The 255,919-nt window shown below is 43.9% G+C and overlaps 10 protein-coding genes, 2 non-coding genes and 1 pseudogene across 20 annotated transcripts in view; 6 read left to right on the top strand and 7 right to left on the bottom strand.

Moving 5' to 3' along the window:
* Positions 1-5,261: 5,261 nt before the first annotated feature.
* Positions 5,262-11,525, top strand: LOC120029600 (metalloproteinase inhibitor 2-like). Its single transcript, XM_038974886.1, has 5 exons — positions 5,262-5,773; positions 7,758-7,858; positions 7,968-8,076; positions 8,660-8,784; positions 8,884-11,525. The coding sequence occupies exons 1-5, from the start codon at positions 5,644-5,646 to the stop codon at positions 9,079-9,081; spliced, it is 663 nt and encodes a 220-aa protein (XP_038830814.1). The 5' UTR covers positions 5,262-5,643; the 3' UTR covers positions 9,082-11,525.
* Positions 11,526-13,114: 1,589 nt separating this feature from the next.
* On the bottom strand, positions 13,115-23,039 carry LOC120030035 (annotated as a pseudogene).
* A 130-nt stretch (positions 23,040-23,169) lies between these two features.
* Positions 23,170-29,481, top strand: LOC120029629 (ADP-ribosylation factor-like protein 3). The gene is made up of 6 exons (XM_038974919.1): positions 23,170-23,220; positions 23,746-23,889; positions 23,988-24,104; positions 28,580-28,630; positions 28,731-28,916; positions 29,000-29,481. Exons 1-6 carry the CDS (start codon positions 23,218-23,220, stop codon positions 29,045-29,047), a joined length of 549 nt encoding a protein of 182 aa, XP_038830847.1. The 5' UTR covers positions 23,170-23,217; the 3' UTR covers positions 29,048-29,481.
* Positions 29,482-33,975: 4,494 nt separating this feature from the next.
* On the bottom strand, positions 33,976-54,451 carry LOC120030024 (probable E3 ubiquitin-protein ligase TRIM8). Its single transcript, XM_038975342.1, has 5 exons — positions 51,665-54,451; positions 39,901-39,996; positions 36,757-37,022; positions 36,269-36,384; positions 33,976-36,147 (listed from the first exon to the last, which is right to left on the bottom strand). Exons 1-5 carry the CDS (start codon positions 52,283-52,285, stop codon positions 35,474-35,476), a joined length of 1,773 nt encoding a protein of 590 aa, XP_038831270.1. The 5' UTR covers positions 52,286-54,451; the 3' UTR covers positions 33,976-35,473.
* A 10,804-nt stretch (positions 54,452-65,255) lies between these two features.
* On the bottom strand, positions 65,256-65,371 carry LOC120030116. Its single transcript, XR_005473625.1, has one exon. It is a non-coding gene; the product is annotated as a U5 spliceosomal RNA (small nuclear RNA).
* Positions 65,372-73,550: 8,179 nt separating this feature from the next.
* LOC120029378 (alpha-N-acetylgalactosaminide alpha-2,6-sialyltransferase 1-like) lies at positions 73,551-94,884 on the bottom strand. The gene is made up of 9 exons (XM_038974604.1): positions 94,784-94,884; positions 93,282-93,393; positions 92,950-93,115; positions 83,907-84,066; positions 77,117-77,255; positions 74,921-75,024; positions 74,716-74,799; positions 74,096-74,195; positions 73,551-73,763 (listed from the first exon to the last, which is right to left on the bottom strand). The coding sequence occupies exons 1-9, from the start codon at positions 94,882-94,884 to the stop codon at positions 73,551-73,553; spliced, it is 1,179 nt and encodes a 392-aa protein (XP_038830532.1).
* On the bottom strand, positions 74,515-74,643 carry LOC120030113. Its single transcript, XR_005473622.1, has one exon. It is a non-coding gene; the product is annotated as a U6atac minor spliceosomal RNA (small nuclear RNA).
* A 9,833-nt stretch (positions 94,885-104,717) lies between the features above and the next one.
* LOC120029497 (serine/arginine-rich splicing factor 2-like) lies at positions 104,718-109,280 on the bottom strand. 7 transcript variants are annotated; one of them, XR_005473589.1, is made up of 5 exons: positions 108,728-109,280; positions 107,170-107,476; positions 106,309-106,600; positions 105,884-105,980; positions 104,718-105,306 (listed from the first exon to the last, which is right to left on the bottom strand). XR_005473589.1 is itself a non-coding variant. In XM_038974744.1 (4 exons), the coding sequence occupies exons 2-3, from the start codon at positions 109,087-109,089 to the stop codon at positions 107,203-107,205; spliced, it is 636 nt and encodes a 211-aa protein (XP_038830672.1). In that variant the 5' UTR covers positions 109,090-109,098; positions 109,218-109,272; the 3' UTR covers positions 104,719-105,980; positions 107,170-107,202. The 7 variants fall into 7 exon arrangements, 3 of the variants coding, with proteins under 3 accessions (XP_038830672.1, XP_038830671.1, XP_038830670.1); XR_005473588.1 differs by having other exon boundaries at positions 105,884-106,600; XR_005473587.1 differs by lacking the exon at positions 106,309-106,600 and having other exon boundaries at positions 108,728-109,279.
* Positions 109,281-109,759: 479 nt separating this feature from the next.
* LOC120029983 (E3 ubiquitin ligase RNF157-like) lies at positions 109,760-141,166 on the top strand. Its single transcript, XM_038975297.1, has 18 exons — positions 109,760-110,427; positions 112,969-113,087; positions 123,548-123,636; positions 124,150-124,299; positions 124,396-124,513; positions 125,084-125,194; positions 125,642-125,689; positions 125,919-125,990; positions 126,357-126,516; positions 129,407-129,519; positions 129,605-129,837; positions 130,144-130,246; positions 130,340-130,448; positions 130,575-130,786; positions 130,916-130,981; positions 132,360-132,408; positions 134,628-134,741; positions 139,072-141,166. Exons 1-18 carry the CDS (start codon positions 110,340-110,342, stop codon positions 139,230-139,232), a joined length of 2,115 nt encoding a protein of 704 aa, XP_038831225.1. The 5' UTR covers positions 109,760-110,339; the 3' UTR covers positions 139,233-141,166.
* A 4,629-nt stretch (positions 141,167-145,795) lies between these two features.
* On the top strand, positions 145,796-157,513 carry LOC120029496 (leucine-rich repeat-containing protein 59-like). The gene is made up of 8 exons (XM_038974741.1): positions 145,796-145,997; positions 146,323-146,441; positions 146,541-146,600; positions 147,025-147,183; positions 148,480-148,584; positions 149,261-149,333; positions 156,041-156,235; positions 156,329-157,513. Exons 2-8 carry the CDS (start codon positions 146,343-146,345, stop codon positions 156,679-156,681), a joined length of 1,044 nt encoding a protein of 347 aa, XP_038830669.1. The 5' UTR covers positions 145,796-145,997; positions 146,323-146,342; the 3' UTR covers positions 156,682-157,513.
* An 8,121-nt stretch (positions 157,514-165,634) lies between these two features.
* LOC120029964 (39S ribosomal protein L27, mitochondrial-like) lies at positions 165,635-171,099 on the top strand. Its single transcript, XM_038975273.1, has 4 exons — positions 165,635-166,229; positions 168,499-168,627; positions 170,210-170,277; positions 170,557-171,099. Exons 1-4 carry the CDS (start codon positions 166,190-166,192, stop codon positions 170,761-170,763), a joined length of 444 nt encoding a protein of 147 aa, XP_038831201.1. The 5' UTR covers positions 165,635-166,189; the 3' UTR covers positions 170,764-171,099.
* A 24,438-nt stretch (positions 171,100-195,537) lies between these two features.
* LOC120029486 (Na(+)/H(+) exchange regulatory cofactor NHE-RF1-like) lies at positions 195,538-226,672 on the top strand. Its single transcript, XM_038974726.1, has 6 exons — positions 195,538-196,243; positions 217,355-217,525; positions 218,495-218,648; positions 222,978-223,027; positions 224,743-224,853; positions 225,239-226,672. Exons 1-6 carry the CDS (start codon positions 195,806-195,808, stop codon positions 225,389-225,391), a joined length of 1,077 nt encoding a protein of 358 aa, XP_038830654.1. The 5' UTR covers positions 195,538-195,805; the 3' UTR covers positions 225,392-226,672.
* Positions 226,673-230,904: 4,232 nt separating this feature from the next.
* The window catches only part of LOC120029334 (caskin-2-like), a 94,320-nt gene continuing 69,305 nt past the window's right edge, over positions 230,905-255,919 (bottom strand). Inside the window, exons 12-21 of one of the 3 annotated variants that reach the window (XM_038974566.1) lie at positions 248,946-249,077; positions 248,005-248,598; positions 246,942-247,060; positions 246,694-246,778; positions 238,393-238,478; positions 238,062-238,172; positions 236,551-236,652; positions 234,705-234,843; positions 232,188-234,468; positions 230,905-232,108 (exon numbers count right to left, since the gene is read on the bottom strand). In XM_038974566.1, the coding sequence (XP_038830494.1) occupies positions 232,012-232,108; positions 232,188-234,468; positions 234,705-234,843; positions 236,551-236,652; positions 238,062-238,172; positions 238,393-238,478; positions 246,694-246,778; positions 246,942-247,060; positions 248,005-248,598; positions 248,946-249,077 (3,746 nt within the window). In that variant the 3' untranslated portion in view covers positions 230,905-232,011. The remainder of the gene's footprint in view (positions 232,109-232,187; positions 234,469-234,704; positions 234,844-236,550; positions 236,653-238,061; positions 238,173-238,392; positions 238,479-246,693; positions 246,779-246,941; positions 247,061-248,004; positions 248,599-248,945; positions 249,078-255,919) is intronic. The other 2 variants (XM_038974567.1, XM_038974568.1) reach the window with 2 other exon arrangements.

The following is a 255,919-nucleotide window of genomic DNA, read 5'->3' as shown; positions in this document are numbered from 1 at the left end:
TTGGTCAGTCACATGAATGAAACAAAATGGTAATGATTAATTCATTATGCTAAATCATGCAAATATAACTTGTCTGTGTATAGCCGTATATAAGACAACTGCTGGGACTACCCAGGCAGAGCTCCTGATTGACATGTGTACTATGGTGCATTGAGTTGGTTGGAACCCCGCGCTGACAAATAAAGGATGATTCATTTAAGATTGACTTTGAGTGTCCCTGTGTAAGAATTTCCACGACACCTGTTTAAAGGTCTTATCCACATCGGCTATGGAGAGCGTGTCATCCGGAACAGATGGTGCTCTCATGCATGGTTCAGTGTTGCTTAGAACGCATTGAACTCGTCTGGTATGCTCGCTTCACTGGACAGCTCGCGGCTGGGTTTCCCTTTGTAATGAGTGATAGTTTGCAAGCCCTGCCACATCCAACGAACGTCAGAGCCGGTGTAGTCGGATTCAATCTTAATCCTGTACTGACACTTTGCCTGTTTGATGGCTTTTAGAGTATGACAGGGTTGAGTTTTTTGGCTCAAAATGACCATTGCTCCTCATATGTTGAAGAACAGGAGACCACATGTCAGGTATTGAATTAATAAACTGCATATATTTATTCTATAAATAATATTTTTATTTCATGTAACAGAGCTCGACGGCCCCAATCTAACAATAAAAATTAACTAAATATAGATGTAAAAGAATGTGATAACTTTCCTGTCTTTGCACCATGTTATTCATATCAGGACTCAGGATAAAACCCAGATGCAGACAGTTCGAATCACAGATGTTTATTGACAAAACAAGGGGGCCGGCAAACGGCAGGTCAAGGCAGGCAGAGGTCAGTAATCCAGGGCAGAGTCAGAAAGGTACAGAACGCCAGGGCAGGCAGAATGGTCAAAACCCGAAGAACTAGAGCGAATAGGAGTACAGGAAAAACCATGCTATAGGCTTGACGAGACAAGACGAACTGGTGTAACAGTATAGCTTCCGTCCCTCTCCTCGCCCCTACCTGGGCTTGAACCCAGGGACCCTCTGCACACAGACAACAGTCACCCTCGAAGCATGGTTACCCATCGCTCCACAAAAGCCGCGGCCCTTGCAGAGCAAGGGGAACAACTACTTCAAGGTCTCAGAGCGAGTGACGTCACCGATTGAAACGCTATTAGCGCGCACCACCGCTAACTAGCTAGCCATTTCACATTGGTTACACTGGCAACAGAAAAACATAAAACACAGGTATAAACGCACAGGGGATAATAGGGAAAATGTGCAACATCTGGAGGGGGGTGGAGACAAGCACAGGACAGGTGAAACAGATCAGGGTGTGACAGTTCAGAAGGCTTGTATGATGTCACTTCCAGTTGATGATTGCACATAAGGATAAGTTCAGTACTTTTATGGGGGGAGATTGGTTGGCGTAGCAGGGTTGAGGATATGCAACTAAATATTGTGATTTGAATCAATAATCATGGATTTATTTGGAAAAATACATTCTCAGCAAAAGAGCACAAATAGATGTTTACATCAATGGCAAAATGTATGGATTATTTTCACATTTTATTATATCCTAAGTACAAATTCAATGAAGGCCACGCTTGGTGTCAGTTGAAAACAAGATATTTTCTGATATTAAAGATTTTCTTAAACTTCATTACAGGAGACATTTATTTTTTAAATTCGATTTTGGTGGCCCAATATTTAAAATATAGGTCAGAGGGATTCAAATCGTACCGGTTTCATGGAATGACCATCATACAGTTTGTGTCTGTGTGTGATTACCTGTGTGTGTGTGTGAGAAGCTGTGTACGTGTGTCACACCCTGACCTTAGTTATCTATGTTTTCTGTATTATTTTGTTCAGGTCAGGGTGTGACGAGGGTGGGTATGCTTGTTTTGTCTTGTCTATGGTTTTTGTAGATCTAGGGTTTTTTGTAAGTCTATGTAATTGTAGGTCTATGGTGACCTGAATTGGTTCCCAATCAGAGGCAGCTGTTTATCGTTGTCTCTGATTGGGGATCCTATTTAGGTTGCCATTTTCCCTTTTGGTTTGGTGGGTTCTTGTCTATGTGTAGTTGCCTGTCAGCACTCACTTTATATAGTGTCACGTTTCTTTCTTCATTAAAAGAAGAATGTATGCATATCACGCTGCGCCTTGGTCTCCTCATTACAACGGACGTGACAACGTGAGCAAATGCATACATGTATGAGTGTGTACCAACTTAGCTGTCACTTTCACAATTCTCAGCCCTGGCCATTGCTACACGTTGTTCTTCTGGGAACAACTTCTGTGTAACATCCTCACCCCGTAACAACCTGCCAGAAAGCAGAAGTGACAGAGGAAGTGTGCAAAGTCACAGCCTCATACGATGATAAGCCTAGCCTGACACAATACATTACAATGTCTGCTTTTGCCTCCACACCGGTTGGTATACTTTATCACACACATCTACATTATCATCATGATGGTTAACTGCCTGTGTTGACGATGATAGTGCTGATCTTTACTGATGGACTATGATGATTGACTACAGAGCAGCCGTCTTGTTCTGGGGTCATTTCAAAGCGAGATAGAGGAGAGCACAGAGATGACTTGTTTTGGGGTAATTTCATAGCAAGATAGAGGAGAGCATAGAGATGACTAAACCACCAGATCTGGGCACACGCTGCACATTCTCTACATGGTTTCCCAGTTGTGTTGGTCACCACATCCATTAAACTACAGTTGTCCGTCCGTCCCTCTCTCTCTCTCCCTGTCTCTCCCTGTCTCTCTCTCTCACAAACACACACACCCTGCACATATTTTCAGATAGGGACAAGTACAAACACATTGAAACATTGAACAAACAATCGTCTGATGCATTGCACTATATTGTTTCTAGCTTGCGCTAATTTTCAACAACCGTCCAAATGGGCTTTTATGGAAACAAAAGTAAACAAAGAAATACATAATCAATTGAAAATCCCATATCAGTATTATATGCACAAATCCAATGTCATACATATTTACCCCTGAAATGTACAACCTCGACTGCACCAACAGAGACATTCAGTTGGTAGTGCATTGTTATAGAACACTTATAAACACAAGCACGGAAATGTTTGTGTGAGTGTTTGCAAAAGGGATGGACAAATTCTGTAAGGTTATAAGGTTATTTGTCCGGATTGGGTTGACTGACCACTTTTGGGGTTTCCATGGTGACAGTGACACACGTTTGTACTTCTGAACTATCTGTCATACTGTCTATATCTTGTGTGTCACTTTCAGAGGTTGCCCCCATACATGCAACTGTTGTCATAGATGTACTTCAACATATTTTTTAAAGGTCAACTGTCAGTCGTAAAATCCCAACTCTGGTGACCAGCAGTCACAGCATAAAAAGCCTGATATAAATCATCCTGACCTCTTGACCTCGCACAGTGGGGTCAAAACAAAACCCCTACTATTCTGACCTTTCAGAGGGCAAGGTCTCTCTCTCTCTCCCTCCTCTCTCTATCAAGTCCTCATTCTCTCGTTCTCCTTCTCTCTCTCAACATGTAAATAAGGTCAGCAGCTCTACTGGACAGAGAAGAGAATGTGATTCAAAACAGAGGAGAGGAGAAGAGAATAGTTGCCTGACGACTCAAACTGAACTATTCCGCTGCTTTATTGTTCGTTACATACTTCAGTCTGAGACTGCCATTATTGAAGGCGTTTGTGTCGAGGTCAAAATGAGGTGTGTTGTACAAAACAAAGCATTAAAAGTACAAATCTCTGAGCATCGTTGCACCATTAGCTGCAAAAACTCAACGTACCCAGTTGCGGCCCACTTTTTGGAAGCAAACCACTCGATTTCGTCCCTACGTTATATCGGCATGGAACACGTCACCCTCCCTAGGAGAGGGGGTGACCTCGACAATTTATTGTTAAAACCAGAGGCTGCCTGAATCTTTAATTTAAAGACCCTTGCTCCCATCAGTCTCAACGTAGACTTTGATCTGAAGCCATTCTTGTGATTATTGTGATTTTGCTATTCATTGTAAATGTTTGTAGGCCTATGTAGCCAAATTGTACCTATGATCGTATGCTATCTATTTATGTTTTTTATAAGTTCTATTTATATCTGTAAATAAACCAATGATATCAAGCCACACCCGGCCATAATTACAGACACCTGTGTGTGTCCTTTGACACTATATAAATAGTGACCTGCAGTGTTTGTCATTATAGTCTGATGGAGACAGCTTGTCTATTAGAACTTCGTTATTAGGTTATTAAATGATTGCATCTGAGCCCCTAGAGTGTGCGACTCTCATTTATTTTTCAAGTGTTCTACTCTGCTAGCCAGCACCTCGCCTAAACAGGTGTGCGTTTCTTTCGCCTCCAGTACAAAACAAAGTCATCAGTGATTGGATCATCTTTAACCAATCAGAGTATCAAAGCCAATGATGAATTTTCAAACACTGCTTTACCACCTGTATTCTGCCTCTGGCCTAATCCATCGGTTCCTTGGACCAATCAGACAGTCTAGAATGGATTTCCATTCTAGAACTCCTTGAGAAGGTACTCAGATTGAGAAGATATTTGCGCCATTCTGTCATTTTCTCAACAAGGCAGCATGTTGCATTGTCCAGAAACATACATCTCTTTTCCACAAATTAAATGTTTGAGTTTTCTAACTAGTTTTCATTGGGAAGGCAGATAAAGTGTTTATATATATATATATATATATATATATATATATATATATATATATATATAAACGTTTTATTGATTTTTTTAAGCACTATACAAGTAAATTTGTATTATTTATTATTATACTGTATCTGTAACCCAATTATGCCTAGTAGGTTAGGTCTACTGTCTAGCCTAGGCCTACTATGTTATGTTTGTAAAACATTTTCGTCATTTATTTAAGAGGACCACAATTACAATTTATTTTGTTTCATCCTTGATGATTTGAAATGCATTATCAGCATGTGTGATATTATTGTGTTTTAAATGATCAAATACATCTATCTATCTATCTATCTATCGAATGCAATCAACTTTCTGTCGGTGCAAAACACGCCTACCGGGCGCCCGGGCGAGATTAATCGAACCCCCTCAATGTGGAGAAAAAAACTACGTCCGTAGGCGTGGCGTGGCGTTCGGCCGGAGTAAGGAGTTTAGGCAGGCAGGCAGGCAGGCAGGCAGGCAGGCAGGCAGGCAGGCAGGCAGGCAGGCAGGCAGGCAGGCAGGCAGGCAGGCAGGCAGGCAGGCAGGCAGGCAGGCAGGCAGGCAGGCAGGCAGGCAAAGAGAATAGGAAAACGTTCATCCCAGGGCTCGAGCGCTTACCGCTGGACGAATCGTCACCGAGAGGGGAGGAGTCCATCCTGCAGCAGCCTTAAAAGCAGCCTAATCACGGAGAAATTAAAACACACCCAAAAGATAGAAACGCGCAACGACTCAAAGTGAAGGTCACACACTTGTTTTTTCCCTGCGAGGGACTACTAGGGGCTCAGGACCTGCTGTTTTCTTCTGTTATTTGGTCTTGGTTAACGGTCTTTGTAGCTGTTGACACATAGCCTACAGACACACCTACAGCCCACTCGGCGAATTTCACTCTCTATACGGGCATTTTTTCCCCCGCATTTCAAAGGACGGTAAACAACGGAGACACCGCTGGAGAAAATGCAGCTATCAATTAACGGCGTACTCTGCACTCTGACGGTGCTGCTTCTGTGGCAGGCGGAGGAGCTCGTTGAAGGGTGCAGCTGTGCCCCCGTGCACCCACAACAGGCGTTCTGCAACGCGGACGTAGGTGAGCAACGGCTACGCCCTCACGTGCACCTTGTTGTTTCTCTGCTACAGCCTCTGTCAAGAGGTCTGGTCCTTCATGGCAGGTAGTAGTGTGTTTTCCAGCTCTGTCGCTACACTGGTGGCAGCGGTGGGATAAGTTAGTTGGTCACTTATGCAGTCGCTTAGGCCTATACGTATGATGGACGTGTCAGTTTGTACGTTCACATTGTAGTTTGTTCGTTCATACTGTAATTTGTTCATGTAGGTGATATGGTGTTATTTGGGACGCAAACAGTGTTCTTTACTTATTCCGTTACACTGGCTGTTTCCTGTTGCATGATACAACAGGAAATGTGTAACTGAGGTGGTTGGCTCGCATGAGTAGTAACTTTGCCTGAGATCTGAAGGCTTGTCTCCACCTGACTGCTGCAGCCATTTACAGTAAAACAGAGGACACACACACAGTCCCCTATGAGTTTAGTGCTTTGGTATCTGCTGTGGGGCTAGGAGTGCAGTCTGGCTTGTGGACGTGGCACAGCAAATAGAAAATGAAGGCATAAAGAGGGGGAGAGAGCAGGGGAAACTAGGATGGAATAAGCAGGGTTGTATAAATTATGCTCGAATCCCTCTGAACAAGTCTGTCATACCAGTTTCCCTCTCCTCTCCTTCCTCTGAGGGGTGTAGCTGTGAGGAATGACAGAAATGTTTCTGGGGTTTTCCTGCACTGACCTAATGTAGCAGGATAGCAGCACACACATCACTTCAAAGACTCAGGTGCAACACACAAGACTGCACAGACGTACAGTACACACCACTGATGTATAGCCTTCTCTCAGTCACATACGACTGCGTCCATCTGGCAGCGTATGACATCTGGCTGTCAGTTCTGGGTACTCAAAAGGAAAAAGCTATAAAAGTTAAGGACCTCTCTCAAATATACACGGTATCCATGAGAATAGGGACACACACACACAGACTTGACTTACAGGGTGGGATCCCCTGACTTTGTCAACAGTGTTCACTCCTCAGAAGTCATCTGCTTCCTGGTCATTCTGACTAGTGAAAACATGATTCTGAAAAAGCCATTAAACAGGCAGCAGTCCCAAATCACTGTTTCCCTGAGCTGAGCGTGCTGTCTACACTGTTCTATTCCCAGAGTCCTTAGTGCTCATTAGCTTCTGGGTCTGAATGAGGTCAGGAAACAAGAGGAAAAACTCCACAGAATGCAGGAGACCGAGCCAGCCAGGTATACTGCTGGCGCTCGGTGTGTTTGCATCACCCTCAGTGAGCTCCCTCTATGAACTTGGGAAGTGGTTACATGTGCAGATAAGCATGTGACCTGGACCAGGGGAGAGATGAGGGAGTCGGATGTTTACTCTGCAGTGAACCCCTCCCATGTTTGCTTCTGTCACGCCAGAAAGGGAACCTGAGGGGACAGGGCAATGGCAGTCACCCCTGTGCAGTTTTTTTTTTTTTTTTTTTTTCTCCTGTGATTTTTACGTTCTTGCGTATTGCTCATATTTTCCATTCCCTTCCCATAGCTAAAGCATGACGTCGTTTGTGAGGCTTTTAACACACAGGAACTACAGCTTATACTTTATCATACTAGGTCTGTCCTCTATCCTTCAGTGTCACTACATTTTGTCTGTCTCTCGATAATGTGCCTAAATCACAGCCTTGTGGTCTCACTGCCTGAAACATCTCTCCCTATCCATATGTGCTAACAAATCGTGATGTGATTTGGGGCATGAACATCTGGAATGTTACTGGCAGCTTGTTCACATCCTGAAACAGTCAAAACAACAAAGGCTGTTTTGACTCCCTGTATTGTGGGTTGTTGGTTTATTACTGTGCTGTAGGAATGCCAGGCTGCAGTAAAGGCTGTTCAGGCTGCCTGGGCACCATCTGCAGGTGGTTAACCAGATGTGGTGGGAGAAGGAATTCAAACAGAAGCTTTGTTTTTGGGACTCGTGTGTGTTATGTCCTCTGATCCTGTTTCCCTGCAGTGATCCGAGCAAAGGTGGTGGGGGAGAAGGAGGTAGATGCTGGGAATGATATCTATGGTAACCCCATCACCAGGATACAGTATGATGTCAAACAGCTCAAGGTGAGACTACATCCACGACCTCTAACCCCCTCTGACTTCTAACACGTCACCTGTGGTTGTGTAAGATATGAGACCTGTGTTCATCTAACCCTGACCTGTTGAGTTGTAGATGTATAAGGGTCCTGACCAGGACATTGAGGAGATCTTCACTGCTCCGGTCTCCGCTGTGTGTGGCGTTACCTTCGATACCAGTGGCAAGAAGGAGTACCTGATCTCAGGTGAGGATAGTCTGTTGGACCTTACCACACACTGATGGCATAGTTAATCTCCCTCCGCTGTGTGCTAAAAGTAGCCTGATCCCAGAGCTGTTTGTGCTGCCTTGCCTAGTCTTACAGTTATTAGTGTTATAAGGAGTTGGCAAGACGGCACAAACAGATCTGGGATCAGGCTGTGCCAGAAGGTGCCGAGTGAGCACAACTAGAGCAGACATGGGCTAGATGTAAAGCGAGACACAGAGGGGCATTAGATCATGCGTGCTTTGGTTTCCCTACTCGTTCTCTCACACAGCCTAATTACAGGGAACACCAGGCCAGGGACTGCTGAGGCTAGTGTTTCCTCCTTTAGGATTCCCAATGGACCTCGGCATGGTGAAAACCATTTTCTGTAAGACTAGCCTTTCAATGACTCACCCCTCTCCTCATTCTACTCCTCACACCCTCTCCCTTTTTCTAACCGCTGTCTGTCCCCATCTAAGGAAGGGGGAGGAAAGAAAACCATGTCTGATTTAGTGTTTCAGAACCACATTTCTGTTGCTGTTTTTTTAAAGAGGATCTCTTCCCTGCCTTATCTTTTCTTCTGCAGGCAAGGTGGAGGCAGGTGGGAAGATGCATGTGACCCTGTGTGACTACATCACTCCCTGGGAGTCCATGAGCCCCACTCAGAAGACGAGTCTGACTCAGCGCTATCAGATGGGCTGTGACTGCAAGGTAGGGAGGTGGTGGGAGCAGGGTGGGGATTTGGAGGTAGATTGGTAGGGAAACATCTCCTGTGACTTGTCTTAACCTGGTGTGTGTCTCTCTGTGTAGATTGTGCGCTGCCCCTCCCTGCCCTGTGCCATCTCTGCTCCAGAGGAGTGTCTGTGGACAGACCTGATGATGGAGAAGCAGGTGCACGGTCGCCAAGCCAACCACTATGCCTGCGTTAAGAGGGCCGACGGCTCCTGTTCCTGGTACCGCGGTAATGCTCCGCCCAAGAAAGAGTTCATGGACATCGAGGACCCCTAGTCACTTCCTGCCACCACCCCCTTCCAGCTGCCCACTGCAAAGCCTGATTTAAGAAAAATAAATCTAAACAATTGAGTGAAATATTAGGAGAAAATAAGTTCTGTGTGAAAGGGCAAGATGAATATGATACAAATAAAATATAACGAGGCAAAGCTGATTGATTTGCGTGAAATTGTTTACTGGTTCAAAAACACCTTGCTACTTCTCCCTTCTGTCTGCAGATCTAAAGGGACCTGATGTATTCATAGTATGGTGATGGCATTCACAGGAGGTTGGTGGCACCATAATTGGGGAGGACTGGCTCGTTGTAATGGCTGGAACGGAATAAATGATACCATTTCATTGACTCCCTTCCAGACATGAGCTGTCCTCCCCTCTGCATCCTCCTGGGAAATCGATCCACATAGCTCCCTGAATGTTCATTTTGTCAAATTGCTTACACATACTTGGTTCCTTCAGGTCAACAAACAGAAGGGTTAGAGGCTAGGGGAAGGAGCTAGACTGTCTCAGGGTGTTTGTAGCGATTTAGGGTTATGAGACTGGTCGAGTGATTTTCACATCCCCCTGAGGCTGGCGTCAGGAGGACTGATTCTTTAAACTATGGGTGTCTCAAATGGCACCCTATTCCCTATAGTGCACAACTTTTTTTTTTATACCAGTGCCCAAGTAGTGCACTTTATAGGGAATAGGATGCCATTTTGGACAGAACACTTAAAGAGAAAGGTGCACTTGATTTAACTCCTTTTGTGCACCTTCTGGGCAGAGAACTCACCTTTTGACCTACTGTATGGAATGGTTGCAAAAGGGAGAACTTTGCTTAACTGTCGGGCCTGGGGGGGGATCTAAATCAAGTGCAACTCTGCCCCTGAACTCCTACCTCTCTCTAACTACCCAGGTTAGAACAACCCCATATCTATTCAATGATGGCTAGACAATGTTTCCTCATTCTGTTTGATTCAAGTCCTAATACAAGTTGCCTTTTTGTGTTTTTTCTTTAGTTAAATGCTATTTGATGTTGCTTCTCATGCCCATGTTATCACAATCAGATTGATGGTGAGGCGGGACTTCCCAGATTATTCTAATCGACATTTGGAAAGAAAGTAGTTTAGTTTTTATAAGTGTTTGTGTTCGTTTTGTCTGAACTCTAAGCATCCCAGATAGATCTGTGAATAACATTTAAAACAACCTTCTAGAATGCGTGTCTCACCAGCCCAGTTGATGGTATCACATTTTACCCCTCCCCTTCCCCACACTCCATAACCCTCACCCCTATGCCGCCCTCCCCTCGACGGTCCTTCTAGACTCAACACCCCCCTCTGTCTCCACCCACTACCCCTTCTCTCTCGATAGCTATACAGCAGTGGAGGCTGGTGGTAGACGCTATAGGCTCATTGTAATGGCTGGACTGGAATGAATGGAACTGAGTTAAATGTGGTTTCCATATGTTTGTAATGACTGGAATGGAGTCAATGAGCCTTTTCTCCTATAGCTGCTCTCACCAGCCTCCACTGCTGTATGGTACCTATGCCTCATTGGAGGCTGGTGGGAGGAGTTACGCATATACTTTTGTATTTTTATAATTATTTCTGTCAGAACTAAATTTTATACTTTTTGAAGAGGAATTCCAGTAGAGGTATAACTGATTCTCTAGTGATCTTAATATAGTACCCCAGACAGGAAGATGTGTATCACAAATGGCTCCCTATTCCATTATATAGTGCACTATATGGGCCTAGGTCAAAAGTAGCACACTACAAAGGAAATAGGGTGCCTTACGGGACACACCCGCGTTCCAGGCAGTCTTAACTGCAGTCCGGTGCGCTGTGCAAATGTTCAGATCTTACATTGCGGCAGGTAGCCTAGTGGTTAGAGCGTTGGACTAGTAACCGAAAGGTTGCAAGATCAAATCCCCAATGCCTGGAGAAGTGTGTAACTTCTCAGGAAACCACGTCAATAGGATCTAGTGTCTTAGATAGGCACATACTCCTAACATCTCAAAATAATGCTATATATTAATTTGGATTTAAAGTATCAGAAGCCTTAATTTAAGAGTGGGCTGTTTTCCATTTTGATTACATTTTACATATAGATTGTTTCTCCCTATCAAGTCTCTTAAAATATATATGATGAAGTGGTGTATGTCTTTCGCTGGGAGCACGTGAGAATCTCACTCCTAGCCACCTACTTGCAAGGAAGGCACTTGCATAGATCTAAATAAGCTTGGCTAGATATAAACATAGGCAATGCCTTGGTAATACCATATTTCTTCTACCTTATCCAATGCTTTCTGATGTACACATGGTATGGAGGGGGAGATTGAGTGAGATAAAGGGGTTGAGTTTGAATACATCCAGACTATGCATGTTTAATCCTTTGTGGACCTTCAGTTGATTGACAAAAATATACAACAGTATTATCAAATAAAACCAAACCTTTTGAAATAATAACTTTCTCTGTGTCTGTGCTGCTAGTAGTTATAATCCTTGATTAAATGAAGTGTTTCACATGTTGCACCCAGTGGAGGCTGCTGAAGGGAGGATGGCTCAATGTCTGGAAAGGAGTGAATGGCATCAAACAGTTGATGCCATTACCACGAGCCTGTCCTCCCTAATTAAGTTGCCACCAACCTCCTGTGGTTACCTGACTGAAGAGAAACAGCCCGCTTCCCATATTGCACGTACTTGAAGTACTTTGCCTGTTGAATGAACTTTCAAGTACAGGGAGTGAAATTTGGACTGGAGTATGTTTGATGTTGAGAATAAAGGATACCACATTTTAGATCTTAAAATGGTTTTGGGGCTGATTGTTGACCACTGCAGGGATAACAATGTGGCATTGTTGAAGATTACTGCTTATTGGAAATGCATCACAATGAAAATGTTAACACCGATTAAAACCTTTTAAAATAATTTTCTGCTCAGGGAATTGACATTGTGACTCAATAGCTACAGTCTGGAAATGTTGAAAGTGATCAATGTTTTATCTTCCAAAATAATATGGAAATGTTAGCCAATGAATGGAAAGGCTAGAGCTGCTCATTGGTCTCACTGGCCCAGAGGGGTATTCTACAAAGTAGGTTCAATGAGTTAGCCAGATAACTTTGTTAAAACAGGCTGAAGTAAACTTTGATTTTCTGGTTCATAAACAAAGCTAAATGTAGGTGTTCTTGGTTGAGTTAAGCTTTAAATGGGCATGGTCTGCCTTATCTTTCAAATGAACAAGTTATTTCAGCAGTGGAGGCTGCCTCATATTAACCTTTATTTAACTAGGTAAGTCAGTGAAGAAAAAATGTACAATGACAGCCTAGGAACAGTGGGTTAACGCCCTTGTTAAGAGGCAGAACAGATTTTTACCTTGTCAGCTCGGGGATTTGCTCGGGGATTTGATCTAGCAACCTGTCGGTTACTGGCCCAATGCTCTAACCTCTCTAGCCAATGCCGCCCCATAATGTCTGAAAAGGGGTAAATGGAATGGCATCAAACACATGGAAACCTTATTCCACATTACCACGAGCCCGTCCCCCCCAATTAAGGTGCCACCAACCTGTGTATTTCAGAATATATAGGCATGTTAGCAGGTTAACTATTTGAACCTTTGTAGTATACCCCTCAGGTCCTAGCCTGGTTCAAATACTACCTCAAAGATATTTTTGTTCAGAAAACTGTTTTATTACAACCGCCAAATGCATATACATCAGTTGTACAACGTGAGCGGGCTATATAGGGCTCTGGTCAATAGCAGAACACTAGAGTATTGAACTCAGCCTATGAAGTCCAGAGCCTGCTGGTTTTCTGTTCTACCTGGTAATTGCACACACCTGGTGTCCCAGGTCTAAATCAAAGCCTAATTAGTGGGAAGCAATGGGGGAAAAAAGAAGGGGCACAGGCTTCAAGGTCCAGAGTTGAGTTGGGCTCCTGAGTGGCGCAGCGGTCTAAGGCACTGCATCTCAGTGCAAGAGGCATTACTACACTCCCTGGTTTGAATCCTGGCTGTGATTGGGAGTCCCATAGGGCGGTGCACATTTGGCCCGGGGTAGGCTGACATTGTAAATAAGAATTTGATCTTAACTGACTTGCCTAGTTAAATAAATTCCTTTTTAATATAGGGAATAGGGCTGCATCTGGAAAGCGGGCGTTTCAGTTTCTCTGTCAAGAAGACATTGCCCCCTGGTGGTACGTTTGTATTACCACAACTTCTACATCAGTAAGGATGTAACCTAACAGCATGCGTAAAAGAAAAGCCTTAAAACTAGGGCTGCGTCCAAAAACACCTGGGAATTCGGACTTCTGAGCGTTCAGGACAACTGAATTATTTAGGGGAAAAAATTAGCTCCAACTGACAAAAATCATTTTTGAACTGTCATCCAACTCGGAATTCAAGATCGGAAACTCCGGCATCTTTCTACAGCTCCGACTTCCCGACCTGAAGATCACTGAAGTCATGATTTTACCTAGTTTCCCCCTCCCCCCCAGTTTCCAATTGTTTCGAACGCGCCAGTGATCCCCGATGTATGGTGCTTTAGAAACAACTGGGAACTCGGAAATAACCGTGGTCAAATCATGACGTCGGTGATCTTCAGGTCGGAGCTGTAGAAAGATGCCAGAATTTCCAACTTGAAATTCCGAGCAGGATGTCGGAGATTTACGAGTTCCCAGTTGTTTTGAACAAAAAACACGACGGGAGAGGTTCTCTTCTCCACTGCAACCAATACAGTAAATGTTAAGGAGTTAAGTGGAGTGTCGCCTTGTTAACGTCCAAAAACGGAAGTCGCGTCACAAGCTCTCTTTACATTTCCCCTGAAAACGGGAACATCCGGTTGTTGAGGACTTGGCAGAGGCTAACTCCATTAGAGAAGAATCAGTGTATAATACCAAGGTATATCCCAGTCTTTCAGTTCTTGACTGACTGTAGTACAGAGAGGGTGGAACTAGAATTCTGAAACAAAATGCACCAAGACAGTTTAGTCAATGAGAATAAATTATACTTGTCAATAGAAATCTGGTGGCATCAATGACTTCTTCACCACTCAGCCAAATGTACATTGGCTAGACTCGCTTCACTTCAGCGTATGTGAACACAAGCATTCTAGAACACTAAACTGTGGAACCATAGACTCAGAACACTGATGCATAGATCTTAGGGCAAAACCACAGAACATTCTATAGAACACCTTGCATGATGGCTTTAGTAAACGTCTATTCCTGATATGGCATCACATTGTTTGGGCAATACACTACACTTCATTTGCACCCAACACTGATATGTGTACACACAGTTGGTCATAGTTTAATCTTAGGTCAAGAGTCACTAACACAGGCTGCTTCTGAAATGGCACCCAATGGGCTCTGGTCAAAAGATGTACACTATGTAGGAAATAGAGTGCCATTTGAGACGCAAATGATATTTGGGACACACAATGTCCAAAGGGTCATTGTCCTTCCAGACAGTTTTCTAAAGAGGCTGAAATGTGTGATTGAAGATTTTCAGACAGCACAAAGTGTACATGGTTAGTAGCGTCACTTGAATCATACACTGTATGAAATTAACATTATGGACAGAAGTATAAAAAGAGAATATATATATATTTATTAATTACACACACTAACTCTTTTAATTGCAAGAAGAGACTGACCCTACCGTTACACTTGTTTAAACCGAGCTGCACTGGGGTCAGAATGCAGTCATGGCTACATTAAGACACATGGACCCGTCATGAGATATGGGTCGAAAACGCACCTCAATGCAGGGATGGGATGTGCCACTGTACTTCAAATTTGACCTTTTTCCAGTGTCTTCTGGAGAACATCTCCACTTCAGTCACAAAGATTTGTTGAAAATAAACAAAGACAAACCAGGAGAAAGCTATTTCTCCTACAAGCGTTCCTATTGGACATTGCCGAGGATGCTGATTGGCTCATTTTGTTAAAAAAAATCAGATGCTCTCCCTGTTTGGCTGATGATTAAGAAGGCAGGTGTGTGTGTGTTCAGAGGCCCTTGTTGAAGTAGACGTATTGTACACTGCCCATGGAGCTGAAAGAAAGTGAGAGGAAGACAGAGTGAGATCCAAACCAAGTCTAATATGTTACTGTAGGTGTGATCTTGAGCACTATCCTATGTGATGGAAATGTTATACTTGTGCTTTTCTAATAACTAATTTCTGTGTTCATGCAAGTGACTGACTGAACAAATCCTCACTTATCAATATCTGCAATTTAGCAGTACACCCAGACCTTGTTTTGAGAACGAAAGATATTTCAGTTTCAAGGTCTCAGCTTAGAGAGAAGAAGCCTCGTGAGGTATTGGTCAGTCACATGAATGAAGCAAACGTTAATGATTAATTAATTAAGAATAAGCTAAATCATGTAAATATGACTTGCCCTGCAGTATGTAAGAGAACTAAGGGGACTGCCCCGTTAGAGCTTCTGCCAGACGTTCATTATGGTCCATCAAGTTTGTTGGAACTCCTCCAGCGCGCTGACAATAAACAATGATTCATTTAAGATTGACTTCGAGTGTCCCTGTGTAAGAATTTCCACAACACCTACAACATGCCTTTGCTGATCGTAAAGATGAGATGCTAAAACAGCTAGTACATCATGGAGGGGCCCTACTAAACGCTACCCAGTCGACAAGCTACTTACCATTGCTGAGAGAACAGGGAGCAGGCTACCGGCACCATGAAGACCAGGCTGCAAAACAGACATGGAGGGTTAGGTGACTGTGTGCCCACTAAGACAGAGACAAGTACGTTTGCGTCCCAAATGGTAACCTATTCCCTACTACATGGTGCACTACTTTTGGCTAGGGCCCCATAGGGCTCTAGTTAAAAGTAGTGCACTATATAGGGAATAGGGTGCCATTTGGCACACCCTGAGAAATGTAGTACCAAACAACAATCTTCATGGTGAAACCTCCTAAACAGTCCTACTTACAACGCTACCACCACTATCACTTGTAAAGGTCCGTGGACGAAGGTGATCCTCTGTTAACAGAAAGACAGGGCTGGTTAGCTGGTTAGCTGGTTAGCTCACCAAACAGCACCTCAATCTGCACTCTAAGCACACTTAGTCAAGAACAACGTAACTGGATATGTAGTCAACAGAACTGTAACTCAATGTTTATTCAATAACATTGTAGCTAGTTAGCCTATGCATGTCTAGTAGCAGAATTTGGTGTTTTGATTAAAGGCCCACCTGCATAAACCTGTTATCCTCCAGTCTCTGCATGATGATGGGGAGAATGACTAGGAGAAGAGAGGGGGCACAGGAGAAGAGAAAGTAGATAAAGGAGGGCAGGTGGAAAAAGAAGGAGAGGAATGAGTCATTGTAGGGAGTAACAGGATCACGCTCCACTTTCCATTGTCTATGGAGCGAGGAATGATCTCAAATTCTACAGCCCTCCCTCTTAAACCTTTGACACGTACTCATGCCCGGTGCTGCCATGGTAACCCGGGAAATTACCACCTGGGTGATGCCCTCCACAGCTGCTTTCTGTCGAGTGTAAGAGGAAAATGTTCATTTTTCTGCTCTTGTATAACAGTCAGAAATACGATATTTAGTAGAATATTTAATTATTCAAACATTACCTTGGAATGACCCAGTTTGTTTCCATTCTCATCTGTTACAGCGATGCCATTCAGGAGCTCTCTGAGAGGAGAGAAGGAGATGGTCAACAACTCACTGTTGTGTCTTCATGGGGATGCTAATACACTAAGAGCACAGATGAACTCACTGTTGTGTCTTCATGGGGATGCTAATACACTAGGAGCACAGATGAACTCACTGTTGTGTCTTCATGGGGATGCTAATACACTAGGAGCACAGATGAACTCACTGTTGCCTCATTGGGATATTGACAGTTAGCTGACGCAAATGGAACCCAGGGCGCCACCAGGGGAGGAGCTTTCTACAGGAAGGGGCAGAGACAAGACAGGAAGGGGAAGTGGAACATGTAATCAATCAAACCAGTGTGTGTGTGTGTGTGTGTGTGTCTGTGCATCAAACTGTACCTTTGTGTAGAGGTTGAGTCCCACAGCAGTAGCTAGAGCAGTGCTAGTTGCAGTTAAATAGGCTACTCCTATCTGACTGAGGAGGGAGAGCAGAGATAGAGTGTAAGACATTTAAATAGAGCTTGATATTCTCCATGTGCATTACATTCAGCGTAGCTGTGTGTGTGTGGTCTGCATGGTCTTACTTGGAGGTGATGGGGGAAGCAGCGTTTCCGTTGGTGTAGTTGACTAGAACGTTGAACGACTTATTCACTCACTGCCAGAACACTACAGTAGGGACTGTCCGAGAGAGAGAAAGGTTTGAAATACATGACTAGAAGTCATTGCACCAAACTCACCTATCTTTGGTTCATCTATAGATCGATAATTTTGTCAGAAATATATATATATATGTGTGTGTACGTACCCGTAGAACTGTAGCATACCGCCTGTTATGGCCATCCCTCCGGGCACTTGGAAGGACATTCGACCAATCAGGTTCATGCGATCGCCGGTGTCTGGGTGAAAGGCGGAGTCATAGAGCTTCTTGGCGTAATGCAGCTGTTCCTCTGTGGTGCCAGGGGGAAGGGAAGATGCTCTAGAACAGGAGAACCACACATAAACCAGGTTCTCATCATGAGGAACAACCACTGTAGATATAACACTGCAGAGAAATTACTACTTCACAGTGGTATAATTAAGCAATAAGGTACAAGGCGGTGTGGTATACGGCCAATATACTACGGCTAAGTGCTGTTCTTAAGCACGACGCAACGCGGAGTGCCTGGATACAGCCCTTAGCCGTGTTATATGGCCATATATCTACCCAGGTTATATCTACCCAGGTTAGAGCGTTGGACTAGTAACCGGAAGGTTGCAAGATCGAATCCCCGAGCTGACAAGGCACAAAATCGGTCGTTCTGCCCCTGAACAAGGCAGTTAACCCACTGTTCCTAGGCCGTCATTGAAAATAAGAATTTGTTCTTAACTGACTTGCCTAGTTAAATAAAAATAAATAACTAGAAATAAATATACCACAAACCCCTGAGGTGCCTTATTGCTATTATAAACTGGTTACCAACGTGATTAGAGCAGTAAAAATACATGTTTTGTCATACCCGTGGTACACGGTCAGATTTTTTAGTTTATTTTATTTATCCGTTATTTTACCAGGTAAGTTGACTGAGAACACGTTCTCATTTACAGCAACGACCGGGGGAATAGTTACAGGGGAGAGGGGGATGAATGAGCCAATCGTAAACTGGGGATTATTAGGTGACCGTGATGGTTTGAGGGCCAGATTGGGAATGTAGCCAGGACACCGGGGTTAACACCCCTACTCTTACGATAAGTGCCATGGGATCTTTAATGACCTCAGAGAGTCAGGACACCCGTTTAACGTCCCATCCGAAAGACGGCACCCTACACAGGGCAATTTCCCCAATCACTGCCCTGGGGCAATGGGATATTTTTTAGACGAGATGAAAGAGTGCCTCCTACTGGCCCTCCAACACCACTTCCAGCAGTATCTGGTCTCCCATCCAGGGACTGACCAGGACCAACCCTGCTTAGTTTCAGAGGCATGCCTGAAGTGGTATGCAGGGTGGTATGCTGATATACCACAGCTGTCAGCCAAACAGCATTTAGTGTACAAGTGTGTATTTGAAATGTGTTTCTAGGATATCCCAACTCAGAGACACATGCAGAGAGCTGGGGTCAGAGCCAGGGTCCACTATTTTACCAGCGTCCCTGGAGCAAATAGGGCCTTGCTCAAGGAATTCGAACCAGCGACCTTACGGTTACTGGCCCACCGCTCTAACCTCGAGGTATCTGTGTGTGCGTGTACTTCACAGTGGTGTGTGTGTGTGCGTGTACTTCACAGTGGTGTGTGTGTGTGCGTGTACTTCACAGTGGTGTGTGTGCGTTACCTGCAGCTCTCCACCAGTGCTTTAGACTCGTCCAGTCGTGAGTCTGGCAGTAGTGCTGTCCTCCAGTCTGTGATGTTGACAAAGTGCTTCAGTCTGCCAATAAACGTGGACTGATCCCACCGCGGCACATCTATGTCAAACCTGCTCACAGCCATCGTAACCCTCCGCCTCACAACCTAGGTCTAAAGTCACAAACAAGGTCTCCAAACCACCTCGGCCATCCCAAACTGAGTTGAGTCTGCAGTCACCGTTTAGCTCCTTGGTCCTGTACCAACATCAACGTGGTCCAATCAGCCCCTCCGGCCTGCCCCTGCAAGAACAGAAAGACATGTTGATTATTTTTCCTGTTTTCAGTTGTGAGAATTGCCCACTTTAGTATAGGCCTAATAAAGCATAGGTCTAATCTTGAGACAACCTATGTTATTACAGTATCATATCATTCACATTTTCCTTTGTAAAAACAAATCTCCCCTCCCAGGGTTCAGTGGGTAACCTACTTTCTAACCAATCAAACCTGCTCTGACCAGTTAGCCATAACCTTTGAACCCAACCCTGGGGCAGACCTGGGAGGAGAGCGTGATCACGCTCTCCGTAGCCGACGTGAGTAAGACCTTTAAACAGGTCAACATACACAAGGCTGCGGGGCCAGACAGATCACCAGGACGTGTGCTCCGGCCATGTGCTGACCAACTGGCAGGTGTCTTCACTGACATTTTCAACATATCCCTGATTGAGTCTGTAATACCAACAAGCTTCAAGCAGACCACCATAGTCCCTGTGCCCAAGAACACAAAGGCAACCTGTATAAATGACTACAGACCCGTATCACTCACGTCTGTAGCCATGAAGTGCTTTGAAAGGCTGGTAATGACTCACATCAACACCATTATCCCAGAAACCCTAGACCAACTCCAATTTGCATACCGCCCAAATAGATCCACAGATGATGCAATCTCTATTGCACTCCACACTGCCCTTTCCCACCTGGACAAAAGGAACACCTATGTGAGAATGCTATTCATTGACTACAGCTCAGAGTTCAAACACCATAGTACCCTCAAAGCTCATCACTAAGCTAAGGAACCTGGGACTAAACACCTCCCTCTGCAACTGGATCCTGGACTTCCTGACGCGCCCCCCCCCCCCCAAGTGGTGAGGGTAGATAACGACACATCTGCCACACTGATCCTCAACACTGGAGCTCCCCAGGGGTGCATGCTCAGTTCCCTCCTGTACTCCCTGTTCTCCCACGACTGCATGGCCATGCACGAGTCCAACCCCATCATTAAGTTTGCAGACGACACAACAGTGGTAGGCCTGATCACCGACAACGACGAGACAGCCTATAGGGAGGAGGTCAGAGACCTGGCCGGATGGTGCCAGAATAACAACCTATCCCTCAACGTAACCAAGACTAAGGAGATGATTGTGGACTACAGGAAAAGGAGCACCGAGCACACCCCCATTCTCATCGATGGGGCTGTAGTGGAGCAGGTTGAGAGCTTCAAATTCCTTGGTGTCCACATCAACAACAAACTAGAATGGTCCAAACACCGCAAGACAGTCGTGAAGAGGGCACGACAAAGCCTTTCCCCCTCAGGAAACTAAAAAGATTTGGCATGGGTCCAGAGATCCTCAAAAGGTTCTACAGCTGCAACATCGAGAGCATCCTGACCGGTTGCATTACTGCCTGGTACGGCAATTGCTCGGGCTCCGACCGCAAGGCACTACAGAGGGTAGTGCGTACGGCCCAGTACATCACTGGGGCTAAGCTGCCTGCCATCCAGGAGCTCTACACCAGGCGGTGTCAGAGGAAGGACCTAAAAATTGTCAAAGACAGCAGCCACCCCAGTCATAGACTGTTCTCTATACTACCGCATGGCAAGCGGTACCGGAGTGCCAAGTCTAGGACAAAAAGGCTTCAATAGTTTTTACCCCCAAGCCATAAGACTTCTGAACAGGTAACCAATGGTTACCCGGACTATTTACATTGTGTGCCCCCACAACCCCTCTTTTACGCTGCTGCTACTCTCTGTTTATCTTATATGCATAGTCACTTTAACCATACATATGTGTACATACTACCTCAATTGGCCCGACCAACCAGTGCTCCCGCACATTAGCTAACTGGTCTATCTGCATTGTGTTCCACCTCCCGCCAACCCCTCCTTTTACGCTACTGCTACTCTCTGTTCATCATATATGCATAGTCACTTTAACCATATCTACATGTACATACTACCTCAATAAGCCTGACTAACCGGTGTCTGTATATAGCCTTGCTACTCTTATTTAAAAATTTATTTTTACTGTTGTTTTATTTCTTTACTTACACACACACACCTTTCTTTCTCACTATTGGTTAGAGCCTGTAAGTAAGCATTTCACTGTAAGGTCTACACCTGTTGTATTCGGCGCACGTGACAAATAAACTTTGATTTGACCTCCCTGCGGTTCCTGCAGTGTGTTTCTATCTCTCACGCAACAAAGTGAACTGACCAATGATTTCATTTATAATCAATCAATTAATCATCCACCCTTCCAAAGTTATTCAAAGGAGCATTTCCTGCCTATTTCAAACAGCCAGAGATAGGATATCAGGCGGGGGGGAGGAGGAGGAGAGGAGGCCAGTCAAGACTTTTGAGATGCACACAGGCCCTGGGAAAGCTAGAAGCAGGCTGGAACCAGAGCTGTTTGTTTGAACAGCAGGGTCATGGTGTGTACTCTCTCTGCTGCAGCTGCACACTGACTGAGCAGAATAGCATCTAGCATCTCAGTACAGCAACATATGAACAAACAAATAAATATATGAACAAATTAATTAATTAGCAAACGTTTGGTATTGGTGGTGTGAATAGAATTAGAGAGTAAGGGCAGAGGGAGAGAAAGGTGCAGGGAGGAAGATGTTAATGAATAAGAGGGGGTGAGAGAGTTGAAGAGAAGCCTTAAAGCATGTGATGTGATGAGGTTGGGACTTGTCTGAGGCAAGGCTATGATCAACCACAGGTATTCATTTTCCACAGGGCAGTCTAGTTAGACTGGATGTCAATCATCTACCTCTGCATCTCAAAAACCCCTTTCCTTCTCTCTTCCTTCATCTGCACTGATCTAAAAACACAGGGTGTGAAACCTGTTCTGCAGAACTGTAGCACATGAGGGAAAGCAGACTAGGAAATGAGGGTACTGGTTACTAATGGGTCCTAACAGTTCAACCATGAGAGATAGAGAAACTACCATAAAAAGACAATTAACTTAAACTGCAGCAGGAAACAAGTACCTAGCTAACTTACATGCGATGCAATCTTACAAGACAATCGAGAATAATTGTTGACATCGATCCTTTGCCAAGTGCATCTGTGATTTCATGTCTAGAACAGCTGCACTCACATATGAAATTGGACCATCACATATTGTGGGGACATTCTTGGAATCACCGTAAAGCTGTCATTCAACAGCCCGATACAACTTGCCTGTCAAATTAGCCGCATTTTGCAAACCATGGACAATAGCAGCTGTGTCCAACAAGCACGTCCAGAAATACGAAACGGTGCAAAACATAGAGCGAAACAATCGTACTGTAACTGTATCAATACATGCAAACAAAACAACTTAACACATACGTTACCTTTCAGAGCTGAACTGCAAAAATGTTACAACTTGCTATTGCTAATTGTTTCAACTGGGGATTGTAGTTGTTTGCGTAGTAGGGGAGGGTGCACTTGGCACTGGCACCGCCTCCTCTGCAGACCGGGGCAGCTCACTCTCTCTAGAAAAATAACTTAAGGAATACATTACTATATGAACTTTCAGTCATCTCATCCTTTAAAATATGCACGCAACAGATCTTGACTTTTCTCTTTCTAAATCAAACACAAAATACATTGCAAATAAGAACATGACAACAATGCTTGTTAGCTAGCTAACGTTACTAATTTATATCCAGCTAAAACGACACAATGATAAAGAAATAAGATAGCTTGTTGTTATTTATGCCTCCACTAGTACACAATGTATTTCAATCGTGGGACCAATTTATGTTGGGAATTGTTAGTTGACAGAGCTTTTGTTAATAGCTAAAGTAGCTAATTATAATGCTAAGTGGCGTGCCCTAGTTTACGCCCACACTTGTTGTGCTCTCGCGTGAACTTGTGTACAACGTCATCACCCCCTACTAGGGGCCCTAGTAACATCGGTAGCGTATTGGGGAGATAAAGCAACAAGATGGTGAGTTAAATTTATTGCGATAAATAGCTATTATAATGTAGATCGAATCAAATAAAGGCATAATTAACAATACGATTGTTCAAAATGTTGCCACTGTACCTTTTAAGACATTCATAAATTGGTGAAAAATGTAGATTTTTGGGGAAAAGCTGACTGCAACGGTCTTGTTGCTCTATCATGAGATTAGCAGCCTAGCATAGCTAAACCCTTTGAAACTGTTGCTAACTACATAATTAGTTAGCTAGCTCAGTCGCTTCAGAACGCTTTCCATATTTGTAACCACGGTGAATTCCTAGAGAGGGAGAGAATAATTAGTTCGAGAATCATCTTCTATTTTCTGTGTCCTCTCTGCGCATCCTTGAGGCTCGAGTCGCAGGCAATTGACCAGCCTGTTGTGGAGGGATGCGAGTAGCCAGATAGCTAGTTACTGTAGTTAGCTAATTTAGAAAGCAGCTATGCTCCTGTTGCTGCTCCATTGCTCATGTCACGAGTCGGGATAACGGATCGGGTTTTGATATGTTGCAGGGTTTGCTGTCAATCCTTCGGAAGCTAAAGAGCACACCAGATCAGGAGGTTCGGATCTTGTTGCTGGGTTTGGACAACGGGGGAAAGACCACTCTGCTGAAACAACTGGCTTCCGAGGACATCAGTCACATCACCCCCACACAGGTACAGTACTACTGGGGAACACATACGCACATCACTAGGGGTTTGGGGGGTGTTATTTGTGCTAGACTATCACTTATAAACCCTCTCTCTCTCTCCAGGGCTTCAACATAAAGAGTGTTCAGTCTCAGGGTTTTAAGTTGAATGTGTGGGACATCGGGGGACAGAGGAAGATCAGACCCTACTGGAGAAACTACTTTGAGAACACTGATGTGCTGGTGAGTGGCTTAACCATAGCTTCCTTCATGGGGGAACGACTTTATTTATTTATATATATATTTATATACACTGCTCAAAAAAATAAAGGGAACACTAAAATAACACATCCTAGATCTGAATGAATGAAATATTCTTATTAAATACTTTTTTCTTTACATAGTTGAATGTGCTGACAACAAAATCACACAAAAATTATCAATGGAAATCAAATGTATCAACCCATGGAGGTCTGGATTTGGAGTCACACTCAAAATTAAAGTGGAAAACCACACTACAGGCTGATCCAACTTTGATGTAATGCCCTTAAAACAAGTCAAAATGAGGCTCAGTAGTGTGTGTGGCCTCCACGTGCCTGTATGACCTCCCTACAACGCCTGGGCATGCTCCTGATGAGGTGGCGGATGGTCTTCTGAGGGATCTCCTCCCAGACCTGGACTAAAGCATCCGCCAACTCCTGGACAGTCTGTGGTGCAACGTGGCGTTGGTAGATGGAGCGAGACATGATGTCCCAGATGTGCTCAATTGGATTCAGGTCTGGGGAACGGGCGGGCCAGTCCATAGCATCAATGCCTTCCTCTTGCAGGGACTGCTGACACACTCCAGCCACATGAGGTCTAGCATTGTCTTGCATTAGGAGGAACCCAGGGCCAACCGCACCAGCATATGGTCTCACAAGGGGTCTGAGGATCTCATCTCGGTACCTAATGGCAGTCAGGCTACCTCTGGCGAGCACATGGAGGGCTGTGCGCCACCCCACACCATGACTGACCCACTGCCAAACCGGTCATGCTGGAGGATGTTGCAGGCAGCAGAACGTTCTCCACGGCGTCTCCAGACTCTCACGTCTGTCACATGTGCTCAGTGTGAACCTGTTTTCATCTGTGAAGAGCACAGGGCGCCAGTGGCGAATTTGCCAATCTTGGTGTTCTCTGGCAAATGCCAAACGTCCTGCACCTGTGGATGTCGGGCCCTCATACCACCCTCATGGAGTCTGTTTCTGACCGTTTAAGCAGACACATGCACATTTGTGGCCTGCTGGAGGTCATTTTGCAGGGCTCGGGCAGTGCTCCTCCTGCTCCTCCTTGCACAAAGGCGGAGGTAGCGGTCCTGCTGCTGGGTTGTTGCCCTCCTACGGCCTCCTCCACGTCTCCTGATGTACTGGCCTGTCTCCTGGTAGCACCTCCATGCTCTGGACACTACGCTGACAGACACAGCAAACCTTCTTGCCACAGCTCGCATTGATGTGCCATCCTGGATGAGCTGCACTACCTGAGCCACTTGTGTGGGTTGTAGACTCCGTCTCATGCTACCACTAGAGTGAAAGCACCGCCAGCATTCAAAAGTGACCAAAACATCAGCCAGGAAGGAACTGAGGAAGTGGTCTGTGGTCACCACCTGCAGAACCACTCCTTTATTGGGGGTGTCTTGCTAATTGCCTATAATTTCCACCTGTTGTCTATTCCATTTGCACAACAGCATGTGAAATTTATTGTCAATCAGTGTTGCTTCCTAAGTGGACAGTTTGATTTCACAGAAGTGTGATTGACTTGGAGTTACATTGTGTTGTTTAAGTGTTCCCTTTATTTTTTTGAGCAGTGTATATATATATATATATATATATATATATATATATATATATATATATATATATATATATATATATAATCAGTTGAAGTTTACATACACTTAGGTTGGAGTCATTAAAACTCGTTTTTCAACCACTCCACAAATTTCTTGTTAACAAACTATAGTTTTGGCAAGTCGGTTAGGACATCTACTTTGTGCATGACACAAGTAATTTTTCCAACAATTGTTTAGACAGATTATTTCACTTATAATTCACTGTATCACAATTCCAGTGGGTCAGAAGTTTACATACACTATGTTGACTGTGCCTTTTAAACAGCTTGGAAAATTCCAGAAAATGATGTCATGGCTTTAGAAGCTTCTGATATACTAATTGACATCATTTGAGTCAATTGGAGGTGTACCTGTGAATGTATTTCAAAGCCTACCTTCAAACTCAATGCCTTTTTGCTTGAAATCATGGGAAAATCAAAAGAAATCAGCTGAGACCTCAGAAAGTCTGGTTCATCCTTGGGAGCAATTTCCAAATGCCTGAAGGTACTACGTTCATCTGTACAAACAATAGTCCGCAAGTATAAACACCATGGGACCACGCAGCCGTCATACCGCTCAGGAAGGAGACGCGTTCTGTCTCCTAGAGATGAACGTACTTTGGTGCGAAAAGTGCAAATCAATCCCAGAACAACAGCAAAGGACCTTGTGAAGATCGTGGAGGAAACAGGGACAAAAGTATCTATATCCACAGTAAAACGAGTCCTATATCAACATAACCTGAAAGGCCGCTCGGCAAGGAAGAAGCCACTGCTCCAAAACCGCCATAAAAAAGCCAGACTACGGTTTGCAACTGCACACGGGGACAAAGATTGTACTTTTTGGAGAAATATCCTCTGGTCAAACAAAAATAGAACTGTTTGGCCATAATGCCCATCGTTATGTTTGGAGGAAAAAGGGGGAGGCTTGCAAGCCGAAGAACACCATCCCAACCGTGAAGCACGGGAGTGGCAGCATCATGTTGCGGTGGTGCTTAGCTGCAGGAGGGACTGGTGCACTTCACAAAATAGATGGCATCATGAGAAGGAAAATTATGTGGATATATTGAAGCAACATCTCAAGACATCAGTCAGGAAGTTAAAACTTGGTCACAAATGGGTCTTCAAAATGGACAATGACCCCAAGCATACTTCCAAAGTTGTGGCAAAATGGCTTAAGGACAACAAAGTCAAGGTATTGGAGTGGCCATCACAAAGCCTTGACCTCAATCCCATAGAAAATTTGTGGGCAGAACTGAAAAAGCGTGTGCGAGCAAGGAGGCCTACAAACCTGACTCAGTTACATCAGCTCTGTCAGGAGGAATGGGACAAAATTCCCCCAACTTATTGTGGGAAGCTTGTGGAAGGCTACCCGAAACGTTTGACCCAAGTTAAACAATTTAAAGGCAATGCTACCAAATACTAATTGAGTGTATGTAAACTTCTGACCCACTGGGAATGTGATGAAAGAAATAAAAGCTGAAATAAATCATTCTCTATACTATTATTCTGACATTTCACATTCTTAAAATAAAGTGGTGATCCTAACTGACCTAAGACAGGGAATTTTTACAAGGATTAAATGTCAGGAATTGTGAAAAATGTATTTGGCTAAGGTGTTTGTAAACTTCAACTGTGTGTGTGTGTATATATATATATATATATATATAAATAAATAGTACCAGTCACACCTACTCATTCAAGGGTTTTTCTTTATTTTTACTATTTTCTACATTGTAGAATAATAGTGAAGACATCAAAACTATGAAATAACACATGGCATATCACTGCAGAATGCTGTGGTAGTCATGCCGGTTAAGTCTGCCTTGAATAATAAATAGCTCACTGATAGTGTTACCAGCAAAACACCATCAAACCTCCTCCGTGCTTCACGGTGGGAACCACAAATGCAGAGATCATCCGTTCACCCACACTGCGTCTCACAAAGATAAATCTCCAATTTGGACTCATCAGACCAATGGACTTATTTCCACCCATCTAATGTCCATTGCTCGTGTTTCTTGGCCCAAGCAAGTTTCTTCTTATTGGTGTCCTTTAGTAGTGGTTTCTTTGCAGCAATTCGACCATGAAGGCCTGATTCACGCAGTCTCCTCTGAACAGTTGATGTTGAGATGTCTGTTACTTGAACTCTGTGAAGCATTTATTTGGGCTGCAATTTCTGAGGCTGGTAACTCTAATGAACGTATCCTCTGCAGCATGAGATCCAGTTTCATCATAGCGCTTGATGGTTTTTGCAACTGCACTCGAAGAAACTTTCAAAGTTCTTGCAATTTTCCGGATTGACTGACCTTTATGTCTTCAAGTAATGATGGACTGTTGTTTTCTTTGCTTATTAGACCTGTTCTTCACATAATTTGGATGTGGTCTTTTACCAAATAGAGCTATCTTCTGTATACCACCCCTACCTTGTCTCAAAACAACTGATTGGCTCGAATGCATTAAGAAGGAAAGCGATTTCTAAAAAATGAACTTTTAATAAGGCACACCTTTTATTGAAATGCATTCCAGGTGACTACCTCATGAAGCTGGTTGAGAGAATGCCAAGTGTGCAAAGCTGTCATCAAGGCAAAGGGTGGCTACTTTGAATAATCTAAAATATATTTAGATTTGTTTAACACTTTTTTTGGTTACTACATGATTCCATATGTGTTATTTCATAGTTTTGATATCTTCACTATTATTCTATATTATGGAAAATAGTACAAATAAAGAAAAAGCCTTGAATGAGTTGGTGTGTCCAAACTTTTGACTGGTACTGTATGTACACACACACACACTTACACACCACCAGAAGTGTGCTACTAATACTTTTGAATGGAAACATTACTGCGTTTCAGATTTACGTCATCGACAGTGCAGACAGAAAAAGATTTGAGGAGACGGGGCAGGTGAGTCTTGTCTCAAGTGATGTTTGTTTGCTGTATAATGTGCATATTCTACATACACACAGGTTTATATTGGGATCCCATGCTGACGTGTGTGTTCTAGGAGCTGGCTGAGCTGTTGGATGAGGAGAAGCTGAGTGGGGTTCCAGTGCTGATATTTGCCAACAAGCAGGACCTGCTGACGGCAGCCCCAGCCTCTGAGATCGCTGAGGGACTTAACCTGCACACCATCCGGGACCGCGTCTGGCAGATCCAGTCCTGCTCTGCCCTCACCGGGGAGGGGGTACAGGTGAGATGCAACAGGGTTTAGGGGCAATTTGTGTTTTCAATTCAGGAAGTTGATTATGTAATTTTCCTCCCATCTGTTTTCAGGACGGAATGAACTGGCTCTGCAAGAGTGTCAATGCTAAGAAGAAGTAGCACAGATGTCCGTTTTCACACACCCCTGAGCCTTTGGGAGGACGGGGTGTACCTGTGAATGTACACACTAAATCAACATGGACTTGAAGAGTTTTTAACCGCCTGGCTGGCCTCTACACATTGTTTACTAAACTACAACTCTCGCTAGAACTACAACTTCCATGTTGCTCTTCAAAATGGAGTGGGGGTACAAAGGGAACTCATCCCAGGAGACCAGAGACCCCCCTCCCCAGCCTAACCATCCCACCTCCAGCCCGTCCTAACCATTCCACCTCCACTCCTTCAAGACACCCCAGCCTAACCATCCCACCTCCACTCCTTCAAGACATTCCACCCCAGCCTAACCATCCCACCTCCACTCCTTCAAGACACTCCACCCCAGCCTAACCATCCCAACTCCACTCCTTCAAGACATCCCACCTCCACTCTTTCAAGACACTCCACCCCAGCCTAACCATCCCACCTCCACTCCTTCAAGACATTCCACCCCAGCCTAACCATCCCACCTCCACTCCTTCAAGACATTCCACCCCAGCCTAACCATCCCACCTCCACTCCTTCAAGACATGCCACCCCAGCCTAACCATCCCACCTCCACTCCTTCAAGACATGCCACCCCAGCCTAACCATCCCATCTCCACTCCTTCAAGACATTCCACCCCAGCCTAACCATCCCATCTCCACTCCTTCAAGACATTCCACCCCAGCCTAACCATCCCATCTCCACTCCTTCAAGACATTCCACCCCAGCCTAACCATCCCACCTCCACTCCTTCAAGACATTCCACCCCAGCCTAACCATCCCACCTCCACTCCTTCAAGACATTCCACCCCAGCCTAACCATCCCACCTCCACTCCTTCAAGACATTCCACCCCAGCCTAACCATCCCACCTCCACTCCTTCAAGACATTCCACCCCAGCCTAACCATCCCACCTCCACTCCTTCAAGACATTCCACCCCAGCCTAACCATCCCACCTCCACTCCTTCAAGACACTCCACCCCAGCCTAACCATCCCACCTCCACTCCTTCAAGACATTCCACCCCAGCCTAACCATCCCAACTCCACTCCTTCAAGACATCCCACCTCCACTCCTTCAAGACACTCCACCCCAGCCTAACCATCCCACCTCCACTCCTTCAAGACATTCCACCCCAGCCTACCCATCCCACCTCCACTCCTTCAAGACATGCCAGATCTTTATACTGTCCTTCACCACAATATCAGCCTATTCACTCACTCTTTACAGGTTGTCCTGGAAACCCAGCTCTCTCTTCTCTCTCCTAGCTTGGGTGCCAGTCTCTTTAGCTTACATTCCACTCCTTGTACTCTGTGTCATATTGCAAAGCATGCCAGGAGTGGATTGATAGCCAAAGAGACTGTTATCCAGACTCTCATTCTTTCTCTCATCACTCTCTCCCTCATATTCTCCTTCGTTCAGTTGTTTTTAATTCCATGACAAGCTTCTTTCTTGCTGCAGTTCTGTTTGAAGTGAGGTATATTTGTGTAATTCTTTATTTATGGTGAAGTAGAGGGTAATAGCGTACTGTGAGATGCTCGCAAACGACAGAAACAGTGTGTGGTTACTAGGATGACAGGGAAACATTGAATACTATGCTTTACTCCCCTGTGAAAACGGTTATGCGTGTTAATATGTAAAAATATATATATAACAAGACAAATAAATACACTTTAGGGCTAATCTGAAATGGCACCCTGGTACCTGAATAATGAACTAGTTTTGGCCGCAGCCCATTTGAGTAGAGCTCTACAAAGCGAATAGTGTGCCATTTCGGACAAAGCCTATTCAATCAAATGGGAAAAATACACATTTTTTGATGATAAATTAGGCACTAGGGCGTGTGGTATATGGACAATATAACACTGCTTAGGGCTGTTCCTCCGCACGACGCATTGCAGAGTGCCTGGACACAGCCCGTAGCCATGGTATATTGGTCATATATCACAAACCCCCCGAGGTGACTTACTGCTATTATAAACTGGTTACCAGCGTAATTAGAGCAGTAAAAATAAATGTTTTGCCATACCATATACAGTCTGATATACCATGGCTGCCAGCATTCAGGGCTCAAACCACCCAGTTTATAATTGTATATAACCCCTATTCATATGTTATGTGCATATAGTAGAGTGCGTATTAGACCTGTACTATGTAATCTAGCATATCTGCATATGTCATAGGTGTTGATTGATTTTAACAGGGTGTATGGCAATGTATTTTTCGGTGTGATGCATTGTCTTTGGTTTTAGAGGGCATTTACACAAAAGGCTTTTTCTTTTTGAATGTGATCTGCCCAAGGATTGAAGGTACGTGAATAAAATGTGAGGGGGGAAAAAAGAGAGCATTGTTTTCTGTCCTGGCTGTAGAGTGGTAGTATAAAGAGGCCCCAGCCAAAACACACAGTTGTGTGAGATGTCCTGTGGAGGACTCCACCACTTTACCCCAGACAACACCGCCACCTGCCCAGACCCATGTCATTGCCAGTCCCTGGAGACCCCACACCAGAGTCCTCTCCAAAACACTAGTGCCACACACACGGCAGGTGGGGTCAGCTGATTTTGACATTTACAGGGCCCAGCTGGTCGGGCCCCTGAATGGGCCTGCTCTCTCTGTGTGTCGTGGCTTGCAGCCTTTACAGTTAGCCTAACCACTCTACCACATTTGACTCCTACAGGCCTAAGTACTAAAGTCAGACCATAGCTGTTTTTTGGTTGGTTTAGGCCTGCTGCACATAGTTGTGGGTGTGTCACATCTGCTACAGGGGAGAGAGCACTGGCCATAAAACACTGACGTCCAGCTGTGTGTGAGCGAGAAATGCATTCTGAGGGCCTGTGGCTGTGGGACTATAAAATGTCTCTGCTCTTACAAAGACTCATTGTGAAACTCTTCTTTCTCTCGCCTCTCCTCTCGATTCCTACATGGGCCCCAGGCACTGTGTGATTACATATGCTGCTAACTATGTGACTTTCCGTCAAAGTGTCTGATAAATGAGATCTTTATTGTTTGCTTAGAGACGTTAATCAACGTGTTGTGGTCTTTAAATCTCTGGGCACAGAGAGAGGCTACGTCCTAAATGGCACCCGATGTCCAACCCTATGGGTCCTGGTCAAAAGTTGTGCACTACAAAGGGAATAGAGTGCCATTTGGGCACAGAGGCGGGGCTAAATCTCTTTAAGGCCTGTTATCTTCTTCACAAGTCTATTTGAAAGCTCTGAATGAGAGAACACAAAGTTCTGTGGTTGTTTTATCTGTGCATAGAAGTGGTGTGTGGGCGACGTGAGGAGCCAGACGGGGGAGTGTGATGCCCATCTTTGAGGCGACAGGATTGCTGCCTTTTTCTCCTTGTGAATCAGACAGCTGTTCTACAGCTGTGTGTGTTTGAGAGGCAGAGAAACCAACCAGTCAAGTCCCTAACCACCACGCTTCACACTGGCCCCTTTCTCTTCAACTCATCATGGCTGAGTTACTACGATGACAGATGAAACAGGAAACAGATTTCATATCCCACCAACAGATAGGAAAGAGGTGGGCGTTGCACAGAAGGTGAATACATAAGAATGTGCATCACTTTAAAGTGTGTTACGATAAATCAAACCATACACTCTCATTGTTTAGTGGTAATACAGTCTTGGGGGTCATGGAGTCTTGTGAGTGAAGATGTGGGAAAGGAAATGGACACCTGTCTCCTGGGCTATACCACCTCCAGGGCTTTTTGCTTCCTTTGTATTTTTGGTATGTTTTAAATTGCATGGTTGTGAATGTTACCGGGCCAGAGGCCACCCTGAAAAGGTGAACTTGTGAAACCATGCCTTAATTAAATAAATGTTTGAAAACCAGTCCTTTTGACTGCCTCTACTTCAGCACATCAGACTCATGTGATACTGCTTGTTGGCCGGGGACAGCCTGAGCTCCTCGTTGCAGATGATCTGATCTACAAATCACCTCACCATCAACTAGCTCTGGTCCTGGGCATTAAGTGGGGCTTGCTAAAACTGAGCTCAGTGTTAGCAAGCCGTAACAACACCCTGGACCAGAGCTAGGTGTCAAGGTGCTGATGGAGAGATTAGTGAACCTGCACATGGCCTAGCTAGGACTCTGGGTTTAAAGAAACGTTTAAGTCAAGCCCAACCTTGTCGACAACGAGGCGATAGTATTGTAATACTCTCTTTCACACACACAAAAACCAACAACCCCACCCCGTTAGACATTTTCCTCTCTCTGATGTGCTGCCACTACACATTAAGTTTTCACTGCAATAAAAACCTAGGGATATTACACTGCTGATGTTAGTATGTAGTTCTGTTGGTGGGAGGAGGATCTCAGTTTCTCTGACTCATTTCTCGAGTTAACAGATGACTGTGTGTGAGCTGTAGGGTTGAGGGGGCGGACAGCGAAGGTAAGACTGACCCAGATTCAGCCACCCGGCCCCCCACAGACCAACCTCGCCTCAGAGATCAGCTGATTTCTCAGATGGAGAGTTTGTTAAGTGGAGCTCAGCTCTCTCCTCAAGGTCTTACCAACATCCCCAACCCAGACTCCACAGAGACAGAGCAGAAGGACTTTCTCCAGAGTGGGAGATTGAGTGAACGAGTGGGAGGGAGGCTCCCATCCCCGACTCTTCACCAGAGAAAGAGCAGGACAACTTTGACTGTGTCTTTCTCCCACCCCTCACCACAGGATCTTACTCTGACTAACACCCAGTAAATAAGAGGCTTAGTTCGATGTTTTCCCATATGGGTGTTGGTTGTATTCTTATGGGAGTCTCCCTTCAACCCACTACATGACGACATTTAGTTCAGTTGTGTATTAGTAACTTAAAACAGTTGACAGATATGAATACAAAGGCTGAATGGGAGAGAAAAGTAAGAAGCCTCTTGGGCTATGATGACAAGAAATGGAAAACTGAATTAAATTCTTTGATTTATTTGGAACCCTCCTCCAAATGACATGTCCTTAATTTTTCATTTCACAAAATATTTACAAAAAAGATAGTTTTCCTTTTTTAAATTTTTATATTGGTCGACTGTTCTTGTAACAATGGTTCCTTTCAGGCGTTTTTGACCAATGGTTACGTCAGGCAGTCCAGTTTCTCTTTAGAAAAAGTCCATGAAAAAACCCTCAACCAGTACTTTCGCTCATCCTTTTTAAAACGGTTACCGATTATTTTCTCTTTTCTTTTTTTATATTCCAGAGTGCTTTATAAAACTCTTCCCCGCATGCTTACAGCCGCAAACTTGAAGCAGAGAGCTTGTGTGCTTGTTGAAAGGACGTGACATCACCCTGCAGGAAGTACATCATTAACGCATTGTCACAGTCACACCCCTGGATGCTTGAGCTGATTTGTTTTGTCAGTCCAGTCCAGCCCATATAGTGGCTCGGAGAGCCTCAGTCGTGTCTACCAGGCCAACTGGCTTTAAGACAAACATGAAACCTACTCATATGGGGTTATTACTCATATGTCATATGGCAATAACTCACGTGTCATGATTCGTATATTAATAACTAGAAAATAAAAGGAGTCAGTCTCTTAGTCTTTCAGACGGAAGAATTTAATCCGAGGGGAAGCCTGACAGCAGGAGGGAAGGGGTTTGGATCCACTTTCCAGTGAGATGGGCATAGAGAACAGGAACAGAGAAGATCTAAAATGGAGGAGGCTTACCCCTACATCCTGAACTAGGGTCAGTCTCTGCCATTTGACCCTATGATGTTTAAGGTTAGGATTGGGGAGGGGGGGGCGCGGATAAACTGATTGTAGACCTGTGTCTACGATCGAGGCAAATTCTACACAGAGCGAAATCCCAACACCCCCAAAGTGCATGGAGGGAGTCCCACACACACACACAGAGAAGAGAACCTGGAAGCATGAGTGTGTGTGTTCAAGCTGTACAGTACATTCCTGAACTCAGCAAGGAGAGGAGACAAAAGTGCTGCAACAAAACCAGAGCTTTAACAGTAATAAACCATCCTTCTCTTCACACATCCATCAGATACCCCATGTCCAACAGACAGAAAATAATAATTATAACAATATTATAAGGCTAATCGATCTCACTACGACAGGGAGGGAGATGTCGCTAAAACATTTTAGTTGAGCCGAACTGCTTCAGCGTCAACAGTTGCTGCACAAACACATATAATCATCATACAGTAATAACACTGTCTGTCTGACGAAGAAAACATAGAAAACTAATACACCAACCCTGCCCCCGAGTGTGGTGCGTGCGGAAATGCGTCTGAGCAGAGGATTGTCCGTATAACCTGTAGAAGTGTACTTCTGTGTGTGTAGCGGTATACATGTTCCGAATGTGTGTATGTCTGTAAGTGCATCTAATTGTGTGTGTGTGTGTTAAATAGTAGCGCAGTGCTAACCGGAGACCTATTTGCTTGTAGAAATGTGTGTGTTAACTGGTGACATAGTGCTTGGTGGAGGGCTGCCCATACAGCCCATAGAAGTCTGTGTGTCGGTGCGTCTGCTGTGCATCTATCCAGTCTCTGACAGCAAGCCCTTGCATGGCTGGAGCTCCAGAGGCTAGGCCGGGGGGGTGGGGATAGTCCTGGGCGCTTACCCAGGGAAAGGAGCCTGAACGTGGGTAGGGCGGGTGGCCGCGGTGCCCCGACACGGAGGGTACCCCGGAGCAGTAGCAGTTATCCATGGTACACACCAGGATCTTACGCCCACCATACTGGGGGAGCACAGACTGCTGGGAAGAATGGGAGGAGCTACTGCCGGCAGGGGGGAAGTGGGAGGGACCGAACACAGACCCTGAATGGTGATTGGTCAGAGAGCCGCTTCCACTTCCTGTTCCGCCACCTTCGCTCATGTGGGAGGGGCCACAGGGGCCCAGAGGCTGCTGATTCGAGGATTGGCCCTCTCCGGGGGCAGAGTTTGGGCCCTGGTAGGACTGCTTAGAGGAGGAAGATGAAGAGTCCTTGAACCCGGAAGCAGTGTTTTTCCCGGCGCTCCCGTTGCCTTCTGGGAACGCCGAGGAGTGTTTGCGTTTCTCCGCCCCCGAGCCGAGGCCGCTGGGAGACGCAGGGACGGACTGGAGGAATGAGGAGGGAGGGTTTAGGGGGGCTGGAGGGGGGTGAGAGAGGTAGAGGAGGAAAGAGAAGAGGGGATCAGAATTACCTTGATCCACTAAGACAAACCAGATAAGGCTGTGATGGTTCTGTAAAGATAACACTCTCAATCCTACCTTCCATTGTTTTCCGTAGGCTCTTCTCTCTCTTGGAGAGTTCTGACAGGAACAGCTTAGAGTTGAGACTTCCCACCTTGTAGGGAGGGAGTGCACCGCCCACGCACGCTTGAGACCTGCAACACACACAAATATGTATGTAACAAGCCTCGTATCTTAGCGCTCCATTAAAAGTATAGTTGCGGGACCGGAGTCTAGATGAGTGGTTAACACTCTTGCCTCCGGAACCATACGATTCCCCCTGGAGCGAGGATCCCAGTTCAATCCCTGAATGAGCCCTACGCATTTCTGCTGCTACGGCTCATATCCTGTAATAAAAACATACAAGGAGTCTGGAACTTCACCCGCCTCCCACAAACATACTGTACCTATAGTTGCAATGCGTGTAACAAGCATGACCATTATAACATGATTACAGTGGTAATGTTAAGCCTTGTGTAATCTTTTTGCATCTGTAATAACATGTTTGTAATGGTCCTGTCTCTCACCGCTCCATGAGGATCTTGACAGGCTTGGTGTTCTTCATGAAGCCCAGCTCCTCAGATTTGCCAAAGGCCGTGTGGACTGAGCTGAGCAGCTTCTGGGCCTCGTGTCTCTGTTCTCCCAAAGCTAGAACCTGGCCCGCGTTCTCCTGGCAGAACCTAGAACGGGCCCGCTCTAGAACCTCCAGCGTACGGGACAAGTCTTCTTCCAAGAAGTGCTGCATCCGCAGATACTGCACACGCACCTCCTCTTTCAGCTCACACACTCGGTCCTGTAGGAGTGAACACATACTGTTATACACACATCATTATCTTAGTTTAATAGGATCTCTATGGTTATATACTGAACTAAAATATAAAATGCAACATGTCAAGTGTTGGTCCCATGTTTCAAGAGCTTAAATAAAAGATCGCAGAAATTTTCCATACGCACTAAAAGCTTATTTTTCAAAAATGTGCACAAATTTGTTTACATCCCTGTTAGTGAACATTTCTCCCTTGCCAAGATACCCCACTTGCCATCCATTTGACAGGTGTGGCATACCAAGAAGCTGATTAAACGGCATGATCATTACACAAGTGCACCTTGTGCTGGGGACAATAAATGGCCACACATTTCTCAAGTTGAGGGAGTGTGCAATTGGCATGCTGACTGCAGGAATGTCCACCAGAGCTGTTGCCAGATAATTGAATGTTCATTTATCTACCATAAGCCGCCTCAATCATTTTATAGAGTTTGGCAGTACGTCCAAACGGCCTCACAACCGCAGACCACGTGAAACTACGCCAGCCCAGGACCTCCGCAGGTGAAGAAGCTGCCAGTCGAGGACTTGAGGCATCTTGTTTCTCAAACTAGACACTAAATGTACTTGTCTTCTTGCTCAGTTGTGCACCGGGGCCTCCCACTCTTTTTATACTGGATAGAGCCAGTTTGCGCTGTTTTCTGTTAAGGGAGTAGTACACAGCGTTGTACGAGATCTTCAGTTTCTTGGCAATTTCTCGCATGGAATAGCCATTATTTCTCAGAATAAGAATAGACTGACAAGTTTCAGAAGAAAGTTCTTTGATTCTAGCCATTTTGAGCCTGTAATCGATCCCTCAAATGCTGATGCTCCAGATACTCAACTAGTCTAAAGAAGGCCCGTTTTATTGCTTCTTTAAATCAGACCAACAGTTTTCAGCTGTGCTAACATAATTGCAAAAGGGTTGTCTAATTAGCCTTTTAAAATGATAAACGTGGATTAGCTAACAACGTGCCATTGGAAAACAGGAGTGATGGTTGCTGATAATGGGTCTCTGTATGCCTATGTTAATATTCCATTAAAAATCTGCAGTTTCCAGCTACAATAGTCATTTACAACATTAACAATGTCTACACTGTATTTCTGATCAATTTGATGTTATTTTAAATGGACAAAAAAATTAAATGTTATTTTCATTCAAAAACAAGGACATTTCTAAGTGACCCCAAACTTTTGAACGGTAGTGTATATACATACATACATACATACATACAGTACCAGTCAAAAGTTTTAGAACACCTACTCATTCAAGAGTTTTTATTTTTACTATTTTCTACATTGTAGAATAATAGTGAAGACATCAAAACTAGGAAATAACACATATGGAATCATGTAGTAACCAAAAAAGTGTTAAACAAATCAAAATATATTTTATATTTGAAATTCTTCAAAGTAACCACCCTTTGCCTCGATGTCAGCTTTGCACACTCCTGGCATTCTCTCAACCAGCTTCATGAGGAATGCTTTTCCAACAGTCTTCTTGAAGAGTGCTCACATATACGCTGAGCACTTGTTGGCTACTTTTTCTTCACTCTGCGGTCCAACTCATCCCAAACCATCTCAATTGGGTTGAGGTCGGGTGATTGTGGAGGCCAGGTCATCTGATGCAGCACTCCATCACTCTCCTTCTTGGTCAAATAGCCCTTACACAACCTGGAGGTGTGTTGGGTCATTGTCCTGTTGAAAAACAAATAGCCCCACTAAGCACAAACCAGATGGGATGGCGTATCGCTGCAGAATGCTGTGGTAGCCATGCTGGTTAAATGTGCCTTGAATTCTAAATAAACCACAGCGTCACCAGCAAAGCACCCCCACATCATCAAACCTCCTCCATGCTTCACGGTGGGAACCACACATGCGGAGATCATCCGTTCACCTACTCTGCGTCTCACAAAGACAGCAGTTAGAACCAAAAATCTCAAATTTGGAGTCAGACCAAAGGACAGATTTCCACCAGTCTAATGTCCATTGCTCGTGTTTCTTGGCCCAAGCATGTCTCTTCTTATTGGTGGCCGTTAATAGTGGTTTCTTTGCAGCAATTCGATCATGAAGGCCTGATACACACAGTCTCCTCTGAACAGTTGATGTTGAGATGTGTCTGTTACTTGATCTCTGTGAAACATTTATTTGGGCTGCAATTTCTGAGGCTGGTAACTCTAATGAACGTATCCTCTGCAGCAGAGGTAACTCTGGATCTTCTTTTCCTGTGGCGGTCCTCATGAGAGCCAGTTTCATCATAGAGCTTGATGGTTTTTGCGACTGCACTTGAAGAAACTTTCAAAGTTCTTGAAGTTTTCCGGATTGACTGACATTCATGTCTTAAAGTAATGATGGACTGTCGTTTCTCTTTGCTTATTTGAGCTGTTTTGCCATTATATGTCCTTGGTCTTTTACCAAATAGGGCTATCTTCTGTATACCACCCCTACCTTGTCACAACAACTGATTGGCTCAAATGCATTAAGGAAAGAAATTCCACAAATTAACTTTTAACAAAGGCACACCTGTTAATTGAAATGCATTCCAGGTGACTATCTCATGGAGCTGGTTGAGATCATGCCAAGCTGTTATCAAGGCAAAGGGTGACTACTTTAAAGAATCTCAAATGTATCTTGATTTGTTGAATACTTTTTTGGTTACTACAAGATTCCATATGTGTTATTTCATAGTTTTGATGTCTTCACTATTATTCCACAATGTAGAAAATAGGAAAAATAAAGAAAAACCCTGGCATGAGTAGGTGTGTCCAAAACTTTTGACTGGTACTCTGTGTGTATGTGTATGGATAGATGACAGATATATCATAGACATACATACACACACAGAGAGAGTTTGAGAAATCAGACGTACCTCCACCACACACTTGTCAGAGTCCAGTTTACAGAGCTGCTCATCGATGTCCTGAACTCTCTCCTCCACCCTCTCCTGCTGCCGCAATAGATTTTGCTGTGGGAAGGGGAGAAGGGGGAGAGAGAGAGCGAAAGTGGGAGAGAACGAGAAATGGTAAGTTCATAGTTTGGTTCCATAACTCTGAACAAATCAATATGATGAGTGAAGACAAACAAATCCAGCCCACTACCAAGCCTCCAGCAGGCTGAGCCAGCTAATTTAGGCTCCATCTAACAAACACGCCATCTAAGGGGAAGAAGGGAGGGGGCTGTCATGGCAACCAATAGATATTTTCTGGTTGCATGTGTGTGAGGTATGAAGGGATGAACTGGGGGGATAGCCAGATAAATTAAATTTAAAAAATAGTCAGTTAAGAACAAATTCTTATTTACAATGACAGCCTACCCCGGTCAAAACCAGATGACGCTGGGCCAATTGTGCACCGCCCTATGGGACTCCCAATCACAGCCGGATGTGATGCAGCCTGGATTTGAACCAGGTACTGCAGTGACGCCTCTTGCACTGAGATGCAGTGTCTTAGACCACTGCGCCACTCGGGAGCCCTTTGTTTAAACTTGGACACCTGTTTGCTGCGCAGCCTGCACGACTCGGGAGAGAGGGTGCGCACTGCAGCAGGGCGGGGGATGGGCAGGGGCTGGGAGTGTGTTGACATGGGAGGGAGAGAAAAAGTAGCCACTGACTCACGCTAGTTAAACAAACTTATAAATGCCATAGGTTATCTATCATCCCATTTGCCAGCAGTATACCACCCTGCATCCCACTGCTGGCTTGCCTCTGAAGATAAGTAGGGTTGGTCCCTGGATGGGAGACCAGATGCTGCTAGAAGTGGTGTTGGAGGGCAAGTAGGAGGCACATTTCTCTGGTCTAAAAAAAAAAAATCTGTCAATGCCCCCAAGGCAGTGATTGGGGACATTGCCCTGTGTAAGGTGCTGTCTTCCGGATGGAACGTTAAAATTGGTGTCCTGACTCTGTGGATCCCATGGCACTTATTGTAAGAGTAGGGGTGTTGACCCCGGTGTCCTGGTTAAATTCCAAATCTGGCCCTCATACCATCATGGCCATGTAATCATCCCCAGTTTCCAATTGTCTCATTCACCCTCCCCCCTCCGCTTCCCTGTAAGTATTCTCCAGTTTGTTGTTGTAAAAGAGAACGTGTTCAGTCAACTTACCTGGTCAAATAAGGGTTAAAAAAATATGGCAGTGGCTGTCTTTACTGTATCAAATTGATGTAAAGAAGCTAAGATTGCCAGACATTAGCTAGCTAGGCTAGTTGAGGATATTTTGCTGCGCTCCCTGTCCTTGTATACAACTCCATTCGGATTAAACGGACTACCTGTCGGTTACTCGTTGTAGCCTAATCCTCATTTAGCCAATTAAATTCTGTCATTTTAATTATATTTTGCACTGATTACGAGATCTCCCACGTCACGTTGCTCCACATGGAGCCTCCGACTGGTGCCAACAACAAGATACACGCATGAACCTATGTAGGCTACACAGTCTTTATATGGGACACACGTCAATAAATCTACGTACAAAAGTTTGTTGGTTTATTGAATTAAGAACTTCAAATGTCATGGTATATCCGTGTGTGGCAATGTCACAGATCATTTCAATTGAGACAAAGCCTTTTCATTGTTAAAATAGACCAATTATTTTAATTTTTTTGTATTCACAAGTATTCGAATATTAACGTCAGTTTGGATATTTGAATAACCGAGCACATCCCTAGGGTGGAGAGCAACTGGGGGGCAGAGAGAGATTTTCCTACTCTTCCTTTCTCCCGCTGCTCCTCACCTCTTCCTCAATACTCTTTCTGAGCCCCACAAACACACATTAGGCCCACTCATGATACCGTTGTCACAACACTGGTTATTCTGGGCTGGCATTAGCATGGCTACAACACACACGCTCAGATTGGCCAAACCAGAGTACCAGGCCAGCCGGCACAACTGACGCCAAACTAAGGCCAAAAACACAAGATAAGGAATTCCCAGACTTCCCAATCCCACATTGAGTTCTAGCCTTTACTCCCTAGGAACCTCTCTGGATCTGAAATGTATAATTTTGATTTGGGATTCAGCAGAGGAAACAAGACAGAAATTGGAACATTCCACTCCCTGGGGGAAAGGTTATAAGTAGCGCAATTCACTGCTCCTTTAGCATCTTCACACACACAGTAGAGGTCTGTGACCTGAATGCTAGGAGTTCTTCACAGGTCCAACAGACCCGAAATTCAAAAAGATCCGACCCGGGACTTGAGCAGGTCCGGGGTCCTAAATTCTGACTTGGGTCTGGTCCGATATAATTGCCATGGGTTTCTGGATACATCCTCTGTTAAGATAATGTGTGTGTGAGGTGATGAGAACTGTGCAAGCTTGTTATCTGTGTCAGTCAATTGCAACTCAAAACGTATAGTTTATGTCCAGCTGAAAGTGGTTGATTTAAATGTATGCTCACTCAGCTGAGCTTCACAAGTAATACCAAACGGATCTATTACCGGTGTGATCATATAGCCTAAAATAAAAAAAGGCCCGAACAACAATGCATTGTCAGGGCAATTCCAGCAAAGCCAATATGCAGTGATAATGTATTGGGCCTCTAACAAACCTCATTGATACAGTACTGTTTTTAATTGGTTAATGTTGTATAGACTTACGTTTAAGTCATGTTAAAAGAAAATATGAGCGGTAGATCTCAGCTTGCATTTAGACCCAAAAGGTTGGTTACCACTGTTCTAGAGTTTTCCCTGTTAACACTATCAACGTTTCCCTTTACTGTGGTAATTGTGATCGAATCAATGCAATATTAGCCACTTTCAATGCAACATACCGAAACAAACTAATCAAGAGATTTTGTTGTAGGCAGAACTAGGGTTGCACATTTTGGGGAATATTCAGGAGGTGGAAACTATCCGTGGGAATTAACGGGAATATATGCAAATTAATATTAATACCATTTAAATATGTATGTTTTTTGAATTGGATATATTTACCATATCATATGAGGACATGACAAGGTAAAAGGTTTGTTTCTAAGTAGACATTTGCAAATGATTAAATCCTTCCAAACTAAAAAAAAGATAGTTACGAATTGAACTTTAACTAAATGAGTTGACTCTTCACATGGGATGATTTCACTGAACAACAAAAGGGAATTTTGAATGATCCCAAAGATCCATCACATCTCCCAAAAACATTTTCAACAAACATCTGTAAAATGACAAAAGCTTTAGTTTCTAGACTGTCTTCCTCTCAGGCTTCCATGTCTTCTCCCTGGACCTCCTCAATGTCCACCTCTTGAACATCAGACTCTGAAGCCTCATCTTCACGGTCACTTTCCAACCTTGTTGAAGATGGCTGTTTGTCAGGCTCAAAAAGCCTCAAATTTGCCCGGATGGCCACCAATTTTTCAACCCTTGTATTGGTTAGCCTGTTGCGTGCTTTGGTGTGTGTGTTCCCAAACAAGGACCAGTTGCGCTCTGAGGCGGCCGATGTTGGTGGGATTTGGAGGATGATGGAGGCAACAGGGGAAAGAGCCTCAGATCCACAAAGTCCCTTCCACCAGGTGGCTGATGAGATATGTTGGCACGACTGCCATATTGCATCTCCATCGCAAAGCCCTTGCTTGGAAGTGTACTTCGCCAGACTGCCAAGAACCTTGCCCTCATACAGACAGGATGCTCTTGCCAGCATACTTGGGGTCCAACATGTATGCTGCGGCGTGTATGGGCTTTAGGCAGAAGTCTTCATGCTTTTTGATATATTTCAGAACTGCAGTTTCCTCTGCTTGGAGCAACAGTGAAGTGGGCAGGGCAGTACGGATTTCTTCTTTTATTTAACATCAGACAGGATGGCATTGTCTCCCTCAATCCATGCAATGACTACTGCTATAGGTTTCAGGAGTTTAAGGCTGCTTACTACTCTCTCCCAAAATACATCATCCAGGAGGATCCTCTTGATGGGTCTGTCCATATCGGCAGACTGTGATATGGCCATTTCTTGGAGACTCCTTCCCCTCCAGGAGACTGTCAAACATGATGACAACACCACCCCAACGGGTGTTGCCGGGCAGCTTCAATGTGGTGCTCTTATTCTTCTCACTTTGCTTGGTGAGGTAGATGGCTGCTATAGCTTGATGACCCTTCACATACCTAACCATTTCCTTGGCTCTCTTGTAGATCTTGTATCCATTGTTTTCAGTGCCATGATGTCCTTGAGGAGCAGATTCAATGCATGAGCAGCACAGCCAATGGGTGTGATGTGAGGGTAGGACTCCTCCACTTTCGACCAAGCAGCCATCATGTTCGCAGCATTGTCTGTCACCAGTGCAAATCTGGGCCTTATTTTTAACCAAATGTTGCAATTTGACTTGCGATTTAGAGCAAAACACTTGTGTTAACTGTTGGAATCATGGAAATAGAAAGTCTACTCTAATTATATAGTTAGAATTAGAGGTCGACCGATTATGATTTTTCAACACCGATACCGATTATTGGAGGACCAAAAAAAGCAGATACCGACTAATCGGACGATTTTTTTAATGTATTTGTAATAATGACAGTTACAACAATACTGAATGAACTCTTATTTTAACTTAATATAATACATCAATAAAATCAATTTAGCCTCAAATAAATAATGAAACATGTTCAATTTGGTTTAAATAATGCAAAAACAAAGTGTTGGAGAAGAAGGTAAAAGTGCAATATGTGCCATGTAAGAAAGCTAACGTTTAAGTTCCTTGCTCAGAACATATGAAAGCTGGTGGTTCCTTTTAACATGAGACTTCAATATTCCCAGGTAAGAAGTTTTAGGTTGTAGTTATTATTGGAATTATAGGACTATTTCTCTCTATACGATTTGTATTTCATATACCTTTGACTATTGGATGTTCTTATAGGCACTTTAGTATTGCCAGTGTAACAGTATAGCTCCCGTCCCTCTCCTCGCTCCTACCTGGGCTCGAACCAGGAACACAACGACAACAGCCACCCTCGAAGCAGCGTTACCAATGCAGAACAAGGGGAACAACTACTCCAAGTCTCAGAGCGAGTGACATTTGAAACGCTATTAGCGCACACCCCGCTAACTAGCTAGCCATTTCACATCGGTTACAACAGCCTAATCTCGGGAGTTGATAGGCTTGAAGTCAAAAACAGCTCAATGCTTGAAGCACAGCGACGAGCTGCTGGCAAAACCTGTTTGAATGAATGCTTACGAGCCTGCTGGTGCCTACCATCGCTCAGTCAGACTGCTCTATCAAATCATAGACTTAATTATAACATAATAAACACACAGAAATACGAGCCTTAGGTCATTAATATGGTCGAATCCGGAAACTATCATCTCGAAAACAAAACGTTTATTCTTTCAGTGAAATACGGAACAGTTCTGTATTTTATCTAACGGGTGGCATCCATAAGTCTAAATATTCCTGTTACATTACACAACCTTCAATGTTATGTCATAATTACATAAAATTCTGGCAAATTAGTTCGCAACGAGCCAGGCGGCCCAAACTGTTGCATATACCCTGACTCTGCGTGCAATGAACGCAAGAGAAGTGACAATTTCACCTGGTTAATATTGCCTGCTAACCTGGATTTCTTTTAGCTAAATATGCAGGTTTAAAAATATATACTTCTGTGTATTGATTTTAAGAAAGGCATTGATGTTTATGGTTAGGTACAGTCGTGCAAAGATTGTGCTTTTTTCGCAAATACGCTTTTGTTAAATCATCCCCCGTTTGGCGAGTTTGGCTGTCTTTGTTAGGAAGAAATAGTCTTCACACAGTTAGCAATGAGCTAGGCGGCCCAAACTGCTGCATATACGCTGACTCTGTTGCAAGAGAAGTGACACCATTTTTCCAAGTTAAAAGAAATTCATGTTAGCAGGCAATATTAACTAAATATGAAGGCTTAAAAATATACACTTGTGTATTTATTTTCAGAAAGGCATTGATGTTTATGGTTAGGTACACGTTGGAGCAACGACAGTCCTTTTTCGCGAATGCCACCGCATCGATTATATGCAACGCAGGACACGCTAGATAAACTAGTAATATCAACCATGTGTAGTTAACTAGTGATTATGATTGATTGATTTTTATAAGATAAGTTTAATGCTAGCTAGCAACTTACCTTGGCTTCTTACTGCATTCGCGTAACAGGCAGGCTCCTCGTGGAGTGCAATGTAAGGCAGGTGGTTAGAGCGTTGGACTAGTTAACCGTAAGGTTGCAAGATTGATACCCGAGCTGACAAGGTAAAAATCTGTCGTTCTGCCCCTGAACAAGGCAGTTAACCCACCGTTCCTAGGCCGTCATTGAAAATAAGAATGTGTTCTTAACTGACTTGCCTAGTTAAATAAAGGTGTAAAAAAAATATATATATACCGATTTCCGATTGTTATGAAAACTTGAAATCGGCCCTAATTAATCGGCCATTCCGATTAATCGGTCGACCTCTAGTTAGAATATAATAGTGGGCACTTTGAATACAGTGTTGTTTGACATGACAACGATGAAAATGCCAGCGAGGAGCTATTGTGATAGGGTAGGAACTAAAGTGTTGATAGGTGTTTCCTAGGGGACCCTATAAGCTTTGGCTACATTGTATGTTCTCTTAGCTACTTCATGTTCCTAACATTCTTACTTTGCGTTTACCTCTAATTTAGAAGATACTGTTGCGCAAACATGATGATTTAAGTCAACACCATCACTGGTATTATCAGGCTTTGTAGCTAATTACGCTTGCTCTTACTCAGTACATTTATTAGCTAGCTAGCGATTGGCGGCTAACAATCAGCAGCTAACAAGATTTAGGAACAACTTACTAAGAAAAGACAAACTAGCTGTTTGCAGATGTAAGAAACACAAGCTAATAGTGCAAATATAGAATGCTAGTAGGTTTATATTAAGAAGCAAAGTGGCAACTGCATCGTTGTCATCAACATTGTTCACCCACGACTGCATGGCCAGGCACGACTCCAACGCCATCATTAAGTTTGCAGACGACACAACAGTAGGCCTGATCACCGACAACGATGAGACAGCCTATAGGGAGGTCAGAGACCTGGCCGGGTGGTGCCAGAATAACAACCTATCCCTCAACGTAACCAAGACTAAGATGATTATGGACTACAGGAAAAGGAGCACCGAGCACGTCTCCATTCTCATCGATGGGGCTGTAGTGGAGCAGGTTGAGAGCTTCAAGTTCCTTGGTGTCCACATCAACAACAAACTATCATGGTCCAAACACATCAAGACAGTCGCAAAGAGGGTACGACAAAGCCTATTCCCCCTCAGGAAACGGAAAAGATTTGGCATGGGTCCTGAGATCCTCAAAAGGTTCTACAGCTGCAACGTCGAGAGCATCCTGACCGGTTGCATCACTGCCTGGTACGGCAATTGCTCGGCCTCCGACCGCAAGGCACTACAGAGGGTAGTGCGTACGGCCCAGTACATCACTGGGGCCAAGCTGCCTGCCATCCAAGACCTCTATACCAGGCGTTGTCAGAGGAAGGACCTAAGAATTGTCAAAGACCCCAGCCACCCCAGTCATAGACTGTTCTCTCTACTACCGCATGGCAAGTGGTACCGGAGTGCCAAGTCTAGGACAAAAAGGCTTCTCAACAGTTTTTACCCCCAAGCCATAAGACTCCTGAACAGGTAACCAAATGGTTACCCGGACTATTTGCATTAACTATTTGCAAAAACTAACTAGCAGAAATTGTTAACAAGTTAGAAATGATTTAAACACACATTGCAGTAGACTACTATTTACTTGTTAACAAAAAATCATGCATGTCATATAAAATATATTTTCCCCACCCAGTACTGTAATCAAAATTTACCAGAAAGCATGTAGTCCTTGGCTCAGACAGTGTAGTAGTGTGGGCTCAATAGCATCTCAGTGTGCAAGATGTTGAGAATCATGTACATGTGATGGAAGAGTGCACTGTGCATGCAGAGGGTTTGGGGTAGTTTAACCAAAATATGCCATAAGACCTAGAATTGCGTTGTGTATCCCACAAAAAAAGGTTCCCTGTTATAAGCCAACTTTTTTTAATGAATTTAAGCAAAATTCCCCAAATCCCCGGGCTTAACTTCCCACTGAAAATTTCCGGAAATTTACCGTTAAGTTTCAGACCCTTTGCAACCCTAGGCAGAATGCATTGGAGTAGGATTCTATTGCATTGACACGCACTACTCAGCCCGTACTCTACAAAGACTTGCGTGGCATAAACAAGCAGAGCTGCAGGAGGCCTATATGTAAATAGACCATTGTCATATATGGCTCTGTGCCATGTACTTTGAACTGGACTGTGCTTACAGCATGAGCTTGTTTTGAGATCAAAGCGAGAGCTGCATGTAGCCATGTGTCCACATTTTGTTCATATCCTTTGCTAGTTAGTGAGGTATTAGCCCAGTTATAAATAATTTGTAGTCACCAATAGGTAAAGGGAAATGGGAATACCTAGTCAGTTGTACAACTGAAAGCATAACTTAAATGTGTCTTCCGCATCTTACCCAAGGGGAGTGATTTCTTCCTACAAGAGCTTTTTGAAAAAGCGAGTCAGGTAAAGAGCTTCTTTATTTTGCCTTAAAAGGGGCAGTATCATATTTTGAGACAGGCTTGAATAAGCTAAGTAGCCAATAGACAGAGGGTAACATAATTTGTTTGATTCTCTGTAATAAATGGTACAGGAATAATAATGCATTTATTCTGAATTATTATTGCATGAAACAATTAAAGTCACCTCCTTGTCTGAAGGACAAGTGGTTAAACAGGTTAATGTAAAGCCCTGCACGTTTTTTCCAAAAGTCTCATGGAATGTAGGCCTACATTGAACACCACACATTGGCTGCTACTGTATGCTGAATGACAGAACAGCTATTTCCATGTTAAAATGTTATGGGATGTATTTTCTCCATTGTTTTTGATGGTAGGCCACTCTGGTAGACCTACATTATGATCAAATTGCCACTGTTAAAATTAACTTAGTGGGTACAGCCTCAGTGTTCACAGTAAACGCGCACTGGAAGTTGCACATCACTTTAACGTTCAAATTTGTGCTCAGCAGACCTGAAATATGCTCAGTGCTTGTGCACTGCTTATAACCAACATTGAAGGAGTGTTTGCAGAGGGGCGTGGTTTATATAGCTACTCTACTGGTGCCTAAATTAGACGGTAGGGTGTCAAATATAATAAAACGTTTACCCAATTAATCAATGGAAAGGACATACGTTTCCCCTTTCATCTGTGTCTGGTGTTAGGTAGTTACTGGCTAGCTAGGTCTTCAGCGAGCATGGAACAAAAGGATCGTTCAAAACTGACGCAGTTGTCAAGTCAAAACATCCGTCAGTGCTGCTGTGAACCGCATCACAACAGACATGACAAACGGGAGATGTATATAACAACATATAGATATAATTGATGCAATTTCAATGTTCTTTGAGTTGCTTTGTTGATCACCAAATTTGCTTGAGATGATTTGACTCCAACACCGCGTCCAAGTTGCTTGACATAAGCGTTTCAAAGAGCTGTTAGTCAAGGCTCATGGATATAAGCTCCCTGACCACAAGACTGTTTTCTCAAACTTCCTGGTAGTTAGCCATGTGAGGAAAAAGTAATTTTCAGAATGACTGTGCATAAAAATATGCAACATGTGTTTTGTTTAATTCTGTTAAGTAATTTTCTTTGACCAGATTATGTTCCAACTAATGTTGTGTTTGCCGCAATATAATAGAATTACCGGTAGCCCAATAGCTACTCGCACTCAAACCATGAAAAGGAAAAACCAACGAGGGCGAGATGCTAAACTTAATGCCACAATATAATAACCTGTTCGTACTTTCCCTATAAACAATGTCTTTTGATATTACCCTAATAAAATGTTTGGTATGGCTATTATTAGGTTTAGCTACTGCAGCTCTATAAAGGCATGAAGAATGTTTTAGGCCTAACAGAGTTACTCCTATAATCTAACAATATAATGAATTTTCTGATTGAAAATCTTTCTCTCGGTCTCTTTAGGGCTAGCCTAAGCCTCTCTTTCTTTATATAACTTAGGTAATATTAATATCATACAGTGGACACCTAAGCCTAAAGGCCGATGAAATGTCCTGATGCATTTTGTGCTCAAATCTCTGACAGCTGAACCGTAAAGGTGGACAATTATTGTTTAGGAAAGTAAAAACCAATAAAACAGGCTATAAAGTTTTGAATATGCTACAGATCTAAAAGAAATATATCTGTTATAGGCAGTTTAAGGACACTTAACTGTGGATAATTTGGCCAATAATCGCTTGTTTATTGATGGCGCTGGCAATGCCCAGTTGGTTTCCTTCGCTCGATCTTTCTACTCCCGGATCTGAACGGGCCTCTTGGTTCGGGACCAGCACGGGTCTGTTTTTCCATGGGCCTTTTTGCGGAATGGGTCTGACTATACACACGTCCAATTGGAACAGGTCTCCGTCTCATTCAACATCTTCTCCACGAGGACTCCCAGTAGGGGAGGCTGCAGGGCATCTCTACCCCCGTCACGACCACCTCCACCAGACACACTTAAGCGTCAGTGCATTAGCCCCGGGTTCCCGAAGTCACTCATCACATATGGAGATGGTAGTCACAGCAACAATCAGAGGATAGGAATTCACACTGTAGGTTGTTAACCAAAACATAAATGTCCTCCTAACCATTCCAATGTGGCTGTTCCCAAAAACACACCCATCCACCTACACACAGAGTACTAACATACTATTGAGTCAGACACCAGAAGTAGTCGCCAATATGAGTCAGGAGAAAAGCCTGTATGACTCTGACTAGCCCCTATCTGATATCCCAAATCTGGGGATAGTTTGTCGTTTTTAAACCAACCACAGCTTTCCTTACTAGAAACCAGGAAATAAAGAGATTCACAAAAAACTAAAAAGAAGCCATAAACAACCATTCGTCATCCTTTTCTACCAAAGAATGGAGTGAAGAATCTCACTTCACCACCCCCCCCCTCTCCCCATACCACCCCCTTCTCCCGGACTGCGGACCCAGGCGAGGATGCACCTGTGCTGAGGAGATAAGGCTGGCTGAAACCCCTCATTGTTCCACCCCTCCAACACATTGTTTGTCACTCTCAGCAGATGAGAGTGGGGGTTGGAATGGATCAAAATAGAAAAATGCATTCACCCAAGTATAGACTCACATCACACAAACACACCAGGTTTTCCCGTTAGCCGGTAATAGCCGGCTTTTGGCCGATTAAAAAAAAGAAAGACGATAAATTACCAGCGGCCAATTGTCCGGGACAAGAGAAAAATGCGAAATAATGCATTTTAGCCTGTTCATTGATTGAAATACCAGTCGACGCCGCTTCAACGTGTCACACAACACTTTGAAATGAGCTGCAGGGGAGTATGCATTTTGAAAACAAATATTTAAATTGTCTGAAACCTGAACATTTTACTACATATTATGAGGCATGTCTTACCTTGCTTCAAAAGTAGCCTAGCCAATGCATATGGGTCCAGTAAATTTCTTAAAATGTCCAGAAAATTGAAATGCTGCCGATCCAATGTGAGCTGCCACATTTTCCTAACGGAAGCCCTGACACACACACACACACACACAATATTTTCCCCAATTTCAGCAGCTTTGTCCTTAACTAAAAGAAAGGGTGTAAGAGACATAATAGATCTTAATCGTACCCGTATATCGTTGCGTCGTAGCTCAACGTCGGTGACCCCGTGTCCGTGACTGGGATGACATCGCGTGAAGCAGCAGTACTGACACACGGCAGTCTGTTCTGCCTCACAGTGGTAAAGTCTGTACTCGTCGTGCTGCGGACAAGTCCAGGCCTTGACCGCCTCAGCCTCCACCAGCAGGTGTCCCAGGGCGGAGCAGGGCTGCTGCAGGTGTGTCTGGACGTGGCTCTGACAACAGGGGGCGCTACATCGTAGGCACACCTTGACGGCCGGGAGCGGTGGCCCACGGCGGCACAGAATACACTGCAGCACCGGCGAGGCCGCCTTCTCTACAGACAGCGCGTTAAACTTGTCCACGATGTTGGACAGCTTGTGGTTCTTCTCCAGAGCGGGCTTCTGACTGTAGGCGTGGTTGCACTCAGGGCAGCGGACCAGTGAGGAGTCTTTAGCCCAGGCCTCTGAGATGCAGCCCCGGCAGAAGTTGTGCTTGCAGGGAAGCTGGATGGGCTCGGAGAAGACGTGCAGGCAGATGGGGCAGATCAGCTCCTCTTCGAAACAGTTCCTCCACGTCTCGGACAGGTCGGAGGTCGCCGTGTTGGAGGCCATGTTGGGAGTGGCGGACATAGACACGCGACAACGACAAGCTTCTCACATGAAAAAATAACAATCCTATGGCTCTATAGCCATATACTGAGCCCCTTGACTATAGTGCAAATGTCTTGAGGACTGTATAATGAAATGCTCTAGTCCAATATGTTAGTCCTTGAGGGATAATTGTCTATTGTGCAAGCGCCAAAAACGTAGCAATGAAAGGTTATTTTTAATCTCTAGCACCGTCAACCAGTTTAGCCCAACCGACTGATGACACTGTCAGTGAGTCTTGTGAATGTCCTCAGCTCTCTGCTATTGCTTTAAATCCTGGCAGCAGTGCACATCCTGTAGGGCAGAGCAGGTAGGCAGATTCCACAGCGACAGGCGCAGTCAGAAAAGGCCTCCGGGCAGCGATGACAACACCTCGGTGATTACAACACACAGTCCGGGCTGACGTTATGCATATTACCGTAAAGGTGTAGCAAGCCCTTCCCGTTTATCTTAAATCACACGAGTTAGGGAAGAAACGTCTGACTTTGTGCGTAATATATGCCTATTTCTGGCACCTCAATTGTTCGTATTTCCAGCTAGCTACACGTATATGCTACGGTATGATAGCAATGAAGGCACAGAGATCTACCAAGCAATACGGTTCAGACATTACACTGAATCGGTCTAAATTAGGGCCGTTTAGATGGTTACATCACCGCCAAGCTTGAATTGATTTCTATACAGCTGATGAAAGACTTCAACGCTCACCCATTACTCTCCCCTTCTGCGTAGGTCTTACTTTAGCTTGACGACTTAGCATCGACTTCCTCGTCGGTTTATGTTTGTTTGTTCCTCAATCGATTGAAGTCCAGAAATGAACATAAGGAAAATATTACGTTGCCGAATGTATTCCTATACCCACACCCTGAATAAAGCGATTTGTAAATCGATCAAGCTTGCCCAAGGTTAATAAAACGCCGATGTTCCAATAAAGAGAATATTAATTATGTTCTTTTGTCCTCCAAAAATGCACAGACTATTTTAGGTGCATTCACAATTAATATGATTATGCTCGTGACAGCCCTTTCTAAGTAGGATCTAACAAAAAAATATTATTCGGATTTGCAAATCAGATACATATGACAAGTGTCCTTCAATAAACATTGTATCACGTTGCGACGCACTTTGATCCTCACGATAGCGACAAAATAACAGCCTATTTGTTTGATGTGTAATGTCGTCAGCAATGAAGCCTCCACGGGCAACGATCGCATATCTGCACACAAGGCCTCGACGTTTCTCACCAAATACTCTTTCCTCTCGGCTATGTTGGCCTTTAAAGACTTGATCAAAAATATCATACAAATACTTCGTTAGATGGCTATGTACTGCATAGTTTATGGTTTAATAGCCGACTCCAGTTCATACGCACAAAACAAAGGGTTTTTAGAATACACTGGAATGTTGGCTGCTGTGGCGAGCATTCAGATCAGAAACACAGACTATCAAAACGTCTCCAGACCCAAAATGTCCTGGCTTCATTCCTTTGGTTTAATCAGAGACGGATCATGACTATTATCAACTCACATTTCGAAAAAAACAACAACTCTCCGCTTACTTCGTAAGCTTAATTAAATCGTTTCAATTATCTGAGACGTCACATCACTATGTTCTGCCGATGCACAACGCATAAATAAGGCTACGCAAGAATATTTACGACTACCACAGATTTAACATTTACATCCAATATTCTATCTAATGTATATAAAATATATATATATAACACCCTTCTAATCTTAACTTAAAGAGGACGTCGCTATTCTGGCCTTATTCAAATGTAGCTGTCATCAGCCATCTTGCACTCCTCATTTAAAAAAGCAAGAAAGAATCCATACAGGGCCTTGGTTATTCACAAAACTCGTTTGGTTTGCTGATCACACCGAAACAAAAAGAATCCGTCGCGTTCAAACACGCCTCGCCAGTTCTTTCAGATCCAGCGGTGTATATGTGGCCATTTTCGAGGCCTTCTGTCGCGTTGTTGTTTATAGCCGAGTCCACGGCAAATTGTCTTGATCATACAAATCCAATCTGTATCTGAATTATAATTTGTGACCCTCGTTTTTAAATCGCTCTCTCCTTCTTTCTAGGGGAGCGTCGGGGAGAAGAGGAATGCTGGCTAGCTAGACTAGTCGTTCAATCGGGCTAAACATCGGCTCCCCCTCCTTCCGGCTGGTCCCGTTCCTCCTCCACCATCACGTGACCTGTCACACAACCGATGTGTGTCACGTTAACGGAAAGAGTTGGGGAGAAGAAAAAAGGGGCGCGGGAGAGAGACTGGCTTTTAAAAGGCTGAATATTTGGTGCATTGTTCACGTCCATCAAACCAAATGCTTAACTTTACCTTGACTTGGAAAAGTTCCAGTGTTGGATAGCCATAGCAAGCATCCCTCTACTTTTTTGAGCCGGGTGTTTGAGTAGGCTAAACTAGGTACCTGTATTTGCTAGCTAAGTGAAAGAGAAAGTAAAAATATATAGCAAGCTCTCTCTCACTTGCTTCTCCTTAATTTATGAAGAAATTAAATTTGTTCAAAACTGTTCAACTATTGTATTTCTTGCTCTTTGAGTCAACTACTCACCACATTTTATGTACTGCAGTGCTAGCTGTAGCTTATGCTTTCAGTACTAGATCCATTCTCTGATCCTTTGATTGGGTGGACAACATGTCAGTTCATGCTGCAAGAGCTCTGATCGGTTGGAGAATGACCTCTGGAAGTTGTCATAATTACTGTATAAGTCTATGGAAGGGGGTGAGAACCATGAGCCTCCTAGGTTTTGTATTGAAGTCAATATACCTAGAAGAGGATAGAAGCTACCCTAGTGCTCCTGAGACTACTGTAGACCTTCATTGCAAAACAGTGTGTTTTAATCAATTATTTGGAATATACACTATATTTACAAAAGTATATGGACAACCCTTCAAATTAGTGGATTCGGCTATTTTAGCCACACCCGTTGCTGAAAGGTGTATAAAATCGAGCACACAGCCATGCAATCTTCATAGACAAACATTAGCAGTAGAGTTGCCTTACAGGCGAGATCAGTGACATTCAATGTGACACCACCGTCATAGGATGCCACCTTTCCAACAAGTCTGTTCCTCACATTTCTTCTCTGCTAGAGCTGCCCCTGTCAACTGTAAGTGCTGTTATTATGAAGTGGAAACATCTAGGAGCCACTGAGTGCTGGAGCGCGTAGCGCGTATAATCGTCTGTCCTCGGTTGCAACACTCACTTCTGCCTCTGTGAGCAACTTCAGCATAAAAACTGTTCGTCGGGAGCTTCGTGTAATGGGTTTCCATGGCCGAGCAGCCACACACAAGCCTAAGATTACCATGCGCAATGCCAAGCATCGGCTGGACTTGTGTAAACCTCGCCACCATTGGAAACGCGTTCTCTGGAGTGAAAAATCACACTTCACCATATGGAAGTCCGACGGACGAATCTGGGTTTGGCGGATGCCAAGAGAACACTACCTGCCCGAATGCATAGTGCCAACTGTAAAGTTCGGTGGAGGAGGAATAATGGTCTGGGGCTGTTTTTCATGGTTCGGGCTAGGCCCCATAGATCCAGTGAAGGGAAATCTTAACGCTACAGCATACAATGACATGTTAGACGATTTTGTTCTTCAACTTTGTGGCAACAGTTTGGGGAAGGCCCTTTCCTGTTTCAGCATGACTATGCCCCCGTGCACAAAGCAAGGTCCATACAGAAATGCTTTGTCGAAATTGGTGCGAAAGAACTTGACTGGTCTGCACAGAGCCCTGACCTCAACCCCATCGAACACCTTTGGGATGAATTGGAACACCGACTGTGAGCCAGGCCTGATTGCCCAACATAAGTGCCCAACCTCACTAATGCTCTTGTGACTGAATGGAAGCAAGTCCCTGCAGCAATGTTCCAACATCTAGTGGAAAGCCTTCCAGAAGAGTGGAGGCTGTTATAGCAGCAAAGGGGGACCAACTCCATATTAATGTCCCTGATTTTGGAATGAGAGGTTCGACGAGCAGTTGTCCACATACTTTTGGTCATGTAGTGTATTTAGTATAGTTTTATCTAAAAAGGATAACTTTTTTTTAATGTTAAAGGTTTTTTTATTTTATGAAATTCACTGAGGAGGACGGTCCTCGCCTTCCTCCTCTGAGGAGCTTCCACTGATATTGAAATAAATATTAAGAAAAAGAGGCATATAGGAAGATTTTTTTTTTGCTGATACTCATAATGTTCCTCTCAGAGGAGGCTGGTGGGATGAGCTATAGGAGGACGGGCTCATTGTAATGGCTGGAATGGAATAGGTGGAACGGGGTCAAACGTGGTTTCCATATGTTTGATCTGTTTGATACGGTTTCATGGATTCCATTCCAGCCATTACATTGAGCCCATCAATCAAATGTATTTATAAAGTCCTTTTTACAGCAGCAGATGTCACAAAGTGCTGTACAGAAAGCCAGCCTAAAACCCCAAACAGCAAGCAATGCAAATGTAGAAGCACGGTGGCTAGGAAAAACTCCCTAGAAAGGCAGGAACCTAGGAAGAAACCTAGAGAGGAACCAGGCTCTGAGGGGTGGCCAGTCTTCTGGCTGTGCCGGGTGGAGATTATAACAGAACATGGCCAAGATGTTCAAACGTTCATAGATGACCTGCAGGGTCAGATAATGATAATTACAGTGGTTGTAGCGGGTGCAAAAGGTCAGCACCTAAGGAGTAAATATCAGTTAACTTTTCATAGCTGATCATTCAGTTAGAGACAGCAGGTACGGTAGAGAGAGGGTCCAAAACAGCAGGTCTGGCACAAGGTAGCACGTCCAGTGAACAGGTCAGGGTTCCATAGCTGCAGGCAGAACAGTTGAAACTGGAGCAGCAGCATGACCAGGTGGAGTGGGGACAGCAAGGAGTCATCAGGCCAGGTAGTCCTGAGGCATGGTCCTAGGGCTCAGGTCCTCCGAAGGAAAGAGAGAGAGAAAGGGAAAGAGAGAAAGCGTGAGCGAGAGAAAGAGAAAGAGGGAAAAAGAGAATTAGAGGGAGCAATAATTAAATTCACACAGGACACCGGATGAGACATGAGAAATACTGCAGATATAACAGACTGACCCTAGCCTCCCGACACAAACTATTGCAGCATAAATACTGGAGGCTGAGACAGGAGGGGTCGGGTCACATTGTGGCCCTGTCCTACGATACCCCCGGACAGGGCCAAACAGGCAGGATATAACCCCACCCACTTTGCCAAAGCACAGCCCACAAACCACTAGAGGGATATCTTCAACCACCAACTTACTACCCTGAGACAAGGCCAAGTACAGCCCACAAAGATCTCCCCCAAGGCACGAACCCGAGGGGGGCACCAACCCAGACAGGAAGATCACGTCAGTGACTCAACCCACTCAAGTGACGCACCCCTCCTAGAGACGGCATGGAAGAGCACCAGTAAGCCAGTGACTCAGCCCCTGTAATAGGGATAGAATCCCAGTGGAGAGAGGGGAACCGGCCAGGCAGAGACAGCAATGGCGGTTCGTCGCTCCAGTGCCATTCCGTTCACCTTCACACCCCTGGGCCAGACTACACTCAATCATAGGACCTACTGAAGAGACGAGTCTTCAATAAAGACTTAAAGGTCGAGACCGACTCTGCGTCTCTCACATGGATAGGCAGACCATTCCATAAAAATGGAGCTCTATAGGAGAAAGCCCTACCTCCAGCTGTTTGCTTAGAAATTATCGGGACAGTAAGGAGGCCTGCGTCTTGTGACCGTAGCGTACGTGTAGGTAAGTACGGCAGGACCAAATCGGAAAGATAGGTAGGAGCAAGCCCATGTAATGCTTTGTAGGTTAGCAGTAAAACCTTGAAATCCCGTCCTCCTATAGCGCCTCCCACCAGCCCCCACTGGTTCCTGTTCATGGAAATCTTAAGTAAAAAGCGAAAGATTTATGCCATATGAAGAGAAACCAGATTGTTGGCACTGGCAGCACCAGGAGTTCCAGTAGAGGTTAATATGTTCTGCTGCCTAATCAGAGAAGGGCTATGGGGGTACACCTCACTACAACCACCCACCGGGCCCGGCCACAGTCCACACACTATAGCCGGTACAAGAGTCCCACAGTCTAGAAGGTTTGCATCAAAAGTTTAAATACAATTTAATATTTTGTTGTTAGCTACATTTCCAACTTTACAATGACTTTTTTATTACATCAAGATCAGTTTGCTTTGAAATTACCAATGCCTTCATGCAGCTGCTTGCCTCCAACACCAGCTACAATGTATAAATAGTGATGGGTCGTTTGCAAATGAACAGCTATTTTTGAGCGGATCTTTTATTTAACATCAGGAACCGAATCACATCGTGAGAAAGTGCCATTTATTTGGCTCCCAAATTTGCACACGGCTAACTACGGCTTTATGGGCACAAAACGTTTTTCTGCAGATAAGTTACAAAATAATTATCTGAAGAGGGTGAATCCTCACTTTAGTAACCAGTGGTGACCTGTCATTCAGGGCAGGTGGGGCTGTTTGATACAGCCTGTGATCGAACCAGGGTCTGTAGTGACACCTCCAGCGCTGAGATGCAGTGCCTTAGACCGCTGTGCCACTCAGGAGTTTGCAAACAATGTAAAAAATATACAGTTGAAGTCGGAAGTTTACATACACTTAAGTTGGAGTCATTAAAACTCATTTTTCAACCACTCCACAAATTTCTTGTGAACAAACTATAGTTTTGGCAAGTCGGTTAGGACATCTACTTTGTGCATGACACAAGTCATTTTTCCAACACTTGTTTACAGACGGATTATTTGACTTATAATTCACTGTATCACAATTCCAGTGGGTCAGAAGTTTACATACACTAAATTGACTGTGCCTTTAAACAGCTTGGAAAATTCCAGAAAATGATGTCATGGCTTTAGAAGCTTCTGATAGGCTAATTGACATCATTTAAGTCAATTGGAGGTGTACCTGTGGATGTATTTCAAGGCCTACCTTCAAACTCAGTGCCTCTTTGCTTGACATCATGGGAAAATCAAAAGAAATCAGCCAAGACCTCAGAAAAAATTTTGTAGACCTCCACAAGTCTGGTTTATCCTTGTGAGAAATTTCCAAATGCCTGAAGGTACCATGTTCATCTGTACAAACAATAGTACGCAAGTATAAACACCATGGATCCACGCAGCCATCATAATTGTTGGAAAAAAATCACCTGGCCCTGATGAACTAGACCCCTGCCTCCTACACCTAGCTGCAGACATCATTTCTCCCCCCTTAACATGTATTTTTAACCTTACGCTTGATGTTAAGGAAATCCCCAAGTTATGGAAATCTGCTTTTGTACTGCCTCTCCTGAAAGGTGGAGATCCCTCGCTATTTGACAACTAGCGACCCATATCAAAATTGTCTGTACTGTCAAAGGTACTGGAGTCCTTAGTTAGTAGGCAGCTAAAGACCTACTTCCAAGAAAACAACATCTTAAATGGAATGCAATCAGGTTTTAGGTCTGGCCACAGCACTGTTTCAGCAACATTGAAGGTTTTAAATGACATCCAGTGTGCTCTTGATAAGAAGTTACATTGTGTGTCTGTTTTTATTGATTTGTCAAAGGCTTTTGACACCGTGGACCATGCTGTGTTAGTACAAAGGTTAAAATGTTGTGGAATTACTGGTCATGCTCTATGTTGGTTTATAAATTACCTATCAAATCGTACACAATGTGTAATGGCGGATGGTTGTAAATCTGAGTCCATAGAGGTGTGCTCAGGTGTTCCGCAAGGTTCTATTTTGGGCCCACTGTTGTTCATTTTGTATATCAACAACATTGGGGATCTTATTGAAACAGCGGATGTTCATTTTTATGCAGATGATACTGTTCTTTATTCAAGTGGTGGTAGTTTATCTTTAGCTTTTGAAAATGCCCAAAGAGCATTTAACATCATACAACAGACTCTGTATGATTTAAAGCTCATTCTAAATTTGGGTAAAACAAAATGCATGGTATTTTCAAATGCCAGGCATGTTACAAATCATGTCATTGCTACATTGGCTGGACATACTATAGAGCAAGTTAAAGTGTACAAATATTTGGGTGTGTGGGTTGATGATAAGCTGAGCTTCACTGTGCATGTAGAGAACTTGATAAGGAAGCTCAAGCTGCAAATAGGATTGTATTACCGGCATAAGGCTTGTTTTTCTTTTGAGGCCAGGAAGGAGCTGGTACGATGTACATTACTGTCTGTTTTAGATATTATTGATGTTATATATATGCAGGCCTCAGCCACTACTACCCTGAGAGCACTTGATTCAGTGTATCATGCAGACCTCAGGTTCATTACAAATCAGAAACGTCTAACACATCATTGTGATCTCTACAGCGCTGTTGGCTGGTTGTCATTGACCTTGCGTAGGCTTAAACACTGGTATACACTGATTTATAAGGCCATATTGGGTAAAATTACATTTTATCTCTGTTCTTTTTTAGTCAGGTCAGTAAATAAATATCAATTACGGTCCCATTCTGATTTGCTTCTAACAGTACCAAAAATGAGAACAGGTCATGGTAGAAATAGTTTTAGTTACTTAGCACCGTGGTCCTGGAATTCTCTCCTGAACATTTTAAAATGTGAGTTTAAACACTTGATCGGTATATATATCATAGAAGAGTGTAATTGTTTTTAGTCAAGATGTTTGTGTTTTTAATGTAATATGTAATTGTTGTACTGTATGTGTGTTTATAGTTTTGTTTAATGTTGTGTTAGTGTAAGTTGTTTTGTCTGAAACGTTGTTCCCACTGCTGCTATTGAACCAGGTCTCTCTTGGAAAAGAGATATTATCTCAATGAGAAAAAACCTGTATAAATAAAGGTAAATTAAAAATGTAATAAAATACCGCTCAGGAAGGAAACGCATTCTGTCTCCTAGAGATGAACGTACTTTGATGCGAAAAGTGCAAGTCAATCCCAGAACAACAGCAAAGGACCTTGTGAAGATGCTGGAGGAAACAGGTACAAAAGTATCTATATCCACAGTAAAACGAGCCCTATATCGACATAACCTGAAAGGCCGCTCAGCAAGGAAGAAGCAACTGCTCCAAAACCACCATAAAAAAGCCAGACTACGGTTTGCAACTGCACACGGGGACAAAGATCGTACATTTTGGAGAAACGTCCACTGGTCTGATGAAACAAAAATAGAACTGTTTGGCCATAATGACCATCATTATGTTGGGAGGAAAAAGGAGGATGCTTGCAAGCTGAAGAACACCATCCCAACCATGAAGAACGGGGGTGGCAGCATCATGTTGTGGGGGTGCTTAGCTGCAGGAGGGACTGGTGCACTTCACAAAATAGATGGCATCACGAGGAAAGGAAAATTATGTGGATATATTGAAGCAACATCTCAAGACATCAGTCAGGAAGTTAAAGCTTGGTCGCAAATGGGTCTTCCAAATGGACAATGACCCCAAGCATGCTTCCAAAGTTGAGGCAAAATGGCTTAAGGACAACAAAGTCAAAGTATTGGAGTGGCCATCACAAAGCCCTGACCTCAATCCTATAGAAAATCTGTGGGCAGAACTGAAAAAGTGTGTGTGAGCAAGGAGGACTACAAACCTGACTCAGTTACACCAGCTCTGTCAGGAGGAATGGGCCAAAATTCATCCAATTTATTGTGGGAAGCTTGTGGAAGCATACCCGAAACGTTTGACCCAAGTTAAACAATTTAAAGGCAATGCTACCAAATACTAATTGAGTGTATGTAAACTTCTGACCCACTGGGAATGTGATGAAAGAAATAAAAGCTTAAATAAATCATTCTCTCTACTATTATTCTGACATTTCACATTCTTAAAATAAAATGGTGATCCTAACTGACCTAAGACAGAGAATTTTTACTAGGATTAAATCTCAGGAACTGTGAAAAACTGAGTTTAAATGTATTTGGCTAAGATGTATGTAAACTTCCAACTTCAACTGTATATATCATTGAGGTGATTAAGCTACATACTGTAACGAACATGGTCTCTTTATTGTTTTCTTGAGTAAGGCAGCTCCAAAATCCAGGCGTTTCAGCCTAGCTCAGTGCTTTCTGTGGTGGTAAGGCAAGCCAGCAGCAAATACGGAGCGTTGCGCCGTAATTGGCTCAGTGTTCTGTTACTCATGGGGACACTACGTCACCGCCAAGTCTAAGGGTAGAGCTAGAAAATTCTAGCCCCTTGGGTGCTGCCATAGAGTTATATTAGAAGTGCCCATCCAAAAATATCAGATCACGTTATATCTACAGTAGCTTTGATTGGACTGATCATGTCAACATAATACTTTCAAAATCTTAGCTAGCAGTCATCATGAATCAAGTCAACAATTTACTGGCAAATCATTTTTAATCATTGTCATATGAAGAGAAATTATAGTTAAAACGTATCGGTGCTTATCGGCCATAGGACATAAACATTACACAACAAGTTGGAAATTGCAAATTCAACAATGAGTGGCTTGGAAGGAATCAGTGACAGTGGCTAACTGCAAGCTTTGCAAAGCAATCACTAGCCTGCTATTCAGTGGAGTGGCTGTGTGGTCCCAAATCTGGGATTAAGGGTCTCTTTTCCAAGTTTAAAATGATAAACATTCAACATTGGCCATGCTGTCAATGAAGCATGATTTGTGCCGCGCTCAAAACTGTTAACTCCTAACTGCAAAAACTCAACTTCAGTTAGTTCAAGACAACTGTGAAGTCGGAAATAAATGAGCTCTGACTGGGAAAATACGTTTTGAACGGTCATCCAACTCGGAATTGTAAATCAGGCCTATTTCTAGAGCTATGACCTGAAGATCAATGACGTCATCATGATTCAACCTTGTTTTTTCAGAGTTCCCAGTTGTTTTGAAAGCACCATAAATCCAGAGAAGGCCAGACTTTGATGACAAAATTTTCCCGCGAAGGAACACCGCTCCACCTTCTTGTTGAAGTGAGCACAGCACAACAAGGTGAGTCCAAAAATGTATTGCATAAATGATGTAATATGCCAGGGAGATATGTATACTGTAGCTAAGAAAGTCCTAATAAGTGTATGTTGTGTAGTAAAATGTTAGTAGTCCATGTGCCTCACCCTAATAATTTGGTCTATTTACCCCCCCTTAATTTATCATACGGTTCTGACTTGGTGTACAGGGAGAATGGCCCATGTTCTGAATTCTGTCGCTGTACATTTCAAAAGTGCTGAACAAATAGTTATATTGACTACGTCTGTCCTAGCTCGCTCATTCATTGCTCTATAACGGTGACAGAAGGTGACCACAAACTGCCAGGGCCTACATTAAGCTGTCCCAACAGCAGAGTCCCAACAGCAGTCCAAGCACCTTACCACTGCTACACCTGGCTATCAGCGGAGCCTTGTCTGGCAGCGAAACAGTTAATTCAGCCTCATTTACTGCCTTTAAAAAAAACATAGCAGATATGGGTGAATTGCAAATGTGGTTTCTACTGACAATTGAGATGTACAAACTATGGCATAAGGGGACGACAAGCAGATGAGAGGCAATCTGTAATTTCGATTATCAGCTATGTTTTTTTTAAAGGCAGTAAATGAGGCTGAATTAACTGTTTCGCTGCCAGACAAGGCTCCGCTGATAGCCAGGTGTAGCAGTGGTAAGGTGCTTGGACTGCTGTTGGGACTCTGCTGTTGGGACAGCTTAATGTAGGCCCTGGCAGTTTGTGGTCACCTTCTGTCACCGTTATAGAGCAATGAATGTATTTTTTAGTGTTGTGTCGTGTCTTTGCTGGCATGCCTCAAACATTTTGGGGGGAATTTGACCCACCAACATTTACATGCTAAAATCGCCACTTGCTTCCCTGTAACATATTAAACATGCATAGGAAATATCTATGAGCAACAATGACAGAACGGGTCCGTGCATAAAAACAATGACAGAACGGGCCCGGCATAAAAACAATTGTTAACACTCATAATGTTCCTCTCCACGGAAATCCAAATTCATTCCAGTTTAAAACCTTCAACAAGTAAAAAATTCAATCCATTGTTAATTTAAAATTCCAAATGATAATCAAATCAAACAGTATGTAATCAACTCAAATTAGGCAAACCCAATGGTCATCCAGCCCCCCCCAAAAAGCAATCAATCGATCAAAAAATAATCAGATAAATCTGTCAGTCAACAAAATGTCTGTGACTTTGTGTTGGGGGATGGGTGGGGTCTGGACTAGTGCTGACACGAGTGCTGAAAGGAATTGGCAGTTGTGGTTGGTCTGTGCTGTATCCAGAGTAAAAAAACAAGAATTGGGAACTAGGGCTGCTGCAGGTGCTGGGTCGGGATCTGGGAGGAAGGACAACTGGAGGAGCAAGCAAACACACATGCGAGCCCTAGACCCAGAGGTCTAGCCTTAAATTAAGACCCCAAAAATAATTTTGGTTGTCATTCATGATACAGACAATTTCCCTTTGTGGCTATGGTAACTAGTAAAAAACGATATCCAGAGGACAGCAGCAAGACAGCGTTCCTCAATGCAGTGGTATTACCACAGAGTTTCTAAACCATCGTTGGTATTACTGTTACAGAACAATATACATGGTTGATATAGGCCGTCATTGTAAAATAAGAATTTGTTCGTAACTCACTTGCCTAGCGAAATAAAGATTAAATAAATAAAACAATAATAATAAAAACAAATAAAACGCTGTGCCAATCAAGACAGTGGCAGCACACAGACGCTCATAGTGGGTTTAGCAATAAATGTAGCAAGACATAACTTTCAACAACTATATGTCTCTAGCGCTCTGGCTACTTAATCAAGTGTTCCAAATCACATATTTCTTTAGGTAGATAAACTCTGAATGAAACTGCACGTTGAACACATCTCCAATACAACGTATTGCATGTAGTGTCCAAAGCCTGTAATTACAAGCATGACGGACTTCCTAAAAGGCTGGTGCACCACGACTATATTTAAACAAGTGTAGGAAGCCCAGCCGTTAAGCCAGGCATCAAAAAATTAGTTGATACTCATAATGTTCCTCTCCACGGAAATCTTTAGTAAAAGGCGAAAGATTTATGCGATCTGAAGAGAAACCAGAGTGTACTACCGATTATAAGGGGGTGAAACCATCTAGATTCGCGGCACTATCAGACCCGGTAACGGATTAATATTGTTGCGCACAACAATACCGTGTGGGTATAGACGCATAAATAAGGCGTCCCCTACCGTGTTCATGTAACTTTATACGTAAATGTTTTGGGTGGAATTACGACAAATAATCAAATACCGTTTCCATATACACAAGCGAAGGGGACTCTGGGTAATATAGCATACACTACTTCCTGATTGTTACAGCATTGACGTCTGGAATGGCGCTTTACAGTTTACAAATAAAAAAAAACCTGCTGACCGAAATGAAATGTTTATTTTTTTTTACTTTATAAGAGTAGTCTGCATTTCACAAAAACAGAGACCGATTTGGCAAATAGGCATGTGCGCAGTTTAGACCCACATACATCCACAGCTCAAAAACACTTCCCAAACTTGAAATATTACTTTTCCAAAGAGGAATGGACAACTTCAATACCGACAGGTATATCACAATCATGGCTCAAACGGTGGTGGTGTATTACTTATTACTAGGAATAGGTAGAAAGAAACATACACGGGCATGAGAACAGCAGTTTAGCCTGGTCGCTCCGAGAGACTTCTACCAAAGACAGTACAGGATGTGCTTGTACTATGATGGAAAACCTGGAATTGAAAATACACTGCTCAAAAAAATAAAGGGAACACTTAAACAACACAATGTAACTCCAAGTCAATCACACTTCTGTGAAATCAAACTGTCCACTTAGGAAGCAACACTGATTGACAATAAATTTCACATGCTGTTGTGCAAATGGAATAGACAAAAGGTGGAAATTATAGGCAATTAGCAAGACACCCCCAATAAAGGAGTGATTCTGCAGGTGGTGACCACAGACCACTTCTCAGTTCCTATGCTTCCTGGCTGATGTTTTGGTCACTTTTGAATGCTGGCGGTGCTCTCACTCTAGTGGTAGCATGAGACGGAGTCTACAACCCACACAAGTGGCTCAGGTAGTGCAGGTCATCCAGGATGGCACATCAATGCGAGCTGTGGCAAGAAGGTTTGCTGTGTCTGTCAGCGTAGTGTCCAGAGCATGGAGGCGCTACCAGGAGACAGGCCAGTACATCAAGAGACGTGGAGGAGGCCGTAGGAGGGCAACAACCCAGTAGCAGGACCGCTACCTCCGCCTTTGAGCAGGAGGAGCACTGCCAGAGCCCTGCAAAATGACCTCCAGCAGACCACAAATGTGCATGTGTCTGCTCAAACGGTCAGAAACAGACTCCATGAGGGTGGTATGAGGGCCCGACGTCCACAGGTGGGGGTTGTGCTTACAGCCCAACACCGTGCAGGACGTTTGGCATTTGCCAGAGAACACCAAGATTGGCAAATTCGCCACTGGCGCCCTGTGCTCTTCACAGATGAAAGCAGGTTCACACTGAGCACATGTGACAGACGTGACAGAGTCTGGAGATGCCGTGGAGAACGTTCTGCTGCCTGAAACATCCTCCAGCATGACCGGTTTGGCGGTGGGTCAGTCATGGTGTGGGGTGGCATTTCTTTGTGGGGCCGCACAGCCCTCCATGTGCTCGCCAGAGGTAGCCTGACTGCCATTAGGTACCGAGATGAGATCCTCAGAGCCCTTGTGAGACCATATGCTGACACATGCACATTTGTGGCCTGCTGGAGGTCATTTTGCAGGGCTCTGGCAGTGCTCCTCCTTGCACAAAGGCGGAGGTAGCGGTCCTGCTGCTGGGTTGTTGCCCTCCTACGGCCTCCTCCACGTCTCCTGATGTACTGGCCTGTCTCCTGGTAGCGCCTCCATGCTCTGGACACTACGCTGACAGACACAGCAAACCTTCTTGCCACAGCTCGCATTGATGTGCCATCCTGGATGAGCTGCACTACCTGAGCCACTTGTGTGGGTTGTAGACTCCGTCTCATGCTACCACTAGAGTGAGAGCACCGCCAGCATTCAAAAGTGACCAAAACATCAGCCAGGAAGCATAGGAACTGAGAAGTGGTCTGTGGTCACCACCTGCAGAATCACTCCTTTATTGGGGGTGTCTTGCTAATTGCCTATAATTTCCACCTTTTGTCTATTCCATTAGCACAACAGCATGTGAAATTTATTGTCAATCAGTGTTGCTTCCTAAGTGGACAGTTTGATTTCACAGAAGTGTGATTGACTTGGAGTTACATTGTGTTGTTTAAGTGTTCCCTTTATTTTTTTGAGCAGTGTATTTTGGTTCCCAGCGAAACATTTTTTAAACAAATTAGAAAGGAACTTAAAAGGAGAACCGCATAAACGAAACGTGGAAGGGGTGAACAATGGGACGTTCTTGACTTGATTCTCTAAACCACAGGTGTCAAACTCATTCCACGGGGGGCCGAGTGTCTGCGGGTTTTCGCTCCTCCCTTGTACTTGATTGATGAATTAACATCACTAATTAGTTAGGAACTCCCCACACCTGGTTGTCTAGGGCTTTATTGAAAGGAAAAACCAAAAACCTGCAGACACTAGGCCCTCCGTGGAATGAGTTTGACACCCCTGCTCTAAACAAATATTTTTTTTTGGGGGGGGGGGGGGGGGGGGGGGGGGGGGGGGGTTCAAATCCAACTTTATTTGCCACATGCGCCGAATACAACAAGTGTAGACTTTACTGTGAAATGCTTACATACAAGCGCTTAACCAACAGTGCAGTTCAATAAGAAAATATTTACCAAGTAGGCTAAAATAAAAAGTAATAATGTGATGTAATGTACAATGCATGATATTAATCCATTTTTTTCTTATCCACCCCCCAAAAAACCTGTGAAAAGAGAAATAATAATAAAGATATACTATTTTTAAAGCAAAAGCATGAAAATACCTGAAGGCGAAAACAGCGCTCATGCAGAAAAATCGACTTTCATAAACATTGCCGCACGAGGGTGATGCGCGCAAATTGGTGACAGAACAGGGGGAGTGCTTATAGAACGCCAGCATAACAAATCCTCATTTCACACTACTTTTAGAATATAATTCAATTTTAAGGCACGTATGAATGTCCTGCTTAATATAATGTTCGTATCATCATCGCAATTCAACTGTATAAAAAAGTATACTTAAACCAGTGGCTAGCATTAGCTACAGCCTATAGCAATGAGCATTAGCATTCTAGTTTACAACTGATCCATCCAAAATAGTTATTTTGCAAAGATCACAACCAAATATATTCTCAGCGACTGTAAAAGCAAGAATCAAAACATCAGTGTAAGTGTATGAGAACCCCAAAAAGTGATTTTGTTTAAGTAATTAAAAAAAAAACGTAAATCGAGGCTATGTTGAATGGGCGGTGATGGTGATGGATTTCTTACTGCCGCCAAGAGTCCGTTTTTCGTGTACTGGAAAAGTCTGTAGAAAGAAGCTTGACATTAATCCATGCCCTGTCCAAATCCTACAGTACAGTACAGCTACCAACAATAGCTCACGGAGAAAAATAACCATTGCGACACACAGTGGTAGTAGAAGCTAGCACAGCGAGGCTGTCGCAGGGCGTGTAACTGTCCACGGGCAATTACTGATGCTGTGTTCAAGACAACTGGGAACTCGGAACAAATCTCACTGGAAAATTTGTTTTGAACGGTCATCTAACTTTCGGTCCAAACGCTTAAAAGACACACCCTATGCCCTCAGCCCTCAAATTAAGTGGACACTTCTGACGACGTATCATGACGTCTGACGATTATACACTTGCAATGCAAGGGGCGAGGGAGGAAGGAATTATTTTTAAAAGGACAACCCTTGGCCGGAAATTCATCACTCATTCATCCCCGATGATTGTGTTTTCAGCCACCGGTAGCTTGTGGGTGCTTTATATGCGTTTCAGTCAATGAGTGCATGTCTACTTATATTAAATATATAATTATTAATATACGCCTACTGTATGATAGCTAGCAAATGAATTAGCTAACTAATGTTAGCCTGCCTAGCTGGAACAGTTTTATTGCTACAATTTCCAAAAGATAACCAAACAAAAACATATTTACTTTTTACAGACATGTTTGTGCCGTCATGTGCATTAGTAGCACAATTTCAAACTTATTTGCAATCGTTTTTACTTACACTTGTATGTTAACTTCTCCATTGATGTTGTTTTTAAGTTTTGGCTGACTTTTCTTAGCGGATGTACAATCGTCGTGAATTGAATTATGGGGAGTTTCAGCCCGGAGTGAACATAATTGTACACTCGCAAAGCCGACTATAAACGAGGGCTGAGGGGCTTACATTGCAAACTTCCCTTGCTTGGCTAATCATTTGGACCGCCCTCCAAGATGGTGACAGGGATCCCCCAAGGGCATAAGGAGAGGGTAAATGGACGAGGGTGTGTCTTTTAAGTGTTTGGACCGTATCCTTGGAATTTCAAGTCGGGAACTCTGGCCTCTTTCTGGAGCTCCGTCTTTCCTACCTGAAGATCACTAATGTCATGATTTGACCTCATATTTTTCAGAGGTTCCAGTTGTCTTGAAAGCATCATTACTACTGATCCCGGGCGTTGATGGCGCATAAAGAGGTCCATAAAATGTACAAGTAACCTCTGCGCTGTACATACAGTGCCTAGTTCCCCCTATCTGAGATGCCTACTGCAGCCCTCATCCTCCACATACAACATCCGTTCTGCCAGTCACATTCTTTTAAAGGTTCCCAAAGCACACACACAAAATTAGATTTGATTTTTGATTTGACCCATGGGTCTTTTCAGTTCGCTGCAGCTAGCGACTGGAACGAGCTGCAAAAAACACTCAAACTTGACAGTTTTATCTCCATCTCTTCATTCAAAGATTCAGTCATGGACACTTACTGACAGTTGTGGCTGCTTTGCTTGATGTATTGTTGTCTCTACCTTCTTGCCCTTTGTGCTGTTGTCTTTGTCCTATAATGTTTGTGCCATGTTTTGTGCAGCTACAATGTTGTTCTCCTGCCATGTTGTGTTGCTACCATGTTGTTGTATTGCTACTAAGCTGTGTTGTCATATGTTGCTGTCATGCTATGTTGTTGTCTTAGGTCTCTCTTTATGTTTTACATTTTAAGTTTTTTTTAATTTAACCTTTATTTAACTAGGCAAGTCATAATATTATTTACAATGACGGCCCTAAACCGGACAGCGCTGGGCCAATTTTGCACTGCCCTATGGTACTCCCGATCATGGCCGGTTGTGATACAGCCTGGAATCAAACCAGGATCTGTAGTGACGCCTCTAGCACTGAGATGCAGTGCCTTAGACCGCTGCGCCACTCTGGACCCCCTATGTAGTGTTGTGGTGTCTCTCTTGTCGTGATGTGTGTTTTGTCCTATATTTTTATTTTTAATCCAATCCATTTTTAATCCATCCCCGCAGAAGGCATTTAGCCTTTTGATAGGCCGTCATTGTAAATAAGAATTTGTTCTTAACTGACTTGCCTAGTTAAATAAAGGTTAAATAAATGAATTAAATAAAAATGTACTGATTGAATATGTCTTCACACCCCAGAGTTAATACTTGCTGGGAACACCTTGGCAGCCGTTTCAGCTGTGAATCATTTTGAATAACATTCTACCAATTTTTCACAACTCTTAATTAAGAAAACATACAGTATACTGTAGTCATTGTTTTTGTAAACATTTCTCAAGCTCAGTAAATTTGGTTAGGAATCATTGATGGACAGCAATATTCACACTCAACACCTCCTGGAAAGCAATTCTGGTGTGTCTTTGGCATTACAATTTGTGTAATTGTCCTGCTGAAAAATTAAACTATCCTATGGTGGGTTTTCCTCAAACTTTTTAACTGGGCTTTGCTCCTTTCATATGTATTTTGATCCTGACAAACTCCCCTGCCGATAACAAGTATACCCAGACCCGGCTCCACGAGGGGGCTTAGCCCCCTCAGTTCAAACTTGAGCCCCCTCAGTTTTTGTTTTATGTCCCTATATAAAAATAGCTGAAAGTTTACAATGAAAAGTTAAAATGATTGAGTGACAGGCTGGCACAAAAAATTCTGTATCTCCGCTGCGCTGTTTCAGCACAATGGACAGTGCGCGCTGCGGTGTTTGTAGGGGGGCTATGGAAAGCCACGGGGAGGTTAGGTATGCCCTGTTCCTTTTGGGTTTCCATAAAAAGTGGGGAAAAGCGGTTCTCATCTCTGTGGTAGGCTAAGTGAATAACGTGATACTCCTCCACTGTAATATTTGATTTTGATTTATAAGGGCGGGGTCAAGTTTACGGTTGAAGCTGCTTCACTCAACTCTGCCTCACGCTCCACCACTACCAAGTTTAGTTAGCTTCTTAGCTAGCTGTAAAAAAGCATTATTGTTATTAGCCTTAGCCTATTTAGCTAGCTCGAACCAGCTAATCTACCATGATGGATATCAGAAATTGGCTTCGCCAAAGTACCCAAACAGAGGAGAGCGATGAGCAGCAGCAGCAGCAGCAGCATCACACCACGAGGCCTCCGTCAAGCTCCAGCTAGCTCCGTATGCAGAACCTACCCACCCTTCCAAAAGCGCCGCTAGGATAATCGCTCCTCCTCCAACTTTTTCTGATGATCTTGGAACAAAGGAGCCAGCCCAGGTTAGCCTAGAATCCTACCCTAGCCGCCCACAGGTTTTTTGTCCAAAAACATACATTTAATAGGCTATGTTTAGGTTATTTGGATCCCCGGTTTTGTTCTGTTTGCATTCATTCGTTCCAATTCGCGGTTGTGTCGGTATTCTAAGCCAAACTGCAATTCGGTATTTTTGTTTACAAAAATAACTAGGCTACTACTTTCAGCGTTTTATTTGCATTATTTTGGTAAGACGGTTGTGTGTGCGACTGCATTCACATAGGGCAATTCACCTATTACAAACAGCCTATCTATCTTGTAGCCTATATTCATTACCAAAATGGCCTTGCTGTAGGGCTGTGTATATTGTGCTGATACAGCGCAGCAGAGATAGGCTACAGATTTCAAAAGCACTCAATGATCTCTGAGTCTTGGCATTTGAACTTTGTTTATTGTCCCATCGCGCTCTTGCGACTCCTTGTGGCGGGCCGGGCGCCTGCAAGCTGACTTTGGTCACCAGCTGGACGGTGTTTCCTCCGACACATTGGTGCGGCTGGCTTCCGGGTTAAGCCAGCAGTGTGTCAAGAAGCAGTGTGGCTTGGTGGGGTTGTGTTTCGGAGGACGCATGGCTCTCGACCTTCGCCTATTCCAAGTCCATAGGGAAGTGGCAACGAAGGTACAAGACTGTAACTACCAATTGGGGTAAAAAAATTATTGGTCCAGCCATGTCTCAGTCAGGCAGATGGCAAAGCATTCCCCATAATCTCTTAGTTCGGATCAAAAGCAGGAGTTCATCCATTTTGTGATCGGACGTTCGATAGTAGCAAGGCAGGCAGAGGGGGCCAGCTCTCCTTCCATGTCCGGGTGTATTCCCACCTGTAGGCAGTGACTGCCCAGGTACGTTGTTAGTCAATTCCACAGGTAAAGAACGATGTTGTGGATCAGAGACACCATACGATTTCTCCCTGATGCTTAGTAGTTCCAAACGACTGTATTTGTGTAAATATTTAGTCCTCCGTACAAATAACACTGACAAAAGTGAGAGACATAGAATCAGCGCTTGTACCGTGGCAAGCCTCACGGCCACCATTTTAGAAAGACAAGACTTGTAGGACTATAGAAATAGGAAGTCGGAACAAGACGTAGTGGCTTTGCCAGCTGCTTCATAATCACAGTGTTTCACACAATACAATAATAATCAGTGTGTCTTGAGTCCTTGTACCTCCAGTCTGGCGTCAGTCACTATCAACAATTATTTGAGTTTTATTTGTATTTTTTTTTTTACAGGGGCAGTGCACATTAATCAACGTTTCAGTGAAAGTGCCGGTTTAGCCAGCCGGCTAATGTTCAACCACAGTCCCTGGGTTGAAAATTATGAGTTTAATCCATAACATACAATATCGAGTCTAGTGACCACCAACAACCCGAGATTCACAAACAGAACACTGGAAATCATGTGTATTACAGAAAGGAACAATATATCAATTTGCTAAACATTGTGTTAACCACACAACTAAATATGAACGTTATTGATCTTAAATTTCCCCATTACAATTGTTCTTTAGGTTATTGTGTAACAGACACATTTTGATGTATCTTTGTCCACCTCTGCAGACAGACAGGGTTTTATGGTTGTTTTGTTTTGCCTGTCTTTCCCTCTGGGTCCTCCTGTCTCTGATAAAGCCAGATGATCTTGGTGTCATGTAGTTTCTTCCAGGTCTTAATCTCTAGGTTGTAGTCGTGATTAGAGTAGAAGATTACTTTGGTTTTAGAGTTCCTCTCAACATAGTAGTTGGGATATTTATCGTGGTCCTCTGTGATAAATCCATACGCATCCACCTGAGAGGGGAAAGAGGGGGAGAGAGAAGAGGATCTCCGATGACACCATGTGACCTATATGTAGACTGCAGCCCCCAAGTTCAATAAAGAGCTAAAGTACCTAGTCATTTCTATGATACACTACCCCATGTTGTGTGTGTTCTTAAATATAAAATATGCCATTTAGCAGACAACTTTATCCAAAGCGATTTGCAGTCATGTGTGCATACACTTTCGTATGGGTGGTTCCAATTGGAATCGAACCCACATAAGGCAATCAAATAATTCAATGGTGATCATATTAGTGTCTCCTCCATTGTTTGTGTTTGCGTGTTCGTGGCGTACAGACTCACCATGTCACAGGTGTGCAGGGCCAGGAAGAGTGTGAATGCTCCGTTAGTAGGTCTGAATATAGACCACAATGAACTCTTCATCTCCTCGGACCACATGAACCTACAGATGAGGAGCACACGCGCACAGTTTCATTTCAGAAGTCACTTAGAAGTGAATGTGATCACAGGGTTCACAGGGTTCTACGTAGCTAGCTTGGCGCTATGACCTTGCTAAGCTAACCTTGCTAAGCTAACTTGACTAGTAATTTCTATTGGAACTGCCCCATGTTGTGTGTCTTCTTAAATATAAAATATGCCATTTAGCAGACAACTTTATCCAAAGTGATTTACAGTCATGTGTGCATATACTTTCGTATGGGTGGTTCCGGCTGGAATCGAACCCACAATTCTCGCATTGCAAGTACTGTGCTCTTCCAACTAAGCCAGAATGGACCACGTTCAAAATGCCACAAAGTGCCTTAACCATATGTGTGTTGAAGGCCAGTAGACTAGGGCCTTTTCCATCCTTGTCAAGGGGAGTACTAACCTTCTCTCCTGTCATACAACTCCTATTGGACAACACGTTGGGACAAATATAAGCAACCACCAAATTATTATAATTATTGGACACCTTGTTATACCTTTTGCGGATGTATCTGAGAAAGTCAGGGTGAAGAACATAGAAACGGGTCTCATCAAACTGTCCTGAGTAGTCCTTCCACGGCCTGCAGATAAGACAGCAGAGACAACACTGAGCAGTGTAGAGTGAGTGAGTGTGTGTGGGGAGGGCAAATAGTCTGTGTGTGTGTGTGTGTGTGTGTGAGACTATCCACATCACAGGCTTACTCTCTGTCCTTGTAGGGTCCTTTAGAGACTGGTGTCTTCCCCAATAGACCCTGTAGCCACTGGAAATCCCTCAGCCCCTCTGGAATCAGCACATACTTTATACCCTGCACAGAACAGAGACACTGTGTGTGTGTGTGTGTGAACACAATACCATCTGTCATGACTTTTACAGCTCACATGCAGTCTTTTATTATATTTTTAAATCATCACTTTGTCTAATAAATCAATGTTTATTTTTATATAACAAAAAAAAACATATATATAATTTAATTCCCTGTGCCTCCTTGGGCCACTGAATTGCTCAGTCCGGCTGTGTGGGCGTAGGGATACAAATGTTTATATATTTACATACATCCCTGATTGCTGCCCACCCCCTGCCTGCTGTCTATTCAGGGCAGAATGGCATGATTATCTACAGGGCAGAGGCCCATGGTATATTCTTCAGTATAATAACAAGGTCTAACCCGGAAGCCAGACGCATCAATGTGTCAGAGGAAACACTGTCGAAATGACGACCATTGTCAGCTTGCAGGTGCCCGGCCCGCCACAAGGAGTCGTTAGAGCACAATGAGACAAGGACATCCCAGCCGGCCAAACCTAATCCGGATGAAGCTGAGCCAATTGTACGCCGCCTCATGGGTCTCCCGGTCACGGCCGGCTATGACACAGCCTGGGATCGAACCCAGGCTGCAGTGGCGCCTTAGCACTCATTGTTGAATTTGCGATTTCCAACTTGTTGTGTAATGTTCATGTACAGTGGCCGATGAGCACAGATGCATTTAATCTATAATTTCTCTTCATATGACAAGGATTAAAAGGATTTGCCAGCAGATTGCCGACTTGATGCATGATGTCTAGCTTGCTAGCTAAGATTTTGAAAGTATTAGTCCAATCAAAGCTACTGTAGATAAAACGTGATTTGATGTCATTTTATCTGTGGCCAATGACCTTGAGCCTTCTTGGATGGGCACTCCTAATGTAAGTCTAAGGCAGCATCCAAGGGGCTTGAATTTTCAAGCTCTACCTGTAGATTTTGCGGTGACATAGTGTCCCCATGAGTGAGAGAACACTGAGCCAATCACGGCACAACTAGAGAACATTACCAACCCCTACACTCTGTATTATCCAATGGCTGCCCCACCACAGAAAGCACTGAGCTAGGCTGAAATGCATGCATTTTGGAGCTGCCTTACTCAAGAAAGCAAAAAACAGACCATGTTTGTATGCAGCTTTATTAACTCAATGGTAATATGTTTTTACATTGTTAGCAAACTGATATGTGACACTGATATGTATTAATTCCAAAATAACATGCAAATCAGGCAACAAACAGGATCTGCCCCACCTGCCCTGAATGACGCGTCAATTCAATAATTTATTTAAAATTTATTTTCCAGAAATATTTTTACTAGCTCCCGTTTAATTGTCAAATTGAAATATCATTATTTTTCCATGTCACTATAATGCACTTTAGACTAAATCTTCATCAGAAAGTTTATTCGGGCGTCAATCCTCAAGAGAACGTTAGAAAAAAATGTGAAGAAGCATGCAAACCATGAACAGCATGTCCTTGACTTTTATAATAGAAAAATAGCTCGACATTTACTTCATGAATGGTTGCTGCTGATCGAAGCCAAATCAGACGAAGTGATTGTTCGGATGGAAGACAGTCATACTGCACAATCTCTCTTGCTTTTGGGCGGGACCACTACCAGAACTAGGATAAATGCAAATGAACATTCATTGATCTATTATAATCAGATCACCTTGTGACTTTATGCGGCGGGCCAAACACTCCGTGGTACGGCAGGTAGCCTAGCGGTTAAGAGCGTTGAGCCAGTAACTGAAAAGTCGCTGGTTCGAATCCCCAAGCCGTTCTACCCTTGAGCAAGGAAGTTAAACCCCAACAACAACCCCCCCCCTCATTTCGGTTGTATGCATTCAGTTATGCAACTGACTAGGTATCCCCTTTCCATCCCACTTGAAGAGGCTGAAATTTAAGGCTCTTACACAAAAAGGGAATTTTCATAATTTCCACAATTTCAGAGTGTTATTTCAAACTCATATAAATCATATAATCCATATAATCAATCATATAGATATCACCAAACTACCAGGACAATCTAGCTTTTTACTGCTCTGGGCCTTTAAAATGTTGCTGTGGTCTAGTACAACAGAAGGCCTGTGGTAACCTACCTTGTCATGAGGTGCATTGTTGTAGCCATATTCATGGAATACATAAGGAGACTCGGTGATGGAGTGGGCGGTGTGAATGTACACCGACGTTCTATTACCTACATCCTCCTCGTAACCCTTGGTTACGGCACCATTCATCCTGACAGACACAGAGACCGAGACAGACACAGGAAATGGGACAGATACAGCAAGAGAGACAGGGATGGGTACGGAGACAAGGAAAGAGAGAGACAGTCATTCATCACTCTTCATGAGCAATCTCCATTACATTATCATGGTCACTGGTAGGTACACTCGTTGAAAATAGGGTGCTAAGTAGATCCATTTAGGGTTCTTCCGTTTGTCCCCATATGAGAACCCTTTTTGGTTCTAGGTAGAACATTTTGCAGAGGGTTCTACCTATAACCCTTTATGAAGGGTTCTTTCTAGAACCCTCCATGAATGGTTCTACCAGCCTTCATTGCATATTTTTTATGACAGTACATTACATATATAGTAAGAGCTTTCTTTCAGGGCCTAGTTATATCCTAACACAGTGGTCAGAAACTCCTGGTTTACAGGCCACATCAGGACTGAAAGTCACATTTCAAAGCCTTGCAAAGTTATACATAATTCCTATTGAAACACAGTGAGGAGTTCCAATAATTAGAATTTTTTTATCATCTGCAACCTGCTTTCTGAATTACTACCAGGTTTACTCAATGTTGATAATAGAGACTACCTAAATTATATAAACTGGAACAACCATCTCAGTAATGGGTGTAATAAGTTCCTTTATGAACAGATTGGATTCGTTTAGAAAAATCTATGTTATTTATCTTTGTGCAACAAAAGATTAATCAACGAATCAATGTACATGCAAAAACACAGATTTTTAAACAAATAATTCTGAAAATCAACCTAAAATAGAGCATGCTGGGAAATATGATAATAATGGGTGTGGTTATGAGTGCTTTACTCTACACAGAGTAAAAATGACACAATCACACTTACAGTTGAAGTCAGAAGTTTACATACACTTAGATTGGAGTCATTAAAACTCATTTTCAACCATTCCACAAATTTCTAGTTAACAAACTATAGTTTTGGACAAGTCGGTTAGGACATCTACTTTGTGCATGACACAAGTCATTTTTCCAACAATTGTTTACAGACAGATTATTTCACTTATAATTCATTGTATCACAATTGCAGTGGGTCAGAAGTTTACATACACTAAGTTGACTGTGCCTTTAAACAGCTTGGAAAATTCCAGAAAATGATGTCATGGCTTTAGAAGCTTCTGATAGGCTAATTGACATCATTTGAGTCAATTGGAGGTGTACCTGTGGATGTCTTTCAAGGCCTACCTTCAAACTCAGTGCCGCTTTGCTTGACATAGTGTGAAAATCAAACAAAAATCAGCCAAGACCTCAAAAAAAAAATTGTAGACCTCCACAAGTCTGGTTCATCCTTGGGAGCAATTTCCAAACACCTGAAGGTACCACGTTCATCTGTACAAACAATAGTATGCAAGTATAAACACCATGGGACCACGCAGCCGTCATACCGCTCAGGAAGGAGACACGTTCTATCTCCTAGAGATGAATGTACTTTGGTGCGAAAAGTGCAAATCAATCCCAGAACAACAGCAAAGGACCTTGTGAAGATTCTGGAGGAAACAGGTACGAAAGTATCTATATCCACAGTAAAACATGTCCTATATCGACATAACCTGAAAGGCCGCTCAGCAAGGAAGAAGCCACTGCTCCAAAACCGCAATAAAAAAGCCAGACTACGGTTTGCAACTGCACATGGGGACAAAGATCGTACATTTTGGAGAAACGTCCTCTGGTCTGATGAAACAAAAATAGAACTGTTTGGCCATAATGACCATCGTTATGTTTGGAGGAAAAAGGGGGAGGCTTGCAAGCCAAAGAACACCATCCCAACCTTGAAGAATGGGAGTGGCAGCATCATGTTGTGGGGGTGCTTTGCTGCAGGAGGGACTGGTGCACATCACAAAATAGATGGCATCATGAGGAAAGGAAAATTATGTGGATATATTGAAGCAACATCTCAAGACATCAGTCAGCTTGGTCGCAAATGGGTCTTCCAAATGAACAATGACCCCAAGCATACTTCCAAATTTGTGGCAAAATGGCTTAAGGACAACAAAGTCAAAGTATTGGAGCGGCCATCACAAAGCCCTGACCTCAATACTATAGAAAATCTGTAGGCAGAACTGAAAAAGCGTGTGCGAGCAAGGAGGCCTACAAACCTGACTCAGTTACACCAGCTCTGTCAGGAGGAATGGGCCCAAATTCACCCAACTTATTGTGGGAAGCTTGTGGAAGGCTACCCGAAACATTTGACCCAAGTTAAACAATTTAAAGGCAATGCTACCAAATACCAATTGAGTGTATGTAAACTTCTGAGCCACTGGGAATGTGATGAAAGAAATAAAAGCTGAAATAAATCATTCTCTACTATTATTCTGACATTTCACATTCTTAAAATAAATTGATGATCCTAACTGACTTAAAACAGGGAATTTTTACTAGGATTAAATGTCAGGAATTGTGAAAAACTGAGTTGAAATGTATTTGGCTAAGGTGTATGTAAACTTACGACTTCAACTGTATAAGCTCATAGTCAATTAGTCTATTCAACCCTTTAAACAGGACTTGAACAGGACCACAGACTTTAGCATAAATCCTTTAATAACCCCTACAAAGTCAGACCAGGTGAACCAGAAAGGAACAGTACTGTGTGGTTGGGGTTTACTTGTTCTTAATACATCGTGTCAGAGTACAGTACATTCAGAAATTAGGTGTGTCTCTCACATTCTCTATGTGGGTTGCTGAATGAATCCCATTCCATATAACCACACCTTAAGACAATATTGTACGACAAATATTTGATGTTGAAAAAGTCTGCAACACACTGGAGGAGCCAATTATGATGCCAAAGAGGTTGTCACAAACAGTACTGCAGAGATCACGCATGTACATGGACTATCCTGTTGGTGTTATAATAATTCACCCTGCTTGGACTAAAACCTTACTGGGACAAACACCTCCAGTACAGTGCTGGCCAAGAGTAAAGCAGTTTTTCCTGGAAAGGCCATAGGTAATGGTTCAATTCCATGGTAACGGTTCAATTCCATGGTAACGGAATTACGCTGAGACTCTGATTTTTCAGTTTAAAATGTACAATGCCTTCAGAAAATATTCATACGGCTTGACTTATTCCACATTTTGTTGTGTTACAGCATGATTTCAAAATGGATTCAATTGATTTTCTTCTCAACCATTTACACACTATACCCCATAATGACAATGTGAAAACATGAAAATTAAATGCAGAAATATCTCATTTACATAAGTATTCACACCCTTGAGTCAATACTTTGTAGAAGCACCTTTGGCAGCGATTACAGCTGTGAGTCTTTCTGGCTAAGTCTCTAAGAGCTTTCCACACCTGGATTGTGCAACATTTGCCCATTATTCTTTTCTAAATTCTTCAAGCTCTGTCAGATTGGTTGTTGATCATCACCGTCTTCTTGGTAAACAACTCCAGTGTAGATTTGGACTTGTGTTTTAGTTTTTTGTCCTGCTGAAAGGTGAATTCATATCCCAGTATCTGGTGTAAAGCAGACTGAATCAGGTTTTCCTCTAGGATTTTGCCTGTGCTTACCTTCCGTCTCTTTTTTTTATCCTGAAAAACTCCCAAGTCGTTATTGATTACAAGCATACCAATAACATGATGCAGCCACCACTATGCTTGAAAATATGGAGCGTGGTACTCAGTAATGTGTTGTATTGGATATGCCCCCAGCATAACACTTTGTATTTAGGACAAAAAGTGAATTGCTTTGCAACATATTTTGCAGTATTATTTTAGTGGCTTGTTGCAAACAGGATGCATGTTTTGGCATATGTTTATTCTGTACAGGCTTCATTCTTTTTACTCTGTCAATTCTGTTATTTTTGTGGAGTAACTACAATGTTGTTGATCCATACTCAGTTTTCTCCTGTCACAGCATTAAAGTCTGTAACTGTTGTCAAGTCACCATTGATCTCATGGTGAAATCCTTGAGGATTTTGATTCCTCCTCGGCAACTGAGTTAGGAAGGACGCCTGTTTCTGTGTAGTGACTGGGTGTACTGATACACCATCCAAAGTGTAATTAATAACTTCACCATTGTCACGCCCTGACCTTAGTTTTCTATGTTTTCTGTATAATTTTGGTCAGGTCAGGGTGTGACGAGGGTGGGTATGTGTGTTTTTGTCTTGTCTAGGGTCTATGGGGATTTTGTATGTCTAGGTAATGTAGGTCTATGGTGGCCTGAATTGGTTCCCAATCAGAAGCAGCTGTTTATCGTTGTCTCTGATTGGGGATCCTATTTAGGTTGCCATTTTCCATTTAGGTTTTGTGGGTTATTGTCTATGTGTAGTTGCATGTCAGCACTCGTTGTAATTAGCGTCACGTTTGTTTATGTGTTCCTGGTTTATTAAAGAAGAATGTACTCATATCATGCTGCGCCTTGGTCTCCTCCTTACGACGAACGTGACAACCATGCTCAAAGGGATATTCAGTGTCTGCTACCAATAGGTGCCCTTCTTTGCGAGGCATTGGAAAACCTACCTTGTCTTTGTGGATAAATCTGTGTTTGAAATTCACTGCTCGACTGAGGGACCTTACATATTATACTGTATGTGTGGGGTACAGAGATGAGTCATAAAAATCATTTTGAAAACTAGTATTGCACACAGAGTGTGTCGATGCAACTTATGTGATTTGTTAAGCACATTTTTAATCCTGAACTTATTTAGGCTTGCCATAACAAAGGGTTTGAATACTTATTGACTCAAGATATTTCAGCTTTTCATTTTTTATTAATTTGTAAACATTTATAAAACATAAGGATAAACACTATGGGGTATTGTATGTACTGTACAAATCTCATTTTAACCCATTTTAAATTCAGGCCGTAACACAACAAAATGTGAAAAATGTCAATGTCAGGATCGGCAGGGTGAGTGGGCAGATTTTGTACCATTCCTCCACTAACCTCAGTCCTTTCTCGTGCGTGTTGGGGTATCAGCAGGCCCTGGCACCTTGGCATCCAAGCCAGACCGAGGCTCCTGCGGTGGATGAGTGGTTTCGGCATGCTGAGGAGTTCTGGAACGCTGCACACACTCGTCTCCAGCGCGCCGTGCGTCGGCACAAGGAACAGGCCGACCACCACCCCGGTGAGGCGCCTGTCTTCTCCCCAGGCGACCGGGTCTGGCTCTCCACCCGGAACCTGCCCCTCAGCCTGACCTGCCAGAAGCTGAGCCTACGGTTTGTGGGGCCGTTTAAAGTCCTGAGGAGGGTTAATGAGGTAACGTACCGTTTACAACTCCCTGTTGATTACCGCATGAACCTGACCTTTCATGTGTCTCTCCTCAGGCCAGTGGTGCCTGGTCCCCTCGCTGAGGCTCCTCTGGACATCGAGGGAGGTCCGGCGTACTCTGTCCGAGAGGTCCTGGATTCGAGGCGTCGGGGGGGGCATCTCCAGTACCTCATCGACTGGGAGGGTTACGGCCCAGAGGAGCGGTGCTGGGTTCCTGCAGTGGACATCCTGGATGCTTCGCTGACCAGGGATTTTCACCGTCAGCGCCCAAACCGACCTGCACCGCGCCCCTGTGGTCGTCCCCGAGGCCGGTGTCGTCCCGCTGCTAATGCAGCGCATCGGGCTCATTCTGTTCACCAGTTTCGGAGGTCTACGTCATCGGCTTTCTAGGCTTCACTGAACGGGATTCATTATCATCAACCCCGGACTGTCTTGTCTGATTACACACACCTGGTTCACATTTCCCCTGATTAGTATGTTATATATATGCCCGCTGTTACCGCTGTCTTTGTTGGTTATTGTTCCCATGTCCGTTGGTGGTGTGAGTACCTATGCGATGGTGCAGCTGTTATGCTGTGTGCTGTATATATTATTACGGGTATCGTCCCGAGTCGTTCAACGAGGTTTACCCTCGCTCTTTTGTTTGGGTACAGCCCAGTGTTTTTGTATACGTGTTTGTATTAAAAAACCCTATTGTGAGTGTATTAAAAACCCCTATTGTGTATTCCTGCGCCTGTCTCCAAATCCTTTATACCAGCATGACAGTCAAGGAATGTGAATACTTTCTGAAGGCACAAACAAAAACCATTGATTTCAAAGTTGAACAAACTATACAACTCTATGCACAAGGAATGCTTTTAACAATTTCAACTGAACATTTGTACAAAAACACATTTACAGGAAGAACTGTGCAGATACGTTAGGTAACAAAATAAAAGTGAAGGAGATTTTGCACAGTTTTTGCAGTAAATGTTAAGTTTTTATTTATTTACTGTGTAAATTGTTCAAAGCAGTAATTGTGCATAGAGTTGTATGGTTTGTTAAACTTTGAAATCAATAGCTTATGTTGGGCATACATTTTAAAGTGAAAAATCGGACACTCATAATTCCATTACCATGGAATTGACCACAGGTTAAACTCATAGGAATCTCTCACACATTCCGGAACCAGAACCAAATATAGGTTCCAGCTGAAACATTATTCACACTTATTTTTTTTTTATTAGCGTTGCTTTTTATGCTATTTTATTGTACATTGCAGGGCTCTCTTGAAAAATCGACTTTGGTCAATGGGACTCCCTGCCTTAATAAAGGTTAAATAAAATCGCCTGATCATTGTGATGCACTGATGCATGCAGTCATAGGAATATGCACAGGCGCACGCACACACACACACACACACACACTGACCGGAACACGTAGTCATGGGCATCGATCTCCTTCCCCATCCGAGAGCCGTTGAGTATTCCTCCGTTGGCCACCACAGCACAGCGAATACACTTGGGGTTTCCCCGCGGCAGGAGCAGGGGCTCTCTTGGCTTGGGGATCAGGTCCACCACTGCCTTTATCTCTGTAACCACACACACACACAGTATGCTTTCCTTGTCTGTGTCTTTGGGATTCCATAAAGCAAGCATCACTTGGCACCATTCAATGGTATCAGTATCAGAAAGTACTGTACTACTACACATTGTAACCACACAAAAACAGGCCTAGTAGACCTTTTTTTAAATATATTTTCGCAGTGGACTTCCTTTGGGAGATTCTCAATTGGATTTGCTAATTCCTCGGTCCTCTCCTCGCAAACTTTTTAAAAAAGGGTAACGACGGTCATCCAATATGCTGTAATAGAAATAAGACCATACTCCAAAAAAATAAATCACCCCCCCATCTTAAATGGCATCGACCGCCACTGTAATACACAAATAATCCCCCCCAAACAAGAAAAATAATTGAAGAAATCAATAAATGAAGAAATATCAGAATGATAAATTCCAATGTCTGAGTTCGGAATATAAATATGTGGTGTGTATTGACAGTATGGACAATATATAAGTAGGAAAAAGGTATGTACACCAGTAGTTACATAGGATGAGCTATGTCCAGAATTGTATTTATTTATTTAACCAGGAAGGGCCCATTGAGATTTGAAATCTCTTTTTCAAGAGCGTCCTGGCCAAGATAGGCAGCACCAAGTCATTACACAATTACAGACAAACAACATGAAAAACTACAAGTAATCTAGTAAAAACCATAGAATTCACAAGAGTATAACAAAATCATAAAACAGCACATTAAAAACATTGACAGGTCAGGGAATCAGCATCAAAATCCTTCATCAGTGATTTAAAAACGCCAATCGGGACAAGTTCTTCCTGTTTAAAAGTATTTTGTAAGGCGTTCCAAGCCGATGGCGCAGAGTACAGTACATAAAAGCCATTTTACCAAATTCAGTTCAGACATTTGGAGCAGTTAACAGGATAAAGTCCTGCGAACGAAGAGAGTACCCACCACATTTCTGAACAAATAAAATGGTAGTAAACCCAAGAATACAGTATGTCCAGCAGTAGTTATATAGGATGAGCTATGTCCAGAATACAGTATGTACAGCAGTAGATATATAGGATGAGCTATGTCCAGAATACAGTATGTACAGCAGTAGTTATATAGGATGAGCTATGTCCAGAATACAGTATGTACAGCAGTAGTTATATAGGATGAGCTATGTCCAGAATACAGTATGTACAGCAGTAGTTATATAGGATGAGCTATGTGGAGAATACAGTATGTACAGCAGTAGTTATATAGGATGAGCTATGTCCAGTATACAGTATGTACAGCAGTAGTTATATAGGATGAGCTATGTCCAGAATACAGTATGTACAGTATATCACAAAAGTGAGTACACCCCTCACATTTTTGTAAATATTTGAGTATATCTTTTCATGTGACAACACTGAAGAAATGACACTTTGCTACAATGTAAAGTAGTGAGTGTACAGCTTGTATAACAGTGTAAATTTGCTGTCCCCTCAAAATAACTCAACACACAGCCATTAATGTCTAAACCGCTGGCAACAAAAGTGAGTACACCCCTAAGTGAAAATGTCCAAATTGGGCCCAAAGTGTCAATATTTTGTGTGGCCACCATCATTTCCCAGCACTGCCTTAACCCTCTTGGGCATGGAGTTCACCAGAGCTTCACAGGTTGCCACTGGAGTCCTCTTCCACTCCTCCATGACGACATCACAGAGCTAGTGGATGTTAGAGACCTTGCAATCCTCCACCTTCCGTTTGAGGATGCCCCACAGATGCTCAATAGGGTTTAGGTCTGGAGACATGCTTGGCCAGTCCATCACCTTTAACCTCAGCTTCTTTAGCAAGGCAGTGGTCGTCTTGGAGGTGTGTTTGGGGTCGTTATCATGTTGGAATACTGCCCTGCGGCCCAGTCTCCGAAGGGAGGGGATCATGCTCTGCTTCAGTATGTCACAGTACATGTTGGCATTCATGGTTCCCTCAATGAACTGTAGCTCTCTCTGCTGTTGTCTGTAGTCTACAATCAGCTCTTTTGTTTTGTTGACATTGAGGGAGAGGTTATTTTTCTGGCAATCCACCAGGGCTCTCACCTCCTCCCTGTAGGCTGCCTCATTGTTGTTGGTAAATTCCACTAGTTTGACATTTCATAGATAAAACAATAAGTAGCATATCATTTTAAAAACGTGTATTTTCTCCTCCGACAAAACAACAGCTGATTCAAAGGGGGTGTGGCAGATATCAAAAATCTTCTGCCAAGGAGTCAGGTAGGATACCATAGTGCCAAATAAGCGTTATTTGGCTTGTAACCATAACAAATGGAGGGCACCATGGTGTTGAAGGCTGTGCTGTAGTCGATTAACAGCATCCTCACACGGGCATTCCTCTTGTCCATGCGGGATAAGGCAGTGTACAGGGCAATGGCAATTGCGTAGTCCATGGATCTGTTGTGGCAATATGCAAATTGTAGTGGATCTATGGTGCCGGTTATGGTGATATAACTAGCTTCTCAAAGCCCTTCATGATGGCAGAATTAGTGCTATGGGGCAATAGTAATTTACTTCAGTTAACTTCGCTTTCTCGGGTACAGCAACAATGGTGGACATCTTGAAGCAAGTGAGGACAACAGACTGGGATAGGGAGTGATTTAATATGTCCATAAAAAATCCTGCCAGCTGGTCTGCACATGCTCTGAGGCTTGAGATGTTGTCTAGGCCGCCAGCCTTGCGAGGGTTAACACGCTTGAATGTCTTACGTCGGCCATGGAGATCGGGAGCACACAGTCCACATGAGCTGCGGGGGCCCACGTTGGTGGCTCAGTGTTGTTTTCATCGAACGTGTTTAGCTTGTCCGGGAGTGAGGCATAGGTGTCCGCGACCTGCCTGGCTTTCCCTTTATGATACGTGATTGTCTGGAGTCCCTGCCACGGGTCTCGTGTCTGAGCCGTTGAATTGTGACTCCACTTTGTCCCTGTACTGTCGTTTTGCCTCTTTGATTGCCTTATGGCAGTCATAGCTAGGAACAGCATCCTCTATGCACGTCCTGATGAACCCAGTCACCAAGTCAGTGTATACGTAGATACTATTCCCAGAGGTGACCCGGAACATTTCCCAGTCCACGTGATCAAAACAGTCCTGACGCATAGATTCAGATTGGTCAGACCAACGTTAAACAGTCCTCACCACGGGGGCTTCGTGTTTAAGTTTCTGCATATAGGCAGGGAGGAGTAGGACGGAGGCGTGATCTGATTTGCCGAAGGGGGGGCGGGCTTGTATCCGTCCCGGGAGAGTAACAATGGTTCTCTCTGTGTGTAGCATAGGGCATGTGTTGGAATACCAAAATATATGTGTGAAGTGGTAACAATAAATTCCACTAGTTTGACATTTCATAGATAAAACAATAAGTAGCATATCGTTTTAAAAACGTGTATTTTGTCCTCCGACAAAACAACAGCTGATTCAAAGGGGGTGTGGCAGATATCAAAAATCTTCTGCCAAGGACTCAGGTAGGATACCATAGTGCCAAATAAGCGTTATTTGGCTTGTAACCATAACAAATGCCTTTTTGGTGCTAAAAATAACCCTTTTTTGAAGGTTCTATAAAGAACCATGATCATAATGTTCCAAATGGAACCTTTATGGTGCTATAGAGAACCATTAACAAAAAGGATCTATATAGCACCAAAAAGGGTTCCACTATGGTTTCAACCATTGACTGTAAAAGAAAATGGACGGAGCCATTGATGTCACCCCATTGTTTCCTATGTGAAGTCTGTGGCACATTTGTAGATCAGGAAGTGTGAAGTGTCGTTTCAGCGTGTTGCCATCTTGCTTCATGGATGAGTTTTTGGAAACATTGCATGCGCAGTTTGAGCTACTCTAGGAAGTGAGAGTAGCAGGCTGCCATTAGCAACGAAATGATCCTTTTAACTTCTTCTGTGTGCGATTTGAAAATAACCATCTCAAGGACATGGTGTAATAGAAGTAATCATCGGTACCATGATTGTCTTCTTTTATTTATACAAAGATTGACCACGAAGTTTGCTATTTTATCATTCACTATAATGGGGGATCCTGTTTTCTGAAAACAATGCCTGCACTAGACACAGGAACTTGAAATCCTCAATGAGCGGGGGCAGTCGTTCTCCCCTGGTTACAACCCTTTTTGGTTCTTTATAGAACTTTTGAATAACTTTTTTTTTTTTTATGATTGTAGTTAGCTGTATTATATTATAAAAATTCCATAGGTGTTACTATTGTGTTAATTCACAATTTGAATCCGGTGTATATCTCTGGAACAGCTGGGGGTCACTGAGGAGAGAATTGAGTACCACTGATTTTAGTAACCTAACGTAGCAGCCATTAAAGAAACGCCTGAAGCTAGATCTCTTTCATAGTCTTGATAAGAGGAAAAACAACTGTCGGGGGAGGTTCTCTTCCGCACTGTTCAACCAATCCAGTAAATGTGGAGGAGGAGTTAAGATGGAGCATCACCTTGTTAACGTCCAAAAGCCGAAGTCTGGTCACAGGCTCTCTTTCCATTTCCGCTGAAAACCGGAACATCAGGTTGTTGGGGATTTGGAAGAGGCTACTGATTGAGTAAACAGTTCTCAATTGACACAAGGCCTTACGTGAGTCTTTCAACAGATACTGTTATTGGGCCTAATTATATTTAAGATACATTGACATAAGAGATCAAATTAGATCAACTGGAATGACACTCTCGCTTGTCACGGTTTCACAAAAAGAGCAAACCACGCCCCAAATTATTCTAATGAGTGGGCGCCCCTACATTTTAATTATCACTAAAAGATTCAATAACCCTTTTCTGAATTGTAAAGAACCATTGAAGGGCTCGAAGGGTTCTTTGAGTCATTATGGTTCCATATAGAACCAACGAATTGACACTCTCCTCAATCACTTATCACTGAGGAGAGAGGGTGGAGGAGTTGAGCAGAGGACAGTCTTTTGGCCAAATGAGAATCTCCCAAAAAGCCTCCATTTGTTTGTGCATGCTGCCTTGGTTTGAGAAAACAACTGCTAATTGAATGATTGATTCATTGTTCTCATTGACATTTCCTTTAAATCCTGTCTTTTCTAAGTTTGAAAGTGCAGCTAAGAGGGAAGTTTGCCATGTAGCTGGGGTCTAACGTTGTAAATTGCTGACTTAATTTTGAGATCATTTAAAAAAAAAAATCTAATATTGAGAAGTAAAATGACTGTTTAGTTAGTGCTTCCTTCAACCATGCACCAGAATCTGTGTTTTGTTTTGCTTGATTAAATCATTGCGTTACCTTTGTCCTCCTTTTTGGCCAGTCTCAAAATTAAACCTCAGTAATTCAATTTGCATTGACTATTGTGGAGATGGAAATAAAACGTGTAAAGTTGACGCATGTCTGGGAATTCATTATTCTGCCACTCAAACCCAAACTAAGAACCTGTTTGTAATGTGTGTTTGTTCCTCTTGCTCTTATTTAAACCTGTGGTAGCCGAGTATGGCAGTTAGACACATATTCCACTTGCTTTCTCACTTCTCTTGATGTTTCTTGATTTATGCCATGTTCCTGATACTGCACACCCTTAGCCAATCTAGACCCGCCCTCTTTAATCGTGTGTTACTGTGTACTAAAGGATGAAAGTTTGTCATTGTGTCAAAAGTCTACATGGCTGAAGAGGGAGTTGGCCATACGAGCTGCGCTGCCTGCCAAGGATTTTAAAAATTGTTTTAATTTAATCTTTATTTAACTAGGCAAGTCAGTTAAAAACAAATTCTTATTTACAATGACGGCCTACCAAAAGGCTAAATGCCTTCTGCGGGGATGGATTAAAAACCCGGACGACGTGGGCCAATTGTGCACTTGTCACGTTCCTGACCTTATTTTCCTTTGTTTAACTTTGTTTAGTTGGTCAGGACGTGAGCTGGGTGGGTAGTCTATGTTATGTGTTTCTATGTGGGGTTAAATGTGTTGCCTGATATGGTTCTCAATTAGAGGCAGGTGTTTGACGTTTCCTCTGATTGAGAACCATATTAAGGTAGGCTGTTCTCACTGTTTGTTTGTGGGTGATTGTTCCTGTGTCTGTGTCCGTTGCACCACACGGGACTGTTTCGTTTGTTCATTCGTTTGGCTAGTCTTTCCTGTTCGTGCGTTCTTCGTGTCTATATGTAAGTTCTTATGTTCAGGTCAGTCTACGTCGTTGGTTTGTTATTTTGTTAATTATCAAGTGTAGTTCGTGTCAGTGTTCGTCTGGTCAAATAAATTCATTATGTCTACATTCAACGCTGCATTTTGGTCCGACCCTTACTCCTCCTCCTCATCCGAGGAGGAGGCATTAGACAGCCGTTACAGAATCACCCACCAACAAAGGACCAAGCGGCGTGGGAGAAAGCAACAGCGATCGCAGGATTCATGGACATGGGCACAGCCAGGAGAATATCGCCGCCCTCGTGAAGAGCTGGAGGCAGCTAAAGCCGAGAGGCGGTGGTATGAGGAGGCAGCACGGAAGCGAGGCTGGAAACCTGTGAGTCAAGCCCAAAAATGTTCTTGGGGGGGGGGGGCTACAAGGGAGTGTGGCGAAGTCAGGTAGGAGACCTGCGCCAACTCCCCGAGCTTACCGTGGAGAGCGAGAGTACGGGCAGACACCGTGTTATGCGGTAGAGCACACGGTGTCTCCTGTACGTGTGCATAGCCCGGTGCGGGTTATTCCACCTCCCCGCACTGGCAGGGCTAGATTGAGTATTGAGCCGGATGTCATGAAGCCGGCCCAACGCATCTGGCCACCAGTGCGTCTCCTCGGGCCGGCATACATGGCACCAGCCTTACGCATGGTGTCCCCGGTTCGCATACACAGCCCAGTGCGGGTTATTCCACCTCCCCGCACTGGTCGGGCGACGGGGAGCATACAACCAGGTAAGGTTGGGCAGGCTCAGTGCTCAAGGGAGCCAGTACGCCTGCATGGTCCGGTATATCCGGCGCCACGTCCCCGCCCCAGCCCAGTACCACCAGTGGCGGCACCACGCACCAAGCCTCCTGTGCATCTCCAGAGCCCTGTTCCTCCTCCACGCACTAGCCCTATGGTGCGTGTCTCCTGCCCATTACCACCAGTGCCTACACCACGCACTAAGCCTCCTGTGCGCCTCCAGAGTCCTGTGCGTCCTGTTGCTGCTCCCCGCACTAGCCTGAAGGTGCGTGTCCTTAGCCCGGTACCTCCAGTTCCGGCACCACGCACCAGGCCTACAGTGCGCCTCAGCCGGCCAGAGTCTGCCGTCTGCCCAGCGGCGCCTGAACTGCCCGTCTGCCCAACGGCGCCTGAACTGCCCGTCTGCCCAACGGCGCCTGAACTGCCCGTCTGCCCAACGCCGTCTGAGCTGTCCGTCTGCCAAGCGCCGCATGAACTGCCCGTCTGTACTGAGCCTTCAAAGCCGCCCGTCTGTACTGAGCCTGCAAAGCCGCCCGTCTGTACTGAGCCTGCAAAGCCGCCCGTCTGTACTGAGCCTTCAGAGCCATCCGCCAGACAGGAGCCGCTAGAGCCGTCCGCCAGACAGGAGCCGCTAGAGCCGTCCGCCAGACAGGAGCCGCTAGAGCCGTCCGCCAGACAGGAGCCGCCAGAGCCGTCCGCCAGCCATGAGCCGCCAGAGCCGCCAGCCAGCCATGAGCCGCCAGAGCCGCCAGCCAGCCATGAGCAGCCAGAGCCGCCAGCCAGCCATGAGCAGCCAGAGCCGCCAGCCAGCCATGAGCAGCCAGAGCCGCCAGCCAGCCATGAGCAGCCAGAGCCGCCAGCCAGCCATGAGCAGCCAGAGCCGCCAGCCAGCCATGAGCAGCCAGAGCCGCCAGCCAGCCATGAGCAGCCAGAGCCGCCAGCCAGCCAGGAGCAGCCAGAGCCAGCCAGCCAGGATCCGCCAGAACCAGCCAGCCAGGATCCGCCAGGCAGCCAGGATCCGCCAGAGCCAGGCAGCCAGGATCCGCCAGAGCCAGGCAGCCAGGATCCGCCAGAGCCAGGCAGCCAGGATCCGCCAGAGCCAGCCAGGTGCTGCCCCTCAGTCCGGAGCTGCCCCTCAGTCCGGAGCTGCCCCTCATTCCGGTGTTGCCCCTCATTCCGGTGTTGCCCCTTAGTCCGGTGCTGCCCCTTAATCCAGTGAGGTTAATTTGGAGGGTGGCCATTTGGAGGAGGCTACGGAAGCGGGGATTGACTATGGTGGGGTGGGGACCACGTCCGGAGGCGGAGCCGCCACCGTGGACAGATGCCCACCCAGACCCTCCCCTTGAGGTTCAGTTATGCGGCCGGAGTCCGCATCTTGGGGGGGGGGGGGGGTACTGTCACGTTCCTGACCTTATTTTCCTTTGTTTAACTTTGTTTAGTTGGTCAGGATGTGAGCTGGGTGGGTAGTCTATGTTATGTGTTTCTATGTGGGGTTAAATGTGTTGCCTGATATGGTTCTCAATTAGAGGCAGGTGTTTGACGTTTCCTCTGATTGAGAACCATATTAAGGTAGGCTGTTCTCACTGTTTGTTTGTGGGTGATTGTTCCTGTGTCTGTGTCCGTTGCACCACACGGGACTGTTTCGTTTGTTCATTCGTTTGGCTAGTCTTTCCTGTTTGTGCGTTCTTCGTGTCTATATGTAAGTTCTTATGTTCAGGTCAGTCTACGTCGTTGGTTTGTTATTTTGTTAATTATCAAGTGTAGTTCGTGTCAGTGTTCGTCTTGTCAAATAAATTCATTATGTCTACATTCAACGCTGCATTTTGGTCCGACCCTTACTCCTCCTCCTCATCCGAGGAGGAGGCATTAGACAGCCGTTACAGCACTGCCCTATGGGACTCCCAATCACGGCCGGTTGTGATACAGCCTGGATAGCTATACTCCTGGACACACACACACACACACACTAGTGCGTGCGCACGCTCACACTCACACTCACACACCTGTGTAGTTTGTGTATTCCATGAAGCCAAAGGGGTTATTGAAGTGAGCTAGCCTGTTCCACTCTAGCACGTTGAGTAGTTCACCGTGGAGGTACAACTGGACGTCTGGTATAAAGGCCTGCTTGAAGCCTGGGTCCTTGGAGTTCCTCAGAGACTGGGGACAGGCCTGGCACACACACACACACACACACACACACACACACACACACACACACACACACACACACACACACACACACACACACACACACACACACACACACAGTTTATTTGGGATGTTTGTTAATATTTGCAAATCCTTGACCAGTGACTGTCTAAAAACATAGGCTTACCGTCTGTCTTGGTTGCTTGTCCTGGATGTAAACATCCTCAAAATCCCAGTCGGGATATTGCTTGAAGTCCTTTTTTTGCAGGGGGACCATGGGGGTCTCCTTGTGTGCAGACCTGGGTCCACCTGTTAATCCATTTGTCTGCTTTACGGTCTGTTTTAAAGTTGTTGGGTCAGTCGTCACGGAATTACTTTTTTCTTTGGTTGGGATTGCTGCCAAGTTACCAGCTGCAGTTTTCTTAGTTATATTAATATTTAAGTCCACATTGGAGGCATAGTGGAAGTTTTTCAACCATGTGGACAAGCTCCCCCTTTTAGATATGTCGTAGACAGCCACAATGTTTCCATCACCGTAGAAACCCAAGAATGATAGAAATACACAATGTGTGTTAATGGATTATTTAAATATGTCCTTAATTACTTTTGATGATTGATTTGAGAGTGGTAGAAAGCCTATACTTCATGAATGTGCCAAAAACAGCTGTTGTATTTTTACTATAGGAGATGCCGTCCCCTAGAAAGTAGCTGTAGTTTTTGAAAATTGCTGAATAAAAAAATCATAGATGACATCATAGGGGGTTTTCTTATCTTTTTTAATACATAACATCTTGTTCTTTTTTCTCTCACTTATACAGACACCTATACATCCAGCACCATACCAGTGTTTGTATACGTGGGGGGGAAAACAAGTTGTTCTGCATTTAAAAAAGATAAGAAAACCCCCTATGATGTCATCTATGATTTTTAATATGATGTCAAAAAGTGGTGAAGTATCCCTTTTAACTGGCCAATTTCAACAAGCCACAGACTATGGGGCAAATCCTTTACACTAAGTACATGGTAATGTTAGGGTTACTGCAATTAGTTTACAGTGCAATCCCTTAAGAAAAAACAATTGCAGTTAGAGTGCAATATAACTGCATAATGCTGAAAATACCTCATACAAAAGAACCCTGTTTTTATACAGTCATTTTGCAGTTTGACTGTAGTTACAGTGAATTATAACTACAAGGCAGTTATTCTGCAATTACTGTGTCCAAAATACCACAGTCCACTGCAGTTATTCTGCAATTACTGTGTCCAAAATACCACAGTCCACTGCAGTTATTCTGCAATTACTGTGTCCAAAATACCACAGTCCACTGCAGTTATTCTGCAATTACTGTGTCCAAAATACCACAGTCCACTGCAGTTACTGAACTTTTACTGCAGTTTCAAAACTGCAATCTTTTTTGTAAGGGATTACAGTGTAAGACTGAATAGTCTGTGAATAACTACATGTAATTACACGGTAATAAGTGCACTGTAATGTAAACTGTTTTCTTAACTTGTATTTGGGTCAAATGCAACAATTGCAACAAGAAAAAATATATTTTGGAGTTTTAGTTTTTTATTCTTGTTGTGAACGTTCCCCACAGTTTTTTTTAAATACTAACGGCTGAATACCGTCCTTTGACTAACTCAACAAGTCAAATATGTTGCCATTTGTTGGTGCAGAATACATACCCGATGCGGTGTTCAGAGATATGTCCATACAGAAACACATAGATCAGCGCGCACATGACCACCAGCGCCAGGGGCATAACTCTCCGGAATCGGGCTGTCATTTCCAAGAGAGAGAAAGAGGATCTACCTAGGTACCCTGATGACGGACTATAGCAACATTTTGAAATAAGTATTTGGTCGTGGTGGGATGCGCTGAACTGTTTGCCTCTCTCCTGCCCTCTTGGCCACTTGCCAGGTTTCACGTGCGCGCCCGTCATGGGCCATGGTGTGTAACGATGACAACCCGATGCATCAAACGGTCAGAAAATAGGTTGTTTGATAATAAATTAATAATAATGTTTCGCAGTATTTAAAACGTTTGTGGCTTTCAAAAGCAAAACATAACACATTACAAAAAGCAAAGCACATAATTAATATAGGCCCGGCAGACGGTTTGATTGGGATTAGGCTACTGTGTGACTAATAAACAGTGGTGGAAAAGTACTCAATTGTCATACTTGAGTAAAAGTAAAGATACCTTAATAGAAAATGACTCAAGTAAAAGTGAAAGTCACCCAGTAAAATACTACTTGAGTAAAAGTGTTTGGCTTTAAATATACTTAAGTATCAAAAGTAAATATAATTGATAAAATATACTTAAGTATCAAAAGTACAAGTATAAATAATTTCTAATTCCTTATATTAAGTAAAGCAGACAGCCACATTTTCTAGTTTTTATTTACTTACAGATAGCCAGGGGGCACACCCAGACATAAGTAAGATGCTGGCACTAAAACTGCACTCAATGAGCTGTATACCGCCATAAACAAACAGGAAAACGCTCATCCAGAGGCAGCGCCCCTAGTGGCCCCGGACTTTAATGCAGGGAAACTTAAATCAGTTTTACCTAATTTCTATCAGCATGTTAAATGTGCAACCAGAAGGAAAAAAAATCTAGACCACCTGTACTCCACACACAGAGACGTGTACAAAACTCTCCCTCACCCTCCATTTATATCTGACCACAATTCTGTCCTCCTGATTCCTGCTTACAAGCAAAAAGGATCCGCCCCTTTTTTCCCATTTTCGCCTAAAATTACATACCCAAATCTAACTGCCTGAAGGACCTGAAGCAAGGATATGCATATTCTTGATACCATTCGAAAGGAAACACTTTGAAGTTTGTGGAAATGTGAAATTAATGTAGGAGAATATAACACATTAGGTCTGGTAAAAAATAATACAAGAAAAAAACATGCGTTTTTTTTGCACCATCATCTTTGAAATGCAAAAGAAAGGCCATAATGTATTATTCCAGCCCAGGCGCAATTTAGATTTTGGCCACTAGATGACAGCAGTGTATGTGCAAAGTTTTAGACTGATCCAATGGACCATTGCATTTATGTTAAAAGATTTGTATCAAGACTGCCCAAATGTTCTTAATTGGTTTAGTAAGACATTTTTAAGTTCATAACTGTGCACTCTCCTCAAACAATAGCATGGTATTCTTCCACTATAATAGCTACTGGAAATTGGACAGTGTAGTTAGATTAACACAAATGTAAGTTTTCTGCCAATATACAATATGTCTATGTCCTGGGAAATGTTCTTGTTACTTACAATCTCATACTAATCGCATTAGCCTACGTTAGCTCAACCATCCTGTGGAGGACCCACCGATCCTGTAGAGGTTAAGTACTTTACACCACTAATAAATAAATGCATAGGCATATACTTTACACCACTAATAAATAAATGCATAGGCATGTGACATGTAAAGACATGTTAGGAGAAACATTTCAAATCCCAATAGCTTTAGCAATACATTTAACGTGTAAGCTCAATATAGCCTTATTGTAGATGTTTCTTATTGTCTTTGGAGAAGATGTTGCACAATCCTTCATGGAATGGACGGCTGATGTCATCGCCTTACCTGTTGCTTCTTCAAAACCAGTTTCAAACTTAGTGTAAAAAGTATGCAGTATGAATGCAGTAAGTATGCAACTCTGCCACAGCTTTGATTTCTGTCTGTAAATTAAAAGGTCTCTACAAATAAAATGTATTATTCATTATTATTATTATTACAGACATTTAGTCAGATTACATTGCCAGCCACACACGTGCACACACAGGGGAGATGACAAAATCCAGAATTGACACAACGATGACGCCATTACTTGTATCAAATACACAGTGTTTATTGCTTTGAATGGTATATAAAAGTAATAAAAAGCAGAGGCCGTGTTGGAGTATCTAATGTGCATGTTTGTGTTCGCACCAATGATGTGTTTGTTCAAACAGAGTGGTCTAGAGGGAAAGGGTGCTCCATAGGAAAGGGTGAGGAGAGATAGCAATGGGTGAGATAAGGATTCGGCCGAGGCAAGGCAGGGAATAGCTGAAAGAAGTAAGACCTGTTCAGATAAGTGTTTGATGTGAGGCTTGCTGAAACTGTTGGCTTTCATGGGTGTGTACGGTATAAGAACCTCAGATTTTATCAGACCAATCAAATCACTCAGGCCCAACTATCCAAAGCCTGATTTGCTATCACCTCAGAATCTTTAGAGAAGAGTATGTGCCTCAAAACAGAGTGGACCTTTGAAACAACACCCCCTTTGAAACCCAGTGGACCATGTCAATGCATCTTAATCTTGATTGTCAGTTTTATGTGGGATTAACATAGAGTAGAGTTTGGGAAAAGTAGAGTTAGGCGTAGTACAGTCGACTGTGAGTAGACTAGGGGTTTAGATGGAGTAGAGTTGCTCCTCCACGTCTCCCTCTGACACCTCCCCAAACGTCTCCTGGTTCTCCTTCAGCAGCTGGAAGATGGCTGCCAGCTGCTCCCGTTGCACCCTGGGAAAAACACAAAGGTTTACAAATCTGAGTGTCCACTCTGCTGCCCTCACCTGGCCAAGGAAAAATATAAAACACATTGGGACAGGCTGGTTTATATACATCAACTCTAGTCTACATTCATGCACAGATGGTTAACGACAACTGGTTCATGAAAAAAGTGCAGAACCTAGGTCAGCAAAGCCAGATGATGGTACAGCCCAGACAGAAAAAGCTATTCGGACACTACTTACCTGCAAACTGACATTTCATAATTGGTTAAAATTAGGTTACGTTTTAGATTTTGGTTATTTGTTTTGCAGGTCAGCAGTATATTTATAGTCTCTCCCAGCCCAGCCCAACTCAGCCAAGTGCAGCATGGAGAAACACAACCAACACAGAACAGTGAATATGGTGTGAGTAAAATTGCCACTGAACCGATCTCTAAAAACAAAAACATATGACCAGGCAGGGTCATGCAATTATCCTACATGCCCTGTTTGGATCAAATCTGAAACGAAAATAAAGTTAATTAATTGTTTAATCTTGATTAGCACACCAGCAAGCCAGGTGCAAACTAACTAGCAAAAGGAGTTTGGTAATGCAGTGTACCACTCATTGGGGAATTGCTATCTGAGTTGTATTAAATGGGGGAAATGTCATCTGGCCTGCAGTCTGAGGTGATCACTAGAGACACACAGGTGAATGTTGGGTCCCAATCAACACCTTACCTACCATTGGGAAACACCTGATTTGTACTTAACACCTGGGAACCATGGCAACAGCCTCAGGGGAGCTGTGGAGATGGAGCAGGGAAGGGGAGGGGGTTGCATCCATGTGGTGTTGTAGGGATGAAGAATATGGGACGGGTCCTTGAAGGCAGCAGTGTCTGCTGGTCTCTTGAGGAATGGAGTTGCGACATCTGATATAAGTGTAAGGCCAGGGGACTAGATGGTAGGTTACTAGATGGTAGGTCACAAGATGATGGTAGGTCACTAGATGATGGTAGGTCACTAGAAGATGGTAGGTCACTAGAAGATGGTAGGTTACTAGATGGTAGGTCACTAGATGGTAGGTTACTAGATGGTAGGTCACAAGATGATGGTAGGTCACAAGATGATGGTAGGTCACTAGAAGATGGTAGGTCACTAGAAGATGGTAGGTCACAAGATGATGGTAGGTCACTAGAAGATGGTAGGTCACTAGAAGATGGTAGGTTACTAGATGGTAGGTCACTAGATGGTAGGTCACAAGATGATGGTAGGTCACAAGATGATGGTAGGTCACTAGAAGATGGTAGGTCACTAGAAGATGGTAGGTCACTAGATGATGGTAGGTCACTAGAAGATGGTAGGTCACTAGAAGATGGTAGGTCACTAGAAGATGGTAGGTCACTAGATGGTAGGTCACTAGAAGATGGTAGGTCACTAGAAGATGGTAGGTTACTAGATGGTAGGTCACTAGATGGTAGGTTACTAGATGGTAGGTCACAAGATGATGGTAGGTCACTAGATGGTAGGTCACAAGATGATGGTAGGTCACAAGATGATGGTAGGTCACTAGAAGATGGTAGGTCACTAGAAGATGGTAGGTCACTAGATGATGGTAGGTCACTAGAAGATGGTAGGTCACTAGAAGATGGTAGGTCACTAGAAGATGGTAGGTCACTAGATGGTAGGTCACTAGAAGATGGTAGGTCACTAGATGATGGTAGGTCACTAGATGGTAGGTCACTAGATGGTAGGTCACTAGAAGATGGTAGGTCACTAGAAGACGGTAGGTCACTAGAAGACGGTAGGTCACTAGATGGTAGGTCACTAGAAGACGGTAGGTCACTAGAAGACGGTAGGTCACTAAAGACGGTAGGTCACTAGAAGACGGTAGGTCACTAGATGATGGTAGGTCACTAGAAGATGGTAGGTCACTAGATGTCCATGCTAGAAAAGACAATGGGCTTCAAAACTGAATACCTTTGTTTTCTGGTAACAGTTTAATTTAGATTAAGTTTCAAATCACATCGGAGGTTAGAGTTTAAGCATTGCACATCCATTCGTTTTAGCATGGTCAGGCAATGACGACCCTAATGAATTAGGGCAAATCATATGTTCATACTTTACCATGCTTTTACTACAACCCCTGCATGTCTGTCTGTCTGTCTGTCTGTCCGGTCGGCTTACAGAGAGGTAAAGTCAGTGGTGAACTCTACCCTGCAGAAATAGAGAGCAGGATACAGATGTTACAGACAGACACCAGGCCTGGGTGGGTCTCTGAATACAGATGTTACAGACAGACACCAGGCCTGGGTGGGTCTCTGAATACAGATGTTACAGACAGACACCAGGCCTGGGTGGGTCTCTGAATACAGATGTTACAGACAGACACCAGGCCTGGGTGGGTCTCTGAATACAGATGTTACAGACAGACACCAGGCCTGGGTGGGTCTCTGAATACAGATGTTACAGACAGACACCAGGCCTGGGTGGGTCTCTGAATACAGATGTTACAGACAGACACCAGGCCTGGGTGGGTCTCTGAATACAGATGTTACAGACAGACACCAGGCCTGGGTGGGTCTCTGAATACCGATGTTACAGACAGACACCAGGCCTGGGTGGGTCTCTGAATACAGATGTTACAGACAGACACCAGGCCTGGGTGGGTCTCTGAATACAGATGTTACAGACAGACACCAGGCCTGGGTGGGTCTCTGAATACAGATGTTACAGACAGACACCAGGCCTGGGTGGGTCTCTGAATACAGATGTTACAGACAGACACCAGGCCTGGTTGAGTCTCTGAATACAAAGCCTGGGTTTCTGCTGGAGTAAAATGAAGCTGCACTCCAACACTGATCCAAGGTCTGATTTGTGTTTCTCCCTCAACTCGTTGGGGGGTTTCCTTCTCTTTCTTTCTTTCACCTTGTTTTCGGAGCCCTGGTCAGTCCTAAGTCCCCAGTGGTGCCGTGGATAGAAGTAGCTGCTAAGCAAAATCACCTCACAGAGACAACACTCACTGACACACACTGACGCTTGGAGAAAGGGAGAGGGGTTGTAAGGTAGCAGAGGACACTGGACAGGAGAGGGTTATACTGAGTTGGAAAGACTATTTACAATGGCCGTGTCTGAAATCTGTCTTGTCTACTACATCCGAAATCTACATACTGTGTACTAATCATACTACATAGTATTTAGAACATACTATTTAGTAACAATGTATGCAGTAAGCAACAAAGATGAACATTCTAAGCTCATTCATACTGAGAAGGCGTCATGTAATGCAAAATGGCGCTTGTTCCCCGCCGCATTCACTATTCGGATAATTAGCTGTTGTCAAACGCATGTGGGTCTCAAAAGACTATTGTCTTCCTCAATAGTGTGCAGCAAATTCTACCAGATGAAAAGCTGAAATTAGTATGACATCCTGGCCTTTAAAGTTTACTACATTTTCTAAATCTCACATCCTATAAAACATATTTTGGCATACCCAAAAAGCCTACTATTTAGAACACAAGTATGGGTATTCGGACATGGCCAGTTACTGCTGGTAAGCAGTGGCACTTAAATAAGTGGAAAGGAGAGGAGACTAGGAGAGGAAGCCACGTCAGAGTATTGAGATGCTGCCCAGTCCAGTACAAACCTTTGTTCCTCCTCCAGCTCCTCATCTTCTCCATCTGGCTGGTCCGCTGCATTCTGGGGGCGTATTTCATGGGTGCACATTCTGCGTCCACTTCTTCCATATCTGCTAAGAGAAAAGACCACCCCTCAGGGAACTGTAGGTGACCAAAGTCTCTTCCTGGAATGTCTACCGGCGCTGAGGCGGGGTTTGAGATCCAGCACTGTTGGCCAGACTGTCAGAGATGAAGAGAGAGAGGAAGAGAGACAGAGAGAGAGAGATGGAAGGAGAAAGTGAGGTTGAGAAACATTGGACTCAGGGCCGGCTCCAGGCACAAGCAGCATAAGTGGTCTCTTAGAACCCCTGACCTTATGGCTTGGTTTTTGCTCTGACATGCACTGTGTCAACTGTGGGACCTTATATAGACAGGTGTGTGTGCATTTCCAAATCATGTCCAATCAATGGAATTTACCACAAGTGGAATCCAATCAAATTGTAGAAACATCTCAAGGATGATCAATGGAAACAGGATGCACCTGAGCTCAATTTCGAGTCTCATAGCAAAGGGTCTGAATACTTATGTAAATAAGGTCAAAGCTTGTTATGTAAATCAATTATATAGCTCATGTTTTTGACTTCTCCCTTTATCTGCTAGGTGCTGATCTAGCCCTTGTCTGTCTGTCTGTCTGTCTGTCTGTCTGTCTGTCTGTCTGTCTGTCTCTCTCACCAAGTCTCCTCTACTCCTCACTATTTATCTTCTCCCCCCATTGCTTTACCTCTTTATCCCACTCTCTCTCAGAAGGATACTGACCTGACACCTGACTCTCCCCTTGTGTCACCTTGACACTCCCAAAGGCTTAGGTCCGCTCCCTTTCTCTTTCCCTCCAAGGTGCTGACACCTTAGTGTTTCCTCTCAGTATCTATGGTGATGGTTTAGTCAGTCAGACACAGTGTACTGGACTGCCACCCACCGTGCACTTCAGAAAATCATGCTCCAAGTAGCTTGTTGGCTACTAGCAGCATGGGCATGGCTAATTAAATTAGAGGTACTCTACATGTGTGATGTATTGGCCACAGCTCTTGTAGCCTATCTGTGTGATCATGCTTCTACACCTGCATTGCTTGCTGTTTGGGATTTTAGGCTGGGTTTCTGTACAGCACTTTGTGACATCAGCTGATGTAAGAAGGGCTTTATAAATACATTTGATTGATCATATAAATTAGTTGGATGTGCTGCAAATATTTTGAGATATTATGAGAAACTGTGTATTCTGATACATCAGTAATATTATAATTAAACATAATAGGATAGGCTACTCATACAGAACATTATATTACCATAATGCCAGATTTCACCATTTCCTCGTGCACGGCAGCGTGGATCCTAACTTCAGCAGCGTGCATCCCCTCCTCCCAAACTGTCCGCTGCCACAGGATCCGTTATCTTCCCCACGAATCGGCATTCACTGTCCTCCTCCGGTTTGTCCGCAGAGGTTAGCCCTGCTACTGTCCCCTATTTCTCCGTAAGATTTACAGACGGTCCTGATTTAACTAATCCAGTTTTCACCTCATCTCTCACGAACTGCGCCAAAGAGCCCTCCTCCCCTGAGTGATCTGCTTTGGATGCTGCAAAGCCAGAGGACGAGTCTGCAGCAGTAGTATCGTTGTTACTGAACAATGAGGTCACCAGAATAATAGCAAGAAACGTGGAGAATAGGCAATATAAAACTAAATGACATTGTTTCTGACAGAAAGTGTGTAGAATATTCGAGTCAGCAAAAGATGATCTGCTTATCATATTGTCTTCTATTTTTGTCTGTAGGCTCTACCGCTTAGCCTATACCGGAGAAATACTGTTAAATGAGCCTCTCCCCGGTATTCTCACTCATGTGGTAGTCAGTCCCAGTTTGCCTCCCCGCGTCCGGATGGCTTTGTTGCTGTAATATTACAGATAACCGTGTCCACTAGTGTAGCTCGGAGAATGTATGGTGCTTTCAAGTCAACTGGTAACTCGTACAAAACGTGGTCAAATCATGACGTCGGTGATTTTCTTTGGATGACCGTTCAAAACGATTTTACCCAGTCGGAGATATTTTTTTCTTCCGAGTTTCCAGTTGTCATGGACGCACTGAACACGGATGCATCCGAATTCCCAGTTTTATTGAACGCGACAAAGGTTTTAGGAATAAAAAGGTGCTTTGACCGCGGTGACACGCATAGAAAAGAAACGTAATTTCCTTAATCGATGCGGTGCACAGGTCTATGGCCCGTTACAGTGAACGGCCAAAAGCCGTGAGAGGAGCGCACTTCTCAAACGGTCAGTGCTATGCGGGGTCCTTGGGACGTCCCTACACTAAACCCTCACCTTAACCGTTTTAAATGTCAACTTCAATGATGTAGGGACTTCCCAATGATCCCGGATAGCACTGACCCTTCTCAAATCAAAACAATTTTCACAGCTCAACCATGTTGTCAACAAGCATTGGAGTGGCACACACCCAATGACAAGAGTGTGCAAAGCTGTCAAGGCAAAGGGTGGCTACTTTGAAGAATCTCAAATATTTTCATTTGTTTAAGACTTTTGGTTGCATGATCCCATGTGTTATTTCATAGTTTAAGTCTTCACTATTATTCTACAATGCAGAAAATAGTAAAAATAAAGAAAATGCCTTGGATGAGTATGTGTATGCAAACTTTTGACTGGTACTGTACATCTCTTTTCCATTAAATATATGCTCAAATTTTCAAACTAGTTTTCATTAGGAAGGCAGATTTTTTTTATTTTACTAGGCAAGTCAGTTGAGAACAAATTCGTATTTTCAACGACAGCCTAGGAACAGTCAACTGCCTTGTTCAGGGGCAGAACGACAGATTTTTACCTTGTCAGCTCGGGGATTCGATCTTGCAACCTTTCGGTTACTAGTCCAACGCTCTAACCACTAGGCTACCTGCTGCAGATGAAGTGTTATCAAAAGCAATCTCTTTTTTACGTGAAAACACAGAATCCTACTCATTACTCCACATGCCTATGGTGCTTTCAAGACAAGACAGAATCAGGTGTGCTAGCGCTGGAATAGCTCAAATACATAGAACGGATGGAGGTCCCACAGGAAAGGTTTGAGAACCAATGGTATAGAGGAAGCACTGTGTCAAGAACTGGCTTGTGCACAGTAAAGGGTCTCACAATGTCTTTTAAGTACATAAGAAGTCTGTAGACCTATAGACTTTGTGTTTAATGAAGATGAGCAAAGAGGAGTGCTGATGCCCATATTAAAGCAGCCACATATTTGGTAAATATGTCCATCAGCTTCATTCAAGGTGTAGCAATACAATCATTGACTAAACAATATTAAACATGTTTTTCCATTTTCAGAAGTGTAGAATTGCTAAAATTGTAGTATACTGTAACAACTCATGAGGAATCTAGTTTGAAAATCACTTAATGGGTATTGGCTAGCGGTGTGAAGGAGCCGATGGGCTCAAGGACTGTTAGGACAGATCTTGTAACAAAATAGTGAATCAAATAACCACAAATGTTTATTAGCATTCACCTAAAGCAGTTACAAGACATCTTGCGAGGGTACAAAAAACCCACAGATTCATTTGTTAAGCTAGTGGAATGCCCTTCATCAAACCCTCCCCTATCGAGCCATAAGACTCTTCCATCAACAATGTACAACCAGCTCACAACAGAGGGACTAAAACACAGTAGGAGGGGGGTTTGGGATAGCCTGGTGGAACAAGCTTGATCGAACAAACGTTAAAACGCAGCGATCAGGCTGGTTCCACCAGGCTAGGGTTGGGATAGAGAATGGGAAAGAGGAGTGTATTTGTACATCAGGAATGGGAAGAGACCATATGAGAACAACACAGGGGGAGAGATGGCGTGATCAGATCTACCACCACAGCTGTGATTGACTCTTACAAACCAGAACAAGGCAAACGGCAGCAGTAGCACCAAGACGAGCGCCGGGCGACAACTGCACCGGGCACTCACAGGGTACCGCAACACCCCCGCCAGCCACTGCACTGCCACCTCACCATCAGCACTGCATCGCACCTTAACAGCTAACCAGCAATACTCAACTGCTACACAACTGCGCCTAATGCACAAAAGATAACAAGAGAGGAGGGTTAGAATTCACAGGAAAGCAAACTTATAACAGATAAACGGCAAGAAAAAATGATCTAGTATACATACGTTAGGCAAAAAAAAAAAGCCATTGCTAGGCAGGTTAACCAATTACATAACACGTGACATTTGATACAATATTGGCTTATTATTGTTCCTTTTCACTTCCCTCTACATGTTACTGGTTTTGCTTAGAAAATAATGGAAACTATTTAGGGGCTAGTCACTCTCCCTTTGCTAAAATCAACTCTGCAAAAGAAAAAAAACACAGTTAACTCAAACCAGAATCTGTCTGTAGAGAATAAAAGACTACTAAATACAGAGAAAAGCTGTAGCTACTTCACCATAAAATGTTTTATTAACAATATCAAATCAAAATGCAACAAACCAGCACTAACAATAAGACAAAATCCAGTATTCACCTCACAAAACCTTTAAACATGTCCTCTACTCTAGTCATGGGAGTTACATCGCCTTGGTAAATATATAGTAGAGTCTTTCTGGGCAACTGAAACCAAATAAATCATTTTAGACCAAGTCACAATAACCTTTTGGTCAGTATTCTGTGGGGCGTAGAGAGGTGTCCACTGGCAGACTTATGATCTGGCTGGCGTCCGCAGAGAAGAAGTCTCCATCGTATCTCACCTGGAAAGAAAAGACAAGCTGTGTTGGTGGCGGTCAAATGATACGCTGCTAGTTTGAGAACAGTTGATTGTCTAGTTGTGTCAATCTAAAGTCAAATGTACAGATCGACCATTCCATCGAGGACTTGTCGGTTTGTTTTTAAATGGCGATTTAACATGTCAATTGTCCATGTTACTGGTAAAGAACTGACCCTTTCCCTTGTGGGTAGGAAATAAGTTCCTAACAGCGTCAGTCGTCTTCACACTCCAAGGGCCCCCAACCCAAAGCTACCTCTCAATATCACAATTGTTTGCTTATTTTTTACTCAGGCATTTATTGGACAACAAACCTTGGGGTCCTCCCTCCTTCACCAGTGAGACCACAGACACAGCGGTACAGCCAGCAGAATTCTGTCTGTGGTCCTGTGAAAGTGCCGTACCTCACCACCACCTCACACCTCACCAACTGACAGCACGGACCATGCGTCGCCATTGACGACCTGCTCCATAGCAACCGCCATCACACCCACCAACTCAGCAACAGGCAGGTCACATGGGCGGGTCGCGTCACACCACACTAACTGCTCTCACACTGCCATCTCTGCCACACCCCCACCTCTCTGTTTGACAAGAGGACCGCAGCTTGGAGGAGAGAATTCCACATTTAGGTAAACGAATGTTTAATTTTAGCACCCCGCCATAAATATAGCATCTCAAAAATAATAAGCCCATTTTATAAATATTGTAAACAATTTTAGCCTACTTTACTTCTGACCTTCCATGTAGATAAAATCCTAATGTTGGCTGATGTGTCAGTTTGGTTGGATGTAAAACATTGGTAGACACCCACACACTTGAATAAAAGCATTCAAGTGTTCAGATATCCAGCTTTATTTCCTGTCTTTACTTTTGTACCCTGCAGCTGCATGTTACTTGATGTGTGCGCTACTTTCTGAACTGGTTCTAAAACCTAGTTTACAATCGTACAGTTTCCCCTGCAACAACCCAAGGTCAGGATTCTGCAGTCTTGACTGGTACGCTGCAACACTGGTGACTAAACAAGACTAAAGTGTCACACTCAATATCAGACTGTCAAGGCTGCAGAACACTGTCCAACTGCATCTAAACCTGCCCTGTAGTCTCTCCTACACGAACCAAACCATCCTTACATATATGTGATGGTCACACCCCTTCTCCCCTTCCTTGTGTACCATTTTAATGGCTCCGGGTTGGAGCTGTTGTTACTAAGAGTCGGTTCCGTTGTCCTCGGGGGACTTGGGCATGCTCTTGGACCTCGACCTGGATTTGGAGCCTCTGTTGGAAGCCGGGCTGCGGGAGTGGGACCTGGAAGCACCACGGGACCTCGATCGAGATGGGGACTTGCTCTTGCGGGGGGTGCGGGACTTGGAACGGGATCTAGAGTAGGAACGAGACCGGGAGCGGCTGTAGTCACGGCCACGGGAGCGGCTCCTGCTCCGGGAACGACTGCGTCTGCGCCGACGGGGGCTGGCCGAACGACTGGGGGGAGAGGAGAAACATGGAGAAATCTTTACCTAGAGAAATGAACAGCAACGCGGGTTAAACAAGTCCCTGTCCTTTTGCTAGACTAATTGGAGATTTGCAACTCACAAACTCAACTGAAAACATGGTACCTAGCTCTCTACAAAAAGTAAACAAACTACTTCGCTAGACAAAAACCCATGCAAATGATTAACTTGCCAACCAGTTAGCTTAGGTTTAAAGTAGCAGTCCAGTGAACAAATTGGAATAAAAAAAAACGCCTACCCAAATAATGTTGACTCATCCTATACTTTTATTTGTGGCCAAATCATTAAAAAAAATCTAAAACCCCACCTCAAAATTGTACCTCAAACAAAAATGACCATTTCCTCAGAGGATGATGTCATCCTGAGGATTAGCTTACCAATCAGCGGTCTACTTGCGTTAATATTTTTTATGGCGGTATATGCCCACACTATTCGGTTGGGGTACACCCACACCACTTCAACACGGGAAAGTTACTTTAACATACTGTCAAACTTCAGTTAAAAAGTAGTTCTCAGCTGTTAGCAGCCAATAGCCAGGTAACGGTACACATTTTAGCAAATAAAACACCCAGATCGAAATGTATTGTTTACGAGGTTTAATGCTTAATTAAATAATTTAGTAATGACTCAAATTGCAATCATACGATTTGAATTGCCAGTAAGAAACTGCTAGCCATTGGCTGCTAACAGCAGAGAACTGGTAGCTAAATAACAAGCACAAACAGGGCCAATCGCCCTATAGTGGCGAAAGTAAGAACAGACGAAATTGCAGTCAGGATTTTTTTTTTAGAGACATACGTTACTAAGCCAAAATAAACTTAGCACAGTATGTAAATAATAAGTGCAGGGGATTACAAAATGTATAAAAATGCTGGAAGTGAATGCTGTAATTAAACAATTAACCGCACATGAGAAAAACCCGTGTGCATTAAGGAAATAGACATGCCATCTCTAATAAGCGCCTGGGTTACTAATTTATGTTTTACGGTACTTAATTACCATTTTTTAAAGGAAAACTACTTCAAATAATTCATAGAAATGTGGCAACACTGGACTTTAATCTTGGTTAACCCAAAATTAAAATGTGTTTGTACCGTCGTTAGATCTGTCAACAGAAGATTAGCTTTGACTGAACTTGGCCAAGTTACGTCATCGTTGCTGTAGTTACAACAATTGCTAGTTTCGATGTTTTTTTAAAATTCAAACGGAACCAATAACTTACCTCCTGCTCCTGCGACCATAGCCTCCGTGCCTCCTTGGAGGTCCACCGCCGCCTCGGCGTCCGAAGTGAGAGTCTGGTGGACGGCCATAGCGCGCCATCTGGACTCGTAGTTCCCGCCCGTCAAGCAAGGCCCCGTCCATCGCGTCCATTGCGTCTTCAGCGTCGCGGTTATCGTGGAACCGCACGAAAGCGAACCCGCGGCTCTCCTTGGTGTACCGATCGCGGGGGATGTACACGTCTCCCACCCGGCCGTACTTCTCGAAAACTCGTCGTAGTGTCTCAGGAGAAGTTCGGTAGGTGAGATTGTCCACTTTGAGCGAGGTCATACCCTCGACATCGGGCGGGGGCCTTCCGTAGCTCATTTTTCGCTCCTCAAAATGAAACAGCCAGACGATTAAAAATCGAAAACAGACAGTACGGGACTTGTTTTCCAATTAAAATCGTTATTTTTGGTCAAATTCGATGTTGTTTTGCCGATTTCCAAGCCTACCTCACACACGGTTCTCTCAACTCCTTGCACGTGAAATGGCGGCGCCAGAGCTTCCTTTTTCTGTGTGGGCGGTTTCAGAACTACTCCCGGTGCCCTACAGTGCCCCATAGAGGACTGGAGTAGTACAACAGTTAACGCTCACTGATCATGTCAAGGTGGAAATAGCAACATTGTTCAAGTGTATTTTACGCCTGCTACGTTAGGTTATACAAAAACATACAGTTTGCACATTATAGGCTGCAACGCTGTAGCCATCTAGCCTACGTGTTATGTTATCAGTTTCTCATATTGTTTTTATCATTGTTCAGTTCAGATACAAGCCTATACTTGCCAAATTGCCTATCAATAATTATGCGTGTAGCCTAAATTGATTGTCTATTTCTGTCCAAATTTCAAAGACACATTTAATTTTATAGATATAATTACGCAGCTCTGCATGTCGTTGTAACAGTCACTATACATTGCATTATTAAGCCATCATCTGCTGCAGCATTGCAGTGATTCGTTCCCACATTTGGGGAAGGTCACGTTATAGCGAACCGGGAGCTGCCTGCCTGCTGAATTGTACTGCGCAAAACCCATAGTCCGGATTTGTGCCTGACGTCATGGGTAGCCACCATTAGATTCGTTCTTTGACAGTTGGAGCACGGGGAGTCCAAGCAAAGACAGCCATCAGCATCCCCGCACGGCCTTACAAACGGGAGAGAACAAACAGAAAAGATGTCGAGTGGACCGTTATACGGTGCTACATAGGGAGAGACCTCGTTTTCCTCCTCAAAGCGGCCCCCGAAAAGCGCTGCAGTGGAGAGGAGAATGCGTCGCTAAGTGAATGGATACATAGCTTTGCTGTTAAAGGGACGCAGTTGTTGCTTTTCTGCCTCTAAACAAACAGTGACAGTCCCACGGGGCTTTGGATAAAGCAGTAATAACAACAACTAATCCCCAGAACGAGCACAACAACTAGGCTACGGCTGCTAACGGCAGGGAACCAAGGACATAAACCAAGAATAACAATGGAAACGGCAGCAGGAACTGGTTTAAGTTAAAGACAATAGAGATTTTTGAGAATAGCGAATGTTTTCTTGGTATGTACGTTAATTTGAGCTTTTCTTTTCTGTGGAAATGGGAGCTTTGACCAGCAGACAAAATGCAGGAGTGGAAGAGGTCGATATACCGTCCAACTCGGTGTACCGCTATCCACCGAAATCTGGTAAGTGGTGCCTGTGCCTCATAGGCGACAGCACACTCATGAATAGGAGCGAACCTAGCCTGGAAACCCCACATTGAATTCTATGTCAGGCATAAATGAGTTTATCAGGATAGTTTTCTGTCATGAGCTGTACAAGCCAGAATGTTGAATAGAATTATATTTTAAAGGCTCGTTGCAGTCAAAAACATGATCCCCCCCTCCCCCCCCCCCCCCCCCCCCCCCCGTGTTTTATATATATTTCCATAATGAGGTAGGAATAATACTGTGAAATTGTGATATACCCTTTTTTGTGTAAGAGCTGTTTGAAAATACCGCCTGAAATGTCAACCTTTTTTGGTGGGATGGAGTTTTGGCCTTCCATGCTTATAATCACCATGTGTTAAATTCACTAATAGACCAATAAGAAAGAGAGTTCCAAACCTCTCTGTCAATAATATCTAATTTTCATTTTCCCCCTCCCCTCTCAGACCACTCTGCAAAGTCTTGCTTGAGAAATTACTCTTGCTAAGAAGCTATTTTTGTTTGTTTTTTACCATTTTAGTTGAGACCAATCACAGTAAGGTACGTAATTGTTACCCAGACAATATTTGATATTAAAGAGTCCACTTACATTTTTCAAATGACCGATTTTAAAATCTGTTTATTTATGGCCCTGTAAATCGAACCCTGCCCTTATGCTAGGTATAAGATACAACATGAGTGGTAACGGATGTGTGTGTGGAGGAGGATTGATATCCAAGGACACAGAAACAGCCAGTGTAACCAGACTCCCTGTTTGCCATTCTACTGCATCTCAATCTCTGGCTGCAGGTCCTTAGATTATGTGGAGGAGTGTGTCTGGCTACAGGTCCTTAGATTATGTGGAGGAGTGTGTCTGGCTGCAGGTCCTTAGATTATGTGGAGGAGTGTGTCTGGCTGCAGGTCCTTAGATTATGTGGAGGAGTGTGTCTGGCTTTGTCTCTGGTTATGTCCAAAAATGGCACCCTTCTTAATTGCGCTACTTCTGACCTGGGCCCATCGTTCACTATGGGTATAGGGTGCCATTCCAGACTCAAACTCTGTTTCTGGCTATCCTTATAGTGCAAAGGGAAAGGATTACTGCTGCTACCTCGCTCTCCAACCAAGGTGCATAAATTTAAGCGCAAACTGAAGAAGAGAGGCTATTCAGCAACACTTGGAGGACAATGAAATTAAATAAATAATCTATTGCTAATACCCATCCTCCCAAATGATCTGCATTCTCTGGATTCTCATAGGCATACTTTCACCCAGCGGCGCAATTTGGTTTTAAAAGTGGGGGGACATCATTTTTATAATAAATTTTTTAATCCAGCTGGATAAACACTCCAAAACAGTTTACCCGACCACTTGGAGGCATCAACATGATCCTAAAGCACACCGTTGCCTCGTTTTGTATCACATTCCAATGATAAAACTGGGGGGGACAAAAATGCCATTTTAGAATTTGGGGGGGACATGTCCCCCCGTCCCCAGTGAAAGTTGCGCCCCTGCTTTCACCTATCCAGTCATGACAGATCAGTCATTGCAGTTAAGAAGGGAGAATAGTTTTTTTTTTTTAAGAAAGTGGTATAAGACTGTGTTAGCATGCTGAGCTAAAGTGTATGAATTAGCTTAGGGAGCTAACACAAGCCTTAAGGTCTAAGGCTAGGTGGCTCATCACTTGAGCGTTGTTCACCGAACCACTTCCATCACCGTTATTGAGTAGCTATGGCCTGGCCTGGGATCTCTACTTGGATTGCTCAGCCTCAGCTTCGTGTGTGTGTGTGTGTGTGTGTGTGTGTGTGTGTGTGTGTGTGTGTGTGTGTGTGTGTGTGTGTGTGTGTGTGTGTGTGTGTGTGTGTGTGTGTGTGTGTGTGTGTGTGTGTGTGTGTGTGCAGAAATACACACAGTGGGCATTCAAGGGCAGTTGATAGGCTTACATTCCCTACAGCTGATTATAATTTGAATAGTATCTGGCTGTCTGCGTTTCTATGACCCTTTCAAAACATACATTCTAATTATTTCCCCCACCAGGCAGTGTCACAAAAAAGGTGTTTTGTTTCTGATCAGAATCATCTTTTTTTTTTTTTTTTCTGAGTTGAAAAACACAAAGTGGTTTTACAAGCACTGCTTGGGGTGTGGAAACAGCCAGAACAGCTACGTTGATTCAGACCAGCCAACCCTAGTCTGCAGTTTACCAGACATTACTTTACTGTGTAGCGAGACACTCGAGGTAGAAGTTGCCACCCTAACCACAGATCTAGGATCAGTTACATTACCTAAAACCGTAATCTTAGCAAATAGGGGGATAAAGACATTTCTGATATAAAATCAGTGCTTAGAGGCAATGTCTACTGTACCTATTCCCTATCTGTTTCTCCCCCTATTGGCTAAGATTAGAACCAGGGTTGGAACACCTTGTCCTAGCTCGGTGAGCTCCTTTAACTGTCCTCTGTTCAAGTAAAAGGGGAGAAACCTAATTGGGCTATAGTGTGTGTATTGGGATCAGGTTTGCTCACTCCCTCTTCTTGTTCCCCACAGGAAGCTACTTTGCCAACCACTTCATCATGGGCGGGGAGAAGTTTGACTCCACCCACCCCGAGGGATACCTGTTCGGAGAGAACACCGACCTCAACTTCCTGGGAATCAGACCAGTGGCGGTACTGATTCTTACACTAAGCTACACTACACTAAACCTGGGTTCAAATACTATTTACTATTTAAGGTATTTAAATTACTTTCAAAGACATTTGGAAGTAAGTATTCAGATATTTTTAATTTTAAAAGGCAAGTTGTTGAACATTGGAATGTATTTAGAAATACACTTGGCAAGTATTTGAAAATACTCAAATACACTCCCATGCATTTAACTCAGGTATTTGAAATCCTTGCCGTTTTTCTCTCTCGCTGTTCTTCTCTCTCTCTCTGTGTTTTGCTCTCTCTACATTTTAGTCATTTAGCAGAAGCTTTTATCCAGAGTGACTTACAGTAGTGAGTGCATACATTTTCGTATTGGTCTCCCGTGAGAATCAAACCCACAACCCTGGCATTGCAAGCACCATGCTCTACCAACTGAGCTACACAGGATATCTCTCTCTCCCTGTCTCTGTCTCTCTCTTTCTCTGTCTCTCTCAAATTCCGTTATATAAGTCATCCTGCCCTCTCTAAGCAGATGGCAATGTAGAGCCACATCTCTCTTCCCCACTCACTCCATCTCTCTCCTCTCTCCCGGAGTTGTTAACTGTGATCTGCAGCACAGGTCTAGTGCATTTGAAATGAAATTGACCCCTACTCTGGATTTGTACAGCTGTGTGTGTGTGTACTTGCGTGCGACTGGAAGTACACAGGCCTGTGATGTTGGGGATTTAGACAGCAGCTTACTGCTGTAATTATGGTTGGAAAAGGATAGTATATTACTGGAAACTTTTAAAGTTTACCAGTAAACTACCAGAATTTTGCTATCTTTCAAGGATTTGAAGTAATCTCACAAGACATGTAGTGGTCCTTTTGGGTATTTTAGATTATCACAGGTATTTGTAATTATCTCTGGCCCTCTGTGTAGCCTTATCACATGTCAATTATATCACACCATTAAATAAGATTATTTAAAAATAAACAAATAGAATGACAAAGCTTTAAAGCATTATCTTAAATATAAACCACAAAGTTAATGAATACCATTGGTGTTTAATATGCGCATTTCAGCATAATATCCTTTTTTTAGGCACTTTTATTTATTTGACTAAAACAATATGTATTTGTTATCAATGTGGTCAAACTGGTGGCAGTTGTGAAGAAAAGTCAATAGTTGGAGGAGTTGAAGAGTTAATTGAAAATAATGCCGTTGTTGATTAGATGTTTTTGTTCATTAATTAGGCTATTTTCTCTTGAACCATATGGTCTATCTACTAGAAAGTCATGGAAAATATGGACACATACAGTCTGAAGTTTACATACACCTCAGCCAAATACATTTAAACTCAGTTTTTCACAGTTCCTGACATTTAATCCTAGTAAAAATTCCCTGTTTTAGGTCAGTTAGGATCACCACTTTATTTTAATAATGTGAAATGTCAGAATAATAGTAGAGAGAATGATTTATTTAAGCTTTTATTTCTTTCATCACATTCCCAGTGGGTCAGGAGTTAACATACACTCAATTAGTATTTGGTAGCATTGCCTTTAAATTGTTTAACTTGGGTCAAACGTTTCGGGTAGCCTTCCACAAGCTTCCCACAATAAGTTGGGTAATTTTGGCCCATTCCTCCTGACAGAGCTGGTGTAACTGAGTCAGGTTTGTAGTCCTCCTTGCTCGATATATATATCGATGGTCATTATGGCCAAACAGTTTTATTTTTGTTTCATCAAACCAGAGGACATTTCTCCAAAAAGTACGATCTTTGTCCCCATGTGCAGATGCAAACCGTAGTCTGGCTTTTTTATTGCGGTTTTGGAGCAGTGGCTTCTTCCTTGCTGAGCGGCCTTTCAGGTTATGTCGATATAGGACTCGTTTTACTGTGGATATAGATACTTTTGTGCCTGTTTCCTCCAGCATCTTCACAAGGTGATATTAATATGGCGCCGGAAGAAATGGCAGCAGTTTTACGGGTAACCAACCAATTGTGTTTTTTTTCGCATTACTTGTAACTTATTTTGTACATAATGTTTCTGTAACCGTATCTTACGGCAAAAAAGAGCTTCTGGATATCAGGACAGCGATCACTCACCTCGGATTAGACTGAGCTTCTGGATATCAGGACAGCGATCACTCACCTCGGATTAGACTGAGCTTCTGGATATCAGGACAGCGATCACTCACCTCGGTTTAGACTGAGCTTCTGGATATCAGGACAGCGATCACTCACCTCGGTTTAGACTGAGCTTCTGGATATCAGGACAGCGATCACTCACCTCGGTTTAGACTGAGCTTCTGGATATCAGGACAGCGATCACTCACCTCGGTTTAGACTGAGCTTCTGGATATCAGGACAGCGATCACTCACCTCGGTTTAGACTGAGCTTCTGGATATCAGGACAGCGATCCCTCACCTCGGTTTAGACTGAGCTTCTGGATATCAGGACAGCGATCCCTCACCTCGGTTTAGACTGAGCTTCTGGATATCAGGACAGCGATCCCTCACCTCGGTTTAGACTGAGCTTCTGGATATCAGGACAGCGATCCCTCACCTCGGTTTAGACTGAGCTTCTGGATATCAGGACAGCGATCACTCACCTCGGTTTAGACTGAGCTTCTGGATATCAGGACAGCGATCCCTCACCTCGGTTTAGACTGAGCTTCTGGATATCAGGACAGCGATCCCTCACCTCGGTTTAGACTGAGCTTCTGGATATCAGGACAGCGATCCCTCACCTCGGTTTAGACTGAGCTTCTGGATATCAGGACAGCGATCACTCACCTCGGATTAGACTGAGCTTCTGGATATCAGGACAGCGATCACTCACCTCGGATTAGACTGAGCTTCTGGATATCAGGACAGCGATCCCTCACCTCGGTTTAGACTGAGCTTCTGGATATCAGGACAGCGATCACTCACCTCGGATTAGACTGAGCTTCTGGATATCAGGACAGCGATCACTCACCTCGGTTTAGACTGAGCTTCTGGATATCAGGACAGCGATCACTCACCTCGGATTAGACTGAGCTTCTGGATATCAGGACAGCGATCACTCACCTCGGATTAGACTGAGCTTCTGGATATCAGGACAGCGATCACTCACCTCGGTTTAGACTGAGCTTCTGGATATCAGGACAGCGATCACTCACCTCGGATTAGACTGAGCTTCTGGATATCAGGACAGTGATCACTCACCTCGGATTAGACTGAGCTTCTGGATATCAGGACAGTGATCACTCACCTCGGATTAGACTGAGCTTCTGGATATCAGGACAGCGATCACTCACCTCGGTTTAGACAAATATTTTTTTCTACAACAAGCAGGACGCAGAGGACATTCTCCAAACACCCGAAAGGGCCGACACTCCCGTTATTTGCAAGAGGAAGCGACGCAGGTACAGAGGACAAAGAGCCGGATGCCTCGTTAGGACCCGGAGAAGGCGAGTGGGAAAGCTGCCGTTACCTTCAATACTACTCACCAACGTGCAATCATTGGACAATAAATTAGACGAGGTACGATCACGAATATCTTACCAACGGGACATTAAAACTGTAATTTCCTATGTTTCACAGAATCGTGGCTGAATGACGACATGGATATTCAGCTAGCGTGATATACGCTGCACCGGCAAGATAGAACAGCACACTCCAGTAAGACGAGAGGGGGGCGGTCTGTGCATATTTGTAAACAACAGCTGGTGCACGAAATCTAAGGAAGTCTCTAGATTTTGCTCGCCTGAAGTAGAGTATATTGTGATAAATTGCAGGCCACACTACTTGCCTTGAGAGTTTTCAGCTATACTTTTCGTGGCTGTTTATTTACCACCACAGACAGATGCTGGCACTAAGACCGCACTCAGTTAGCTGTATAAGGAAATAAGCAAACAGGAAACCACTAACCCAGAGGCGGCGCTCCTTGTGGCCAGAGACTTTAATGCAGGGAAACTTAAATCAGTTCTACCAAATTTCTATCAACATGTTAAATGTGCAACCAGAGGGGGAAAAAATTCTAGATCACCTGTACTCCACACACAGAGATGCGTACAAGTCTCTCCCTCGCCTTCCATTTGGTAAATCCGACCACAACTCTATCCTCCTGATTCCTGCTTACAAGCAAAAATTTAAAGCAGGAAGCACCAGTGACTCGGTCTATAAAAAAGTGGTCAGATTAAGCATATGCTAAACTACAGGACTGTTTTGCTATCACAGACTGGAACATGTTCCAGGATTCTTCCAATGGCATTGAGGAGTACACAACATCAGTCACTGGCTTTATCAATAAGTGCATCGAGGACGTCGTCCCCACAGTGACTGTACGTACATACCCCAACCAGAAGCCATGGATTACAGACAACATTCGCACTGAGCTAAAGGGTAGAGCTGCCGCTTTCAAGGTGCGGAACTCTAACCCGGAAGCTTACAAGAAATCCTGCTATGCCCTGCGATGAACCATCAAACAGGCAAAGCGTCAATACAGGGCTAAGATTGAATCATACTACACCGGCTCCGACGCTCGTCTTATGTGGCAGGGCTTGCAAACTATTACAGTCTACAAAGGGAAGCACAGCCGCGAGCTGCCCAGTGACACGAGCCTACCAGATGAGCTAAATCACTTCTATGCTCGCTTCGAGGCAAGCAACACTGAGGCATGCATGAGAGCGTCAGCAGTTCCGGACGACTGTGTGATCACGCTCTCCGTAGCCGACGTGAGTAAGACCTTTAAACAGGTCAACATACACAAGGCTGCGGGGCCAGACAGATCACCAGGACGTGTGCTCTGGGCATGTGCTGACCAACTGGCAGGTGTCTTCACTGACATTTTCAACATGTCCCTGATTGAGTCTGTAATACCAACATGTTTCAAGCAGACCACCATAGTCCCTGTGCCCAAGAACACAAAGGCAACTTGCCTAAATGACTACTGACCCATAGCACTCACATCCGTAGCCATGAAGTGCTTTGAAAGGTTGGTAATGGCTCACATCAACACCATTATCCCAGAAACCACTCCAATTTGCATACCGCCCAAATGGATCCACAGATGATGCAATCTCTATTGCACTCCACACTGCCCTTTCCCATCTGGACAAAAGGAACACTTATGTGAGAATGCTATTCATTGACTACAGCTCAGCGTTCAACACCATAGTACCCTCAAAGCTCATCACTAAGCTAAGGATCCTAGGACTAAACACCTCCCTCTGCAACTGGATCCTGGACTTCCTGAAGGGCTGCCGCCAGGTGGTGAGGGTAGGCAGCAACACATCTGCCACTCTGATCCTCAACACTGGAGCTCCCCAGGGGTGCATGCTCAGTTCCCTCCTGTACTCCCTGTTCACCCACGACTGCATGGCCAGGCACGACTCCAAAACCATCATTAAGATTGCAGACGACACAACAGTGGTAGGCCTGATCACCGACAACGACGAGACAGCCTATAGGGTGGAGGTCAGAGACCTGGCCGGGTGGTGCCAGAATAACAACCTATCCCTCAACGTAACCAAGACTAAGGAGATGATTGTGGACTACAGGAAAAGGAGGACTGAGCACGCCCCCATTCTCATCGATGGGGCTGTAGTGGAGCAGGGTGAGAGCTTCAAGTTCCTTTGTATCAACAATAAACTATAATGGTCCAAACACACCTAAACTGTCGTGAAGAGGGCACGACAAAGCCTATTCCCCCTCAGGAAACTAAAAAGATTTGGCTGCAACATTGAGAGCATCCTGACTGGTTGCATCACTGCCTTGTATGGCAATTGCTCGGCCTCTGACCGCAAGGCACTACAGAGGTACTGGGCTGTATGCACTACCATCACTGGGGCTAAGCTGCCTGCCATCCAGGACCTCTACACCAGGCGGTGTCAGAGGAAGGCCCTAAAAATTGTCAAAGACGGCAGCCACCCCAGTCATGGACTATTCTCTCTACTACCGCAGGGCAAGCGGCACCGGAGTGCCAAGTCTAGGACAAAAAGGCTTCTCAACAGTTTTTACCCCCAAGCCATAAGACTCCTGAACAGGTAATCAAATGGCTTCCCGGACTATTTGCATTGTGTGCCCCCCCTCCTAACCCCTCTTTTACGCAGCTGCTACTCTCTGTTTATCATATATGCATAGTCACTTTAACTATACATGTACAGTCGTGGCCAAAAAGTTTTGAGAATGACACAAATATTAATTTCCACAAAGTTTGCTGCTTCAGTGTCTTTAGATATTTTTGTCAGATGTTACTATGGAATGCTGAAGTATAATTACAAGCGTTTCATAAGTGTCAAAGGCTTTTATTGACAATTACATCAAGTTGATGCAAAGAGTCAATATTTGCAGTGTTGACCCTTCTTTTTCAAGACCTCTGCAATCCGCCCTGGCATGCTGTCAATTAACTTCTGGGCCACATCCTGACTAATGGCAGCCCATTCTTGCATAATAAATGCTTGGAGTTTGTCAGAATTTGTGTGTTTTTGTTTGTCCACCCGCCTCTTGAGGATTGACCACAAGTTCTCAGTGGGATTAAGGTCTGGGGAGTTTCCTGGCCATGGACCCAAAATATTGATGTTTTGTTCCCCGAGCCACTTAGTTATCACTTTTGCCTTATGGCAAGGTGCTCCATCATGCTGGAAAAGGCATTGTTCGTCACCAAACTGTTCCTGGATGGTTGGGAGAAGTTGCTCTCGGAGGATGTGTTGGTACCATTCTTTATTCATGGCTTTGTTCTTAGGCAAAATTGTGAGTGAGCCCACTCCCTTGGCAGAGAAGCAACCCCACACATGAATGGTCTCAGGATGCTTTACTGTTGGCATGACACAGGACTGATGGTGGCACTCAACTTGTCTTCTCCGGACAAGTTTTTTCCGGATGCCCCAAACAATCGGAAAGGGGATTCATCAGAGAAAATGACTTTACCCCAGTCCTTAGCAGTCCAATCCCTATACATTTTGCAGAATATCAGTCTGTCCCGGATGTTTTTCCTAGAGAGAAGTGGTTTCTTTGCTGCCCTTCTTGACACCAGGCCATCCTCCAAAAGTCTTCGCCTCACTGTGCGTGCAGATGCACTCACACCTGCCTGCTGCCATTCCTGAGCAAGCTCTGTACTGGTGGTGCTCCGATCCTGCAGCTGAATCAACTTTAGGAGACGTTCCTGGCGCTTGCTGGACTGTCTTGGGCGCCCTGAAGCCTTCTTCACAACAATTGAACCACTCTCCTTGAAGTTCTTGATGATCCAATAAATGGTTGATTTAGGTGCAATCTTACTGGCAGCAATATCCTTGCCTGTGAAGCCCTTTTTGTGCAAAGCAATGATGACGGCACGTGTTTCATTGCAGGTAACCATGGTTGACAGAGGAAGAACAATGATTCCAAGCACCACCCTCCTTTTGAAGCTTCCAGTCTGTTATTCAAACTCCATCAGCATGCCAGAGTGATCTCCAGCCTTGTCCTCGTCAACACTCACACCTGTGTTAACGAGAGAATCACTAACACGATGTCAGCTGGTCCTTTTGTGGCAGGGCTGAAATGCAGTGGAAATGTTTTTGGGGGATTCAGTTCATTTGCATGGCAAAGAGGGACTTTGCAATTAATTGCAATTCATTTGATCACTCTTCATAACATTCTGGAGTATATGCAAATTGCCATCATACAAACTGAGGCAGCAGACTTTGTGAAAATTATTATTTGTGTCATTCTCAAAACTTTTGGCCACGACTGTACATACTACCTCAATTGGGCCGACCAACCAGTGCTCCCGCACATTGGCTAACCGGGCTATCTGCATTGTGTCCCACCACCCGCCAACCCCTCTTTTACGCTACTGCTACTCTCTGTTCATCATATATGCATAGTCACTTTAACCATATCTACATGCTACCTCAATCAGCCTGACTAACCGGTGTCTGTATGTAGCCTCGCTACTGTATATAGCCTCGCTACTGTATATAGCCTGTCTTTTTACTGTTGTTTTATTTCTTTACTTACCTATTATTCACCTAACACCTTTTTTGCACTTTTGGTTAGAGCCTGTAAGTAAGCATTTCACTGTAAGGTCTACACTTGTTGTATTCGGCACACGTGACAAACTTTGATTTGAAGGTCCTTTGCTGTTGTTCTGGGATTGATTTGCACTTTTCACACCAAAGTACGTTCATCTCTAGGAGACAGAACGCGTCTCGTTCCTGAGCGGTATGACGGCTGCGTGGCCCCATGGTGTTTATACTTGCGTACTATTGTTTGTGCAGATGAACGTGGTACCTTCAGGCGTTTGGACTTTGCTCCCAAGTATCAACCAGACCTGTGGAGGTCTACAATTCTTTTTCTGAGGTCTTGGCTGATTACATTTGATTTTCCAATGATATCAAGCAAAGCTGCACTGAGTTTGAAGGTAGGCCTTGAAATACATCCACAGCTAAACCTCCAATTGACTCAAATGATGTCAATTAGCATATCAAAGCTTCTAAAGCCATGACATTTTCTGGAATTTTCCAAGGTGTTTAAAGGCACAGTCAACTTAGTGTATGTAAACTTCTGACCCACTGGAATTGTGATACAGTGAATTATAAGTGAAGCAATCTTTCTGTAAACAATTGTTGGAAAAATTACTTGTGTCAAGCGCAAAGTAGACATCCTAACCGACTTGCCAAAACTATAGTTTGTTAACAATAAATTTGTGGAGTGGTTGAAAAACAAGTTTTAATTACTCCAACCTAAGTGTATGTAAACATCCGACTTCAACTGTACATAAAAAATGAGTACTATATATAAATACTTTTTTAAAAGTTATTAAAGTATAAATGACCAAATTTACGATAGATTGTCACACATTTTCTGTTAATTACTGAAGATTCCGGTAACTTTGTTTTCCAGGTAGGGTTGCAAAGCTACCAGTAATCTACCAGAGTCACATTAAGACTATAGAGAGAAAGAGGGGAGTGTGTGTGTGTGTGTGTGTGTGTGTGCTTGCATGTTCAGATCCCATAGCAGAACTCTACTGGTGTGTGTTTTTTGAATGTGTCGGTATTCCGTATTTTAACACATCTGGGCCCAGCAGGAGCCTTTCCTGGAAACCACACACACACACTCATACCTCCCCCCAGAGGAGCGGTGTAGAGGTATCCAACCACATCCTCCCTCCCTACTGGATGGCATGTTCCATAGAGGTTCTTCTATACACATTTTACAGTACATTCAGTCATTTAGCAGACACTTATCCAGAATGACTTACATTCTGCGTGCATTCATCTAGAATAAGTAAACAACCGCAGATCAAGGTCACTAAACCTGTTTTCTAAAATGGCACGTTATCAGCCTGATCGTGCCAGGAATAAAGAAGTATAAACCACACCTTTAACATAATGCATTTGAGATAGTTTAATGCAGGAAAGGTTACAAGGTATGAATGTAGAATAATGTTATTCAGAATGAATTTGAGCATGGAATGAGGTTGGATGATTGTTAGATGGTTGTAGAATGGAAGAGTCTTGAAAGGTGCCGTCAGAGATGGTGTTGCAAGATGGAGAGGAAAACTGGATGATTTAAGTGACGGCTCGGGATGGTTGAGACATCGTGATGGTTCGGGATGGTTGAGGCATCGTGATGGTTCGGGATGGTTGAGGCATCGTGATGGTTCGGGATGGTTGAGGCATCGTGATTGTTGACGGAGCTTGATGGCTCAGGATGTTTGGTGGCGCTTAATGGTTGGTGCAGGTTGATGGTTGGTGGAGGATGATGGTTGATGGTTGGTGGAGGTTGATGGTTGGTGGAGGTTGATTGTTGGTGGAGGATGATGGTTGATTGTTGGTGGAGGATGATGGTTGGTGGAGCTTAATGGTTGGTGGAGGATGATGGTTGGGGAGGATGTTGCTTGGTCGTCGCATGGATCGGGAAGGGGAGATGAAGACTGAGTGTTGGGGTGGGAGTCCTGGTGGTCTCTGCTTCTCAGCACAGAGTTAATCCCCCTTATGGACCCTTAAAAACAGGGAGAAGGGAGGAGACGGGTGGTGGAGGGATGATGGATGACGGGTGGTGGAGGGATGAGAAATACAACAACAGATTAGGATAACAGGATCTGGATACTATAGACGCAGCCGTTCACTGGCGAGGAGATTGTTTGATTGTTGAGAGGGGAGGAGATTTAAGTTGTTACAGGTGTCGTCTTTCCTCCCAAACTTTAGTTACTTTACACAGACATCATAATGTCAGTTAAATAGTTAAGCGTTGGACATTTTGTATTTTTGACCCACTCAACTCTCTTCTTACACAGTCAGCAACAAAAACACAGTACACCGGGGAAAGACGCTCAGATTGTGCAAAGTCCAGTAATAAAAGTGGGGAAAGAAAATGTATCCATTGTTTTAAGTGGGTGAAGTATCCAGGACAATGCTTTGCACTAACCCACCTGATTCAACTGATCAAGGGCTTGGTGATTAGTTGATCAGATCATGTGACGCCTTTGTCATTGTTATTGATGTGACCTTTTGTGATTGGTTCCTTTACAGTTTCCCTATGCGGCCCCGCCTCCTCAGGAGCCAGTAAAGACGCTACGAAGCCTTATAAACATCCGTAAAGATACACTGAGGCTCGTACGGTGAGTATCTCACACACAATTTACTTCTAGTTTATATCCCCTTCATTATTATTTTACTTATGCTTACAGATGTAAGATCTTAATTGCATCACCCTTTTGTTGCTGAGAATTTTACCGCACAGCAGGAAATGCAAACTTGTAATGTTTCTGAGGTTTAAAAAGGCTTCTAAAGTTTGTAATTTCCACTTTTTTAAATTGTCAGACTTGATTTTCTCAAAGGAAAATGTTTTAACCCCTACCAAAAAGGTCCATTTAATTATAATCCACATAATAATTCAGGATTCTTTAGGATTCTTTCCCTCCTGTCTCAAACCGGCTCAAATTAAAATCCTACATCTGTAGTCTGTTTTATTGCACTAGTCCAACATCTTAACTTCTCCCCCTAGAACCAAATAGCTGGCCGGAGGCTTTCACAAGCTTTGGTTGTGGGTTGCCGAGCTTACTCCCTATACTGTTATTACATTATTGTAACGGTGTGTAGATGACGCTAGCTGTGTTTATGCATGCTGGCAGGTGTAGTGAGGACCTGAAACTGCCAGGGGAGGACGTGGCAGGGAAAAGCAAAGCCTGTTACAACATAGAGTTCACCTTCGACGCTGACACACAGGTGGCCATCACAATCTACTATCAAGCTATAGAGGAGTTCCACAACGGAGTGCCTATGTAAGTCTGTGTGTGTGTGTGTGTGTGTGTGTGTGTGTGTGTGTGTGTGTGTGTGTGCATGTTTATCTCTTCTAACTCTCTGCATCTCTCCTATAGCTACATTCCCCAGGACAGCTCTCTCCAGTCAGAGACGGTGCACTTTAAGAGAGGAGTCTGTCAGCAGTTCTGTCTGCCCTCCCACTCCATCAATCTGTCGGAGTGGGCCGATGAGGAGGTACGGTCTGTGTGTGTGTTTATGCATATTACTAACGAAGTATGTGTGTTTTCAGTGTATAACCTCTCTTTATCTCACCCTCTTTTCTCTCTTCCACCACCCCCTCTCTCTGTCTCGCTCTCTCTCTCTTCCTCCACCCTCTCTTTCTCTCTCTCTCTCTCTCTCTCTCTCTCTCTCTGTCTCGCTCTCTCTCTCTCTCTGTCTCTGTCTCTCTCTCTCTCTCTCGCTCTCTCTCTCTCTCTCTCTCTCTCTCTCTCTCTCTCTGTCTCTCTGTCTGTCTCTCTCTCTCTCTCTCTCTCTGTCTCTCTGTCTGTCTCTCTCTCTCTCTCTCTCTCTGTCTCTCTGTCTGTCTCTCTCTCTCTCTCTCTGTCTCTCTGTCTGTCTCTCTCTCTGTCTCTCTCTGTCTCTCTCTCTCTCTCTCTGTCTCTCTCTCTCTCTGTCTCTCTCTCTCTGTCTCTCTCTCTCTCTCTCTGTCTCTCTCTCTGTCTCTCTCTCTCTCTCTGTCTCTCTCTCTCTCTGTCTCTCTCTCTCTCTCTCTCTCTCTCTCTCTCTCTCTCCCGCTTTTTCTAGTTGCTGTTTGACATGGATAAGGATGTGTTTCCCATGGTCGTTCAAGCGACAGTAGACGAGGGGGAAGATCACATGGGTCACTCCCATGTACTCCTGGCCACCTTTGAGAAGGTAAGGAGCTTTAAGTCTGATGTGTTGTAGGATTGTAAGTAAAGTGTTACATTTACAACGTGTTGAAGTATGTTAACTTTTACTCATTAGGTATCTTAATGTTTGTCTGACATGTTTTGAAATGTTTGACTCTTAAAAGTATCCCACTGGGCACAAACTGGTTGAATCAACGTTGTTTTCCACATCATTTCAACAACAACAAAATGTATATGATAACATTGAATCAAGGTGGAAAACTGATTTCAGTCATCAAAATGTTTGTCTTTTTTTCATCCAACTTTTAAGCTAAATCCAATAACATGCTTCAAATGTTTGTAGATTTCACGTTGAATTCACGTTAGTTGTCAACTCAATCAAATGTAAAGACTAGATGTTGAAATGCCGTCTGTGTCCAGTGGGATTGGATTGTTACAAGCGTCAGCTAAGTATCTACTGTTTGTTCCACAGCACATGGATGGGAGCTACTGTGTCAAACCTCTGAAACAGAAACAAGTGGTGAGTTTGTTTCTACCAAGTCCTTTTCCTCTCGCTCTCTTCTCTCTCTCTGTCTTCTCTCTATCGCTCTCTTGTCTCACTCTGTATTCTATCTTGCCCCCCTCTCTTTCCTGCCTGTTATTGCCTCCTCCCTTCTCCTCCAAACCCTCTCTCCCCCTTTCACCATCCTTCCTGGTATGTTTTATAGTGAAACCTTCTCTCTCTCATCCCCAACATGTTTCTTCTCCAGGTGGATGGGGTGAGTTACCTTCTTCAGGAGATCTACGGCATCGAGAACAAGTACAACAGCCAAGAATCAAAGGTACCAAGTTGAGAATTTGGTTGTTTAGGACATGGACTAGTGAACACCTGATTTAACTCATTGAGGGCATGATGATTAATTACCAAGTTGAATCAGGTATTTTTTTTGTCCGGGGCTACAATAAAACTATGCACTGTTGGAGGTACTGGAGGACTGGAGTTGGGAACCATTGCTCTAACCAGTTCTACAGAGAGTCGTTTTGAACAAAAAGCATTGTGTTCAGTAGTCCATGCCCTAAACACACTGGGTTAGAGTATATGGACAGTGAATCTCATTTTTACTGTGTTTGACCAAGCTACCATACTGCTCTCTGAATGTAGTGATGTCTTAATTGATTGATTGATTGATTGATTATGTTGTCCCCAGGTTGCGGATGATGAGATCAGTGATAACAGTGCGGAGTGTGTGGTGTGTCTGTCGGACGTCCGCGACACACTCATCCTGCCCTGCAGACACCTGTGTCTCTGTAATGCCTGCGCAGACACTCTCCGCTACCAGGCCAACTGCTGCCCCATATGCAGACTGCGTGAGTCTATAATGTCTATAATGCTACAAAAGACCTTTGTAAGCCATACGTTGGCATTTGTGAGCTTCATAGCAATACCTAATACATTCTCAGTTAAATCAAATCACATGTTATTTGTTACATGCACCGAATACAACAGGTGTAGAACTTACAGTGAAATGCTTACTTACAAACCCTTAACCAACAATGCAGTTTTAAGGAAAATAAGTGTTAAGTAAAAAATAACAAATAGTTAAAGAGCAGCATTAAGATAACAGTAGCAAGGCTATATACAGGGAGTACCGGTACAGAGTCAATGTACAGGTTAGTCGAGGTAATTGAGGCAATATGTAAATGTAGGTAGAGTTAAAGTGACTATACATAGATAATAACCAGAGAGTAGCAGCAGCGTAAACGAGGGGCGGTGGGGGACAATGCAAATAGTTTGATTAGCTGTTCAGGAGTCTTATGGCTTGGGGGTAAAAGCTGTGAAGAAGCCTTTTGAACCTAGACTCCGGTACCGCTTGGTGTGCGTGCGGTAGCAGGGAGAACAGTCTATGACTGGGGTGGCTGGAGTCTTTGGCAATTTCTTGGGCCTTCCTCTGACACCGCCTGGTATAGAGGTCCTGGATGGCAGGAAGCTTGGCTCCAGTGATGTACTGGGCCGTACGCACTACCCTCTGTAGTGCCTTGCGGTTGGAGGCCGAGCAGTTACCATACCAGGCAGTGATGCAACCAGTCAGGATGCTCTCGATGGTTCAGCTGTAGAACTTTTTGAGGATCTGAGGACCCATGCCAAATCTTTTCAGTCTCCTGAGGGGGAATAGGCTTTGTCGTGCCCTCTTCATGACTGTTTGGACCATGAAAGTTTGTTGGTGATGTGGACACCAAGGAACTTGAAGCTCTCAACCTGCTCCATTACAGCCCCGTCGATGAGAATGGGGGTTTGCTCGGTCCTCCTTTTCCTGTAGTGCACAATCATCTCCTTTGTCTTGATCACGTTGAGGGATAGGTTGTTGTCCTGGCACAACACAGCCAGGTCTCTGACCTCCTCCCTATAGGCTGTCTCATCGTTGTCGGTGATCAGGCCTACCACTGTTGTGTCGTCAGCAGACTTAATGATGGTCTTGGAGTTGTGACTGGCCATGCAGTCATGGGTGAACAAGGAGTACAGGAGGGGACTGAGCATGCACCCCTGAGGGGAACCCGTGTTGAGGATCAGCGTGGCAGATGTGTTGTTGCCTACCCTTACCACCTGGGGGTGGCCCATCAGGAAGTCCAGGATCCAGTTGCAGAGGGAGGTGTTTAGTCCCAGGGTCCTTAGCTTAGTGATGAGCTTTGAGGGCACTATGGTGTTGAACGCTGAGCTTTAGTCAATGAATAGCATTCTCTCATAGGTTTTCCTTTTGTCCAGGTGGGAAAGGGCAGTGTGGAGTGCAATAGAGATTGCATCATCTGTGGATCTGTTTGAGCGGTATGCAAATTGGAGTGGGTCTAGGGTTTCTGGGATAATGGTGTTGATGTGAGCCATGACTAGCCTTTCAAAGCACTTCATGGCAGACGTGAGTGCTACGGGTCGGTAGTCATTTAGGCAGGTTACCTTAGTGTTCTTGGGCACAGGGACTAATAGCCTAACTGTTACCCCATCTGCAGACTATGTGAGTCTATAATGCTGCATAAGACCTTCGTAAGCCATACTCTGGTATGCATAAGACCACCAAATCAATACTTAAAGACCCACCTCGGAGGAAGTTGCTGCACCTATTTCGAGTAATTCCCATCCTAGAGCTGAAATTCTCGTTTAGGTTCCACCTCGAAGACTGACACAGGCTGCTAATACATGTTCAGGAATTGGAGGGTGGAAAATGTTGTGGTGATTTTCAAGTGTAGCAGAGAAATAACAACCAATAAGGCATTGACTGTCAGCTGTCAGTGTAACTAGCTAGCATGCTAACCTTTGCTAGCTAATGAAAGTTATGTGAGCACCATTTCAGTTAAGACGGGCACACTGTAAGTCAGGTGAAAATAATTATTTCAGAAAGAGACTAGCAGCCTACCTGTCAAGAGGTCAGTCACAGCTAAACCCTGCCTATAGTTGTTGACATGTTGAGGGTTGACGTTTGTCTGACTCTTACTGTTTGATAATTCCATGAAACTGTGTCGGATTCCAGACGTCATTAGTGTTTGGACATGCACACGGATATGATCAAATAGCTATATTCTTTGTTCTCTCTGTTATCATTTTAGCAAGCTAGCTAGCTAGCTAAATATCAATGTTTGTTTTGCATGGTCTGGTGCCCCGGGTGGGTGGAGATTTCTCTTTAGGATCAATTGAATGGTCAAAAAGGAGCAAACCCTGCACACCCGGGGCCGTGGGCCATGCAAAACCATTTATCTTAGGGCGACAAGGGGAGCGGGGTTCCAAAATGCAATCATATCATGCAATTTTACTATCGATAATATGGTCATATTTTTTTCATGTAGACTAGCTCAGTAATAAGTTACATTTGACAAAATATCCAATATGCATTATGATAATTTTCTGGTAAAAAAAGGGGAGGTGCAAAAACAGTTTCACCGCGACTCGCAAACTTTGTAGGTGTTTCTGATTAATAAACAATGCCATATTGGTGGGTGGTACCATTCAAATAAAACCCAGCACTGAAACAAAACTTAGGCAAAAAATAATTTATAGGTCATTTCATAGTAAAATAAATGTCATATGCACGAATTTGCACAAAGTGTGCAGTTTTTGTCACTTTAAGCCCAAATATATCATACTTTACTAAAACAGTTACTTATTGACTTACATTGTTGTGCAGCATCATGGGTAAGCTCTGGCCATCTTTCAACTCGAAAAAATTGAATTCTACTGATGTGGGCGTTTAGTCATGTTATAATGCGTCCTTAGCGTTCCGGGCCCTGCTGCAGATCCGAGCCATGAGGAAGAAGCTGAGTCCTCTCTCTCCTGCCGGGTTTAACCCCGTTATCACCTCCCAGACCTCTGACTCAGAGGAACACTCGGTATGATATATACAAACACAGCTTTTGTTCTTAAATACAGCGTATAGCAACATGACATCTCATCTCCTTTTTTCGTTCCCCCCAGGCGTCGGACCACATCCCCCCAGGTTATGAGGCCGTGTCTCTCCTGGAGGCTCTGAACGGGCCCCTGAGCGTGTCTCCCTCGGCCCCCCCTCTGCAGGACCTCTCTGGGGGCCACGTCTCAGGGACCCTGCCCCACTATAGCAGTGAGACCCACCCCGCCCCGGCACGCTCCATGTCCCCCCTGGACCACTCCAACTCCAGCCAGGGACTCAAACTGAAGAAGAGCGGCTCCAAGTGAGAGGAGCATACACTTGAAGACACAGGTTGTGTCCCAAATGACACCAAATTCCCTATATAATGCACTACTTTTGACCACTACCCTATTGGCCCTGGTCAAAAGTAGTGCACTACATGGGGAATAGGGTGCCATTTGGGATGCATATATGCATACAAACATACTGTACATTTGAATAGGAATTAATTTCCTAGGACTTTTAAAGGTTTAGCTAATAGAATATCTTTCTTTCGGGACAAAGGTAGTGTTGTGAGTGTTTGTTGTGGTGTTTATGATTCTGACTGCTACATTATGGGATGTGTCAGGTCTCTCTCCCAGAATTCTTCGGTGCTGCCCGAGGAGGAGGACGAGAAGTCAGAACGCAGTGAATCAGAAGTTCAGGCCTGCCGCCGGAAACAACAACCGGAGGTACACTGACACAGTGTGTGCGTGTGTGTCTGTTTGTCTCCGGTGTGTGTGTGTGTGTGTGGTTGACCTTACTCTGTCTGCTCTCTGTTCCAGAGTGGTGTAACTCCAGAGAGTGAGAACCTGACTCTATCTTCGTCTGGAGCCATCGACCAGTCCTCCTGTACTGGAACACCTTTCTCCTCCACCATCACCTCCCCTGAAGGTGGGCCTTCTGCTGGGGCTGGCTGGCAGGCGCTGCTAGAGGGTGGCCAGTGGGCAATTAGAAAATGTGTCAAATTATAAAACATTGTTAATTGTCTCTTCTTCTCTCTGTTTCTCCCCCTCTCAGACCAAGTGAGCAGTAGCCTGGCCCAGTCAGTCATGTCCATGGCTTCGTCCCACAGCCATCACTCTCAGATCAGCACTGACACCCTGTCTTCCATGTCCGGTTCCTACCTGGCTGGGCCGGAGGTAGAGGGGGAGGAGGGGGGAGAAGCAGAGGGGGAGGAGAACCAGGATGCACCCATGGAGAGCCGGGGACCCTCACAGCAGGATGGGGAAGTGAGACGGGGGAGAGAAGGGAGAACAGGGGTGGAGAGAGTGAGGGAACACCTAGAGAAGTGGCTTGTCGAAATCTCTGACATAGAGAATAACTCTTTCTTTCTCCCTCTTTTGTTGTCTCTTTCTCAGGAGCTACCCATGGAACCAAAAGAACAGAACTTCTCAGTCGCTGTGTCAGACGAGCAGGATTCAGAGGTGCATATATAGTAGGGTCGTTCCACGAAAAGTGCCTGTTTAGTAGGGTCGTTCCACGACGAGTGCATATGTAGTAGGGTCGTTCCACGAAGAGTGCATATATAGTAGGGTTGTTCCACGAAGAGTGCATATATAGTAGGGTCATTCCAAAATATTGCATTTTAAAAGCCAGTTATATTAAATTAAGTGCCCTTTAATATAGGCCACATGGAGAATTCAATAAATCTGATTTTTAACATGAATAAAGGCTTGCTAAAGTGCCAAAATACAGGATTTTCACATGTCCCTCTGTCAACCCTGCGTCACCTCTAGGAAGATTTTAACCCACTTAATCCCCCCCAAAAATGTATCACCATCATTGTAAAGCCTTAGTTTTTTTGTTGCTTTGACAAAGTCCTTTCTGAAGATGATTATTTATTTAATGTTAGTAGAGATTGTGGTGCAGAAGAGCCAAGCCTAGCCAGCACTGTTCCCTTAACGAGGGTGGGGCAGCCCTCTAATTGACTGCCTAAAGACTTAAAGGTGTGCAGCTCTGACTCTGTGGGGAGAGCATTCTGGAGAGCACATGTCACGTGAGGTATGGACAGGACCGATATGATTGGCAGCGCTTAAGCTTTTGGCTTGTCCTGTCGACTTTATGTTAAAGTCTGACCCTGTAGAGCTCTGCAAGAGCCAGGATGTCATTTTCATTTTCTTAATAAAAGCCACTTTGTTTGCACCGCGTTCCTGTCTCCTGTGCCTTTACCTTTGAGTTATTACCTATGCCTAACACCCTAGACAGTGTAAAACCCCTTGCACTGTCACAGTGATTCATTTACATCTGTCCCTAATTTTAAGGTCAACCCTGTTACGTGAACTGAACTCTCGTTTTAATATGGTGAAACTATTCCTTGTTCAATGTATCTAGATTATTTTAAAATCGAATAGTTAAATCAGGTGAGCTGGTTCTACTCTTTTTGGCCATTTTCATATTTTTTTTGTGGTGGAAAACTGAGCGGGTCGAGCATAACATGTCAACCCTGTTACCCAGAGATAGACAGGCTAGAATATATATATATATTTTGTGGGGGTGGGTGACGCTTCCATTTAATTGGCACTCCTGTTGCACACAACAAGCTTCCATTCCCCCTGTCACAAGGGAATTTATGGCTGATTTTAAGATGAAATCGTCAAACCTGTTACTTAATTTGGCACTTAACATGCTCTTTGTGACAGAATTTTTAAATGAGATGAAATCAAGTTTTTTTGGACCCAAGTTGCACTTCTCAAAAGGCACCGAATTGGTGGAATGTACCTAAACTATATGAATGGATATAGATACAAAACGTATAAAATATACAATACAACATAAATCCAACTGTCTCTCTCCTTCTCACAGGGAAATGATGTCACAGAGGAAGACTGCCCCTCCCCTTCCCACGAGCAGGGTAACTATGTGACCTCTTATTGACCTCTCACCTCTGACTCCTGCTTTACCCGCCTCACTATTTGGCCATGCTGGAAAGGACAGAAGTATGGGGCAGTCTAACCACTAATACAATGTTATCCACTAATCCTAACTTAAAGCCTCCTTACCCTTGCCTTACATTAAAAAATATATATAATAATAATCTCCAATACTCTCATCAATTCTGACGACATTGCCACTTGTCCTTTCTAACATGGCATTCTAGTGACTGACTACCCTGTTACAGCACCCTATACTTTGATCTACCATAGAAAGACCATTATTAGTGAGATAGCAGGGTGTTTTAAGTGGTGCCATGCTAGATTCTCTCTACTGTAAATGAAAATGTGGGCTAAAATACTGGCCATCGGTGAAATCATCACAAATCATGCGTTTGCACCTTTGCACTTGGCTCAGTTTGCTCTGTGTGTGTGTGTGTGTGTGTGTGTCAGTCAGACCTGGTTTAAATACCTATTTTATGTGTATTTGAGTATTTTCTAATACTGTGACCAAAATAAATGAGCCTACTTCTATTGAAATGATTTTCAAACAATTTCCTATAAATAGTCTACTATTGGAAAGTATTTTCAAATACCTGGGTTAAATGGGAGTATATGTGAGTCAGTGTATTTGACTATTTTAAAATACTTTCCAAGTGTATTTCCAAATACATTCCAATATTCAACTACTTGTCTTTTCAAATAAAATATACAGTATTTAAATACTTACTTCCAAATGTCGTTGAAAGTACTTGAAATCCCCTAAATAGTATTTGTATCCAGGTCAGCTGTGTATGTGTGTGGGTTGTTAGCTTGCCAATGCTTGTGTGTTTGCCTGCTGTGCTCTGCATGCGCTGCTTAGATTCCACACCCTAATATGCAGTTGTATGTACAGTATATTTGTGTGAGTGTGAGCCTCTCTCTCTCTCTCTCTCTCTCGCTGTCTGTGTGTCTCTCTCTCTGTGTGTGTGTGTGTGTGTGTGTGTGTGTGTGTGTGTGTGTGTGTGTGGAGTCATACTCCATCTCCTCATCCTCCTCTCTTCCTCCTCCACTCCAAAGTGATAAATTGGGCTTCAATCTCTAACCCTGCCTCTCTGTGTCCCCAGAGTTTGAATGCGTGTGACCCCAGAGTTTGAATGCGTGTGACCCCAGAGTTTGAATGCGTGTGACCCCAGAGTTTGAATGCGTGTGACCCCAGAGTTTGAATGCGTGTGACCCCAGAGTTTGAATGCGTGTGACCCCAGAGTTTGAATGCGTGTGACCCCAGAGTTTGAATGCGTGTGTCCCCAGAGTTTGAATGCGTGTGACCCCAGAGTTTGAATGCGTGTGACCCCAGAGTTTGAATGCGTGTGTCCCCAGAGTTTGAATGCGTGTGACCCCAGAGTTTGAATTTGTGTGTGTGTGTAATTTATGAATGTGTGTTTAAATGCTTGTAAGTCTGCATGTTTGTGTATCTTGTGTGTATGTTTGTGACATCTTAATCACCATGCATGTTCTGACTAGTATACAACTTCTTAATATTTATTTTTCTCCAGTCGTAGTCGGTTTGCATGTGTGTGCGTGCGTATGCGTGTGTACACATTTTACTATAATTGTGTGTGTGCGTGTGTACATGTTTTATTATACTTGTGAGTCCCAGAAGTCCTCACAAGAATACTAAACCAACTAAAATTCAGAGAAGTGAGGATATTTTGCCGGTCCTCACTTGTAAAAAGGCTATTTTAGGCTTAGAGGTTAGGTTTAAGGTTAGCGAAAATAAGATTTTGAATGGGAATCAATTGTTGGTCACCAAAAAGTCCTCACAAGTATAGTAAGATGTATGTGTGTGTGTGTTAATATGGAGTGGTGCTATTGGCTGTGTGCATTAAATAAACAATAACAAACAATTAATAAATGAGTTAATAAGGAAACCAAAGGAATCCTGTCTCTATATATGTTCATGTGCGTATGATATATGTTTGCATGTATCTGTCCCTGCTGCACCGTGTGCCAGCTTCCATGTGCATCCTCTGAGCCTGCTGAGCCACATGCTACTCATCACCATCACATGATCTCACCCATGCCCTCCTTTACACACACACACACACACACACACACACACACACACACACACACACACACACACAAAACTAGCTACACTCCTGGCCCCGTCCCCTGCTGTGCCTGGCTGCTGTTGTTTGACCTTTGCCCTCGCTTGCAGGTGGGCGGAGCAGGTGTCCAGAGTTGGCCAATAACAATCAGGGCGTCGCCCTCTGCGACACGCACTGTTTGGGGGGGCTGGACAATGAGCAGGTTCCCGACTGCCGATTCGCCGGTGAGTGGCAACCTACCGAACATGGACCAATCAGAGCTGAGACTGGGGCGAATGGGGAGAGAAAGGGGTGTCAGTGTAAGGAAATAAGAAGTGAGCGAGGGATCCTGGACGAGAGGAAAAACAGTGGAACAGAAGTCAGGGTAGAGTGAGGAGAAGAAGATTGAGAGGGTGGAGAGGGCAGGAAGTGGCAGACACAGGTCTACAGAGCTTTAAGTCAAAGCTGAGGCTCCGATGTATCTAGCCAAGATTTGTTTAGCATAAACATTTGCCCTTCAAATGTCTGTCTACTACTGTTGTTTCATCTCAAAGGGCTCAGTAAACAGGTGCAGGAAGGGAATGAATGAGCCAGACTAAATCAGGCTGTAATTGGCGTCAGCAGTGGGATCCATCCATACCGAACACTGACAGCATGTCTTTCTCAGCAGTTAGAACAGGAGGCTTCCTTCTCATCATCCACCCTTCTTTCACTGTTGTGGTTGTCGTCTGTTGTTGTTTTTCTCAATAGCGGGTAGTTGTGCAATCTCTTCCTACTCTCCCCCCAGTAAAAAACTCCTGTGTGCGTGTCTTTCTGTTTGTGAGTGTGTCTGATTGTGGATATGTGAGAGTGTGTGTGTCTTTGCATATAACTGTGTGTGTTTGACCATGTTTTATTTGTTTGTGTGTGTGTGAGCTTTTGTGGTGTTCTATTTGTCCGTGTACTGTTTGTCCGTGAGTGTGTGTGTGTGAGAGAGAGGGGGGGTGTGTGGGTGGGTGAGTGTGTGTGTGTGTGTGTGTGAGTGAGAGCGCGTGTGGGTGTTCTATCCGGTTCATCCCAGAGCTCCAAGTTCATGTTCAGTGTCTGCCAGTTCCGAGCCGCTTTGCTAATCGTCTGCGACTCATCCCTCCCTCCATCCAACTCTCCCTCTCCTCTGCTTCTCCCTTGCTTGCTAGATGTGCCCCTCTGTTGTGCTGACCAGAAGCAGGTTACAGTGAGGGAGGGGTGAAAGGCTTTGCTTCTCAAGAGATAATCCCAGTACACAGCAGTGTGTCAAGATCCAGGTGCTGCTTTTGACAAGAACAACAAGTATCCAAAACCAGTGAAAAAAACGTTGCTTTAACTTTATCTCTGTAGCGCTCTAACATGGGCGATGTTTCTGCGGCCACCAACTCTCAAACTATTAGTCCCTGTTTTCTGGCCTTTTTGTTACAAAGCTCAAGCCACAGAGTGAACACAAAGATTTAGACATCTGGCTACTTGAGCACAGTCCCTATTTTAATAATTAGACGAAGCCTTAGCTCCTCCCATTCCTGTAACTCCCAACTTATTGACCTCTGACCCCAGTCCCTCGCTCTCCCTTGGTCGCCCTTGTACCCACCCACCCCCTCACCCCTTCTCTTTGTGGTATTTGAATTCTCTGTGCCGTAAATGTGTTCTATTCTCTGTTTCTCTCCTTTATCCATCATTTCATATTTTCCGTCTCCTCTTCGATGTCCCTCTCTCTTTCTCTCTCTCTCTTTCTCTCTCTCTCTCTGCTCCCTTTTGGATGGACAGATGCGGATTCGTGCCCTGTGCACATTGAGGAATAGGTATGGCTATAGCTGTGGCTAGCTGGTAGGTCAGAGGATATTCACTAAACTAAAACCACAGGCTCACGCTATTGACACTGTAGACTGCTCTACCTGTTAAATAACCACTACCTGGTAAATAATTACTACCTGGCTACCTGGGATATAAACACGACATGGTTACCTGGTAAATAACCGCTACCTGTTAAATAAATAGCTGTTAAATACCCACTACCTGTTAAATACCCACTATTTGTTAAATACCCACTACCTGGTAAATAACCACTTGTTAAATAACCACTACCTGGTAAATAACCACTTGTTAAATACCCACTACCTGGTAAATAACCACTTGTTAAATAACCACTACCTGGTAAATAACCACTTGTTAAATAACCACTACCTGGTAAATAACCACTTGTTAAATAACCACTACCTGGTAAATAACCACTTGTTAAATAACCACTACCTGGTAAATACCCACTACCTGGTAAATAGCCACTACCTGGTAAATACCCATTTGTTAAATAACCACTACCGGTAAAAAAAAAAACTACCTGTTAAATATCCACTACCTGGCAAATAACTACTTGTTAAATACTACTTGGTAAATAACCACTACCTGGTAAATACCCACTACCTGGTAAATAGCCACTACCTGGTAAATACCCACTTGTTAAATAACCACTACCGGTAAAAAAAACACTACCTGTTAAATACCCACTACCTGGTAAACACCCATTTGTTAAATAACCACTACCGGTAAAAAAAACACTACCTGTTAAATATCCACTACCTGGCAAATAACTACTTGTTAAATACTACTTGGTAAATAGCCACTACCTGGTAAATAACCACTTGTTAAATAACCACTGCCTGGTAAATAACCCCCACCTGGCTACCTGGTACATAACCACTACCTGGTAAATAACCACTACCTGGCAAATAACCACTACCTGGTAAATAACCACTACCTGGCAAATAACCACTACCTGGCAAATAACCACTACCTGGTAAATAACCACTACCTGGAAAATAACCACTACCTGGTAAATAACCACTACCTAATAAATAACCACTACTTGGTAAATAACCACGAATCCCCGAGCCAGTAAATACCCACTAACCACTACCTGGTAAATAACCGCTTCCTGGTAAATAACCACTAACTAACCACTAACTGGCTACCTGGTAAATAACCACTACGTGGTAAATAACCACTAACTAACCACTACCTGGTAAATAACCACTTGTTAAATAACCACTACCTGGTAAATAACCACTACCTGGTAAATAACCATTACCTGGCTACCTGGTAAATAACCATTACCTGGTAAATAACCACTACCTGGTAAATAACCATTACCTGGCTACCTGGTAAATAACCATTACCTGGTAAATAACTGATACCTGGTAAATAGCCGCTACCTGGCGAACAACCACTACCTGGTAAATAACCACTACCTGGTAAATAACCATTACCTGGCTACCTGGTAAATAACCATTACCTGGTAAATAACCGCTACCTGGTAAATAACCGCTACCTGGTAAATAACTGCTACCTGGTGAATAGCCGCTACCTGGCGAACAACAACTACCTGGCAAATAACTTCTACCTGGTAAATAACCATTACCTAGCTACCTGGTAAATAACCATTACCTGGTAAATAACTGCTACCTGGTAAATAACCATTACCTAGCTACCTGGTAAATAACTGCTACTTGGTAAATACCCACTACTTGGTAAATAACCACTACTTGGTAAATAACCACTACCTGGTAAATAACCACTACCTGGTAAATAACTAGTAACTGGTAAATAGCCGCTACCTGGTAAATAACTAGTAACTGGTAAATACCCACTACCTGGTAAATAACCACTTGTTAAATAACCACTACCTGGTAAATAACCATTACCTGGCAAATAACTTCTACCTGGTAAATAACCACTACCTGGTAAATAACCGCTACCTGGTAAATAACCGCTACCTGGCAAATAACCACATTTTAAATAACCACTACCTGGTAAATAACTGCTAAATAACCATAGTGTGATCTAGATCAGTGATGTCTTACCTTTCTCCTGGAGAGCCAAACGGTGTTGAGAGTTTATATTAGTTTCAGCCCAGCACTCAATCATCCATCATTGACTAATCCTCAAGAAAACCTTGATTAGTTGAATCAGGTGCTGGGCTGGTACAAAACCCTGCATATAGCTACCGTAACTCTCCTGTTTTTCAGGGACGAATCCCAACTTGAGAAACACATCTGGTAAAAGTGTTTTGTGCACATTTCTGAAGTTGGGATCGGTCCCTTATTGAATGTGCATGTGGCCCAGTAGGCCTGACTTTAACTCCCCATTGCAATGACCAGGTAGGTAGCCTAGAGGTTAAGCGTGTTGGGCCAGTAACTGAAAGGTCGCTGGTTCGAATCCCCGAGCCAGCAAGGTGGAAAAATCTGCAGTTCTGCCCTTCAGCAAGGCAGTTAACCCCCAGCAACAACTGGTCGCCGATGATGTCGATTAAGGGAGCCCCCCACATCTCTCTGATTCAGAGGGGTTGGGTTTAATGCAGAGGACACATTTTGGTTGAATGCATGCACAACTGACTAGGTATCCCCTTTTACCCCTTTCCCTCCAGTTAGACTGGTCCGCCACAGACTTTAGACACTACCATTATCACCCACTAGATGGCGATAGAATAGAACAGTCCTCAACATGTTGTTTTTCTTTTACATCCTTTGTTCTCTCGCTCTCTCGCTCTCTCTCTCTCGCTCTCTCTCTCAGGTCTGATGTATCTGGGAGGCTATAGGCCAGTGTTGGAGCCTCTCCCCCACCACACCTCAACCAGTAATATCAACCTGGAGGAGCAGGGGGCGGAGACTAGGGATGGCCAGAGTCCCAAACAAACACCTCACACACCACGCCGCGGACCACTCATAGTGTAACATGCACACACCCGTCCAATTCCGACCTCAGCGTCATAACAGCACAGACTGATATTTTAGCCATTTTACACAACCTCATGATTACGCAGTAGACCTCGGCCTTCCTTCCTGCATCTCCTCACCTAATCAACCAACGCCCATGTCCTGAGGCAGTATCCTCACTCAACCGTCCTGCACCTCTCCTCACTCAACCGTCCTGCACCTCTCCTCACTCAACCGTCCTGCACCTCTCCTCACTCAAACGTCCTGCACCTCTCCTCACTCAACCGTCCTGCACCTCTCCTCACTCAACCGTCCTGCACCTCTCCTTGCTCCGGACAATAGATGAGAAGCATCTATCTCTGTTGCTAAATCTAACAGGGAAATGTTGAAGAGGATTTAACCTATCCACAGTCCAAAAAGGAGACTGCTAGAGTTAGACCATTCTCCCCCTCAATGTGTCATAATGGGTTTCTTGTGTTTCGTGTCATTGGTAGACCTTTGGGACTCCTCCCCTTGCCTCTACCAACCAACCAATCAGGGGTTAGTGTGATCTGCAATCTAATTAATATTCATGTATTTCTGTTTGACCTTCTAACGAGTGGTCGAACACTATAAAAACAACAGTTAGCTTCACTAGACTACCAAACTGGATTGTACTGGACTGGACTCGCCAACTCCGGTCCATGAACCAGTAGACTCTGGCTCTGGTTTTGCATGCAGCTCTTTTATGTCTCCAATCAGCCCTACTTACTGTACTCAACTGTGATCTATCCTGAATGGGACTTGCCTCGTTAGCTAAGAAACTGGACTTGCTGTGCATGGTGGTGAATGGAGGATTTGATCCAAAATGGCGGTGGTGGATAGATACTGAACTGTAAAGAAAACAGAGTGGAGTCCCTGAGAATGTACGATGCCGATGGAGGATGTGTAACACTCAGAGGAGAATGTAACGTAATGATTTGTTTTGGGGTTATTAACTGTAGAAGAATGACCTCTGAACTTTGAACTACCACCTGTGTCCCTTGCACACCTTTCCTAACACACACACAGTCATACACACCAGATTATCTCAGTCTGACTGGTGTAAAGAGCTTTACCACAAAGACACTAAAGCAATACAGAACCTGTACCTGTAAACAAGTAACACACATCACCCAACAAAAACACCTGTGCTGTTCGATAGACAAACCTGAACCTTCTCATTTTGTGAAAACCTTTAGTTTGTTTAATTTTCTATTATATTGTTTTTAGTGTATGCTCTACTGTTAATGTCGTCACATGTTCTGTGTTTTATTTGTTTAAACAAAAATGTGTTGCTCATTCCGTGGATGATATGTGAAATTAATAATTGTATTTGAGAAGAGAAAAAAAACGACAAAAAAAGGGATGATGACACCAACATGGAATGCACTTCTTGCTGTTACCTAGGCAACACACTTTGCGGCGCATGAGGCGATTGTAGAGTAAAGCATGGTAGTCTAGGTCAGTCTCCACCCCTGTAGAGTACCCACAGTGGTATGCTCCACAGATCCACACACCCCTAAAGAGTACCCATAGTGGTACACCCCTCTGACCTTTCTGTATTGTCATATTGTCTCCAAATGACAACCTATTCCCTATATAGTGCACTACTTTGACCAGATACCAATTCCCTGTATTGTGCACTACATTTGACCAGAGCCTTATTCCCTTTTAAGTGAAGGTAGTGAGCCATATGGGGGAATAGGGTGCCATTTGAGATTCATAGATAGTCTATAAGATACACTACAGATGCTCTCTTCCTTATCCTCAACTACAGGCTGGCTACAGCTCTGTTAGCTAGTGTTCACACATCGTCAGCTCATACACCCCTACATGTATCCCTCTCACCTACAGTATACTGGACCATGGGTCACTTTTGTAGAATGCTGATTGAAAATGTCAACTGCAAGAAAAAAAATAAAGTTTTTCGAACTAAAGTCCTTTACCTTTTCTTATTTACATCCAGTGAATGAGACAACTTATTTCGTCGTGGTTCCGGTGCTTTTTTCGATTTAAAAGCTGCTTTCAAACACCGACCTCTACTGGACATCGTACTTTCAAATATAGTTCGAATTTTGTACAAAAAGTTCCAACTGACCGGTAGCTTAGCAGGTAGGCTTCTCAGAACATTTCGTATTATTCTGTACGTAAATCCGAAGACACTCCATTTAGTATTATCTGTTACAAATTTGCAAAACGTACAATATGTTACGAATTTCCAAAATGTATGATATGTTACGAATTCTAGCTAGGTTGCTAACGTTAGCTGGGTTAGGGTTCAATTTGGGAATTAGGTTATAAGGTTAAGGGAAGGGTTACGGTTAGGGAAAGGGTTAGCTAACATGCTAAGTAGTTGTAAAGTAGCTAAAAAGTACTAATTAGCAAAAATGCTAAAGTTGTCCATGTTGAGATTTGAACCCGCAACCTTTGGGTTGCAAGACGTTCACGTTATATGCCCACCATCCACCCTGACCAAACATCTTATATAACCCGACCAAACAAAACATAATATATTATTTTGAGTGCCGGATTTACTTTGACTATGTTACGTCTAGTCTATGACATCAGGCAGGGAACTATGGAACATTCAGGGAGGATGGGTATGAGGTTGAATCCCGTTGAAGGCACATTGTTTTAGAATAAAAACATTAAAACGACTGTACTATTGTTCAAATCATTTGTTTTATTTAGTATAGTATAAGATTCTGTCTTAAGCATCCTAAATAATGCCATAGATTTCGTTTTGGAAAAATAGTAAAGTTGTAGGTGAAAAACGGAAGCGTGATGTAAGATTTAAACCTGGTATTCCAACTGATTATAGGCTACTAAAGCCAACGATTTACCGCTGCACCACAAAGTTTTAGTGAAAACAGTGGAGGGAAAAAAAACGTCTATCTGATATTCACACGCTGCTATAACACTACAAAGAAGTGGAGGCTTTCTCCTTGAGCATATTATCCATAACTTGTAGGTATGAAGAATTAGGATCTGAACAGATAGTTCAGCGCTTCTGCTCTTTTCTATTACATCAACACTTGTCATTGCTCCTATCCAGAACCTGTTACAGTAGCGAGTGAATACATTTTAGTGTTGATCACCCAAAGGAATCGAACAAAACAACCCTGGCGTCACAAGCACCATGCTCTACCAGCTGAGCCACACAGAACCTGTAGGGGACACATTATATGGTCTATACTTGGCATGTAGGTTTCTCACTTATGGGTGGCACAAATTGTGATATGATCCCGCTTTAAATGACGTGCAGATTATAAAGGCATCATAATGCCTTCATAAATGTGTAAGAAATAATCTATAACCGTATGTCATGCTTTATAAAGGGTTCATAAGTGTTGCCTAACTGTGTTACATAATCACCAATGTCAAATGTGACATAACCCACTATGTAAAATATGACATAAACCTGTGCTTTATAAAGGGTGTCATAAGCACCGCTTAATAAAGGCCTTATAAATCATATTAAATTGAGGCTGCACAAAGCATTTATAACCCTGTCGTGCATCTTGGTAGAACATTGTAATGCCAGGATATTGGGTTCAATTCCCAGGATCACCCATAAGTATAAAATGTATTCATGCATGACTGACTGTAAGTTGCTTTGGATAAAAGTGTGTGCTAAATTTTATATATTAAATTTCACAAAAACATTTCTAGGATGGCACAACTCTTTCCCTCTTAGGTGCATAGTCAATTGTGGACCTGACCTCAATTTCCCCCAAAATGCTGTGCTGCAGGATAACACAGACTCTAAAGTGCAGTCATGCACAGGAACACATTCAGAGGGACTTTTAAAATCAGTTTACTTTTTTTTTGGGGGGGGGGGGGGGGGGGGGGTTCTTTTTAGGGTTTTTTTCTTCCAGGTTTTGGTTTTCCCCCAAAAACTCTGATTTCCCCATTTTTTCACAATGACTTTTTTTTATAAAAACAACACAATTAGATTTTATGTGTTTACAAGAATGCTTAAACCACATCAGGGGATGACTTTTTAGGTCTGGGAAAAATCTAAGAAACTTAGATTTTGAGTGTAGTTCCCCTTTAATTCAGTGAGCGTTCCCTGCACTGTTGTGATGTAATTTGGCAGCCAATGGAATGGGTGGAGTAAAAGGCCAGCAACATTCCGTATTATTCAGTGCGCCATGAAATGACACCATATATACAATCTACAGACCCTACTGAGTATTTCCTACAATATTTTTACTGCGGCAGCCAGAATAGTTCTTGCTCTAAGCCAATACAGCAATTTGCATTGGGGGCATTTATTTGACCTTGGAACATGTTTTAAAACCCAAATGTAATGCAAATGTCACTTAAATATGAGCAAATATGAATCATTGTTAATGCTTAAACAAGTATTCTTCATATACAGTGCATTCAGAAAGTATTCAGACCCCTTAACTTTTTGTTACAGCCTTATTCTTTTTCCTCATCAATCTACACACAATGCCCCCTATTGACAAAGTGAAAACAGGTTTTTAGACATGTTTGCAAATGTATTACAAATAAAAAACAGAAATACCTTATTTACGTAAGTATTCAGACCCTTTGCTATGAGACTCGAAAGTGAGCTCAGGTGCATCCTGTTTCCACAACTTGATTGGAGTCCACCTCTGGTAAATTCAATTAATTGGACATGATTTGGAAAGGCACACACTTGTGTTGACAGTGCATGTCAGAGGCTGACACAATGAACATACTTGATTGAGTTAATTTGCATGTAAAAAAACAACACATACACACATGTACATACTGTACATTTGAAAAACTTCACAGGGATAACAGAAAAAATGCAGACTTATTTCTATTGTGGTCCCTAATGAGCATGGTACAAAAAAACAACACATAAATGCAGACATGACATAGAGGGAAGAGAAGTTCAGTTATTAGGGGTTGATTGAGAACGCAATATTTATTTTTAGAAAGTTGCGATTTTCTCTTCCATCTTTTGAAGTGTCACTTAGCTTTCAAACTTAGTAGAGACTGACATAATGAACATACTTTCTGAGTTGCGAGTCAATCTGAATGACGGTTTATGAGAAGATCTTTTAAGTTTCACCCGTCATTACATTTGTGGTTTAATAAGTTCAACGATGTTTGTGTTCTTTCATCAATTCCATCATGTGCAGTGTCAATGGGTGTTTTGAAAGGCACTTGTGTGTTTGCTCATGTACATAAAATATATACCATGTATCTATAGAATATTTTATCAATAAGTGTGTAGGTTTGCGTAACAGTACTCTTCTTGCGTTGTGTACAATCATTCATCGACACAAACTCCAACTTGTATCACCAGTCATGGAGCTTTATTCTGATAGGAACAGCACAAAATTGCACGTCATGCAATGCACGGCTCACCATCCAACTCTGCACTCACGCACGCTGGTTTGGTGCTTGTTCACTGGGCATGTAGTTACCAAAATAATACAATTACAATATAATATCTTTAACAATGTACCTGATAGGAACAGCACAAAATTGCACGTCATGCAATGCACGGCTCACCATCCAACTCTGCACTCACGCACGCTGGTTTGGTGCTTGTTCACTGGGCATGTAGTTACCAAAATAATACAATTACAATATAATATCTTTAACAATGTACCTGATAGGAACAGCACAAAATTGCACGTCATGCAATCCAACTCTGCACTCACGCACTGTACAAAATATACGAACCCCCCCACCACACAGTAAGTTGCTAGCTAGTATTAGCTGGAATTCTCTACAACAAAATGCACAACAAATATTCACCAAAAAACGCTGAATCTTATGTGTGATGTTCGAATAACATTTACAAATACATTGATATAAATTGTACATTTAAATCATCACCTGGGAGTATAAAAATCACTTTTGACGTACAGCGCTTTACATCCAACAACTTACCGCTGGTTTGGTGCTTGTTCACTGGGACGACTCTAACTGAAACATCCTCCCTCGTAAGCAAGCTACGCAAACCAGCCAATAAGATGGCATGTTGAGTAGGTGAAGGCAAAACAAAACTAAAACCAAAAACCTATTGGCTTAACAATTAAGTGGCAAGGGGAATCACCAATATAACCCTGTTATATTTGCATATTCAAATGCCAATAAATGTTTAAATGTAACCTTTAATTAACTAGGCAAGTCAGTTAAGAACAAATTCTTATTTACTATGACGGTCTAGGAACAGTGGGTTAACTGCCTTGTTCAGGGGCATAACGACAGATTTTTACTTTGTCAGCTCGGATATTCGATCTAGAAATCTTTCAGGTTACTGGCCCAACGATCTAACCACTTGGCTACCTGCCGCCCCAAGAGTATTTATGTTACCCAACATTGTTTCTTCTTAACTGGTTATAATAAACGGTGCATGCTTTTCGTGTCTTATAATGTGTTAATGAAACATTTTTTTTATATTGTAGACTATGCTGAACAGCAATAAAGAAAGAACTGAAAGACCTTCCAGTGTGCGTGTGTGTGTGTGAGAGAGTATCTTGCCAGTTGCTCCTCCAAGCTGTAGGTGGCGATATGCTCTGAAATATCGCGTCATTGGCACGACTGTATCTTTCTATCAATGACGTGGACTTTCATTGTAAGAATTTACTGCAGCCTCGCTACTTATACACAATATATTTGTCTGCGATTTAATCTCATTCTACGACTATTTTGACAATTGTCTATAAAGTAGCCATTCTTGTAGTATTTATTAGTAGGAATAGAAGGTCTGAGACGTTTGAAAACGGTGGTGATTTCTCAGTGAAACAGGTAAGTACTTTCACTAACGTTACTGTACCAAGAAAATGTTACTTTGCTGCGCTGTCACTACGTTAGCTGCCAACGTAGAAACTGTAGCACGCTAGAAGAGAAACAAAGTGTAACTTTAGCTAGTCAGCTTAATTACTAAGTAATTGCAATGACATTAAAATAAGGTTGGAACAACGTATCTTACGGTAGCTAGCTCCTGTATGCTTCCTCAATTTGTTTGCCTAGATAGGCTACAGATAGCAAACCATGGTAGTCAACATGTCAGTTAGCTATTCTATTATGTTTGAAAGTTTCTGTTTTCACAATCATTTGTATTCTCCCCCAGCCCCCCACCCAAAACTCAGGATGAGTAAAAACAAGGTGTTGAATCTGAAGGACAAAATCGATGGCAACGAGATGGATCTGAGCCTCTGTAACCTCACTGAAGTTCCTGTTAAAGAACTGGTAGGCCAACAACGACACACTCACACCACATTACTTTTTATAACGCCATGTATTATAGGCAGTAGTCTTGTTGTCATACTGTTATGCGTGTGCTTTCAGGCTGCCTTCCCGAAAGTTACAGTCCTGGATCTGTCCTGCAACAACATCACCTCCCTGCCTGTGAGTAACCTTGAATGACCTCAGCCCCAAAGCCAAACACTGGTCACCACAATCTTCAGTTCGGTCAGTTGTGTTAGTGCTTGACTGGAACTAAATCCTGCTCACAGTGTTGCTCTCCTCTGAAGACAAGTGGCTAATGTCTTTAAAGTAGATATTCTTTAAAGACTAATGTATGGTAGCCAACCCAGCCAGATGGTCAAGGAGTTGTACTACAGTGTATTAACAAGAGGTATATGGGTAGAGGAGGAGAGGGGTGTAAGAGTTAGCAGCACTAGTGTACCTTGAGTTTCCTCTGAGCGTTGAACTTGCGCAGACATTCCACTGTCTCCTGTCTGTGGATCATAGAAGCCACGGCGGAATGTTGCTGTAGGAAGGGAGAGAGATGAGTATTACAGACTGTACATAACTGTGTGTGTGTGTCCAGCTGGAGTTCTGCAGCCTGAGCCACCTGGTCAAGGTGGACCTCAGTAAGAACCAGCTGACTGTTCTACCTGATGATCTGGGTCGCCTTGGCAACCTGCAACACCTGGATCTGTACAACAACAAGCTGACCATTCTGCCGGTCAGCTTCTCACAGCTCAAGGTAGGTAATACACACACACTAGAACTTGGAATTGCCAGGGACCTCATGATACTAAACGGTATCTAACCACTGAAGTCATTAACCAGACAATGATCACTATTTAATTAGAAAACAAAAGGAGTTAGCATGTTTCACCATTGGCACCCATGTAACTTTTTTTTTTACTAGGTAAGTTGGCTGAGAACACATTCTCAATGACCTGGAAATAGTCATGAGCCAATTGGAAGCATTAGGTGGCCACACCCCTACGATGTGCTATTAGATCTTTAGTGACCACAGAGTCAGGACACTCATTTAACATCCCATCTGAAAGACAGCACCCTACACAGGGCAATGTCCCCAATCACTGCCCTGGAGCATTGTGATATTTTTAGACCAGAGGAAAGAGTGCCTCCTACTGGCCCTCCAACACCACTTCTAGCAGCATCTGGTCTCCCATCCAGGGACTGACCAGGACCAACCCTGCTTAGCTTCAGAGGCAAGCCAGCAGTGGTATGCTGCTGGCCAAGATCTGCCTGGGTATAGTAGTTAGTTCCCCTCCCAAGCTCTTCTGGAGCAATAGTTCTAGCAGGCAAACTACAGCACAATATAAGGCTCATGTTCACTGATGCCATTCTGCTGGAAATAAATTTGACCTGGAACTAGAGTGAATTTATTCAGAGCAAATAAGTGGTCTTAATGCGTGGGTGTATGGAAATACTGCTGACTTGGCAAAATGAGTTAGTGATGATACTTCTCATGTAATAGAGGAAAAATAGACATTTCCCAAACATCAGCGTACAGACAGCCCAAATGTACTCACCCCCTGGGTCCCAAAAGTCCCAGTATTATCCTGGCATTTTTACTACTATTATTAATTAATATGGGAATCTGCTTAATTCTATAATATATAGCAATATTTACTGTTAATTTATTTTTGGTGGACACAGATATTAATCTGAAAAATGTGTAAAGCTCTGTGAATGAGCTGGGAATAAACTTTGAATCCAACCATCAACAATATGAAAGGCTAACTGTACTCAGCCAATCCATAACCTTTTACGACAATCTGAAAATTCTATTGTTAGACAGTTAATTACAAACAGTTTTAAAAACATTAAGTCATATGTGCCTTTCATCACCAAGACTACACAGTAAACTCTACAATTAGCCAGTTATCTTTGAGCTGGGTAAAATTGGTGAACTCAACATGACCACAGTGGCATATGGATGGAGGTTGAAGACAGAAAACACTTTACACAGTCTCAACAGTCTTCTTTTTTCCCCCTTTGTCTGCGTGTGTGTTTGTGTGTGCAGAACCTGAAGTGGCTGGATCTGAAGGACAACCCTCTGGAAATCAACCTGGCCAAGGCTGCAGGAGACTGTCTGGACGAGAAACAGTGTAAACAATGTGCTGCCAGGGTAAGACTGGGAGGGAGAGAGAGATGGGAAGGTAGGCAGAGGGAAGTTGAGGAGATTCAGTGTAAACAATGTGCTGCCAGGGTTAGACTGGGAGGGAGCGAGAGATGGGAAGGTAGGCAGAGGGAAGTTGAGGAGATTCAGTGTAAACAATGTGCTGCCAGGGTTAGACTGGGAGGGAGAGAGAGATGGGAAGGTAGGCAGAGGGAAGTTGAGGAGATTCAGTGTAAACAATGTGCTGCCAGGGTTAGACTGGGAGGGAGAGAGAGATGGGAAGGTAGGCAGAGGGAAGTTGAGGAGATTCAGCAACTCTTGGAGGACAATGGAAGTTGATAATAAAGTTCCTTCTTTCTTCAAAAGAAGCAAAGAGATGACATTTTTATTTAACAAGGAAAGTCAGTTAAGAACAAATTCTTATTTACAATGACGGCCTAAACCCTAACCCAGATGATGCTGAGCCAATTGTGCACTGCCCTATGGGGCTCCTAATCATGGCCAATTATGATACAGCCTGGAATCAAACCAGGGTCTGTAGTGATGCCTTTAGCACTGAGATGCAGTGCCTTAGACCACTGCGCCACTCAGGAGGACAGTGAGAGGAAGGAGACGTTGAGATGGACTAGAGGTTTGTTGGGTTCTAGCATGGTGCAGTGTCATTTCAACTACAATGTGATTGTAGGTTCTCCAGCACATGAGGATCCTTCAGGAAGAGGTAGACAAAGAGAGGGAGCGGCGCCTCCTAAAGAACAAAGGTAGGTACTACGATACCGTTGAACAGTGGTCAGTCATCTGGCTCCGCCCGGGTCTGCGTCCAACATGGCGCCCTTTTCCCTCTGTAGTGCAGTACTTTTGACCAAAGCATAGGGCTCTAATCAAAAGTAGTGCACTATATGGGGAAAAGGGTGCCACTTGAGACATAACCTAGGATTGCTAGAAGCTATCAAATAAAATGCTATTGGTCGCATACACATTTAGCAGATGTTATTGCAGGTGTAGCGAAATGCTTGTGTTCTTAGCTCCAACAGTGCATTAATATCTAACAATACACACACATCTAAAACTAAAAGAATGGAATTAAGAAATATTAGGATGAGCAATGTCGTAGTCCGGAGTAAAAATATGTGTGTGTGTGGTAGGCTGTATAGACATGATGGACAGTATGTGGATATAATATGTAGTGTATCTGAAGGATACGTGGATAGAATAGTATATGTACAGTAATAGTTGAATAGGATGGCATAGACTAGAATACAGTATATACATTTTGAACAGTATGTTGACTTTATTTAAGTGACCAGTGATTCCATGTCTATGTACATAGGGCAGCAGCCTCTAAGGTGCAGGGTTGAGTAACCGGGTGGTAGCTGGCTAGTGACAGTGACTTAAGTTCAGGGCAGAGTACTGGATGGAGGCCGGCTAGCGATGGCTATTTAACAGTCTGATGGCCTTGAGATAGAAGCTGTTTTTCAGTTTTGGTCCCAGCTTTGATGCACCTGTACTGACCTCCCCTTCTGGATGGTAGCGGGGTGAACAGGCAGTGGCTCGGGTGGCTGAGGTCCTTGATGATCTTTTGGGCCTTCCTGTGACCTTTGGTGCTGTGTAGCGTTGCACATTTTGGGGAATATTCAGAGATGGAAACTTTCTGTGGGAATTAACGGGAATATATGGGAATTAACGGAAATATATGAAAATTAATATTATTTAAATGTAGATGTTTTTTTGCATTGGATATATTTACCATATCATATGGAGACAGAAACATAAACCTTTTACCTTATCATAAGTAGACATAATTGCAAATTATTAAATCCTTTCAATAGAAATAAAAAAAACTATTTAGTTACGAGTTGAACTTTAACTAAATGAGTTGACTTCACATGGGATGATTTCACTGAACAAAAGAAAGGAAATATTGAATGATCCCAAAGATCCATCACGTCCCAAAAAATGTTTTCAACATACATCTGTAAAATGATAGTGTAGAAACTAAAGCTTTGGTTGTCTTCCTCTCAGGCTTCCATTTCTTCTCCCCGGACCTCATCAATGTCCATATCTTGAACATCAGACTCTGAGGCCTCATCTTCTCTGTCACTTTCCAACTTTGTTGAGGATGGCTCGTTGTCAGGCTCAAAAGCGAAAAATTTGCCCAGATGGCCACCAATTTTCAACCCTTGTATTGTTCAGCCTGTTGCGTGCTTTGGTGTGTGTGTTCCCAAACAAGGACCAGTTGCGCACTGAGGCGGCCGATTGTTGGTGGGATTTGGAGGATGATGGAGGCAACAGGGGAAAGAGCCTCTGATCCACAAAGTCCCTTCCACCAGGTGGCTGATGAGATATGTTGGCACGACTGCCATATTGCATCTCCATCCCAAAGCCCTTGCTTGGAAGTGTACTTCGTTAGACTGCCAAGAACATTGCCCTTATCCAGGCCAAGGTGGTGAGACACGGTAGTGATGACACCATAGGCCTTGTTGATCTCTGCACCAAACAGGATGCTCTTGCCAGCGTACTTGGGGTCCAACATGTACGCTGCGGCGTGTATGGGCTTCAGGCAGAAGTCGTCACGCTTTTTGATATATTTCAGAACTGCAGTTTCCTCTGCTTGGAGCAACAGTGAAGTGGGCAGGGCAGTACGGATCTCTTTTACATCTGCAAGCAGAGTCTGAACATCAGACAGGGTGGCATTGTCTCCCTCAATCCGTGCAATGGCTACTGCTATAGGTTTCAGGCTGATTACCACTCTCTCCAAAAATACATCATCCAGGAGGATCCTCTTGATGGGGCTGTCCATATTGGCAAACTGTGATATGGCCATTTCTTGGAGAGACTCCTTCCCCTCCAGGAGACTGTCAAACATGATGACAACACCACCCCAACTGGTGTTGTTGGGCAGCTTTGTTGTTGGGCAGCTTCAATGTGGTGCTCTTATTCTTCTCACTTTGCTTATTGAGGTAGATTGCTGCTATAACTTGATGACCCTTCACATACCTAACCATTTCCTTGGCTCTCTTGTAGAGGTTATCCATTGTTTTCAGTGCCATGACATCCTTGAGGAGCAGATTCAATGCATGAGCAGCACAGTCAATGGGTGTGATGTGAGGGTAGGACTCCTCCACTTTAGACCAAGCAGCCTTCATGTTCGCAGCATTGTCTGTCACCAGTGCAAATACCTTCTGTGGTCCAAGGTAATTAATGACTGCCTTCAGCTCATCTGCAGTGTAGAGACCGGTGTGTCTGTTGTCCCTTGTGTCTGTGCTCTTGTAGAATACTGGTTGAGGGGTGGAGATGATATAGTTAATTATTCCTTGCCCACAAACATTCGACCACCCATCAGAGATGATTGCAATACAGTCTGCTTTCTCTATGATTTGCTTGACCTTCACTTGAACTCTGTTGAACTCTGCATCCAGCAAATGAGTAGATAAAGCATGTCTGGTTGGAGGGGTGTATGCTGGGCGAAGAACATTCAGAAATCTCTTCCAATACACATTGCCTGTGAGCATCAGAGGTGAACCAGTTGCACACACCGCTCGAGCAAGACATTCATCCGCATTTCTTTGACTACGTTCCTCCATTTAGTTAAAAAAACTTCTGATTCCAGGAGGACCATGAGCTGTTGCTATCAATAAGGTGTCTGATTCATAATTTTCACCTTGAATAGAAGTAGAAGGACTTTTGTCAGAGGTTGCTTGTTGTGAGCGCTGAGGGACCTTTATGCACTTGGCCAGATGATTCTGTATCTTTGTTGCATTCTTCACATAAGATTTGGCACAGTATTTGCAAATGTACACAGCTTTTCCTTCTACATTAGCTGCAGTGAAATGTCTCCACACATCAGATAGTGCCCGTGGCATTTTTCTGTTGTGCCTTCTTCACCACACTGTGCGGGTGGACCATTTCAAATAGTCAGTGATTGGTACGCAGAGGAACTTGAAGCTTTTCACCTTCTCCACTGCGGCCCCGTCGATGTGGATAGGGGAATGCTACCTTTGCTGTCTCCTGAAGTCCACGATCTGCTCTTTTGTTTTTGTGGATGTTGAGGGAGAGGTTATTTTCCTGGCACCACTCCGTCAGGGCCCTCACCTCCTCCCTGTGGGCTATCTTGTGGTTGTTGGTAATCAGGCCTACCACTGTTGTGTCGTCTGCAGACTTGATGATTGAGTTGGAGGCGTGCGTGGCTACGTAGTCATGGGTGAACAGGGAGTACAGGAGGGGGCTGAGCATGCACCCATGTGTGGCCCCTGTGTTGAGGATCAGGGTGGTGCAGGTGTTGTTTCCTACCTTCAGCACCTTGGGGCGGCCTGTCAGGAAGTCCAGGACCCAGTTCCACAGGACGGGGTCAGACCCAGGGCACCGAGCTTAATGATGAGCTTGGAGGGTACTATGGTGTTGAAGGCTGAGCTATAGTCAATGAACAGCATTCTTGCAGTGCGATGGCGATTGCATCATCCGTGGCTCTATCGGGGCGGTATACAAATTACAGTGGGTCTAGGGCAGGTATTCCCAAACTAGCCTTGTTTCACGCAATGCCATCGGCGGTACGCCAAATACAACTGTGATTCACATTCTTCACATTTTCAAACAGTACATTTATATTTTCCAATGGGGCTATACATTTGGGTGAGGTTTTTTTCTCGCCTGAGTAGCCTCGTTTCACTGCCAAAAATAAAATTAAAACATCTAGTGTTCAGCGAAATAACAACACAATGTCAAATACAGGTAGCCTAGTCAAATAATTAACATCCAATCACATTAACTGTTACTCTCTTGCGGGAAACCTTCACTCTTGTGCAGACATTTAGAAACGAAACATAACTATTTGAAAAATAAGCCACGGGAGTTTTTGGAGCGAGAATAAAGACGACTTTCGAGTAGTAAGACGTGTAAAAGCAACAGATACCATTAATAAGAAGGGACTAGAAGCCTATTATATGGTGAGTTACCGAGTGGCTAGAACAGGCAAGCCCCATACTATTGTAGAGGACTTAATTCTTCCTGCTCCTGCGGATATGGCCGGGACAATGCTGGGGGAAAAGGCCCCAAAAACTATACAGACAATGTCTTCATCAAACACTGTTTCACGACACATCAGTGACATGGCAGGAGATGTTTTGAAACAATTACTGCTTCGCATACAAGCCAGTGAATTATATGCATTACAGCTGGATGAGTCAACAGACATGGGGGGCCTGGCACAGCTCCTGGTATATGTCCTTTACATTTATGGGGGGTCAATTAGGAAAGACATTCTCTTCTGCAAATGACTGGAAACCAGGACAACATGAGAGGATATTTTTTAAGTACTGGACAGCTTTGTGACATCAAATGAACTTTGGTGGTCAGGATGTGTTGGTATCTGTACTGATGGCGCAAAAGCCATGACAGGGAGACATAGTGGAGTGGTAATGCGCGTGCAAGCAGTTGCTCCCGACGCCACCGAGAGGCTCTTGCTGCCAAGGGAATGCCTGACCGCTTGAAAGACGTTTTGGACACTACAGTGAAAATGGTTAACTTTGTTAAAGCAAGGCCACTGAACTCTCGTGTATTTTCTGCATTATGCAATGATATGGGCAGCGACCATGTAATGCTTTTACAACATACAGAAGTGCGCTGGTTATCAAGGGGCAAAGTATTGACACGCTTTTTTGAATTGAGAGACGTGCTTAAAGTTTACTTTAGTGACCATAATTTTCACTTGTCTGACCGCTTGCATGATGAGTTTCTCACACGACTGGCCTATCTGAGTGACATTTTTTATCACCTGAATGATCTGAATCTAGGATTACAGGGACTCTCCGCAACTATATTCAATGTGCGGGACAAAATTGAGGCTATGATTAAGAAGTTGGAGCTCTTCTCTGTCTGCATTAACAAGGACAACACACAGGGCTTTCCATCATCGTATGATTTTTTTTTGTGTGCAAATGAACTCAAGCTTACGGACAATGTCAAATGTGATATAGCGAAGCACCTGAGTGAGTTGGGTGCGCAATTACGCAGGTACTTTCCCGAAACGGACGACACAAACAACTGGATTCGTTATCCCTTTCATGCCCTGCCTCCAGTTCACTTACCGATATCTGAACAAGAGAGCCTCATCGAAATTGCAACAGGCAGTTCTGTGAAAATTGAATTTAATCAGAAGCCACTGCCAGATTTCTGGATAGGGCTGCACTCAGAGTGTCCTGCCTTGGCAAATCGTGCTGTGAAGACACTGATGCCCTTTGCAACCACGTACCTATGTGAGAGTAGATTCGTGGCCCTCACTAGCATGAAAACTAAATACAGGCACATACTGTGTGGAAAATGATTTAAGACTGAGACTCTCTCCAATACAACACAACATTGCAGAGTTATGTGCGTCCTTTCAAGCACACCCTTCTCATTAACCTGTGGTGAGTTATTCCATTTTTTTTATGAACAAATAAGGTTTTATATGTAAGATGGCTAACTAAAGAGCTAAATTATTGATTATTATATTATTATTTGTGCCCTTGTCCTATAAGAGCTCTTTGTCACTTCCCACAAGTCGGGTTGTGACCCAAAATCTCACTCATTCTTATATTTAATATATGTATCGTATAGTGTGTGTGTGGCAGGCTTACAATGCTGGCAAAAAACACCATTTGAGAGTGCGCTGACCCTGGTGCTAGAGGGGGTACGCAGCTGGAGGTTGAATGTTTGAAGATGTACGGGACTAAAAAGTTTGGGAACCACTGGTCTAGGGTGTCAAGTAAGGTGATATGATCCTTAACTAGCTTCTCAAAGCACTTCATGATGACAGAAGTGAGTGCTACCGGTCGATAGTCATTTCATTCAGTTACCTTTTGCGTTCTTGGGTACAGGAACAATAGTGGACATCTTGAATCAAGTGGGGAAGGCAGACTGGGATAGGGAGAGATTGAATATGTCCGTAGACACTCCAGCCAGCTGGTCTGTGCATGCTCTGAGGACGCGGCTAGGGATGCTGTCTGGGCCGGCAGTCTTGCGGGGGTTATCACGTGGTTAACATGTCTTACTCACGTCGGCCACGGAGGAGAGCCCACAGACCTCGGGAGTGTCCAGCGTTGGTGGCACTGTATTATCCTCAAAGCGGGCGAAGAAGGTGTTTAGCTTGTCCAAGGGCAAGACGTCGGTGTCCGCGAAGCTGCTGGTATTCCCTCTGTAACCCGTGATTGTCTGGAGTCCCTGCTGCATACGTCTCACTATGGGTTCACTCGTGATATTTCATACTGTTTTAACATTGTTAGCTCAGAGCAGCTGATAGTCAGTAATATCTAGCTTGCCATGATTATAGCTAGGAATTTGATTAAATTCAATAAACATTATTATTCCCCACTGGGCAATCATTGAACGAGACAACAAACATGTTAATGGAAGCCGCAGGAGAGTGTACAAAACATTAAGAACACAGAGTGAACATATCAAAACGTATGTTCATCTTTTTTCATGGCATTAGAACTGGAAAAGAAGAAAGAGACGAAACAGAGAGAGAGGGAGGCGAAAGAGAGGGAGGCTCGTAAACGAGAGAAGGCAGAGGGGAAGGAGAGGAAGAGGAAGGAGTACAATGCTCACATGGCTGCCTTAGCTGTTCAGGAACAGAAGAATAAGAGAAAGGAGGAGAAGAAAAAGCGGAATGGACAGATGGCAGCAGGTATGTAATGGGCGCGTTCCAGGTTGACTTTAATGCAGTCGTGCACGTGTTGACTATACAGCGAACATCACTTACTCACTTCTCTCTCTCCAGATAAGAAAGCAGCAGCTGAATCCACCCCCAAAGCCCAACGACGTTCTCTCATTGGCCTGCTTTTCAAGCTCCTCCTCCTGGTGCTGCTGGGATTGGTTGGAGTTGTCGGGGTATGTCATCTGACCGGGCTAAAGAAGGAGGCGGTGTGCGCGCCAATCAACATTGCTGTGGATGACGGCCTATCCTGGATCCGGGAACAGGAAGTAGATTTGAGGGTCAGAGAGCTGGTACAGGAAGTGGATATAAGAGCCAGAGAGCTGCTGCAGAAACTAACCTCTCTGGCGCCGCATTTCCTCGAACCGCTCGGCGTCGCACCCACGGCAACGGAACCTGTGGAAACGTTAGAAAACTGAGTAAGGAAGGAAGGTAGGACTGACGAGAAAAAAAGAAAGATAGACGACCAGCTTAAATTCCTATGGAATTGTCCTTTCGTCGCTCCTGGTTTCCTCTGTTTTGTATGCTCTCTTTTTAACCAGTGGCTGTCTGTGTCACAAGTTACTCACACCCCAGTCTCACACCCTAGTTCCCTAAAGTGTGGGACTCTATTGCAAAGTAGTGCACTATTAAAAAGGGAATAGGTTGTGATTGGAGAATTTCCCTGTGACTCATATGCACACTCCCAAGTCAACCCCCAGCCCCTACTACCCCCTAGGCACGGTAGATCTGAAAGGTCTGGATAAGTGTATTCAATATGGTGGAAACTCAAACTTGCCCATCAGAGGGCAAGGTCAAGATACAATATATATACACACCTGTGCATTCCTTTCATATCTACACAGGTGCACAGGGCGTAAAGGGTAGGGGTTGATTTGGGATTGGGCAATAGTAACAGACCCCGTCTGTGCTGCGTCAAAGTCTTAAGAGTCCAACTGGGCCTCCCGAGTGGCGCAGCGATCTAAGGCACTGCAGTGCTAGAAGCGTCACTACAGATCCGGGTTAGATCCCCGGCTGCGACCGGGAGACCCATGAGGCGGCGTACAATTGGCCCAGCGTCGTCCGAGTTAGGGGAGGGTTTGGCCGGATGGGATGTCCTTGTCCCATTGCGCTCTAGCGACTCCTCGGTCGTCAGTTGCACAGTGTTTTTCCCGACACATTGGTGCGGCTGGCTTCCGGGTTAAGCGGGCAGTGTGTCAAGAGGCAGTGCGGCTTGGCAGGGTCATGTTTCGGAGGACGCATGGCTCTCCACCTTAGCCTCTCCCGAGTCCGTATGCAAGTTGCAGCGATGGGACAAAACTGTAACTACCAATTGGATATCACGAAATTGGGAGGCAAAAGGGGTCAAATAATAATTTAAAAAAAATAGAGTCCAACTGCCAATCAGAGCCAGGTATTGGCCAGAATTTGAGCCAATCAGATCATATTATAAATGGTATCTGTGGTTGGTTGGGGCAGTCTGAGCATGTGCAGTGAGGCTGTAAATATTGAGTAATCCTGTGTCTTCCATCTGGGGCAAGTTGGCTGCACTCATTTCTGTAACGCTACATCTCTGCTCAAGGACTGTCAACATCAATAAATGCCTTTAAGCTGGTGGATTGTCTCTGTAGTTTTTGCAGAGCATTGTGGCATGCCTCAGTTTATTGAATCAATGGAAAACCTTCTTCTATAGCAGCCACAGGCCAGGGGATCCTTCTTCCAATCAAGACGCACCATTCCAGGTATCCGACTGTACCCAGAATGCCTTGCTCCGACACAGGAGGAAGTCCTTGGGTGGTGCCTTGCCGGAGAAGGAGGAAGTTGCCCCTAAACACTGATCTAAGGTCTGTTTTCCGTTGCCTACCTGAATGGTTAAGGTTAGGATTGGGATGGGGAAGCTGGTTGGTGAATTCCTTCCAGGTGGACAGGAAACGCACTGGATATGTTTCCCGTCCACCTGGATACACCCCCCCCCCCCCCCCCCCCCCCCGTGTGTAGCTTCAGGTGCACCACGGTCTGATGGGAAGGATTTTGGACCAGGTGTCACATTAGTGTCCTACTACATACTCCATACAAGTGGACATGGGAGGGAACAAGTGCATATAGGTATGTGATTCATGATTAAACAGGTTCCCCAAGTCCTTTCGTGGCTCAAGTAAGTCGGATCCAGAATGGCCCATAGTTGAGTTGGTTTCAAAGACTCAAAACTTGCTCCTTTCGTGGCTCAAGTAAGTCGAATCCAGAATGGCCCATAGTTGAGTTGGTTTCAAAGACTCAAAACTTGCTCCTATAGTATTTGCAAAAATAATCCCTTCCACTATATTATCAAATGACTGTAAATTATTTTGTGAAGATGTTATCTATCATCAGCTGCTAATGATGTCAACCCACCTCCTCAACCTCAACTCGAGAAACCTTGCGAGGGCAGTGCCTCACCGCCATCTTTCTTCCTCCTATTTTTCCCCTGCCCCCTTTCCTGCTGCTTGCTTCTTTTGGCTCTGGGACTTCTGGGATCTAAAAGCAAAACAAGCTGTTATTTTTTTATTTTATTTTGCAAAATGGTGGACTTTTATGGGACACAGCTTGATGTTTCTACAAGAGATAGCTAAAAGTCCCCTTTCCCACCCCTTCCACCTAAACACTATTCCTCCCTTACACTTACTTGAAATGGTAACACTTTAATGCTTTATAAACTATTATAAATACCCCCGTAAGGGGACTGTTGCATAGTCCCTACATAGTGCATTACTTTTGACCAGAGTCCTATATAGTGCAGTACGCTATGGGCCCTGGTCAAAAGTAGTGCACTATATAGGGTGCCATTTTGGGATGCTGACCAAATCTTCCTCTCCAGGCCCCTCACCTGAAGTACTTATCCAAGTCTATAACCACCAGGGTTGGGGAGCCTGCAGACCCAAGTTCCAGGAGGTCAAAGAGGGGCTACAGTCTGCACCTCTACCCCTCTGCTACTGGATAACATAAAGGGAGTGAGGGCAGCATCTGGCCACAGTGTATTTCCTAATAGTTGTAAATGTTTCCTGGATTATCTTCTGTTTGCTTGAGCTACTGTATTTTAATAATGAATAGTTATGAGACGAGGTACTTTCTTTGAATACTTTGATGTCCTTTAAATGATAGTTGAGGCATCTCTTAGGGATAGCCCAAAATGTAGCGGGTCCCTGTATTAACACTTGTGTGATACATTCGTTGCAATTAAATTGCTTTATCTTGTTCTATTTACTATACTATATTGTCAGGATACCTTTCTCTCAGAGACAGAATGGCCATCTGTTAAATGACTATAAAGCCATGTCTGTTGAAGTGTCAACGTTTAGAATGAATGCAATGATGCCAAGAAAAATGTATATGTGAGTTTGTGTGTATCCAACCATGACCTTGAACTGCCAACTTCACTACCTACTGTATAACCAGAGTGTAGAATTACATTCAACACATTTGTAGAAAAATTATATGACCAGTTGTATTCCTAAATATACTCAACTAGCAGAAACCCACCTTGACAAGCGGTAAAACAAACAAAAAAGCCTAGATCAAATCTTTAGGCTAAACCGTTAATCAATTCATAATGAATTCGCACAGAAAAAATTATTTGGTTGCAAATGCAACTGGAGCATGTAAATAATTGCTAGGCTACTAATTTTAAATTCACAGCTGACTACTTTGTGTGACCATAAAAATATGGTTGTGACCGGGTACAGCAAACTAATTTGGTTGCAAAGGTGAATGGCTCTGCCATATGTCATGTAAAAAATCTTCCCAGCTTGAAAATGTTCCCAATCATGTTCAGATTGTGAAGTCGTGTTGTAAAATTTCTCACAGTGTGAAAATGTTCACAGTTCAATAATTGCACATACATCTCTATGTGGATGGCTGAGCTTGTGTGGAAAATAACATCTTTGAACAATGTCAAAGTAACTAGTGGAGATGTGAAACAGTTTAAACTTTGGCTAAAACCTAGCTTTTATATTAGGTTTATTTAGCTATACATACAAGCTAAAACTGCACACCTCTGAGAACAAGCCATCTTGACCAGCTGACCGCTAATTATGCTAGCTAGCAAGATTCAGTGTGAGGGTGGAACCGTAAGTGAAGAAACAAATGGTTCAGTTTCCACAGTATGGTTATATCCCGTTCATTTATACAGCCTTATCCAAGGAACTCGTTTTGGAGATCGCCAGGAGCACGATCACCATGATGATCAACGGCCAGTCTTTCCTTAAAACCAACCCCGGCAATCACTCTAACTCTCACTTCCTCTGTACATTGAGATACAACCGAGGTAAACCCGTCTGTTCACAGCCCTGCTCGCCCAGGCCATGGACCCGTCTGTTCACAGCCCTGCTCGCCCAGGCCATGGACCCGTCTGTTCACAGCCCTGCTCGCCCAGGCCATGAACCCGTCTGTTCACAGCCCTGCTCGCCCAGGCCATGGACCCGTCTGTTCACAGCCCTGCTGGCCCAGGCCATGGACCCGTCTGTTCACAGCCCCGCTGGCCCAGGCCATGGACCCGTCTGTTCACAGCCCCGCTGGCCCAGGCCATGGACCCGTCTGTTCACAGCCCCGCTGGCCCAGGCCATGGACCCGTCTGTTCACAGCCCCGCTGGCCCAGGCCATGGACCCGTCTGTTCACAGCCCCGCTGGCCCAGGCCATGGACCCGTCTGTTCACAGCCCCGCTGGCCCAGGCCATGGACCCGTCTGTTCACAGCCCCGCTGGCCCAGGCCATGGACCCGTCTGTTCACAGCCCCGCTGGCCCAGGCCATGGACCCGTCTGTTCACAGCCCCGCTGGCCCAGGCCATGGACCCGTCTGTTCACAGCCCCGCTGGCCCAGGCCATGGACCCGTCTGTTCACAGCCCCGCTTTTTTATGGAGGTTTATCATGAAATACTTTACATGATCATTGTGTGACTATGCTTTTTTGGTTGTTCTTTTTGTTCCTAGACTTAAAATAAAGTATACTCAACAATATGACATTATCTTACAGCACTTTCTTGGCATATTTGAATACTGTCATTGTTGATGTCTGTAGATAGGAAATGTCATATTTGAATACTGTTGTTGTTGATGTCTATAGGGAAGAAATGTCCCACTGTGTATGATGCCATATTGTCTTTAATATGAAATAGAAAAAATACCTGCAAAAAGTTTTGCGATTTAACTTTAGGAAAAAAACGATGTAGTATCCATGGTGTAAATCAAGGATGTCAAACTCATTTTGCCCTAGGGCAGTATTCAGTCTTCAACGAGGTACAGAGGGCTGCACTGAAAACGTGTTATATTTCCACGCCATCAAAATTTGCAAAAGATAGTCCTCTATGCATCTTTTATGGAGTTTTCCATACTACCTGACTAATAATTACAGTGATTATTAGCGAGCTGGACACAGTCAAGAAACTGTATAAATGTAGGTCCGTTTTAATTTCTACCAAGTTTCGATTTGGTTTTAGTCATTTGAAAGTGTATCGAGTTAATTTTCCCACCGCTAAAAAAATATATTATTTTACTCTAAACCACCTGCAGGCTGGATTTTAAAGCATATTGGTATACATAAATCCAATGCCACACAAGTTTGTGTGTGGCATGTGTGTGTATGTGTGTGAATAAACCTATGGCCATTAACTGCTGTGCTGACATTGCTCCCCAACTTGCACATTCCAGCTCGTCAGCAGAAACACGAAGTGGAATCAAACCATAGCAACGCCCTGCGCAGATATTGTAGCTGTGGATCAGGTTGATGAAGTCATCAACAGGTACTTGCATCACTGTGTGGGCCTCGGATACACACACATGGTAAAAATGTGAAACTACTAAAATATGGTGGAAACTCCTCTGTGTAGCCTTTGTTTACAAGTGCACATTCCGGGGAGAAAGGTAGGGAATGGAGCCACGGCCACTCTTCCACCCACCTGGAACTACAGCCACGGCCTCTCTTCCACTCACCTGGATCCACAGCCACCACTATGTGTTTTATACACTCCTCTGGTCGCAGTGCTTTCACAGCCTCCGCCAGGGCCTTCTCTGCCTTCTGCCTCTCCTGCTCTAACCTCTGCGCCTCCTTTTTCCCCTGCTGTCTCTCCAGGGCCTCCCTCCTCCTCAGCGCCTTCTCTCTGGATGCCTGGATCTTCTCAGCAGTCCTCTTGGAGGGCTTCCTCTTAGCAGGGGAGCTGGAGGTACTCCCAGCCCTGGAGAAGGGCTTTGGCAGGGGCCATAGCTGAGGGAGAGATGCCTCCTCTCGGTCATCCCAGTCTGGTCCTTCACCTCCACCTTCCTCCATCCTACGGTGAATGTTTAGGCTCTGGTATGAGGTGAATAGAGGTTTGCACTCTGAGTGACCATTCGGTGCCAACAGGCCTAAACCACCAGCCTCCCTACCACCCCCTCTGAGGCGGAGATGGGAGGAGGAGATGGGGATCTCTATATCGGAGCTGTCCAGGACCACCAGGTTTGGTTGGTCTATGTGGTTCTGGGAGGCTCGGCTGAGGCTACGGCCGGGCTGCAGGAAGTATTACACAGGGAGATCCTCGTCCAGGACACTGGTGGAGTCACTGTAGCTGCCCATGGTGGCTCCGGTCTCGGACAGATGAGACTGACTGTAGATGGACAAAGCAGGTTAAAATCAGAACGATGGTGTTATATTGCCGGTACCATTGGCCATGCAAATTTAATTTACAATCTATTGTGTTCTATTTTGAGACGGCCTAAAAGGCATATGCTATTCAAAATAGTATCTTTATTGGCCTTCCTCTCTGGCCATATTAGCCTCGAGAAACATCTATCGGGTGCTGTTCTTCTGATGTTGTAGTTCCGCTTAGCGGACAATGTTAGTAAGAACTGTGCTCGCTAGCGATCTCTCGAGGCTTCTTTTTTACAAGTGGGATGCACTGGCCTACAATAGTAGGCCTGACTACCCACAATGACGAGACCGCCTACAGGGAGGTGGTGAGGGCCCTGGGAGAGAGGTGCCAGGAAAATAACCTCTCACTCAACGTCAACAAAACAAAGTAGGTGATCGTGGACTTCAGGAAACAGCAGAGGCTGCACGCCCCTATCCACATTGACGGGACCACAGTGAAGAAGGTGGAAAGCTTCAAGTTCCTCGGCGTACACATCACTGACGATCTGAAATAGTCCACCTACACAGACAGTGTGGTGAAGAAGGCGCAACAGCGCCTCTTCAACCTCAGGATGCACATTTGAGAGCATCCTGTCGGGCTGTATCACCGCCTGGTACGGCAACTGCAGCGCCCGCAACCGCAGGGCTCTCCAGAGGGTGGTGCGGTCTGGCAAACGTATCACCGGGGGCAAACTACCTGCCCTCCATGACACCTACAGCACCCGATGTCACAGGAAGGCCAAAAAAATTATCAAGGACATCAACCACCTGAGCCACGGTCTGTTCACTCCAGAAAGCAAGCTCAGTACAGGTGCATCAAAGCCGGGACCGAGAGACTGAAAAACAGCTTCTATCTCAAGGCCATCAGACTTAAATAGCTATCACTAGCTGGCTTCCACCCAGTTACACAAACCTGCACCTTAGAGGCTACTGCCCTATATACATAGACTTGGAATCACTGGCCACTTTAATAATGGAACACTAGTCACTTTAATAATGTTTACATACTCATCTCATATGTATATACTGTATTCTACTGTATTTTTGTCAATGCCACTCCGACATTGCTCATCCTAATATTTATACATTTCATAATTCCATTCTTTTACTTTTAGATGCGTGTGTGTATTGTTGTGAATTGTTAGATACTACTGCACTGTTGGAGCTAGGAACACAAGTATTTCGCTACACCTGCAATAACATCTGCTAAATACGTGTATGTGACCAATAAAATTTGATTTGAGGGCTACATCCCGAGGGGTTCATGTTGATTGTACGGAGATTGTGACAGCCGGTAAAATGGCGTCCCTTGACAAGGCAAGAACAAGATGTATGTAAGGAGAAGTGCAGTATTATCATAAGGAGGCTTATACTTGGAATACGGAGGAGGAATGGAGGAAAAAAGAGAGGCAGAGGAGGTCTGAGAGAGAGAGAGGGAGGAAGAGGTTGAGCTTGAGTCAGTTAAAAATGGCAGAAAAAAAGGGAGATGGTTTGTTAAAGAAGAATGGTAGAAAGTATAAGCAGAGTGAATTGAAGACAGGAGGAGAACTGGAAGTGAATGAGGGCAAAGTATCGGAGGTGGTAGGTGTGGTGAAGTTCTCAGAGCCCGAGGCTTGCACCGAGGGTCAAGATAAAGATGTTTTTGAGAAAAGTGGAGATGTGAATTGTTTTGCTCTCAAGAAAAGGGCGACATTGAAAGGAGTGATTACTGGGATAGCGGTAAATGTGAAAGCTGACCAACTGAAGGGGCGGATTCCTGGTGTTTGATGCTCAACGTTTTGTGCGACGCAGACAGGGTGGCGTGAGTGGTGAAACTGAAGAGTTATTGTCTGTTCTTTTGAGTTTTGATGAGTCTTTGCCTGACAAAGTGTTGTTAGGATATATAAGTTATCCTGTATGAGCTTTTGTGCCGAATATATTAAGATGTTACAGGTGTCAAGCTCATTGGCATGTGGCAGTAGTGCGTAGGAGGGAGGTTCCTAGGTGTGAGAAGTGTGCAGAAGGGCATGAGACAAAGGAATGTGTAGCCCTGGGGAAAGTAGTGGTATGTGTTAATTGTAGCGGTGCCCATGGTGCTGGGGATCAGAAATGTCCCGTGTGAGAGAGGCAGGTTGAGGTTTCCAGGGTTAGAGTAGTGCAGAAGTTGTCATATGCTGAGGCAGTGAAGAAAGTACAGAAAGATGGGTCAAGGGGGAGGGATCCTGAAAGGAGTGGTGGGAGTAGTAGAGCTGTACCAGTACAGAGGGATAAACCAACAAGTGATATACGTTCCAGTAAGATTGAATTTTTAGCATTTATAGCAATAGTTATCAACTGTACTGCTGGGATGGAAAGTAAATTGCAGAAAATAGAGGTTGTGGTGGCAGCTGCAGAGAGGTATTTGGGTGTGCGAGACTTGACATCAGAAGAGTTATGGGGTGTTTTAAGTGGTGGTGTCCCATCATTTCAGGCTGTTGGCCTGAAGTAGGACTAAATATATTTAAATAGTGGACTATGATATATTTATTTTTGTGAGTGTAGTGTTAGGTGGTAGGGTATTTGTTTTATTTATTTTTTCAAGTATAAGGGAGTTATACTCCAGTCTAGTAGGTGGCGGTAATGCAACATTTATTAGATGCCAACCGCCGTTAAATCTAATCGAAGAAGAAGGTCTTTCGGCTATAATGCCATTCTTAGCCCATATACACGGGTTTGTCGTCGTGCAGCTAGCCAGTTATATAGTTAATAACTTGTAAGTAATTATTGTAACAGTGACATTCGCGACGTATTATAGTCTGGGCTAATGCCATACTATTACATTTAGCTACATTAGATAATTAACGTTACCTAAGAAATGTTGCCGAGGTAAAAACTAACCTGTCAAGCTACAGTAACGTTTAGCTACCAATACATTAGCTAGCGTTAATAGTTAGCCACCTGTCAAAGTAATTTAAAATAACTAACTACTCACATTGTTATTAAACCATTATTGTATAATGTATTCAATATTTTATTTTCAAAAGAATAAAAGTAATTCGCTATTTATCTCGACATGCTAGCCATTACAATTTTTGGATTCCGTGGGTGTGGTGGTTGACGGGAGGATTTTGATGTGACACAAGGTCGTCACTAGTAACCGCAGCCACAAAGTCAAGGCTAAACCCCGTCTATTTCTACAATTTTTCTTAAAATCTGATTTTAACCCTAACCTCAACCACACTGCTAACCTTATGCCTAACCTTAAATTAAGACCAAAAAAATCGATTTTTTGATTTCATGAATTGTTACTATATAGACCATTTTGACTTTGCGGCTCTGGTAACTAGTAAAACAAGATGGCTGCGCTCGCGTCCTTGATGTTCAAGTCCAGAGCAGGTAAAATATTCAAATCATCATTTATTTGCGTTAATTAAAACCTCTATGAAACACGTCTTTAGACTAATATACGCCAATGACGCGTATTTATTTTAAAGCTATTTAGCTGGATAACGTGTTTTTGACGCTAGCTAGCATGACAATAGCCAATCGCTCGTTCTCTGTCATCAGCTTGCTTAACGCTGCAATATGGTCAGACGGCATTCCTGTGTATACAGTATTTTAAGACACCGTGGAGCCGGCGAGAGATATGGGTCGAAAAATGTACCTCAATTCAGGGATGAGAAAGGCGTTGTAGTCCGAATTGTCCCATTATCCCAACTGTTACACCGAGAAAATTTAACACAATTTAATCTTCTGTGTAACAGTTAGAATAATGGGACAATTCCGAGTAAAACGCATTTCTCATCCTTGGATTGAGATACACAGGAATGTTGTGCAGCTGTAAACAAGCTGGTCGGATCTGCTGGCTATTTCGTTCAGCATTTAGTTAGTTAACTATCACCGGCTGGTGTAGTCCTTGCCCTTATGACTCAAATTGCAATAGTGTAATAGATTGAGGCATTCCACGTACCTATATGCTGCCCAAGGATTATGCCCGGCGCGCCGACCCTCTGTCCAAACGCAAATACACCTCGCTTGCAATATGGTTTTGGGAACATAACTTTCATAGAAGAGAATTGTTCAAATACAAAAGATACACATAGCAAAGTCGCACCCGGCTGTGTTTTGACAAACGCCTGCTTCCAGCTGAAAATATGAAATGGAATTGTCCAATGGAAATGCGAGCACAGGGTGACATACCACTGCTGGAGGCTGTAATTGAAAACACAGCCTTTTGCAACTTTTCTCAACTGCATACAGTAAGTGTATATTTTGTATTCATTCTTTCATTTTATTTAACTAGGCAAGTCAGTTAAGAACAAATTCTTATTTACATTGATGGCCTACCCTGATTTTTGGTTGAATTGAACAGTATAAAACAATCAGAATGGAGAAAGACCCATTGAAATATTTTAGAATATATGTGTTGCCACCCTAGGGTCACCCCACTACTCATAAAGAAAATGTTGAACTTTTTATTATTAAAAAACATGAAACTCCATCCAATTTTTTAAGATACTGGGATCTGATATTTTGACCATATCGTCCAACCCTAATTCTTTCTATCTGAAATTATAGTTAAGTTCCAAAGGTGTCCAAAACTGTATCGCAAGCGATGGTTAATAACGTTTCTAAATGTTAACAGAGCGTCCAGATTGTAATTCACTTCCTAGCTGGGGTCCATACCTTCAACTGAGAACCCTAAGGGGAGGCTGTAAAGCCCCCTTGGCTTATCAATAACTAGTGTAGTCCAGACATGACCATGCTATCCAATCCCTGGACAGCAGGGCCCCTTCTATTAGACGAAAGACAAGAGAAGTTTAGGTTATCACAAATGTTGATTTAAAATTATATTTGAACATTTTGGTTTTTGTTTATGTAATAATGCGTGGCCATGCTGTCGAGGGATTGGATTGCATGGTCACGTCTAGCTCTTGATCATGACTCTCAGTTACATTACTTTATACATAAGTCATTGGACGAAGGCGTCTTCTGTACGGGGAAGTTTTGTTAATGTAAAAACCGAGCGTCGGGGATCTTAACATGCATCACTTGCAGTATGGTTTTAAAAAAAAAAAAAAAAAGAAGAAAAAAAGGTTGAATTGATACATACCTTGATAGGGTTAGTGTTCCCACACGGCCATATCTCCATGTTACAGCACTTGTTTACAGAAAACAGACAGAAGCCAAGAGCCGACCTCCTGTTCTAATTAGCTATCTAGCATGCTCTGAACACCTGTGTGTAAGTGTAACTCAGGAAGTGTACTTTCGTCGGATGACGGCTCCATAACTGTGTGGATCAGTGCACAACTGCTACAGTAACTATCTTTTATTTGAAGGATTGTTTCTCACTGATGAAAGTCAAGGGCCATATGTTTTCGATTGTAGTTCACATGAGGCAGTCGTGGGTGAAACGAATGCCTGAGAACTGTAAGGAGAAGGCAGAATGCTGCCTTGAGTTTGAGAGATTGGTCATGTTGGGACTACAGCTGGTGTATCCGACAACTAGCTACCTACATTGGAAAGAAGTTGCTAGCATTGCTTGAGCATCACAAATGGCATTGAACAGCCCACTGTCATTATACAAGCCAGACAGTCATTGTATCCCCTTGCTACAACTGTTACAATGTTTCCAAACTACAATGTTAACTCAATGAAATTGCAGGTCTTCTGCTCCCTTGCCAGTCCTCTCTTGCGGACTGGGTGCGGTTCGCGTCCAAGAAGGCAGGCGGTAGCAGCAAGAACCTCGGTGGAAAGAGCCCTGGTCGCAGATATGGCTTCAAGAAAACAGATGGTAGCTACGTTAATGCTGTTTATTTGTCAGTATGCTTGGTGCTGACATCTCTGTGAGGTGCATGTTATGTCTTTCACCCTACTAGGGCAGTCACGATACCAGTATCGCGATACTCAAGAGGTATCGTGGCAAGGAAACAAAACATGAATCGGACTACATTTCTTGAGGAAATCAGTCCTAATGTTGGAAAAAAAAACATCTGATTTTGTCACCCAGAATCACGTGTTTCTTTTCCAAGCTATAGCACTATGTCACACACTGTCTCACACTGAACTCAGCAAAGAAACAAGCAACGTCCTCTCACTGTCAACTGCGTTTATTTTCTGCAAACTTAACATGTGTAAATATTTGTATGAACATAACAAGATTCAACAACTGAGACATAAACTGAACAAATTCCACAGACAACAGACATGTGACTAACATTGTCATGCTGGAGGGTCATGTCAGGATGAGCCTGCAGGAAGGGTACCACATGAGGGAGGAGGAAGTCTTCCCTGTAATGCACAGCGTTGAGATTGCCTGCAATGACAATAAGCTCAGTCCGATGATGCTGTGACACACCGCGACAGACCCTCCACCTCCAAATCGATCCCGCTCCAGAGTACAGGCCTCGGTGTAACGCTCATTCCTTCGACGATAAGCGCGAATCTGACCATCACCCCTGGTGAGACAAAACTCTTCAGGGAAGAGCACTTTTTGCCAGTCCTGTCTTGTCCAGCGACGGTAGGTTTGTGCCCATAGGCGACGTTGTTGCCGGTGATGTCTGGTGAGGACCTGCCTTACAACAGGCCTACAAGCCCTCAGTCCAGCCTCTCTCAGCCTATTGAGGACAGTCTGAGCACTGATGGAGGGATTGTGCATTCTTGGTGTAACTCGGGCAGTTGTTGTTGCCATTCTGTACCTGTCCCGCAGGTGTGATGTTCGGATGTACCGATCCTGTGCAGGTGTTGTTACACGTGGTCTGCCGCTGCGAGGATGATCAGTTGTTCGTCCTGTCTCCCTGTAGCGCTGTCTTAGGCGTCTCACAGTATGGACATTGCAATTTATTGCCCTGGCCACATCTGCAGTCCTCATGCCTCCTTGCAGCATGCCTAAGGCACATTCACGCAGATGAGCAGGGACCCTGGGCTTCTTTCTTTTGGTGTTTTTCAGAGTCAGTAGAAAGGCTTCTTTAGTGTCCTAAGTTTTCATAACTGTGACCTTAATTGCCTACCGTCTGTAGTGTCTTAATGACCGTTCCACAGGTGCATGTTCATGAATTGTTTGTTTCATTGAACAAGCATGGGAAACAGTGTTTAAAACCTTTACAATGAAGATCTGTGAAGCAATTAGGATTTTTTACGAATTATCTTTGAACGACAGGGTCCTTAAAAAGGGACGTTTCTTTTTTTGCTGAGTTTGTCACACACACTTTCATCGTTTTTGAAAGTCCAAAGTGTTTATTCTGCTTTATCTTTTTGCCATGGAAAATTAGGTGTCGTAGTATCGCAATACTGGTATCGTGACAACATTAGATCCTACACACTTCATGTTTGCATTATCTAACTAACTCTTCTGTTTTGTTGTCATCCATCTTCAGGGAACTTTGTCCATGCTGGCAACATCCTAGCAACACAGAGGCTCATGAGGTGGCAACCAGGAGCACATGTAAGGTTTCACACTGTCACTGTTAATATCCTGGGGTGTATTCATTCGTCGGACATCATAGCAAAACGTTTTTCAAAAGAAACCATGTACTCCGAAGAACTATGTTTCTATTAGGACAAATTCAGGTAGGTCCCTCGCTGTTTCGTTTGGTTCCTAGTGAGTACACCCCTGGAAGCTTTCAAATGTCTGTAGGTGGCTGGTTGATTGTCAACTAATCTCTCTTCCCCTCCTCTCTTTCTGCCCCCCCCCCCCCCCCCCACCTCTCTCTTTCTCTCTCAGGTGGGGATTGGAACCAACAACACCCTGTATGCCCTGGAGGACGGCATTGTCAGGTTCACTAAGGAGGTGTATGTTCCAGCCCCACGCAGCTCTGAGACCTTCAAGGTCATCACCAAGCTGCCCACGGGAACTGTACTCTACAAGACCTTCATCAACGTAGTGCCCAATAAACAGGAGGGCAAATTCAAACTGGTTGGCATGTTCTAAAGACTGATGACTCTCATTCCTATTCCACTCTGTGGAAGTACAAACCCTACTCTTTCTATGGACTGGGCAGTTTGGATTTGAAAGGTTCTGTTCAACCGCGGACTCCTTTGTCGTGAATGTTGTGGAACTGAGCTACTGCGTGATGAGGATTCTGGATGTTCCAAGGGAATTCCTCAGAGCTTCCTGTGTTGCTGTGGTGACCGTTGTCATCGATCCTGCACTCTTGGAAATGTGACTGGTCGAAAGTTTATTCAACAGGCACCTTTATGACTTGTTGTGCTGTAAGAAGACATACCTATGTCATTCCATCCAATAAAGTTTTATATATAATCATGACATCAGCCGTCTGTTGTTGGAATTTTAAGCTTAGTTAAGAGAACAATTTCCTGTGTATCCAAAGGTATTTAATTGTTGGGAATATTTTAGTATCGTTTGGGAAAATATCAATATCTAAAACCACCCCTGTATCAAGTGTGAATGTGGTCTATAGTTCTTGAAGTAACCACAGGGTGTCTCAAGGCTCAAGCTTCCCCTCCGTTTTCTCCGTACAGACCACGGAGAGCTGATGTAAAAACTTTTTGTTTTTTAAAGAACCTACGAAGCAGAGTGAAGTAATATCACACTTTTTAGCAGCACTGTGTATTCTAAAGAACTCATTAATCATTAACTCACAGCCCTATGCGTTATCTTATAGCCAACTACCTCACATCATTTCGTGTTGATGACCCTGGTTCAAGAAACGTTGGGTGTTGACTTGTAATTTAGTGTAAAACCCATTCACATTCTGGAGAATAACAAAACTCCAAATAGACATCCCACTGGGCAAAAACTGGTTGAATCAATGTTTCTATGTTATTTCAACAACAAAAAAATGAATCAATGTGTAAAACTGATTCAATTTGAAAAAAAGTCATCAACGTAAGGGAATTTGTCTTTCGCCAAACTTTGAACCTAAATCCAATGACATGGTGAGATGTTTTGTTGTTGACGTTGAATTCACAGTAGTTGACAACTCCTCCAAATGAAAATCAAAACTAAAAGTTGGACTGACGTCTGTGCCCAGTGTGATGGCAGGATGTTTATAGTATTTTACAGATCATACTTTACTCAGAACTTGTAGAGTGAGTTAGGTGCCATTTATTTTGAGAGTTTGAGTTACAGATGGTATGTCAACTCCTCCCAGTGGAATGCAGGGGAGTGTGGAATACATTACGAATGCCCTGGTACATTCACCACAACACGACAGCTTGTCAAAACACTTCTGATGGAGGCCCTCTAATAACTGATGAGCGCTGTAGTTTAGAGTGCTGTTGTATGTGTTATAAGATTTGTAAGTGCTTAGGGGAAGATTGGGTTTGGGGAGAGAAACTCTGCAAAGAGGGAGAGGTCAAAATGAGGTCACTACTCCCTTCGCTGACATTACTCACCATCTATTCTATGTTATGGACATATTTGTGCCTGGTAGAGAAAAACAGCCAAATTAACTCACTTTAACAAACGTCAATGAACAGATGCAGGAGTGTTCCCTTTTGACACATTGACAGTAAGGTTGATAGCAATCCTATCAGATGAATATAGGTCAAGTTAATACAACAAATCTGAACTAATTTGTCTCACTAGCTAGTTTTCCATTCAATTTGTGACAGATTTTCATGTGAATATTCAATAAATTGCATAAAGAAAATATGGACATTTTTCCACTAGTGTAATTCAAACGGACTTCTTGCAAATAAAAATCAGTGAGCGATGACGTAGGACACACACAATTTTATTTTTTGCTTAAGTTTTCACGTACTAAATAAAAGTCTAAAGTTCAATGTGTTGTCATCGCATTTTCACCTCTACGTTAAATAGCAAATGTGCCTAACCTGCAATGGAGGCTGGTGGGGGGAGCTGTAGGAGGACAGGCTCATTGGTCTTGGCACGTTCGCTCTAGCCAACAGCTTGTAGATACAGTGCGGGTAGGCTAGTCTACATGAGATTATTATGGATAGGAGCAAGAATATTTATTTTTGTCATATGGCAGTCAAGCATCGATCACAAGAATATTTATTGGAAAGGAGCATCAAGATCACTGTGCACTTTCATCACCCTGTGAAGTTCATAATTTATTTCATCTGTATTCTAATAAACTGCATGGATTCCCCAGTTGTAGTGGGAGGACCACACACACCATGTCATCGCGTGACTCCAAGTTTACTTCGATACGATGGTTGTTATATCAATATTTGTGCATAAACGAGTTTCCACCACCATTTCCCGCATAATACATTTTACAGACACAAAAAGATCCCACCATGTCGAACGAACAAATGATCTGTCTGCATTTATAAAATTGTACTGAAACTTCTTGTTTCCATCACAGCTGTCGTGATTTCATTTTTATAAGGTATGACTTTACTCGCATAAAAACTGTCTTATGGAAACGTGGTTAGAGTAAACTTTTTTTTAAAGCGGATAGGTCATTTATATCTACTTTAGTTCACCTATTTTACCCTTTTTGGTTCAGCTATTTAACTATTACTTTCATATGTTTGTTTGATTTGGGTCACACATAATATGAATGTTTTGCATAGTTACATAGTGTATCTCAGTCTAAACACATTGACAAACCCATTCCAGTTTAGCCCAGGAGGTAAATCAAATCAAATTTGATTAGTCACATGCGCCGAGTACAACAGGTGTAGTAGACCTTACAGTGAAATTCTTACTTACGAGCCCCTAAACGACAGTGCAAAAAATATATAAAGAACGTCAGGGTCATAAAACGTCAGGGTCATGGTGAGTTTCTCTGTGTATAGTTAGTTTGACCTGGGTTAAGACAAACAGTCCCTGGTCAACTGTCCCTGAGTGAACACACTTTGATTGTGTCTCAAATGCGACCCTATTTCCTATGTAGTGCACTACATGGGGATTAGGGTGCCATTTGGGACATAGGCATTGTCTGTCTCAGCAGTGTTAATAATTAGTGATGTGTTCAACCACAACAGCTCTCTGGTCTGGCCCTACACTCAAAGCCATCAGCATCACATGTCAGGTAGCTGGGTATTCATAGCTCGGTGTTCTATTGAAACAAGAAGATTTAGATTTTTCATTAACACATTCAACCCGAGACAATGTCCTTGTTTTGTGGTTGTCTACGACATTGGACGTTGTGATGAAGCATAATATGTCTGCTTGTGAGGTGCGGACATCTTCTTTCCACACACCCGAGCATGTCTAGAGTTTGAAATGTAGGCTGATTTGATTATTTAGCTGATAAAGGATATCATTGCCAGTGGCAGGATATCAAGCCATTTACAGCATACAGTCATGTTAAAACCACTCACTACACCAACAGACGACAGTCAGAGTTGAGAGCGTTAGTCTCAGGAGGACAAACTCTGAGTGAAACTGACTCATGCATTATCATGACAATGTCTCTTTCTTTGTTGATTCGTCTTCTTTTCTCTTGCAAAGGGTAGAAACATGAGTCTCTAGTTAAAATGCGAAGTTGAAAACCAGTAGTGTTCCGGCCCTCAAATACCTCCTGGTCTAGACAGAGAGGGGTTCCCGGATCGGGCTCTGAATAGGGTGACGGGGCTGCATCTACTGTCTACTTGTGTGTTCAAGGCTGGAGTTAGAGGTGGAGAGAGGGAGGTCTGAGGGAAGTGCCTCAATAGACTGAAGGTCTTCAGAGGAGATGATCATGGACTGGCGAAGAGTCTCCTCATACGTCGGAGGAGCCTGTAGGTACAGAGACATTTTAGGAGACCATATTTACTGTAATAAATAAATATTCTATGTATGAATATATTTATTTTTATTTGACCTTGATCTCAACAGGGATTCCCATTGAGAGCAAGGTCTCTTTTACAAGGGAGCCCTGCAACATCCTTCCACAATTTCATTGATGTAAATAAGAATGTGTTCTCAGTCAACTTACATGGTAAAATAAGGCTTGAATAAATCAATGACAATATTTACATATGCAGTGAACAATACATAATAAAAATAGGTCCAGAACAGAGGAGTGACTGACATCCGTTTCAGACTGTGTGGGGCTGATACCAAAGCGGTCGGCTATCATAGAGTGAATCTGTCTCTGACGGTCCTTCTTACGGACGCTCTCGTAGGACGGAAGGCGGGGCAGGATCCCATCCAGGTGATAGCTGCTGGGCTTACCGATGATAAACAGCCTCCCTGGAAGCTGCAGACACACACCAAACATGTTGATATGATATCACTTTTTCTATTTTTCAAGAGTTGATCTGATTCGTCAAAAGACCAGTTAGTGGAAAAAGATCAGAATTGGGCTGCCTGTGTAAATGCAGCCTAATTACAAACGGCACTGGGCATCAATAACAATGTGAAAGCAGCTCAGATGGTTTTTAAATAGAGATTATAAAAGGGAGAAGTAAATGAATTGATTAATACCTAAATCTCTATGCGTAATAGGGGAGTGTGGGGTAAGTTGAGCCACCCTTGTTTCTAGTAAATCATACACAAAATGTATAATTTCCCCAAATATTTAGGAAGAGGTCATAATTTCATGGAGTTTGTGGAGGAAGTAACCACATGGAAAAAGTGTTTAAGCAAGTTAGGCACAAAAAACAAGCTTCTCTATAAGCTTCAATATGAGGTCCTAAACCTAGCATGAAAGTGCAACCTTGTAGCTGTGTGGGCTAATATAGTTAAAATGTTTGCCTTAGGGTAAATTGAGCCAATGGCCATGTGGTAATTTGAGTCAATAGTTTGAGTCAAATTGAGCAAATTGAAATGTTTTCTTCCCCAGGCATTATCGCTGGGATATGAGGTAACAACAGGGCCTTGCCTGTGTTAAAAGTGTTTATAGTGTTATAGTGTATAAAGTGTTTGTTAGGTGTTAAGCCTGTGTTAAAACCCTCTTGAGTCCATTTCCCCACGTGGAAATATAATTAGCGTAATAAAAAAAATCCCCATAAAAATCTGTCTGTTAGGCTAGAGATCTCTATTGTGGTTTTGCTCTACAACCCCCACAAGCATCACTAGACTCGTCTGAAGTCGGTACAGCCGATCTGCCAACTTCTGTCTGTAGCGTCCAAACGTTTTGGGCTACACACTAATATGACCCCTCTATGGAAAGGTGACTCTTTCATTACATGTACAGTACATGTCGGTTGTTTTTCTCTAGAACACCAAGAAAAGCCTCACAAGACTCGCCTGAAGGTAGCCCAGTACCAGTTTAAAAAAATGAATGGAAGTACATACTGTGTGGAAGTAGTTTAGTGCCTAAAAAAGGGGCTAAATATGTGTAAAAACAAATACTTCTCCTGATCTTTATTTAATCTCTCAGATATAGGACATCTCTTTTTCCATATATGAATCTGTTATTCATTTAATTTCTATAGGATAATACCAGTAAGGCCAAATTCAATGTTCCATCAAAAAAAATAAAAAAATACATTTGGGATACCTAAAGGGGTCGTAAAATTCTAAATCAAATAGCTAAATGATCCTTGGTATGGCCACCTTAAAACAATTCCATATGTTAGCTTAGTAGAACCCCACAGGCTTAGACAATAGAGTCTAGAGGGCTAAAATATGATTGTGATTGTGTTGGGGAAATAAAGATAGACACGGTTTTTAAAAAGTAGTGGTAATATTTCATTCAGTACAGAAATGTGTAGGTGGCTTAACTTACCCTGTCCCGTGGCTCAACTTACCCCATACCCTGAGTAAGTTATGATGAAAGACCACTTTCTTTGGACAAGCTATGTTTTCAAAACTGTAAAGTTTACATGTATTCTGATTATTACCAGGTATACACAACATCCTGAAATATATGTAGATATCTTTGTTAGAAAGAATACCATATTTCCCTTGACAGAGTGATGCTGAATGAACAAAATGGCTAAACTTACCCCACTCTCCCCTACTATGTAAAGAGGGAGGCTTTTTTTCACCTGGAATCCAATGTTTCTGTGGGCCATGGCAGTAGTATGTTCATCGTAGGGAGACACCACTAGAGACTGTCTTCTGTTGTACTGGGGTGGAGCATCCTGGGTAGGGAGAGAAGAGGGAAGACTGGTTAAAGTCTGTCTACACTACAGTGGAAAATTGTCTTATATCTTACCAAAGTTTAGTCGGTGTAAAATTAAGTTATTCTATTCTGTTCTATTCTAATGTGCTCTATTCTGTTTTATTCTATCTTTACAATTAGTAATGTAGCAGCTACAACAAAGGCATGACAACAGTTCAATACAAATCTCCAATGAATTAACCTCAAGCCAGGTTACTAGGCGGTGATTGAGTAACTTGTCTATAGAGCTATAATTATATTTTCTTCAAGCCCAATAATATACTCCACTAAATTAGAATCAGTCTTGTTAAGGGCTACCAGAGCTGTTCTCCTGATCTGATGCATGTTATGCACAATCAACCACACAATGGAAAATGCCTTTGCCAAATTCTACAGTTAGATCCAACCGTCTCTTTCTTCATCCCTCTGTCTCGGCTCTGACACTCTGTTGCAGTCTCATGGTTCCCTACTGATAACGGTATATGGATTTTAACATGAGACATCATTGTGCACACACAATCCCCTGGCAGCCTCCATAATATCACAGCATAATTTGTAATATAATCAACTAATACTGGTTTTACAAAGCAACAGTGTTGATATTTTCAATGTTAATATTGAACATGTTTGGCTTGAATGAGTGGAAGGAAAGGAGTGGGAGGCAAACAGGGCTGGAGGATGGCCTTCACTGCAACTGACTAGCATGTGATGCAAAGGAAAAACACACTCATGAAAGGTTCTCAGATGAGTAGCCTATGTGTAACGGATGTGAAATGGCTAGCTAGTTAGCGGTGGTGCGCGCTAATAGCCTTTCAATCGGTGACGTCACTTGCTCTGAGACCTTGAAGTAGTGGTTCCCCTTGCTCTGCAAGGGCCGCGGATTTTGTGGAGCGATGGGTAACGATGCTTCGTGGGTGACTGTTGTTGATGTGTGCAGAGGGTCCCTGGTTCGAGCCCGGGTAGGGGCGAGGGGACGGACGTAAAGTTAAAACTGTTACATATGGTTGAATAAAAAACTGCCATATATTAACAGAAGAATAACAATGTTTTTGATACAACCAACCAAAAGATCAAAGGAGAGTTTATCTGTGGTTGCATTCTCAATAGGGGAGAAAAATATGGATACAAAAAGCAGGGGGTAATAAACTTAACCTTATCAACTGAGCTGTGCACTGCTTGCTCTCTCAGCTCTGTATCATACCAAATACAGAAAACAGAGGTGCACAGGGAAATATTATTCACGTAAACCTTTTAAAACAGCCACTGCAGCCACTAGGGTTTGGCTGGGGTAGGCTGTCATTGTAAACAAGAATTTGTTCTTAACTGACTTGCCTAGATAAATAAAATAAATAAATAATCTACTCTACTGTACTGTACACTATAGGACTGTGCTCTACTGTACTGTGATGTACCCTAATCTACTGTACTCTAAAGGACTGTACTGCACTGTACTCTGCTGTACTGTACACTATAGGACTGTGCTCTACTGTACTGTGCTCCAGTTTACTTGAGTTTCTTACAATTGAAGAAAGGGCCCATAGACTCTTGATCTAGTGGTCCTGAGACCACATAAACAAATGTTTTTACTTGTCATATCCCAACTCACTGGGTCTGGATCTTGGGACCAATGTCCTGGCATAAATCTTGGTCTTGGCTCCTGGATAGTGCCTTAGTTTTTGGTTTACAAACCATAGGCATCCCAATTTGAAGAAGACAATGCTCTCTGATCATTGGCTGATCACTCCCAACCCATAGGAATCCCCACCCAGTTGACTACTTTTAAATAGTGGATGCCCACATTGGCAATCTCTATACTAAAACTGTAACGGTTGTTCTCCTCCTTTTTATCCGAAAAGGAGGAGTAGTGATGGAACCAAGGCGCAGCGGGTTGTGAACACATAATTTATTTAAAGACAAGACGAAAAAACACGAACTTCACTATAACTAACAAAACAACAAACGGAGTAGACAGACCTGGACGACGAACTTACATAAACACGAAGAACGCACGAACAGGGAAAATAGACTACACAAAATGACGATGTACAAAAACAAACCGAACAGTCCCGTATGGTGCGACTGACACAGGAGACAACCACCCACAACGAACACTGTGAAACAACCTACCTAAATATGACTCTCAATTAGAGGAACGCCAAACACCTGCCTCTAATTAAGAGCCATACCAGGCAACCCTTAAACCAACATAGAAACAGAAAACATAGAATGCCCACCCAAACTCACGTCCTGACCAACTAACACATACAACAAACTAACAGAAATAGGTCAGGAACGTGACAAAAACGAGTTATATCCAATGTTCCCTCTAATTTTTTTCGTCAATGAACAAATTTCAGGTCTGCTAAGCGCAAACTTGAACGTTGTGAAAATTCTGTGCAACTTCCAGCGCATGTTAACAGTGAACACTGAGGCTGTACCCACTTTAAGTTACAGTTTTAACAGTGGTCAAGTAGGCTACTGTGGCTATTTGATCATAATGTAGGCCTACCGGTGGCTTACCATCAAAAACAATGGAGAAAATACATCCCATAACATTTTAACATGGAAATAGCTGTTCTATCATTCAGCCTACAGTAGCAGCCAATGTGTGGTGTTCAATGTAGGGCTGCATTCCATGAGACTTTTGAAAAAAAAACATGCAGGGCTTGACATTAAGAGGGTGTGAGCAATGCTGAATGGGTGTAGACAAAGAAGAGCTCTTCACTAGATACCAAAACATTCAAAGGCCATTTTCTCAAAAGTGAGTTTACAAGTTGATCAACTTTCAAAGCAGAATTACTTTCCCATTTTTCCTCAAATGCAGTGTATGATATACCATTTTCTAGCTCTGAATCTCTACTTTTATCCAATGTAAAAAACACAATTTCAAATGTTGCTACGTAAGACTGAATCCAGGTGGTGAGTCACATTTGTTCATATCCTTTGCTAGTTAGTGAGTTATTAGCCCAGTTATAGATCATTTGTAGTCAGCAATAGGGGAGTGATTGCTTCCAGCAAGAACACAAAACGCGTACATTTCTAGACATCTTTGAAAAGCGAGCCAGGTAAAGAGCTTTTTTTTTGTCTTAAAGGGGCAGTGTTGTATTTTGAGACAGACATAATTTGGTATGGAAATGATTATGCGTTTTATTTTGAAAAGTGGTTTCCAGCATCACCTCCTTATCTGAATGAGAAGTTGATAAACAGGTTAAGGGCTCCCTAGTGGTGCAGCGTTCTAAGGCACTGCATTTCAGAACAAGAGGTGTCACTACAGTCCCTGGTTTGAATCCAGGCTGTATCACCTCCGGCTGTGATTGGGAGTCCCATAGGGTGGCGCACAATTGGCCCAGTGTCATCTGGGTTTGGCTGGTGTAGGCCGTCACTGTAAATAAGAATTAGTTCAATTTCATTACGCTTTTTTGCAGATGTTTACTGACACCGACCATATCCATGGGTGTTTTACACACGTCACGTAATGTGTGCACGTTAGCGACGTGTGCACATGTGTACATATGTTAGCAACGTGTGCACATTTGTACATTATATGTACACATGTGCACACGTCGCTAATGTGCACACGTTAGCTCTCGCTTTGATCTCAAAATAAACGCATCTACTCACGATCGCTCATGCTGTAAAAACAGTCCAGTTCAAAGTGAATGGCACAGATCCACATATGGCAATGGTCTATTTGCATATAGGCCTACTGCAGCTCTGATTGGTTATGGCGCACCAGTCTGTGTAGAGTACAGGCATGAGTCGTGCCTGTCAATTAAATAAAAGTCTACTCTGCTGCGTTCTGCCTACAACAACATCTCTTGCATAGTTAGTTTTGTTTCAGTATATTGCATTGAAAGTGGCTAATATTGCGTTGATTCGATCACAATTACCACAGTAAAGGAAAACGTTGGTAGTGTTAACTAACGGAGAAAACTCTAGAAAGTTGAGTGAAGTTCAATCTCGTGCTTCTCTGCGCAGGCTGATATTTCTTCTGCACTGCAATCGCGGGGGAGCTGCATGTCCACGGAAACGCGCAGTTTAGAGGGAACATTGGTTATATCCAGCTAGAGTCCTCTATTTATCTCTATGATTGACACTTGTCACCAAAACGCTTGTTATTTTGCCAAAAGAAAGATAGGTAAAGGGATCATTTCCACATCTAACAACATAATTAGCTAGATGCATATTTAATTAAATCTACAAGTTTCAGATTCATACAATCAACATGGAACATTTTACAGAGAATAACAGAGATTATATTTCTCTAAATTAAATTTAAAGGTTTTGAAAATCTGGTTAAAAGTCATGCTTTTACTATTTTCTTAATTTGGTACGCTAATAACATTTCTAATCTGTAATAGAAGGTTAATCAAAATGATCACTACTGTACACAGTTCTCCCTTTATTTCAACTTTTCCACTTTGTTTTGGTAGTAACAAATTTAGTGGGGTGGTAATGAATTCAGGTAAATATTTCAAATATGCAATAAAAAACAAAGTGTGTGAATAGTATATGTCTACTTGAGATATGTTGGAAGATGTGTGCTGAAAGTTTAGGAGAAATACGATACAAATTTAAATTGATTTCCAACCCCCAATTTGCAGCACGTCTGTAGAATAGCCCGTATACTGCATTGCTTTTGACCAGGGCCCATAAGGTCTGGTCTGCTTGCTGCAGAAAAACAAACAGGAATCTCTCTTCACCTGAACTAACTTGTGAATGTTTCATGCTAGAGCACAAAAACAGCAAATGTATAATCACATCATTCTCCTTTATCACATCTCGCTCTTATTGGTTACTGAAATCCATTATTACACATTTATACAAAGTTCCAAAGAGTTTATAGTACTCTATTGTACCTGTGTTCATATTGTTTTGTCTCAGTGTTTACATAATGGTTTATGGATGTTTCTCTAGCCTCGTTTACCAGACTCCTGTTACTGTAATCAGGCTCCCAGCTGGTGAACATGTTTATGATATTGTAGCGATCTTCGCTATATGATCCACGTTACATTCCCACCAAGTGGGTTAACCCTATTGGTTGCGATGCGGAGGGTGTTTGCCTTTCACGCCAGAGACCCGGGTTTGTAATGATAATGAGCTCCCTGGTAAGGCCTGACCTTGCAGCCTTAAAATAAGGGGTTATAGCACATGTATAATACCGCTATAGCCACTTGTAAATGACCTTAGTGATGAGATTAGGGTAAACACTATAGATGTTTATATCACATTTGTAAGGTGTTTATGTCCTTACTGTACATGGGTCTTTATATGTACAATATACACTAGGCGTTTATAACACGTCTCCCTGTTAATTACACATGTATAACATGCATAGCCTTCCTGTATAGTGTTGGATGACCCTGCATCAGAGAGGGTATTAATATACATTAGGCGTTTATAATATGTTATCCCTGTTTATAACAATAATATAGAAATTAGCTTTTATCCAAAGCAACTTATAGACTCATAGTCATGCTGCATACATTTTTGCGTATGGGTGGTCCCGGGATTCGAACCGACTATCCTGGAATTGCAAGTGCCATGTCCTACCAACCGAGCTACTTATATCCTTACTGTACAGTGCTGGTTGGCCTGGTAGTTCGACACCCTGCAGCAGAAAGGGTCTTTCCTGTACAAGACCACCAGGAGCATGAGAATCACTACGAAGAACACCAGGCAGGACACTACAGAAATGAGGCAACAAGAACACAGACGTGACTAAGAAGCTTTATAAAACATATCTGGCATTAATGTAAACATATAGGTTATACATGATTCCTTTTAAATGTGTATTTATAAACACATGCAAAACATACATAACCTAAACGATCAACAGTTAGCCAGTCCTGGATCAGAGCAACAGGTTTATGTAGACTGAATATATATGTTCGTGGTTTAGCAGCAGCCTACTTAAGTTTTTGTGACTGCCATCACTCACCGGAGGCCACGATGACCGTTAGCTGATCCGCTGTCAGCGCAGTTGGGACAGTTGTAGACGCAGATGAAGACATCTTGAACGAAAATCAATCAGCATGTAAACCTGTTGCCGCTATGTAAACGGCCCACATAAAAATGTTGGCTTTCATTTGCATGATATTAGGCTACTCCTGTCCAAACCAAGAAGATTAAAATAAATCGATTAGCTTCCTCTTCATTCGAGGACAGAGCCCCATACTGTTGTTAAATCCAGTTAAACTGCAGGATTCTGTTACCTATCTTGCTGCTTCGATTCAGCCTGGTCTCATAGACTAGACGTAACATAGTAAACTTAAATCAGGATACTCAAATTAGTACGATAAACTTTAAAAAATATATTTTATTTTACATTTGAGTCATTTAGCAGACGCTCTTATCCAGAGTGACTTACAATTAGTGTATTCATTTTAAGATAGCTAGGTGAGACAACAACCCATCACAATCGTATCAAGTACATTTCCCTCAACAAAGTATTTATCAGCAAAGTCAGTGCTAGTGGGAAAAGATAGGTGTTAATTATATTATAATTTTTTACAACATTCATTTTTTTTTGGGGGGGGGGGGGTATGGTCACATGAGACAGAAGGTTATTTAAAGGGATAGTTTACCCAAATTCCAAAATTACATGTTTTTAAAAAAAAAGCAGTCTATGGACCAGGTATGACAGCAACCCGTCATTGTAAATAAGAATTTGTTCTTAAAAACTTCTTATGGTTGCAATCCCGTTAACTGGATCGATACGGATCGATATGACAACAGCCAGTGAAAGTGCAGGGCGCCAAACATACATGTCTCATACCATTTTAAAGGTAATCTTGTTGTTAATCCCATCAAAGTGTCCGATTTCAAATAGGCTTTTCAGCGAAAGCACCACAAACGATTATGTTAGGTCACCACCAACTCAAAGAAAAATTCAGCCATTTTTCCAGCCAAAGACAGGAGTCACAAAAAGCACAAATAGAGATAAAATGAATCACTAACCTTTGATGATCTTCATCAGATGACACTCATAGGACTTCATATTACACAATACATATATGTCTTGTTCGATTAAGTTCATATTTATATCCAAAAACCTCCGTTTACATTGGCGCCATGTTCAGAAATGCCTCCAAAATATCCGGAGAAATTGCAGAGAGCCACGTCAAATAACAGAAATACTCATCATAAACTTTGATGAAAGATACATGTTTTACATAGAATTAAAGATACACTTGTTCTTAATGCAACCACTGTGTCAGATTTCAAAAAGCTTTACGGCAAAATACAATATTCAATCATCTGAAAACAGCGTTCAGCCACAAAAGCAAGCCATACAGTTACCCGCCCAAATAGTGCAGTCAACAAAACTCATAAAAAGCATTATAAATCTTCACTTACCTTTGCTGATCTTCATCGGAATGCACTCCCAGGACTCCCACTTCCACAAGAAATGTTCGTTTTTTTCGGTAATGTCCATCATTTATGTCCAAATAGCTATTTTTGTCGTGTGTTTGGTATACAAATCCAACGTCAGGGAAGCGCGTTCACTAAAACCTGACGAAATGTCCAAAAGTTCCGTAACAGTCGATAGAAACATGTCAAACGATGTATTGAATCAATCTTTAGAATGTTTTTAACATAAATCTTGAATAACGTTCCAACCGGAGAATTACATTGACTTCAGATGAGCGATGGAACGGAGCTCCCTCTCATGTGAACGCGCATGGTCAAAGAATGGTCACCTCATGGTAGACCTCACTAATTATCCTCTCATCCGGCCCCCCTTCACAGTAGAGTCATCAGACAAAGTTCTACAGACTGTTGACATCTAGAGGAAGCCGTAGGAAGTGAAAACTCATCCATATCTCGCTGTGATTTCAATGGGAGCTTGGTTAAAAATCTACCAGCCTCAGAATTTCCACTTCCTGTTTGGATTTTTTCTGGCTTTTGCCTGCCATATGAGTTCTGTTATACTCACATACATAATTCAAACAGTTTTAGAAACTTCAGTGTTTTCTATTCAATACTAATAATAATATGCATATATTAGCAACTATGACTGAGGAGCAGGCCGTTTACTCTGGGAACCTCTGTGCACCTTTCATCCAAGCTACTCAATACTGCCCCTGCAGCCATAAGAAGTTAACTGACTTGCCTAGTTAAATAAAGGTTAAATAAAAATAAAATAAATAAATACAAAACGTTACATTACGTCTCTGGAGTTACGTTTACTATGTTACGTCTACCACTCAGTTCAGGCTGTTCGATTCTGCTGCAAGGTTGTTCTTTCCGAATGCCAGAGCGCGCCTAATGAGAGAGAGTATGCTGGGCAGCGTGTGCTCTGTGCTCTCCACAACAAAATACTACCTCGCAAACCTTTGCTAAAAAAATATGTGTTTGGCTATGTTACAGACCTTTCCCGTCTGTAATTTAAGATTTTTTTTTTTACTGAAGATAAAAACTTTTCCAGGTTGTGAATGAGGCGCAGCCTACTGGACACACATGAGATATTTTGGAAATTACACTATATACAGAAGTATGTGGACACCCCTTAAAATTAGTTGCTGACGGGTGTATAAAATTGAGCACACAGCCATGCAATCTCCATAGACCAACAACATGTCCCTGCTGCTATGCAGAATATCAGAAAGAGAATAGGGCCAAGGAGGTCAGAAGAGAACATTGTTTCCATAGGTGAATGTGCATCTAATATGAACCATGTGAAGGGATGGTGTGAGTAATGGGGAACCAATCACGTGTCTCCACAATGTCTGTGCGTCAGTCACCCCTTCCTTGGGCCTTGGGGGAGATTGTCCTCTCCCCATGATCCCTTTTTTTTAGCAAGGTGGAGACTAAGTAACGAAATATGTCCTTTTGTGTTCTTAGTACTGTACAAAACAACACGTTCTTTAGACTGGAGGCCAAGTGCTGGCACAGGATGTGTGGGGTTGACGTTTGGAACCATTGTACGTCATCTCTGAGGTTACAGAGGACACAGGGAACACAGGGGATACAGAGGACACAGGGGGTACAGGGAATACAGGGGGTACAGGGGATACAGGTGAAACAGGGGACACAGGGAATACAGAGGACACAGGGAATACAGAGGACACAGTGAATACAGAGGACACAGGAGAAACAGAGAACTCAGGAGATACAGAGGACACAGGGAATACAGAGAACACAGGGAATACAGAGGACACAGGGGATACAAAGCCACAGGGGATACAGAGGACACAGGGAATACAGGGGACACAGGGGATACAGAGGACACAGGGAATACAGAGGACACAGGGATAACAGGGTACACAGGGATACAGAGGACACAGGGAAAACAGAGGACACAGGGGATACAGAGGACACAGGGAATACAGAGGACACAGGGAATACAGAGGACACAGGGGATACAGAGGACACAGGGGATACAGAGGACAGAGGACACGGGGTACACGGGGATACAGAAGACACAGGGAATACAGAGGACACAGGGGATACAGAGGACAGAGGACACAGGGTACACGGGGATACAGAGGACACAGGGAATACAGAGGACACAGGGAATACAGAGGACACAGGGAATACAGAGGACACAGGGGATACAGAGGACACAGGGGATACAGAGAACTCAGGAGATACAGAGGACACAGGGAATACAGAGGACACAGGGGATACAGAGGACACAGGGGATACAGAGGACACAGGGAATACAGAGGACACAGGGGATACAGAGGACACAGGGAATACAGAGGACACAGGGGATACAGAGGACACAGGGAACACAGGGGGATACAGGATTCAGGGGACACAGAGAACACAGAGGACACAGGGAATACAGCATTTCCGACAGTTAAATGCGACAACAAAACATTATTTATTAAAAACATTGATATATTGATATCGTTTTTGAACGTGATAGCTGTACCTTTAGTTTATGGTTGACACAGCTTGTTTGCCATCAGCCAATCGCCGTTCTCAACGAGTTCAAAGCACATGAACACACACAACTCGTTCCTCCCGGTTTACAAGTAGCATTGTGAGAGTTTCCCACTTGTTATGAATGCAGCCTTAGTTGTGGTCCCGTGACCTCCCTTCTTGTCCTCTGATTGTCTGTTTCTCCCTCTGCACACAAATTACTTAATAAATGTATGTGTCCAAGCACTCGTGTGTATGCTTGTTCCCCCTACCTCACACAAATGACTTAAATGTATCTGTCCAAGCACTCGTGTATGCTTGTTCACCCTACCTCACACAAACACTTGGACACATACATTTAAGTCATTTGTCAGACACTCTTATCCAGAGCGACTTACAGTACTGAGTGTATACATTCTTGTACTTGTCCCCCGTGGAAATCAAACCCACAACCCTAGCGTTGCAACTCTCTGATGCTGGTTATTCCTTCCAGTTAGTGAACAAAAACAAGACGTTCAGATAGTACAAGTGCATTGTGTTGATCTGCGTTGACACTGAGATATTTGGCCTACTTGGATATTTGGCCTTTCTCTTCTCCAATGGTGTGAATCTCTCTTTCCCCTGCAGGCAGACATGGACAGTGAGTGATCAGGAGAGACGAAGGAGACACGCTGGCCAGGGTGAGCAGCACAGTCCATTCTGAACTAAACCATGCTTTGGTGTGAAGAACAGATAGGGAACATTTACGTTTTACGCACATATCTAGATACTCATCTCAAGTTAGGATTCAGCACATTCTAAATTGACTGTCCAATCCTTACCCAAGTTAAATGGTAAGCATTCTGTTGTCCTCTCCTGTGTTTCTCTCCAATGGGTATTCTGTTCCTTTCATGGCCTAGCAAAACTGAAACCTACTTGAAGGTAACTGAAACCTGCTTTAGGGCTCCCGAGTGGCACTGTATCTCAGTGCTAGAGACATCACTACAGACACCCTAGTTCGATTCCAGGCTGTATCACAACCGGCTGTGATTGAGAGTCCCAAAGGGCGGCGCACAATTGGCCCAGTGTCGTCTGGGTTTGGCTGGTGTAGGCCATCATTGTAAAAAATAATTAGTTCTTAAGTGACTTGCCTAGTTAAATAAAAAAAAATAAAAAACAGCTGTTGCCCCTAGTGCCTGGTTTCCATGTCATCTCCTATGTCAAGTACTGATTTGTATCAGGGGTGACCTGGCTGCCCATCTACGGCCTACACAGCAAGGACCTGATTAGCAGTTCAGCTTTGGAGACTTGTGTGAGAATTGGCTTTTTGAGGTTTTTGTATTTATCTTTTACAAGTACAGAAATTCCATAGAGATGTTTTCCCCCTTTCACAAGGGAGACCTGTCTCAAGATTAATTTCCAAATCTAGGCCAAATACACTGTGTCAAAATAAAATTGTATCACATTTTGAGTCATGACTACAATGCAGTGTGATGTATGTGTCACAACGTTGAAAAGGACAGCTTCAAGGTCTTATTTTCTTAGGCTTGATTTTCTCCACATAAGTTGCAAATCAAAGTTCCAGCATGTTCTCAGTTCACATTCTTACTTCAGTGTTGTAATTTGTTATTTTACTTTAAGCTCATGTTCTTTTACTTTTAGCTTTAAAAATCATGCTGGTTAAAACCAGAGACATACAAACGAAACAAAACAAAAAGGGTCACAGGAAGTGATGCAACCCAGGAGGCAGGTGCCCATTTTCTCAAGATCTCCATTTCAGCTTGACCAAACTCGATAAGACATGTGATCTCACCAAACAAAGCCATAACACCTTCTGGCACAACCTGGGATCCACCATGTCCCCAGACTGCATTCACTTGTAGTGGGTGGCTGTCTGCAACAAAAAAAAAGGGGGTTTAAGTTTTCATAATTTTGCTGCTGAAGTTATTTCCAGTTGCCCATTTGAATATGAACTTGTGTATTTTATTCAGAATATAATATGTTATTTACCAAGTCAGTTTATTGTGAGAATGCCAAATGTTGTAGTGACCTATGCTGCATAAAAAGTATAATTTATAACACGTCTTGTACTTTTCTGTCTCTTCACTGTGAATAGTGTGTGTGAGAGAAACAGATAGTGAGAGAGAGCAAGAGAGAGAGAGTTCATAGTTGGTACACACCACCAGAGGGCCTTGTCTTATCATTTATGTTCTGTAATTCGCTGGAAGGCTGAAGACACCTTTCATCATGGTCTAAAGTAAAACAATGAATGTAATGTTATTATATTTAGAATTGTGTGTTACATTGAACTTAGAAGGATTTTATTGTGTGCCTATTTTTTACCAAGAATGTTTTTTATTATTTCAGTTTGGATAAAATCAAACGTGTCTTCTAACATTTGTCTATGGACGAGGATTCATGAAGAAGCTTTGCATCATAGAATTAGAAATTAGAATACAAGAATGAACACAAACCTTGTTGTGATGTTTGTGACTAGAGGGAGTAGCTTACAGCTACGACCGGAAGTGACTTTTCAAAGCAGGTTAGGAGATCATTTTAGCTAACCCTTTTCCTAACCTTAACTTAAATCTCCTAACATGCCATGTTAATTATCCTAGCCTGCTGTGTAAATTTTCCTAACCTCCTACAAAAAAGTAACTTCCGGTCATAGCTGTAGCCTACTACCTCTAGGGGTCAGCAGCATCCCACCCTGCATCCCACTGCTGGCTTGCCTCTGAAGATAAGCAGGGTTGGTCCCTGGATGGGAGACCAGATGCTGCTAGAAGTGGTGTTGGAGGGCCAGTAGGAGACACTCTTTCTTCTGGTCTAAAAAAGTATCCAAATGCCCCAGGGCAGTGATTGGGGAAATTGCCCTGCGTAGGGTGCTGTCTTTCTGATGGGATGTTAAATGGGTGTCCTGACTCTCTGTGGTTATTAAAGATCCCATGGCACTTATCGTAAGAGTAGGGGTGTTAACCCTGGTGTCCTGCCTAAATTATCAATCTGGCTGTCATACCATCATGTCCACGTAATCATCCCCAGTTTCCAATTGGCTCATTCATCACCCCTCCTCTCCCCTGTAACTATTCTCCAGGTTGTTGCTGTAAATGAGAATGTGTTCTCAGTCAACTTACCTGGTAAAATAAATAGTCAGAACCTCTTCTGATGGTATAAAGGTTAGGGAGTTGGTCAACCATGGTGTGCCAGTGCGGTGATAAGACATTGTGTAAAATAATGACTTTGAAGAATTGATCTGCACTGTATGTTTGTTAGCTAGCTAGTCAGTTTTAGACAAATGATTACATACATTTTTCAGATTACCTGCCAATATTTAAACATTCAAACAATGTAGTACATCCACAGCTATAAACTGGCTGAAATCAGTTGATGATTAAGTGATAAGGCCTGAGAAGCTGGTGTTTGGAGGATATATTGGCACGTGTGTTGTTAGGCCTGTGCTAATATATCATCCAAACACCGGCTTCGAGGGAATTATCACTTCTATACAATGGATTACCAACATATTCAAATAATGATTGACATATTTTCATAAAAAATGTTATTTTGGTGAATTTATTCATACTATTTCATCCTTCCACAATATATAATCCCGACACAAATCTAGGGTAGCTACCCAACCCGGCTGGTTGTTTGTTCTATCGGTTCGGTTGCTATAGACGTGCATTTGCATTTGTTTAAGCTGTTTTCTAGTGACATTTCTTTGGATACATCCATAACAAATAGCTAATGAGGCGCGATTTTGCCTGTCATAGAAAATATGCTCACTCATCAGGACAATTTTGTTCAGAGGAGTTAGCCAACAACACAGCTAACACAATCACTTCAAACTGAAGCTGCAAAGACTGCAAACTTGCTGCACTTCATTTCGTTTGACCTTTTTTCAATTGACAATTCTTTGTATATTTCCATAAAAATGATGCCAGCTGATTCATGATTTAGACTAGCTGAGAAACGCTGCCTGCCTGTCTGTCTCGTTCCGACACGTTCATTACTATGGGACAGCTGGAGATCTCATTTGAATACTGAAACAATGTTGCAAATGTCGGAGAGACAGACAGCAATGTTTAAACAAATCTCTGCTGTTGAAAACTAAATGTTAGTCTAAAAGAAATATGAGATATTGTCTAAATGCTTTTTATAGTGGAGATCAAGTTTATAAATTGCCTGGCTGGGCTGATGAGACAGTGGATTGCGCAGTCAGATGGAACAGAGTAAATAGGCATTTTAACACCATTGATTTAACCATTGGTAACTTGTGGAATAGACACCGGCTGGAATGTGGTTTAACCAATCAGCATTCAGGATTAGACCCAGCCGTTTTATTATAGGACTTAAACAAGTTGTATATGCAACAACAACTAATATTGTGTCATATAAAAAATAAATATATATATATACATATTTTAGAGGCTATTTATACAGTATACAACCTCCATAAACTGTATTTATAATTAGGCTTACATGACAATATTTTGACAATAATTCTATTACACAATTTCTGATATATCACATGCATTAAAATCAGGATAATGCCTCTACTGCTATTCATTCCAATTAGACTGGTTTGGATTTCTCCCTGACCAATATGGCTGCAATTTCCTTCCCAACCTGGATCTTAAATGGTTTGTGACATAGCCCTTCTAGTAATTTAATAGGATCTCTATGCTTTGAATTCACATAAATAGCCTAGCAATAAACCCCTTTTCCATTAAAAAAATATTTACATGCTAGAACTGATACACATAAGAAATAATGGCGACAAACGCACTGGAAAAGCATTTAAATCGACTTCAGGCGCACTAGAGCGCATTAGATAAATTCCTTGGTAGAGGTGGTTTTATATTAAGCTAACATATAGAATTGTTTTAAGATGGCCATTCTACGGATCATTTAGCTATTTGACTTTGAATATGAGGACCCCTCATATATATATACACTATCGTTCAAAAGTTTGGAGCCACTTAGCTTTTGCATAATTGCAAAAGGGTTTTCTAATGATTAATTAGCCTTTTAAAATGATAAACTTGGATTAGCTAACACAACGTAACAATGTCCTTGTTTTTTGAAAGAAAAGCAAATTTTTTGTCCATTAAAAAAACATCAAATTGATCAGAAATACAGTGTAGACATTGTTAATGTTGTAAATGACTATTGTAGCTAGAAACGGCTGATGTTTAATGGAATATCTACATAGGCGTACAGAGGCCCATTATCAGCAACCATCACTCCTGTGTTCCAATGGGACGTTGTGTTAGCTAATCCAAGTTTATCATTTTAAAAGGCTAATTAATCATTAGAAAACCCTTTTGCAATTATGTTAGCACAGCTGAAAACTTGTCCTGATTAAAGAAGCAATAAAACGGGCCTTCTTTAGACTAGTTCAGTATCTGGAGCATCAGCATTTGTGGGTTCGATTACAGGCTCAAAATGGCCAGAAACAAAGAACTTTCTTCTGAAACTCGTCAGTCTATTCTTGTTCTGAGAAATGAAGGCTATTCCATGCGAGAAATTGCCAAGAAACTGAAGATCTCGTACAACGCTGTGTACTACTCCCTTCACAGAACAGCGGAAACTGGCTCTAACCAGAATATAAAGAGGAGTGGGAGGCCCCGGTGCACAACTGAGCAAGAGGACAAGAACATTAGAGTGTCTAGTTTGAGAAACAGACACCTAACAATTCCTCAATTGGCAGCTTTATTAAATAGTACCCGCAAAACACCAATCTCAACGTCAACGGTGAAGAGGCGACTCTGGGATGCTGGTCTTCAAGCCACGTACAAGGTTGTGTGTATATATATATACACTGCTCAAAAAAATAAAGGGAACACTTAAACAACACAATGTAACCTCAAGTCAATCACACTTCTGTGAAATCAAACTGTCCACTTAGGAAGCAACACTGATTGACAATAAATTTCACATGCTGTTGTGCTAATGGAATAGACAAAAGGTGGAAATTATAGGCAATTAGCAAGACACCCCCAATAAAGGAGTGATTCTGCAGGTGGTGACCACAGACCACTTCTCAGTTCCTATGCTTCCTGGCTGATGTTTTGGTCACTTTTGAATGCTGGCGGTGCTCTCACTCTAGTGGTAGCATGAGACGGAGTCTACAACCCACACAAGTGGCTCAGGTAGTGCAGCTCATCCAGGATGGCACATCAATGCGAGCTGTGGCAAGAAGGTTTGCTGTGTCTGTCAGCGTAGTGTCCAGAGCATGGAGGCGCTACCAGGAGACAGGCCAGTACATCAGGAGACGTGGAGGAGGCCGTAGGAGGGCAACAACCCAGCAGCAGGACCGCTACCTCCGCCTTTGTGCAAGGAGGAGCACTGCCAGAGCCCTGCAAAATGACCTCCAGCAGGCCACAAATGTGCATGTGTCAGCATATGGTCTCACAAGGGCTCTGAGGATCTCATCTCGGTACCTAATGGCAGTCAGGCTACCTCTGGCGAGCACATGGAGGGCTGTGCGGCCCCACAAAGAAATGCCACCCCACACCATGACTGACCCACCGCCAAACCGGTCATGCTGGAGGATGTTTCAGGCAGCAGAACGTTCTCCACGGCATCTCCAGACTCTGTCACGTCTGTCACATGTGCTCAGTGTGAACCTGCTTTCATCTGTGAAGAGCACAGGGCGCCAGTGGCGAATTTGCCAATCTTGGTGTTCTCTGGCAAATGCCAAACGTCCTGCACGGTGTTGGGCTGTAAGCACGACCCCCACATTTGTGGCCTGCTGGAGGTCATTTTGCAGGGCTCTGGCAGTGCTCCTCCTTGCACAAAGGCGGAGGTAGCGGTCCTGCTGCTGGGTTGTTGCCCTCCTACGGCCTCCTCCACGTCTCCTGATGTACTGGCCTGTCTCCTGGTAGCGCCTCCATGCTCTGGACACTACGCTGACAGACACAGCAAACCTTCTTGCCACAGCTCGCATTGATGTGCCATCCTGGATGAGCTGCACTACCTGAGCCACTTGTGTGGGTTGTAGACTCCGTCTCATGCTACCACTAGAGTGAGAGCACCGCCAGCATTCAAAAGTGACCAAAACATCAGCCAGGAAGCATAGGAACTGAGAAGTGGTCTGTGGTCACCACCTGCAGAATCACTCCTTTATTGGGGGTGTCTTGCTAATTGCCTATAATTTTCACCTTTTGTCTATTCCATTTGCACAACAGCATGTGAAATTTATTGTCAATCAGTGTTGCTTCCTAAGTGGACAGTTTGATTTCACAGAAGTGTGATTGACTTGGAGTTACATTGTGTTGTTTAAGTGTTCCCTTTATTTTTTTGAGCAGTGTATATATATGTGTGTGTGTGTTTATTATTTGATAAAATATTGATTTTACTGCTATTGCCCAAATAAACGCATTGCATAACACATTCATCAATTGCAAAACAGACAGTCAAAAAATAAATCATAAGGGGCAAGTTTTCAAGTGTCAGGTAGCAGAGCTCTACACTGGAGTCATTGCAAATCAAATTGTGCCACTTGTACCCTACCTTGAGCTGCCGCAAACAGATATTTAAATAGCCTATAACTTCAATTTAGGCTATTGCTATTGTAGCCTTGTGTTGTCATGCAATTAATGACCATGTTTAAATTAAATTGGAAGCAATTGTGGTCATGGTCACAGCTCTATCGCAATTGCCGATCAGAATACATTAGATTGATGGTAACAGTAGTCATATTAGGCTACATGTAAACAAAAACAAAACACTGGCTGTTGTTGACAAACATATTCAGTTCATATCCATGGCATATTAATAACATTTGATTGAAATTACGACCCCGTCCTTAGTAGCCAATTCCAGCATTAGCCTAGGTTCAACAGGCGATTGGGCAACACGAGCACTCTTAGCTCTAAATCGTATCGCTATTCACAACACTATTCATGATGAATAAATGAGTCTGTCAATTTGAACTAAGCAAGATGCTAACGCGTTCAGCTTACATTTGACCTACATCTTGCTACTGTAGGCTATCTGAAATGAGATGTAGGACCTATCAAGGGCTAGGCTACTTGTTCTAAACAAAAGCAAACCATGGCAAAGTTTAATTACAATCATAAACCCAGATTTTAGTCAGCAGCCCAGGTCTATTGATAAGTCAATCACGCAAATAGGCCTAGCTATTTGCATTATCCATTCTACGATTTGTAGTCTTAACATCTGGCTCATAATACGGCACAATTGCAAGAAGATAACATTAAGCCAGTTTTTTTTAAACGTTTGTCCAAATGTTTCTTGCACAGAGATTTCGAGATCCTCTGTCCAACTTTCATCACCCAAACTCTGTCAGATTTATCTATAGTTATACACATGCGCAAACGGGATTTATTTACAATCAAAGATAGCATTGGTGGAAAAGGATCAGGGCCCGGTTCCCGATAGCGATGGAATTTATGCATAAAATGGTTTAGGGAAACCGGGCCCTGGAGAGTAAAATAAATGCAAATTATATTTTCCCTTGCGACATACGCAAATTCCTTTAATGTTATATTGGCTCGCAATAATCATTATTTTGACGGAAAACTGAATTTTGAGTTTTACATCGACATTCCTTCCTAATTCGCTCAATGTTATGGAAAAAGGATATGACAGTGTCTCTAGAATCTAGATATGTGACAAGTAATAGCCTAGGCCAGAGCCACCTATTTAGAAATAAATACATGTATGGCTCTGGGGTAGGCAACGACTTTTGTTCAAAGGGAAATTTAAAGGCAGTCCATTGGCTGTCGGATAAACTCAACGACAGCGTTTTCCTAAAGGAGATTACTGATTGGTCTTGTCACCTGTCAGACTAGAACCCTTCACCATCAACTTCAGATCAACTTAAAAAACAAAGCCCCGTTGATTTGAGCACACAAGGAAGAGTACTTTTGTGGGTGTGTCTGACTACGTGCACTCCACAAATAGTTACTAGATCGCAACATAGTTTCGAGGAGGACCTTACCAGAGACGCAAGTGAAATAATACGTTCTGTTTTGACAGAAAGTAAACTGTGAGAGCGACCGGTCGTTCGAAGTTAGTCCGTCAGTTTCATTTCTGAGATTGTTTGTTGTCCACTTTTACTTTCTTTGTTGTGAAGCTTTTGGACGTTATCTGTGAGAATATTTGATCAGCGGTAACATTATGTCAAACCTCCGGCCTAGATGTTGTATTTTAGGAAAGGGTTCGAATGGCTACGGCTTCCATCTGCACGGTGAGAAAGGGAAGACCGGACAGTTTATCCGACTGGTAGAACCAGACTCTCCTGCCGCCACCGCCGGTCTCTTCGCTGGGGACCGACTGACGTTCGTTAACGGGGACAGCGTGGAGGGCGAGAGCCACCAGCAGGTCGTTGCCCGGATACGAGCCACCGTGGGCAGCCTCGAGCTGATCGTGGTAGACGCTGAGACCGCGGAGGTACTGAAGAAGCACAACTTGGAGTGCCGTAAAGAGTATGTCACGGAGGGCATCCCGTTACCGGGCAGCAAGTCGGGCCATGGGGATGCAGCGGAGAGCGAGGCGACTGCTACATCGGAAGAGAACGGAAACTTCTCCCAACAGAGGCTAAGTGTGAGCGCCAAGGTAAAAGGGATTTCCGAAGTTTCCTATCTAGATTCATTTCGCAGAATATTACATTTTATGTAGGCAATTTGCATACGCCTAGTCATATGATGTATTGGAGAGCTGACCAGGGTCAACCACTGTCTGTCAACACATTTGAACAACAATATACATTACCAGTCAAAAGTTTGGACACACCTACTCATTCAAGGGTTTTTCTTTATTTTGACTATTTTCTACATTGTCAAAGTTCTTAATCTTTCGGATTGACTGACCTTCATGTCTTAAAGTAATGATTGCCTGTTGTTTATCTTTGCTTATTTTAGCTGTTCTTGCCATAATATGGACTCTGTCTTTGACCAAATAGGGCTATCTTCTGTATAGTACCCCTACCTTGTCACAACTGATTGGTTCAAACGCATTAAGAAGGAAAGAAATTCCACAAATAAAATTAACAAGGCACACCTGTTAATTTAAATGCCTTTCCTGGTTACTACCTCATGAAGCTGGTTGAGAGAATGCCAAGAGCCTGCAAAGCTGTCAAGGCAAAGGGTGGCTACTTTGAAGAATCTCATATTTTGATTTGTGTAACACTTTTTTGTTTACTACATGATTCCATATGTGTTAGTTCATAGTTGTGATGTTTTCACTATTACATTTCGATGTAGAAAATAGTAAGAAATGAAGAAAAACCCTTGAATGAGTAGGTGTGTCCAAACCTTTGACTGGTACTGTATATGTAGGCTACATCCTACCCTAAACTGCATATGTCATGTTCTAGACATTTGCTGAGACTTGCTTTTGTCTTTAAAAAAAAAAGGGACAAATTGGAATGTTTAACATAATAAATATAAAAAGCATATGCATGATCATAGTAGCAATTGAAAGCGAACACTTTGGATTGGGGAAATTATCAGACCAAATGTTCACCTGACATGACTGAATTCAAACATGACACTGTTGATTTTATGTGCATTTTACATTGACTGTACTTTTCACAGCATTTGTCCATGACGAAAAACTGAAAATACTCTGGATACATTCAGTTACATAATAAGAATATTCTTGGAAAGTTTGGTTTAGGTGCAAAATAAGAAACAATCATTACAAGAGTTTGAGCGTGAGGTCTAACTGGTGTCTCCAAGTGGACACACACCTCTCCAGACTGCGCACAGTTCATACGGAATTTAAATGTACTTTTATGGCTCAAGGAAAGAGCCTTCAACTATAAGGTGCTTTTTTGATCTCTCCTAGCTTTACCGTTGAGGAACTGAAGCAAACACATTTGTGGTTGTTTGTTTGGAACACAGCCCTGCATCCCCACCTTTACACATATACTGTTGTTGTTTAGGCAATCCAGAAACGTTCCATGATAAATAACCACCTGGGTCAGTTGGGCATCATTTTGAAAGCTTATTATATTGCCAACATGACTTGCTAGGTTATAAAATCCAATCATAGTGTTAGGCTTTCAATATGGAAATATGAAGTGCACATTTAGACACAGGTTTGTTGTTGTTTGACATCAAGGCAGTATTTATTATAATCCTTAACATCTCGTCTTTCAGAACACATAGATTCCTCTCGATTTACAGCATTCCCCTTTCTCATGCCCCGTACACATCGTGACATATTTCATTGCGCTGTATGTCATCTTCACGGAGTCTTGCACGGCTACTGAGCGGACAAGTGTAGTGTTTTTAACGCAAGATGGAGGTGAACCTGTCTCGTCAGAGATCGCATTTATTTTGGCAGATCGCAAAATATGACCTTTTCATTAAAGACCGGAGACATATTGTTTCCGGTAATATATAATAAAACATGTTTTGTTTAGTTACTTTTAACTCTACTTGTTACGCTAACTTTATAGCTAGTCAAGCTAGCTTGCAGAACAGCTACATTAGCTAGCTAAAGGCTAGGTTGAAGATACCACTGTAACTAGCAACCTCCACCATAATAATAATATAATCAAAAACAAATGTCATTACCATCACAAATAGATTTAAACGGGAGGCAACAGTCATATAATATTATATATTATTTAACATTACTATTAAAATAGTATTCACTTATAGGAATAGGTCATTGTTTTCAAGTTGCTAGCTGTCCCATAAAGCCATCACCGAAACCAGAGAAGATGAAAATATTTTGTTTTGGTCACTACCTGTTCTTCAACAGACTTTGTCTGTACTGAAGACTACGCAAAGTGTGGGAAAATTCCAAGTGTGCAGTGTCTGACTCTGACAACTGAGCCTTCAACCGCAAGGGGGCAGTGCGATTCCGCTCCGTTGTGGACATCCCCATTGAAATGAATGACATCCGGCGTAACGTAATGTGAACGAGGCATTACACCTTGCCCAAACCGGCTGCGTGCGTGCGCCATCGTGCGCTATCGTGCATAAATTTATTTTGCCCCCCCCCACACCAAACGCGATCACGACATGCAGGTTAAAATATCAAAACAAACTCTGAACCAATGACATTAATTTGGGGACAGGTCGAAAAGCATTAAACATGTATGGTAATTTAGCTAGTTAGCTTGCACTTGCTAGCTAACGTTAATTTGTCCTATTTAGCTAGCTTGCTGTTGCTAGCTAATTTGTCCTGGGATATAAACATTGAGTTGTTATTTTACCTGAAATGCACAAGGATCTCTACTCCGACAATTAATCCACACATAAAACGGGCAACCGAATCGTTTCTAGTCATCTCTCCTTCCAGGCTTTTTCATCGTTTTAAATTATATGGTGATCGCATCTAAACTTTAATATATTACCACGACTACCGGCAAAACAGTTCGTCTTTCTATCACCCACGTGGGTATAACCAATGAGGAGATGGCACGTGTGTACCTGCTTCTATAAACCAATGAGGAGATGGCACGTGGGTACCTGCTTCTATAAACCAATGAGGAGATGGGAGAGGCAGGACTTGCAGCGCGATCTGCCTCAGAAATAGGAACGACATCTATTTTAGCCCCTGGTTTCCCTGACGCTCGTTGGCGCGCGCAAGCAGTGTGGGTGCAATAATTTAATAACATGGATTTCTAAATTTATTTTGCGACGCACGCGACGTGTCCGGTCTGGTCAGCATGTTAGACAACAAAACCAATTTGTAAAAGTAGCTCAATTAGCGGGAGGGATGGGGGCGTCTTTTTGTTGCCGTGGTACACACGTTTAGAACAATATATATATATATATATACACACACACAACTAACTGTGTGTTACTGTACAGCCACTGAGTTCCAATTTAGGCACTTATCAGTTACCAAATCTGCGTTGGTCAAAAGTTGGGGCGGCAGGGTAGCCTAGTGGTTAGAGCGTTGGACTAATAACCGAAAGGTTGCAAGTTCAAATCCCCGAGCTGACAAGGTACAAATCTGACGTTCTGCCCCTTAACCCACTGTTCCTAGGCCATCATTGAAAATAAGAATTTGTTCTTAACTGACTTGCCTAGTTAAATAAAGGTAAAATATAGGGAATGACAGGGACAGTGAGTACAGTAAAGGGCTACAGACAGAACTGAACAGACCACAAACCATCATGTCCTATCGAGCTTGAGACGCCTGTCTGCTTATTGTCTCAACACAACATAGGAAATAAGGCTCATCTAGGATCAGGTCCTCCATGTCATCTTATTCAATATAATATAAAAAGCATTTTAAATGATCCCAGATCAGTACTAGTACTCTGAGATGCTTTCTGAATATGAGCACAAAATGTCTACATTTGTAAGCCAGAGAGCTCCTGGTTTTCACAAGGTCGGAATATCAGGTATTCCTCATTTAATCAGAAAAAAACATTTATCTGAGAAACATACAACATACAGACTCCCTTATATCCCTCTGTAACACACCTCACCAGCCTCATACTGCTGGTTATGAAATACTTTTTCATGTGGTATTTCATCCGTGGGTGTGTAGGGGTTGGTCAGTTCGGGAAAACATGTGCAACGTCTTCATGTAACTTTGTTAGATAGTGCAAGGTCTGCCCTCTGATATATAGCCATTGTGCAACAGCAACACAAATGGAAAATAAAAAATTCTGATCTCTCTCTGCCTCACCTTGATGTGTAGCTAGTGTTTCCCCTGAATTATAGGTTACGTACCAATTGACACACTAGTCATGTAGGGAAACGTGTGGCAATTTGTGACGAACACGAAAGGTCTCCTAAATAGTAGGTCTCAACGAGGGCCTTGAGTGTTTCCTTATCACATGATCTGAACAGGACAAACTCTCTCCGTCCTTTCTCGCTCTCTCCCTGCACCTATCCGGTGTATGTGACGATACAAAATTGTATTATTACTCATTCACTCATTCGGCTTCTTTAGGGAAGGAGTATTTCCTCGTCTGGTCACCATGATTGGTCTGTTTCTGTTTATCGTCTCCGGTCAGATTCTGTCTCTGGTCAGATTCTGTTCCTACCTTAAGAGACTGAGTGGAAAGTGAAACGGTGGTATGTGGGAGTAGTGCACTATGGAGGGAATACAGTGCCATTTGGGATGTAGCTCATGTCTCCCACCACTAATGCACTGCTACCCTTCACTAATCTTCTGGGTTCAAGTGACTGGGGCCACAAAGGCCTCGTCTCTCTCACGGTGCTGCCTGCTAGTGACGGGGGCCACAAAGGCCTCGTCTCTCTCACGGTGCTGCCTGCTAGTGACGGGGGCCACAAAGGTCTTGTCTCTCTCAAGGTGCTGCCTGCTAGTGACGGGGGCCACAGAAAGGCCTCGTCTCTCTCACGGTGCTGCCTGCTTGTGACGGGGGCCACAGAAAGGTCTTGTCTCTCTCAAGGTGCTGCCTGCTAGTGACGGGGGCCACAGAAAGGCCTTGTCTCTCTCACGGTGCTGCCTGCTTGTGACGGGGGCCACAGAAAGGTCTCGTCTCTCTCATGGTGCTGCCTGCTTGTGACGGGGGCCACAGAAAGGTCTCGTCTCTCTCAAGGTGCTGCCTGCTAGTGACGGGGGCCACAGAAAGGCCTCGTCTCTCTCAAGGTGCTGCCTGCTAGTGACGGGGGCCACAGAAAGGCCTTGTCTCTCTCAAGGTGCTGCCTGCTAGTGACGGGGGCCACAGAAAGGCCTCGTCTCTCTCACGGTGCTGCCTGCTAGTGACGGGGGCCACAGAAAGGCCTTGTCTCTTTCAAGGTGCTGCCTGCTAGTGACGGGGGCCACAGAAAGGCCTCGTCTCTCTCACGGTGCTGCCTGCTAGTGACGGGGGCCACAGAAAGGCCTTGTCTCTCTCAAGGTGCTGCCTGCTAGCCTCCTGCATTCCTCCCTGATGGGACACTTGGCAGGACCTGGCTGATACTGGTCTAATATGGGTTACGTCCCAAATGGCACCCTATTGTCTACATGGTGCGCTGCTGATTACCCAGGTGTATAGGGAATATGGTGTCATTTGGGAATCATCCATGGACTGAGAGGCAGGACTTGGCTGGTACTGGTTTGTGTCCAGTAGGGAGAAAGTGCTTTTTGAAATGAGGAGGTATTGCCTTCTGAACTTTTTGCTACGGTTGGGTGTGCCCTACTGAACACAACCATTGTCTAATATGGACTGAGAGCCAGGAAGAGACGGCTCCTCCTGGACTCTCAAGACTTGGCAAGCCCTCAAAGAGCTGCATATAGTCTGGGTAGGCATTTTATTAATTGTTCAGGGGTCTTATAGCTTGAGGGTAGAAGCTGTTAATGAGCTTTTTGGACCTAGACTTGGCGCTCCGGTACCGCTTACTGTGCGGTAGCAGGGAGAACAGTCTATGACTAGGGTAGCTGGAGTCTTTGAACATTTTTTTTGGAACTTCCTCGGACACCGCTTGGTATAGAGGTCCTGGATGGCAGGAAGCTTGGTCCCAGTGATGTACTGGGCCGTACACACTACCCTCTGTAGTGCCTTATGGTCGGATGCCGAGCAGTTACCATACCAGGTAGTGATGCAACTGGTCAGAATGGTCTCTGATGCAGCTGTAGAACTTTTTGATGATCTGGGGACCCATGCCAAATCTTTTCAGTCTCTTGATGGGGAATTGGCATTGTCGTGCCCTCTTCAGGACTGTTTGTGTGTTTGGACCATGATAGTTTGTTGGTGATGTGGACATGAAGGAAATGGAAGCTCTCGACCTGCTCCACTACAGCCCCATCGATGAGAATGGGGGTGTGTTCGGCCCTCCTTTTCCTGTAGTCCACAATCATCTCCTTAGTCTTGATCACGTTGAGGGAGAGGTTGTTGTCCTGGCACCACACTGCCAGGTCTCTGACCTCCTCCCTATAGGCTGTCTCATCGTTGTCGGTGATCAGGCCTACCACTGTTGTTGTCAGCAAACTTAATGATGGTGTTGGAGTCGTGCTTGGACACGCACAGAGACTGAGTGTGTTTATTAATGGTGTCAAGTTGACCACATGGAAATTATGACCAGTAACACCTTGGAGGACCGTCTCCATCTCTCGGTTTCCCTGGAGACCCAAGTGGAAAAGAATGAGGCATTTTCTGTGGTGTGTTTGTCTGGGGAGAAAAGGAGAAAGAGACGGACTGGGCCAGAGAGGAAAGAGAAGAGGACTCTCACGCCTCTCTAAGGAGGCTGAGCCTGAAATACCTTACCCCTTTCTCACCACAAACACTCATAATGATCTCGTACTCAATCAGGTGTGTGTGTGTGTGTGTGTGTGTGTGTGTGTGTGTGTGTGTGTGTGTGTGTGTGTGTGTGTGTGTGTGTGTGTGTGTGTGTGTGTGTGTGTGTGTGTGCGCGCCTGAGGGATTAAACAGCGTTTAGCCTTTTGAAAGGGAAAGACCGGCACTCATTAGTTCTAGTAAGGCCCTGGAAGGCAGACTGTTACACTCAGAGTAGGGTGTCTAACCACTCTGACCAGAATGGGTGAAAACACGCTTTGGTGATTACATTCATATTATAAAATACAAATATGATTGTTATGTTGTGGAGTCTTTCTGGTAACATATTAACTTTATATCTAAAAAGTCTGATTTTGTAACCTAATACATCCGATAATAAGCACAGAGCTCTGATTACATGGTTCTCATCTTCAACGTTGTTTCCGCTGGTCGTAAAAGGCTAAATGAACATGACACAAGCTGAATTAAGTGTAAAAATATGAAAACACTACATGTTTCAATCGATATCCATCTTACCTCTAATGTTTTATGTCCTCCGGATTCGAGGAGAAAGATGACTAGTTTAACAGGAAAGTGAGCCTGTCAGGTAGCTAGTAGCCTTAATTCTCACATAGAATCCAACCTAATTGATGTGATGCAATTTTAGTTTATGTTTTAGGTCCACTTTTTTTCCCCCTCTGGCCTCCATTGATTTAGTCACACTAATTCTGGCCATCCTACAAGTGGTAAAAACTCCAATAACTTTTGAACGGATTATGATAGAGACATGAGGTTTGGCCATTGGTTTTCCTTAAAGGATTATCTATACAGGATTATTCATTTCGAGGATTATTATTATACCCATTGGTCAAAAGATAAGTTTTTGATTGGACACCCTACTCAGATAGCTGTTAAGATGGATTGACCCTGGAAGGCAGAATGTTACACTCAGAGAGCTGTTAAGATGAGTTAGGCTGTTTCACTGTCATCACTTTCTCCCCTTCCTCTTTCTTTGGCCAATAACATGGCCTTATGTCCTAAAATCACGAAGCGATTTACATGTCTTCAACCTCACCCTGAACTTTAACCATTACCCAGTAGCAGTAGGCAATCTCTGGCTACTCTTTTACAGGTATTTACTAGTTATTTTTTCCCTGAAATGTCTTGGTGTCCTTCCTTCATCCTGAGTATACTGCCTCCTCCCAGTGTACGTCACAAATGCCACCCTATTCCCTACATAGTGCTCTACTTTTGACCAGAGCCCTCAAAAGTAGTGCACTCGGCTATATAGGAAATCGGGTGCCATTTGAGACAGCCCCAGTCTGTACTGGAGGACCTTAGTCTCTACCTCAGTCTGATGTCTAACTATCTATATAACCTCTACCTCAGTCTGCCTATAATATAACCTCCACCTCAGTCTGTCTATAATATAACTATATAACCTTGGTGTTAGTTTTAGGCAGCGTCCCAAATTGTACCCTATTACAGTACGTATTTAGTGCACTACTTTTGACCAGGGCCTATCAAGCTCTGGTCAAAAGTAGTACTCTATGGGTATAGCCCTGTTCAATGTGAGATTTCAAAACGGCTCTCATCACATAATCGTGGGTGTCATCATTTGTAATGGACTGTTCTTCTCCATTGATCTGGGTGTAGTGCTATTTGAGTTGACCTTATCCTTATGTAACTACACTTTTTATAACTGCAGTTATAGCAGTTACAGCATTGTTACAACATTGTATTAAAGACAGCTTTGGCGACTACTAAGTATTTTAAAAACCCTTTGGGCTGGATGTATCAATGTGTTCATTTAAGCAATAATGCACCTCGGGTTTGTGGTATATGGCCAATATACCACGGCTAAGGGCTGTTCTTACACACAACACAACGCGGAGTGCCTGGATACAGCCCTTAGCCGTGGTATATTGGCCATATATCACAAACCCCCGAGGTGCCTTATTGCTATTATAAACTGGTTAGCAACGTAATTAGAGCAGTAAAAATAAATGTTTTGTCATACCCGTGGTATACAGTCTCATATAACACGTCATTGGTATATGGAAGGGCCATAGAGTTAGCCAATCAGCATTCAGGGCTCGAACCACCCAGTTTATAAACATGCATAATCTATGAGCAGAATTACTGTCTTACCTCAACTGGCCATGAAATCCTTAGTTTGAAAGCAACTGTTTTTCTTGAAGCTGTGCCATTTCCCCCCCCCCCCCTACATTTTCACCCACGTGGACCAGTCCCCTTGCAATTTGTGTTCAACCAATGAGCTTCAGGCCCTCACCATTTGAGTGACAGCTAGCAAGAGGCAGGCAGAGGGAGAGCAGGGGGGGTGACGTAGTGCACATATTATAGTATGTGACGTAGTACACAGTTTTCAGGGACCATTTTTGGCCCGTGAGGGCTACATTCAGAACTACTGGCTAAAAGTATACAAGGGTACGGGAGAATCTCTGTCAAATGCATTTCCATAATAGCACAAGGAGTCTTAGTGGTAGCCATGGATTTCAATGTGTTGCAGTGAAGTTGAACTTGATTCAGACCCCCGCTTTCCCCACCTCCTCTTAGTCCTGTCTTGTCTTCTATTGCCAAGGCGACACAGATTTGCCACACTGTCTAACCTGTTACCATGGAGATCCTGATTTGGGTCACCATAACTAGTACTCACAAGCCCTTGGATGATCTTGACATCATCTCACAGAGCTCTTTGCTGCTCTGGGTTGTTTACTCAGTGACACACACACATACACACACACACACGCTTGGCTGACTGCCAACATAGTTTGTGAAGATCAATACCTTATGGCTCAAAGTAGGGCTGGGTGATATGGCAAATCAATTATCAGGATATCTATAGATTTTTTTCATTCGATAACGATAGTTATCACGATATTAATCAAATAATGTTTAAAAGGTTCATATCTGCTTCAGACTCAAGAATGCCTAATGCCTGAACAAACCGTAGCCTAGTGGTTAGAGCGCTGGGCCAGTAACCAGCAGGTAGCCTAGTGGTTAGAGCGCTGGGCCAGTAACCAGCAGGTAGCCTAGTGGTTAGAGCGCTGGCCCAGTAACCAGCAGGTAGTCTAGTGGTTAGAGCGCTGGCCCAGTAACCAGCAGGTAGCCTAGTGGTTAGAGCGTTGGGCCAGTAACCAGCAGGTAGCCTAGTGGTTAGAGCGCTGGGCCAGTAACCAGCAGGTAGCCTAGTGGTTAGAGCGTTGGGCCAGTAACCAGCAGGTAGCCTAGTGGTTAGAGCGCTGGGCCAGTAACCAGCAGGTAGCCTAGTGGTTAGAGCGCTGGGCCAGTAACCAGCAGGTAGCCTAGTGGTTAGAGCGCTGGGCCAGTAACCAGCAGGTAGCCTAGTGGTTAGAGCGCTGGGCCAGTAACCAGCAGGTTACCACTTCCAAATTACTGAAACAGTTGAATCATTTTCATGAATAATTTCTTCATTGGAAGCTGCTCCTTCTCCATGGCTCACTGCCACTGTTTTCGCCTACATCACTAATTTAGTGGTTAATAATGGCTCCTCCATCACTCGAGGTGCTAAGTGGTTTTTAGTGGGCGTATACCTCTCCACGTGCATATTGTCACTTCTCCGCACATTCCTGCTGCGTCAGAGGTGAAATGGACTGCTGTACCTAATTATTCTATATCGACATTATCGAAAATGGATCTAAACGTTTTTATATCGTTATTGAGGGAAGTAATTACCTCTAATTAATTATTGATTTATCACCCTAGCTCAAAGCTTTCCTCCCAGGCTGTTGTGTTACTCATATAACAACCTCAAATCATGTGAGTTATATTACTCATTGATTTGTGTAATGGTGTGTTTTGTTATTAAACTTTGAGGCCCCCCATTTAAGACCCTTCTGTTAACCCAGGCTGTCTGACTGGTTCTCCCTCTACTAGAGATAAAGAGAGTGAATACAGCAGTTTAATACATCCGTTTAATGGTGAGGAGGCTGTGAGGTCTTCAACAGCCAGAAAAAACCCCTGTGAACAAACCTGGAAAAAGGACTTCTGATGACAGGGATGAGAACTGCATCTGGCTACTACATGTAATTATGAGAGTGGGGCCTTGTGTGAGTAAGTAAGTGAATTGATTCTCTGTTATGAGCGATGCTTTGTCTCTGAGCTTCAGGCTCTGTATGCTCCTCCTTTGTAATCGTTCAGAACTAACACAGCTAAGTTGAGCTTCTACACTGTGTGTGTGTGTGTCAAGAGGCCTGTGGTTTGCTGGCATAGCTGTGCAGAGTTTCCAGACCCAGTAGAGAGCACAGTAGGTTAGGCCATGGTGTATGTCTTACCATGATGCTTGCTAGAGATGCTTTGGTCCATAGGGGATGCCTTACCTTTGTATCGGACTGTCCAGACTACCGTTTGAGTGGTCAATCTTCATTATATTCTCTACAGGTTGGAAGCAAACTCAGAACCCTGTATAAAGACAATTAGTACCTGAAGAGCCATGTAGCTACCGGTATCTGAGGTTTAGGGTGGTGCTGTATCATCAGTCTGAGGAAACCACGTCCTGTGTGTTGCCATGGCGCCAGACCAGACAGCACTGTCACCGTTGACGACAGTACCAGACTAGAACAACCAGAACAGGAAAGAAAAGATGTGAGACAGCCAGTGTTTGTTCTGCTGGTTGGTAGACGGAGGAGATGGAAGTCATTTATATTGTGTCAGAGAACACAACTCTCTGACTGTGTGGGTAAGCAGATCAGAAATGAGTCACGACAAAGGAAGATTGTTCATGGTTCTAAACAGAAACCTTAAAGGAAGATAAAGTTCATGGCAGTTCATATTATTGTGTCTATCATATAGTAAAACATGTCTATTGAGTTCTTTCATGAAAGCCTGTTTCTCTGGTAAACTTCAGACTTGGTTTCAGAGAGAGACAGAGAGGGAGACTGATGTGAAGCCATGGTAATGTTGTGGTCATGTAGCTCAGCCATGGGGTGTTCTTGTTTGCCGCATTATGTTGTAACTTTTGACCAGAGCAGAGGTGAAAGGCCCTTTTATAACCAACAGCACTGCTCTGTTCACATTCAATCAACCATTATCCCATGCCCCACACCTGTCTCCTATCTAAAAGGATAGAGACACACACATACACCCAGTCCTCCACACCTGCCACAGCCATCTGTTTGTCCGCCCGTCAGATGCGTTGATGCTGACTCACTATTCATGTTCAAACACAGGCCCAATCTTTGCTCTATAATGAGATGTTATCAGCTGCTGTCAGATAAGATGTTTTTGGATGACCGACTGCTGTGTCTAGTTCCTGTGTTCATCCAGTGTGTTGCAATATTGTTGGTGAAGCTAGGATCTTCCTTTGGGTGACCCCCAAATGGCACCCTGTTACCTCCAGTGCCCTAGTTAAAAGTAGTGCACTATATAGGGAATAGGATGCCATTTGGGATGAAAGCTGTGTCTTAACTTGACCCTGTAACTAGTCTACTGCTATCAGCCCATCTCTCTTCAGCCGGTCCTGTGTTGACAGGTCTGAATGAATTTGCAGCGCTAGCTGTTTCTCCAGTTGATGATTATCTCTGGGTGGCTGTGCAGCTCTAAGTTCAAGGGTTTCACACAAACTCTTACCTGGTAAAAATAAGGGTGAAATATATATTTTACATTTCAGACTCCAATAAAACACTCTCATTCTTCAAGCATGGACTAAATGTTTTGGTTTACTCTAATGCCACTAGATATCCGTTTCTTCTTCAACAATGGTACAGCGATAAAGACACATTGAAAACTGTAGAATCCCCCAACGAGGACCGCAAGCCTTAGCCACCAGGACCATTCCAAGGAAGCAGGAGTGGAAAATATTTTTGGCATCTGTTTTTGTAATTCTCACATAGAAACTTCATTGAGAGGAAGGATGTTTGTAATGATTTTTATATTTTGTATGGCAAATTTTTTTTGGAGGGGGGGTCTCCCAAGTGGTGCAGCGGTCTAGAGGCGTCACCTACAGACCCGGGTTCGATCCCGGGCTGTGTCTCAGCTGGCCCTGACCGAGTGACACATGAGGCGGCGCACATTAATGGACCTAGGGTTGTCCGGATTAGGGGAGGGTTTGGCCGGCCGGGATGTCCTTGTCCCATTGCGCTCTAGCGACTCGTTGTGGGGGTCACCAGTTATGGGGGTCGCCATTGGTGCGGCTGGCTTCCGGGTTAAGCGAGCAGTGTGTCAAGATGCAGTGCGGCTTGGCAATGTCGTGTTTTGGATAACGCATGGCTCTCAATCTTCTCCTCTACCGAGTCTGTACGGGAGTTGCAGCGATGGAAAAGACTAACTACCAATTTGGATATCACAATCTTTCTGTAGTGAGCAGTAAAAACATTAACCTTTGAGATGCAGGACCAAGGAATGTTATGTCAGAAAGTCCAATTTTTACAGGCTTTTAGTTTCCACATGTAAGCTAGGCGGTGCTATGCAGATATGCTAATCTTTATTAGTAAGGATAAGGTAGTTGCGTGTGCACACGCCCATTAGTATTATGAAGACTCCGTGCCACAATAAGGGAATTGAGGTTGTCATTTTGACAGCCTCCAAGACTTCCTGTTAGCAGTAGGTCTACTACCTTACCCAATATTTCCTCTGCGGTTGAGAGAGAGCGAGATACAAATTCCATCTAGACACTGTTGCTCTAGAGCACACAAAACTATACATGCCTTGGCCTAAACATCAGCGACACAGCTACCTTCCACAAAGCTGTGAACGAGCTAAGACAAGGGAAGAAAACACACAATGGGACAGATGCCAAATTGAGACTGCATGCAGAATTCAGAAAAATATCCCCTGTGTACAACGGAAAACACCAAATAAGGCATGCAGAGCAGAATTAGGCCGATACCCGCTAATTATCAAAATCCAGAAAAGAGCCCTTCAATTCTACAACCACCTAAAAGGAAGCGATTCCCAAACCTTCCATAACAAAGCCATCACCTACAGAAAGACAAACCTGGAGAAGAGTCCCCTAAGCAAGCTGGTCCTGGAGCTCTGTTCACAAACCCCACAGAGCCCCAGGACAGCAACACAATTAGACCCAACTAAATCATAAGAAAGCAAAAAGATAATTACTTGACACATTGGAAAGAATTATAAAAAAAAAAGCAAACTAGAAGGCGCTTTGGCCCTAAATACCTGACCACTGTGACTGACCCAAACTTAAGGAAATCTTTGACTATGTATAGACTCAGTGAGCATAGGCTTGCTATTGAGAAAGGCCGTTGTTGGCAGACCTGGCTCTCAAGAGAACACAGGCTATGTGCACACTGCCCACAAAATGAGGTGGAAACTGAACCGCACTTCCTAACCTCCTGCCCAATGTATGACCATATTATTTCTTTTAATTTAACCTTTATTTAACTAGGCAAGTCAGTTAAGAACACATTCTTATTTACAATGACAGCCTACCCTGGCCAAACCCGGAGGACGCTGGGCCAATTGTGCGCCGCCCTATGGGACTCCCAATCACAGCCTGTCGAGATGCAGTGCCTTAGACCGCTGCGCCACTCGGGAGGATCCCCCTCAGATTACACAGACCTACAAAGAATTTGAAAACACTAATTGAATTGACACACAAAACAACACCGGATTCAAAAAAAATTTTTTTTCAATTATTATACAAAATTCTTGCAACCAATAGAATGTTATATACATGGGGGATACAATCTTCCCAGCTCTGCAGATTTTGCTCCGAGGAGGCAGTCATTAGATCATTTATTTTGGTATTGTTCATATGTGCTTGTTTTTTGGTCACAGGTCCAGGAATGGCTAAAGAATTGCAACATTTGCCTAGAACTAATGCTGCAGATAGCAATACTGGGTGATTGGAAAAGTCATAGTCAATCAATAATATAATAATTATTTTAGCAAAAATGTTTCTTTTAATTTACAATCTGTAGAAGCTATGAGAATAGAAAGGTTCAGTACTTTTGTGAAGCATCACAGCACAGTTGAAAAAAATATATGGCAAATAGAAATCCAAAATGGATGATATTGAGAGATAGATGGGAGGGGTTGAATGGAGCCTGAAGGGTGGGACTAATAACAAGATAACCAATGTAAAACATACGGGGTCTGTAAAATGTATATAGGTTCAGAACTTTTGTGAAATAGCACAGTTACAAATAGAAATCAAACTGGATGGACGTCAGAAATAGAGGAAAGACTAAAAACAAACTAAATATAATTATTGTAAAATGTGTGTAATATGTATAAACTGAAGGTAGAAGCCTAAGTGTTATTGTTTTAGTTTACTCCAATTGGGGGAGGGGTGGTGGGGAATAATAAAGGTATATTCTAACAAAAGATGTATGTGTATATGGATATAAACTCAGCAAAAAAAGAAAAGTCCTCTCACTGTCAACTGTGTTTATTTTAAGCCAACTTAACATGTGTAAATATTTGTATGAACATAAGATTCAACAACTGAGACATACACTGAACAAGTTTCACAGACATGTGACTAACAGAAATGGAATAATGTGTCCCAGAACGAAGGGGGGGGGTCAAAATCAAAAGTAACAGTCAGTATCTGGTGTGGCCACCAGCTGCATTAAGTACTGCAGTGCATCTCCTCCTCATGGACAATACTAGATTTGCCAATTCTTGCTGTGAGATGTTACCCCACTCTTCCAAGGCATCTGCAAGTTCCCAGACATTTCTGGGGGGAATGGCCCTAGCCCTCACCCTCTGATCCAACAGGTCCCAGACATACTCAATGGGATTGAGATCCGGGCTCTTCGCTGGCCATGGCAGAACACTGACATTCCTGTCTTGCAGGAAATCACGCACAGAACGAGCAGCATGGGTGGTGGCATTGTCATGCTGGAGGGTCATGTCAGGATGAGCCTGCAGGAAGGGTACCACATGAGGGAGGAGGATGTCTTCCCTGTAACTCAGTGTTGAGATGCCTGCAATGACAACAAGCTCAGTCCGATGATGCTGTGACACACCGCCCCAGACCATGACGGACCCTCCACCTCCAAATCAATCCCGCTCCAGAGTACAGGCCTCGGTGTAACGCTCATTCCTTCGACGATAAATGCGAATCCGACCATCACCCCTGGTGAGACAAAACCGCGACTCATCAGTGAAGAGCACTTTTTGCCAGTCCTGTCTGGTCCAGCGACGGTGGGTTTGTGCCCATAAGTGACGTTGTTGCCGGTGATGTCTGGTGAGGACCTGCCTTACAACAGGCCTACAAGCCCTCAGTCCAGCCTCTCTTTTGGTGTTTTTCAGAGTTGGTAGAAAGGCCTTTTTAGTGTCCTAAGTTTTCATAACTATGACCTTAATTGCCTACCGTCTGTAAGCTGTTAGTGTCTTAACGACCGTCCCACAGGTGCATGTTTATTGAACAAGCATGGGAAACAGTGTTTAAACACTTTACAATGAAGATCTGTGAAGTTATTTGGATTTTTACAAATTATCTTTGAAAGACTGGGTCCTGAAAAAGGGACGTTTCTTTTTTTGCTGAGTTTATATATTTACCCCAAGAATATATGGGGGATTGGAAATGATGCAGACAATTACATTGATGGAAGCAACAATCAATCCTCAATATTAAAGCCGATCCACCCCTTAAAAAAATTATAATTTGAAAACAAACCCAATTTTCATTAACTCCCATATCGAATGGGTGAAATACCAGTGTGCCATCACAGCAGCAAGATTTGTGACTTGTTGCCACTTATTTTTCCTTTTGTACTTTAACTATTTGCACATACAATGACATTTGAAATGTCTTTATTCTTTTGGAACTTTTGTGAGTGTAATGTTTTACTGTTCATTTTTTGTTGTTGATTGCACTTGTTTATTATCAACTTCACTTGCTTTGGCAATGTTAACATGTGTTTCCAATGGGGGGGAGAGGGAGAATGGTTCTCCTTCTGGCAGTGTAACACACACACACACACTCTCACACACACTCTTGACGTGTGGCAGATGGTAGTTATGGTCTCCTTATTCAAGGGGTGGGTCTAATCCTGAATGCAAACAGTAAACATTACACTCACAAAAGTTCCAAAATAATAAAATACATTTCAAATGGGATTAACTTCATTCCAGCCTGTGTCTATTCCACAAGTTACCACCGGCTAAATTCTATGATGTTAAAATGCCTATTTACTCTGTTCCAGTCTCAGCTTCAGCAAACAGCACGACAGCCCTTTCAGAACCAGGTCAAATACAGAGGGAGAGACGGGGATCTGTCCCAAATGCCATCCTATTCCCTATATAGTGGACTACTTTTGACCAGAGCCCTATGGCAATATATAGGGAATAGGGTGCCATTTGGGATGTAGTGAGACAGAGTGACAGTCATACTACTGCAGCTGCTGGTGGGTTGAGTGCTTAGAGCTCGCTGCTCTGTAACTGCTGCATTTTAAAGCTTCAACAAAATACTTGAAGCTGAATGAGTACTTTAATAGACAAGCGGTTGTTTTGGATGCTTTGAGCTGTGCCGTTTAAGTCGGCACTACTAGTGTTGCCACAGCTCAAAACAAACCGCTCAAATCACCCCCAAAACATCAATCCATTTATAACTGCTTGTCTATCAAAGATTGAGAGTCTATGCTGTGGCTGCAGCTGGCTGAGGAAACCACCCTCATAGTGTTTTGAGTGCAGATTTTTGCTGTGACAGCGGCTGGCTGGGGATCAGGGGCTCAGGCCTCTCCGTCTCCCCAGGACAAAGCTTCTCATTGTCAGCCTGCCTGGCCTCCCAGTCCCCCTGAGGACGATCTGGGATTGGAGATGGGCGTAGTGACGGACACCAGCAGGATGTGTGAGGGGGGGGGGTATATCATTGTGCTCCTCCTGTGTCGGGCTGGTTCTCTCTTCTCCTTCTGGTTCATAGGCTGGTTCTCTCGGTTCTCCTTCTGGTTCATAGGCTGGTTCTCTCCCTGTTGTGCTTGTATTAACTGGAGACCTTAGATGGCCCTCAGTGCTTCCTTCTCTCTCTGTGTGTGGTGTGCGTGTGCATACTATTTGTGTCTCCCACATTAAAAATCATGTTTGTTTGACATCATTACTGTTGACATGTTCATGTTGACACTTGACAGTCAGGAATGTGAGATTGTCCTGGCCTCCATCCATTGTACTATGAGTTGTAATAGTTTAATGTACCATTCAGTACTGAAGCTGTCATTCTGCCTGGGTTGATCATCCTCAACAGTCAATGGTTATGAAGCCATGTGTGAATCAATGAAACGCTCAATAAGGACCTTCCATGTTCATCCCAGCCAGAAACAACTCTGCACTGACCATTTAGGATATTAAACCAATCATATTCTGCGGCTGACTCTCAAACTGACCCCTATTTCCAATATAGTGCACTACTTGTGACCAGGGCCCATAATGAATAGGGTGTCATTTGGGAGGCAGGATCTGATTCATATAAACTGGGTTTATTTTCTGCAAGCAAGTTTTCTACAGCAGGGAGACACACCACATGGGTGGACGTTCTGGATGCAAAGGTTGCTCTTAAGGTTGGTAACAGATAATTATTAACAGGTGACTAACGATTACAGAGCGACAATCTCTGGAACAGCCCTTTTTATCAGTGAGGAGGAGTACTTTTTATATGATGTTTGTTATCTATCATTACTGTCGTATGCAAAATAGATACAGGTCATAAAGTCTCTCCACCTTTACAGCATCTTATCTGTTCCGTTAGTTATGACTTTTTTTTTTTATTCCCCAAAACGTTTTGTCCTCAACCTGGCTCAATAAATGTACATTTCCTGTCTTCCCCTGCTATTCTCATTAGTGTTGAACCATAGCACAGCCATATACATTTAGAGAATTGTTGCTAACTTGGAATTCTAATGGACGACATATTGGTATCAAAAGTTCCAAGAACAATTGCAGAACAATTGCAGTCTGGTTCTGAATGGGAATATTTTGCATAGAGGGTTTGGTTGGTGCCAACATGGAGGTTAGGTTTGCAACCTCTCTCTGACTGTGCTGTTAACCTCATTCCCTTTCCTGCTACTGCACTCCTATGTAGCTGTTAGCCTGTCTCCACCTCTAGTGGGATTAAATGCTTAGTCTAGCGTATGACCACTCCTGGATTAGCCCGTTACACTGAACACCAGTCCAGAGCCCAGCTAGACTCTCTAGGAAGCCTTGTCACTGACTTGAGACAGAGTTTAACGGACGCTCGCACACAACCCAAGCCACACAGTTGTGTTTTTGTAATATATATATATATTTTTTTACCAGGCAGGTCAATTAAGAACAAATTCTTCTTTACAATCACAGCCTGGAGTCTGAACTGCTCCTCTTAGATACAGTATTATCCTACTGTTCATATTCATAGAACTATAGTATGTAGAAGCAAGTATGGAGCTTGGAGGTAGGGTTGCCAACTTTCTCACTACCAAATAAGGGACAAAAGGTGGCGTGCTGGTGCACGGTGCCACGGCAGTGTGGGTATGGTGTTGTGTGAATGAATATACACTATATTCTTATTTAATTGGAAAGACAAAACATTCTTATATTCCGTTTAGTCTATAGCTTTACTAAAACTGTATCATTATGTAAACTTATGTGAATAAACATCAAAATAAATGATCAAAGAAATCACAATTTGGAACTTTGCAGCAAAAAAAAAAAAAACATTTCAAATGCAAAAGAGGTAAAGAGGGGCATGAATCACTCCCCAAGTCTACTTTTCCCATGTATATTTATGCTGCTCTTGACTGATCCAAGCTGGTTTTTTTGCATAGCCAGAGAAGTCCTTCCATGACATGTCACAGTTCAGATATTTGAAGTTAATTTTTGATCAGCTCTGTGCTGCATCTGTTTCTTGAGTCTGACCATTTAATGGTCATCAGAGAAAATCCTGTCTACAAAGGCATTTGAGCCTGGCACACTGAGGACAAGTTGGCTTTCCCTTGGTTTTGGAAAACTGCCACCCACTTCTCACTGGTGGATTTTGTGGTATCCTGTCTGGCTTTCTGTATTTCCTCTTGGCTAACACACAACTCTTCAGTGTTGGTCCATACTGACTGTCTCTGTCATTTTGAGGGCAACCATCACCTGCTCCAGGTCAGTGAAGGAGAGCTCCTCAGAGGTCGACTGGTTTCAGTTCCACCATTACATTTTCTGGTGAGAAATCAAACCACTTGTCAATATATGTAATGACAGTGTCATAGAACGTCACAATGTCCTGTTGCTGCTTGGACCTTTGTGCTGACAATTGTTTGTCCATCAGCTGCTTGGTATGGTATCCAAAAAAGTTGTCCCGTTTCCACTGAAGCATCTTCATTTTCAACTTTTGGACTTTTGCAGAGTGTTGTTTCCTCCAGCTTTTTATGAGTTGGTCAAAAACACACCCCACGTTGTGGAAAAAGCACAGATAAATCTCAGCAGCTTCTGTTTATTCTTCATACTAAAAAAAAAATCTTCAGCGCCACAGGACAGGTCTCCCCAAGGGCCCTGAAGTATGACGTAAGAGCTGGCCAGCTTTGGCAGGAGACGGTCGACAGCTGGATGTAGAGCGAGCCATCGTGTGCAAACATGTCTCAGAACTTCACACACTCCATCAGACACAGAGAAATATCTCACGCACGTTGGAAACGGCCTTCTTGTGCATTTCTGTGGTTGCACGCTGAGTTAAGTTATTCTCCCCTCCATGGCCAATTGAGAATTCCCGACGGCATAAAGTACAGAAAGCTTTTGTCGAGTCACCACTGACGGGCTGAACACACGTCTTTTTTGCTTCCCGTTGTTTGTTGTAGCTGCACAGTCTTTTCTTTCTTTCTTTGTTGTTGCATGTTTTATCCATATTTCCTTGATATGCCAAACCGACTGAACAACAACAGAAATTACTTTGCAGGAATTGGCACGTTTACGCTATACTGTGATTGGATGAATATACGGGACAAGTGAGGTCCCGTATGGGACTAACCAATATAAGGGACATCCCGGCTAATACTAACTGTTGGCAACCCTACTTGGAAGAGCTATAGTGTTCTTAGAGAAACTGAAGTATGCTTGCTTGGTGAGTATTTAGTAACAGCAGTGCACTAGGTCCAATAGCTTCATGTCCTTTTCCCCTTGCTAGCCGTCTCTATGTTCCACATTTGCACTAATAAAACAACACAGGGCGACGTTTTAATTGTCCCAGCTCCCTGTTTCTGGTGTAAACCTGTCATGGAGTGTTCTCTAATTCACTGAGAACAGGAACATTGCCTATTTCTCTCTTGGTCTTTGGATGGTTGTTGAACGCTAGAATCCAGGCTGTCTTGATCTCTGTCACACTAATGGTATTATAACTTCATTTTATATCCATTCCTTGTCAACTGTTGCTTTAAATGTGGAATTAGTGCTAATTTTTCTCTTTGTGATGAGCAATCTGCTATTTCACTCTTTGTAGAGGTATAGATCTGCTCACTCCATGTAACAGAGTGGATATGTGCTGAACGAGACATGCTTTCTCTGTCTCTCTCTTGCTGTCTCACTCTCTCTAGGCATAGATATGTGCTTAACTAGATCTGTTTTCTCTGTAGGACTCGAAGGCAGAGCTGCGTCCTCGTCTGTGCTCGATGAAGAAGGGTGTGACGGGCTATGGCTTCAACTTGCACAGTGAGAAGTCTAAACCAGGCCAGTACATTAGAGCTGTGGACGAGGAATCTCCTGCTGACAAGGCTGGCCTCAAACCGCAGGACAAGATAGTACAGGTACGTATGTCTTTACTGTACAAACAGAGACTCTGTACAGGATGTTTTTATAAAGCCAACTACTCAGCAGCACATCCCTGAACCATATTAGCAATGCAGGGCAATATTCTTCTGGTACTGTTTGTCTTCACCTTTATCAACTTGTACAGACATGTCTTCTCTATTGTACAGATAGTATGCAAGGCATCGATATGACAATCAGACAGTTGTGCTGTTCTTGAGGATGAATGTGTGTGTTGTAATCTCATTACATCAGTGGCAGAGTGGGAATGGTAATCAGTACTGGGATTAGGTAATGCACTGTTGGGAAGTGAGTTTGTGTGCGGGAGAGAGGGGGGGAGGGAGAGAACGAGAGACACAAAAACAGAGGGTTTTTCAAGGCCAGTTCTGTTAGTGTGAAGGGGAAACAGTCCTTGATACTGTTGTTTTTCGGGCCCTAGGTCCCCATGTCGTAATACGACCACTGTCTGTCTCTGATGTGAATTACACTCCAATTACACTGACTTCAAACAGTGTCTGACAAAGGTCAAGGCTGTAAGTCTAACTAATGCTTTATACTCACCAGGGAAACGTTTGTGAGCTACCGTTCTTAGGTATGGGGTACACACACACACACACACACACAGACTGGGTTCAGGGATAGAGTGTAGAAGGACTCTGCTCTGTTGTGTGATCACTATGGAAGTCTGTGAGAGAGATTGAATTGATTCCAAACGATATTCCCACCTCTGACTTTCTCCCGTTGGAATTCAACAGGCAGCACTTAGTCCTATAGCAGTGGGTAGTTCCTACTAGGGTGCTTCCTACAGCGTCCCTAACCGTTTAATTCAGTTTAAACTTCCAATAGATGACCACCCATAACAACTATATTGTCTCACTGTTCTGTGATCATGGTGAATGTACTGGACAGCTGTACTTAAAAAAAAAAACTTTCTGTCTCTCTCTCTTTGTCTCTCTGTCTCTAACCAGGTTAACAGTATGTCAGTAGTAGGGATGCAGCACAGTGAGGTGGTGGCAGCCATCAAGGCTGGGGGAGATGAGACCAGTCTACTGGTGGTGGATCGTGAAACAGAAGCTTTCTTCAACAGCTGCAACGTCATTCCTACTGAGGCCCACCTCACAGGTACACAAACACACTACCTCATTGGAAAAACACTGGTCGGGCAGATTCCTGTGAATCCTTCGGTCATTTGGTCATAGATTAGTTCAGTAGAAATTTACTAGGAAGGATTAAGAAAGTGATGGACTTCCATGTAAGTACTACTTGTCGTCAAGTAGTACTATCGCTCTCCAAACGTACACACAGTGGCCTTGTTGAAGTTAATGATTAAACTGAAGTTGGGGGTGGAGGACTAGCTGGCTGGCCATAGTCCCAGTCGGTATTAGATAGAACATTGCGGCCCGCTTGTGGCGAAAAACCTGTGGTTACCTAGGTTACACCATTGGCTCACAGCAAAAACTTCACCTTTTTCAAACACAGTTTTCTTGTTTGTTTGATTTTGGTCAATTACAAAACTACATTTGAAGAAAAGTAAAACATGTCTAAAGATTACTTTTCAGAATTGCCTGCTCCAGGGCGTTCTCACTACTTAGATTATTTTAATATTGTAGAGGTCACCAATCTTTTGAGTCAAGGTCACTTTCGTAGTCAAAAAGCAAGCTGAGATCTAACGCTCAGAATTGTTTCAAAACATGACTTAAATGTACCATTAACCTAATAAAAATACTTCTGTAGGAATGAGGTTTGTGCAGCAGGCCTAATACATTATCACATCATATTGGCTATATGCCTGGCCTGCCAATATTGTTATTCTCAGGGAGAGAGCAGCAGAGGATCCACCTCTCACGATCCCTGCTCTCTCCTTCCTTTCCTCTGGTACACTGACCAGAGAGAGGGGACACTGTCTTCCACCTGATGGCGAAAAAAAAGAGTCGCACCGCATCTGGCTCATGCACAAATTCATGTTGTTCCTATGACCAGAGAAAGTGAAATATTCCTCGATATTAAAAATAGACACGACCAGCTGCTAATAATAATAAAAACACGATGGACTTGGCTTCTCATTCATTGCAGCTGCAGTGTGAGGGGAAGTAGGGAGAAGCACGTTTTATAATAGTGTTGACTAAAAACTGTTGAGTGCTGAATACAATAATAAAGATATGAACTCACTCAAACAGCAGCTCTTCGCTGTATTCTTTGACAATCTCTCTCTGGTCAAGGTTTTAAAAGTTTATGAAATCTCACGTGGGCTAGTATCAAATTTAGCTGGAGTCGTGAAAGCTGTAGGCATGGTGATTTGAGCTATCCGACTGGCCAGCGCAGTAGGCAGCACTCGATTTAGCAACAGATCTCCCAGTCCGCTGGGTAGTCAGTTTGTCTTTTCAGACAGATGAAATGGGAACACTTGGTGCGCAGGGCTTCTGAGTCAAGTGCATCTACCGCCAACAGCACAACACAAATCACATCAAAAAGGAGTGAAAGCCTTTGTTGGCTTTTCTATAGAAATGTTTGGTGATCGACTAGAAGATCAATCGGTTGGTGACCATGGCTTCCCTCATGCCCCGTTTCATGACGGCGCTAGCAGCCACGTGAGTGAGTACTAGCTAGCTACTGACTGGAACATTAAGGTAGCCAAGACCAACAACACAAACAAATGGACAATAAAGTGAGTAGAATTACAAGACTATACTAAACAAGTTTATATGCCTTACCTGTGGTGAAATGGTTTCCATACACATAATAGCTATGTGATGTAGCCTACTTGGACACTGAGTCCCCACTCTCCCACATCAAATAACCTGAAGCCACAGACTCTTCTCGCTGGCTCTATTTCCATACATAGGAGTATTACGAACCGTAGTTTGGAATTTCTGACCTGGTTACTGTAAGATTCATATGTGTAAACATATGAACAACAGCTTTTCGCCATGTTTTGTTATTTCTGTACAACGAAGGTGGCTCTTTTACAATGTGGGTCAACGGGGAAAGAATGTTTTGTTTTCCCCAATTTGTGGTCGACAGGAATCCCATATTATTACGTGAATATCGACTCGGACTATCAGAACTAGACCAAGCCAATAGCCTTCTCTTTTAAGATGAAGTCATAGCAACAGTATTCATGGTGACAGCTGGGGTGTGGAGGATGCAAAAGTCCCTTAAGATCTGGGACAGAAGAGTCAGGCACTAAAGTCAAACCCTTTATTCAAATTAATTACATTTTCTCAGTACTAACTAGTCTGATTAGTCAACAATAACACTGACAGCATACAGGACAGAAAAGGACTGTGATTCCAATGAAGTACTACACTATATGACCAAAAGTATGTGGACACCTGCTCGTTGAACATCTCATTCCAAAATCATGGGCATTAATATTGAGTTGGTCCCCCCTTTGCAGTCTGCACTCTTCTGGGAAGGCTTTCCACTAGATGTTGGAACATTAATGCAGGGATTTGCTTCCATTCAGCCACGAGCATTAGTGAGGTCACGCACTGATGTTGGGGCGATTTAGGCCTGGATCGTTTTCGGTGTTCCAATTCATCCTGAAGGTGTTCAGGTCAGGGCTCTGTGCAGGCCAGTCAAGTTCTTCCACACCAATCTCGAAAACCATTTCTGTATGGATCTCGCTTTGTGCACAGAGGCATTGTCATGCGTTAACAGGAAAGGGCCGTTGTCATGAAGTTGGAACCACTGAATCGTCTAGAATGTCATTGTATGCTCTAGAGTTAAGTATTCCCTTCACTGGAACTAAGGGGCCCGAACCATGAAAAACAGCCCCAGAGCATTATTCTTCCTCCACCAAACTTTAGTTGGCACTATGCATTCCGGCAGGTTGCGTTCTCCTGGCATCCGCCACACCCAGATTCGTCCGTCGGACTACCAGATGGTGAAGTGTGATTCATCACTCCAGAGAACGTGTTTCCACTGGTCCAGAGTCCAATGGCGGCGAGCTTTACACCACTCCAGCTGACGCTTGGCATAGCGCATGGTGATCTTAGGCTTGTGTGCTGCTGCTTTGCCATGGAAACCCATTTTCATGAAGCTCCCGACGAACAGTTTTTGTGCTGACGTTGCTTCCAGAAGCAGTTTGGAGTGAGTGTTGCAACCGAGGACAGACTATTTTTATGCCCGATGCGCTTCAGCACTCAGTGGTCCCGTTCTGTGAGCTTGTGTGGCCTACCACTTCGCGGCTGAGCGGTAGTTGCTCCCAGACGTTTCCACTTCACAATAGCAGCACTTACAGTTGACCGGGACAGCTCTAGCAGAGCAGACATTTTACGAACTGACTTGTTGGAAAGGTGGCATCCTATGACGGTGCCACGTTGAAAGTCACTGAGCTCTTCAGTAAAGCCATTCTACTGCCAATGTTTGTCTATGGAGATTGCATGGCTGTGTGCTCGATTTTATACACCTGCCAGCAACGGGTGTGACTGAAATGGCAGAATCCACTAATTTGAAGGGGTGTCCATATACAAAACCAGTCTCAATGTCAACAGTGAAGAGGCGATTCCAGGATGCTGGCCTTCTAGGCAGAGTTCCTCTGTCCAATGTCTGTGTTCTTTTGCCCATCTTAATCTTTTATTTTTATTGGCCAGTCTGAGATATGGCTTTTTCTTTGCAACTCTGCCTAGAAGGCCAGCATCCCGGAGTCGCCCCTTCACTGTTAACGTTGAGACTCGTGTTTTGCGGGTACTATTTAATGAAGCTGCCAGTTGAGGACTTGTGAGGCGTCTGTTTCTCAAACTAGACACTCCTCTTGCTCAGTTGTGCACCGGGGCATCCCACTCCTCTTTCTATTCTGGTTAGAGCCAATTTGCGCTGTTCTGTGAAGGGAGTAGTACACAGCGTTGTACGAGATCTTCAGTTTCTTGGAAATTTCTCGCATGTAATTGCCCTCATTTCTCAAAACAAGAATAGACTGACAAGTTTCAGAAGAAAGGTCTTTGTTTCCGGCCATTTTGAGCCTGTAATCGAACCCACAAATGCTGACAATCCAGATACTCAACTAGTCTTAAAGAAGTCCTGTTTTTTTGCTTCTTTAATCAGGACAACAGTTTTCAGCTGTGCTAACATAATTGCAAAATGCTTTTCTAATGATCAATTAGCCTTATAAAATGATCAACTTGGATTAGCTAACACAACGTCCCATTGGAACACAAGAGTGATGGTTGCTGATAATGGGCCTCTGTACGCCTATGTAGATGTTCCATAAAGAAAATAAGCAGTTTCCAGCTACAATAGTCATTTACAACATTAACAATGTCTACACTGTATTTCTGATCAATTTGATGTTAATGGACAAAAAAATGTCTAAGTGACCCCAAACTTTTGAACGGTTCTGTGTGTGTGTGTGTATCCGCCTAATGTCACCATTCCTTATCCACAATGGTGACTCAACTATTGTTCCACTGAACCGGTCAGCTGATTTGGCTTTTCGTCTGTTTCCTCTAGGACCTCTTCCTGAACCTGTGTCCAATGGAGGAGCAAAAGAAGAAGAGGAGGTGAGGGGGTGCTTCTCCCAGGCTCTTATCACCAAAGTGGACATTCCTGGATAGAGATTAGGACGGTTCTCCTGGAAAACTTTCCTCAACAATCACTCATCCTAGACCAAATGTTCTTTCTCTCGCTCTGCCTTACACATTCACATGATTCAAAGCTTGGCTCAAAGCTTTGAATATTGAATTGGTAAATCAGAAACCTAAAAAAGCCTTTGGCTAGATAAGATGGGGGTGTGGTAGTACCACTCACTATAATCATACCTCATTGAGAGCAGACCGATCTAAAGCAGTGACACTAACGCTGTGTCCCAAAATGGCACCCTGTCCCCTTTACCCATTGGGCTCTAGTCAAAAGTAGTGCACTTAATAGATAATGGGGTGCCATTTGGGATGCACATTAAGATTTGACCCTGGCTGACAAAGAAGCCATGACACCCTGGGAACAAGCCTAGGGGATTGGCAGCGACGATATCGTGGCTGACCCTGTCACCATGGTAACTGTCGGATCAGAGCGGTGGACAGTGGGCCAGTGTGCTCTCTCTCTCTCTCTGGGATTGGGAGCCTCTGTAATTCCTGAGGCGTGCTGGAGATTATGCTAATGAGATGAGATGGCTAACTATCCGACTATCCCACTAACTCAGGGCGACAGAGCTGAGAGTAGAGAACATACGCATTTTAATGTCTCTGAGCAGGTGATCAAATACAAATCACATTTTATTAGTCACAATGGCTGAATACAACAGGTGTAGATCTTACAATGATATGCTTACGAGACCCTAACCATCAATGCAGTTAAAAAATAAGAATAAGAAATAAAAGTAACAAGTAATTAAAGAGCAGCAGTAAAATAACAATAGCGAGACTATATACAGGGCGGTACCGGTACAGAGTCAATGTGCAGGGGGCACCGGTTAGTCGAGGTAATATGTACATGTAGGTGGAGTTAAAGTGACTATGCATAGATGACAACAGAGAGGGGTAGAAGCTGTTTAGAAGCCTCTTGGACCTAGACTTGGTGCTCCGGTACCACTTGCCGTGCGGTTGCAGAGAGAACAGTCTGACTCGGGTGGCTGGAGTCTTTGACAATTTTTAGGGCCTTCCGCTGACACCGCCTGGTATAGAGGTCCTGGATGGCAGGAAGCTTGGCCCCAGTGATGTACTGGGCCGTTTGCACTACCCTCTGTAGTGCCTTGCGGTCGGAGGCCGAGCAGTTGCCATACCAGACAGTGATGCAACCAGTCAGGATGCTCTCGATGGTGTAGCTGTAAAACCTTTTGAGGATTTGAGGACCCATGACAAATCTTTTCAGTCTCCTGAGGGGGAATAGGTTTTGTCGTGCCCTCTTCACAACTGTCTTGGTGTGCTTGGACAATGTTAGTTTGTTGGTGATGTGGACACCAAGGAACTTGAAGCTCTCAACCTGCTCCACTACAGCCCCGTCAATGAGAATGGGTGTCAATGTTCAGCAGCAAATAAAAGACTGCACAGTGATCAGTGTTGGTGTGCTGTCTCAGCCAGTTGATAGAATCACACAGGTTGCTGTGAGGTAGGGTACCACAAGGTGAATCCCGACCCCTAGTGGCCACAGTGATGATCACACCTACTGGTGATGGCCCTGATGTCAACGTACTGGTACTGTGTGTTTAGCTGATGTGTGTACAGTTGAACAGTAAGGTAAGCTGTGTTTTTTATAGTGTTTGTGTCTCTTATCTCTACAGCTGGATGGTAAGGTAGCAGTAAAGCCTAAGGTGTCTGTCAGTGCATCTACATCCAGCACCACCTCCACTGCCTCTCTACCAACATCTGCTGCCAGCACCCCTCCACCAGAGGTGTGTGTGTGTGTGTCTGTGTGTGAGTAGGGTGTTTTGAAAACCCAGTATAAGTGGAAGGATAAGTCGTCACTAATCATCAAGATAGTCATATTTTGTATCATATTTGAGTCTTATTATAATAATTCACATATCAAAGTTCCTGCTATCCTACATGACTTTATGGCCTCGAGGGGTATTTTGAAAACAGTATCAGTCATGTAGTTTTATAATTCAATTCTACAAATTTTGTTATGAGGTTGAGAGAAAATGTTGCCGTTTTAAAGCAAATTTCCTGCAATTCTACACATTTTGCCATTGCTTATGTAAATATTCTATCTGGAGAGGGTTTCCCGTGGCAGTTTTGCGTATGGAGTAATGCATAATGTTCTCTCTCTCTGTGTAGGTCCGGGTGCCTCCGGTTAAGGAGCCTAATGCGAGCCTCACCCTCAGCATGTCTCTAGCCCAGGCCAAGGAGAGAGCTCACCAGAAACGCTCATCCAAGAAGGCCCCTGCCATGGACTGGAGCAAGAGGAACGAACTCTTCAGTAACCTATAAATCACGTTTCCTTCCTCCTTTCTCTCGCTCTCTCTCAAGCAGACACACAATGTATGATGTGAACAGTGTTAATATTTTGTGATTTTCATGTGCTAATTGAGGGGTTTTCCACTTATTTTTTTTCAATTAAAAAAATATTATTTAACGCCACTCCTGCATAAGAAACAATGTAAAGATGGAAAAACAATGTATAGTTTCCATCTAGTAGAATGAAGAAATCAAAGATGATGGGATATATGGAAATAAGAAATGAATGTGTGTATCATGAAGGTGTGTTGAATCTTGTCAGTCTATCTGCAATCTGATTGGTTGCTATACTTCCTTATAGAATCACGAGCTAGCTAATAGCAAACTGGGAGTGATTGAGTTAAGATTAATCAAAACTTCTTTCCAGAGACTTTCATGTTTAGTACTTCTGCCTGAGCGCTGGATTCAATCCGTATGGTGGAAGATCCGAGTTATTTCTCAATTTAAAGTTAGTGAATTTTCCTGCATTCACAGTAAACGCTGTATACGTCGACTCAATCGGAAATGACCTTTACATTTGAACCTGGATCTTCTGCGATATGGATGAAACCCAGCCCTTAAGAATTCAGATTGTTAGTCATTCATGAGCAATACAAAACCATCGTCTGACCATTCATCGCTTAATGAGAGTTCGGGTTAGCAGATATCACTGACCACTGGTTTACTTTGTGGTGACGTTTTACTACCCTATCTTTTTGAAGATGTTGACATGTCAATTCTTAGACTGTAGAACTCATTCCGAATACATGAGATTCTCTGTTCTATAGGTGACAATCATTGTTGGTCACATTATGGTTAAAGGGACTGAGGTATGTGGTTCTAGATGTTAACCCAAAGTAAACTGTTGTTTAACTGTAAAGTTAACCTTCCAAACTGGTGTTCAATCACCACTATTGTAAAATCCTACGGTATTTTTATCGTTGTGATTCAACTTTTTTTTCCTTACTATGTCTCATTGTTATTAAAGGATGATGAAATTGTTTCTTCTAGATTTGTACATAACTCAAAATACAATTTCCCCATGTAATTTATGTCTTAAAGACTTTTCCAGAATCTCTCTGGGTTGAAGGGAGTGTTAGCCTACTGTCTATGTGGCAGTTAGCTCTGGTCCAAGGTGTTAGTCCAGTCAGTTAGCTCTGGTCCAGGGTGTTAGTGTATCAGGCTCTGGTCCTGGAGAGCTACTGGCTGTGTACGATACAAGGCCTGAGTTGTCAAATGTCTTGAGGATGACTGGTATAAATGTGGTATCAAACATGTCTTTTGTCTTTTTTAACGGGTGTGAGTGAGAGAAGGCATACTGTGGGATCTCAAAGGAAAATGTTTGTATAAATTCTCCTTTTTAATGTTGTAAGCAGGTGGGCGTGTGTCGAGGGCTGGTGTTTTAGAGCAGCGTTTCCCAAGCTGGGTCCTGGGGACTCCATGAGGTGCACAGTTTGGATTTAGTCTTACACAGCTGATTCAAATCAACTTATCAAGCTTTGAATTAGCCATGTAGTGTTAGGGCAAAAAACCAAAACATGCACCCCTTGGGGTCCCCAGGACCCAGTTTGGGAAACGCTGCTCTAGAACAAACCAATCAGCAACTTGGTGATCTTAAACAATGTTCTGACATGAGAATGTCACTTTACTGTTTACTATTCCTGTAAATACAATGTAAAAATATTGTACTTACAGTTCTGTACAGTACAAACAGTTTGAGTAGTAGTTACCCAAATTACATAAATGAGCAGTTGGAGACAGTGGTCAGGTGAACAAAACCAAAGCATGCATTGCAGTCTCACCTTTTACAGGGTAATGAAACCAATATGTAATTTGGGTGAACTAACTATAGGTATAAGTACAGTATTGATGGGTATTGTACTGACTATACTGGCTGTTTAATGCTCGAGTATCTGTGGATGCGTCACAATTCCCAAATAGCACCCTAATCCCTATTTAGAGCACTACTCTGGTCAAAAGGTGCACTAAATAGGGTACATCCCAAATGGCACCCTAATCCCTATCTGACCAAAGTAATAAAACAGTGCGTGAAACAGAAGTAGCGACACGAGAGAATCACGGAATTTTGTTTTATGAACGATAATATAAATACAATATTGAGAAGATGCATACAAACTGTTGGATGAAATACAAGTTTGTTTTAACTCCACACGAAAAGTCAGTCGATGTATACAGTGCATTGTCATGAAAGTTAAATACATACGGAAGCCGCTTTCTCTTCAAGAAACCGTCACTGAAATGGGCTCAACTCCGCCCCCTTGTGTTTGGTTTTGGGGGTGGCACGGGGTTACCACAGAATTAAAATGGCAGTTACATTTGCCAAGACCCACCCCACAGTTTTCCAAACAAGTGGGAACACAAAGTTGCAGATTGTGCTTTTTACTATGTCAGGGCTTACTGTAGGTTACAGTAGTACAGCTCGGTTCAAAGAAGTCTGATGCTATGCAGTAGATTAGAACCATCCAAGCCTGTTCTACTGTAATGTATTGGTGTGTACACTGACTTCACATACACTAACACCTTCCACAGCTCAGCTGGACCTGAAGACTTGCACTTTCATTTGACAATAGTGCTTTACAAAGTACCCCCCATTTTGGTTTGAACTCTTTGGAGGGCAAACACTGGATTTCCACTTTGGTTAAACATAAATACAAACATAGATGGAATTTAATATGTAATACATATTTTAGATAAATTTAAATGTTTTCACAACTCAAACAATCAAGAATATAGTATACTGAACAAAAATATAAACGCAACATGTACTGTTGGTCCTTGTTTCATGAGCTGAAATTAAAAATCTCAGAAATGTTCCATATGCACAAAAAGTTAGTGAGCATTTCTCCTTTGTCAAGACAATCCCTCCACCTGACAGGCATATCAAGAAGCTGATTAAACAGCATGATCATTACACAGGTTGCACCTTGTGCTGGCGACAATAAAAGGTGCAGTTTTGTCACAACACAATGCCATAGATGTGTGAATTTTGAAGAAGCACGCAATTGACATGTTGACTGCAGGAATATCCACCAGAGCGGTTGCCAGATAATTCATATCTCTACCATAAGCTGCCTCTGTCATTTTAGAGAATTTAGCAGTACGTCCAACTGGCCTCATAACCACAGCCCAGGACCTCCACATCTGGCTTCTTCACCTGCGGGATCTTCTGTGACCAGCCACCTGGACAGCTGATGAAACTGAGGAGTATTTATGTCTGTAATAAAGCCCTTTTGTGGAGAAAAACTCATTCTGATTGGCCCAACCATGGCTGCACCCCTGCCCAGTCATGTGAAATCCATAGATTAGGGCCTAATGAATATATTTCAATTGACTGATTTCCCTATATGAACTGTAAGCATTTCACGTTAAGGTCTACACCTGTTGAATTCGGCGCATGTGACAAATACAATTTGTACAAATACTAAAAATCGTTGAAATTGTTGCATGATAAGCTGTAGACCACGCTATCTACTTAGAGAGTTTTCAGCTGTATTTTTCGTACATACCACAGACTGATGCTGGCACTAAAACCGCACTCAATGAGGGGTATACCGCCATAAGCAAACAGGAAAACGCTCATCCAGAGGCGGCACTCCTAGTGGCTGGGGACTTTAATGCAGGGAAACTTAAAATCAGTTTTACATCATTTCTATCAGCATGTTAAATGTGCAAGCAGAGGAAAAAAAAATTCTAGACCACCTTTACTCCACACACAGAGACACGTACAAAGCTCTCCCTCGCCCTCCACTTGGCAAATCTGACCATAATTCTTATCCTCCGGATTCTTGCTTACAAGCAAAAATTAAAGCAGGAAGCACCAGTGACTCGGTCTATAAAAAGGTGGTCAGATGAAGCAGATGCTAAACAACAGGACTGTTTTGATAGCACAGACTGGAATATGTTCTGGGATTCTTCCGATGGTATTGAGGAGTACACCACATCAGTCACTGGCTTTAATCAATAAGTGCATCGAGGACGTGGTCCCCACAGTGACTGTACGTACATACACAAACCAGAAGTCATGTATTGCAGGCAACATTCGCACTGAGCTAAAGAGAGAGCTGCCGCTTTCAAGGAGCGTGACTAACCCGTAAGCTTATAAGAAATCCCAAACTGCCCTCCGACGAACCATCAAACAGGCAAATCGTCAATACAGGACTAAGATCTAATCATACTACACCGGCTCCGACGCTCGTCGGATGAGGCAGGACTTGCAAACCATTACAGACTACAAACGAAAGCACAGCCAAGAACTGCCCAGTGACACGAGCCTACCAGACGAGCTAAACTACTTCTATGCTCGCTTCAAGGCAAGTAACACTGAAGCATGCATGAGAGCATGTTCCAGACGGCTGTGTGATCTCGCTCTCCGCAGCTGATGTGAGTAAGACCTTTAAACAGGTCAACATTCACAAGGCTGCAGGGCCAGACGGATTACCAAGACTTGTACTCCGAGCATGCGCTGACCAACTGGCAAGTGTCTTCACTGACATTTTCAACCTCTCTCTGTCCGAGTCTGTAATACCAACATAGTTAACCTGCCTAACTGACTACAGACCCGTAGCACTCACGTCTGTAGCCATGAAAGGCTTTGAAAGGCAGGTCATGGCTCACATAAACACCATTATCCCAGAAACCCTAGACCCACTCCAATTTGCATACCACACCAACAGATCCACAGATGATGCAATCTCTATTGGCACTCCACACTGCCCTTTCACATCTGGACAAAAGGAATGACTGCACGGCCAGGCACAACTCCAACACCATCATTAAGTTTGCTGATGACAACAGTGGTAGGCCTGATCACTGACAACGATGAGACAGCCTATAGGGAGGTTAGACACCTGACCGTGTGGTGCAATGACAACAACATCTCCCTCAATGTGATCAAGACAAAGGAGATGATTGTGGACTACAGGAAAAGGAGGACCGAGCACGCCCCCATTCTCATCAATGGGGCTGCAGTGGAGCAGGTTGAGAGCTTCAAGTTCCTTGGCGTCCACATCACCAACAAACTAACATGGTCCAAGCATACTAAGACAGTCGTGAAGAGGGCACAACAAAACCTATTCCCCCTCAGGAGACTGAAAAGATTTGGCATGGGTCCTCAGATCCTCAAAAGGTTCTACATCTGCACCATCGAGAGCATCCTGACGGGTTGCATCAGTGCCTGGTATGGCAACTGCTCGGCCTCCGACCACAAGGCACTACAGAGGGTAGTGCGAATGGCCCAGTACATCACCGGGGCCAAGCTTCCTGCAATCCAGGACCTCTATACCAGATGGTGTCAGAGGAAGCCCTGAAAATTGTCAAAGACTCCAGCCACCCTACTCATAGACTGTTCTCTCTGCTACCGCACGGCAAGCGGTACCAGATCGCCAAGTCTAGATCCATGAGGCTTCTAGACAGCTTCTACCCCCAAGCCATAAGAATCCTGAACAGCTAATCAAATGGCTACCCAGACTACTCGCATTGCCATTTGCCGCATGTGACAAATAAAATTTTATTTGAAAATGTTGCGTTTATATTTTTGTTCAGAATATATTACATGTTATCATAAAACTTAAAAAAAATAATTTACAAAGTACTTTTCTAATTATCATAGTTACTCCTAACATCACGTATAATATATTTTGAAGAGAATAGGTGCTCCCTTTGTAAAACAAAAAAATGCAACGTAAAAACAACAAAATCTCAGTTTTCAGTAACATTTAAGAGTCTCATGTTAAGAATATTGACACACAACATAAGATTGGGTAAAGTTTAAGATGAGAATATGATATAATTTACAATAAATGTACAATAAAAATGGACCCTTATTCCCTTCTGGTTGGCTCAGAGCAAAGATGTAGCAAAGACACTCGTTCTGTCATAAACCCGTGCTCTATGTCATAAACCCGTGCTCTATGTCATAAACCCGTGCTCTATGTCATAAACCCGTGCTCTATGTCATAAACCCGTGCTCTATGTCATAAACCCGTGCTCTATGTCATAACCCCGTGCTCTATGTCATAAACCCGTGCTCTATGTCATAAACCCGTGCTCTATGTCATAAACCCGTGCTCTATGTCATAAACCCGTGCTCTATGTCATAAACCCGTGCTCTATGTCATAAACCCGTGCTCTATGTCATAAACCCGTGCTCTATGTCATAAACCCGTGCTCTATGTTATAAAACACAGTAAATTGTTCTGTGTTATTGTGCTGTCTTTGCCAAGCAAAACCATTGATCCAGGGTTATGCGCTCCAGTTAAGGCAAGTCCCGATGTGTGTGTTCAGGATATCCACACTCTTTCAAGTGCAGTCAGAGGTTCTCCACATTGTGACTGCTCTCTTCACCCCATTGTCCCCCCCTTCGCCCTTTCACTTTCCCTCCCTCTTCCTCTCCCCGCTCCTACTTTCTCTCATCCACCCTATGAAACATGCAGATCAGTGCATCAGTCTAATCAATTCTAGCCATGCATCCCAAACGGCTCCCTATTCCCTATATAGGGCACTTCTTTTGACCAGGGCTCTGTAGGGAAGAGGGTGCAATTTGCAACCCAATCCTACTGGTCCTATTCAGGTTGCCTTGAGTGAAGAGGAGGTATTTAATCCAACATGGCATCCAGTTGGTCGGCGAGGTCATCAAACATGTTGCCAATGTCATCCAGGATATTCCCTGCTGCTTTCACTGGGCTGCTGCCACTGGGAAACAAAGAGGAGAGTGTTAACACAGTGTCTGTGTGTCTGCCTGCACGTGTGTGTATGCGTGTGTGTGTCTTACCCGTCAGTGCAGTCATCCTGAGACATTTTTCTCTCTACAACTTTCAGCGCTGCCTCCAGTGACGTGTTGGTCTCATCCAGCCTCCTCTGAACCAACACCTCCGAGCAGGCCTCACCAGCCTGGGCCTTTCCTGCTCTCCCTGCCTGGCCTGGAGGCACCAAGGTGCAGTAGGATGGAGCGCGGGTTGCCTGGGCTGTAGGGGCTGAGGTTATGGATGAGCTGAGATGGGGAAGTGTAGAGGCAGAGACAGTAGCAGGCATCTGGTTCGTTGGCCTATATGTTACTGTTCTCTGCGGACTGCCTGCTTTGGTTGCTGTTACTGGTTTCTGTGGATTGCCTGGTATAGAGGTGGTTGTGTGTGTATTTTGACTGGCTGTTATATGGTTCTGTGTGCTGCCTGTCACTGTCTTCTGTTGACTGGCTGGTATAAGGGTGAGGACAGGTTTGAGGGGAGGGCTGGTTGGTTTGGAGGCCAGGGGTGGTTTCTGGCCTTTCCCTGTCGATTCTGCTCTCTGTAAACAGCTCCCTGACTTCACGCCTGCTTCCTCCTCTTGCTTGTCTCCGTTTGTGTGTGTGTGGAAGCCGTTGGACCGGCTGTGTGTGTGTGGCTGTGTGTGTCCGTCGTCTTCGCTGGCGGTGAAGATCTCGTCCAGTGTGTGTGTATCCCGGTCTTTGGGCTGACGCCGTCGTTTGACGGTGTCCGACTCTTTGAGGTTGAACTCAGGGACCCCCAAGGACTTTGGGGCCTGCATTTTTGGGTCTTCTGGAGAAGCCTGGGGTTGGATTTCAGGGTCTGACCGGAAGCCTGCTCCCATCCTGGGCCGCTGTTTGATGGTGAGGTTGCCCTCCTCCGCGAAAGGGAGGTTCTCACTGGAGCTACTCTGAGGTGATGTAGAGCTTTCCAATACTGAACCATCCTTCCACACTCTCTCCTCTTCTGGGCTTCTCTCTATCCCTCCATCTCTATCCCTCCGCTCGCCCCCCATCCTCCTCAGGCCTCCCAGCCCCAGAGCGGGTACTGGTTTGTGGGAGGCGAGGGTGGGGGTGCGAGGGGAGGGTAACGCTACCCCCTTAGAGGGGCTGCCCCCGGGCCCGGACCCTTGTAGCCTGGCTGCGATGCTTCTCACACTGCCTGCACTCTCTGTCTCCACCCCTCCCACCTCCACCTGCCCTGACACTACTGCCGCTCCTCCTGATTGTCTGGCCTGGCTGCCACTCACCGAGCTCATCCTCTTAGGTGGCGGTGGGGGCGGGCCTTTGCGGCGAGCGAATGAGTGGCTCCGGCTGATGTGGCGTTGGACGGCGGAGGAATTTGATCGGCCGCAGCCTGGTTTGCGTCCTAGTGTTGCGTACGAGGGCATGGTCACCGGAGGAACAGATTCCTGCAGCGATGACTCGTCGTCTTCCGGTTCTCCATCTGACAGGGCGTAGCGGGACAGACTCTGGGTGTGTTTCTTAAGAGCCTCTGTGTTGAGGCCTAGTCCTGGGAGGGGGATTGCTCCAGCCTGGGGCTTGGGTAGACCACGTTGGCACAGATAGGTGCCTCCTTCCTGGGTGTGGAGGTAGTTGAATGCCCTCTGTGTGGGGGAGGCCTGGGGAGAGGGGGGAGAGGAGAAGGGGTGAGGGTGGGGAGGGGGCTTGCAAGGTTTGGGTTTACTAGGCACGGCTGGGTAGGCGAAGCGGGGCATCGAGCTGGGGGTGAGAGGAGGGGTGAGGGGGGTGATGGGTAGTTTAGTGGGTGGCTGGGGGTGGCGCTTCTGGTCTGGCCACACCTCTGTGAGTCTCTGACGGTCTCTCCCTGGACTACCTCCTCCCCCCTGTCTCCCACCTCCTCCTCCCCCTCCTCCCAAGCTTTCGTCCGAGCGACTGTGCACTCCAGCCGATGCCGGAGTCTGTTGGTGAAGCTCTTGGGAATATCCCGTAAAATTCCCAGATTTCCCAGAATTCCCGGATCCGCGGGAGCGCGTTCCGATGCTCTCCTGGCTAATGCTCTCCCTCACACCCATCCCAAACCCCCCTCTCCCCACCCCTCCTCCTGCTGCCCTCCCCATCATGGTGTTCTGTAGCTCTGTGCTCAGCTCGCTGTCATGGAAGGAGAGGAAGGGTGTCCTGGGGGTGTGAGGGGTCAGGGGGCAGCAGTCGTAGGGGATCTCGGGGGGCTCAATAGCCACCAGGGCCGTGGTAGGTTTATGCCGGAGCGTGTCGGAGCCGTTGGCATGGTGACGATAACGATGCAGGTCACATAAACGCTTCACGGCTAACATCAGCTTCTTCTGATGACCTGAGACAGCGAAAGAGAGAGATACAAGAACACAAATGCTAGGAACACAAATAACTTCATGAACAGTTATTTTTGTATACAAGTGGTTAAAAAGGTTGCTGATTGGTTGTCAACAGCAAGGCTGTCATATTGAAAAGGGGGTGTGTCCAAGAGGTCTCACATACACTGCTGACACACAGATGCACTTCAACTCAACAATGTGACCTTGCAATGTGAAGAGTGTGATGATTTCTTACCCAGCTTGGTGATTCCTATCTCTGATAAGTCCTCCCAGGTGATATCCTTGACGATGCTGATGGTGTCATAACCATTCTCACACAGTCTCTTCTGGTACTGAGGGAGACCGATCGCACTCAACCACTCTGACAGCTCAGACTGACAGAGAGAGAGGGCGAGAAGGAGGGAGGGAGAGAGAAAAACTAAAATAAAGCATTTATTGAATTTAATTCAATTGAAGAGAGATGGACAGAGAGAGAGAGAGATGGACAGAGGGAGGAGAGAGAGAGAGAGAGATAGAGGGAGGAGAGAGAGAGAGAGGGAGTAGAGGGAGGAGAGAGAGAGCCGGAGGAGAGAGAGAGAGAGCCGGAGGAGAGAGAAAGCGAGCCGGAGGAGAGAGAGAGCAGAAGGAGAGAGAGAGAGAGAGAGCAGGAGAGAGAGAGAGAGAGCCGGAGGGGAGAGAGAGAGCCGGAGGGAGGAGAGAGAGAGAGCAGGAGGGAGAAGAGAGAGAGAGAGCAGGAGGGAGAAGAGAGAGAGAGAGCAGGAGGGAGAAGAGAGAGAGAGAGCAGGAGGGAGGAGAGAGAGAGAGCAGGAGGGTGGAGAGAGAGAGAGCAGGAGGGTGGAGAGAGAGAGAGCAGGAGGGTGGAGAGAGAGAGAGCAGGAGGGAGGAGAGAGAGAGAGCAGGAGGGAGGAGAGAGAGAGAGCAGGAGGGAGGAGAGAGAGAGAGCAGGAGGGAGGAGAGAGAGAGAGCAGGAGGGAGGAGAGAGAGAGCAGGAGGGAGGAGAGAGGGAAAGGGAGAGGGAGAGCGAGAGAGCGAGAGAGGAAGGGCGAGGGAGAGTTGGACAGAGAGAGATAGAGATGGACAGAGAAATTGCACAGCAATCACAGCAGCAAGATTTGTGACCTGTTGCCACAAGAAAAGGTCAACCAGTGAAGAACAAACACCATTGTAAATACAACCCACATTTATGTTAATTTATTTTCCCTTTTGTACTTTAACTATTCGCACATCTTTACAACACTGTATATAGACACAAAGACATTTGAAATGTCTTTTATTTTGGAACTTTTGTGAGTGTAATGTTTAATATACATTTTTTATTGTCTATTTCACTTGCTTTGGCAATGTTAACATATGTTTCCCATTCCAATAAAGCCCTTAAATTGAATTGAGAGACAGACAGAGAGAGAGAGAGAGATGGACAGAGAGAGAGAGAGAGAGAGATGGACAGAGAGAGAGAGAGAGATGGACAGAGAGAGAGAGAGAGATGGACAGAGAGAGAGAGAGCGAGAGATGGACAGAGAGAGAGAGAGAGAGATGGACAGAGAGAGAGGTGGACAGAGAGAGAGAGAGAGGTGGACAGAGAGAGAGAGAGGTGGACAGAGAGAGAGAGAGAGAGGTGGACAGAGAGAGAGAGAGAGAGAGGTGGACAGAGAGAGAGAGAGAGAGAGGGACAGAGAGAGAGCGCGAGAGAGAGAGCGCGAGAGAGAGAGCGCGAGAGAGAGAGAGAGCGCGAGAGAGCGCGAGAGAGAGAGAGAGAGAGAGAGAGAGAGAGAGAGACAGAGACAGAGACAGAGACAGAGACAGAGACAGAGACAGAGAGATGGACAGAGAGAGAAAGAAAGAGATGGACAGAGAAAGAAAGAGATGAACAGAGAGAGAAGACAGAATGACAGAGTGACGGTGAGCTTGTTGACCAATAGTTGTACGACAAAAGACAGTTCCTGCTGACTGTAAAGCTCTACATGAAACAACCCGACAGACTACATAGACTACTACACAACTCTCTCTGTTAGTGTCAAAGGCCTGTCGTCATCAGCCAGAGACTGTGTTCAGAGTGCAAAGGTCATGTGACAGTCTCTTACAGGGATGTAGTCAGGCAGCCACTCTGGGATGTTCAGGTTGCCTATCTCCATGGAGATCTTCTTTCGGTGGCCTGGTTTGGTCACACCGATGGCGGTCAGGTCCTGGACAGACATACACCAGGTTAGGAAACCCCACGACTCGGCTATCAATCAGAAAAATTACTACAGAACACATTTATCCATGCTCATTTATTTTGTTGACCTAAAAAATTGAGGTAAATGTGGAATACGTTTGTTTTAAATCTCAATGCCGCAAAAAGAGACACTGTACAGATGTGTGTGTGTTAACTACTTATGGATGGGGGGCAGTATTGAGTAGCTTGGATGAATAAGGTGCCCAGAGTAAACTGCCTGTTACTCAGGCCCAGAAGCTAAGATATGCATATTATTAGTAGATTTGTATAGAAAACACTCCGAAGTTTCTAAAACTGTTTGAATGATGTCTGTGAGTATAACAGAACTCATATGGCAGGCAAAAACCTGAGAAAAAATCCAACCAGGAAGTGGGAAATCTGAGGTTTGTAGGTTTTCAAGTCTTTGCCGATCCAAGATACAGTGTAAATTTGGTCCGATTGCACTTCCTAAGGCTTCCACTAGATGTCAACAGTCTTTAGAACCTTCTTTCAGGCTTCTACTGTAAAGTGGGAAAGAATAAGAGCTGTTTGACTAAGGGGTCTGGCAGAATGCCATGAGCTAAGTCATGCGCACGGCCGTGAGAGTTAGCTGCGTTCCTTTTAATTTCTAAAGACAAAGGAATTGTCTGGTTGGAATATTATTGAAGATTTATGATAAAAACATCCTAAAGATTGATTCTATACATCGTTTGACATGTTTCTACGAACTGTAATGGAACTTTTTGACTTTTCGTCTGGACTAAGTGTGCCTGCGCCTCATGAATTTGGATTTGTGAACTAAACACTTGTATTTTCATCAACATTTATGATGAGTATTTCTGTAATTTGACGTGGCTCTCTGCACTTTCACCGGATGTTTGTTTGAGAATGCATTTCTGAACATAACGCACCAATGTAAACTGAGATTTTTGGATATAAATATGAATTTATCGAACAAAACATACATGTATTGTGTAACATGAAGTCCTATGAGTGCCATCTCATGAAGATCATCAAAGGTTAGTGATTAATTTTATCTCTATTTCTGATTTTTGTGACTCCTCTCTTTGGCTGGAAAAATGGCTGTGTTTTTCTGTGACTAGGTGCTGACCTAACATAATCGTTTGGTGTGCTTTTGTCGTAAAGCCCTTTTGAAATCGGACACTGTGGTGGGATTAACAACAAGTATATCTTTAAAATGGTGTATAATACTGGTATGTTTGAGGAATATTAATTATGAGATTTCTGTTGTTTGAATTTGGCGCCCTGCACTTTCACTGGCTGTTGTCATATCGATCCCGTTAACGGGATTTCAGCCGTAAGAAGTATCTCACTTGCTCTCAAATGTGTCAATCAATTAAGCGTAATCAATAAATGTATGATAATCCAGCGTCTGACCTCTGGGGTCATCCTACTGACAGTAAGTACATCGTATCCTGCTGTGAGGAAGTTATCAGTGTAGCTCTCCAGCTGGAACTCACACAGCCATTGGTAGATGGCCTCAGAGTCCTATAGACGGAGAACAGAGGGTTATCACACAGACATGAACGGTCAGACTGACACACACACACACACACACACACACACACACACACACACACACACACACACACACACACACACACACACACACACACACACACACACACACACACACACACACACACACACACACACACACACACACACACACACACACACACACACACAGACACCATATTCAACTTACACTGCCCACCAGGACTATGTCTGGACACATGAAGCCACTCTGCTCCCCCAACCGAGTACCACCACTGACTTGACGACTCGGACCACCTGGGGGAGAGAGAGAGAGAGAGATTACAACCTTTACCAAATGAAATGTTCACAGCTAACAGCAAGCATGAGGAAGGACTGAGGTGAAGGTGTCTTGTAGATCTGAGGGGCCAGTCAGCAGACCCATGTCAGATTACTGAAGCGTGCCTCTCTCCTCTCTCATGGGACAATGGTTTTGGTCAGAGCCCCCGATCCCTCTTCAGAGTGAAGCAAAGCACCTGAGAGAGAGGTCTGGAACAGGACATAGGGCCCCTCTGTACACACCTCATCAATCATCTACCTTACATCCAAAAAACACACTTAGGCTTCTACTCTCAAGGCAGACAGACAGAGAGAGAGACAGAGAGACAGAGATACAGAGATACAGAGAGAGGGAAGAGAGAGAGAAACAGAGACAGAGAGACAGAGATACAGACAGAGAGACAGAGGGAAGAGACAGAGAGACAGAGATACAGACAGAGAGACAGAGAGAGGGAAGAGAGAGAGACAGAGACAGAGAGACAGAGAGAGGGAAGAGAGAGAGAGACAGAGAAACAGACAGAGAGACAGAGATACAGACATAGAGAGGGAAGAGAGAGAGAGACAGAGAAACAGAGACAGAGAGACAGAGATACAGACAGAGAGAGGGAAGAGACAGAGAGACAGAGAGAGGGAAGAGAGAGAGAGACAGTACACTGTATGATAACTTTATCTGTTTACAAGACTACTGCCTAAACAGCATTCTGTGATTTCATCAGACTAAATGTATCATGTAAAGGTTTTTCCCTGGTTAGTCTGTCCTTATGTTTTTAAACTTGCTTATTTTAATGTGGGATTTTATTATTACAATTAATCTTGTATGTGAAGTGACATTGGGTGTCTTGAAAAGTGCTTAAAATAAAATTAAACAACAACAACGAAATGGTTTTGAACTTATTGATTACTTTACATGTATAAGGAATCTATATGATGGGGTCAATGAAGGGTAGATAGTAACTTTCCATACACCACGTCCCTGAGTGAGACAAGGGGAAGTGTAGAAAGTTCATATTCTGTTCCATGTTTCTAAAGAGGGAAGTGATGGGCAATAGTTAGTCTCTGATAAGGCAGGCCAGCTGAGGAACTAGGGAGGAGCGAGGAATTCGGCTCGAGGTCAAGTCAACAGATGAAGGGAGAAGAAACCTCTGGGAGGGGGGCCAGAGTGGCCCACCACAACAACCCTCCTACTACAGTCCTATCTCACACAGAGGGGCCCACCACAACAACCCTCCTACTACAGTCCTATCTCACACAGAGGGGCCCACCACAACAACCCTCCTACTACAGTCCTCTCTCACACAGAGGGGCCCACCACAACAACCCTCCTACTACAGTCCTTTATCACACAGAGGGGCCCACCACAACAACCCTCCTACTACAGTCCTTTATCACACAGAGGGGCCCACCACAACAACCCTCCTACTACAGTCCTTTATCACACAGAGGGGCCCACCACAACAACCCTCCTACTACAGTCCTCTCTCACACAGAGGGGCCCACCACAACAACCCTCCTACTACAGTCCTTTATCACACAGAGGGGCCCACCACAACAACCCTCCTACTACAGTCCTTTATCACACAGAGGGGCCCACCACAACAACCCTCCTACTACAGTCCTCTCTCACACAGAGGGGCCCACCACAACGACCCTCCTACTACAGTCCTATCTCACACAGAGGGGCCCACCACAACAACCCTCCTACTACAGTCCTTTATCACACAGAGGGGCCCACCACAACGACCCTCCTACTACAGTCCTTTATCACACAGAGGGGCCCACCACAACAACCCTCCTACTACAGTCCTTTATCACACAGAGGGGCCCACCACAACAACCCTCCTACTACAGTCCTATCTCACACAGAGGGGCCCACCACAACAACCCTCCTACTACAGTCCTATCTCACACAGAGGGGCCCACCACAACGACCCTCCTACTACAGTCCTATCTCACACACATACACTTCCACACCCACCAAGGTTCTAGCATCAGGCAGGGCCATGACTACTATGAACCAATTAAGTTCCTGCCTAGCAACAGAGATATATTGGCTGTCTAGATGTGTAATGAGTTAACCCCACTATTAGGAGGTTGTAAATATATGTGCTTGTGTAATCATGCTTTGTCTTTGCAGCTGTATGACCCAGTTGGTGAATAAAGTTGGTTTGAGTTTTTTCTAGTCGTCCGTTTGTTCAGAACTTAACAATGGTAAACTTCTCCAGTAAAACTACAATCACACTAAAGTAACAGAGTAATAACTAGAGAGATTGCAGATAATAACAAGGACAAGCCAGGAGAACTGTGTTACCCCTCTCTCTCTCTCTGATTCATAACCTGCCTCTCTTCTGCACCCTTTTTATCTTGCATTCCATTATCTACTGTCTTCTCTTTTAACCCATCTCCCTCTCTCCCTCTCTCCCGTCCCACGTATGTTTGTCTGTCTCCTCCCATTTCTCTTACCCACACCATCTCTCTGTCCTGTTGAAGTCTCTCCCTCTCCCTCCATGTTTTCTGTCCCCCTTCCATTTCTCCCCCTCCCTCCCTCTCCCAGCTCCAGAGAAGCTGATAGTAGTTAGTTCAGGCCTTCCTCAACAGAACACCGTAAGCTGACAGAATACCCGCATGTCTATTCTCTCTCTCCTCTTGTCCTGTCCCGTACTCCCTGGTGAGACCAAAGACTAACTCTGTCCCCTTTTATTGCTTCTATAAAGAGCTGAGCTTCTGTCTGTGTCCCAAATGGAACCCTATTTATTTAATAAAATTAAATCTAGAATCGGCTTCCTATTTCGCAACAAAGCATCCTTCACTCACGCTGCCAAACATACCCTCGTAAAACTGACCATCCTACCGATCCTCAACTTTGGCGTTGTCATTTACAAAATAGCCTCCAACACTCTACTCAACAAGCTGGATGCAGTCTATCAGAGTGGCATCAGTTATGTCACCAAAGCCCCATATACTACCCACCACTGCGACCTGTATGCTCTCGTCGGCTGGCCCTCGCTACATATTCGTCGCCAGACCCACTGGCTCCAGGTCATCTATAGGTCTTTGCTAGGTAAAGCCCCGCCTTATCTCAGCTCACTGGTCACCATAACAACACCCACCCGTAGCACGCGCTCCAGCAGGTATATCTCACTGGTCATCACCAAAGCCAACACCTCCTTTGGCCGCCTTTCCTTCCAGTTCTCTGCTGCCAATGACTGGAACGAAGTGCAAAAATCACTGAAGCTGGAGACTCATATCTCCCTCACTAACTTTAAGCACCAGCTATCTGAGCAGCTTATGGATCGCTGCAGCTGTACATAGTCCATCTGTAAATAGCCTATCCAACTACCTACCTCATCCCCATATTGTTTTATTTACTTTTTTGCTCTTTTGCACACCAGTATTTCTACTTGCACACCATCATCTGCACATCTATCACTCCAGTGTTAATTTGCTAAATTATAATTATTTCGCCACTATGGCCTATTTATTGCCTTACCTCCCTTATCTTACTACATTTGCACACACTGTGTATAGACTTTTCTATTGTGTTATTGACTGTACGTTTGTCTATCCCATGTGTAACTCTGTGTTGTTGGTGTTGCACTGCTTTGCTCCATTTTGGCCAGGTCGCAGTTCTAAATGAGAACTTGTTCTCAACTGGCCTACCTGGTTAAATAAAGGACATTTATTTTTATGAAGAAAATAAATAAATATATATATATATATATATATAAAAAAGGCACTACTTTTGGCCCTATTAAGGGACTAGGGTGCCATCTGGGACTGTTATGTTTTGCAGTGAGGTGAGTTGGTTTATAGTGTCTATACTGGTTTGTGGAGTGGTAAGTTGCTGTGCAGAAAGCTGGTTTCTGTATTGTTGATGTAGTGAGGTAAGTAGCTGTATTTCTTTCTCTCGCTCTCATTTGCCCTCTGCCCTGTGGCTGTAGCTAGCTACTCTATGAACGTTTGAACATCTTGGACATGTTCTGTTATAATCTCCACCAGGCACAGCCAGAAGAGGACTGGCCACCCCTCAGAGCCTGGTTCCTCTCTAGGTTTCTTCCTAGGTTTTGGCCTTTCTAGGGAGTTTTTCCTAGCCACCGTGCTTCTACATCTGCATTGCTTGCTGTTTTGGGGTTTTAGGCTGGCTTTCTGTACAGCACTTTGTGACATCTGCTGCTGTAAAAAGGGCTATATAAATACATTTGATTGATTGATTGGCCTGGTCTGGGCTAGGAGGACAGGTGGAATACTCTGTCAGTCTGACCTCAGACTGAATACAGCTCGTTTAACAGACAAAAACACATCTACTGAAAATTACAGACATTATTTCAAGCTAATGTCTCTGGGGTTGGTAGGGCAGAGTATATATTTGAAAATGGGGGGGCTGAAGGGTAATAGAGGTGAAGAGGGTAGAGCTGAAGGGTAACAGAGGTGAAGAGGGTAGAGCTGAAGGGTAACAGAAGAGAAGAGGGTAGAGCTGAAGGGTAACAGAAGAGAAGAGGGTAGAGCTGAAGGGTAATAGAAGAGAAGAGGGTAGAGCTGAAGGGTAACAGAAGAGAAGAGCTGAAGGGTAACAGAAGAGAAGAGCTGAAGGGTAACAGAAGAGAAGAGCTGAAGGGTAACAGAAGAGAATGGGGTAGAGCTGAAGGGTAACAGAAGAGGGTAGAGCTGAAGGGTAACAGAAGAGAAGAGCTGAAGGGTAACAGAAGAGAAGAGCTGAAGGGCAACAGAAGAGAATGGGGTAGAGCTGAAGGGTAACAGAAGAGGGTAGAGCTGAAGGGCAACAGAAGAGAATGGGGTAGAGCTGAAGGGTAACAGAAGAGGGTAGAGCTGAAGGGCAACAGAAGAGAATGGGGTAGAGCTGAAGGGTAACAGAAGAGGGTAGAGCTGAAGGGCAACAGAAGAGAAGAGGGTAGAGCTGAAGGGCAACAGAAGAGAAGAGGGTAGAGCTGAAGGGTAACAGAAGAGGGTAGAGCTGAAGGGTAACAGAAGAGGGTAGAGCTGAAGGGTAATAGAGGAGAAGAGGGTAGAGCTGAAGGGTAACAGAAGAGGGTAGAGCTGAAGGGTAATAGAGGAGAAGAGGGTAGAGCTGAAGGGTAACAGAAGAGAAGAGGGTAGAGCTGAAGGGTAACAGAAGAGAAGAGGGTAGAGCTGAAGGGTAACAGAAGAGAAGAGGGTAGAGCTGAAGGGTAATAGAGGAGAAGAGGGTAGAGCTGAAGGGTAACAGAAGAGAAGAGGGTAGAGCTGAAGGGTAACAGAAGAGAATGGGGTAGAGCTGAAGGGTAATAGAGGAGAAGAGGGTAGAGCTGAAGGGTAATAGAGGAGAAGAGGGTAGAGCTGAAGGGTAACAGAAGAGAAGGGGGTAGAGCTGAAGGGTAACAGAAGAGAAGGGGGTAGAGCTGAAGGGTAACAGAAGAGAAGAGGGTAGAGCTGAAGGGTAACAGAAGAGAAGAGGGTAGAGCTGAAGGGTAACAGAAGAGAAGAGGGTAGAGCTGAAGGGTAACAGAAGAGAAGAGGGTAGAGCTGAAGGGTAACAGAAGAGAAGAGGGTAGAGCTGAAGGGTAATAGAGGAGAAGAGGGTAGAGCTGAAGGGTAACAGAAGAGAAGAGGGTAGAGCTGAAGGGTAACAGAAGAGAAGAGGGTAGAGCTGAAGGGTAACAGAAGAGAAGAGGGTAGAGCTGAAGGGTAACAGAAGAGAATGGGGTAGAGCTGAAGGGTAACAGAAGAGAAGAGGGTAGAGCTGAAGGGTAATAGAGGAGAAGAGGGTAGAGCTGAAGGGTAAGAGAAGAGGGTAGAGCTGAAGGGTAACAGAAGAGAAGGGGGTAGAGCTGAAGGGTAACAGAAGAGAAGAGGGTAGAGCTGAAGGGTAACAGAAGAGAAGAGCTGAAGGGCAACAGAAGAGAAGAGGGTAGAGCTGAAGGGTAACAGAAGAGAAGGGGGTAGAGCTGAAGGGTAACAGAAGAGAAGAGGGTAGAGCTGAAGGGTAACAGAAGAGAAGAGGGTAGAGCTGAAGGGTAACAGAAGAGAAGAGCTGAAGGGCAACAGAAGAGAAGAGGGTAGAGCTGAAGGGTAACAGAAGAGAAGGGGGTAGAGCTGAAGGGTAACAGAAGAGAAGGGGGTAGAGCTGAAGGGTAACAGAAGAGAAGAGCTGAAGGGCAACAGAAGAGAAGAGGGTAGAGCTGAAGGGTAACAGAAGAGAAGGGGGTAGAGCTGAAGGGTAACAGAAGAGAAGGGGGTAGAGCTGAAGGGTAACAGAAGAGAAGGGGGTAGAGCTGAAGGGTAACAGAAGAGAAGAGGGTAGAGCTGAAGGGTAACAGAAGAGAATGGGGTAGAGCTGAAGGGTAACAGAAGAGAAGAGGGTAGAGCTGAAGGGTAACAGAAGAGAAGAGCTGAAGGGTAACAGAAGAGAAGAGGGTAGAGCTGAAGGGTAACAGAAGAGAAGAGGGTAGAGCTGAAGGGTAATAGAGGAGAAGAGGGTAGAGCTGAAGGGTAACAGAAGAGAAGAGGGTAGAGCTGAAGGGTAACAGAAGAGAAGAGGGTAGAGCTGAAGGGTAACAGAAGAGAAGAGGGTAGAGCTGAAGGGTAACAGAAGAGAATGGGGTAGAGCTGAAGGGTAACAGAAGAGAAGAGGGTAGAGCTGAAGGGTAATAGAGGAGAAGAGGGTAGAGCTGAAGGGTAACAGAAGAGAAGAGGGTAGAGCTGAAGGGTAACAGAAGAGAAGGGGGTAGAGCTGAAGGGTAACAGAAGAGAAGAGGGTAGAGCTGAAGGGTAACAGAAGAGAAGAGCTGAAGGGCAACAGAAGAGAAGAGGGTAGAGCTGAAGGGTAACAGAAGAGAAGGGGGTAGAGCTGAAGGGTAACAGAAGAGAAGAGGGTAGAGCTGAAGGGTAACAGAAGAGAAGAGGGTAGAGCTGAAGGGTAACAGAAGAGAAGAGCTGAAGGGCAACAGAAGAGAAGAGGGTAGAGCTGAAGGGTAACAGAAGAGAAGGGGGTAGAGCTGAAGGGTAACAGAAGAGAAGGGGGTAGAGCTGAAGGGTAACAAAAGAGAAGGGGGTAGAGCTGAAGGGTAACAGAAGAGAAGAGCTGAAGGGCAACAGAAGAGAAGAGGGTAGAGCTGAAGGGTAACAGAAGAGAAGGGGGTAGAGCTGAAGGGTAACAGAAGAGAAGAGGGTAGAGCTGAAGGGTAACAGAAGAGAATGGGGTAGAGCTGAAGGGTAACAGAAGAGAAGAGGGTAGAGCTGAAGGGCAACAGAAGAGAAGAGGGTAGAGCTGAAGGGCAACAGAAGAGAATGGGGTAGAGCTGAAGGGTAACAGAAGAGGGTAGAGCTGAAGGGTAACAGAAGAGGGTAGAGCTGAAGGGTAACAGAAGAGGGTAGAGCTGAAGGGTAACAGAAGAGAAGAGGGTAGAGCTGAAGGGTAACAGAAGAGAAGAGGGTAGAGCTGAAGGGTAACAGAAGAGAAGAGGGTAGAGCTGAAGGGTAATAGAGGAGAAGAGGGTAGAGCTGAAGGGCAACAGAAGAGAAGAGGGTAGAGCTGAAGGGTAACAGAAGAGAAGGGGGTAGAGCTGAAGGGTAACAGAAGAGAAGAGGGTAGAGCTGAAGGGTAACAGAAGAGAAGAGGGTAGAGCTGAAGGGTAACAGAAGAGAAGGGGGTAGAGCTGAAGGGTAACAGAAGAGAAGAGGGTAGAGCTGAAGGGTAACAGAAGAGAATGGGGTAGAGCTGAAGGGTAACAGAAGAGAAGAGGGTAGAGCTGAAGGGTAACAGAAGAGAAGAGGGTAGAGCTGAAGGGTAACAGAAGAGAAGAGGGTAGAGCTGAAGGGTAACAGAAGAGAAGAGGGTAGAGCTGAAGGGTAACAGAAGAGAAGAGGGTAGAGCTGAAGGGTAACAGAAGAGAAGAGGGTAGAGCTGAAGGGTAACAGAAGAGAAGAGCTGAAGGGTAACAGAAGAGAAGAGGGTAGAGCTGAAGGGTAACAGAAGAGAAGGGGGTAGAGCTGAAGGGTAACAGAAGAGAAGGGGGTAGAGCTGAAGGGTAACAGAAGAGAAGAGGGTAGAGCTGAAGGGTAACAGAAGAGAAGAGCTGAAGGGTAACAGAAGAGAAGGGGGTAGAGCTGAAGGGTAACAGAAGAGAATAGGGTAGAGCTGAAGGGTAACAGAAGAGAAGAGGGTAGAGCTGAATGGTAAGTAGTGTACAAGGTAAGAGACCTGTATGTCCATCAGGTTGTTTGCTGGGGTCTGGTCCTGCAGGGAGGAACTGCTGTTCTCTGGACTCACCAGCAGAGGGAGCCAGCTACACACAGGAAGAGGGATACCTTGTTCAGCTGTTTGTGGTCCATATGACCGTGAAACAAAGTGGGCATACTGTCTATCTTTATTTTCCTGAAACCAAGTGCAATCTTTACTTAAGCTGATGATATCTAGAACATTTCAATGATAACTGCCAGGTTACTCACCTTGTGTGTCCCATTCTGTCCGAAGCCGTTCTCTGAGCTCTGCCCGCTGCCAGCACTACGACTGCTGCCCACACTACCTGCACTGCTGCCTGCACTGCCAACACTGTTCCTGTCTCCTGCTAGATGGACAATGAGGAGAAAGAGAGAGAGACAGAGACAGAGAGAGAGAGAGACAGAGAGAGAGAGAGAGACAGAGGGACAGAGAGAGAGAGACAGAGAGACAGAGAGACAGAGAGACAGAGAGACAGAGAGACAGAGAGACAGAGAGACAGAGAGACAGAGAGACAGAGAGAGAGAGAGAGAGAGAGAGAGAGAGAGAGAGAGCGTGAGAAGAGAGCGGGACAGAGAGAGAGAGAGAAACAGACAGAGGGACAGAGGGACAGACAGAGAGAGAGAAACAGACAGAGGGACAGACAGAGGGACAGAGAGAGAGAGAAAGACAGAGGGACAGAGAGAGAGAGAAAGACAGAGGGACAGACAGAGGGACAGAGAGAGAGACAGAGAGACAGAGAGACAGAGAGAGAGAGAGAGAGAGAGAGAGAGAGAGAGAGAGAGAGAGAGAGAGAGAGAGAGAGAGAGAGAGAGAGAGAGAGAGCGTGAGAAGAGAGCGGGACAGAGAGAGAGGGACAGAGAGAGAGAGAGAGAGAGAGAGGGACAGAGAGAGAGAGAGACAGAGGGACAGAGAGAGAGAGAGACAGAGGGACAGAGAGAGAGAGAGAGAGAGAGAGAGAGAGCGTGAGAAGAGAGCGGGAGGGAGTTCAACATAGTGGCAAAGTTTGCTTCCATGGGCTCTGCCACAACCCTCTCAAGGGATGGAGGGAGAGAAGAGTGGAGAAGCCAGAAGGAGAGAGGATCAGTCGAGCAGTGTACAGTATTAGATTGGATCAAGATCGCGGAATTAGCTGGGAATGGACACTTGGACGGGACGCTTGGAGGGGGGCAGGTCAGCATCTCTCTAGGCAGTAATCTGGACTTTTAGAGGGGGTAGTGGGGTACATCTAGGGGAGTGGGTGAACAGGGGGGCACGGAGGTAGTTTGGGTAGCTGGGTACACACACTCTTACCAGTGGGAGAGCTCCTGAGGACCCATATCTCCTCACATGGGCTAGCTGGATTAGCTGGGTACACACTCTTACCAGTGGGAGAGCTCCCGAGGACCCATATCTCCTCACAGGGGCTAGCTGGATTAGCTGGGTACACACTCTTACCAGTGGGAGAGCTCCTGAGGACCCATATCTCCTCACAGGGGCTAGCTGGATTAGCTGGGTATACACTCTTACCAGTGGGAGATCTCCTGAGGACCCATATCTCCTCACAGGGGCTAGCTGGATTAGCTGAGTACACACTCTTACCAGTGGGAGAGCTCCTGAGGACCCATATCTCCTCACAGGGGCTAGCTGGATTAGCTGAGTACACACTCTTACCAGTGGGAGAGCTCCTGAGGACCCATATCTCCTCACAGGGGCTAGCTGGATTAGCTGGGTACACACTCTTACCAGTGGGAGAGCTCCTGAGGACCCATATCTCCTCACAGGGGCTAGCTGGATTAGCTGGGTACACACTCTTACCAGTGGGAGAGCTCCTGAGGACCCATATCTCCTCACATGGGCTAGCTGGATTAGCTGAGGCTGTAGGGAGACTGCCAGGTGTACAGGTACCTAACAAACACACACACAGTAAGCCTGGTCTGGTGGAGGTGTGCTGAGGAGTGGGGGCCAGGCGGGTAGTGGGGTCAGAGGACCCTAGGCCAGGGTAACTCTCAGCAGGACTAAGGCGGGTATGGAGTAGGGGGTCTGGGCCCCAATAAATTAGAAGCCACGTTGTTCCCAAGACATTGACTGGACAGGTAGTATTAGTCGAGAGCATCTGTAAGTAACTTCATAGAGGAAGTGTGTGTGTGTGTGTGTGTGTGTGTGTGTGTGTGTGTGAGAGATAGTGTGTGTGTGTGTGAGATAGAGTGTGTGTGTGTGTGTGTGTGTGTGTGTGTGTGTGTGTGAGTGTGTACCTGCGTGGTCATAGTACAAGGCGTAGGAGTCCTCAATATGGGGGGCGGAGCCAATACTGGTGGGAGGAGCTCTTGACAGGAAGGGCTGCTGCCGTTGGCTTGGTAACGAGACCTGACATGAGACAGAACCCCCTGCAGGCCAGAAGCAGAAACACACACAGCGTAAAGGATGGGGAAGGTGTGTGTGTCTGTTTAAGAACTTAAGTCTCAGGTCCCACCTACGAGATGCATCCTACCCCTTTAGGTAAACAACTTCATAAAACCGAATCTGCAACCTCCTTATGTAATAGCTAGTGATTAAATGTGACAAAATGGTGGTAGCAGAGCAGTTCTGCAAGAGTTTTCATTCCCACACAGAGAGAGAGCTTTCATTCCCACACACAGAGAGCTTTCATTCCTACACACAGAGAGCTTTCATTCCCACACAGAGAGAGCTTTCATTCCCACACACAGAGAGCTTTCATTCCCACACACAGAGAGAGCTTTCATTCCCACACACAGAGAGAGAGTTTTCATTCCCACACACAGAGAGCTTTCGTTCCCACACAGAGAGCTTTCGTTCCCACACAGAGAGGGAGCTTTCATTCCCACACAGAGAGAGCTTTCATTCCCACACAGAGAGAGCTTTCATTCCCACACAGAGAGAGCTTTCATTCCCACACAGAGAGCTTTCATTCCCACACACAGAGAGAGCTTTCATTCCCACACACAGAGAGAGCCTTCATTCCCACACACAGAGAGAGCCTTCATTCCCACACAGAGAGAGCCTTCATTCCCACACAGAGAGAGCCTTCATTCCCACACAGAGAGCCTTCATTCCCACACAGAGAGCCTTCATTCCCACACAGAGAGCCTTCATTCCCACACAGAGAGCCTTCATTCCCACACAGAGAGAGCTTTCATTCCCACAGAGAGAGCTTTCATTCCCACACAGAGAGAGCTTTCATTCCCACAGAGAGAGCTTTCATTCCCACACAGAGAGAGCTTTCATTCCCACACAGAGAGAGCTTTCATTCCCACACAGAGAGAGCTTTCATTCCCACACAGAGAGAGCTTTCATTCCCACACAGAGAGAGCTTTCATTCCCACACAGAGAGAGCTTTCATTCCCACACAGAGAGAGCTTTCATTCCCACACAGAGAGAGCTTTCATTCCCACACAGAGAGAGCTTTCATTCCCACACAGAGAGAGCTTTCATTCCCACACAGAGAGAGAGAGTTCATTCCCACACAGAGAGAGAGCTTTCATTCCCACACAGAGAGAGATAGTTCATTCCCACACACAGAGAGCTTTCATTCCCACACAGAGAGAGAGCTTTCATTCCCACACAGAGAGAGATAGTTCATTCCCACACACAGAGAGCTTTCATTCCCAGAGAGAAAGAGCTGTCATATCATCACTACTGCTGAGGAGGGAGGCTCACTATGCTCTCAGTGTGTGTGTCCATGAAGGAAGTGGGATGTTGTCATTCTGCTGGAATTATCACCCAGTACACACACAGCCGAGTTTGCTCTCACAGCAGGGACCTGTCAACGACTCACTTGAGCTTTCAACTGGGATTTCCCTTCAGTGGACACACACACACACACACACACACACACACACACACACACACACACACACACACACACACACACACACACACACACACACACACACACACACACACACACACACACACACACACAAATAAAGCAGTCTCAGGATTTTAAAACTGAGTCTACACTTCCCAATCTGGCCCTGATAATCCTATTACACGGTGTGTGTGTGTCTGCCACCGTGTGTGTGTGTTATGCCCTCCAGGACATCTACTCTGAGGAAATATAGTCAAGGACTCCAGTCACCCATCTGGCAAGCAGCCCACTAGTACCGCGCAACACCGCCCACTAGTACCGCGCAACACAGCCCACTAGTACCGCGCAACACCGCGCAACACAGCCCACTAGTACCGCGTCACACGGTCCACTAGTACCGCGTCACACGGTCCACTAGTACCGCGTCACACGGTCCACTAGTACCGCGTCACACGGTCCACTAGTACCGCGTCACACGGTCCACTAGTACCGCGTCACACGGTCCACTAGTACCGCGTCACACGGTCCACTAGTACCGCGTCACACGGTCCACTAGTACCGCGTCACACGGTCCACTAGTACCGCGTCACACGGTCCACTAGTACCGCGTCACACGGTCCACTAGTACCGCGTCACACGGTCCACTAGTACCGCGTCACACGGTCCACTAGTACCGCGTCACACGGTCCACTAGTACCGCGTCACACGGTCCACTAGTACCGCGTCACACGGTCCACTAGTACCGCGTCACACGGTCCATTATTACCGCGTCACACGGTCCATTATTACCGCGTCACACGGTCCATTATTACCGCGTCACACGGTCCATTATTACCACGTCACACGGTCCATTATTACCGCGTCACACGGTCCATTATTACCGCGTCACACGGTCCATTATTACCGCGTCACACGGTCCATTATTACCGCGTCACACGGTCCATTATTACCGCGTCACACGGTCCATTATTACCGCGTCACACGGTCCATTATTACCACGTCACACGGTCCATTATTACCACGTCACACGGTCCATTATTACCACGTCACACGGTCCATTATTACCACGTCACACGGTCCATTATTACCACGTCACACGGTCCATTATTACCACGTCACACGGTCCATTATTACCACGTCACACAGTCCATTATTACCACGTCACACAGTCCATTATTACCACGTCACACAGTCCATTATTACCACGTCACACAGTCCATTATTACCACGTCACACAGTCCATTATTACCACGTCACACAGTCCATTATTACCACGTCACACAGTCCATTATTACCACGTCACACAGTCCATTATTACCACGTCACACAGTCCATTATTACCACGTCACACAGTCCATTATTACCACGTCACACAGTCCATTATTACCACGTCACACAGTCCATTATTACCACGTCACACAGTCCATTATTACCACGTCACACAGTCCATTATTACCACGTCACACAGTCCATTATTACCACGTCACACAGTCCATTATTACCACGTCACACAGTCCATTATTACCACGTCACACAGTCCATTATTACCACGTCACACAGTCCATTATTACCACGTCACACAGTCCATTATTACCACGTCACACAGTCCATTATTACCACGTCACACAGTCCATTATTACCACGTCACACAGTCCATTATTACCACGTCACACAGTCCATTATTACCACGTCACACAGTCCATTATTACCACGTCACACAGTCCATTATTACCACGTCACACAGTCCATTATTACCACGTCACACAGTCCATTATTACCACGTCACACAGTCCATTATTACCACGTCACACAGTCCATTATTACTACTAATACTTGTTATTGTTGACTCTATTGTTATTATTGATTAATGTACTGCATTGTTGACACATAAGCATTTCACCATTTATACCTGCTGTAAAACTGTATGTGACTAAATAAAATTATATATTTTTAGACTTTTATTTGACAGTTTGTTTCAGGACCTTGTTTTTTAGTATTTCCAGCTGCATAGTTGGCGTGTATTCTATAGTTGAACCAGGCTTAATGTGAAGGTGTTTATAGCTGGGTGTGTATTCTATAGTTGAACCAGGCTTAATGTGAAGGTGTATATAGCTGGGTGTGTATTCTATAGTTGAACCAGGCTTAATGTGAAGGTGTTTATAGCTGGGTGTGTATTCTATAGTTGAACCAGGCTTAATGTGAAGGTGTATATAGCTGGGTGTGTATTCTATAGTTGAACCAGGCTTAATGTGAAGGTGTTTATAGCTGGGTGTGTATTCTATAGTTGAACCAGGCTTACTGTGAAGGTGTATATAGCTGGGTGTGTATTCTATAGTTGAACCAGGCTTAATGTGAAGGTGTATATAGCTGGGTGTGTATTCTATAGTTGAACCAGGCTTACTGTGAAGGTGTATATAGCTGGGTGTGTATTCTATAGTTGAACCAGGCTTACTATGAAGGTGTTTATAGCTGGGTGTGTATTCTATAGTTGAACCAGGCTTAATGTGAAGGTGTATATAGCTGGGTGTGTATTCTATAGTTGAACCAGGCTTAATGTGAAGGTGTTTATAGCTGGGTGTGTATTCTATAGTTGAACCAGGCTTAATGTGAAGGTGTTTATAGCTGGGTGTGTATTCTATAGTTGAACCAGGCTTAATGTGAAGGTGTATATAGCTGGGTGTGTATTCTATAGTTGAACCAGGCTTACTGTGAAGGTGTTTATAGCTGGGTGTGTATTCTATAGTTGAACCAGGCTTAATGTGAAGGTGTTTATAGCTGGGTGTGTATTCTATAGTTGAACCAGGCTTAATGTGAAGGTGTATATAGCTGGGTGTGTATTCTATAGTTGAACCAGGCTTAATGTGAAGGTGTTTATAGCTGGGTGTGTATTCTATAGTTGAACCAGGCTTAATGTGAAGGTGTATATAGCTGGGTGTGTATTCTATAGTTGAACCAGGCTTAATGTGAAGGTGTTTATAGCTGGGTGTGTATTCTATAGTTGAACCAGGCTTACTGTGAAGGTGTATATAGCTGGGTGTGTATTCTATAGTTGAACCAGGCTTAATGTGAAGGTGTTTATAGCTGGGTGTGTATTCTATAGTTGAACCAGGCTTAATGTGAAGGTGTATATAGCTGGGTGTGTATTCTATAGTTGAACCAGGCTTAATGTGAAGGTGTTTATAGCTGGGTGTGTATTCTATAGTTGAACCAGGCTTACTGTGAAGGTGTATATAGCTGGGTGTGTATTCTATAGTTGAACCAGGCTTAATGTGAAGGTGTTTATAGCTGGGTGTGTATTCTATAGTTGAACCAGGCTTAATGTGAAGGTGTATATAGCTGGGTGTGTATTCTATAGTTGAACCAGGCTTAATGTGAAGGTGTTTATAGCTGGGTGTGTATTCTATAGTTGAACCAGGCTTAATGTGAAGGTGTATATAGCTGGGTGTGTATTCTATAGTTGAACCAGGCTTAATGTGAAGGTGTTTATAGCTGGGTGTGTATTCTATAGTTGAACCAGGCTTAATGTGAAGGTGTATATAGCTGGGTGTGTATTCTATAGTTGAACCAGGCTTAATGTGAAGGTGTTTGTAGCTGGGCGTGTATTCTATAGTTGAACCAGGCTTAATGTGAAGGTGTATATAGCTGGGTGTGTATTCTATAGTTGAACCAGGCTTAATGTGAAGGTGTATATAGCTGGGTGTGTATTCTATAGTTGAACCAGGCTTACTGTGAAGGTGTATATAGCTGGGTGTGTATTCTATAGTTGAACCAGGCTTACTATGAAGGTGTTTATAGCTGGGTGTGTATTCTATAGTTGAACCAGGCTTAATGTGAAGGTGTATATAGCTGGGTGTGTATTCTATAGTTGAACCAGGCTTAATGTGAAGGTGTTTATAGCTGGGTGTGTATTCTATAGTTGAACCAGGCTTAATGTGAAGGTGTTTATAGCTGGGTGTGTATTCTATAGTTGAACCAGGCTTACTGTGAAGGTGTTTGTAGCTGGGCGCACATGTACGTTTGGGTGTATACTTCTGCATGTGTGTGTGTGTGTGTGTGTTCATGCGTGTGTGTGTGTGTGTGTGTGTGTGTGTGTGTGTGTGTGTGTGTGTGTGTGTGTGTTCATGCGCGTGTGTGTGTGTGTGTTAGAGGTCGACCGATTAAATCGGAATGGCCGATTAATTAGGGCCGATTTCAAGTTTTTTTTTTACACCTTTATTTAATCTTTATTTAACTAGGCAAGTCAGTTAAGAACACATTCTTATTTTCAATGACGGCCTAGGAACGGTGGGTTAACTGCATCGTTCAGGGGCAGAACGACAGATTTTTACCTTGTCAGCTCGGGAGATTCAATCTTGCAACCTTACAGTTAACTAGTCCAGCGCTCTAACCACCTGATTACATTGCACTCCACGAGGAGACTGCCTGTTACGCGAATGCAGTAGAAGCCAAGGTAAGTTGCTAGCTAGCATTAAACTTATCTTATAAAAAACAATCAATCAATCATAATCACTAGTTAACTACACATGGTTGATGATATTACTAGTTTATCTAGCGTGTCCTGCGTTGCATAAAATCGATGCAGTGCGTATCGTTGCTCCAATGTGTACCTAACCATAAACATCAATGCCTTTCTTAAAGTCAATACACAGAAGTATATATTTTTAAACCTGCATATTTAGCTAAAAGAAAACCAGGTTAGCAGGCAATATTAACCAGGTGAAATCGTGTCACTTCTCTTGCGTTCATTGCACGCAGAGTCAGTGTATATGCAACAGTTTGGGCCGCCTAATATGCCAGAATTTTACGTAATTATGACATAACATTGAAGGTTGTGCAATGTAACAGGAATATTTAGACTTATGGATGCCACCCGTTAGATAAAATACGAAACGGTTCCGTATTTCACTGAAAGAATAAACGTCTTGTTTTCGAGATGATAGTTTCCGGATTCGACCATATTAATGACCTAAGGCTCGTATTTCTGTGTGTTATTATGTTATATCTAAGTCTATGATTTGATAGAGCAGTCTGACTGAGCGGTGGTAGGCAGCAGCAGGCTCGTAAGCATTCATTCAAACAGCACTTTCCTTCATTTGCCAGCAGCTCTTCGCTGTGCTTCAAGCCTATCAACTCCCGAGATTAGGCTGGTGTAACCGATGTGAAATGGCTAGCTAGTTAGCGGGGTGCGCGCTAACAGCGTTTCAAACGTCACTCGCTCTGAGACTTGGAGTAGTTATTCCCCTTGCTCTGCATGGGTAACGCTGCTTCGAGGGTGGCTGTTGTCGTTGTGTTCCTGGTTCGAGCCCAGGTAGGAGCGAGGAGAGGGATGGAAGCTATACTGTTACACTGGCAATACTAAAGTGCCTATAAGAACATCCAATAGTCAAAGGTTAATGAAAT

Source organism: Salvelinus namaycush, chromosome 35 (genome assembly GCF_016432855.1).
Source record: "Salvelinus namaycush isolate Seneca chromosome 35, SaNama_1.0, whole genome shotgun sequence".
Classification (NCBI taxonomy): domain Eukaryota; kingdom Metazoa; phylum Chordata; class Actinopteri; order Salmoniformes; family Salmonidae; genus Salvelinus; species Salvelinus namaycush.
The sequence above is the reverse complement of the archived record's forward strand: the minus strand, read 5'-3'. Positions and strand labels throughout refer to the sequence as shown.

Excerpts from the sequence above, each read along its gene's own strand:
- LOC120029600 (XM_038974886.1), top strand. The coding sequence starts at position 5,644 with ATGCAGCTATCAATTAACGGCGTACTCTGCACTCTGACGGTGCTGCTT. Across the intron at positions 7,859-7,967 it reads ATGATGTCAAACAGCTCAAG|ATGTATAAGGGTCCTGACCA; the intron begins GTGAGACTACAT and ends GTTGAGTTGTAG. Across the intron at positions 8,785-8,883 it reads AGATGGGCTGTGACTGCAAG|ATTGTGCGCTGCCCCTCCCT; the intron begins GTAGGGAGGTGG and ends CTCTCTGTGTAG.
- LOC120029629 (XM_038974919.1), top strand. Across the intron at positions 24,105-28,579 it reads TTGAGAACACTGATGTGCTG|ATTTACGTCATCGACAGTGC; the intron begins GTGAGTGGCTTA and ends ACTGCGTTTCAG. Across the intron at positions 28,631-28,730 it reads GATTTGAGGAGACGGGGCAG|GAGCTGGCTGAGCTGTTGGA; the intron begins GTGAGTCTTGTC and ends TGTGTGTTCTAG.
- LOC120030024 (XM_038975342.1), bottom strand. The coding sequence starts at position 52,285 with ATGTCCGCCACTCCCAACATGGCCTCCAACACGGCGACCTCCGACCTG. Across the intron at positions 37,023-39,900 it reads CTGACAAGTGTGTGGTGGAG|GACCGAGTGTGTGAGCTGAA; the intron begins GTACGTCTGATT and ends TCACTCCTACAG. Across the intron at positions 36,148-36,268 it reads CCTACGGAAAACAATGGAAG|CCCCCCTAAACCCTCCCTCC; the intron begins GTAGGATTGAGA and ends ACCCCCCTCCAG.
- LOC120029378 (XM_038974604.1), bottom strand. The coding sequence starts at position 94,884 with ATGACAGCCCGATTCCGGAGAGTTATGCCCCTGGCGCTGGTGGTCATG. Across the intron at positions 74,800-74,920 it reads GGACCCTACAAGGACAGAGA|GCCGTGGAAGGACTACTCAG; the intron begins GTAAGCCTGTGA and ends TCTTATCTGCAG. Across the intron at positions 74,196-74,715 it reads CTCAGATACATCCGCAAAAG|GTTCATGTGGTCCGAGGAGA; the intron begins GTATAACAAGGT and ends CCTCATCTGTAG.
- LOC120029497 (XM_038974743.1), bottom strand. The coding sequence starts at position 109,089 with ATGAGCTACGGAAGGCCCCCGCCCGATGTCGAGGGTATGACCTCGCTC. Across the intron at positions 107,477-108,727 it reads TATGGTCGCAGGAGCAGGAG|TCGTTCGGCCAGCCCCCGTC; the intron begins GTAAGTTATTGG and ends CTCTCCCCCCAG.
- LOC120029983 (XM_038975297.1), top strand. The coding sequence starts at position 110,340 with ATGGGAGCTTTGACCAGCAGACAAAATGCAGGAGTGGAAGAGGTCGAT. Across the intron at positions 125,195-125,641 it reads TCCTGGCCACCTTTGAGAAG|CACATGGATGGGAGCTACTG; the intron begins GTAAGGAGCTTT and ends TTTGTTCCACAG. Across the intron at positions 126,517-129,406 it reads CTGCCCCATATGCAGACTGC|CGTTCCGGGCCCTGCTGCAG; the intron begins GTGAGTCTATAA and ends ATGCGTCCTTAG.
- LOC120029496 (XM_038974741.1), top strand. The coding sequence starts at position 146,343 with ATGAGTAAAAACAAGGTGTTGAATCTGAAGGACAAAATCGATGGCAAC. Across the intron at positions 146,442-146,540 it reads AAGTTCCTGTTAAAGAACTG|GCTGCCTTCCCGAAAGTTAC; the intron begins GTAGGCCAACAA and ends GTGTGCTTTCAG. Across the intron at positions 147,184-148,479 it reads TCAGCTTCTCACAGCTCAAG|AACCTGAAGTGGCTGGATCT; the intron begins GTAGGTAATACA and ends TTGTGTGTGCAG.
- LOC120029964 (XM_038975273.1), top strand. The coding sequence starts at position 166,190 with ATGGCTGCGCTCGCGTCCTTGATGTTCAAGTCCAGAGCAG. Across the intron at positions 166,230-168,498 it reads GATGTTCAAGTCCAGAGCAG|GTCTTCTGCTCCCTTGCCAG; the intron begins GTAAAATATTCA and ends ATGAAATTGCAG. Across the intron at positions 168,628-170,209 it reads TGGCTTCAAGAAAACAGATG|GGAACTTTGTCCATGCTGGC; the intron begins GTAGCTACGTTA and ends ATCCATCTTCAG.
- LOC120029486 (XM_038974726.1), top strand. The coding sequence starts at position 195,806 with ATGTCAAACCTCCGGCCTAGATGTTGTATTTTAGGAAAGGGTTCGAAT. Across the intron at positions 196,244-217,354 it reads GGCTAAGTGTGAGCGCCAAG|GACTCGAAGGCAGAGCTGCG; the intron begins GTAAAAGGGATT and ends TTTTCTCTGTAG. Across the intron at positions 217,526-218,494 it reads CGCAGGACAAGATAGTACAG|GTTAACAGTATGTCAGTAGT; the intron begins GTACGTATGTCT and ends GTCTCTAACCAG.